Below are 246628 nucleotides of genomic sequence, written 5' to 3' on the forward strand. Positions count from 1 at the left end.
ATTAAAAAAAATATATATATAAAACTGAGTTTAAAAGAATAGCATCCAAGTTCTATGTTGTGTATTTTTGGTAACATGTTGCATCATTACACACATCATCTTTGTAGTTTAGGACTTTAAAAGGTTGCCTCCTCAAAATGATGCCTGCGGTAGAACCAATGAAGTTAAATGTCATATTGATAACATTTTCAATGTAGACAAATCATTTCTTTAAATGATAATAAAAGTAATAATAATAATAATCTACAAAGCTTGTAGTAAGTTGTCAATTCTGATAAGGTTTGTGAGCCCAAAGTATCAATGGTATCGCGTTGGTATCACCTCTCATCAGCAATTAAGTCTTGGTAGTTGCCAGTTTGTATACTTTACTGCCCTCACATTAGCTAGCTAGCATTAGAATGTTAACATGTGCTAGCTAGAATTAGTAACGTTAACTTGCACAACAAACTGGCAACTACAAATGATTCAAACAACAGCGGTGTAGTGGCTGCTATCTAAGGGGGGGGGGGTAATCAAATGCCACATCTAATGGCTGAATGTTATCAATAACACCTTAAAGGAAATGTTGAAGACAAAGCAACGTTGTGCTTTTTGATATGAGGACCTAGAGTCCAGCCAGGACATAAAAAGAGTCATGCAAAAACATCAGACACAAACTTGTCGATAGAACAATTTATTCATTAAATTAACATTTGTCACATTCATATTTGTGGGATGATCAGCTTTTTGTAGCACCTTCAACAGATATATCAGTGGACTTTGAGCAGGAAAGTTTCACATCCAACCATCAACCTGAGCTTCAACATTCCTATTATGGAACGAGGACCATTTCTCATCTTAGATAACTGGACATTCCCTGCATGCCTGCCCTCCTCTCCTCCGCTTTTTCCAGTCCCTTCTGCAGATTTAAACTACTTTGAACCCAAGCATGTTTTGTGGCGGTTATTTTAAGCCAAAAGTAGAAAAAGCCTGTTGACAAGTCTTAAAGGGAGCACTCCATGGGAAGAGGGAGAAATCTGTGCTTCAGGATAACTCAGGCTTAGGATTATTATTAATCATTTAGACAGCATTTTTGTAGCATGAAAACTAGTCAAAATATCTTCCAGTGATGGAAGATCAACTTTTAGGAATTCAGATTTTTGATTAAACAAACTGCGAGAGCTGGCATATTTATGGAGTGCAGCAGACAAGCTCCACATTCAGGCCAGCATCGTGCAGCCCGGGCACGTTTAGGGAAAGAGCCAAGGGAGGGGAGTGAACCGAGAGATTTGGATGAGGGTCTGAAAGCATAAAATATTGCTTTTGAAAGCCTTGCAAAGATCAGTCCGACAAACAGTAAACACACCGGTGCAGACCTCCATAAATGCCGACCCATGGCCTCTTGTGTGTGAAAGCTGCGCAAGGTAAGAGTTCCTGCTGGCAGCCCCAGATAGAACTGAAAAGTTTGGAAGTTGTGAACTTAATCAGCCAAAAATCCTTAAGGGTGATGTCAGTAAAGCACGTGGATGGTGTGTTATGACTGAAAGGGGAAAAGGGAAAGCAAGAAAGGGATATTAGAACGTAAAGAGAGCCACATTTTCTGACCACAAGAAGTATATACGATATTTATATAAGATAATCAATACGCAGGGTGCTACAATCAGCATGTAGCCCAAAGGCCAACAAACATTTTTTATCTATCTAGATTGTTTTAGTGTGAACTGCAGAATTTTGGAGATGTTGCCCCTTTAGGTGAATGCTGCCAGACTGCACAAGACTGATAGAGATCATGGTGGAGTTCGAGGCCAACATTTACACCAGAGATCAGCACTGCTGTTTAGTGCAGTTCATTCTAGGTGGTATACTGTCAGCAACTGGCCTTGTTTCACCTCTCATCCAAGAGGCTTCTTCTAACTAACTGGAGGGGAGTTGCAGGCTCCATGCGGGAGTGTGTGGGAGTGTCCTTACAGAGTCGTTAGGGCCACTTGTGGGTGTTTGATCCAACCCGCCTTCATGTGGGTTACTAGGGCTAGATGAACGTAGGTATGAATGGTTGTTAAGCTGTTTGGAGAGTCTTGACTTGAGGAGTTAGCACTCCTGTGGGCTTAAGCCTGGTTTATGCTTCTGCGTCGCGGCGACGGCGTAGCTACATCGTCGTCCCTACGTCGTCATTGAGCATTCGTAGTTCTGCGTCAAGAGAACGCGTTGCTCCGCCAAGCGGCTAGGGGGGTGTGGCTGTGTCTTTGTTTGGTTTCGGGGGGTTCATATCGGATTCCTTGGTTTTCTTCCGGTCAGACAGTAAACAATGGCAACTGAGATGGAGCGGGTGTTTTTGGAGATAGAGCTCGTGGATATTGAACAACAAATGCGGTGGCGGTGTTGTTATACTGTTGACCGGAAAAGCAACTTCCGGAAATCACGTTCTGAGCGGACCAATCAGAGTCCTTGCCGTTCGTGTCTCGACGCGTCGACGTGACACATAGTCAGGATTTTTTGGAGGCGCACGTCAGGCTACGGCGTAGGATCCGCGTAGGGGTCTGCGTCGACGACGTAGCTACGCCGTCGCCGCGACGCAGAAGCATAAATCAGGCTTAACTCTATGCAGTACTGAGTTCCCTCCCCAGACAGCTTAACAACCATTCACATCTGGGCTCGCCTAGGCCTAAAGACCCACATGAAGGCTGGTTGGGTAAGTGACCCACAACTGGCCCTGATGACTCTGTGAGGACACTCCCACACATGGTTTAAAATCCTGCAACTCCCCTCTAGTTAATTAGAACAGAAGAAGCCTCTTGGATGAGAGGTCAATGTCTTCAAGAAACTGAAACAAGTCCAGTTGCCTACGATACAGCACTTACAATTCAAGAATATGTCATATTGACAGCTAACATGGCAAATTTTACAAATCCAGTAAACAGTAGATAATGAAGGCTGCTTCTATTGGAGAGACTGTATTGACTTTGTGAAACGCTGTATTCAACACCACATTCCTACATGAAACTACTCAAACAAAAGGTCTGTTGATTATCTTGAGTAACCAAGTCATGATTTCTGAAAAGAGACTTCTGTTTAAAAACATGTTTGTTGGCCCTTTAAGCACCACAAGCCGAGTGCCATCTAGTCCCATTACATTGGAGAGAGGACAGACATCTCTAAAGCCGTTTTCTCCAAAACTGGAGCTCAAAACGTCTAGATGGATAAACAGCATTACAGGTAAGTAAAGGTTTGCTTTTGGAGCTAAATGTCCCTTTAAGAGGTGCCTTAACTAAGCAGGGAATCACTTGTGAAGCAATTAAGACAAGAACCCTCACAAACCTGCCCAGTAGGTATATGTGCAGGTCAACGTTAAGTGGCAAAGCAGGCAATAATGTGGCCTTTATGTGCTTAATTGTTGGATTACCTCAGGAAACGGAGCAAAGCTGTTAGTTACCGAGCTGTCAGCTCCAACTCAACTATGTAAAAGCGCCTGTGATAAATGTGGTGGAAGCTGGTGAACAGATTGTGCTTTTTATAATACATTCTGTCCTCAATTACTTCAAACTAAGTTTCCTGTCAAAAATGGAATGCGTGTTCCTGTGCGAAGACGTCCTGTCTCGACGGAGGTGACAACTTAAGTAAAGATCGCCGGTCATGAAAACAGAGAAGAAGAAGAACAACAAGAAGGAGGAGAAAATGCAACTAATCCATCCGATTTATGTCTTGGTTTGAGGAGAAACAGACACACCTGAATAAAAGCCTTCATGGCTTTTCATCTTGTAATGTGTGGCCACGTCTTTGACTTACCCTGCAATGTCCTGCTGTCAAAAGTAAGACTATGTTCAGCCTCAAACTACAAATTCAGAGTGAGTGTTTGGCCTGACTCAACCTCAACAGATGAACAAAGGTTATGCAACTTCCAAAACAGGTCACGTCTACTTAGAAGCACTTTATGGAATTCATAAACAACTTCCTGCACCGCCTTCTAAAAATACTGACGCCTCGCTGAGCTCTCTAAGTCGTCTCTATAAGCAGATTTAATGGGGCAACAGACAAAAGCTATAAATAGGCAGCCAGAATGAACGCTTCCTTCAAACTTTAGTGTCTGTATCAAACAAAGGCTGTCGCCGGGCACGGGGGGTTTGGATCACAGGAATCTGAGATGATGCCAAGCAGCATCTGGAGAGTGTCGACTCCGAGTGCTGCTGTGACAACAACGCTGCTAGCTATTCCTCTGGATGTTACCTTAAATCGATATACAACCTTTAGTAATGCAGGGAATGTAGACTGAGCAATGCCTTCCTGCACATATTGAACTGCTGCTCAGCATTTACAGAACACCTGCGAGTTAAGTGACTTGCATGAACACTCCCAGCAAATCCAGGATTCAATCCTGTGACCTTAAGTTGACAAAAAGAACAACACCATGCCATTTGTCCTCTTCCTCTCCCTGGGCCCTGACACTTGTTCTCTAGTTTAATAAACACTCATTTAAAACATCTCTTAAAATTAGAAGCCTGGTGCTCTCTTGTAGTGCGAGTTACACTGATATTTCTTTAAATACCAAACATTACGTGCTATTTAAGACTTTTATAGCTGCAATTTATAGTTAAGATTACACAGTGGCACCTCCATTGGCATCAACAAACCCTGGCCGACAAAAATATCCTTCGCACAGTGCTCACGTTTACCAAGCCAAGCCAAGCCACTGGGGTAGTTTATAGAGACGAGACTAAAGTGGTGATAGCAGCTTTTGTCTAGAAAGAAGATGCTATTATGCTAGGATTATCATTTCCTGTCAGCAAAGTTAACTGTCAAAATTCAACCAGTAGGTTTTCATGCACTATATAAAAATAAGTATGAATTCCCATTTTCAAAAGGGAATTCAACAAACTCAGCATGTCACAGCCTGTGCCTGCAGAAACAGGCACTGTTTGAGTCGCCCTAAAGGATTACATTGCAGCCATTTCTGGGTTGATCTACCGAAACCATTTCAAATCTTGTGTTGCGTATTAATCTTTTACACACCGTAACATGTAAGTACAAGCCCCAGGCGTAATAATACCAGAATATTGTCCCAAGTAGGCCATAGGTAAGGTACTCTTGACTTTGCCGATAGCCAATAATCACTCAAAGTGTTCACGGGGTGTTAACGGTAAGGTGTTTGCCATTTCAACAAAAATGTTTTTGTCGTTACTGTATGAAACAACCTCTTTACATCAGGTTCAGGTAGTGATCTTTCTTGTGCATGCACATAAATCAGAACATTGTCAAAATAAGGTCCAGACCATCCCACACTAGGGCGATATGACAGTATACACCATGCAGCAGTAGAAATGTGTTCACTGGTCTTGATCAGGTAATACCGTTCCCACCGTGGGAGCTTTACCTCAGTCTCCCTGGAAAGTTATACTGTAAATTCACAGCAGACGGCATCATTCACATTTGATACCTGAACGCTTAGATTTTAAAAGAACAATGGTTATATTAAACAGGGTTCGTACACATTTTTCAAGGTCAAATTCAAGCACTTTTCAAGCACTTTTAAGGGTCATTTTAAAGATTTTCCAGCACCTTATTGCTTGGGTAAAATACTTTTCTACAGGAATATATAAACTCATTATTTTTTCTTCACTTTTTATCACAATAAAGTACATTGTATTATGCTGTAAACATCTAAAATTATGTTTCATAATAGCAAAAACTTCAGAAATTAATTATCCAGTCTGATCCAAATTTTGTGAAAGACACAGAGTTATAATGTCAAGCACTTAAACTAAAATCCAAGCACTTTTCAGACCTTGAAAACACAACATTGAAATTCAAGTACTTTCAAGGATTTCAAGCACCCGTACGAACCCTGATTAAAGCATTTTCTTAATTCAACATTACATTTATATAACAATGACTGTTGCCTGATATATTAGTGTGATATAAAATTGCCTGTCTTAACCCCGCTCTTGCAAGACCTGAGGTGAAGGTTCAAAACTGTGCTTGGGACTAAACTGCGTGTCTATTATAATCATATCTAATGCAGTGGCACCTTTGCTGTGCTCTTTTCAGAATTGCGCAACAGCTCTGTGAGTCTTCGGTCTTTATGAGCGCTGATCCAGCTCCTGGCTCCATGTGGCACTCACTGATAGCAGAGGTAGCTAATTAGGAGTTTTGGTATGTCCAGTTGACCTATGGCCTTCAGTGCTCTGGTGCCCAGCTTCTTCCTCACTGCCAACCTGCTGAGCTGCTGCAGACTCATGGGACTGGCTACAGATGGAAAAAACTAAGAGTTAGATGCAATGGCTTCCGGACTGGATGCATATTACATATCAGCATCATGGTAAACAACAAGTGTCATCTGTCTGAGCCTTCCTGGAAGTGAAATACGATCCTGGGTTGCCATCTGCTGGTGCTGCGTTGGCACTACACAATCCGGGTGATCTAAATGTGATTTGTAATGTTGGTTTTCCACGCAGCCCTTATTTTTGAGAGTGACTTACCCTCATAATACTGTAGGCAGACTGCAGAGGGAGAGCCTGGGGGGGTGTAATCGACAGGTTTCCTGTCGTGCTGATCTCTGGCGTAAATGTTGGCCCCGAACTCCAGCAGTATCTCTATCATCTCAACCTGCATGTTCTTAGCAGCGTGGTGCAGCGGAGTCTCGTGGAGTCTGGCAGCATTCACTTTAGCACCTAGAAAGGAAATTTACATTAACGTTAACTGTTGATTTTCTTTTTAAAATAGCCTCAGTAATATCCTAAAACGGCTGATACTACAGGAGAAAAACAGTGCAAGTTGGGACTTTTCTCAGCAGTGGATTAATATAATACACATTATACAACAAGTAGTTCCATTGTGCTTAAATTAGTATGAAAGCACACCTTATTCAGCACTAAAAGGTGCACAAGGTGAACACAAGGTGAAGTAACAATTTATTAAATAATTATAAACTTTGAAAAACAATCTCAGAACTTGAACTTGCAACTGAAATAGCCAAGTTCTCCAATATACTTATATAAGTTACACATAGAATTTGATGAATTAGTCTGTTTTTTTGCGCTTTATGTTTTTTTTATCAACTAATATAATTTATGGTGATGTTAGGTTGATGTTAGACCACCCTGTTAATGCAGGGGCATGCCTTCCTTGTGTGCAACACAAATTGTTTTTTGTAAGGCTTAATGCCAACAAATATGGGCTTTAGGGGAATAAAACATGGTGTAGGTTTTAGAAATGAACGCATCTGTCTTTTTGCGATACACAAATCGCCTTTACAGAACTCTGGAGTTATAAAATGTTTGTATCACACTGAGACTGTTCTGTCTTTATTTTACATGAAGTTCCTGAACCCTCCATCCGCTGTGCCAGTAAGCAGAGTGCATGGCGCTACTAGCTAGCTTAACACATGTGTAGTCTTTGGATGTAGGCCTGGTAGTCTTAGTTATAATAAAACTGTGCTTGCTGAGCCTTTTTTGTATTAATATGTGGTATTAATTCAGATGGGGAAATTCCACGATCTCTAGGAAACTGCTGACGGCTGACTTAAATGAAACTAGAAGTCGTCTCTGTTGCTAAGTCGTTCCTAAGGGTTAACCTACCTGCAAGAGCATTAAACTAGGTTTCATTACATAGGAGTCTAGTGACACGACACTTAAGGGTGAGCTTGAACATCATTTGTGGCACAACAGTGATGCGGTTAGGACCAAGGCGCTGAAGTTAAAGCAGTTAAAGCACATCCTGTCGTGTAATATTGCTTAATTTGGGCCTGCCAGCAGAATATGTAATACAGAAAATTATTTAATGAAGGAGCATGTCAAATCACATTCCTCTGCAACTATGCACATTTCATAACAACTCACTAAACACTAGTCTCACTTTGTAGTGAATTTTGGCTCTTACACAAACAATCCGTAAACAATGCTATCATGAAAATAAGAATAGGAATGTGGTTGGTTCTGGGATTTTTGGTATCAGAAACATCAACAAAAATATATATATATATCTAAAAAGGAAGAATTTACAAGAAGTCCATGCATCAGGACACAATTTTGCCAAAATAATACAGCAGTCACTTTACCTATCTCATTCACATTTCAACTCCCTGCTGGTTGATTTTCAAATGGATTTGAAAAAAATGAAAATAGTGGCAACACAGAATGTAGGAAATCAATCTAAACAAACTTCCTTGTTAAATGGTCACTGGTGAAATCAACTAATAGGCTAAAACATGCAAAACCGTCGGTATGGACGCATGTAAACTTGGTGTCTGGTGCCACAGGTTCATCTAAGGTTGCAGGGGGTATCATTACAGGCCAGCTAACACGTCCTCAAGTGACACCCCACTGGTATCCAAACACCCAAACTCGGCAGCCATCTCATACCATTTAAATCCCAACCTATATAAACCGAGAGCACTTATTTCCCGATCCCGTCTTTGCATTGACGCTCACCTGCATTGAGCAGCACTTTCACACAGTCCGTGTGTTCCTTTGAACAAGCCACATGCAGCGGGGTCCCGTAGTAAATGTCGTACGCCTCCAAACAAGCATCCATGGCAATCAGGAGCTTCACACAGTCTGAGCTTCCTGAAACATGACAAGAAAATATTGTCATGGAAGTTTATTCACAGGTGGGTTATCGACTCCATTGAAGCTAAAACGTGTTAAGAGAGCTGAGGCACTCACCTCCCATACAGGCTTCATGGAGGGGCGAGGCTGTGCGGGAGGTGAGGGCAGAGTTGACTGTAGCACCGTGATCCAGAAGGAGCCTCACACACTCTATACTACCTGCCGAACAGGCATCACATAGCGGGGTGCTCCCGTCTACGTTCCTTGCATCCACCTGAGATGCATCACATCAACATATGATTTTACTCAAGAATATCAAGATGGATAGATAAGTTTGTGGGTCTATCAAAAAGCTAGCCAATTTCCATTAAAGTCACCCATGATATTGCAGTCAGACACCTGTCATTCGGCCTGGTTTACCTGGGCTCCAGCATCCAGCAGCAGCCTAACACACTGGGCCTGTCCGCGGAGGCAGGCCTCATGCAGCGGTGTGATGGAGTCCACCGCTACAACATTGACTGAAGCTCCGCTTTGGATGAGGCGCTGCAGTTGGGAGGTTTGGCCGAGGGACGCTGCCTTGTGCACCTCCGTTCTCTCTGCCCAGCAGCCTGCAGGGGACCACAATACAACAGATGTGTACAGATGGGCATTAACTAATCTACTGTAGTAGTACAGAGTGTTAATTAGGGATCGACTGATATGTTTGTTTCTTTTGCTGATTATTAGTAATCAAGGAGACGGATAGCTGCTATTTGGAACCGATACACATTTGCAGTAAAAGTGAAAATCTTACAGTCAAATGTTGGAATAACCAGTGATGGAAGGTAACTAAGTGCAGCTTACTCAAGTGCGTAAGTTGCCTATCATATTGTACAAACTACAGTATATTATTGCCATTATTATTATTATCATCCTCATCTATTCACTATGACATCCTAGAAAAATAAGACTGACAGCAAGAAGCATTAAATGATACAATTCCTGGTAAATGTCTAATACAATACTGAGATCGAAAGCGAGATTGTAAGTAGAGTGTGTACACTTCACACAGTTCTTGATAACAATATATCAACTGTATGTGCAAATACAACTGTTCACCTCAATTCACAAATTGACATAAACATACTGGATGTCGAGGGTGTTGTGCTGTACAGGTTGTCAGCAAAAGCACATGTTTATTTTGATCTTAACACATTAACCGAGGTTTTAATATGAGTTATTATTCAGAATCTATTTACACACGCCTTCTACACTAACGTACAAAGGCAGAAGAAAATAAGAAGCAATAACAGGACGTAAAATGATTGGCATACAGTTGTTAGCAAACAGCTAGCTACAGGCTATGGGATACACATGCCAGGAATGCTGTTGCTAGCTTATTAGCTTGCCTGTTGACAGTTCTACCACACATGACGCCGACGTCAAAACTGGGTCATGATCCCAAAACGCGACAGTCTCAACGGCCGTGACGTCTACTCGGCCGTTACTTCATACTCACCGATGTCTCCAAAGAAATACGGCCGAGCATTTTCAATTTCCATCCTCTGTCGGTCTCCTCCGCGCAGAATTAGCGACGTTAACGCAGAAAACGGCGACACGAGATGTTCGTAAACAGCCGCGTCCTGGTAATGTTTACATGCGGCTCGAGTCACGTGATATACCTGGAACTCGAAGCGCATGCTGGGATTCGTAGTATTTATACCAAACAGGTTATTTCAGGCTCCGTAATAAACGCAATACATATTTATTCTACATCACGACACATAAATGTTCATAATACACAACATTATATTGCAATACAAGGACCTATACACTATCTAAGTAGCAATAATGAATCAGATCCTGAGTTTCATGACATGAATTCAAGAAATATGGTAGGTCACCTAAGATATTATAAATTATAAGCAGTCATGGTGTCGATGTTGCTTCTTTTGAGAGAGATTGCATTTAATATCAAACAACAGTCTCTCACACAGTAATCCATTCATGTATCACTTTAGTGATGTGGCATGATCACAGTACTGGAGGTAGTTGTAGATGCGGTGTGATATGTCCAGCTGACCTATGACCTCTGACGCTCTGGTACCAAGCATCATCCTTACTGTGACCCGACAAAGCTGCTGCAGGCTCAGAGGATTACCTGCAGAGAAGAAGATGTTTTTTTAATATATATATATATATAATGACTCAAAAGCAAAGGAAGAAATTGCTAATTGCTCTCTGAGGCAGTGCATGAACTCACTTTCATAAAATATGAGGCAGGTGTGAGGGGGAGACGCAGGTGTTGTGTAGTCTACAGGCTTTCTTCCCAGGTTGTCACTGGCGTACACATTGGCTCCAAACTCCACCAATAGCTCGATCATGTCCACCATGCTAACTCGTGCAGCATGGTGCAAAGCTGTCTCATGGAACTTGACAGAATTCACATTGGCACCTGTAGGAAGTTGAGATGAGGTTAGGCCTTTTGTTTGGATTCATGGATTTATTACAGCTGGAATAATTTGAGGATATTTGGTATGCTATGTGACTGCCAATCACAATGAAGGATAAAATAGTACTGGTGATACCTTTTTCTGTCAAAAATATTTTTGTCAATCACTGCCCCACCATTAATTGGGCTTTACACCTGCATGGAGGAGGTGTACATTTTAAGTTATATACCTGCAGTCTTCTTGCTGACCTGCATTTAGCAACTCCTTGACACAGTCCACGTGTCCTTTAGCACATGCAATGTGGATGGGTGGACCAAAGTGGACATCATACGCCTCCAGCTGGGCACCGCTGGCTATCATCAGCTTCACTATTTCAACATTACCTGAAAAGGAATGTACAGTTTTACTGGGGAATGCAGACAGGGTATGATTGGTTGGACCCCGTCTTACTGCTGCTGAAGGTTTACCTTTTATGCAGGCCTCGTGGAGTGGTGAGGCGGTGAGAGCTGTGAGGGATGGGTTGACTTTGGCTCCATACTGTAAAAGCAGCTTGGCACACTCCAGGCTGCCAGAAGCACAAGCATGACACAGAGGAGTGCTGCCATGGATTGTCCGTACATCCACCTGAAATAACCAGGGAGACGATACTCGTTTTATTTTTTTCCGCACAATTTTAGATTTTAGATTACTGTCAGCATATTAGTTGCACATGTCACGCTTACAAGGACCTGTCACCACGTGAAAAGTGGGTAGATATAATACTTACTATAATAATGGCCATACCTGTCCCAGGTTATTTGAGCATTTTATTTGTTCATATCTATACAAGTCAGGTTTTGTCCTCCATAGATGCTGGTTGGACCATGGAGGTGTATCTTACCTGGGCTCCAGCCTCCAAGAGCAACCGGGCACAGTTTGGATGAGCCTGTATGCAGGCCTCATGGAGCGGAGTGATGTTGTCCACTGTCACCATGTTGACCGATGCTCCACTTTCTAGCAGCTGTTTCAGCTGCAGAGCCCTGCCGTGGGACGCTGCTTCATGCAGGGCAGTCCGGTCTGCCCAGAAACCTTATAGAGGCAGTCACACATGAACAGCTGTTTCATAACAGGTACAATGAAAGCTTTGTTCAGTTTTTCTACATTTTTATTATACGTACTTACGTACATATCTCCAAGTTTAAAAAGCTTTTTATAAAGCTGTTGATGAAGGTTCTCAGTAATCCAGTCATGGTAACTAAGTGCTATATCGTAGGCAACTGGACTTGTTTCTGTTTTTAGAAGATGTTTTACCTCTCACCCATGAGGATTCTTCAGTTCTAACTAACTGGAGGAGAGTTGCAGGCTTTTAAACCCTGTGCAGGAGTGTCCTTATGATCAGAGGTGAGACATCTTCAAAAAACTAAAGTCCAGTTGCCGAAGATCTAGGCATTTGTATTTGTTTCCAACATGTAAATGCTATATAAATCTATACACTGTTGAAAACGCTGCATGTGATGACACGTTAATATGAAATCCTAACTCTACTTTTGCCCCAGTTTTAATTTAAATAATAGTAATAATTATAAAATAATAATATAAATTACAAACAAACATTTTGTTCGAACAATCTCTTGTGTTTTCAACGATAAACTTCACATTTTATCCAAACGTATAACATAAAACTCATGGTGCTTTAATGTGCAAGTTATCAGGTTAAAAATAATATATAACCAGAAGTTCTAAAAATGATACACTAGTATTTCGTAATAACCTTAACACCTTGTTATAATGTGGAAGTATGTGTGTTGTGATGTGAAAACGTTATAACGTCATACTGATCGACTTTTCGTTTTCGGATGTTGCAACACTATGCTACCGAAAACACAGCTGTTGAACTTGGCCTAGTTTCTCAGCAATTTCTTTGGAAGCAACTTTAAAGGTGGCCTAAAATGTGTTTGTCCTGACAGTTAGCTTTTTTTATAAAAAAAAATAAAAAATAAAAATAAGTGTCATGTAGCCTGTGCATTACGGTCATGGTTGACACTTGTCATGTGTCGGCTGCTTCTCGCCGGTTCAGACCACCAAATCACTCAGTGTCACGAGCAGGGCACGAGCACGACTTAATGAGATTAGACGTCGACAACATCGACGGCCATTCTTGACATTCTTAAAGCAGCAGACATTTTAGGTATGCAAGCTGTTCATAGTGAAAACTATTTACAATGCTCACCGATGTCGCAAAGAAACGAACGGCGTGCAGCTGTCACCTCCATGTTTTACCGGTGAACACTTCGTGCTGGGTGACAGCAGAGGTGCCTGGCTCGAAACATTACCCAAGCTAGTGTCGAATGGACTCAGCGAAGAATTGTGGGAGTCGTAGTTAGAAGGCATAAAGTCTCAGGAATATTCTCGCGGTATCTCTGAGGTTCCCAAATATGGTATGACCAGACAGCTCAATTCTGTGTGCTAATAAATAAAACAAGAATACACACACTAACGTATACGAAATCTATTGTATTACATAACGAAATTGTTCTTTTTTTCGTCTGTTAAACAACAAGAAAACAAGTTGTTTTCTTTTTTAAACTTATATAATCACTTGTTCCTTCATTTGAAAAGTTCTGGATTGCGCCAGGAATCTCAAATTGCAAATAAAAGGTTGCTATGTGTAATAAAATAAATACCTGACAGATACAATAGCAGTCTACATGTCCCCCAAAGAACATTTGAGTATCATGATGCAACTACTTTTTCCATCACTGTGTTGCTGTGATTGCAGGCTCCCATAACCATCAACATTTACAACTGTCAATAAATAACCAGATATTTTGTAGAAGTCAGTCTTAAGAGTTCAGGGTTGAGGAGCTGCAGGTGTGTTTCACTTGGGTTACATACAATCACCAACTGTTGTTCACACGAACACTTTAATGTAAGAAAAATTAATAAACAAACACAGTTTTGGTTTTTGACAAAGTTGTTTTTTTACTTTGCAGTACAGAAATCATTGAGCCCAACATGTTTTAGTTTTTTTTTTCTTTTAAGTTGTTCATAACAGAGGATTTCACAGGGCTCTTATCAATTCAATACTGCTGCAGTACACATTTGGTCCTTCTTAAGCAATTACAGTCAACCAGACTTCACATTAATCTGCTGTTAATGCTCCGATCATCCATCACTTTGCATAATACAGGTACTAATATATCTTCCTCTGATGCGTTATAGTAGATCAAGCTGTTGAAAACAGGTTCAGGTGGATTATGCTGGACTACAGTTGCCCTTGTGGCTTGGTTTACAAAATGTGTCTGGCTGTTCTAGAGATATGACAAAAAAGGGGATAAAAACGACAATAATATTAAGCCTGCACACCCCTTTGACCACTTTAATTTAACTAAATCTGACAATATAATCTGATGGCTCACATGATATAATTTAGTTGCACAAATCCAAGCCGGCTCTCTCTGACCCTTACATGAAACAACACCTGAAGAGACTAAATAACTTATGTATAGATGTTATTTGTCTTCCAAACGACTTTTACACAATGACAAATACTGGACACCCAATACACAACCAGTCTGAAAGATAATAATATTGATTATTAATTATCATTTGATTTGGCATCTATGGACTGTTCATCATCTTAACATGATGAAGTAGAAGAATGTAGGGTATTACTGTATATTAGCACTTTAGTGCAACAAACAAATGTGATTTGAAAAAGCATAGCTCCCTCCCTGAACCCTATCCAACAATACTACATCTTATCTCTATATATCATGAACTTCCTTGGATTTTGAGATTTCAGTTGTCGGCAGCGCTGTCTTCGATAATCAGGAGTGTGGTGGACGCCTTTACTCTACGTCGCCAAAGGTGTCCTTCTGCTTGCGCTCCATCTCGGCAAAGTCAAAGTCTGAGCCCGTCATCCTCCTGTAGATGTCCTTGATGTCGTCACAGGTGGTTTCAAAGTGAGTTGTGGCATCATATGAACGGGAGATGAAAATCTAAAGAGGAAAAAGCAATGTAAAAGAGCATTTTTATTGAAAGCATTCTTCATTGTACTGCACATGAAGACTGCTCCGTGTAGGCCTCATATTATATTTTTGATTCTTATATGATGTGCCTTGAGTGAATAGAAAAATAAACTTAAATTCAAGGAATGAGGAAGGAAAGAGACCAAAAAAGTGACTCCTGTGCAGGGTTTTTTGTTGACATAACTTTTACAAACAATGGCCGGAAAAAAACCCAGGACAACAAGTGATGAAAATTCATCCATTATATTAATTTTCAAAAATCATGACCCAATTATATATACAATGGATAAAGCAAATGGGGTGAAAACCAAAACATAATCTAAATATAATATAATGCAACCTGGTTTTTGTACTCCTAAATGTTTAAGACAGCTGTGGTTCTGTTGCCGATCTGGCAAATGAGTCAAATGAGACAAAGATGTAGCTTCGTCTTGCTCTTCATACGCCATATTTCTCGAATGCCGAGGCAGAGTTTGTTGTTGCTGGTGACGTAATGAGGTCAGCCGGAGGTGGCTTGATTACCACTAGTTGAAATTGGTACAGCGCCACCACGTACCGGGGTATGACATGCTTCGACCAATAATTAGATTTTCTCACCGGCATGTATACACGGACAATTGCAGTTGTCCGATTGAGTAGCATAGTCGAACTATGGCTGTAATCCGACTAAGCTGTGCATGTAAACGTACTGACTATCCCAATGCCACGCTGTGGCAATGAATGGAAACCAATAGTTATTCAAGAAGTGGAAAAGAGATAACAGTCAATAGCCAATTAAGTGAAGTATATCTGATTTGTTGTAAATGGTTTACAGCATGTACCAAAAGCAATATGTTCCATCTTATTCCACTGTTCATACCTGGCTTTCATTGCCCATGTCAGTGGGTCCAAACTGTTCACTAATGTTGACCATCTTCTGCTCAATGGGTTGCAGTAGGTCCAGGGCCGGCTTGATCTCACTCTCAGGGTCGTTCGTCTCCACTGTGGTGCTCACGATCGCGATATATTTGCCCTTTGCTGCGACGTTGTGAGTGGAGGAGATCATACAAACGTAGATGTCTAGAAACAGGAAACACAAAATGAATGTCTGGTTATTTAGCTGTGGGTATGTTAAATATGAACTTAATTCCTAGTATCCCTTACTTCTGCCTCTCTGCAATGACCTTGATGATTTCATCTAGCATCCACAGAGTATTCAGTTATGACACTGATATTATCCTTTTAACTTAATACGCATTTGAGAAGAAATTAAATACTACCAAGTTCAAGTCATCTACTCGCTTCCTGTGTGCACTCACCGTGCTTCCTGTTGACCTGATTCTGAGGGATGATGATCTGGCAAGAGTTGTTGTCGGAGGTGCCGGCAATGGTGTGACTCAGGATGCAGATGGCTCTGATCACCTGACCCACTTTGGTGACACGATCTTTTATGTAGCTGGGGTCACAGATCAGCTGCTTGCATCTGGCAATCTATGATAGGTAAACACAGCTAGAGGTCAGAGGTCAAAGAATAGGTTTTATTCATTCCAGACATGTTTTGTGGACTTAAAAACTTTATCCAACATTTCCATCGGGATGAGGGTAAGTAGATAATTACTACAATTTTATTTTTGGGTGAACTTGTCCTTTGAGCAAAAAGGAAGTGGTCCTGAGTTTACTTTAGCCAGATATAATGCAACTTATACAAGTATAAATAAACTGTCCTTCTGAAGTGTTATAAAATCTAACAAGACAGCACAGTTACTGTTTTGACTGACAGCAAGTGATTCACAGTGATCCCGACACCTACGGCTCTGTCTTTACACTCAAGTCACTTTTTACATATTTCCAGCAGATTGTAACTGACATCTATTAACATAACTAAAAACAAAGTTATTTCCATGTCAGGACAAATTTTAGCTCAAATGATCTGGCTACATCAACATTTTTTGTTTTGTTCCTTTACCCCCCAATCCTGTTTTTGTTACATCAAATATCACACAATGTCTCAATGAACTCTACAGATGATGTTTAACACCAAATCCAACACATTTAAGAAACAAAATGCTCACCTCTCCCTCAGACTTGACTCCCACCACCTTCCCATTCTCCACCACTATCTCCTCGATGGGCTTGTTCAACATGTACGTCCCGCCATAGATGGCACTCAGCCTGGAATGGAAACACAATTTGAGCTTGAGCTTTTTTTCTTCCCATCAAAAGACAAGACTATCGTTGGTTCTTGTAAAGCACAACACTTATTTTCTCTCAATAGCATCTCCATACAAAAGTTGTAAAACATTTGTGTCGAATCACACACTTTAGTGGCCTACTGGGACACTACAAGACAACCAAGCCATCACTAACGCTTTAAGAGTGCTTTATCTACAATGACATCAAAGTGACCAGTCCATCTACAAGCCAAGAGAAGTCTGTTTCAGGATTTAAAACACCCTGTGGGTAGGTGTTTCAAATTACATTTATGTTATACCATTTAACACAAGTAAGAGTTATATTTAAATGTTGATAGAATTACAATAGTTTTGGACAGGAAAAAAGCTGATAGCAGATAACTTGGCGGATTCCACTGACTGGAGTTTTGACAGCGATTAACAACCGAGCTAACTAAGCTACAACAATGCCTGTGTTTTCTCTCTCCTCAATGTGGACTGCTCCTGCTACAGGTACACTCAGTTGGTGCACAGGTGGAACAAGATGACCTCTGTTTGACATTTAATAAAGATTAAACAGGAAGGAATATGTTTGTATCAGAGACTGGCAGTCACTTTTTCCTGCCCCCCTTGAAACAAGGCGCATGTCTAAGTTGTTACGTTACTCAGAATGCTAGAACGCAAACTTGTTGTTTGTTGTAAATTAGCCACTAGCAGTTCCTGTTTGCTGTGTTCCCATTAATGTGCAGACATTTATTACCAGATTACTTTGGGACTGTAGATAAAGGTAAATTGTAAAATCCAGGTACGTTCTAGAGATAAAAGGAACACCCTTATTTGTTATTTCTAGGTTAGTTTATGGACATACATTCATTATGGCCACTGGAGACAATGATATCCTCAGGTGTAAGTCACAATGAAAATAAAAATATGGGTACTGTATCAGAGTGTTCACATATGACGGATCTATGAACTTCAGAAGTGTGTGTTTACAGATTGTGGCAATGGGGCAGTAATGTGCCAACGCTGCTATAATCGGTTACCTGTGTTGACCAAGGCAAATCAATAGGCCAAACTACAATAACTAACTTCCTGTTGTTTATGATAGTATACAGGCATGTCCCTTTACCCTAGGGTTGGGTACCATTCACTTTTGAACCGATACCAGTACCATTTTTCAGTACTTTAATCCATCTGTAATAAAAAAAAGTAATTTCAGCTCAAACAAGTTAAATGACTCAATTTCAGAGACAATATGTTATCAGTCATATTTCTAGTTACAATGCACATCACATGTTAGTCGGTTGTTTAACGTTTTCTTTCAACAGCACCTTGCTCTATTGCAAATAAATCTGTAAAATAAATTTTTTTTTAAGTTAACGCCTATATTTAGCTGTTCCTGCTCATCAACCTAGTGCTATAAGAATAAATACTGTAGAACACACTAAAATTTAAATGTGTTGCGCACTATGTCTCCACTGGTGGTGGCTGTATATTAAATCGATTGGGAATTTTAAGTTTGCATTTTGACCCCTTTAGCTTGCTGTAGTGTTTAAGCTACAGCAGCAGATTGACCTTATATGTGAAGTCAGCAATTATAATTTAGTTTACCTACCTGGCAAATCCTTGTGGCAGTTCTCCCAGGCCATAAAGTGGGTAGAGGTATGGGCTTTTGCCGTATCTGGCCAGAGACTCGCTGTATAGCTTTATCCTCTCTATTGCATCCTTGCAAGGTTGATCCAGGTACCTGAGGAGAAAGAGATGGGGACCTTTTAAAAATCCACCAGCTACAATTTAACAAGGCATGGGAAGATGATATCACTATTGCTTGTAAGTTTGAAAGAAAGCCCACTGACTCATCTGTGCGGTAGAGGGCGAGGGAGTGGCCAGTGAAGTCTATGACATCCTGGCTCAGGTCAAACTTTTTGTAAACGTCCCTCATCGTTGTAGTCTTGGGGTCGACACCCTCCATGGTTCTGGGGTCGTTCTCGTCAAAGTTGGCAACAAAGACCAAGAACTTTCTGAAGCGCCGTTTTTCAAACAACCCCATCAAACCTTAAGGAGACGAAGAGTTGAGACTTGTTGGACTTGCGTAAAAAGCAACATAGAGTGAGCGAAAAGAAAGCTTTACAACATCAGTGCTACATGCACCCGGCAGCTGGCAATGTACAGGGTGAGAGCCAAATTACCTAGTCAATTAAAAACAAAGACTAAAGAGAGTGGCAAATATTTTTGTCAGTGGATCTATAGAAAGACAGAAATGAAGCAAATAACAATTATCTTATGGTTTCAAGCTGTACACATATTTATGATACCTCCACAGTCACTTTTTCACTGAGTTTTCCAATAACTTACTAGATGCCAAAGCCTCAGTCTCAGTTGAGGGGACTTTATAGATTTTGCCTTTCTTGTAGACATAGCTGCCCTCAATCACTTTGAATTCCAGGTAGCGAGTCACCTGTGTGATCAGCAGCATGCGGACCAGCTGACCTGATGGTAGGAAATGCACAAAACAGCGTTACTTTCACAAAATTAGGCTAACTTCATTCATGAATACATTTATTTATTTACATTTAATATGAACCTTTTGATTCTAGACCCATTATTGATATTTTCTAGCTGCAGTGAAGTGTCACTCAAGGTGCCTGCTACTTTAAGATATTTCAAATATTCTAAATTGTCTGAACCACACACAAAGTTCAACATATGGCACTAATAACCTAAAGCTCACAGCTCTAATGGGAAAAATAGAAGCCACTCTGAGCCTAAAGTTCAGAGGCTTAAATGCACATTGTGTAACTTCCGCTGCTAGGGGTCTCTCGGTTCAAAACAAAAGACATTTGTTGAGTGTTGTGTGGGGAGGGCCGGGCAGAGTGCGGGGGTATAGCCGCTGCCTTTGCTCAAGACCAGTCAGGAACCGAGCCTGACCTTCTGGACAAATAAACACCTGGAGTAACATCAGATTCTGCTCTGATCAAGAGCTTTATACCAACAGGAAAAGAGCTCAGAGACTACTTTTTAACTTTTTTATTAACAAAAGTGGATTTATTGTCACTCTCCTTCATCAGTCCTGACTGCAACAGCAATCTGGGGAGGACAGTGCCATAGTCAGGTTTTTATGTGCTGATTGGCTAGAGGGGAAATTTACTTTACTGCAAGAACAAAATTCCAGGGATGAGAGGGGGAAAAAAAGAAAGACAACCAGAGTCTCTGATGCGTGCGGAAATCTGTGCACACATACACCCTCAATGAGTGCCGCTGTTCACTAACTCATGGCAGGATTCGTACACATTTTTCAAGGTCAAATTCAAGCACTTTTCAAGCACTTTTAAGGGTCATTTTCAAGATTTTCCAGCACCTTATTGCTGGGTTAAAAGACGTATCTACAGGAATACATAAACTCATAATTTTTTCTTCACTTTTTATCACAATTATATACACTGTATTATGCTGTAAACAACTAAAATTATGTTTCATAATAGCAAAAACTTAAGAAATTAATTATCCAGTGTGATCCCAATTTTGTGAAAAAGACAGAGTTATAATGTCAAGCACTTTCAAGCACTTAAACTAAAATCCAAGCACTTTTCAGAACTTGAAAACACAACATTTAAATTCAAGTACTTTCAAGGATTTCAAGCACCCGTACGAACCCTGTCATGGTCAGTTTACAGTAAAGTTATATCGCTGTTTGAGCACAAATGAGCTTGCATTCAAACTTAGCTTAGCTAGTGGTCAACTAACCATTGCTGATTAAAATCTATCGGACATGGCTTGGGCACAAACGTTCACAGTTTTATCCTGGAAGTAGCAAATCCTAAAGCTAAATTCCTAAATATATGTTTAAGTCAAAAGTTAAGCAGTGAGTAATACACATGTGAATGATCCAAGTATACCATTGGCCATGAGGAATTTGGGGATGAGGTCCACATTCCAATCCCTGCCTTTTCCCATTGACTCAGGAGGTTCGCCAGGAAGGTTGAAGCGCTTGTAGAGCTGTAGGGAGACACCGAACCAGACTTCACTCATGGGCTACAGCCGATTATTTATAACTGAGAAGAGTTTAAAAAAACAAGGTGAACATTGAAAGGGATACCAAAGTCTGTTTATGGGTGTTGGGGAGCACTACTGTATATGTGAAAATAGTTATATAAAGCCTTTAGTGTCTCCTAGAGGAAGCTGCATGAAGTCTGCCAAGTTTGATGTTCCTTGAGTAAGGGTAGGTTGCTAAATCAGTGCGGTACTCTTTTAAAGCTGGGCTCACTGCAGTCAATTAACCCCATTTTCAGCAGAGATCCTTTTACAAAGAGGCTTTTACAGTCTTTCAGGGCAAGGTTGAATGAAGTTTCCCCAACATTAATGACATGTTTTATTTCACCCACCAGCTGGTTTGATATTAATCACGATGTTTAGTTAAATGAACTGGACCGCCCAGTCATGGATATATACCACTCTGTTCTGTTTTTTTAATTAAATATTATATACCCATAATGGGATTTTTGGTATAAATTTATCTAAGAAAAATCATACAGGTGTACAAGGACGCTGCTGGGAAGTAGAAGGGTCCTGTTTCTCATAAAAAGATTATGTGGTATTGGATCAGCTCATAAACTCATGTATTCCTCAACACACATTCCAGCATAATGGACAGAATTAGAGGCAGTCCATCTTCCCTAATTTTCAGTATATAAAATCTGTGTGGATGCCAGCAAAGTGTTCCAAGGAAGTCTTTATTTATTTTATTCAATAAGCAACCACAAAAAAACAAACCAAATAAGCATGTTTGTTTTTACACTTCCCTCCATTTACCTCTTGTGCACTCTCCTTTCTTTGTCTGTTACCTGTTACCATACATCATCCTTAAGATAAAAAGTCCATATTTACATGTTTGTCATAATTTCACATAGTGTGCAGTTCTTGCTTGCGTCTTAATTCTAAACCTGGTTGACTTTCCCAGAGTCACAAAGTCAGTCAAACAGGGTCAGAAAGGAACTTACATCTTCAAGAGGTGTAATGGAGGCACTCTCAGCTCCGTAGTATGAGTTGCGGTCCATGTGCAGAACTTTCTTCCCCTTCACTGACATGATGCCTGATAAAATGCATTCCTGTTGACAGAAAACAACAAAGAAGAGGAATTAGACCAAGATCCACAGGGTACAGGGAAAATCTACACATTGCTAACCTTTTTTCATCAGGGTTTCCCAAATATTGCCAACCTTGCACTCAGCTTCTATTAACACAGTACATACGATCACCTTTGAATTGTAATAAATATGAGGCTGATGCGCTCAACATTCCAGTGTTTCTCCCACATTGACTAATTTGTGAAAGGGCGCCACAGAATCAACGCCGACCGCCACATATTGCGTTTTCGATTTATTTACGCCATTTAAAAACGCAGCTCTCCCTCCGTCTCCCTGTCACTCACACGTCTCGCACACACAGAGCCCGTCCCCTCTGTGCACACCATGTCTGTCTCTATGATAACAAGAACTCTGGAAATAAAGGCATGGCAGTTTGATATCTGGCACAGAAAGGTTGGTGTTTTGTGAACACCTGTACACAATCGTACATTAAAAGTTCTGCGTCCCGGTTATTTTTGTTTTTGCCGGTTACCGGTAAACAAAATATACCCAGATACCGGTATATCAATAATATCGGCCAACCTATATATCCATTCAGCTCTAATCGTTTGTAATGAAAAAAATACAGTCTAAACAAATGACTACTGGTCTCACTCTTTGACTCTTTTGTACAGACTGCTTCTTGTGTCTTTTATTCCTCCAATTCGCTCTATTGACTGTCTATTCTGTTGCTTTCTCTCCTTAGCTTGCATAAAATTCGCTCAGCACAGCAAACATATTTTTTAGTCTACTCTCTTTTTGGTATGTGGTTGTTAATCACAGCAACGACATAAGCGTTGCCTGATTAAAGGCTAAAAAAGCTCATTTGGAAAATTATATATGAAGAGTGCATACGAGATGATTTGATTGTTCCAACTGACCTCCAACTTTTAGTAACAGAAGGGCAATGAGAGAAACAAAAAGACATGGAGTATTTCTTTTGGTAGCATCCAAAACTTTTTTACAATTTAAAACACAAAAATAACTGTTTGAAGTGGACTGCTTAGCGGAAATGCAGCTATAATGTCTGACATGCCTCGGTGGAGCCTGGAGGATGGCCATAAGAATTGCCAGAGCTTTCAGTCTCATAGACTTGGTAATGATAAGGGAAAATATGCATGTTTTAGTCTGGAATTCCCACAGACCAAAGGCTTTAATACGATTACAGCCGTGGGTTTGTAGATGCAAGAAAATACCGTGTGCACCATGTGACTGCATGGACTTTAAAACCGGTTTTACGACTGAATGACTGCTTACACTCTGGGTGTACACGGTACAACTGGCCTCGAACATCATAAAAAACAAATGCATCATAGCTTTTGCTAGGTGATGTCACACACCTTTCTTTGTGACTGTGGCCTTGCCCATTTGTTTCTTTCAATTTGAGTAGAAATGATGTAAGAAAGTATGACTCATCTATTAGATAGATGGTCAATGAAGGTTCACTCTTTACTCTCACCAGTCTGTCAGCTGTCACAATTCAGTCTACACAAACACCGACATGTGACTACAGCCAACATACAGTTCACCCCTGTCATTTTAACCTAAAGTTGGGTTCATTAAATCCGTCTCCATCCAGGCTTTTGTTTTTTTTTAACATTAACCATGGAGAATGTTGAATTGGATGCTGAGAAAACCATTAACAATAGAGTAATAGTAAAGTAATATAAACAATAAAGCTGACAGGCTAAAAGCTTAAGTAGGAAGTTAAAAACGGTGAAACCTCTACCCAGAAATTCTGTGACCACAAACACCTTATGTTGCCGTTTGTGTATTTGGTACATTTTCAGACCAAGCCCAACCTTCTCTTTAACATACGATAACTCATTATTTCATCAACATACAAACCAAGATCAGGGTTCAACAGTTATGTTTTTCTTCAAACAAACCTCATCCATACATATGAGAAGTGTTGTGTTGCAAATAAAGATAATTTTCATAAACCACCTACTTTTAAATTATATATTTTTCTATCAACGCGTTTGTCCAAAAATGTCAGAAAATTGTCATAGTTAAAAAAAAAAAAAAAAACCTTAATCAATTTTTGATGGAATAAACAGTTTTGACCAGCTACTGGTATATGTATATGTATATGTATGTATATGTACAACTGCACATATATGGTTATGTGATGTTGTATGTTAGGTTTATCGAACATGTAGTCAACCTAAATTTACTTAAACCTCTAAATGCCCCTTCACAATATCAGTGACATGACTACTTTGCTACATCCTGCAGTACCTAAACTAACTCCTGCATAGGTGCTCTCCCAAAATAACATGTCCCAGTGAAATCTGATCATTTCTATTTGTAAATGTCTGGGTTTCATCTACTGTATGCTCTTGCAATGGCATTGACTTGAAGGACATGGAGTTGGGCTACAGATAAATCTCTGGCTAAGACAGAGCACTTCTGATGGGTCACTGTCACTCTTTTCTGGGGACATGTGACTGAACCTGACCTGCTGCCGCTTATATAAATACAGGCTTTGACACAGAGCCGGACACAGCCCAGTCATCACAACTCTTGCCAGATAGTAGTGGCCATGCTGACAGAGAGGAAAAGACACTGATCCAGTGTACAGTCAGGCAGAAAATTAAGCCAGTAAAAAACATTGGGACCGGAGTCCCAGCTCAATTTTTAACACATAACACCCATAAAAATCAGGGAGGGTGAAAGAGGGTAGACGGCAAAGTCCAACACAGAAGACAGGAGCTGGATGGGTCGCTGCAGTTCAATAAGATGCAATCACATGACAGAACATCACAATCAGCACATGACAATGTCAGCTTTGAGTTATTACATTGAAAAGTCCCAACACACTTAGGTCAAGGAATCTGTTACACTGAAATCCATTGGGCTCTTACAAACTACAGAGCTGAGAAATAAAGTCCTCCCACTGAGGGTTTTCTCAGGGGAGGAAAGTAACTAGGTATAAAGAAGATAAAATACCTCAATTAATGATTCATTAGGCATTTATCAACTAATGATTCATTAATTTATATATGTAAAAAAAAGATGCAGCACTAATGGAAAATCATAAGTTGCAACACCAAGTAAAATCACTCACTCTTTGAACTGTATACATATATATCTATATTAAGCTGCAGTTTACTGTACTGCACTTTTAACTTCACTGCATTCCTCCCTAGTTACATGGAAGATCAAAGTTCTATATTCAAAACATGTGATGAGCTCGTAGAATTAGATAGGAATGCGCTTGCTTTAGAGGAATTTTGAATTTTTATGTCCATCATTTCCAGTATTTGGTTAACATTAAGTAAGTAATGCAAATCTTTTTGTATGTTACCTTTTTAATGTTAATTTGTTTGGCAATATATGACAAATTCTACATCTATTGACCTTACTCATTCATCGTAAATGCAGGTAAGCATTGTGTCTACTTCCTTTCCTGTCCTTTAACACCCTTCCTCTTTTGCTGGGAACAAGGACAGACGCAACTGTATGCTTCTACATAAACTTACATTACAAAAGAATGCACAGGTAATCTTGGGCAGCTAAGAGTAGAATTTGTTAAATTACCTTTATATATTAAAATATATCCACTAAATACCAATTTTATTTAATAAATTGGTGTATAAACTATGAAAAAAATCCTTGTGGAAGATGCTGGAACCAGTGTTTCAAATTTTTCCTGGAAAGCTGCTTTCACAACAAATTGTGCATGTATTAGTTGCCAAATTATTTTCTGTAACTCACTCAATGACAGACTAATTGTTGCAGCTGGTTAAATGGAAACTTTGCCCATTTTCAACCAGCTTTGTGTCATTAAACTGTTGATAGTATATACATATTAATAATATTCTCTCTATTTTGCCTGCACATAGAGCTCGTGCAATATGGCAGATTCTAAGGCTGTTGTATCAACGAGCATCCATGGACGAGAAGGGCACTTCTGCTCTCTCTGATTGAAGTAGTTTCTAGAAGAAAAAAAAAATGTGTACAGTAGACAATGGAGAGAGACAATTTTTGGATCCCATATCAACAGTGCCATAAATAACATGATATAATATTTGTCAATTGTTTCTTTGCAAGTCAAGAAAGTTGCTGTCTGTTGTAATACCAATACAATACCATTTAGTTTTGTGTAAGACCGCTCAGTGAACTACATCCTCTCGCTAAATATACATCACCAACACTGACATGGTTGTAACCTCTACTCAGAAAAAGTATAAAGAAAAGATGAATATCACAACAAGCCTAGTAATACTGACAGCTGTACTATGCAGGACAGTTTGTCAATTTGTGAGTAAGCTAATGCATGGGACTGGTTTAACAAGGTTTAGTCGGGTTTCAGTGAATGTTAAACAAGACTACATCACTGACCCATCTGTTGGGTGTGTAGTCTTGAAATTTACACGTTTATTATGTCATATAATTCATTAGTTTTCAGATAAAATGCAACTCCTATGTGTGATTGATGTCAAAATTCAAATAATCAAAATATGACTTGTCTCGTCACTCACTACTAAGCATATTTTTTCTGAAATAAGGGCCAGTGGTGGCCCATTAGAAGGAGCATGACTTCACCTTTCTGTAGGTCCAGTGCAGTGCATTGCATTGTGGTTGTTGTAGGTTTTCTACCTTGTGAACAAAGGGGAATACCACAGCGCTTTTTTTCCATTTTTCACTAATCATGCATCACAAATTTCAAATGTCTTTATGTCATTATTTTGCAAAGACAACCCAGTTTTATACAACTGCAATCTTTCAAACAGTGAAATACTTCTTTCACCAATAGCATGATCACCAAAATTTAAGTTTTGGTTGGACAACTTCCACCTCAGCCGCTGATATTCCACCCTATTCACTTCACAACCAAAATCCATTTAGGTAGTTTCAGAACTTGTGTCAAGCCACTCCCCTGATTTGTCATTAGTAGTGGACAGATGGCGAACCCCATCCCCCAAACATTTAACCCATCAAAAGCGCCAGGAGGCAAATGTGTGTATAGTCTCATAATCATTTTAATTATTATTAAATGTTCTCTTTATCTTTATATTATTCTATTTTTGTTGTGTTTTACATTTTGATTTATAACTCATCCAGTGTTGGGGTTTTCTCCCCTTTGCCTAGGACCCTTAAGACATCGTAACATGTGAATTTCCATGCTGAGGGATTGATAGTCTTATCTTGTCTATATTATCTCACCTTAAGAGGACTACAAAGACCACACTAATCATCTCCATTTTAGACATTAGTACACTTAGTTGGAGCAGCATTGCTTATTATGTTAATTATAGGCCTATTAGTAACATACTGAGTTAGTGGACATGGCAGTGCTAGTGACCATGTAAGTGTGTAGTATTAAAGGGGATGCTGTTGCATATACAGAAGTGAAGTCACTGATTTACATAACAGAACTAGAATATTTGTGAAACCACACTGTGCCACAGTCTCCAGCTCCGGTTTAACTGAGCTTACAGGGAAATAACAGTGTACTTTCGGTTCCTCAGTCTTGGTGGAACCACACCCTAAAGGGAGCTAAATCAACAGCCTGCCCACCAAAAGTTAACCAACCCCCTTTCTGATGGGCTGTTTTTTTCTGATGGGCTGTTTTTTCCCTGCTACCTCTGCCTGCTCTGAGCCGGCAGCAATACACCATGGAAATCAGTTTTTTCCTTTTATAAATCAATTGACAAAAACTCAAGGGCTGTGTTGAAACACCGATAATAGCAGCAACGTATACTTGGGTTCTCCAAAAGCAGTCAGGGAAATGCTATGAGTTTAGCGCATTCGGTTTGACAGGAAGCTGTCCACTGACTAGTACAACAGTCCTTAAGTCAATACGCTGTTTCCCTGTCATGCTTCAGCCACGTATAATTGACAACAAGTCAGTAGGCCTGTCAGAAGTTTGTCTAAGGGCCACTGCTTGGTAAGGTTAATGCTGACCAAAGTTTCGGGTAAAGTACCAACGCTCCCTACACATACGGGAACAGCTCATAGACTGCCACCTCAGGGAATGCTGGATCAGCCGGTTTGATTTTTGTTGTGCAAGTATTTTCACTTCAGCCTGAGTACCACTGAAGTTTCTGACTGACAGTTGCATGGATCTAAGTAAATCCTGTCTGGGTGAGCAATTGGTCGGATCTTATCACCAGTTTGCTTCTCGTTTTAGTCACTAAAAACAGAAAGGGTTCGCGAACTCTGCCACAATTACCCTGGCTTTATTAAAGTTGTAGAGGACTTCATTTTTCTCGTCTGAGACGACACCGCGCGGAGCAGCGCAGATCGGAAACTTAAGATAGCTTTGGTTAGTTGACGCCAGTTAATTGACTAAACCACTAACGTTACTAGCCACCTTATCAGAAATTATACTAACTAACGTTACTGAGGTAATGTTAACCGCTGATTTAACAGGCACTGTCCTCGAAAGAACAACGGTTACGCTGACACGTCGTTACTCTGCTGTTAGCAGGCTAATTACTTAGCTTATTTTTGGTCGGCTAACCTTAGCAGCCTATCATCCGCATATAATCTTGTCTTGACAGAAAAGCTGTCCAAACTGGCGCCCGACTTCAATTTAACCAGTTAAGTAACCCGGCTCACTACAGCCATTGCCGACAAAATACTTAGGTTACCAACCACAGAAATAGACAAAGAGTTTTAACTTATCTAGGGTACGTTAACAGTTAACGTTAGCTATCGTTAATCTTTCCGGACATTGGTAGCAACTGCATATAGCATAGTGCTAACAGTGAGCGTTAGCTACTTTGCTCACAGTTTCCATTAGCTAACAGGTAGTCGCTCACTCTCTGTTAGCGTCTAAGCTAGCTACTTAGCGCTAGCCCTGCTGATTAGGCCCAGTTAGCTCAAAGCCAAACTGTCAAGCGCTAGCTGCGTCGGTAACAGGTTGCAAATCCTTTCCACGCCGTAGACCGCGTCGTTTGATTCGTTCTCACCGTCAGCCCGGTGCCCAGCACGATAACGTCGTATTCTTCATTCATTTTTCCAAGTCTTTACTCCTCTGCTCCTGGATATCGGGAAAGAAGAAAATGGAGATTTGCGGGGCTGGAAATGAGAGGGGCTGCGGTCCGCGTCAGGCGCCTCGTAGGGCGGGGCTTCTCAGCTGTCAATCATTTGGAAGAAGGCGCTGAAGAGAAGCGTCCGGTTTTGAAAAGCTCAGCGCAGAGACAATGTGTGAAGACATGCGGCCAAAATAACAGACAGCAGGATGTCAAAATTGTTTTTGTTTTTTTAAAGACAAAAAGTCCATAGTTCTCACATTATCATTGGTTCCCACACAAGTCTCTTTCTGTGATGCTAGCGTTTCCACCCTGCATTACGAATCAATGCTCTCTTTCATTTATTTACGTTTCACCCATTTCAAAATATCTGTCATATAAATAAGTATGAGGACTCCCGCCATCATGCATTCTGACACGTAGTCCCACTTCACTGCTTGTGTTTGCCGGGATGGACCACACTCAAAGGCTGACTCGCCTGTTCAGCAAACCAAGTGACACTCATTAAGTTGCTGTATTACTTACACGTGTCCCCATGTGAGTCAATGCGTTCATCTCAAAGCACACACATTAACAGGGTTCGAACGGGTGCTTGAAATCCTTGAAAGTGCTTGAATTTCAATGTTGTGTTTTCAAGGTCTGAAAAGTACTTGGATTTTAGTTTAAGTGCTTGAAAGTGCTTGACATTATAACTCTGTCTTCCACAAAATTGGGATCAGACTGGATAATTAATTTCTGAAGTTTTTGCTATTATGAAACATAATTTTAGATGTTTACAGCATAATACAATGTACATAATTGTGATAAGAAAAAATCATGAGTATATATATTCCTGTAGATATGTATTTTACCCCAGCAAAAAGGTGCTGGAAAATCTTGAAAATGACCCTTAAAAGTGCTTGAAAAGTGCTTGAATTTGACCTTGAAAAATGTGTACAAACCCTGATTAAGCTGCACTCACTCATATACAGTACTTTCACGCCAAGGAATAAACACCAGCCAGCCAGTACACTATGGAGCTGTCAGAGGCTGCTGATGTTTTAAAGCTCAGGTTTTGTTTTCTAATGGCTCCCCAGCAAGTCTGAGATGGCAGGCTAGAGAGTGGCAGTGATATCAGAATACAATCAGACACCATCATTCAGGCAAGAGAAGCTTATCTTTAGCATGCCCGTTCATGTCTTAGCCTCGGGCATAGCATTCGCCAAACAAGGCGAAGACAAGGCGTGCAGAAGAGTGCAAACACAGCATTATGGGTTTTATTTGTTATTTTTGGCGTGTCATTTTTCAGGTTATTGGAGAGTCTCAGGTCACCGAGACCAAAGTTAGGCCTGTAGTAACTATAACAAAGCAAGATTTAGACTAGACTTAGATTTAGACTCACTCGGGAATACACAAAACAATACAAGAAAGGATTTTTATTGTAGTTCACACAACCAAAACTGCTTTACTTCCAACACATAAATAGTTTCAATTTAATTCCTTTACTTGAATATTATATTATACAGAACCAACTGCGTCTCTTTGCTCTGCGTTGCTACAGCGTCCTTCATCTCGCGTCACATTCAAACACTCGCACCACGTCTGGTCTCCTGGCCAGCTGCCGTGCCGTCGTGCCAGACGCGTCCTCTGAGTCTTTGAGTCCGAGCTGCAGGAGCGTGCTGGCCGTATTTGCGTGCTGTCCCATGCAGGCCATATGAAGAGCTGGGAGGAGACAGTAAGAGGGGGTAGGTAAGGCCCCGTGCTAGTATATACAAAAATAAAAATTCTGTCTTTATCTACTCAGCTCAGATTTATCAAGCATGAATCAACCAAATGAAAATTAAATATGGCAGCTACAGGGTTGTTATTGCATCATGCTTTACAACACTACATAGAGTAAAGTGATGAAAAGGTTAAAGGTCATTTTTGACTGCTTTCATGATGTTTGTTTCCAACTTGAAATTCCTACCTGGATGAATGTTTCATAGCTCTTTTCTATGTCATTAGCACAACGTTGTCGCAACTTCAAATTGAAATTTGAACCAAAAGAAACATGAAGTTTCAGCATAAAGAAATGTAAAGTTTCAACATATCCATTGTTTGCAGAAACACATGTTTACAACACTCATTCTTGGGATTGGGCTGCATCATCTCAACAGAGTATCAAAGCTCTGCAACTTTCCACCACCTCACCTTTGAAAAGACATGTATCGCGATTTCTCGATCATCTTGTCTCTATGATCATATGGTGCTACACGAACATTTTGTTTGCGTTAACAGGATCAGGATTTTGCAACATTTGAGTCAAAGTGTGATGACAGTTGCAGGGATGTCTGCTTCTGTTTCCAACACCATTGAAGAAATCTGATCAATTTACACCCACACAGTCCTGATGAAGCAGATTAACTGATTATTGACCGTTGAACTATTAATAAATAATACTTTATACCACTGTTTCATAGCTTTACTTTTAGTTATACTTTTTTAGCCCTGAATTTTAATGTTGTAGATGAATACTTTTCTTAAGACTTTTCAGAGGCTTTGAGTTTGCTAGAAACAAAAACATTTCTCGAGCTGAAGTAGCTTACCACTTCTTCCCTTTTTGTCCCGAACATGGAGATCTGCCCCCAGCTCCAGCAGGGTCTTTATAGTGGACGTGTGGCCCTCCTGAAAAACACAGATTGAATTGAGTAAAGAGAGTTTATTATGACACTCTGGTAGGTTTTATTTTCATAATGTAATTTTACTATTGCTCTGAGACAGATTTTGGGATATACAAACAGACTTTACTTAAAGTGCATTTATAGTAAACTAACAATGATTTGGCCAGCAAGTGTTTTCTCTCCGGTGTATATGAGTTATTAACAGCTGAAAAACATTCCCTTAATGTATTTGTTAAACTGTTTGATGATGTACTCATATCAGAAAAAGATTCATAAAAAAAGAAGTCTAGAGAAATTATCCTGGCAAAATGTTTTAACAGATAAAAAAAAATGAGAAACTTGGAAGGATAACCTTGTAATTCCATTTCATTCCGCTGCTCTTGAATCATAAACTAAGAAGAGAAAGCTATTTTGATCAGACTTAAAATGTGGATCAACAGAATTTCTTTTCTCACTTGCCTCTCGAGGCTTCTGTACATCACTGTCCTGCATTTTAATGCTCTAAGGCTTGTTGTCCTTCAACTGTGTGATCATATTTCTCTTGTTTTTATCCATTACTTATATCTATTCAACACTTTATCCATTACTTTAAGCTAACTTCTGTTTAACCAGGACCTTACGCTAAGTATTTCAATGATTTTGTTATCACTTCTACTGTTTTTCAACCCTTCTCTAACTAGTATTCATGCATTCTTTAACACGTGGTTTCAGGTCTCAAATTGATTAAGCTACTCCACAATCTTTCCACATATCCCCAAGCAAATGCAGCAGTACCCCCTTGTAGGATAAGTACCACACGTTGGGAATCAAACCCCTCACCTTCGCAGCGTAATGCAGGGCAGTGAGCTGGATACCAGTCGCCCTCTGGTTCACATCTACATTAAGGTCCCGCACCAAGAAGCACAGTGCCTCCTCCTGGCCGGTGACAGCAGCCTGGTGTACCGGCTGAGTGCCGAGTATGTCAGCTGCCGTTGGAGACGCCTACAGAGCACAAAACTCATGTCGTGACAGATCACATATCCCAATTTCAACATAAGCTTGAACATGGCTGAATAAAATGCCAATTTTTACCTGGTGCTTCTCTAGAAGCAGCCTGGCGACAGAAATGTGTCCGTTCCTGACGGCATCCATGAAAGGAGTTACTCCACAGCTGTCAGTGCTGTCTGGGGTGTAGCCACATCTGGAAGAAGGCCAGCAAAGGTGAATGGTCAGGCAAAGTTATTTGGAATTGTAAATCATCATCATGCTGAAATGTACACATATTGTAGATTGTGTTAGTCTGATGTTTAAAGATTGTGTGGAGAAAAAAAGGGAATTTAGATTTATCCTGACTGCTTGTATTATTTAATGAAAAAGTAGCCCTGCGCGTGTGGAAAACTTTCAGAGGGTTCCAACTCGAGAAACATCGAGATGCACGAAGAATGTTTGCGCATTCAGTCAGGTGATTTGTAAACTGAGTGGTGAATCGTAATGGAGTTGAAATGAAACGCCAGTGAGGAATCACACCTCCGTATTATTCCATATCGTTTGTTTTTCAACCTACCTCTCCAGCAAGATCCTAACCACCTCTTCACAGCCATGCATCGCTGAATAACGAACAGAGAGAGTATTAGTTATAATCTGACAATGAGTGCACAAGGTTCCTCACTCCTTCAGAGATCACCAAACACACTTAGACATTCGACCACTACAGACTACCACACACACGTGGAGATGAGAGAGTTAGGACATGTTTTGTGTAAGCCACTCAGTCATCACGTCACATATCTATATGCTGGAACTGAGGATCTGAGGACGCCTTACCTGCAGTGTGCAGCGGAGTCCTGCACGTTTTGCTCTCCGTCCTCCAGACATCCGGCACTGTGAGAAGCAGGTGCTGTATGACCAGAGGATCGCCCTCCCTGCTGGCGATGTGAAAGGAGTTCCAGCCGTCCTTGTTTCTCAGTGCCGGGTCTGCGCCGTGGCACAGCAGCTCCTGGATCACGGCAAGGTTTCTCCGAGTGCAGGCCATCATCAGAGGAGTCCTGAGCGGGAAAAGCAAGTGAAATCTTCCAAAGTTGGCTGTCACATTAAAAGCTACCACACAGTGAGATTTTTTAAATATAGTAAATACATGAGATAGACACACAGAGAAGAATAGAGAATTTACGATCAAATGTATAAGTAGTAGAAAAAAAGTATATAATTAGACACTATACAAGAAAAAGTAAACTGTCTGGAATTTTGATGTGGTGTATAACATTTTCAAACCCTCACCTTCATGTTTTTCAAACTATGAAATAAACAAATTGTGCATTAGCTCTAATAACACGTGATTAGACCTAGTTTGTGTCCTTGATGTGAAAAGCTCGAACTGGCAAGAATGTAAATGTGTTATTACACATCAAAAAAACAAAAAAATGGAAAGGAACAATAATATTGATATACATCTCTGCTATTAAAACGTTTTATCTAAATCTACGTGAGTGCATTGTGTTGAGGCATTGGCAACGATCACTTTGTCTGGACAGGGAAATAGTTACAACTTGAGGAACTGCTTATAAACCTTTCTTTATCACGCAGTGCATGGAATACTCTTTACGGAGGCGAAAACTGGGCTAATATTGATACGCTTGTTTCTACTTGTCTTTGTTTTATTTCCGTTTCCTTTGTCATGTTTGACCTCTTGAATAGGAATTTAGCAAAAAAAATAACATAGCCGCTCTACTCTTTAATGGGAGAAAAAAAAAAAGATGTCTCCTTCGAGCCGGATTTGAACCAGCGACCTAAGGATTTCGGCGTCATACCACTACAGTCCTCCGCTCTACCAACTGAGCTATCGAAGGGAGCTGCCTCTCTACTGCGCAGGGTTAGTCTTTATAGCCGACAGAGGGCGCTACGTAGCCAATGTTTAATTTTATGTGACCAAGTAAATACTGTCATCCTTACCAGTCAGCCTTCTTCAAACTGTCCACCTTCGCTCCTTCCCGGAGCAGGTAGCTAACACAATCCTGGTGGCTCATGGACGCAGCTTCGTGCAGCGGCCTCTTGTAGTCGTTGTTGTACACCTCCACGTCCATGCCGACCCGCTGTAAGAGATACTCCACAACATCCAGGTGTCCGTGTCTGGCAGCGTAGTGCAGCAGGGTGTCTCCTGACCGGCCGAAGTGTTTGCTACTGACGGTCTGAGCCGCCGCCGAGCCCCCTGACGTTATCTGTTCCTGCAGAGAGCTCAGCTGTCCCTCCTGAACGAGCTTCACCAGCAGTTTCAAACTGTTTTCGTCCATGCTGTGTGGAGGTGAAGGCGGCTAACGTAACACGAGCACGGTCACTTACTTTAACCGGTCAGAAAGTGAGAAAGTAACGTTAGTTCAGCTAAGACGCTTCAGGACATGATGGAGAGAAATGTTCACCAGGTTTGTTTTCGTGGAGGAGCAGAAAATTAGTTGGCCAACCATGACCTTACACTGTCACACTGTCCATGCTTAAAACAACACAAAATGCAAACACAACATGTTAATAAATTATGGATATAATGTAAATTGAAAATGCGCATATAAAAAAAGGGTTGTACGACCAGAAAGGTTAGTTTGAGATTGTAATAAAAACCCAACCATGAATAAATTATACAACTTATTCATTAACATGTTAAAAAACCTGTAAACGAGGAACACGGTAGTTTTAACAAACCTTAAGACCACATTACCGTAAGCTTTCTTTTTTTTCACATTTGTTGGTTAAATAAGACGGACTTGTCTTTTTAAGCCACACATATAAAAACAGCTTACACTACGGTTGTGAACATGTTACTGAATATAAGTTGCACCAATTTTAATAAAACGATATCATTAATATCGACAGGCATAACTTAAGACTGCTAACAAACATGACGAAGGGATAGTCGTCCTTTTCAGCGGAGCGAGACACTATGGTCATTATGGGAAATGTAGTTTTTTGTCGGCGTGCGCTTCGGCTCGTTATAAACTCCTCAACGCCGTTTAAAATCTGACATTTCTTTAAGGATTAAGCATTAACTGTATTATAAATAGTACTTTATGTACATACCAAGTACATATGTTTTTTCTGTACAAGCACTGGTTAAACTAGTGCAGCGTCAGTGTAATTTCCAATGACTGTCAATTGCTTTCTCACACTGTGTTCGAAAGAATAAGTCTAAACGGACACTGCTTTAATTACTTTTTTTTTTTTTTTCATATCACGAAAATTATGATGCCGTGAAGTGGGACGTTCTGGTCCGGTTTCTGGCCAGATGACAGCGAGGAATCAGTGAACAAGATGAGTCACATCTGGAGGGAGGAAGGAGAAGAAAGAGAAAAAAAAAAAAAGGTGGGAGAGGAGAAAAAGTGGGATTGTTGGTGAAGGGTGAGTCTCGGTCCTCAGAGGTTTTAACAAACATGGACCATGAAGACCAGGACTGAGGCTGACCACAGTCACAAGTCCCATTCTCTGGTGAGTACATCTGTGACTTTCAGAATGTGCTTAAAATTGTACTATCATTGAAATGACTGATAATTGAGGCTGCATAACAAACCAACAGGGACACGCCTCCTTACTTTACCACTGTCCTCTAAAGTGTATATCCACTGAGTTCATGCATACCAACATGCCATTCTCTATGTATGTGTCTTATGTGTGTTTTGAAACATGTTTCCTGTGTTTTGGGGCTGTTTATGCCAGCCAGTTGGAGTGTAAGCCAGGAGAACTTTTTGTCCTGCTACACTGAAAGAAATGTCTTATCTGTAAAGAACACATCACAGCACAAGAAATCAAGTGGAAACTCTCCAAACTCATCATGCATGTTTTATGGCGTTTCAGTGCCATTCAGTATTTTTATTTTATTGAGGATTGTTGTGCTTTTTAGGGGGGTTTTGTATATAGCATCCAATACTCTCCTTTTACCTTGTTTCAAACATTTCTTCCTTAGAAAATGCCCCAAAGTAGATTAACTCCATTGCACATTGGTGAAATGTGACAGACCCCAGCTCTCGTGAGTGAATTTTAATCCTGAACGAGCAAACTGCTCAACACGGGCTGGAGATTTTTTGCAGCGTGATGACTTATGCGGTCTGGTTTGGACCCCCAACCCCCATTCACCACACTCACACACAGTTACATGCAAAGCCTTAGGAACTAGGAAAAAAAAGGTTTTACAGCGGTTGGGTAGCGCTACATAAGTAATTCTCTGATGTCTCGAAGAAGCCATTCAAGCAAAATAATGCAACACAGACAGAGAACCTTTCCGGACTGATATTTATTGTAATTCATTTGACAAATACTCTACTATAAAATCACTGAGAGTTCATATCTGGGAGTATAATCCTGCCAAAACACTGACAATGTAAAAATAATGACCTGAGATTGCACGACATATCCCAATCAATACATTGTCACTGTGAGTTGAGTGCATTACCGATTGCTCGAGTGCAGGCCAGAGACAATATGTTCTGCATTCTGGAAGGAGTGTATCTGAAGCTAAACACTTCCAGATGTTCTGGGCTGCTCTAAGCAGCGACAAACAGACCTGAAACACATGCGCGACACAAACTGCTTGTCCTGTTTCATTTCAGCTGCTGAAGTTTAGTTAGCGGCTGCAGGTTTCTGCGGACGGGGTGAGAGATAAAAAAAAAGCACAAAAGGCTACTGTGGGCGTGACACTCAAAGTGATGAGCAACTTAAAGTGCGCTGCTTCCTGCCGAGGTTTCAGCACTGAACACACCGATGATGAGGTCGATGAAACTCACTGATCATTATTGATTCTAAGAGGAGGTGATAGAAATGGGGATACATTTGGAGAAGGCTTGTGAAGCTGTGAGATGTGCATTTTTTCATTCGTTGCGTAGCTTTTCTTTATAAATGCTTCGATGGCTGTGAGGCAAATAGTTTCTTTCGATGAAGCCCTGGCACCAGGAAGGAAGGAAGTGGTGGAAGATTCTGGACAGAATACAGCCACATGTGTCACTCAGTGTCTCCTGGCTTCAGGCCTCAGTGAGCGTGCTCCAGGTCAGGTCATATGTCACATGTGTATGTATCTCAAAATATAAAAATGTGAGAGAAGAGTGTGTTTTTGCACATGAGAAAATACATGCATGTAAGACTATGTGTCAGTATGTGAACACGACAAAGAGCTTCAGGTGTCGACCTGGCCTCCAGCCTCCCCAGATCCCAACCTGATCGAGCATCCGTGAGACATCTCTGACCGAGTCCGACCCATGGAGGCCCAATTGCGTATCAGACTTGGCTCTAGCCCATCAAGGCATGGACACAGGACCTCTGGGGTCGTCCTGTGGTTTCTGGCGCTAAGGCGTTGGTGGTAGATCCTTTGAGTTCTGTGGGCTGTGAGGTGGGGTCTCTGTGGATCAGACTTGTTGAGGGACGTCCCATGGATGCACAACTGTACTGGGAGCAGGGCAATTCGGAGGCCAGGTCAGTGAGTGGAGCTCTCTCGTCAGGCCATTCCTGAGCAGTTTTTTGCAGTTTGGCAGGGTGCATTGTCCTGCTGGCAGCCAATCAAGGAGCGCTGGTCTGCGACACTGTTTGAGCTGGAGGTTTGCGTCCAGCAGAGTGTTGCATTGGAATGAGATGATGATTGTTATACACTTCAGCTGTCGGCGGTTCTAACGTTCTGGCTGATCGGTGTATGAACTGCGGACTTCTATTGAGAACTTAAATGATCTTGCATTTATATTCAAAACACAACATAGGATCTGTTCAAATTGATATTTACCAAAAGCTATAGATTTAATCTCAAGGGTTCACTAGATATTCAGATTTTCCACTGTTTTTCACCAGGGGCTCATGATGGACACTCAATTTACTGCCCGTTTCCTCCGAACAACTCGGAGCTGAGAGGGACAAGTCTCGTAAAACTTGGTTACCTCAGACATCCAACAGCGATGACGTCCTCGGCTGGCACACCGATCGCTGCAGGAGAGACCGCATTCCTTAGCAGTGTTTACCCTTAGCCATATTTTGTCAGGGTTTTGTCCTTTTCTCTACATTTACACAAAATAAACTGAGGTCTGACATCTTTCTTGTTATCAGAGACTGTGAGGGCAGGGTTGCCAGGTTTCACTGTTAATATTCAACCCTCCGTTCATCATATAAATCAACTTCTCCTCAGTGACTTGAGCGCTGTCTTTTACTCTTTCTTTGTGTGTGCGTTTGCAGATGTCACTGGAAGCAAACATGAAATATGGCTCTCCTGAGAAAAAGTAAGTGGTCCCACGCTCAATGATCTCAAGTGATACACATTTACATGTGTCTTCTGCTCCTGCGGATGGGCAGTAACACTTCCAGACTCAGCTATACTCGTGGTTTAACACTCCTGTCAGCTTTATAGAACCAGCTTCACATGGTGTAAACAGGGAGGATTAGCTCATGCAGCTGTTGCCAATAAAGGAACCCCCTAATTTCTCTCTTGGAAAGCATCCAGCCAAATGCATGTGTGGGCTGGGGGAGGGTGTGATGAGGTAACCAGATAACAGGCTGTAAGGAGTTACATTTCATTATTCCATCCAGTGTGTGAAAAGCGATGCAAACAGAATGCAAAAGATTTGTCCTACCAAAACTCAGCTTGACTTAAAAAAACTAACATCTGCGGTAGCTTAAGTCAACGTCGCAGATTTGGGTTCAGGCAACCTTTGATCCAGCTGCTCAGGTAGCATGCTGTGCATAATAAGTTATGGCACCTGAATATGCACCGAAAATGTTAAACAGTGGCTTGTAACTGGTTGCATATGGGTATTTGATTCTCCTTCTCTCTGGTCTGCTTGACAGGCAGCTGCTGGAACGAGTCACACTTTAGAGATAAACAAATGGTGAAGGAAACATTACAGTCAAATATTAACTTCATGCTGATGTTCAGTGTTGAAATAATCATAGAGTTGATCAGCAGAAAATTCATCAATCAGTTTTGATAGATTTGAGAACAGCCGTCGGCAGGAAGTCTGGCTATTGCTATATAGCTTTCATAGTTATCCTTAAAGCCTGTCAGTGGTTCAGACTGTGATTTATCCAGGTTGGTTAAGTCATATAATGAAAAAAAAAAAAAATTGTGTCACAGTGCTGAATTGATATATTTGACAAATAAGTGCTGCTCTGTAGTCTGGTGGTACGGCAAGGTTAACTTTGTTTCACCATTGTCATATAACTGTTAATCATTTTATATAGCTGCAAGGAGATACATGACCTCATTGCGATGCAGCCTGCAAACAGCTGTGTTTAAAAAAAAAAAAAAAAAAGGACAATAGTATTAAAAATATGTTGCATCTTTCTTTCATTTCCCTCCAGAGCAGATGTAGACGCTAGCTTGGTTAAGGATTTAAGACACAAGGCAGTGGTGTTCATTCAGCTTTCTCCACAGGTGCCACGAGAATCAGCCAAACTGAACATTTCTAGTAGCTGCTGTAAAGGTGCACTACGTAGTTTTGGGGGAGAAATTTTAATCAGAAGAGAAAGATCATCATTGACTTCATTGACATCATTGATTTTTCTATGCCTGAACAAACTAAATGAACAAACTGTTATCATGACTGAACAACCTGACTAAACAAACTGACCTTAAAGAGCAACACAATTTCATACGGTTTTACCTCTTGCCGGACCTTGCCACTTTCCTAGCATCAAACAGTCAGAACAGTTTTTTTCAGTTATTGATTGCGAGGAATATATAAATATATATATATTTAGATTTTGGATATTGGATTTAAGCAACTTTGTGTGCATCTACAAACACTGTATGGCTGACTGACTGACTGACTAACTGACTGACTGACACTGACTCGGTCCTTTCTGTTTCAGTTAACCGGGTCCTCCTGGTGCTGCTGGTGCTGATGGTGTGCCTCCTCCTGCACAGCACACTGCTCAGAGCTTCCACTCGGCCCAAACACCCGGGTACATCCATACAGATTCTATTCACATCTTTACAGAGCAAATTAAGCTGTGTCAAAATATTAGGGGACAAGTCTGGCAATGTGTTCTATTTTGCTTACTTTCGACTGTCAAGGACCAAAAGAAAAAGTAAATGTATTTTACCAAACGCCTCATATATGTTATTACTCTGTGCCATAGAGCTTCATTGTTGTCCAGATTGTTGTACTCATCTGCCTGGTGCCATTAGTACTCAATGTTTGTAGATTATGTTATACACATTTCATAAAAAGAGAAACAGTAACGTGAGTCTTTTTTCTCACAAATCTCATAGCAAATGGTAGGTGTCATGAGCTTTTTGTGATTTTCATCTTATTTAATTTAGATGCAGTTATTAAAAGTTGTGTTTTCTTTCTTGTGACAAATGTGCGTCTGCTAAATGCCCTAAATGTAAATCTAAATGAAAATGTGACAGCTATAAACCTCTAAAATAATGAGTAGAAAAACCAATCAGAGAACGTGCATGTGAACAAACCTGCATCCAACATGACACAAAAACAATCTTCAACCTTCAACCTCTGATTCCTCTCAGATCACTGGAGGAGCGCCGGCAGCGCAGCACGAGTTCCTGCAGTGAGAGTGCAAGAGGCGGATAATGTCGTCCCCGTCATTATCTGCGCATCTGAGGAGCGCGTGGGTGCTACCATGGCCACCATCAACAGCGTCCATAGCAACACAGATGCCAGTGTGTTCTTTTATATAGTAACTCTCCGTGATGCTGTGAAACTGACAAGGTTTGTAGCTTGTTTCCGATGTAAAGATTACTCTTTTATTAGAGGTGTAAAAATGAACCGATATGAATCAGCAGTCGGTTTTAAAGTGAAAGATACTACTACACCGATGTGCAGACCTCTGGATCGATCTAAATGTACAGGGTCTACAAACTTTAAAATCGCTATGAAAAAAAAATGGTTATGAAGATGCTACGCCGCTACTTCCTCACAGCGTCTTCAAACTCGTAAAAGTTCAAACGTCCGCAACAGACTCTCGCGAGATGCGCCATTGAAATGTTAGCCAAGTGTTGCCAACAAAAGCAACATGTCCAACAACGGCAACAAGACTTGCAATGCACCATCAAATGTATAATCAAAAGTCTGGAGGAGATTTGGATGCTATGAAAAGGACACAAAGTCAGACAAAAAGCAGGCCGGTTGTAAGCTCTGTGGAACGGTGTTTAAGCACAGTGTTAGCACGATAAATTAGCGTTCACCTAGTGAGGCGGCATGATGAAACCTGGGCAGACGGCGATGATGCTAGTAAACCTAGCACTAGCAAGAATAGGCAGGACAAAGACACAGAGTTGAGTACAGTCACAACTCCATCTTTTGAGTTTGCTAACAGCAGTAAACATGTGTCTGATAGGTGTGATTTTATACACTGATTATTACTGGGAAGCAGAGGATACAGACAGTCAGGGACGTCCAGCTCAGGGAGACCCTGCTCGTGGAGATCCAGGCAGCAGGATAGTTGTTGCTCAGATCCAAGATGAAACAAAGGGTATGTTTTTATACACTGAGGTATGAGCAGATTAAGATAAAGATATACATAATAGTTCAAAAAGTACAAAGGACTCCATGGTCTTCCCTGGTCTTACGAAAAATCTATTTAAAGGTAAGCAATGCCACTATTGTTGTAGTACAGGCTTATTGTAATTTCCAACAGAAAATGAATGTCTAAGTGAAACAAACAATTGTATCGGATTATATCGCATCGTACCCAAATCGGATTGAATCAAATTGAATCGAATGGCACTGAACCGTCCCTGTATCATAGCCCATGTGTCTGAGGGAGAGATGCACACCCCTATCTTTTATAGATGCAGTAAATGACAATTGTAGGCCTTCAGTTGATGTTTCTTCTTATTCTGTCAATGCACTGAATTTATAATTTTTCCATTACAGGATCATAGCTTACCATGATGACATTCATGTTTATACACCTAATCTCACTTTCTTTGCATCTCCCCCAGGCAGTATATAGAGAAGACTAAACTAAAAGGCATCATGTATAGGATACTGGAATTTAACCCCATGGTTCTCAAAGGAAAGGTGAAGCCAGATTCTTCTCGACCTGATCTGTTACACCCAGTGAGTTCTAGCTTTGGTTTTGTTTCTGTATCGATGCATACAGTACCTCATGCATACGTAGATGCAGCTCTCAATTTTTCCCCTCAATCTAAATTTAGAGTTACCGTTTCAAAGAGTGGAAATAACGCAACTTTTGTTTTGCAGCTCAACTTTGTGCGCTTTTACCTACCTCTGCTCGACATCAGCCACAAGAGGGTGATATACTTAGATGATGATGTCATTGTGCAGGGTACGTATGTGATGAGGGAATCCATGTGAAAAGACTTCATATTTCAAACTATGTATCCTTCAGGTTGAACAGTGTTGCAGAGGTCACCAACATATACGTTGGAGTTGGGGGGGGGGGGGGGGGGGGGGCACACAAATACACATATCAAACCCATACTATTCCATACAGAGGTCAATAGTGCTGTTACAGGTAGAGTGTGTGTATGTATTTTAAGGCTTTCTATGCTTTTCAGGCAACATTGAGGATCTGTTTAATGTCAAATTGAAGCCAGGTAACGCTGCGGCTTTCGCCACTGACTGCGACCTGCCCTCCACACATGAGATGGTGCGCAGCATCGGCATGCAGGTACATTTTTAAAATATATTTTCATATATCACTTTATGTATTAGCCTGCCAGTGTGTGAAGGCAGTACAATTTGCTTCTGTCTGAAACCCAAATGTGGAAGAAAGGCGGTCATGTATCTGCTGCACAAAAGAATGGGGATTGTTCTGTTTTTTGCCTTTAATTTGCACACACATGTACTGTGTCCTTACTGCGTCACTCAACTTGGGTGTGCGCTCTTTGACCCATAGACAACCTATATGGGCTACCTGGACTACAGGAAACAGGTAGTGAGAGATCTCGGCATCCACCCTCGAGACTGCTCTTTCAACCCTGGGGTGTTTGTGGCCGATATGAACGAATGGAAGAAACAGAAGATCACCAAACAGCTGGAGAAATGGATGGAGGAGAATTTCAGGTACGCACAATGGCCAGCAGTTTCTGGAAAACCACCAGTTGCACTTTGCGCGAGGCTCAAGGTTTATTTCAGCAGGGTGAACAGACTGCGAATAACTTTAAACACTTCGAAAATTGCTTTCTGGGGACATGTCTTGTACAAAAACAATGGAGTAATTGATAACAATATGAAAACAAAACAAACTATATGCAAGTTTCAGTTCCTCATTGCAGAATCATATTTCAAAATAGGGGCCTGTGTTATATGCCCTTTAGTCCCTTAGTGATGACTTGATAAAAACGAAGTGGGAAGAAAATCCAGTAGGATGGATAACCTTTTTTCTCCTGTAGGCTAATCTTAATGTAAATGAACTTAAAAATGTAAACAAAAGCGTCATTCATTTCATGAGTTTTGTATCACTATAAAGTTGGTTATTAAAGGGCTTTAACAAAGTCTATGAGGGGATTTTTCAACAAAATAGACTTTCAGTTGCAGTCAGCAGGCCAGAACTTCAGCGTCTTCCAGGGAGAGGAGGATCTGGAGGAGGCCACGTCAGTCAGAAGACTGAGGACCAAGAGCCAGGACTTTTTCCAGGCTGATCTCAGCAGAGAAGGAGAACTATTGACAGAAATCTGTAGTGCTTCATGAAACATTATTAGGGTGTTTTGGGTTCAATTTGGCTGTAAATAACAATCAATGATTATCAGGTATAATGATTAATTATATATATAAATAATAAGATCCCATTTACATTAGATCACCTCGGGGCACCACCCTTGATAAAGGGAATATTCACCAAATCAGTCTCATAAAAAGGTACTCAACTGTCAGTCTGTAACTCTGATTAATAATTAACTATAACTATAACCAAAATTACCTTAACAGCTAGTACTGGTCAAAGGATTTTGGAGTCCTTAACAGTCTTGTACAATATTAAATAGATAGCATCAAGGTTCCATTCTGTTCAATTTGAAATCCATAATGAACGACTTCATCAGTTGGTCCCAAGACATGGATCAGAAGACCAGAAGGACTTAAGTAAGGGTGAGGACAGTGTGGGAAGAGCTTAAAGAGGGGTTTTTTTTTTCTCAGGGTTTGTGCTGCAGGGAAGGAGACCTACTTAACTAACCATTTTCAAGGTGAGGTCAGCTGAGAGGTGAGAGGGCTGATCATTCATGAATCAGCAGACTGGAAGAACCACAGAGGAAGAAGATGGTGCAGTAGGGTTTTCGTTTGGGCTCCCCCACAGTGGGAGAAGGGCTGGTGTTGCCACATGACCAAGGGACTCTCACCCCTACTCTCACCCCTACTCATCCACAATATATGTGTATATGGGTTGATTTTTCAACCAAACAAAGGTCTTTCTTTCACCTCTTTAACAGCCAAGATATTTACAATGAAAGAAGAGGATTGAGGGTGTTTTCCACTGTTTGGTCCACTCTGCACAGTTAACTTGGATAAATGAAGCTCGCTACTGAGTGTCGGTCAGGACACAGAAGCAGACAAAGAGGAAATACATGAAAACAGCTTACTTGACGAAAAGTGACTTGAGATGTAAAACTATATATAAGAAAGAATAAAAGAAGAAAATAATGTGAACACAATGTTTCCTGAGATAATAATATACCCAAAGTGAAGTCAACATATATCCATATATGTACACAGAACCTGACAGCTACATACTGTAAAACCATTCTTTCAATACCGTAAATACACAGATCACCATAATACTCTAGTTCGGCATCAGGCTAAGGAGTGCACAGTGACATCTGGTGGCTTTATACAGACAGGACAGCTCAGTGATGACCATGCAGCCCTGAATTAGCAACACTTAATGTACTACAGACTGAACATGAGCTGAACACATGACACAATGTGTATATATGTCGGTGTGTGTGTGTAAAATAATATCAATGCACACAAACAAAGGTAAAGGGGAAAGCTTATTTCGTACAAACAGCATGATAATTAGCATATAAGCATGGCAGTTTCCCTGGTAGATAAACAAAAAAGAGGGGAAGGGAAGACCAACAACAAGAACTACTTACTGTCAAGTCATGAACAGGGCCGTAGCAAGGATTTTAGAAGTACTGAGGTCAGGCCCCCTACTCTCACCCATGCATGGAGAACATTTTGAATAAATCTGTGCATTTCTCTGCATTTTAACAGGACTGACTTGTGACTTAGATTGATCATATTTATTTATATGCTAAAAATAACTTAAATAGATAGATCACAAAACTCACAATAACACACAATATAAAAACAGACACAAGAATGGTAAAAGTAACACAATATTTACGAATATGTACATACATACATCAACCATACTGCAAGATTAAGAAGGACAGATAGAATAAATGGAATAAAGTTTGAATATGAATCTCAAATGTGAGCATTCACATGGTTAACACTTTACAATAACCATAATAATAATAATAATAATAATAATAATAATAATAACCACCAATGGTTCATTTATAATACAGTCATTTTACTGTTAAAAAAACAATAACATGGTTCATAAAACATTTATTGTGTAATTGTTAAGATGAAAAACATCAGCTGCAACTCATCCAAGTAAAGTTTATAAATGAACCAATCAGTATTTATTAATATGGACATCAATAGCAACTTTCCAATAAACAGTTGCTTTATAAATAGGTTATAAAGTATTTTTATTGCTTGATAACAGTAAAATAACTGTATATTAAGTTTAATTCACTATAGATTTGCCATTTGTATTATAAATAATTGTTTATGTTAATCATAAGATTTCTTGTATGTGGACTGTAACTTAAATACATCTAACTGTTGGAGCAGTAATAACCTTCGGAAACCCTTTTCCTCCTCTCCACCTGCAGGCAGAACATATACAGCAGTGCCATGGCCGGAGGTGTGGCGACCCCACCCATGCTTATAGTATTTCATGACAAATACACAACACTGGACCCACTATGGCATGTCAGACACCTGGGTAAGCTCACATACTCACATACAGAAGAATGTCAGAAATGTTAAAAGTAATGGCAAGCGGCATTAATAACTCCGCTACTTAGAAACATTGAGAAAAACCTCAAATAGTATAGCTCTACAGTGGGATCAGTTTCAAAAAGGCTCCCTGTTTGTCCAGGCTGGAGTCCAGATGCCCGCTATTCAGAGACCTTCCTCGAGGAGGCGCGCCTGCTGCACTGGAACGGCCCATTTAAACCATGGAATTACCCTGCTGTTCACTTGGATCTGTGGGAGAGGTGGTTCATCCCAGACCCCTCTAAAAAGTTCTCCTTGGTACGACCTGAGAGAGACAGCTGAGGTCTACAGAACGCACTATGTCTGAGCCACAGGCAGATATCAAGCGTTTAAAGTTCAGGACTGAACGATAATGAAAGGGTGTGATGAGAAATCATACAGTGAAGTTAACACTGAAAATGAAACAATGTTCTAACATTGTATCAGAAATGGAGTGTGTTCTCTATTATGTTAAAGACTCAAAATGTTACGCATCTGTCGTCTGATTTCTGTGACTGTTAGGCTTTTAGAATTGTTCATGTAGGAATGTGTTCAAAGTGAAAAACTCAGTGATCATTTATGTCATCAGAAAATGCATTCCTATGCTAACCTGAAATAAATTCTCACATTTTCACTTTCTTCTCCTCTTTACTGGTACATCTGTATTTCCAAAATGGCTCATATATCTTAAAGGCAAAAAGAACACATAACTGTGTTGTGTTGCTACCAGTGATGTGCACAAGTGGGGGGCCCAATTGTTGAAAAACGCACGCTAAAGTGCCCTCCTGAGAGCCAAAAAAGCGTGCCAAAGTGCCCTCTTGGTTGGCAAAACACACTAAACTGCCCCCTTGGCTGGTTAAAACATGATAAACTGCCCTCTTGGGAGCCAAAACACATGCTAAAGTGTCCTCTTGGGAGCCAAAACGTGCGCTAAAGTGCCCTTCTTTTCGCCCCTGCCATTCAAAAAGTCTGCGCACGCCACTGGTTGCTACTAAGGCTATATTACTGATAGTTATTCAGGTGACTGCGATAACATAACTACATGAGTAAAAGTAACAATTTAATTGTGGTGTGCTTGATTATGATTTAAAAACCTTACATTTTTTATTATTTTCCTTTTTTCTTTTTTTTTTTTACTTAAAATCCCCCTCCAGTCTTAATCTTGCAGCTGAACGTTTGAGTGTCAGGGTGTAGAATGATCTACGTGCAGAGTTTGACATGAGAAGTTTGTTTTCACATCAACAACTGACAATGTAAATTTTCTCTGAGCTCAATGAAACTCTGATTTTAAGAGGTGGGCCTACAAACATGATTTGTGACAGCACAAAAAGTTCAGAGGCAAACCTGGTCCAATATTTAGCAATATTGTGCATAAATGCACTGAGAATGAACTTGACAGTGATGTAAGAGACATCCTGTCTCAAGCAGTTAAACTTCTGAAATTAAAAATATAAAAATATAAATGAAACTATTGAAAAAGGGAGCGAAAGGGTGCCATTTTAAAGATTTTAATTTAGTAATTTTACTTTTTCTGCAAAAACAATGTCAGACACACATTACAGAATTGCTGTGTTGATACATTTGTGGAGGAGAGCATTATTGTACACTACATATCACTGCTTTTATGTGCCACCCGGAGAACACGCAAAGTGTCCCAGAATCAAAGATGCACAGTTTTGGCAAGCCCACTAATGTGCGCCTGTGGGGCTTATCTTGTGGTAAAGTGTCTGTTGTCGCCTCCAAATCACAAAGAGGTAACAGAAGATGGCCGGCTCACCTGCATGAGGGGGTTGACCAACGGTGGGGAGGGAGGAGTGTTTCACTGTCACATGGTTTGGAGTGAACAAAAATGAAACTAAGTCAGAGCAACAGCACCGCTGCAGCCGAGAGGAATCGTTCTGTCTTAACAACAGACATCTTCAGGCCTTCAGGTTGAGAACAACAGAGCCTTCTGAGTACAACCAGTAAGTACAATTGATTATATACTGTTTTGCACTGTATTTGAAAGTGATGGTTCAAAAGGAATTAACAGGGAAGAGGGAATACTCACACAGGTACGGATGCCAAACAGGTCTGACATGCAGATATAGTCATTTCAAGACACAGTAGGTTATTTAGTTTCCGTGTGCTGGTACTAAATGGGTTGACTGTGGATGGACTGCCTGCATCTCTTTCCACATTCCATGTCCATTTCGACATGACTTGCGTACATTTTCATTTTCTCTTTCTCTCTCTCTCTCTCTTTCAGCCTTCTTATTCCACACTTTCACTTTTGTTTTTAGACATGGCCACAGCCAGCAGTCTCCTCTCTGAAGATCACTTTCTGTGCTCCATCTGCCTGGATGTGTTCACCGAGCCAGTCACAGTACCATGTGGACACAACTTCTGCAGGAACTGCATCACAGAGCACTGGGACAGTAATGTCCAGTGTAAATGTCCCATGTGTTTTAAAAGTTTTGATAGGAGACCAGCGCTGTATGTCAACACCTTCATATCTGAGATTGTTTCTCAGTTCAAGCTGTCAGTTCAAAATAAAAATAACAGCAGCTCAGAGGAACAATATGCCAACACGGGAGATGTTCTGTGTGACGTCTGCACCGAAACCAGACGGAGCGCCCTGAAGTCCTGCCTGGTGTGTTTGGCCTCCTACTGTGAGACTCACCTGGAGCCTCATCGCAGAATCGCAGGTCTGAGAAGACACAAGCTGATCGATCCTGTGGAGAACCTGGAAGGCAGGCTGTGTACGAAGCACCAGAGACCTCTGGAGATGTTCTGTAAAACTGACCAGGTGTGTGTGTGTCAGTTCTGTACTGAGTCGGATCACAAGCTTCATCACATTGTTCCTCTGGAAGAAGAACATGACAGGAGGAAAGCTGAGCTGGGACAGAAAGAGGCTGAAGTTCAGCAGATGATCCGGGAGAGACGACTGAAGATTGAGCAGATGGAACGGTCAGTGAAGCTCAGCAGGGAAGATGCGGATAGAGAGACAGCAGAGAGTGTTCAGGTCTTCACCGCTCTGATCCAGTCTGTTCAGAGGAGTCTGGACGAGCGCATTGACACGATTCAACAGGAGCAGAAAACAACAGAAGAACAGGCTGAAGGCTTCATCAAAGAGCTGGAGGAGGAAATCCTGAAGCTGACGAAGAGAAGCTCTGAGCTGGAGCAGCTCTCACGCAGTGGAGACCACCTCCAGTTCCTCCAAAGCTTTCCGTCCTTGAACACTGCTCCACCCACCAGGGACTGGACTGAGGTTGGAGTTCAGTCATCATGTGAAAGACCTATAAGGAGAGCACTGGCTCAGCTGGAGGAGACGCTCAGTAAAGAGATTGAGAGGCTGTGTGTTCGCGCTGAGCTAAAGAGGGTCCAGCAGTACGCCGTGGATGTGACTCTTGACCCCGAAACAGCAAATCCCTATCTCATCCTGTCTGATGACGGGAGGCAAGTCAGTCATGGGGATGTGAGACAGAATCTCCCAGACAGCCAAAAGAGATTTTCATGTTCGTCTGTTCTAGGAAAGCAGAGTTTCTCCTCCGGAAGGTTTTACTATGAAGTCCAGGTTACAGGGAAGACTAACTGGATTTTAGGAGTGGGCAGAGAGTCTATCAGCAGAACGGGCAACATCACATGGACCCCTGCCAGTGGCTTCTGGTGCGTGCGCTTGGCGAATGAAACAGGGTATGAAGCTGCTGGATCATCGGTTCACCTCTCTTTGACGTCGAGGCCTCAGAAGGTGGGGGTGTTTGTGGATTATGAGGAGGGTCTGGTCTCCTTTTATGAAATAGATGCCTCAGCTCTGATTTACTCCTTCACTGGCTGTAACTTCACTGAGAAACTCTACCCATATTTCAGTCCCTGTCACAACTGCAATGGCAAAAACGCAAGCCCCCTAATCATTTGTTCCCTCAATAACACGGAATAGGCTTTTCATAAAAGGACTTACTGACATCTGACATTATGAGGCCACGCAAGGCTTCCCAGCTATGCACGGCTGACCAGAACAAGCAACACCTTCCGAGAAACACACAAGCACTCGCTTGGCTGCACCTGATTGGACCCATGGGACATGTGCTCTGGGATTTGAAAAGCAAAACGTGTTTCCGAAGACATTTTAAATGAGAAATGAGCCATGCAGTTGCAGAATCTGTCTTCATTTTAACTCGACATTTTGCTTAAAGATGCCAGAATTCAATTTCAAGCAAATGAGGAGTGGGCAACGCCACGTCCCATCTCTCCGAAACATGCATTGCATGACTTACTACAAAAACAACATGTTGCTATGCGTGTTTCTCCAGTCTCCCGGAGGGAACACGCCAAACACTAACTGTGCAGGGGTATGCAGTTTGTTGGAACTTCAGCCTCACCGCTACATACCACTGAAACCCTAAACACTGGTTGTTTAACTTACTTAAGTCATGTCCCATTTTATTCAGATTCGGATGCTTTGGCATTGCTGCAGAACATCTACAATAGGCTTCTCCATGTGACTGTTGTTTTTCCAACCTGCAAAAAATAGAAGATCTGTGAAGGTGTTCTTGAAATGCATTTTGGAATGTAATGCCTTTGGATGCATTTCAGAGTAGTGCACTGTTGGTCGTGCTCCACTGGGAGGCGCCAGAGAAGTAGTCTGCGTCCTTAGTGCAGCTTGTGTGGTTTCATTGGTGCAGTGTCTTAAGAGTTCAGGAGCTGCAGAATAACTGACCCTCTGATGAAACTTGTGTTCACTTAATTGCATGACATTTAAATAGTAGACAGTCAGTTTGGGAACGGAATAGAATTTACCTGTGGCTCGAATTTAAACAATTTATTTATTATACATCAAGGAAATACAATTAGTGTGGATGAATGCACAACACAGATTATTCAACCAAGTAACTGTGACATAGAATAGAGTAGAATTGATTGTAAGAATGTCTTACCGAATTATAATTCTATTATTCTTACTGTGAAGTTTTAGATTGATGTGTTTATTTCCAGCAAATGCTCTGCATACTCTGATGTGTTTTGATTGGCTGAAAAATGAGGGGGCATAGCAAATATGTCATGAATACAGGGGAAACAATTGATAGGGGGCTTTTCACAATAAAACTTGATCAACTTAAGTAATTCCATTATTACATATTTATTTATTTTTATTATACTCATTTATTAGAATTTACATCTGTTGTTATTTATGATTATACATATTTTGGTGTATTTTTTTCCAACGTTTCTCTTCATAATGATAACATAATTATATGCCACACTGGATTTGGGGAATTCCTGTTCTTGAATTTTTTAAAAGCAACCATGTTATGTTTTACTTTTATATGTCATTTATTTATTTATTTATTTATTTGCTCGAAAAGCAAAATTGTTTTTAACTGCTGTCTGAATAAAGCTGACCATTACTACCATTATTGGGGCCTGTTTTTGGTGATGTGACGTTTTTCAGCAGGTAGTGTTTTTTTTAAAGGTGCCATTTGTAAGAATAGTTGATTTTCTTTCCTCATTCCCAACTCGTCCAGAAACGGCGCTTTAGGACTGTAGGACGTGTCGACGGCTGCCATGTATTGAGATGTTTCGTGGGTGAGTACAGCTAGTTTGAATTGATTCAAACTTAGCTCCTGTGAACACTGTGGGAGTCTGTACATTCAGCCCGCTACTTTCTTACAGTTCAAGAAATTCTTTGTCCGTGACGTCACAGATAATGGTCTTAAATCTCAGCCTTGGATTTGTTTGAATGTTTTGCTTCTATGCTTGAGAAGACTCTCCTTTTTAACAATGCTAAGTTCTCTGTGTGCAATGCTAGGAGTGACAGGTTGGCAAATTGTATGTGCATTTTTATAGGGAAATACCGTAGCACTCCTAATCATAAAATGTAATGTATTATTTCTTACCAGTCGTGCAAATGGATGTTCTCTTTTATGATGATTCCAATTTCAGAAAAGTTGTTGTTTATGGTGCTGTGTCATACGGAAACTGGCTTAAACAACCATCCAGCAATCTGGGTTTAAGGTCATAAGTACTTAGCTCTGTGTGTGTGTGTGTGGGGGGGGGGGGGGCATGCAGAGAGAAAGGGAGTTTCAAGTATTGCTCCTCTTGATGACTCTTTGACGTTGATAAAGGTTTTTTTGCAGAGAGGAGCTGGCACTGAATGTATCAGAGCTGGTGGCGTGTGACGATTCACGTCATCAGGATGTCAGAGTCCAAGAACAGGCTGTTGTGGAGTCGTTGAAAACTTACACACTACACTGGCAGTATGTTAGAGTCTGAAAGTTATTTGTTTTGTAGCAGAAAATCGGTGGGGCACAACATCTGCACTTGGACTGACGATTAAACATCTAAAAAGGCATTTAGGACAACTTTGACTGCCTCACAGCACAATCTGACCGTGCTATTATCTGCTGATGACCTGATCAATACAACTGATTCCATGTTTACTTCACCAGCACCCTGACATTTCAGGGACGGTAACCTACGTGTACTCGGGTCAAGGCAAACTTTGGTGCATCGTGGCAATCGAATGACATTCAGTTGGTCCACCACCATCAGGAAAAGATGGATCCATGAAGTATGTTGTTTGTTTTAAAGACTATGAAAATATCCCAGCAGGGCTATTCATGAATATGAAGACAAGTAGTCTTATCTGTTTGAATTGTGACAATGACTGATTTATTCAGGTTAATCGGAGGGAGAATGAGAGCACAGCAGAAAAGTGTATGCAGGTTAGACACAACAATTCCAGTCACATGAAAAAACATCTAGAAAAACAACAGGGTTCGTACGGGTGCTTGAAATCCTTGAAAGTACTTGAATTTCAATGTTGTGTTTTCAAGGTCTGAAAAGTGCTTGGATTTTAGTTTAAGTGCTTGAAAGTGCTTGACATTATAACTCTGTCTTTCACAAAATTGGGATCAGACTGGATAATTAATTTCTGAAGTTTTTGCTATTAGATGTTTACAGCATAATACAATGTACATGATTGTGATAAAAAGTGAAGAAAAAATAATGAGTTTATATATTCCTGTAGATACGTATTTTACCCCAGCAATAAGGTGCTGGAAAATCTTTAAAATGACCCTTAAAAGTGCTTGAAAAGTGCTTGAATTTGACCTTGAAAAATGTGTACGAACCCTGAACAAGACCAACATCCAGTGGAGTGAGATCCAGTTCCAGACTAAAGATTTGAGTTATTTTACGATTTTATGGTTTTACTACTTTTTACCTCTTTGAATGACTTACTCCATGTTGTTTGTTTTGGGGATTCTCACGTGCGGCATGCCTTATTGAGTTATTTTTTGATAAGCTTTATGATCTTCGCGATACAACTCAATCTTGTGACTGCGCTTGGCACCATCACTGGGTGTTGTCTAGAAATGTGTGCCGCTGCACGTTCAGCCACACCTAACGGCGATATCACGCTGTATTGAATGAACCATGAGTAGACTGGACCCTTTGGTGGCTGACGCTGCACTTTACTGCTACGAGTACTGCAGGGTTCAGGTAAAAATAAAAAAAGAAGAAAAAAGAGAGAGAGAGAGAGAGAAATTTGAAAGGAAAGACAGTAAAGGAGGAAAACACTTTAAATGCAGGGAACTTTCCACTTTGAACTTTTTCATTAATAATAAAGAATCTGAACTGAATTTTAAGTAATCGATGACATAAAATATTAAAACTTTACATGTCGCCATAGAGACATAGCAGTGAGGCCACTCACCCAGGTCTTGTGTTACAGTAATAACTGGTGTGAGAAAAGGGCTGTGCCATGTCAGGAGACTATGTGTGAGACTGCACGTATGCTGTGCACAGCTGGCAGACAGTGCAGGAGGAGGAGAGGCTCTGTCTATGTGTGTGTGCGTGTGTGTGTGTGTGTGTGTGTGTGTGTGTGTGTGTGTGTGTGTGTAAAAGAAAGAAAGACTGTGTGAAGGTGATACAACGTTGTGTGCTGAAGGTTAGAGATAATTTCTACGTTTTAAACGGATCCTGTCAGAGTCCCAACACAGAGATGTGCAGGTCTGTCTGTCTGCATGTGTGTGTGTGTGTGTGTGTGTGTGTGTGGTAGTGTGAGTGTGCGTGGCTCAGGATATGGGTGTGTGCGCGTGTGTGTGGAGCATGGTGGGGAGTCACGTTTACCTTTGCTTTATGGAGACTGCAGATTGCGTGATGTCACTGCCCGCCTGACAGTTTTTCCACAGCTCACTTGCCTCTGCTCTGACAAAATGTCTGCTCTTTCGTTCAGACATTTTAAAGGACAGGGTTTTCCTTCCATCAGCAATCCAAATCCAATTAAATACCCAAAACCCATAATGACTGTATTCTACTTTGAAGTGTTGAAATTAATTTCCTGTGCAGCATTTAAATGCCGTCTGGTGATATTCTGAGTTTTCTTTTTCAAATCCCATGTGCAGATCTGGTGGTATGACAGCGGCGGATACTTCTGTATCTTTTGCCAGATGGCAACAGAGTGGAAGCAAGATACTATAATTACATTATGTATCCTGTTAAAGTCCAACTAGGGATGAGAGATGAAAATTAACATTGAACTATGTGCAGCACATCAGCTGCATAATCTGTATTGGAACTGTATTAAACAGCATCATTCCTGTTAAGTAAAATGTCAAATAAGTCTTTGCAAAATCATCTCGTCCTGCATATTTAATTTCCTCAGCGGACTTGGTACATAGCATATATGGATGAGCCTTAAACTAAGTCATTTTTTGACATGCCATACTGTTTAGATAGTCTTGTGGGTATAGCCCACTTGAAATTGTATAACTGTCTTGCTTGTTGCATTTGTTATTTATATGCACACATGAACTTTTGTAGTTTGTTTAGATTTCATCCATCACTGACACTGCAGTAAAACGTAACATTAAAATGGCTATAATGCATCATCTTACGCCTACATCGATTCACCTTGAATATCGCGCAAATCATTATTGGTCAATACTGTAATCACATCATTTGAGTATTCTCCAAGAATGTGTTGGACCAATTCAAAAAAATGTTGGTAAGTATGAATGATTAGTTTGTGAAATACTAAAATCTCTTTTTCAAATTCTTGTCTTTGTACTTTATTCAACTGAGTATAGGATAATAATGATTTGCGGGTAGCTTCCCAGGTAAATACTCTGACCTCTTCAGCTGTCCGGTCCCTCCTCCCCGGCCTGCTGCTGCTCCTCCCTCCAGGGTCACTCCTCCTCTGAGTGTCACTGTGCTAGGCAGAGCAGCCCCTCCACACACTGGAATTAACCACAAAAGGGGAAAAAAAAAGTATCGTATCTCATGGTCACGCAATACCATTTCAAGCGGCTGATGTAGTAAATCGTGACCTCAACCTATTGTTTTTTTCTCTTATGTTAGGTAAATGTGTCCAAAGTAATGCACAAGACAACTGTTACGCAATCTTCGCTCTGCTTATCCACTGGAATGCTAAAGTAGGCGTATGGATGATAATGTCCCCAATTTGCTCATCAGGGCCAAAACTAATAAACAAAATGAAACTATATCTTCTTGACCCATCTTTTAAGATCTTTGTCCTGAGAAGGAACCCATGGGTGCCACAACCAGGGTTGTAAAGTCAGACAGTTGCCAACAATAAGAGCATCTAAGTGATGCTTTACGTACTTGATGTTCTTCCACGTGTTCCCTTGTCTCCCCCCCCCTTTAGCATACATTCTCTCATAGCCTCCCTATTATGTGTTATGTAAAAAAGCTGTTACGGCAGCCTGTAACACACAAACCTTTAGAACGCTGTGATCCCTCTGACCCTGAAAACCTGTGAACCTGCAGAATGTCTGAATTTACACCATGCTATTACAGTCAATCACTGTACAGCTGCAGAGATGTGGGGCAGGCAGTGACCGCCCCCATCCCCGCGGAACATGCTGACTGTGTTTGACAGAACATGCGATTGCAGTGTCGTATCTAGTTTTCTCGAACACGAGCCGTCTCAAGTGTTCCCTCAGTGGGGATCTGTGGCTTGCATCCACCGACGTATGCAAGTTTAAAACTGTGATCACTGGAGGTAAATGATGCTTCACCGAGAGCAACAAAAATTGCATCTGACAAGCACGTTCTGTTCTCCCTCTGTATACATTCAAAATAAGTGAATCTGACGGGAAAATGTGTGCGTTACTGTCTGCTTGGACTTTTCCCACTGCCTCTAGATGCAGTCACCTTTCTGCATTCCTTTTTATTCATTTAAAGTTTTGAATCTGACGTACCCTGTAGGTGTGTGAGGCTTTGCATGGATCAGTATAATTGCGCTGTGGTTTCCCACTGACACTAACCTCATTCTCTTTTCAAATCCCTGCCCTGGCTCCTCTGCTTAGACACAGTAACACGCTCTTGCTCAAGCCAGTGATTCACTACCGTTCTCTTGTTCCAGTTAAGCACCAGATAACCAAACAAGTGAAAGCAGATAGCATCGTTCAACTTGGCCAACGGGCAAAACGCTTGTGATAACAAGGAAACTAAAATCATGTTCTGAGAAGGGGTTAAAGTAGACTGGAGAGTACCTGTTACTCACATTTTGAGTTGAGTTGTTGTAGTAAGCCAAGTGCATAAAATCAGGAAGCAGAAAATATCTTATCCTCTACTGTTCAATATGAGCCGCGGCAGCAAAACAATGCCAACAATTATTTGGGGCTTTTTTTTCTTCAAATGGAATAATGGCATGGCTGTTATTCCATTCATGCTGCCACTTAGGGGAGACTGGGGTAAGTTGAGCCAAAGGGTAAGTTGAGCCACCCCTTGTTGCTGGGAAATGGTAAAAAACATTGATCATCTGACCAAATATTTAGGAGGAAGGCATCATTTCATGGAGTCTGTGAAGGTAAGAACCACATGGGTAAAATGGTTAGACTTTCAAGAGAGTTGTGTTTAGACCAAAATAGATCATTTTAAATTTGTTTTATACATCAATAGGCATAGGCATACGGCACAACTTACCCCACTCCTATGCTCAACTTACCCCACACACGGGGTAAGTTGTGCCACAAGACCATTTTTTTTGGACATGTATCGAAACAGTTATGTTTACACTCATTCTGTTTGTTTGAAGGGATGCACAACATCCTGAAATATATGCAGATATATTAGTTAGTTACAAAACTATGATTGCCTTGATGTAGTGATCCTAAATATGTGGCTCAGCCGCCTCCTAGTTAATGCAGCCGGACACCAGACCTGGACTAAACACAGCCTCTGACACCGACGGAGGACAGTTTTAAGACGGTGCAGAGGGGATTTACAGCAGTTCTGACCAGGACTATAACTTCAGGGACGAGAAGATATAGCAGGGTGGAGGAGAGGATGAGTGGGAGAGGAACGAGAGAGAGACAGGGTGTGCCGGCGCTAGCTGGTTACCATGCTAACTTCAGTAGACGTCTCTGCAACACAGATGTGTTGAACACTGACTGTTGAACACTGTTCATAATGTTAGTTCATTTTTTTTTAAAAACTCTTCCAAATTGGCCGTTTAATTCAACATAGACTTGAAACAAAGAGAAACACAGGCTTTCCTGGCTTAACACTAGATAGATTTTTTGGAAAATCATCCACCAAACAGCGTTTCTAAAGTGTATTCATGTTACACATAGTACCGGGGGCGCTGGCAATGTATCCTTTAGGTTTCTGGAGTGATTACTTGGCAGACATGCACAGCAGCAGAACGAGACCAGAATGCGATTACAGCCACAGCTGTCTCGCCATCCTTTTTGTCGCTGCTCTTTTCAAAGTTTTACTAACATAAAACATTCAAGCGTCACAGAGTCATAAATGACCTTGTTTGTAGCTTGGTGCTCTGTGGGGAAATTCTTTGTGTTCTTTCAGGTATTTTTACTGCAATATAAACAATGCTGAGCAGAGGCTCTATACCCAGCTTATTGTACATCCATGAGCCCAAAAGCCTTGAAACAGATCTCCAGTTGCTTATCTAGTTCTTTGTTATCTTCGTGTTACAGCCCAAACTGTTGTCCGCTGGCAGATAACCACTATGCATACTGTTCTTCGTATCACACTGGGGAAGTCACTGATATTTGTGTCCAGACAACGTATCAAACCATACCGTAACCGACTGACTGACTGACTGACTGACTGACAAGCTACAGTCTTGTGCATTTGAGCCATGCAATCATAGTTTAACTGTTCACTGGTGGCTGCACATTAAACTTCTTATCCAGGCCGGCCTGCTGATATGACGAATGACGAATGTAGAGGTCACACATTGTGCTGCCGACAGACCATGACAACAGCATGCACCGATGGATTCACAAGAGCGCCTCACAGACTTCTCAGAAATAGCTGTTGGTCTCACAACAAAGTCGTTTGTAAATGTGGTGTAGGTTTAAGAGCAGCTATGTTATACTGTGTACGGTACAACAAACTTCAAATCATTGTCAAGTAAAAAAAAACAGAAAATGGTATTTTGATTGATGTCAGTTTAAGCTTTTTATTCTTTTGAATTGTACAGAAGATCGTACTTGCCAAAATAAAATAAAAACCGGACTGAAAAATTATTTCAATCATGATTTGAATATTTCATTAAAATATATCTTGAAATGACTCACTTTCATTGACAGAACAATCTCTATAGGTCTGTTTAGTCCAAACCAGGAACTGTGTTGTATGGAAGTACCAGTACTTTGCAGCTTTATTGTACTTTTACTTACTTATTTTCATTATGTTTCAGCTCTTTTTCAAGATATAGTTGCTTTGTTTTTATCTTCAGGTTTTTCGGCCGAAACAAATGACTATCTAATGAGTTCTCAGGCACCTTCTTAAATCAAACCATGAAGTATTTAAAGCATAGCTCCACCTTAAACAATGACAACAAAGTACCACTTTCATATTAATGTATAAATAACAATAATCCAGTAATATAATAACGATAACCAAGACCATTCTGCATAATGTGTGGTTTTGATCATTTCATTACATTTTGTTGGTAATACGTCTGCACTTTTTCACTTCAGTGACATTTTGAATATTGGACCAGTGACTAACATTCTGTGCTCGTCATGGATTATTTCTGCACTGTGGTATTAAGGATGTGACTACATAAAGGAAAGTAAGGATCAACAGGTGATGGATGAGGATGTTTTTGCATAGATTCCTCTAATTTGAGATATAAGCAATTTTATTCCCTGTGAAAAAGATCAGTAACAACCGTATCTTTAGCGCAGAGATCGAGTTGGTTGCAGAGACTGGAGGACAGGGACACTAGCAGCCAAGCTTTGTCCCGAGGAAAATTCCACACTTCCTCAGTTGGTCGGTTTGCACATGACGGCTATGACGTCGGCGCATGCTTGGCGCGGCTGACAAAGCAATCTGCTGTTTCACTTCACTTCTCGAAATATGAATATCACCTGCATTCCAGCACTGTCAAATCTATCTACACGTGCACTCGGGCTTCACAGGTATTTCTGCGCAAAGTACGTGCCTAAGTGTGTGTTTGAGATGGAGTGTTATCGGTGCAAAAGTTACCTAAAGGCGGGCCTGAGCCGCGTCGCGTGCTGGAATGCGAATGTTATGACAGTGAAAGGGGGTCAGTGTGGATCCGGGGGGGGCCTCTGTGGACAGGTGCGTGAGGTGAGGACAGTATCTGCCTTCTGTCTGTTTATCAAACTCATGAGTGGACAGCGTCTCGTGTGAAACCTGTGCTGGTTTTTTTCCTTTCCGTTGTTAATAACACACTAATAAATTCATGACCAATTAGCCTTTTTAGGAAACAGAGAAGAGGTGGATCTGCCATGATCTAATGGAATCCAAACACACTGACATCATTTGGTTTCCATTGAGTCCTCCAAGCATCAGATGAATTTTCATCCAACTCTCAAACTTCTTGTAGCCTCCTTTCTCCTTATTGTTTTGCATGTAGGGCAGACAAATGACATTTTTATCAACCCTCATTTCCAGTTGCAGTGGACAGCTGTTTCCAGCATAAACCTACGGCACAGTAGCCTGTGGCCACCTCCGAATGACAAAGCCATCTGAAAAGCATTGGCATCTAGTTGTTTTAGACCCAAATATGTTTCTCAGGCGTTGGGGAGTACAGACACCAGTGCTGAGAGGAGCCTGAAATTTGGACTTTTTCCGTCTTCTCTCCCCAAATGCGTTTGTGCAGCATCCATCTGCCCAAAAAATCACTTGGAGCTGTTGAGACTGCATGTATCAAGACCTCTACCTCAGACTGCGCAGATGGATAAAGACCTCCCAGCTTGCATTAGCAGAGCGTGTACTACTTTCCTTCTCTGTATGTTTCTGATTTACACTGAGTATATTCTGTGTACACTGGACTGCATTCCACTGAATGCTGTGGCACATTTTACTGCCTGTAAGTTAGTGCAGATCCACCGTGTGTAAAATGTTGCCCTCTGTTTTTTTCCATTCGGGCAACACGAACCAGACCTGGTTTCCCGCGAGTTTCCACTAGGCTGTGTGTCGACAGTCTCCAGTCACTTGACCTAACCAACACTTCAGTTAGTGGTTTTAGTGTAGACACTCAAGTTGATTTATCTGCTACTGTATTCCTTTTTCTTTTTTACCCCGTTGTAGAATGTTAGTTATTTTGATGATGTCAGTCTTAGACTTATGTGACAGAGTCAACCAAAAGCCTAAATTGCAGATGTAGGTAGAGGTCGTCCACTGGAATGTGACACAGTTTCTTTTGGCTGACATAAATCAGCTGCAGGCGGGACAATATGACATAATTCATGCTGGTGGGCCTTTTGGTATTTGTTATTTACATAGCGATAAAACGTTACGCGCCGAGTGATAACAGAAAGGCGGTAGGGTGAAATATAAACAGGGCTGTTTTGAGAAGGGCCTTATTAAGCCATCTTGAGGGTGCAAGTGGCAACATTTACTTCCAGACTGTGAGACTGAATTTCAGGGAAAATGACTCCCAGTTTATCAAGAACTGTTTTCATTTGATGCAATAGACCACATGGAGGCCATTTTTCTTCTGCAGTCATGCCCAAGATGGGAAGCTTGAATGTCGTACTGCTGTTTATAAGGTAATCTGTTCATTTTCGCCAATTCCTGATTGAGCAGCAACTACAAAAACAACGGACAGTGAAAATCCAGAGGGACGTCATATTTCAAGGTCAAACAACATATTTGCTAAAAGCCAGTTAGCTTCCATTAGATGACAGCTAACATTAGCATTCAACCACTTCCCAGCTCACATATTCATTAGTGGTACGTGATAGGAATTGGAAAGGCATGAATTCATTTTACAATATCACCCACATCTTGGACACATTTATTTAAACCTGGAGGCGGATGGCTTTAGATTTTAAATGGTAATGTGAGCTGGGACGTGGTAGAATGCTAACACTAGATGATCAAATCTTTTACCTTGAAATATGATCCAATGTCCCTCCGTATTTTCACTATTATTCATCTATTCAGTTGCTGATCAACAAGGAAGTGGGGAATTTTGTTGGATTCACTAAATGTATGACTTTTGTGACGACATTTGTGCTTCCCACCATTAGTGTGATGTCAGATGACAATCGTCACAGTGTGAATATTGTGTGTAGATTAGCCAGACCAAAAGAGTCTTAGATTCCTTCTTAGATGGGTGGTATATTAAAGGAAAAACACGTTTATGTTAGTATAGATATAGAAAACCAGTGCAAGCGGGAACAGAATGGTTAAAAGAATAATGCTCTTCCCTCCACGGTTCAAGAGATGCACTGGAGCTGTTCTGGAGCCTCATGGTGGAACAACACCTTACTAACAGCTTATTTTGTTTTGTCCTTACAGTTGACACCTGCCTGTGGCTAATCAGAAGTCCTGGAACAAGCACATCCGTTATGTATTGACGCAGAGTGGAAAAAATGAGTCAGCTACCGTGACGACACAGCCACATCAGGTAAAGTTAAAGGGGAACGAGTGGAACATTTGGGTTCAAATAATTAACTCAACCTTCCGCTTCCACAGCATCTTTGCCACCAAGGCGCATGTTCAAAATTCATTTTGCTATTGGTTTAGATCCCTCTCCTCTCCTTCACTGGAGGAGAAATTAACCAATAGCTTGTCTGCTGCTGATCAAACCCACTGTCACTCATTAACTCTGTCCAGTCATGAGGCCTTTACCGGTAACGGTGGCTGCTGTCATGCCCTCATTATGTTTCTCAATGTTACATTCACATTTTCCTCTGCCCTCCATTAGATTTGTTGGTTCTGTCATGTAATGATTGACTGCTTCGTGGGATATTTGGGTCAGAACAGTTTGCTCAAGGGCACAGTTACATGAAGGACGGTGGAACCAATTGGAAAGCCTTATGCTTCTGTCATGTATGTCTTAATGTCCTTTAAGAGATGTACACACATAAACACTCTCAAATCATACTCCATACTCAGTCACACTACAGTATAGTTCTTTATTTTACAGAGCGAATGACATGATCAAACAGTAACATTTAATCTACAGTTAAGACCTCCTTTCTGACCTTGAGGTCATGTTGGAGGAACAGTGGAAAAGATGAGATAAATAGTCTTTGGTGACATACAGAAATTAACATACAAAGATAACTTAAATACATAACTTTAAACTTTAAATAGTTTGGCTAAATATATATATATTTATTCACAGGTGCACACGACCTTCACAGTCATCCTGAAGCCACATGGAGTGCACTGACATCTTCAAAGACAAACTCAAATGCAACATTTAAAAGACAAACCTCATCTAATTTTCACAAGTTCATCATAATGAGTGAAATTCACGAAACTATCAACATGTGTGTTTGCGTTAAAGTGCTTTCCTGTGACCCTAAAGGAGATCATGTGACTTTCAAATGGAAAAAAAAAATCTGCATAAGTAAACCTAATGAGATCTACCTGCATCGACTCTATCATACACGACTAACAGAAACATTTCATACGTTAAGTCTGCTCTCATTACACTTTGCAAGAGAATGCCATGAAAGCTCTAGATGTTTCTATGGGGAGGTATTAGCGGTCGCGCGCAGTTTGCTCACAGAACTCGACGTGACGCCGCGTCTTGACGTCACAAAAACAAACTGCGCAAAAAAAGAAAAAGAAAAAAAAAGAGTGGGAGCACAATGGTCCGGACCACAGATCAAACATAGGAGATAAGTGTCCTGTTAGGCTACGCACAGCAGCTCAAACACATACGCACAAACCTTCTGCGTGTGTGAGTGACATAGTACATTTTAAAAAGCAGAGAGATCCACCCGGGTTTCAGAGCGTTTGAAAAGCCTTTTAATGATCCGTCACGAGACACTGATTAGCTCTATTACAGCAGAGAGAATGGCATGTTTCACCTCAGCAAGCCTTTGAACAGATTAGATTCAAGACTAAAGAACCACTGATTATTACCCTTTGACCTCAAGGCCCCCATGATTACAGACAGAAGAGAGAAGAGAGCCAGGATGGGGCTGAGAGTCTGAATATAAAAGGAAACTGTTGATTAGAAAGAATAGAGAGACAGAGTAAAATCACAAGAACACAGACTGAGATATGAAAGAAAACATTATTATATGATGCAGATCACCCTGTAAAGTCATTTGATTTGTCAAGTATTGCCAGGTATTTGGTGAACATAAACTATCAGGCTCTTAGGAATACCAAACTTTCATATTTGTAAAATGATATGCAGTATAAGAAAGGCTAAAACACTGCTCTGACTGTACAATTCATCTAAATGACTGTGCACACACATGCAGAAAACGGTCTTGCCTGTATTCCTACTATCACACACACCCACTCTCTGCAAGCTAAGATCACGCTACCATATAGTAAAGTCTTGAAATAGAAGTGTTGAAGTAAGTAAATAATATGTAGTATAATTGTGTTTTATAGCAACGGTTGCATTTTTTTTAGTATAAGGCTCGTTGAGCAGGACTTGACCTCAGTTATTCTCAGTCTATCATCCGCCCACCATTTCAGGGACGGACATATTTAGAGAGAAGGAAACATCGGGGCATGTATTTTTGATTTGCCACTAAGCTTCCAGTACATATTTGAATATGGGCACTCTTACACCAAACATTTTGGTCACTGTGGTCTCTCATTAGAAAACCCGCAATGTAACAGTCGAGCTTTAAGCCGTCATCTCAGGACAAACTTAAACCCATTTTGACATACCACATGTGAACAACACGGGTGCTGCTGCTGGCAACAGAATCATGTTTATGCTATACTGTGTTGGCAAGCATTGCCTATAAAAAACAGTTGACCTTTACGCATTCATTCTTCCTTGAAATTACTGTTATTCACTTTATCTCAGGTATTTAATTAGCAGATTTGGATTTTTACTGGTGTATTGAGAGCCTCATAATGACCTTCAAACATGTGAAGTTTGGGTAAAAATATATATATATATATATATATTTCCATTATCGATGTATCTGCTGATTATTTTCACAAATTAAAATGTATCACTCAGCTTTACTAGACAGGCCCCTTGCTATAAAGCATCAACCCAGTGTGATTATTTTGTAAAAAATAAAAGCCAATTTGTTTTGTTTCTGGCACAAAACCATTTAAAGGGTTGGTCAAACAAAATTGCAAAAGAACCCACCCCATTTCCTGGCTTACCTGAGCAAAGTTGCTTTTGGTTTTATTTGCCCAAGATATGTGTCTGAGATTTCTAAATCCACCCCACGACAAGGGAGGTGAATGTAAGTTTGACTGTGCTGCTCACAGACCAAGAAAACATTTATTTTTTTAAATATGCCACAGAAATAAGGGTAAACTGTTGGGTTTTTCTTTGTATTTTTGGTGAACCAACTCCTTAATATCAGCAAGACTACATCTGTGTACACGTGTAGATGCCACATGCCTTGCACTTTATTAGTGTTGAATGTGCAGACCATGGGAGGCTCAGGGCCCCCCTCCCCTGCTGAGGCGGGACATATGACTGAAGTGATTAGGTCAGGTTTATTAAACTGCTGTCACCCAGAGTCCTGACTTGCAAGGCGAACTCATGAATCACGTGAAAGGGCTAATATTTCAGACTTGGCCTCCCGTGGGGAAAATGCCAGCAGCGGTGCGCCGGAGCCCTGATTCATGGCTCTAAGGTTCACTTTGCCACCTACTGTCTTGGCCACTATAATGCAACATTGAAACTGATCCTTTGGGAGGTCAGTTTCTGTGTGGATTCCTTCCAAGTCACTGGATGCTGACCCCTCTTCTTTTTCATTTTCAGCGTAGAGTTTATGTAGTAGAGTCCTGACCCAGAGTGTTCTTAAACTCGGGTGTAACCCAAGATGCTGTGGCTGGGTTCACATGTAAACTGTGGTCCTGAAACACAAAGTCCCGCTGTGTGATGAATTCCAAGTTCAATGGAAAGCTTGTGGACTACTCCAGGGATGTTCGTATTGAAATTATATGTGCAGTTGTGAAACGACCTGGGAGTTCCAAAGTTGACAAAGGGGGGGCAACAAAAAAGAGGTGAAAGGGTTCATTGGGTCGTTTTTTCGGTGTCTTTGGGAATACATTGGTTTTGACAGGATTCCGGCTCTGAGTGCACATTGAAATCCACATTAGGGGCTTAAGTGTTTGATCAATGAGCCACGGGATAACCACCTCTGGAGGGGGGGGTCAGTTGGCTGACAGGGCCAGGCCATTGAATGGTGTTGAGGACAAGCCTTCATTCTTACATTAACAGGATTAGGACGTCAAACTGAGGCCTCTTGGCTTCTTTTGGCATTCAGAAGGGGAGAACCCAAAAGACTTTGACGAGACTTGAACGTCCTTCAAAAATGCGTTCTCAGGATGGAGAACTCAAACGAGGGATATTGAAGACGATTCAATCAATGAAAATCTGATTTGAATCCTCCAATCCATCAGTGAGTACAAAGAGACGCACAACAGTCAATTTAAGAGGAGTATAATTGTCATTTTGAGATAGATAACAAATGGACTACATCAACTCTAATGCAAAAGCTACCACTAGCACATAAAGAGATAAATAAAAGAATATATAGATAGACTTGCTGTGGGGTTTGGGGGTATAAACCGACTCATCCATAACTATGGGGGCTTCTGGGGTTGATGGGAGATGAGTCTTCTCTGCCACTCTGACCAATGAGCTGATAGAGCCGATGGCTGAGGTTCTGCACTTGGCATGTTCCCAAGACGCAGCCCACTCTCATCAGCTGGGCATGGTGGTGACCACCTCGTGATCCTGAGTGGGCATGGCGACGAGTTCTCAGTGCCCTCTTCTCGATCTGTGAAGCTTCAGCAGGTCTTGCCCATGCCAGGCTTGCCGAGGCCATTCTCACTCCTGAAGCCGGCTTGTGTCTCATAAAACCAGGCAGCCATTTTGGGGATTGGCTGGGGACTGATGATGGGACAGTGATGTGGGTCTGGCTTCCTGACGCTGAGGCTATATCCCCTCTCTGGTCATTAAGCTTGTGGAGGAGGTCCAACCTGAGGAGGAAAGACAAATCAGGTGAAAAGCTGTCCAGAAGTTGTATAAGTATTGATCATTTATTTGGATTTAAAGCACATAAGAAATGCACCACTGAAGATTAAAAATGGAGGAGACTGCTGGTGCCTGGACAAACAAGAATTTTAAAACACTGTAAGAAACAGATTTCTTGCATATGAATGCAAAGTTTGCTGGCAAGGAGCGTGCTTTTCATATCAAAAATAGCTTCTGTTCATAGTCTTTTGTAGTCAAAGTAGTATTGACACATCACAGGAGCAGACTTGGGTTTAATGCAGATAAACAGAGCAAAATAGGCAGAATTGATTGACAATCTGTCCAGTTCAGTATGGACCGAAGGTGTGGACTGACTGAAAAACACTGCCATTCTTAATTAGCATGGCTAATTAAACTGTAAAATCAGAGAGAAATGTCTATGTCTAAATTATTGCTACAACCATGGGTAAAAAAAATAGAAAAGGATACAAAAGGTAATTAGAAGAAAAAAAAGAAGCACTTTAGTCACGCAAACACTTGCCAGCATCGTTACTATAACAACTAATGTTGTAAGGGTACAAGTAATTCCGCAGAAATCCGATTAGCCGTACAAAGCAGCTTTGATAAACAAATCATTTTTGCCTGCTGTCTGGACACAGCGTGGCTCTCTGCACTGACATCCATCCACGTGGACACCATGCCCATCTCTTAATGCACCACATAAAAGTTAATGGCCTCTCACATGTTGACTCAAACAACATGTGCTCTGAGTCAGCCTTGCTTATTGCATTACACAATCAAGACCTGCACCTCGCTTCATTTTAATGCCAAGCTGGATTTCACTGGTAGCTATGGGAGATTTAGCCTGGCCAGCCATGTCTGAGTGGTGCTGAGGTGCTCAATGGGGGAACATGAAATGTCAGCTGAGAAATAAAAACAATGAATTGAAAAGAAAACAAGATATAAGTGATGTGGGATCATGTTCAACAAACACAATTGCTGATGAAAATTGATCTGCGTGACTCAGCCAGACATGTTCACAGATGAGGTAATGTTTTAAAGTTGTGTTCATGTTACATTTAGTCACGTTTGCCAACTTCCTCCCACTCTGACTCTCTCCCAGAAGTTATAGTGACAGGCAGCCAAACAGAACATGTGATTACCTTGTGTAAAATCACAGATTTCTCTGGGTTTGAACATTGTCGAAATAAATTTGGGATGATGTGACTTACATTGTCACAACTTACCAAATCTATCAAGGTCTAGTCTGTTTTAGACATTTCAATGCAATGTTACGTATCGTAGCTTTAAAACCTGGCTGAATTGCTATAACTCACAAAATGCAGGGTTCTGAGAAATCAGACTAAATGACCTGTTAAGATGTTCAGGGTCTGCAGTGCAGTGGACCAGCGGGTACAGGCCATTCAACAAACACAGCCCGAACCGCTTGCCATCTGTTCATTGTTTGTCAAAGACAGTCACTTCTCACAACTTGACCCGCAGCTCCTCGCTCAACTGTCACTGCTGTTTGTAGAGCACAGTGCAACTCAAGTCCCTGAGTGTTGACCCATGACCACCAATGAAGGTCATAGGGAAGTGGAAAGAGCTGTAACCCCTGGCAGCCAGAGATAAATAGGATATAAATGTAATGAGGTTTAAAAACAGCATCAGGGCAAATATATCTGCCATTTGCTTTTCTGAGTCAAAGGAAAAAAATCTTCCACCGCATCAGGTTTGGTAACATTTTCCCAATGTTTTCAGAGGCAGTGGCCACAGCTGATCTAATTATATAAAATGTATTCCAATGTGAAATGCTGACTTGTGTTATTTCACCGTGAACACTCATAGTGAGGTTGCGATGTGAGATGGTGCTGTAGTGGGTGTGGGACTTCTCAGTTAAATGTGAAGCTTTTGGTTTATTCAGCCGGTTCAGCTGCCGGCTCACTGCTGACAAGACTGGTAGCTTGTAGGAGACCTGCTGTCCGACAGTGGCAGTGGCTGAATAAATAGCTGAGTAATGCCAGGCCACAGACAGAGACAAGCACTATTTCCAAGACAGACTTGGTGTGCCGTGGTGCCACATCACCAAGTTACACCCACCTGATCTGCAGATTGAAAGTTGCATTTGACTGCACTGGAAAGCTGTTCACATGTGGTCACGTGTCAGCAGTGGTGGCCCTGCACCGACTTTCTGTTTTTGGTACATTTGTTGTGCATCTCTAAATGTGTATTTTTTTCTACCTGCATTGGGCTTTCACTGTTTTTAAAAGGATTAAGGGCAGATTTAAAGATTTGAGTTTATTGTTTACAAGATTCCTACCTGAGTACCTATATGGGGTGCACTTCACTAAGCATCTTAAACTAGCAGATAAGTGACAAAGAAAGAGGTCTGCATTTTGTTCTCGACCAGGTCAACCTAACAACTTTTATACGATTGAACACAAACCTTCCAACCCTCATTCAGGATTGGACTTTGCATGTCTGCATCTAAATCTTGAATTGGCTGGAAACCAAGTGGCTAATCAGGGCATCTGTGTCGGCTAGTAGATGGCCACAAGGACTCCGTAATTGTGCTACAACAACAATTACAAAGAGAATGCTCATTGAAAGTGTTAAGATAAAGAGGGTAGATAATGTTTGCTCTTAAGGTTAAATGTGTTTGCAGTGGTTTTTGCTTAGCTCAACTCATGTCTGATATTGTTTTGTTTTATTTGAAGATTTATCACAGAATTACTATCAAGTAATCCTCCTTAAAAAGACTTGCAGTAGAGAACTCTTTTACATTTCATCTCACAAGACAGGCTAATTTGGCCTAATCCCACTACTCTAAAGTAATAGAGAGCTCCATGATTGGCAGACGATCAAAGATATCCAAGCTACTTTGTCTTTAATTGTTCAGCCCACTGTGGTTTTTAACACCTAGCATGGTCTTGGTTAAAGGGCTTTAAACTAAAAATTCCTTTTGACTGAAGATGATTTCAAAGGGTTTACAGTTCAACAAAAGGCCAAGATGATCTCTTTGTGCTGCCTTGTTTGGTTTCTCTTTTGTATTAACCTAACAACATTGCTGCCTTTACGACAAGGATCCAAAAGTAGAGTCTCCCCATGTGTAAGATGTCATCATCTGTCACGACGTTTCACTGTGGGCAACATCATTCACCAATTGAGTAGGCATTGGCAAACCCTGCGCCCTAAATATAACAACAACCCTAACTCTGGTACCATGCTGCTGATACACTACAGGCTGAAGCTTACCCAGGGCAGCCTTAATCAGCAGTAAATATGGCACATTCATTGGTAATCTCCCAGTAGGTAACAGTGGGGAGACTGTTGTTAGCACGAAGCAGGACAAAAATAAAGGAAAGGTGATTTTTGTCACATGAAACACTGGTCCAACTTGATCGGGAACAGTTCTGCTTTCGTAACCTCCTCAAAGGGTTGTGACTTAGTTAATACAAGTAAAACTGGACTTAGTACAGCCAGCAAGTGACACTGTGAGACTGTATACCAGCTTAAAAATCTATAGTTGCTGCTAAAACTGAATTATCGCAATGCAAGTAGACAAAACACTTGCAATCACGTCATCAAACAACAGCAGGTTTTGTCTCCTCTTAGAAGCTGTCTTTGTTTTCCCGTAAGCCTTTTGATCCACTCCCCGACTATAAGCTACCTCTTATATATATATACAGTATACATGTGCATTCATGCCTCCTCAATGCAGTGGCTTTCTGTGGAGTGGAAACCTGCTCTTTAAGGATATGGAGGGCGGAATTTAGGTCTTAACCATTAATCCACAGTGGAATTCTCTGCCTGCTTGGTTGCAGCTTCTCCTCAAACCTCCCCAACTTCAGTCTGGGTTTGGTCAGGTTGACTCCCATGGAGCCATACAACTGTTTATATCATACATATATATGTCTGAGCAGCACAAGCCAAAATTCCTGTTTAGAACACACAACCAATTACAGAAGACATATGAGGCCCCTCTTAAGATGATTTACGGGGAGGCAACCGTGGTTTCAATCATTCTGGGAGCATAAAAGTGCTTCTCCAAGATGTATATTTCTGATCTATACTTCCTAGGTAAGGATGGACCCAAAGCCAGCTGAATGCACGGAGTGGCTCGACAAACATCAACAAGGCAGGAAGCCACCCCATGTGAGATGAATTCAGTCTGTTTCTTAGGTAAATATTATGTTAAGAGTATCTACATTGGACGTCTGAACTCCATGCTGTTCAAATCCACGCCTACAAGAGTGGGTTAATGATTTAACAAGCAGTTTGGGGAAAAACATGACTTTATTTGGCCTTGAAAAAGTTCCAACAAACTTGCATCCACAACATATACACAGACTGACTTGTCAATGTATTGTACCATGGTCGAGACGAATCAGAGGCAGAGTAAAGAAAGCTTGACCGCAAATCAGCTTTACATGTCTTCCGTCTCGAAGCAATGAGCCACTTCCAAGTTCTGGAATCTGTATTGTAAAGCGGCTTCGCCTGCTAAAGCCATATTTAACTTATTGCTTGGCTGCGGCCCCCAGCTATTTTCCTTTACAAAAAAAGCCCACAAGATGTTATGTAAAACGACAATGAAGGGTATGCCTTGTGTGTGATCCCACGAACATGCAATTTTTCCTTGTTCAGAAAGCACGCGTCAGGCATTGTTTCCTACGTGGAGTTTGGTCGTTTCCTTATCAGGACACATTGGGACGACATGGACACCACAGAACACGGATGTAATGAAAGACATCTAAGCTCAGACACACTCTGCATCCAACAGGAGAGAGAAATGTTGAGATGTCGTGTCTGTTGTTATCATGTGGTCAGTATCTGACAGTTACAGAACAGAGTGTGCTTTATGTAGTTAAGAAAAAAGAGAGAATTTACTGTCCTAATAAAAGCAAGACAGGACATTTATGAGAGATGTGCAAAGTGAGAACTGTAAAGCAGGAGAACTGATGGGGGAGGGAACCTCTCGCTATGTTGTTGGAGTAAGAGACATTTGTATAGACTATGCCCCAACCAAACACCCTGCGTGAGTTACATGTTCAACCAGAAAGGCACTCCTAGAGCCCATATCTCTTTATTTATTTATTTTTACCAATTTTTTCATCAAAATGGATGCATCATTCCAAGACATTAACGGAAATGTTGAAAAACACCTTACGTCGAAATGTAAAAGAAAAGTGAGAGAATATTCCTGGATCTGTCCCTTTATCTGGACCAAAGGTTGAAAGGGTCTATTCTTGTCCAAGGCCCATCCTCCATTCAAGTTTGGAGGAGATCCGTTTAGAAGTTTTTGTGAAATTTCCGGCTGACAAACCAACCAACAAACAAACAGACACGGGTAAAAACAAAAACATAACCTTTGCGGTTACAAACCGCGGCTGGTGGTTACAATACTGTAATCACGATTCATTACAGCTACGCTGCTTTTAACTTGGATGGGTGCAGCATGGAGCACAATTGTGTTTATGCTGGGAAGCCAGTGAGGGATCATATCTTTAGCACTGTATGAATTACTTTTACTGGTTGCTCAAGGTTTAGCTGAAGTAACTCTTGGTGAAGCTGTCCCCAGTCGGCATGTCTACGCTCTCCCCAGAGTCAACAGTCCGAACATGCAGCAGCAGTGAGTGCTACTCAAAGGTGCGTAAAAACATTACAAATACACTGATGAGGATAAGCCGGTCAAGGTGTTCACATGACAGCTTCTGTCATTTTAAGCTCTGCCTTTCTCAGGTATCACTTCATAATTTGTAAGAATTAGGGTACATGTGCAAAAAATAATGGCTAAAATACTAAAAACAAATATTAACTGTGGCATCAGTCTCTCTCAGACGGAGATGAGAAACAAACAAAGCAATGACCTATGCTGGTAGTGGCCCTGACACTTTCAAACAATGATGGGAATCATGGGGGATTATTGTAATGGGCAGGCAACAATATGGGCAACACAAACAGACAGCGGATACAGGAGCGTCTCCCCAGGTTTTTGCAGCAGGTGTTCACCATTTGAACACACACACTTTGACACACACATGCAAGAGATGGCCACCTGGAGGAAAGTTCCACTCCCAGATCTTCTTACACTGATATATAATCAGTATTAGATGTCAAGTGCTTTCTTCAAACCCCCTTTACTCCTGCCTTACTGTAGCAACCTTTCCATCCCTAATGTGGAACCTTTTTTCAAATTGATCTGTAAGATTATTTTTAACTTTTAATTTTCTTTTCGGCTTAATATGATTGTCCTCCTGCCACATCATATTAAGCCATTTTACTTTTCTGTCCATGTATGGTGTAGCTTTTCAAAAGTCTGTAAAAGAGAGAGAAATCATCCCATCTTGCAAATCGCAGCTTTCATGTAGCAGAGTGGGGTCTCTCTTTCCTATTTCTTGTCAAACTCTCTAGTTTGCAAAAATAATAATCGAAAAGAAGAGAAGAGAAAAGAAAGGAAAAGAAAACAATGTTAATGTTCTTGCTACAATACCACAGCTGTCCTAAACACCACTGGTGATATCTCAGCAGTATCCTTGATATCACAATCCGATGGGTTTAAGCTGCAGAGTCCTTGTCTGCCAAAATGTTATTTGTTCAGTCACAACTTAAAGGTGATGCATAGACAGGGCTGACTCAGAGCAGGCCTTCATGCTTGTCTTTGTCCAAGGCCCACACATCCCGACACTGAGTCTCCCTCCCTCCCAGGGCTGACGCCGAGCCAGCGGCTGTGGACCCACACTCTACCAGAAGAGGGCGTTCACACACCAACTCATCCACATTCCTCACTGCTCTTCGACAGTGCAACTCCTCTCTCATATTGCATCGCTGGCAGGCCTCCCTCATTCATCATCAGTAAACAGTACAGTGTGTGTGTGTTGAACTGTAAGTAATCTAACTGCTTGTTATGCTGTTGCCTAATGTTTTATGCGGTGCTTAAGGGGTGGAAAACTACAGGTGCCACTCAGTTCCTAACAAGGTCCTTGACAATAGCCGTGTTGGTATTTCTGGCCGGGCTATTCATGGAGACCAACTGGTTTTCCCACCTCCGAAATAACAGTTTTCCGTACAGAATCACAGGGAGATTAAACCAAACAAAACCTCTATAAACAGTTGCTCATGTGACGGCTGTTGGGATCGAGAAGCGGAGGGAGGAGAAGAAGCAGAGAAGGGAGAATCATCACCTTGTGAAATGTTCGAAGTGCTTGAATTGCTCCCAGAATATGGATCAGCGATGCCGATAAGATTATTTGGCATATAGATCTGCTGTAAAATGTGGAAAGTTCACACTTCCACTTTCATGATCAGTTACTTTATACTTTAATTTAAAAATTGGTATCCTACGACTGAAATTGAAGCTACAATAACGTACTACTGCTACAAACATTGTTGGGCTAAGTCACTCAGAAATAATTTTCGAAATAAAATAGATTTTTGTTTGGTTGGGTTTGTTTTAAATGCCCATAATTAAAATTAAAATATAGTCTTGCTAGCAATACCTTACACTGTCGATTCTTCCACAGCCGACTTGCTCTCCAGCAGGACTTCTCTCAAGGGGAGATAAAGTGATTTCACTGTATCATGGCCGAGCCTTTGACCTTGCAGTCTTTTTTATCTACCCGACACAACAACAGGGCAGTTTCACTTTTACACACAGTGAACGCCGGCGATAGCTTAACTTACACAGGCTAAATGATTCGGTCTTTCTCCAGCCACGTTGACTAACTTAATAAAGTCAACAAAAATTTCACTCAAACAATGAGTTAGAGCAAACAGTGAGAGCTGTGTGAATGCAAATGTATTTAAACGTGTTTAAACAATGCCACGTTCCACTGGCAAAGACGAAAAAGGTCATCAATTTGAAGCTAGGAAAATGTCAGCTAGCTTAAAACAAAAAACGTTATAACTAACTGATGGATTTACACATGAAAGACTACTGAGATAATAATAATAAAAAACATGTTCAACACATCGTTTATATCTAATAACGTCACAGTAGCACATTTATATGTAATAATAAATATAATATTGCGCTTTAAGCCCCTACCAAGCAGGTCTTGGTGGCCGTTCAGTGCCGAGTCGCGCGGTAAAGCTGAATTGAACGGCGGCTCCAGGTGCGTTTATCTGTGATTTTTAGGGATCCGATCCAGCCAATCAGAAGCCAGGAGCGCGTCTTAAAGCTAAAACAAAGTGAGCAGCGCGTCCTACCTGTTCGTGTCGGGACGCTCCTCAGCCGGCAGTGCCAGCAGCTGCTGGAGGGAAACCAGGCTGATGCAATACACAGTAAGCGGGAGAAGGGACCGCATCTCCGGGCCAACTTTTTCACTTCGCACCCTCTCTGGAAAGGAGGGGGCGACCACACGGACTGGGCGAAGTTGAAATCCCAAGAGTGGGGGAAAAAAATAAATAAATAATGATAACGTGGAAGATGATCCAAAAAGGGTTGATGCTGGGTGTTTTTTTTAATATCCAAACTTGGCAATGGAGATGAAAGCTGTGGACAAAGCAGAAGAAATAAATGATCAATAAACCTGTTGTTTAAATGCCACTGGGTACAGATAAGAGCCTTTGAACGTGCGCCTCGGGACTTTACTCCACTTGCATTCATTAATACTCTTCAATGAATGAGCCACTTCTTACTATACAGGTTGAACTAAAATGCCCAGTATTTTCTTCTCTGCTCTCAACACTTGTGCACCAGATCTTTTTTTTTTTTTTTTTTTCTGAAAATGTCCCCCCAAAGATGCAACCTCCACCCATTATTCAAATGCTTTTTTTTTTCTTTCCATTTTATGAATGCTCACCACAGAAGTAAAGAGCAGTCTTACCTTCTTGCTATTTCCCAGCTCGTTGTCTGTCTTTAGTTGGAAGTACGGGTTGTTTTTTTTCCTCCCATGGATCCAAACGTGTTGCTGGTCAAGATCAAGTTTTCCAGTGTGAAGCTGAGCGCCTGCTGACATTGTGGATTTAAATAGTGAGTGAGAGTGGGCGGAGTTCCACGGCTGACTCGTGAAGGTGGGCAACTCCGGAGGCAAAGGTGCTGTCACATCACCGGGCTGGGAATCTTACAGGCTGATGTGACTGGAAATCATAAAACAAAAAAAAAACCCTGCAATGTAACACTCTTGCGTGTGCGTGCTTTATGGCAGCTGAACGACTATTCATTTAGTACACTTTAGGATATGAATCAACTATAATCACAGATCAAAAACAAGCTCCATATCAGGTTACTGATACAGACCCAAGAGTGTGCCAGGTTCACTATAAAATCAGCATTGAAAGTCAGAGGAGTATTAAAAATATATTGCATTGACATCATACGACATGCAAGTAATATATTGATATATGTGATATATTGTGCAAGTGAAGCGACGTAAATTAATTTTTAAGCAGCACAGCATTATAGGTCCTATTTTGAATATCATCATAAATAATAAATAGTAAACTGTAGTGACACAATATGAGGTATAAATGAACATAGGATAGGTGAAAGGTCAGCGTGAGGTCACAACTGAGCACCACAGAAACGGTAGGCTACAAGCTCAGGAGGCTAACCATGTTGTAAATGCACGGCTGTTCAGTTATCTCAATGAGCCGTGCACGTTCTCTGGAAATTAACCCAATTTTGGCGAATTTCTCGAGCAGCCCGTCTTTCCGGCGAAGCCCGGCCTCCCATCTCTTATCGTCGCCGTCAGCCAAGTGTGTCAGACAGATAGGAGCCCCCGCAGGATTCCCCCCGCACTTTTCGTCAAGTCACACCAGGCCCATCGTGATGCATCGCTGATCAGTTTCCTGAGCTGAACGTTTCCTTTCACACATTTTTATCGCCACTTAACAGGAAGTTGTAGTGTTTACCATTCAGAAATAAAAAAGGTATCACCCAACTGTGACTTTATGCTTTTGAATCGTGTTTCCTCGGTGGAAATGAGGGCACAGGTCTGAACGTGTATCTTACAAATGTGTTTGATGACTCAGATGAATCCTATGCAGTTTATTTAATCCCATCAGTGAGGGTTTTTGTACCGTGTCCAAGTTCCCTCCTTCCTTTCGCACTCAATTGACTGACAAAGCGACACAGTCGTAATGCATACGCTTGATCCTGGCTCAAACGTGGTTACACAATATTTATTTTCCAGGAAAGCGTGTTGAGCAGGTTGTCAACAGTCGAGTAAACGCCCGCCACAAAACACTGGAAAGACGCTGCCCATCCAGCAAGTCAAACCGCGCTCCACGAGGAATGCCTGTTTGTTATGTTTGTTATTTCTTTCTTTTTGCCGATGCAGGAATCATGTCAGGCATCGACGTAAACATCAATAGGTCCGCCACCGAGAACTGTACACGCAGCAGATGCGAAGGCTTGATTTTCAACTTAGAATAAACAGCCCAAGGTTGTGCCTCTTGTGTACATATTATTATTACATTAGAGTCACAAAGCTAAACATCCAGCGCCCCGAAAAAATAAATACCACGTGATCTTTAAAAAAAAAATAAAAAGAAGAAAAACAGAGGGTCGTTTTTCACCGCTTACTGCAGAATTGACAAAAGAACACAACTGAAAACCTTTGGATGAAAAATATTTTCATGCACAATCTGTGGAATACGAACAAAGCTGCACATCACATCAGCTGTGACACCTGTTGACGCACACACCAGTGACTACTCGGTAGTGATTACTGCATTATACCATTATAGCACGCACACACGCACACACACACACACACACACACAGAACAGATGGACAGGCAAGGTGAAAACAGCACCCGCTGCACTGGAGTGGATGAGAATGATTGAAACTGGGTCACATTGATACGGAACTTAAAAGGACGTAATGCTGAGGGGGCCAGTTGCCCTTTTCCTACCGCCCTTCCTCCGCCCACCTTGTATGGACCATGCCCACCTTTTAAACCTGGGAAAAGATTACCGGGTGTTTTTTTGTTTTGTTTTTCTCAAAAAGTGTTACGCCCACTGAGTCAAATGTAACGATAATACATCGGAGGCGCAACTGGCGCTAAATCCTGCACTCCTGATATGTTGTGCTTGCAGCCGAAGCAAAGGCCATGGAGCCCAGTTTCCACACCCGCAGGTTCACTTTCCAGCTAAGAAGGAAGGGCGTCAGAAGTTGTTTAATCCGAGAGCGCTGGAGTGAGAAAGTGCTGCAAGAATCATGAATTTCTCACAATTATGTGTATTGCACCGTAGGATTATTGCCAGCGGCCCTAATGCGCTCCGGCTACGTGATCCCTTCCTGGCGCGCAACGTGAAGTGTTGCGTGAGGGATATTCGCTCGGACAGATCCGTCAGTGAGAGTTGCCAACTTCTCGCCCCTGCCGCTATCGTCTTGCGGCTCGCCTCTGCTCGGGCCGTTCTTTGATCGTCTCTCGGAGTTTCTCAGTAGTTGTAATACCATCAGAGTTAGTGCCGCAAGCATGACCTGCCATCGACACACTAATCCAGGTCTGGTTGTAATGAAGGAGCCCTTCGAGTCTTCGGTTTCCTCCTTCGTTTTCACAAGCCTATTTATGCTATCAATTCATCACCTTCAATTTTTGTATTTGTGGAACTCAAACGTGATGAAACATGGTGGCGTTCACAGCGGTGTTGTCAGGTGATGTGGTCTTTCCATTTGACTTTAGGGATCAGGGTTTGGGTTGATGCATTCATACTGAATATTGCATCTTGTCCTTCACCGGCAGTCCACAGAGGTACGTATTGATTTGCCCCGTGATGACACAATGACTCATGAAACATTTCCCAACACAGACAATTGATAGTAACTCATTTACCACTTAGACGTGGCTGTGGAAACAGGTCACTTCTTCGCTCACCCTGACCCGTTTATGTAAGAGTTCTCTGGCATGTGACAGCAGCCGAATCAGTACCCTCTGGACTCTGAACACAGGCTTCCCGCCGGGTTTGATCTCTCAATTGTGCGCTGGTTTTACTTTTGTTTTAGGCGGCAATTAGCGAACATGCTCTGTGGGGCCGGCCAGCCCGGCACAGGACGTTTTTAGAAAAGCCTTCATTTGTTTCGCTTTGAGCCTCGTCCAGGAAGGAAAGGTTTGGGGGACTTGGTCAACTGATCAAAGAGCAGAGGGACCCTTGCTTTATTGTGCCGTGTTCTCTGTCTTGTCTTTGTTAATGTGAATCTTTGAATGGGCAACACTGGGACATAGCCTGCTTTAAAGGTTGTGTAAACAATTCAAATAAGCAGTTTTGTCTCATTATGTTAAGGGCAAACCATAGAGAAGCAAAGCTGCAATAAAGTTCACTTTCAAGCAGAAAGCACAGGATGTTGCCTGGTGGTGTTTATGCAGATGGTCAAGTTTCTGCTCGAGTGCTCCGGCGCAAAATCATGCCCACATGGATCTGCAATAAATGTTGAAGATATCTGCCGTTTGTATCTTACTACAGTCTTTGTGTGTTGATGAGAGTGCGTGACTTTCTGCACTGTGGCCACCAGCCACACCGTGGTAGCCTCAATCAGCGACCTCAAGCCACATCTCCGACAAGCAGGCACAACAAAAAGCCAAACAGCCAGTTCACATGCAAACGGACATGCTGGCCATGTTTGAAGAAGATGTCTGGTGTTATTCTGTATTTTTCGCACTGGCAACAAATGAACAGAAACAGCAGAGCCATAGGCTCATAATATCGCTCATGAAATAAAGCTTAATTTACAAAAAGAGGGGGAAAAAGTTCAATCCCAAAGCACATTGTCACGGACATTACTCAAACAGGAAAAAGCATTACTCAGCAGTGGAATAGTCCTCATTTGATAGTGAGTAGTTGAGTCAAAATAAACTGTGGGTTCATGGAAATGAAGGAACAAGTCACCTGCTGCAGAGTTTTTAATAGTTTTTGGATACAAATTAAGCTCAAAGGCACAAAAGGAATAACATATATTCAGCTAATGGATCAATCCATTGTTGTTTTTGGTCTTTTCATGGGACAACAATGAGACTTTCATAATCATCAAACCACTCTGCACAATGCACGATGAGCTACCTTTGATGACAACAGTCTCAGCAGACTACACATCACAGCTGAGCAAAGAGCAGCAGTGTCAAGTGGGGTTTTCATAGTCAAGCTGCAAACCAGTTTGTGAAATGCATTGCTAGAAAGTTGATGAAAACACTATGATTTTGTTGTGATAATATCCATAATACAAGATACATCTCTATTTAAAAACAAAACTACAGAGCCAATACTTATTCTACCATTAACTGTCCAACATTTGAGTTTTGTGTTGCTAATGTTTGAATGTAACCTTTTCATCCATCAACTGAAACTCAATTTCATGATATTTTCCAATTAGCCCCTTAAATCTGTGATTGTTCTGATATTTTCATGTGTTTGAAAAATACAGGATTTTTTTTTTTTTGATTATTTGATTTTTTACAGTGTATCTTACAAAAACAAAATTAAAAAAAAAACTCTCAACTCAAGGTCCATCTTTTACAGGGCTAAATTTTCTTCACCTTACATGTATATTGAAATTCAAATCTCAGAGACAGAAAAAACCAAACCCTGCCTGTATACCAAAACTGTTAGCGAGGGAACCAACCCAGAGTCTTCCTCGTAAACGGCTTCAGCACGTGTACACGTCTGAACAGTTTTGTGTTTTGGGAAGACTTATGCGAAAAAGCAGCTCGATGCTGGAGTGTCCCGGCTCTGATTGGAGGTGCGTCATGATGCAAAACAAATCGGTGGTCCCAGCAGAGGCGATGTGGTCTGAAGTGGCTGAGCTGAAGGACCTCAAATACACACAAAACATCTGCAGGCTTAAGGAGGATTTATGGATCCTGTTGAGAGAACGTCTGGTCTCTCCTGTTTTTGAGGAAACTACCAGCTCGTGTATCTAAATAACCGCTTATCCAAAGTACATGTTTTTCCTCCCTCGCAGCACCTGATCTACATGTTTCCCTCTCAGGTCTCATGGCCGGAGACGCTCGAGTGTTTTGGTTTTTTTTAACTTCCTGCTGATCATTGAGCCACGTTTTACATCAATCTTTCTGACATCTTAGCAAAATGTTCTTGTTATTATTTGTTTGTATAGTCGTGACCCCTGTGTATGAGATCACTCCCTCCTCCCTCCTCGCTCTAATAAGACACACAGTCAGAGATGATGGGCACAGATCACAGCTGGAATGTAATGTCTGCGCCAGCATCTGTGTTCTGCCTTCTGTCATGGGTGTTTTGTGTTGAATTTGAGACAGTCCTTCTCACTCATTAAAGTTTACTCCATCAGGATCCTGCAGTGTGGTAGTCTACTGATTGCTGCCCCCTAGTGAACCTCACGTTACATCAACAGACTGCCCTGCACAGCCAGCTCCTGCAGAGAGCGAGTCTGCTCTGATGCTTCCCATGAGGAGCAGCCCGGGTCGAACTCCCAAATTACAAAACAAATATCATTTATCTGCTTATTTTTACAGCAAAAACAAACATCTTATCAGGGTGTTGTATTCGATTTCGCAATAATTGTTGCAAAAAAAAAAAGTCATGTTGAATCCCGATGAGGGATCATTATGGAGGCATTTTCCCACTGCCGCGCTGTTAGCATCCTCTTGGCCGCTCCAGTCAACTTTGTTTACATTGCTTGTTTGGGATGGTGTACAGCGGGGTCTGTTTGAGCGGCTTGTTGTCTCTGTGCGAGAACCTCTCAGTCAAGTTTGTTTGGCATGGCTGCTCACCAGTGCAGTGGTGTGTGGGAGGAGACCTCAGAGGAGGGGGCTAACAGGACAGTGTCCTGCCAGTTTTGTGGACAAATGAGGGATTGGATTTCAGTGTGGGAAAGATGATGGCGGAGGACAGGAGTGGCTGATAACGACGGAGTGACCCAGAAAACCACAGGGCCTGATGGAGGAAAGTGAGATTCCACATTTGTGGCAATAGTTTGGGGGGCGAAACCCTTTTTCTTTTCAACATGATAATGTCCCCGCACACAAAGGCAGCTCCATAAAGACATGGCTCTCCCCTGTTGGTTGGGAAAGACCTTGACTGACCTGCACAGAGCCTTGATCCTATCCAACACCTTTGGGATGAAGGCCTTGTTGCCATGCTTTTGGAATGGAAGGTTTAACAATCACATATGGGTGTAATATTATAGTGTAGAACTAGAGCAGTCAGCCAGGTGGATGCCTGTCTACATATTGTAACAAAACGAGAACAAAGATACACAAAAAGGAAAATTCTGTCATTATCTACTCTCCCTCATGCCGATGGAAAGTTGGATCAAGTTTCATATTCCACAAAACAATTCTGGAGCAAAACAGCATCTCAGCATTCTCCTTAACAACTGAAGTAGATGGGGACTCCGTATAGCTCCTTAATCGCAAAGTCTCCACAAGATCCGTTTGAAAATACAATGCTTACAACCTCGATGTGTGGTCGAGCTTGTGCACCCACTTCAGACGAGGTGTGCAGTCACACATTCAGATTAGCAGCCACAGTGAGGAATTTTTGCTTAACTACTCTCTTTACGAATCAATTTGGGATCTCTGGGCTTCTAGAGACTTGGATTGCATGGGGTGAGCTGTAAGGAGCCATGCTATGTTCTTTTTTCAGGTTTTTTTTTTATGTTTTAAAAAATGTCCCCATCTACTTCGGTTTGCTTGGGAGAATGCTGCAACACTGTTTTGTCGTGAAGGCCCAGAAATGTTTTGAGGAGTTCCAAACTTCACACGACCTTCCACCGTCACAGGGGCGAGTCGATGATGACTGAATCTCTTTTAGTCACGAGTGAACTGCTCCTTTAAGTCAAAATGAGAGAGGTACATCATCTGTTTCCCAGAATGTGCCTTGCTCATGCCCTGTTGCACACATGCAGGTTTACCAGAATAACTTTCATTTCTAACTGTCATGACCATCTTTCCTGTCTCTGTGCACTCTGTGCTGCACAGCGGCCGACAGATACAGCATATAGAACTGAACATCATCCTTATTATTGTGGCTTGAATATCACACAGGCCTCATTACCTGATCTTTTGAAAAGGTTAAAACACTGCTTTGGCATATATCTAATATGAAAATGAATATATACTATAAATAAATAGTATGTATTTATTACTTTCACTTTTACTTCCTGATATTTCCAATAAATTGTATTTATCTATTAGATGTATCAGGAAGTAAAACTGAAAGTAACTCTAGAAAACATTAGTAAGCTCAAAAATCCCCAAAATGTACAAGATATATCAACAACTGCAAACTTAGCAACAAGACAGTTAGTGACCATTAAGCAAGACAAACCTGTCTTTCATTGTATGACCTAAACCGCCAGGATGCAACAAGGTTACAACTGAGACAGTTGAGTAAAATATGATCAATGACGTCACCTTTTGTGCTTGAATCAATGAACTGAAAACTGATATTTCAAAGAGATAAGCCACTTTGCACTGCGATTTTTCCACAGTCAGTACTGTGAGGTGGTCCAAATTCTGCTTTTGAAGGCTCAAACATGGCATGCGGAGCAAAGAGATTCTGCAGTTGGTCAAAGATGCCGAGTGACTGCCAGTTATAAAAAGAGAAACACAGCAAAGATTGTCAAATCGTATTGTACAATCGCGTTGAAGACTGATAAATTAATCAATAAATGAACCTTGGACCTTAAGAAATGATGATCAAGTACAGAGTACGGTTCCTTAAAACATTCAGGCAGAACATTCTCTGCCTGGGGACCTGGTTACCAAATAGATACATGTCAGTTTAATCATGTCAAGAAAATTCTTCACTTCACAATTTGCTGCAATTTTTTTATTTTTTATTTGATGAATCAAGCAGATTCAAAAAATGCTAAAAGAAAGGGGGAACATGAATGAAAGTGAATGATAAAACATGAAAAACAACAAATAGAATGAAGACGAGAACTCTGCCCTTCAGTTTCTCCTCCTCCTCCTGACTGGGGAGGTTTTGTTCTGGGTTTGAGCCTGAAGCCTGCTCGTCGGCAGTCTACCCCTTCTTGAGGTGAGGGACCGGGGGGTCGAGCCGGACCAGCTGAGTTATTCTGGGAAAACAACAAGGTGTTTGATTGTTTAATAGGCTGGTAAAAATATCTCAGCAACGTATCTCATGATTCATTGCAAGCCGTCATATGATCTTATAAACAGAAGAAGAAGAAAAAAATGATCCCAAGTTTGTGTGTGTGGCCGCAGATTAACTTACCCTTGGCGCTGTGCATCAGCTCTTTATTGAGGTTTTTACGCTCGTCTTTTTCTTTTTGCAGGGGAGTTACCGTCTGAGGTTAGGCATGGGTCAGCATCATCCCTCTTTCTTTTTGGTTTCACTGCTGATGACGGTGCTCTGGAGGAAGAAGTGATACCGGTCGTTTAACCCAGCAGGGTGACCCTCGTCGGTGGTTCCCCCCCGATCATAGTTACCTGAGCCCCATCCTCGCCTTCATCAGAGCTCCTGATCCTCATCAGCTGAGAGACGAGCGAACGGCGAGTCAAACAAGTTCACCTCAGTGTCAGTACAGTAGATAACACAGACAACATCTGATCACACACCCGGTCACACACATCAGCACTGGCATCTTCTCCTGGCACCTGATGCTGGATCAGAAAACAAGAAAGTGCTTGAAATAACAACATTTTTCTAAAAGAGACATCCAACATTTTTTAGTCGATCCAGGCTGATAATTATAAGTGGGTTGCAATACAAACTCCCCACTTCAAATAGTGACTAAGGGGAGGAAATAGTTGAGTCAGCAGATTTTGCTCCAAGCGGTGCGGCGACAGCGCAAGCAGAAAAAGAACAGAAATGTTGATATAGTCACAGCTCAATGACGGACAAATCACGTCACCGTAAGTCTCTACATGGGAGGTTCATACGCTGCATTTACTGCGCAGAAAAGAAAAAAAAACTCCTTTGCGTAAAGTCCAGCAGTGAGCAGATGGTCTGGAGGTTTTCCAACAGTGTATAAGACAATGCAAAGCTGCAATATTTTCAGCCTTCACCAGAGATTTTTTTTTTCCCCCCAAAAGTTAAGGTACCTTCAAGTTAGAAGTATACTAATCTTTTCTACATGTGTTTTAGGGATTAAGTGTATCTATCTTGAAATGGAGTGATTTTTGTTGTTATTCACAAGAAAATGCTAAAAATGGGTGGAGTAGAACACCCCTGGCTGTTGTTACCCGAAGGCATTATGGCTTAAGATGATTTATGTTTATGTGTGAAACAAGTTAAAGTGTCATACTGACCATAGTGTATTCATCACTGCCGCAATGCAGCCCGGTGACCAAACATCAAGCGTCAGTGAAGGGAGTTCCCAGCAGGACCTGTGGAGCTCTGAGACAAGCAAGACATGAAACACTGCTGATTACTTTTAGTCAGATGTCAGCCTGACTAACACCTGAAGATGCCAATTTGCAGGATTCTTCCATTTGATAACCTTTGCGACACAGCTGTCAGATTGGAAAGATAAAGTAAAGTAAACCCTCTGTTTTAGATCCTAGACTGCAGTTTTTATAACAAATTTGTTGTCGTAATAACGACCACTCCATAGGTGCCTTTTGCCAGGGGCGGTTCCGGGGGGGGGGGCAACAGGGGCCAGTGCCCCCGTAACTCTGAGTCTGGACCCCCCTGTGGCCCCCCTGACAGGGAGTCTGCATTAATAACACAATGACAGATTTCTTGCAATGATTTTGTTCTGAAGGGAAAGGCAGGAATAAAGTGTCTCAGCAGTTTACTACCCAATCACAATTGCTGAAATTGTAAACACTGCTTTGTCTGAATGAGGGATTTATCCTTTTTTACGGGTTGTATGTGCACCCTAACAAAAAAGCCGACCTCAACCTGGCCCCCCTATTAAAACTGGTCTAGAACCGCCACTGCCTTCTGCCCAGGACACCCTGCGCCTTATGTCAGAGCAGGCGGGAAGATCAGGATCTCCCACGCGGACCTGAACACCCTGGGTTGTCAGTCACGGCGCAGAATGAAACCTACTGTTGATTTTTCACACTTGAGAGGAGAGAAAAAGAAGGACTTTAGGCAACATCATGTCTCGCCTCGCAGGGCCTCACAGCCTGTAGGCATACAGCAAGAAGTTGACATGCAGGGACTTCATTCATCAGAGTCTGAGCTATACTTTCCGCTGAGAGATCCTGTGCTTACATTTGAATACATTCCGAAAAACACATGGACGTAAAAAAAAACGAATAACTCCCATGAATACATCAGACTTTACAACCCTTGTTTGTTTGTTGTATTCATGCTCACATTGCTGCGCGATGAGTAAACAAACACTGCTGTTTATTATTTGTGTATTACTGATATTTTATTTTCAGAACACTTTAGATATAGTTGGAAACGTTCACAGTATTGTATAAACTGGGAAAAATAACCAGTGAGAGATGGGATTTGGCCAATTTCTAAAAGTATCCAATCAGGTTCCTAATATATTGTTAGTACTCATCTACCAGCATCATCTACATCAGCTGTGGACCGAGTGAAGTAGTTATTTATTGACATCACAACCAGATATTCTTAAAAACGTGAGTCTTTCCATGTTGAATTTAATCAACTTGCCGGACAAAAGGTGACTTAATGACGGTTTTGTCTTGCGTTGAATTTCAGTGCATAACAACCATCACCAGACAAAATAGTTCATGAGACAAAAAGTGTTTCATGAATAAATAAACAAACAAATTATATAGAGATGTGCACCTAGCTAAAATGAATAGATACAGTAGATACTTCATTCATTCCCGCTGTGAACGAACAAAACAGATCCTTTTAGGCTGTTTTGTGTAAAAGTGTGCAAACTGCAGTGAGTTGTGTAAAACAAATGTACTTCGTTCGTTCGCTTCCGCTTTATCCATGCGGGTGATGTTACCGCTTTTATACCACCTTATTCAAGGTGGAGCGGGGGTTACTGGGGCCAAATCCAGTGACTCTATGGGCGAAGGCCAGGGTACTCCCTGGATGAGTTGCCAGCTCATCGCAGGGCCCTTACTGATGGCAGTGGCTGCCATGAAGGTGCCAACTGCACATCAGGAGCTGTTGTTGTTGGGGTTCAGCATCTTGCTCAAGGATGCTTCGGCATGTAGCTCAGTCCCGCCCCCGGGGAGCCAGGGATTCCTCAGCTCTACCCACTGAGCTACAGCCGCCCAACAAATGTACTTGTCCATGTAAATGTCCAGTTTGTGAGTCGAGTAAGACCCCGGCAGTCCACTAAAGTCCAAGCCGTGACATAGCAGGGATGAGTTCTACAGTTTGATGGCTATGTTAAGCATGGTAGGAGGCTTTTCTTTTCAACCAGCTGGGGCCGACAACAGGAGGGGGGGGGGGACACCAGGTCATTTGTCCCAGGTCTTAAAATAATATCTAACCATTGAAATGACCTGCCTTTGGAGATCATCTCGTCCTGGGCAAAGGCTAGACTATCAGTAGCCCCGCGACTAGCATTTCACGGAGGGGTGGGGTGTTATTTGGGATGGTAACCAGCTGAACTCCTCATCCAATCACTGAGCCGGCCTCTCCCAGTTAGTGTGTTGAGCTTGTTATCATCTCTCGCCTTCATGCTCCAGTCCAGCACACAGCAGCATAAAGGATGCTACTGGCCACCACACACCTGTAGAATGCCTGCAGGATCTCCCTGCGGACATTGAAGTCTGTGGGCCTTCTTGTCGAGGGCCCCTGTGATCCCAGGTGCAGTCTGATGTATCTGTTGGAGTGAAGTGAAGCCGGTCCACCGCAAGAATCGTTTATTCAATCCTGCCTTTATACAGGTTATAATGTTCGGTTGTTGAAACTCAATAGAGAGGTGTTTACTCAACTTTATGATCATTTTGGAGTTTGTGGTGTAGTTAAACTGTCTTGCATCATAAAGAGCGGTGCTTCCGTGGGCAGATTCACTACACATGATAGAAAGGAGGCATCTTGTTTCCATCGTCATGATAATGAATTCTGTTAAAACTGGTGGATTTCTGCAGGGCAACGTTAATTTCTTGACCATCAAACCTTTGCCCAGGCTTTTGTTGGGTGTTCATGCACAACACGAAGTCTTCCTGTATTAGGACTAGAGTTTCACAGAAGGAAAAAAATCATTAGTCTGGAAAAAACTAAGTCTCTTATTGGAAAAGAGATGTCAGTAGTGTCTCATTCTTTTTTTCCTAGACAACTTTGAGATCTATGTGAGACCAAAGTGAGGCTGTGGCTGATTTTTTCCTGTTTCTCAATTGTTTCTCCTGAGAAACAGGTGCAGAAAATCTCGACTTGGGCTCCCTGTAAGTTTCAAAGGAGATCTCATCAAGCTCTCAATGAAGTTTCAGAATGTCTCCCCAGTGCTGGAAAGGAGCAAAGTTTAAGCGGTAAAGTCTCAAGTCTCACCTGTTGCTCCTGAGGAATTTTAGGAGAAACAAATGAGAAATGTTTGAGACCAAAAAAGACTACAACGAGACTGAAATGAGAACTCTCACTGAGCTCCTTTACGGCTCCATAGCCATAAAGGAGCAAGCTTTGAGCAGTAAAATGTTCCTCTGGGAAGCCATGACCTGTTTAACTGATGATAATAAACTTTGGAGACACCATCGTATTGAAATAAAGTAATGTGATTATGTAGTCGGTCTTAGTTTGTCTTGGTATTTTTTCTCAGTGTGAAGCTGTTTGTCCCTTTTTCTCTTGCAACTTTATTCAATTTAGCAAACGCCATCCACAGATCATTAGTTAGAAGACCTCACTGTTGCCTCAGTACATGAGGGTACCTCCCCTCTTCATTGGTCATATTAAATAGCCATCCTCAACATGTGCATGCACACTTCAATGACCCTCTCACTGCAGTTAGGCCCAGCAGTGCAAAAACAGGTGATGGGGGGGGGGGGGGCAGAGACACCTTCAACCAAAATGATTTTGAAGCTGTTGTCATGATTGTGTATTTCCTTGATTTCCTGTTTGGCCCTCATGTGTCATGTGCTGCTTCTCAGTTCCTTCCTTTGTGTGAATTTGCCGCCCTTTTTCTGCATCCACCTGTGGCTTGTTTGTAATCAGCCCTTAATGGGAATTCACCGTAACATAAGTGTGATTTTCAAGTTGTTTGGTGTTCAAAAAACAAAAGTAATGCATTTCAAACTGGTGATTCTGCTCCTGTAATAAATCGCAAATCCGTTTCATTCATCTAAATTGACTCAACTCGATAGAGAAACTTTGCGTTAAATCCGATCCTTTACGTTGAACCTGTGGAACAGAATTAGGTGGAGAATGTGCATGTAATTAAACTACTTAACGACCCAGGGTATGGTGCTGAGGCTCCAGTGATTCATCACCATCAACTTGCAACATGGGAAGTGTCGGATACAACGTTTTTACAGCTTCACATTTACAGGGGATGAGCACATTTCAACTTTTTACTTGGTGTTATTTATTCATCTTTTCAATGCACCATGTTTTTTTTGTTTTTTTTTGCACTCTGGCACTTTGTATGATACTGATGTGCATATCTATTGTATGTGATTGTGTGTAACTGTATGTTCTGTGTTACTTGTGGCTGCAGCATGGGCAAATGGCCCAGAACAAATTTCCCACACTGTGGGACAATAAAGTTCATCTTGAATCCTGAATCTTGAATCTTGAATCTTGAATCTTGAACCTGCTTTGATTATAAGACTTCTTTTTCTAAAAATCTGTTTCTCACAAGTCCTCCAACTTTTATGAAAGTGAAGGACTGAATTGCACACGTTCTAATTAGACTCGCAACACGATACCTTTTATCTTATGGCAGAAGATACATGGAAAACAACTGACTCTGTCATTTTTTCTCTGTGTGTGGTCGTCGCCCTTGGGTTTTATGTGTAAAAACAAATCAGTTACAAATCAGGACCGACAGCAGTTTACTGTACACAGTACTTTCTGTGTATGCAGAAACAGATGGGCTCCAATTACAGCAGTGTGATATATGAGACAGGGAAGTCAGTGTGTTTGTTTATGGTTCGTCATTCACCACAAAAAGTCCAGTCCAGCTACCTGCATGGACTTAACTCTGTGGAGTGACACTATCAAAATAAAACACTGCTGTAACTCTTTAAGCTCCTGCTTGTTTCAGCTATGGGTGATGAATCCAATGCAGTGCCTGCTTGATGATGCGTTTACATGTGCTATGCTTCGTCTAAGCTGAAGGGAAGTCGGCTGCTGGAACGGCCCGATAAAGAGCAGTGATGTGCGAGAGGCCTTCAAACCACTTCCTGTCTATTGGTTAGTCTACAGGAAGTCACATGGTTGTTGCATCCTGCACAGAGTGGCTTTGTGCTCTGATTGGGCTGCGTGTGAATAACACAGAATCAGTGACGGGATGAGTACCGTCGCCTGCTTCCTTCTTTTCGATTCCTAGATATAAAAGGTGACACAAAAGAAAGAAAAAAAAAGCTCGAGATGATGACAGAATACTGAAATAGAGTCGTGGTCACATTACAAACCAAGTCTAATGTGCGTGTGGTTCTGTCATCGTAAGGTCATCTTACACGCCTTCCTGCCAATGCTGCTTTCAGTGCATGTTGGAGAACTCATAATAACAACATGAGCACGCATGAATGATCCAACATCAAATTCAATCTTTGGATCTTTGGCCCAAATGGAATCGGGCTGGCCTGTAAGCATTTTACTGCCAGTACCGCCACAAAATTATAATTCTGTGTGAAAAGCCTGGATTACAGAGAGCTCAGAATAAAAAAAAAAAATATAGACCATGTGCAATGAACTAGTGATTTGTTTCAGCTTATGATCCAGAATTTCTTTCAAGATGTATTCACACTTTTGAACAGTTTTTGCTTTGGGGTTTTGGACTTACGGGCAAATAAAACAAGGAATTTGAATATGCCACCTTGTATAACCATTTTCCCACTCTATTCTGAATTTTTTTTTATTTATTTTTTGGCATAGACACCTTTATTAAGCAGTAGACAGATAGGAAATATGGGAGAGAGAGGGGGATGTGACATGCAGCAAAGGACCTCTGGCCGGAACTGAACCAGGGTCGGCTGCGTTTATGGCATGCGCTCTAACCACTCGACCACCTGCGCGCCATAGTCTGACCTTTTAAATACCTGTGTTCATGTGGACAGGGCCCTAGCAACCGAGGCTGTGCCGGGCGCCGAGGGTGGTGGCTGTGTAGTTGTGACATCACAACCTGACTGAAATCCTGGCGGCTCGTGCGGTTTTCTGAATACGGGCTTTGCACATTTCTCTGTGGACTGATCGTTTTGATATTTCCTCTGTCTTTATAACGAAACAATACATGGAAATCTCACGTCATACAATGTAGGACCTTTAAGTAAGTGAGTTTAATAGACTTTAACTCATTAACTTGAACGCTAACTTGCCACAGAAATGCAAAACATCTCTATGCATCATCCCTTAAGGGGAACAACTACAGGTGGGGTTTCCACCTAAAAATGCACAACAGGGTTAGTTAAGCCAATGGCAACATTGCTGCTGCTTGTGCACATGGACATAGATCATTGCAGAGTTCAAGTTTGCCTAGCGAAGACATACTTGGTTGCTGTGTGTAGGCTATCTCTGTCCTGGGGGGAGAGTCTGGGAGGGACTGACACGCTCTTGTCTTTGTCTATCTGGCAGCTTGTCGATGTGGTTCAAGGTTGAGATACAGTCAACGTCAGCTGTAAGAACTCTAAACCACAGCGGTGACCTGAGTGTGATCCCACAAACTAGTATTCGCACATTATCTCCTGTTAACATAGCTTTGGGCTGTCAGAAGCCGTGTTTATCAAAGAGCAGCGCTGTCCTCTGCCCGCCTAGGCCCGATGTTCCGATAACTGCGTGAGAAAAAAAGGGAGGGCAATCTGAGTGTTACTGAGTGTTGGTGAAAACAAAGCTCTTCAAGAAAGAAATGTGACATCTCATGCTCGGGGTTGTTTTCAACCAGCGAGTGATAAGCACTTTAGGTCAAAGGTCACCACGCAGGAAGTGTTGGAATACTCTTGAGACTGTTACAGTCCCGACAGCCAAGGACAGGCCACACGGATGTTGGCAATCAGGCCTTCCTCACATCCCACTGACATGTTGTCTGCCTCTCCAACGTGACACTACAAGCACCGTGTCAAGGTTTCCCCAAGCTGGACGTGGCATAATTCAAGCGTTTCGTGGCTAATAGTTCAAAACATTTTTCTGATAATATATCATATTTTCCTCAATGAGATTGTCGGTTGGGGAAAAGATTTCTGGGCTGGAGATGAAAATGGAATTTGGGAAGTCATTAGGCTACAGAAACTTGGATTAATGCCGCCCAAGCAGTTTGGTGAAATCTATCTCATTGACATGTTGTGTTTCTCAAAGCCGTAAAAGGATGTTCCATTAACAAAAGTGGTTTGGCACTGTGGCTTAAGACTGAGTACTGTAATTAGTGGTTGAATTTTACTTTCGGCTCCAACTACGCCTTTGAAGGTCTACATGTTTCCAGCTTATCACTCAGACTACTAATTCCAAAAAAAAAGGGCGAGCTTCGTGGTCCACGTTACAGTTGGATCCTCTTATGTCCTGGACACAACACAAGCAGAATATATTACGGTTTAACTTTTTATTAAACCCAACCACATCTCTGCCTGGCCATGTCCAAAACAGATGCACAAATGATTAACAAATGCACTCACACAAATCATTGACTTGGCTACAACCTCTTAAATGTCATCATTGTTTAGATCTATTATACAAAAAGTTACATTGACAGGGTTACAGTTTTTCAATCCAGTATTTTTGTATACAGCTTGAGAAGAGATCTACTTGATCTGGCTAGATCATACTTTTAAAAATGTGAGTTCTTTAAAGGTGTAATATGTAAGAATTGGCCACCTTCCTAATCAAAGCAATTTTCACTACCGTCACCACCACTAACTGCTGCAAACTGTAGTGGCAGTTGGCTAATTAGCTCAGTTAGCTCAGTTAGCTGTGCAGCTAGCGGTCCTGGCTGGTATCAATGGTTCATTTTAAGGTGATTCCCCCTGCAGAGGACACGCTCGCCCTCCTGTAGGTACAGAAAGAAAACGTTCGACTTAACTTAAACGAAGTGCCAAATTCTGCCAGTTACAAATTGTCTAAGCTCCAAATTAAAGGTTATTGGTTGACAGAATTCTGACATTAGTAATACTTTGTTATCTATCCATTAGATAAGTGGCGAACGTTTATTCTAAAGTCACCAGATGTATCCCATTTGACTACCAAATGCTTTGACTTTGACAAGCAATTATCTTTTGCGATAATAGATTATTTTGTGTTATCTCTTATAGAGGACTGTAGCATATGGGGTATTTCTGAACCCACCTGAAGTAATATTGCTCTTGGATGCCTGTCTGATTTTTTTGTGCGTCTCCAGCTTTGGGCTCCTACGATCGTCGCCACCTTTCACCATTCTAGCGACGGTCCTGTTGGGTTTATTATAGGTTCTGGTCAGACTTTTGGCCCCTGCGCTGGTTTGGCTCCTCACATGGGACATTCCTGCTGAGCAGCCCCTCCCTTGAGTGTCCCTCAGTGCGCAGACTCGCGGCTCTCCGCTGTCAGGGCAAGGCAGACTGACAGTATGGCGGCGGGGTGCAGCTGGAAGGATGCTACTGTCGCCCGTGATGTGTCTATCGCCGGTAGGACGTAAATGGAATATTGACGGCAGAGAGAGAAGAGGATTTAGCGAGAAAGGCCTGTCGCCGTGAGCTCCAAAGATGGCCAGGCTCGCCGACTACTTTTTAGTGGTCGGTTACGACCTCGACAAGCGAGGTAGGTGCTTGAGTTAGCCTGCACTGCTAGCTCTGTCGGCGTATTATTAGCTGTGGGTAAACAGAAGGCGGGGAGGGAGGCGGGGACGGGCCGGGTCACCACTCACCACTGACCGAAGCTAAGTGCTGTCAGACGGCAGTTAGCCGTCAACTTTGGGCCGGGGACGCGCAGGCCTCCCGGGATTAGTGTACTTAAATGCTAGCCTGTCAGCTGGTGTCCCGCATTTCTAACAGGGTGACACATTGATTGCTCAACTCCACTGCAGTGCTTAACTTCCAGACATGTTTTAGCTGTAGCAAAATGAACAGTCGTACTCTGTTGACAGTAAACTTGGGCTAACTTTATTTGCTAAGAGCTAACGTTAGCCGGGCTAGCTCTGAGGGGGGCTGGCAGCTTGGTCGACTGTGACCTAGGCGGATTTATTCAACCGTTTCACAGTTTCACCTGCATCTTCGCCGGTTGTCTCCCATTTACGAATGTCACGCTCGACATTAAAACGTGGCATTCTAAGGCAGAAGCATACACAGCCTGCTGGGCAGTGAGTTGTCAGTGGCTGAAGGGTCCCGAGCAGTTACTTGGGACAGTCAGATCACGAAAGCTCTGCTGATTTCTGCTTGGACTTTAATTTCTAATCTTTTATACTGCAAATCGATGCTTCTCCTTGGCGGAGTTGCAGATTGTTTGCTTTGTCTGTGTTTTGTGTGGATTAACCCAGATGGCTTTGCCCCTCCCTGAGCCCCCTCGGACCGGAGCTCTGTTCCCTTGTGATGTTGGGACGGGGTTTGGACCGTTATCTGAGCCCCCCTCCCTTCAGCCTGAGCCTTGGCCTAGATCTGTGTAGTATAATGGCCCGTTTAATCATGAAATATTCAACCCGCCTATCCGATGGAATCATGCAGCTTGTAACGTGGTACGGTCTTTTATTTAGAGTGGATTTTGCGCATGATTTATTCATACGAGGCAAATTGTAACATCACAAGTCCTCTGTGTCTAAAAGCAGGCGCAGAACTGGCTTTTATTGCTGGAGGAACCTGCAACACTTTTTCTGATTGCATGAACGCACTTATTGCATCTTGCTTTTTTTTTCAGAGGGGGCTGAATACAGGATGTTATAACGTGGACACTGCAAACGCTGCAGAAAGTCTCCTTCCTGCCTGAATGCAATGTAGAGCAGAGCAAGCCTGTAAAAAGCATCTGGGAACCAGACATTAAAGCCACAATGGCTTTAATGGATCAAGGCTCCCATACCTCGTAAAACTAAACACTTAAGGGTGATGATGATTGTCGGTGTTGCCCCACTACTGCCTCTTCACTGTTTACTGCAACTTTACTCAATGCTGAAGTTTCTAGGTGGAGGCACATGGTTAAGCAAAACATCTCCATTAGCTGCAGTGAGGTTTTTCCCTTTCATCATCGGCATCTAACAGCAATAACTTCCTAAGTTCATCCTCTGCAGTTTCTATCAATACGATACTGCACAGATTTTGCTTTGAATATTGTCTTGTGCTCTTCTGGTAAACTCTGGCTTCCTTGAACGTCAGTGCCAAGAGCCGGAAAAAATACTGAAATTGATTTTAATATCGTCTATATGGATGCCCACCAGTCAATAATCAATGTCAGCTACAGTGTCAGTGTTAGATCTCTGGGGGTGGCGTTGATTTTAGAGTGTGATGCCCCAGATTTCCAAGTAACCGTACATGCAAATTAGAGGTGGGACTCATAGAGAAACTCACATGTGTTTCACAGTATGCAGCCCATGATTACGATAGGATCATGATATAGTGATTCTGCAGGAATTCTTACCTTGTAAGACAGTTATCTAACCATACATCATGTTGTATGTCTAACTGAAGAAAACAAAATACCCCTTAAAAAAGCAAACTGCCAGAATGATGTATTTATTCACTGAATTGTAATGCCAGTTTCACAGAATTTGACATGAACTGAGATGGAACAATGCATGAAACAGTGCATGGAGTGTTATCTTCATCACACACGCTGACTGCAACTTGTGTGTCATTAGTCCAGTGTAAAACAGGCACTGAATGGCAAAAGTCTGAACTACCAGAGAGCTGAACAGTCCTGGAGTTAAAATGTGAAAAGGGAGGACCCAACTATGTATGGACAGATTTTCCTTAATTCATTACTCATTACATCATGACTCTGGTCAGTCAAATTATCAGGAAAATCAGTTTGGGGCACCTGCATGTTTTTTTTATAAAAATATCGATTTTTGGCGCCAGTGTATCTATAGTTGCATCACAATAGGAAGTATACGATAGATATTACAGTACGTCATTTTGTCCCACCCCTGATGTGTGTGATCATTTTTCGTTGCATTTAATGTCCCCAGCTTTGTTGCTGCTCTCACCAAGTAACTGTAAAGAAAACAACTGGCTCTGAGTCAAGAATGAACGGTCCTCGATCATAAGAATACCAGGAATTCTGAAGCACAGTAGAGCTTCCTCTTGTGTCTAAATTTTTCATGCATCCTGTCTACGTGTGTGTGTGTTTGTGTGTGTGCTTGCTGGTTGTTCCTCAGTCAGTGGAATGTTTTTGCGAGCGTGGGCACTGACAGGTTTTCAGGGCTTACATCATCGCTGCTCATCTGCCTGTCAGAGCACTGTCACCAACAGAAACATTGTGGGTGTTTACAAACAGCGCATCTGACTGGTGGAACGGTTTTTTACCAACTTTTCCTTGTTTACGTTATACCCACAGACAGTCTAACCTGGGGGCAGAGCCTTGAATCTTCCATTCAACCTCTCAGTTTGTCTCCAAGGTGTCAGGTTGCTCACATTGTGCTCAGCCTAGATGCTAAGTTATACTATCAGTGGATCTTAGAGCCAAGATGGCTGCTTGTGGGTTGGGAACAGTCCATAGTTGCCGGGGTGCGGTCCTCCTAGGAAGGGTCTCCTGAGAAACTGCATTGCATGTCACCGTGTTTTGACAGCGGTTCCTCTGCTAGCAGCTAAATTGATACGCAGCGCAAGGCCCAAACAGGAAACCGGGGAGAGGACCCGAGGGAGACTCGTGTTTAGAGTGAGAATCCAGATTGTCTCCCTGTGTGCATCTGAAAACCAAGAAAGGGGCGTGTGTTTATGTGTGCGCGACTTGTGTGAGGCGGTCTCATTCAAGACCGCGAAGAGACACACATGCATTCACACACAGGCGCTAACATACAGGCTCTATTGTGGCTCCATCTGTGTGCCTCTGGCGGTGCAGTTTGAGGGTGTTGGTCACTGCTCTAAACAGAATGCAGGATGGTTGGTTTCCGGCTGGAGTGACAGCCATGGCGCACAAATCCTCAACTGAAGCCCAGCCTCTTTTACACACACAACCCCACACACGCACAAACCCCTACAGCTTGCAGTTGAACCATGACCATTGCATTCACTACATTAAAGGCCATTGAGGTGCACACATAGTGGACTGAGCATCCATGCAGACTGATGTGTTCACAGATCTCAAGTTGTGTATGTTACTGCCATGCAGTGCTGTCACGATGGTGGACTTGTGACATCAATGTATGAGATTGTTGTGAGCTGTAACTCCTGACTGGGACAGTTTTGTAACAGTGATTGTGGTGTCAGTTGGTTGTCATTTGGTTGTCAGCTGTGTATGCAAAACAGTTTCATATCACTTTTGACACTTCAGTCAGTTTAACTTACATTTCAATTACTGAAAAATTACATCTGACTGACTGACTGATATTTTCAGTTGTGGGCTGTACTGAACCCCAGTACTTTGAAGGTACTGAAAACTGTGTTTTTTAATGTTAAGATTCACACTGACTTACATACTTACATATTTTACATAGTCTTTGATCACAGAGTTCAAGATTTAGATCATGATTTTGTGTAAATAGTACCTTATCTTAACACAGCCCTCAGCAATGGAAAACTTCAGATGCTATATAGACTAACGATAAGATAGCTGTCAGTGCTGGGAAAAAAGTTGCATTGAAAATGAATATATTCATGGATTTGGAAAATTGTAACACCCTTTGAATTAAAAGTTTCAATCAACAGCTTGTACCTGTTCCTGTCAAGCTTCTAGATAAATTAATATATATTTAAGTGTGAGATGTATTTAGGTTTGGGAATATGCTGATATGCACATGAGAATGGTCAACCATGAAGATATATGTTTGTGGGTTTATGTGGCCTGTGTTGGCCATGTTGGCCATGTCAGAATTTTTGCTACACTTGATGTGATATGTTGATGACAGCACAGTGATGACAAGAACAGATGGGAGAAATAAAGATTGAAATGGATTATGCAAGCAACATCAAACCAAGTTTTGATTCAACGTTGGCGCCTTAAACCTCAAGGCAACCAAGGTGTCCCGAGAAAATACATTACATTTTCAGAAAACTATTGAGTATTCATAAAGTAATTGATCCAGAGACTGTTGCTGTAGTATTGAAATAGGGATGTCAGTTATTGCATCAAAGCTGTGACTAGTTAATGTTGTGCTCACAGGTGCATTGAGCACTGAAACTGTGAATGCAAGCGAATGACTAGATGTGGGTACATAAAGCTCACAGGGGAAATAGAAACCTCTCAGATTGAAAGCAAGAAGTGAGTGAGTGGAGGAGAGAGGAGTGTGTGTGATGCTGCCAGCAGTGCCTGCCTGTGGGCAGCCACTTCCTCCATCACCCCAGAGCAGGGCTGCAGCCTTTCAGCAGGCCCTCCAGAAATAGCCTCCACAATCTGCCTTTCATAGGGGGACAGAGTGACGCTGGGTCGTGGCTTTGCTGCACTGACTCTAGTGTGTGTCTGTGTGTTGGTGTGAGCTGCTCTCCCCTCAGCCATTCAGATGTCTGCCTGAATGTTTGTGGCTGTCTCTGTGTGTTTGCTGCATTGCTATGGCAACATGCACCCCCCCTGTTGGATGTGGGTGATGGCCCTCGCTGTCACATATTGACCAGTTTGTGACTAGCAATAATGCTTATCATTATTATTTGAGCTAAAGGTAACGGTGTCATTACTTTGTGCTGATATGCTGTAGCTTTTAATTTAAGCAGACACGAAAACTCACCACTGGCATGAAGTTGAGAGAGTGAATTTAAGTATTTAAGTGTCAGCAGCTCATAAAAACAGGTAGACACCAGCTCTGTTATGACAGAAAACCAAAACAAATAGATCATAATTGTGCAATTAAAAGAACAGGAACAAATTTGCGGCTTTTACAGATAGCTGTCATTGAGCTGTGGCAAGGGAGTTACCTCCATCATATCACTGGTGTGATGTTACCTTTGTCCTAGTGTGTGTGTGTGTGTGGGGCTATTACAGCGGTCTGTCTGCTGTGCTGAATACTTGTTATTCATGAGGAAGACAGTGGCCCCAGGGCCCCAGCGCTGCCCCCATTCCCTCATTCCTACTATACAGATACAGAGGAGAGTGCGTATGTGTTTCTGTGTGTGTGCGTCCGTGCACTGGGGTAGGACTGCAGATACATACACACGCTTCTTTACACACACAGGGCCTGTAGACCGCTTCTGTCGGCAGAAACATATTCTTCTGTCATGTACTATATACTGAAATCCAAAGCTGTATGTGTTCAATTAAATTAAAGTAATATTTCCTATTGTTAAGATGGTCTCCAACAAAGGTGCTTAATACTACACAATTATTTTGGTGTTTACAGCCACACAGTTAATGGAGCAAATTTTATTGCAGTGACACACGTGCCATACACTGACTAAAGGGATTTTGGGGATGGAAAAGACATTTTTATAGTAAAGGTACATGAAGGAAAATACACCAGAAATATTTATCTAGACATGTTGATAGTTGTGGTGTGTGAGAGTGTGTGTGAGGGGGTGTTGGGGATGCCCTCCTAGTTGATGCTTTGAAAGTTTCCCTGGAATTCAAAGAATTTCTCTGTCCCCTCTCAGGACAAAGGCTGAGTCAGTGCTGCTCACAGTCAGCCTTGTTGGTGCCCAAGGGAGCAATCGTTCAGATCCCTGAGGGGTGATTCCAGCGTGTCCACGGCAGTTTGATTTGAAGATAGGGGGTTGTTAGGATTACTAGAAGTGGTTTGTGTCATTCTGTCTCATGTTGGCATAGGATAAACATGGCACATGTAACATCAATGGCCCTTTTGGCCCTTTGCCCTTATTAAATCAAGATTATATTGCATTTGATATAAAGTTAATTAAAAAATGTGTTTCCTTATTTACTCAGAAATGATGTTCTCTGTGCTCGTTTAGGTGATCTCTGTCACCTTCGCACTGGGAAACACTGACCGATGAACTGTCTTGAATCACAAATCACAAATGAGCATCCACTACAGCTACAACTATCAGCACAGAAGCATAACTTGATTTCATCCACATCCTTAAAACTCTGGCATGGAGGTTTCACTTTCACTTACGACCATATATTTTTGCAGTCATTTTTGTGTAATAATGTTTGCTAAATAAATTGATTCGAAACACCGACTGATTGACTGGTGGCAGAGGATTAAGTCTCATCTTTGTTAAGATGGCGTCCAGGTCAAATCAGTCTTTCAGGGAAAAAAAAAGGAAATCTTCCTCCCAGACACCCACTGTGCTTGCTCTAATCTTATGTGGAGCCTGTGATTGGTTTAAATATACAGATTAAGGGTTGGTTATTGGTCCAGACCTTGTTTGATGTCCTTATCCCTATACTGTATTTATGGCATGTCTTTGCTGCCCTCCCTTCCCCCCTAACGGCTCTGTGTTGTAAAGGTTATACACATAATTGTTGAGGCCCAGGGCTTTAGATTTTGTTTTACGCTACAGACAGGGAGAAATAACCAGAACATTACATCATGTTATCAGTAAGGCTCTGTAATTGCACAACTTTTTTTGCCTTTATCCTTTCTTCTGTGACAAACATATCCAGCTTTCACTAAATAGAAACAACAGTGCTTGAAAATGCTGATTTTGTTTTATTCACAATGTACACCTCAACATTGTCACATTACAGAGATGAACGTAGTCTTGTGAGCCACACATGCTCCACTATATCCCCTTTCAGACATGCACCTGGTTAGTATAAAGGTAGTTTTTCTGACATGTGAGAGTAAGCACCAGAGTAAGTTTTACAGAATGTAAACATCACAATTGCAATCTTGCTAGTTTTGAGCGACTAATATTTCTGTGAAACAAGTCTGAACAGACTGTTGTCATTATTAGCATAAAGTATGCAGCAGATAAGAGATTAAATGCACGTATTGTTCTGCTTTTATCAAGTGCACTGTAATTTTATTACTCAGTCGTTGTCTCCTTCCAAGAAAGAAATTATAGTAAATTTAACTAGTATAGTGCTCCGAGGAAGGCATACCTCCACCAAGGCCCAACAGTCCTCTTCTTTCAATCAAGCCAATCAGACTACTCACCCATAACCGCTTAACCATAATTGTAGATCACCAGATCTAGGAGCCGCATCAAATTGTACTTACCAAAGATTTTTTCATCGATATCCACGTATATTTATTATTATAGTTAATTAGAAATTAGCGAAAATGTTGAAAAACGCCCTGTATCACAATGTTAAAGAAAGTGAGAAAACATTCCTAGACGATCCCTTTATCTGGATATGCACTAAAAGTTAAAGTGGCTAATCTGGGCCGAGACCCATCCCCCCCAGCCAAGTTTTGTGGAAATCTGTTCTTTAGATTTTGTGTTATCCTGCTGACAGACAAATTGACATACATATACATACATACAATATACATACCCTCCTTGGCAGAGGTAATGAAATCACCAAACATTGTAATTGAGGCAATTCTGCTCATCATGTCAGATTTGCCTAATTTCGCATTTGTTTTTAAAAGTGATTTAAAGACAATGTGCTGGCATGTTATGCAGTGTCAATCAAGCTAATGTTGCCAGTCCTTTGCCAGCACAGGTAGCACACATACGGTGCTTTTAGGGCATAATTGAATGTTTCACATGTGACCCCTTTACTGTTGAGTAGAAATAAAGCATTTATCATTGGAAGCAAAATATGTCAGCTACAGATACAGCCCTAACCTAGCTGTCTGCCTCCATTGTTTATTCTCTGGTTACTGTTTGGTTATGAGACATGCACACGTCTGTTTCTTGGCTACTTGTTGCCTGAGTAACAAGATGTAATTTCCGGGCCATGTGCGTGGGTGAATCATGCCGTGGTAGGAGTTTGGGGCTTAATTTGCAACTGAATCTGGCACTAGAATGTAGCAGAAGTGATAAAAGGGGTCAGGCAGAGTGTTTGTTTGAAATGATTAGAGGGGTGAAATGTACTGCTGAGTACATACACATGTCTGGATGCCAGAAGATAAGTTCTGATTGAGTAGTAGCATTAACAGACATCACATCATGTTTCCTGTTGCAGTACTGTGTGGTAGTGCACGGAAGTCTTGTTTGCATTTTGTTCTTGGGGAGCCGCTTGCATTAAGACCATATTTCCTGTATTTCATGCCTTTGGTGAATAACCAGGTTCATTAAGACAGACATAACATATGCATACCTGTTCTTGCATCTTAGGTAGTGCTTATAAATGCTGGGTGTATTTTACAAGCAGTGCCCAGGGGGATTGAATGAAGTCTTCCTGAGATTTTAAGCTGTGCAGAGACACAAGACTGAGCTTGATCTGTGACAGCACCATGTCAGCATGCGGGCCATGTGCCTTCCTCATCATGTGATTGTCATCCACAGATGAGTACTAGAAGCTACCCCCGATTTACGTCACTCTTGTCTTGTCACTCTTGTCTTGTCACTCTTGGCATGTCACACCATCATTTTGGCTACGGACACTGGCAAACACGCTAACCCCACATAAAATGACCTGCAAGATTTTCATGACCTCTTTGACTTGACATAGAGGGGTCTCCAGGCAACACTAAGTTCAGAAAAAAGCTTGATTACAGTCACTTTCAGAGATGTGGCTCCTTCGTTGGTGTTCACTGTTACACGCTTAATCCTGGTTGACGATTATCACTGTACTACTTGACCCAAAGGACCCTTTTTATTATCTTGGTGTTATAGTTGGAAATGTAGTGTATGAAATATAGATGGAAGTAAATAGATGATTTTATCTCACTTTTAAATAAATGATTCTCAGGATGTTAGAATGCAACATTGTAATGCAACGATGCAACAGTACTTAAAAGGCTTCAAGAATTCCCCCTCACAGTGACTGTTAACTTCATGAGATAATAACATTTGAATTTTTTTAACTGTTCTTGTGATACTCTCTGATAGCTAATCAAATCAATGCAAAACAATGGCTCTCATCGTTACAAGCACACAAAACCATAGTGTCAACCACTAGCAAGTGGCACTACAAAACAGACAGTGTTAGCGGCTTGGTGACATGGGGACTCCTGAGGTGCTGGTTGCTGAACTACTGTAGGTGTTGGTGCTAAAGTGGGAACGTGCTAGTGTTGGTCTGACACTATAGCTCTCTGAGTTTCCTTCTGTTTTCTCTGCAGTGTGCAATTTACCTCCCCCTGGCTTTTTGTTCCAGGGATTGTATATTGATTTTTGCATTAAGGAATAGTGTTGGGCGATCTGGCCAAAAAATTATTTCACAGTCTAATTGCAAACAAGATCTACGATCTAAACTGCATTTTTTTTTTTTTTTTGGAATTCAGACTAGACTATCCTGTGAATGTCTCCATTTACAACTTTAAAACACTATATTTCTGTATATTTTTTTAATTGTTTATTTATTTTTTGCCACAAGCTCCTCATATGCAGCATTGCTGTTGATAACTGATGTTGCATTATTTACTATACCTCATCCAAGGAAGAGTCTGTAAGATTCTGTTTGTATACTGAATGAGGTTATGTCAAGGTTGGTAAATGGAAGTAAGAGGACACTGAATATTGAGATTCTCACGAGTTGCCTGAAAAGTAGATTGTGGATTATAATCAGATCCATCACGATTCAAAACCATCAGAAAATAATTATGTCAGATATGAGAAACTGATGGTGAGTAACTTGTTAGCTCAGTTGCTAATGCAACAAAAAGTTAACATGGTTGATTTAAAAGATACCACTGACACCATGCTCATAAGTGTAAACCATTTCTCTTTTGTGGCATAGCTTGTACTTGGACAGTGGAGGTTCAAATTAAAGTGAATGGTGAGAGCTACGATAGATTCCTATATATTGGATTAACAACTGTCTATTGGTCAGTCAATGCTGTGAATTTGTGTCTAAGGTCAACAAATTTGGTGCTAAAATGTTTTGATGATTTACTTTACCATTTGTGCAGATCCAGCTGTTGCTGCTTTAGTTATTATGTAGTTAGTTATATAGTGTGTTGGCAAGTGTTAATGCAGATGCTGGCTTGGGAATTTTGGTAAAATTCACATTACATTGATTTATCAGATATGTCATTTTAAATCACAATTACTGATGGCTTCTTTCAGTTTAGCTTTAAGTGGACTTTGAAAGTGACATCAACTAGTATACTGTGTTTTGTTGTATGTATTTAATGGGCTGATATGCCATTGAGGAGTAAGACAAGGATATGAAAGACTAAAGGTCTATTCAGCAAAAGTTGAGTCCTGCATATACTTAAGTCAGAGATACTGCCCAGAGTGACTGGAAAGTAGATGGCCTGTGTTCTGGGAGCATTGGCAAGTTTCCTCACTTTATTGAGTCTGTTTTGACTGAAGCAGAGCACTCTTGTAGACAGCCACGTGTGACGGTGTAGGCGAAATGTTGGGTGGGAAGAAATGAAGCTCATGTTATCAATCATCAGTCTCTGACATTTTGATTTGAGTTAGATCTGAAACAACTGACTACCTCAAACTGAAATCTGTTAAGTCACACTAGTGGCTGTGTCCCTTCGCTGAGGCCATTTCCTCTCCTGGAAAGCCTTTCTTTTTTGTTTTGGTGGTCCTGGTGCTGGAGTGAGAGAGAGAGTGAGAGAGAGGAGGGGGCATTAGTTTTGCAGGAAGGATGTGAGTTTGCTGAAGAGCTTTTGCACAAAGAAAATGTCCCACATTGTCTCCAGGGCGACGGCATTGCCAGATGGAGCAGGGTCTTTTTTTCACCATCTTATTTGGTTCCTAAATGGCTGTTTCATGAGGACAGTTGGTTTTGGGCTGGCTCATTAATTTATGCAGGATTTTCACCTGACACTAAATCCAGGAAGCGCTAAATGTCAGGTGTTACTTATTGATGCACTGGTCCTCTCTGTGGATAGCAGTGACATAAAACCATACTGTGTTGCCTCTGACACAATGAAGAGCCTCAGTCTGTAGCTGCTTTTAATCAGAGAGTGACTCACATGTCTTCATATTGTTCATACAAGACTGACCTGTAGGTGTGTGTGTGTGTGTTTGTGTATCAAAAAGCGCACAAGTGAGTGCCTGTGCATTCATGTGTGAACAAATGTGTGTGTAATAGAAAACTGGGTGGACAGCAGAGAGTGCACTGTCAGAGGGTGTGGTGTAATATGATGATGTCATTGTTTGGAATGTTTTCACCCAAAGACCTCAAATCTGTGAATGTCTCTAAAGGTCTTGGCTCAATCAGATTTCCAGTTTCTATCCCCACCCCTTTATCCCAGCAAGAGTAAGCTGAGTGGTGAGGGCAAGGGGTGTGTTGGGATTGGGTTCTTGTCTTACCACAACGCAGATACAGTGAACAGTGATGGCAGCTCTCACCTCATGTACACACTGATCTCACTTAACCTGCATTTGCAGATTAAACAAAAGATGCGTGGATATTTATACTATTAAAGAACGTGCATAATAAATGCATTTTGTATAGCACTTTTCTGTAGTGGCCTTGATTTACTAATAAAGGCTTTCATCATAAAAATTTGTAATAAGTCAACTTCCTCTCTCAGAACCTTATGCAGGAGCAAGCTCGAGACCAAATTGTTTACCTTATTTTGTAGTTCCGTGCACTCGAACATGCATGGAAACACACAAGGCTCGGCTCTCTTTTGTCCCGCCTGCTGCAGTCGCCCTGGAAACCGCCTGATGTCGTGTCACTGTGGTTTGGAAGCCTGCAAACGAGAAGCTGTGGTCTGGTTCAGCACCAATAGCATGACACACACACACACACACACACACACACACACACCCACCCACAGATACACACTCATTTCAACTCTGACTGCCATCATTCAGTGATCACATGATCCGTCGGTCTCCTTCCATCCTGTGTCACAGACTATCACTGCTAGTAGTCATCTGTGTGAGGAGTCACATCCAGCTACAGCACACACACACACACACACACAAACACACACACACACACACACACACACAACCTCTATGCCTGACCCACTTTTCCTCTCCTGCTCCTGCCTCTCCCTTTTCAGTTTTTTTCTTACTTAAACTTTATTTGACCAGGTTACCGTAGGATGTGTGTTATTTGTAAAAAGCTTCCTGCATCAAGATCATGCTGTAATTCTCAGTGGTGTCTCATTTGGGTTGATCGGGGTTTCTGTTCTGGTTGATTGTGGCTGGCATTGGTCCTCTGTAAGATTGACTTTTCAAAATAAGATAAAAGTATCCTTTTAGTAACACATTTGTTACTACTTGCTATCATGAATAATGATTACTCTATAGAAGCCCAAGTCTTAAGAAAACATCTATAAGAAATACTTTCTTTTGCTTTTTATATTTTGGTTTCTTATTCTTGCTCAAGTGATGGGTCAAATCTTTGACTACCTAATCTATTGTAAGTATAGATCTACTGGGTATTATTGTTTAGTTATTATTAGTGATTGGAACTTCGACTTATGACTATTTTCATTGTTGTTTGATCTGCTGATTATATTCCTAAATTAATTAATTTTGCAATCTATAAAAATAATAATTAGCATAACTGAAAAATGCTCATAATTTCCCTGAGCCCAAAGTGACATCTTCAAATATCTGCTTTTTACAACCAACATTTCAAAGCCCTCAAGACTCTTTATTTACTATCATGAATGACACAGACATGAAGCAAATCCCTACAAATTAGAAGCTAGGATCAGTAAATGTTTGACATTTTTGCTTGACAAATTACTGAAATGATTACTGGAAATTGTATTTGCTCTCTGAATAAATCGCTGCTCTCTTTAAAGTTGCTTAGTTTAGGCTTACTGTATTGTGGCTGAAAGCCTCATTGTTGGAAGAAAATTATGTCAGAGTGGCATGATGGTGGGAATTGAGTTACAAGAAGGGGATGGATAATCGCTAATGAAGTTATAACGCAATGGCCATTTAGTCAACAAATCAGGCTGTATTTATACACTGTCTTTAACATAGACTAAAAAGTAAACAGAAAACTCTTTTAATTTACCCTAATTGTTTTGAATGCTTCAAATCAACCTCAGTGCCATTTTGAAATAGCCAGACTGAACTATTGTGTATGAAACAAAATGCTTTTGGTTGGCAAAGCAGGAAGCATGAAGTCTAATTTGGCTGTTACGGGCCCCTTAGAAAGAGTTCAGCAGTGGTCTGTTCACATTCTGCACATTAACAGAGTCTTTTTGGTTGCTCAGCACTGTAAGAACTGAATGCACTGATTGTGACTTGCTGACTGTGTTGCTCACTCGGTGAACACACATCTGCTGTTACACTCCTTATGAGGATGAAATAGCATAAACACAATATGGCGCAGTAGCCTTATAGTAACTACCAGTTTGATATTTGAGTGATTTGTTAAAGCTTTTTGTCATGAATTTGTTGTCATTACTTTGGAGACATTCACCCTTGCTGGAAATAAGGGGATGAGATTTGAATTAAGTATAAATGATGTTTGCATGAGCTTTTATAATGAGAGAACTGTTCTGTGGGAAAGCATTGGTCGGACTTAATTTTGTTGTGGTAGGAAGACAAGCACAAGAAAGGCTGTCCAGAAAAAGAATTATCTAGATAAACTGATGGAAACCTACATGTAGAGTTCATGGTTATATGTTGAGCTTGAGATTTGAGGATTTATGCTGAAGGAAGAAATCTGATTTAAATAAAAAAAAAGAGGCAAAGGCAATCTGGTACTAAATAGACGTTGTGCAAAACGTGTGTGTATAAGTTGCAAAATCATAGTGTTAAATGATGATCGAAATGAAACTGATAACTCATCAACTGACTATTGTTACACAACAGCTGATAGCCGCATGTCTTGTCCTTGCAAGGCCACTCTACTTGTGTCACATTCCTCTCACACAGCAGACTGATAGTGAGCTTTTGGAAGCCGTTATCTTACTTCAGCAGCAGCTCTGTAATGCACACTCACTACTATCTAAATAGCAGCACTCTTTGCGGAGCTCTAACATTTTTCACCTGCTACTTGCCCACACCCAGTGGACATTTGCCAAATCCTTTTGCACATATACCCTGGGCTGTCTGATTGTGGTTAAAAGGAAATTACTGTTACAATAAGTTTAGATGGTAAGAGCAACACAAATTCTACATCAGCAGTCGGTCCTAGTGAAGTCTTCAATCGTGTTTTTTGTGTGACCTCTTTAGCTCAGTGACAGTAGTAAGTGATTAATTAAAGATGAGATGCTAGGTTTGGTGAATAAAACATGAGTAAAAATGTCACAACTCTCAAACGCCGATCTCCTGAAACTTTGATCGTAGTTTCCATAGGTTTGTGTAAAACTTGGATGCACATATTTGGCGGGGGGGTTGTGTGTGCTCACCAGTGAATTTCCATTTTAAGTCACCTTTTCAATAAAAAAATATGCATGTGCACATCTGCTAGGAGCCAACTACAACCATTAGTACTGGGCAAAATCATTTATTTATTTTTGATGCTCTCCACATTGATTTTATATTTATTTTGCTCAGATGGTACCCTAAACACCCAGGGTACTGTGCCTAAACCTTTAAGTGGTAGGAGACACCATGGAAACTGAAATCAAAGTCATAATCCCCTTTCACACATGGATTGATCCAGATTTTACCTGGAGGAGTTGTATTTAAACACAAATGTCTGAGTTATTTGACCCAGACTTTACCCTGCCAGCTCCCTAGTCCTAAGTCAGGGTGAGTCACATATGTGAATAGAGCAGACAAATGAGTGGATGCACAGTGTGCATGTTGAAGTGTTATCTTCCTTGTTAGTGCTAGTTAAATCAGCTGTAGAAGATACTCAAACTTATCCTGGGACATGCGAAAATGGTGTTTTAAGTGCTCATCGTCAAAGTTCTGCAAAACATCTGCCCAGAATATTTAACCTCTCGGCTTCTCGCGCTTCTATACGGCCCGTTCACGCTCAATCCAAAACGCTGCAGCTGCTTTGTCTACGGTGGGATCTTTGTGCACAGATTGTAGCTGCTTTGTACTCTTCTCTGCTTGCCTGTGTCTTACTTTCCACTCTTACATTGATGTTGCAGATGCATCCAAATACATGTAGCCTTGTATTGATATCAATACTAAACTGTCATCATTGTGGAGAAGTATGTAGGCCCAGGCACCGCCACTCCCACAAACCATATGGAGAATTTGTAATATGCGTGAACAAGTTTAACACATGTGCTGTATGGGTGAAGGAGCACATGTGGACAATATCATAATCTGATTCTCTGATTGATGTCCAGTTTTCGTATGTGAAAGGCGCTATGTAGTACGATTGGGTATGATACTTCTGTGCATCACTGCTGTGTGAGGCGGTTCCTTTGCACACAGCCCGCTGGAGCTTTGCCAAGTCCAGAGTCATTCAGCTGAGTCTGACTGGAAAGCAGTGGGTGTGACATGGAGGAGCCCCATATCGAAAGTAACTTCAGTTTGATTCTGCTGCTGGCGTTGTGGACATGGTGGTGGCTGGCTCTTTTGAACACCTGGCTGCCCTCTTAGCACTTCATACATTTTTTTTAAGAAAAATAAAATCATGCCATGCAATTATAATTGAGGTTAAGGACATTTCAAAAAAGTCCAAACTCACTGTATCTTAAAATAAGAAGCTTTGTGGAAGGCTGTCAAAGCATGCTGGGATAACATGAGTCATCATCATTGTGGAGTCCACACCAGCTTGACTACATGCTCATACTTCTGGACCCACTGTATCTGGACAGGCACAATTGTTGATGGACGTTTTTCAGATTTGAGCATGGCAGTGAAGACCAAGTTTGCAAGTTATTGGAATTGCAGGAAAGATATAGTTTGGCAGTCCACATCAAATCAGACTTCCCTGACAGGTGAGGGTTTCCATGACATTAACAGTGCAATCACATTTAGTGTTAGGTCATTTTATCATTATATGATACGGTATGATTATCTCATGCAGATACCTGAAGGATTTCCCATCAGAGCTGACCTGGGACTTCCGGTCCTGAGCATAGTGTTGCGAAATTGTGCAATTCTGCCTTATAGCTTTGATTGCAATATTGCAGAATCGATTACGCCCAATTAAGAGTATTTGTCATTTTCATCATCACATTTTTCATTTCATTATCATCAGTTGAGCGTTAGTTATGGTTTCACTCAGCACCACAATTGTATTTCCACCAATGCTGACAAGGGTGTGTTTCTTGCACTCTCACACTGTATCAGATATAGAACTGTCACTCGATTTCACAATTCATTTCATATTCCAGTCAGCCTACAGGTTTTATCCTGAATAATTAGACTTCATAGAACATTAGATTCTTGCCCTTATTTTTCCACTGACAGCAGAGAGCTGATGTAACTGTTGTAAGTCAAGTTGAGCTCTTGCTTTGCATGAAAAAAAAAACGCAAACAAACTGTCAAATTGTAAGCCATAAATGTACATGTGCAAGAAGTAAATGACAGACAGACAGCAATTTCACTTGTCCAAGATACGAACCACAGAAAGACTTAATTGCTTCTACTGGAGTTTGATTACTTCTTCTTTCTTAAACATAGCGTTTGCTTCTTGAAGTTGCTAAGTGTTTGTGCAGTTGTAATAGGGTTTGTTGCAGACCCTGCTGTGTTTGCTAGCTTGCTGTTCTTGCCAACAAACAGCGGATCAGTCCAGTGACACGCAATAGTATTTCTGCAGGAGCTGGAAAAAATTAGATTTAATAACGGGTAGTTTGATCCAAGCAGTCTGAACGGCCAAAGACACATTCCAGCTACAGTAATGAATCCCAAAAAGAATGACAGTCCTGAGTGGTTGAGCTTTTGTGGTAGATGCTGCTTTTTTAGTTTGTGTGTACACCAACAGGAACATGTCAGACACAATTTACTGTATAAATGATTACAGGTTTTGTATATCTCACACCTGTATCACTACATTATCTTTAATATGTATGGGTATGTTAAAAAATCAAAACCAGCATGTTAGAATGATCACATGATGTCTTGGCTTTGATCACTACTGAATGTGCACAGTTCCTGCCTTTTGATTCGTTCTCTGTGGTTACACCAAAATCACACTTTAATGAGCCATTGTTCTCTGCCTCATTCAGCTACAGTGAATGACTCCAGCTCTGTCTAAATGTACAATCAAATACAAGACACAACGCCTTGGTGTTTATCAGATCCCTGATCAGTTCAACTACTGAATGATCTGAATGGTTGAGAAAGCATTCAGTTGTACTGCTGAGGAAGCAGTGTGAGTTAGAGCCTGTGTAGACAATAAAACTATTGTCTCGCTCATCAGTCATAAATGATATTCCAATCATGTGCTTGTGTTAGGTTGTGGATAGTTGTTAGCTATGCTAGTCAAACAGTTTCTCGGGCTGTCATGATATCAGATTTAAAGATGTTAGTGTGATGTTCATAGAATAATAAAACATTTAAAAAATCAGTCAGATTCACTTTTACAGGATCCAAAAATCTCCCACACTGGCAAGCCATCTTTCAGACTCTGAGGTAGTTACTATGTAACTAGTTACTACTTACTATGACAAAGCGAAAACTGAAAGATAGGGAAATGATTTAAGACTTGCTGAATAACTTACATGATATTGTCATGTTAATGATTAAATTATTTCGACATTTCCTTTGTAAATATTGCTTTTATCATCAATAGCGGTATGCTGTGAGACCCCTAGTTTTAACTAAACTGCTAGCCTCGAAGATTATAGTCAGATTGGTGATCTGGCCTATGGAGATGTGTACAGGTGTATATTTTATCAGATATGAGACAGTTGAAGTGTAAACAGCCCGTACAGTGGATGGTAGCAGATGTCACAGCAATCCCTGTTTATCAGTGGACAGAGTTAAGTGAATAGCAACAATGTCATGATAGCTTTGACAGTATATAATATGAAACTGTGTGTTAGAATGAAACTAACCTTATTTTGTGTCTGTAAGAGCTGAAGAGTAGTTCATTTTTACAAAACCACAATAAACTGAAGCTCAGATTGACCTCTGTGCTCACAGTAACCACATTTTATTCACTTCACAGTAAATCTGTTAGACTGTTTTTTTTTCTTTATTTGAAACCCTGACTGGTGTGGTAACTGTCCATATCTATTGCCAAATCAGATTTTATCTAAACTTGTCTAGCCAGACAGATATGAAACATTATGCAAGCCAGTGTTTTGTACGTCCTGGACAAACTCTCCCAAAGCAGAAATACACACCTGTTCAAAGGGTTAGTGTTCAAAGCGAACATTTACATTAAATGTTCTTAGTCGGGAATCCATGACGGTTTCAATTTTATATCACACCAGATCTGGCATCAAAGCAATGCCAGAAGTAGTTTTTTTGTCCTGTTAGAGCCAGGCATTATTGAGGTGTGACTGCAGCTCCCTCCCAGACAGACTCATAGCTCACTGTTTCCTCCTTTCCTTACGCCCTCAGGCCTGCTGCTGCTCTCGGCTGAGAGTGCCAACTGTAGAGGTTGCTTTCATTTTTTTGTTGCACTTTGGATTAGCCAAGAAAGGCCCTAAATGAGAGGTTACAGACTTGTAATTTTATTTCAGTTTCATGAGCTAGTCCAAGGCGGGCATTGTACTCTGAAATTGCATTAGGAATATTCTCAGACTGCCTTCTGTCGACACTGCTGGCAAACCCAGCATCTCCATGTGTGCTCTGCTAATAGCAAACCACATTAGATCATTGACTGTCTGAGAGCCATCTATAACCTGCATTGTAAAGAAAAACTGGTATGTAAAATCATTACTTTGTTGACTGTTTTCATGTTCCTTAGCAATCAATGGTAGATGAAGTTTGGGTAGCCTGCTAACAATCTCATTCAATCAATAAGTCAGTCAATGTTTATTTGTACAGCGCCAATTAACAACAAAAGTCATCTCATGACACTTTCTAAATTGAGCAGGTCTTGACCATATTCCTTAATTAAAGTGTTTACAGTGTTTTCCCCATGAGCAAGCACATGACTGTGACTGTGGTAAGAGTTAATGGTACAAGTAGTACCATTTGTCAATCTATCAATGATTTAGAACCCAAGAGAAGTTGTTGCATCTTTGCTAAAAGATAAATGGTTCCTGTTTTTGCGTTTTGCTTATGGGACTGTCCCAGGCTATAACTGCTTATGGCTCTATGACTAACCCAGATAATCTCTAAAGCACAAATAACATGGCAGAAAATAGCTGGTCTTTGTCAGGTCAGAAAAGAAAAGACAACAGTCAGGACTCTTGCTACAGTGTATTTTGGAACATTCACTGAAACAGCAAGTTGAGCAACTTGGTATTGTCATTAAAAGATACACTGTGGTTTAAACTGCGTAATGTGCAAATGCAAACATCTTTGTCGTTTTCTGTAATTTCCTAAAATATTTTGAAAGTTGTGTAGTAGTTGGAATATGAAGTGCTTGTAATTAGTTTTCACCATGGCATAGCCACTATTTCGCTCACTGCCTTTTCATTTCTCTGTGTAATTACTGGTTTTTCTAAAGTCTATTGGAAGCCTTTTATGTCTTGTTTACATTCTCTGGATTCCATTTGCATGCATGCACATATTCTTGACATCATTGGATTAGGTTAATTGAGTCTCTTGTGACAAGGAGACATTTCTTGTATCGTGCAAACGGTACGTGTCCATGAACCTGCCCAGTGCAAGGAGTGAACTGGGTTGAGTTTGTGTTGAGGATGTTTTATAGTTGCAATGAGTACAGCGTGTCTGGTGTGTGTGGTCGTACTTCCAACGCACTAATTTTTTCTGGCTCATTCATATACCCCTCCCTTAGCTGCAGGATGGCCTGCATTCACTGTATTTGTAATTTTTCTCAGTGTGTGTGTGTGTGTGTGTGTGTGTGTGTTTCTGGCACACCTACATCTCGCCATCTTTGACAACAAATTGTTTCAGGACATGACACGAGGCTGCAGCATGCGACATGTCCGCTGCTTATGAAATTAGTGTATCCAAGTAGGTAGTTCCCAGGTAACATCAAGTCCCAGCATGCATCTGCTCTGGTATTCTACACTAAATGACTCATCACAGTGTACCATGGAGGGCTGGCAAAGTCACATGCTCTTAGGTGTCACAACAAAGTCTCTCAGTAGACTGTGAAATATTTTCACCTCTTTTTAATGATTCTCACTTGACAGTCTTTTAAACGCTTAGCAGCTGTTATGTAAAGTGATCTAAATATAGTTTGTTGTTATGTAGACCTTACTGCTGTAAAAGTAGTATACGTGTGCTCTTGTTTGCAGTACATATGACTATGATTGTACACACACAGTTGTGGTATGTGCATAGTCTCACAGACATAAAACCATGTGACTATTTTCTTTACCGGTGAGGTTGAAGGTCCATCTTAAGCCCATGGAAGGATGCTGTTTGTCTACAAGGCACTCCGGTCCTGTTATTATTGATTGGAATTGAGAACTGGAACTGTTCCAAATTGTCGATCCATCAGAATCATACGCCTCTTAGCTTAAACTAGTTTTATCAATGCTCGTATGTTTTTCTGTAAGTTGTGCATATCGAAACAATGACATCAAACTCACGCGCCTATGCTGTTGGAAACTTGCAACAAGAAAGAGTCATGGCGGAGAGGAAGAAATGGTCCACGGTGTGATTACATGAAAAAGATAATCACAGTGCTAATCGTAAAATGATCATTTCAAGTCAGGGTTGAAACACCAGCAATTTGCTAAAACATCTTTCTACACAACATAGGCCTTAATTCTAAGAATGCCATATTTGACACTCATCACATTTGTAACTGAGGACTATTAACCTATGCTATAATAATATTAATGCCAAGCAGACAGGATTCGCAGGTTTTGTCTTCAACTTAGACAATCTAAATGAAAGTGATTGCTGTGGAAATATTATCTCATATCATCCATTTTTGATGATGACAGACTGCTGCGATCCTTTACAGAGAGAGACAGAAAACCTGTGTAAGCCTGCTTTTTATGCAAACAGTACATAGATCAGGAATCAATTAAAATGAGATTTGTGGTGAATTATCATCAGTAATGTGGATATAATGAGTGGGTAAAGGAAAGTATTAGACCAAGTAGTAGAGCCCGGTAAGATCAGAGAAAATGACATGACTTTACTCAGACTTTAATTCAGCCTTTAAAACCAGGAAAAGACTCTTATGACAAATGGCGTAATAGGGCGATAATGAAATAATGAAATAATATTGATATACTGCACAGCCTTACTAAAATTTAAACTTAAATCTCATCAATTTCCATCCCAATCTGTGATACCCACTTTTTGACACAGGCTTTTGGAATGATAAACTTTGTCTGTTTCAACTGTTCTTGTCTGACAAACAAGCTACTGAACACTTGGCGCTTCCTTCTCCAGGTTCCAGTGATTTAAGCTGATGCCAGGAACACTTTAGAGCAGGTCAAGGCCAGTCATCTCTAAATAAAAAAGAAATTAACCTCCTGTCTTTGATGATTAGACCCCAGAGCACCACTCCCCCAAGTGTCCACATGTCCCTAGTTTGCAAGGGAGAGGGGGTGGCTTAAGCATTTCCCTGTGTGTTTTGGGAGCTGGCCTACTTTCTGTTTGTGTATTGTCTCTGTGTCTGCGCTTCTGTTTTAGTTCCCTTGGTAAAGGCCCACAGGCTCTGTTGTTCTCTATGGGGCAGCATTCAGTCCAGACTCCTCAGGTTTGGTGTAAATGCTGGTGAAAAACCTCCCCTTTATGTAGCATGGGATAGTAATTTTTTTGTGCAGTCTTCTGCTAGATTTACATTCTTTGTATTGAGGGCATAAGTGTATTCTCTGTGCAGATGAATGCTGCCATTAAGCAGGGTGCAGGGCTTCAGATAGAACTCAGCTGAAAGACGGGCTTGTGGTGGTTACATAAGTCTGTCTGCGCTGTGTCATTGTGCTGCTCTGATGAGCCAGGCCCTGGCCAACAGTGGAAATGGCCTCAATAACCAGCAGCAAATAAGCTTTTTGAACTCACATTACATTTACCATGCCTTACACACATATGAATAGCTGTAACTAATAGATTGCCTCGTACTTAATCTAGTAAATATGATCCATAGTTTTAAAGCTCAAAGAGATCGCTACCTACCTTTTGTTAAAGGTGCATTCAGATCCAAAGCAGGTTCTTGCTGTAGGTGTAGTTAATGTCTATTCATAGTAAAGAAAAGCGTTTTTTTCTCCAGTACATGGATAGGTAGTTGTCAGAAGTGTATTCTTCCTCTTCTACACATTTAGTCTTTACCCTTAGGGCACTGACACACCAGGCTGATGGACGGCTGTCGGCCAATGTTAGAGCCGTCAGTGAGTGTTCGTGGCACTAGCTGTTGCGGTGTGTCCTGCACCATTGACAGTAGTTGGCCCTTGTCCAAGTCATTTTGGTCAATTGAGTCCAGTTCCCTACAGGGTGGTGAATTGATATAAATCACTTGGCTGAATTTTGCTTCTCAGTTATGTGAATCGATGCACAAGAAGAGAAACGGAAAGAGAGAACACCTTGGGGCTGTTGTTGAAGTATCCATGATTTCACCCATTTAGTTCGGTTTCTCCCTATTTTTCGCCTCTTCACAAGTGACATTTAATACTTTTTACCAAATGTGTGTATATTTTCTGGTTTCTTTCCTCCTCTATAACAGTAAACTGAATATCTTTGGGTTGTGGCCCAAATAAGACATTTTCAGAACGTCATCTCTGGCTTTGGGAAACACTGATGAACATTTCTCACCATTTTTTGACAATTGGTAATAATATTCATCTAAGGATTACTCATGAAGAAAATAATCATTAATTGCAGCCCTCAATTGATTACTAAGTAACTTGGCAATGACAGTGCTCAAGTTGATCAAAGCCTCAGATGCTGTAGCACTATACCGGCTCTGTATCTCCTACGTTAGTCAAAAGACACACTTTCAAGTCAGAGATTAAGATGTTCTTTGTGTTCTTTTCAGAACAGTGGAGTTTGTGGCAAACTAAACAAGCTTTCTGCTTACTGTGTAATTACTGTAATACCCGGATTTGTTATCTCAGAACACTTAGCATGTGTTCAAAATTATATCAGTTCACAGTGGTAATGGATACCATGTGCCAGTCAACTACACACCAGTCTCAATTTATTTGGATGCCAACATACACATGATGAAACATGCGAAGAAGAAATAAAAAACAACAGTATGTTGATATGGTTATGAAAAAGCTTATTTAAGGAAACAAACAAGACAACAAACAATGTAAACTACATGAAGTGACCTCTATTTGTCCCTGTGTGTCTCTCTGCAGTGGAGGGGGAAGGTCAAGGTCGCATTCTCCAGCGGTTTCCTGAGAAAGACTGGGAGGACAGCCCGTTCCCACAAGGCATAGAGCTGGTAAGTCAACACTTACAAACATGTTCCAGTGTAGCTCAGGGGCAACAGACTCCATTCAGGGTTAAGGGATCAATTCCCTGGGCAGCTCAATGGTTAGAGTACAACATCTAGAGTTTGATGTATTCGTCTTGCTCTGAACTGGATGAGAGGTAATTGTATGGTAATTGCTGAATGAGTCAGTTTATTTATCGGCTAATATTGGTGTGACACGGATAAAGTGGTATCAGCCTACATGTTGTCCGATATGCACTGATATGAAAATTGTTATGTTATGTATTAACATATATCTTATTATAATGCAGAAAAAGATGCTTGTGGTAATTTATGATATAAGATTTCAGCGTTTCCCCGAGGATGGAGTTGTAGCAGTGGAGGTGAGTGTTCGCCTGCGTGCAAAAGCAAAGCGCAAAGTGCACCCTGCCGGGAGGTTTCTATGTGTCTGCCGGCACCAGAGGGGCTCTTCAGTAACAGTACATTTGTTCACAGTACTGAGCAGGGGAAATGTCTGTCTAGCTTATACATATGAGGCGTCTCAAGCTTTAGGAAAATACACTTTTATTGAACACAATAAAAGTATAGTCTTTAAAACAATTATTGACAATAATTTAACAAAAAATATATTAACAACCAGCCATATACAGTAAAATCACATAACACAAATACTAAAACAATCCAAAAGGTCTGTGCCTCTATGAAGTAATTTGAGATTGACAGTTTTCGCGTGTCACAGTGCCCCTCGCGCATGGTAATGCTGCGTTCGAGACAGTAGGAATTTTCCGACCTCCTACTAGAAAAAGTGCACTGGAACGCCACTCAAAGTCGGAGTCCTTACTTGTGAACTCGGCACAAATCTATCTACCCCGAATGATAATCCTGGGGTACAGTTTGGGTCATCATACTGTACTATTTATACTTATGTCATAGGCTACTTAGGGAATTTCATTTTTTTCCCCCTCTGATTATAATGCTCTCACACAGCCATCATGAACTCCCCTGCATGGGCTTGGTATGAAGATTCATGTTGTAAAGAAATGTTTTTATTATTTGTTTTAAGAGAGGAGTTATCCAAGTCAGAGTCCTGCACGGGTGAAAAATAATGACACAGATGCGGATCTTGTCGGAGGCCTGGAGGGGGTTTTACGATTGCCATTTTCAAGGCGTCACTTATCATCAGTCATTATTAGCGACACAAATGATAAGCATTCATATTTCATATGAGCTCATTAATGCGTGCTTGCACCCTCCCAGAGCTCCCATTCCCCACGCTGGCTTACTTTCACTTTTAAAAATTGCGTCCGTCCAATTTTCCTTCCGGCGTCGGTATCAATTTATAGCGGGTCGGCTCGGGTGCGGAATGTAATTTGTGCTACTTTCGGAAAACGGGTCGGATGCGGTTATAAGTATGGCGGGTTCGGCCTCTTCACCTCTCCTCTCTCCTCTTAAAACGATAATAATAATTCAGCAGCAGTGGTCATATTTCAGCAGTGGCGTCCAGCCGCTGCTAAGGTGCAATAGGAGAAACACTGATATTTCCCATTGAAATTAAATTTTAGATATCATGCATCCATAACACATTTTTACTCACATGTGTTTGATCATAGACAGATATACATAGACGCCTTGAGCGGGTTTGGCCCGCTGCGACAATACGTCGACGTCGACCGCCATATTGGAGGAGGCAGATCCGCCCCGTGAACTAATACGAGTCATGGAGTGAACTTTATAAGCTCCTTCTACAAAGTGCTGTAAGTTAATGCCTCTCATTTACACATTCACACGCGTACAGATATATTCAGGAAACGGAGAGGAACCAAAAACAACGTCTGTAACGTTCTCTGATGATTATAAACGTTAACTACTCCTTATATGTTCAGTATACAGGTCCGCACCGAACCATTTTATAATGTTTAACGCTGTTACTGTGATGATATCGGTTAAATATTGAATATGTCCATAATAACCACATCCCGACCTGTAAATGTGGCATCCGTGTGAATAAAAAACACCAACGTTTTTATAAATACAGTGATTTTTGATGATCTAAGTACAAATAATAACAATCATGGCGACAAAAACTTAACAAAGTCTGCAGTTCAAGATGAGAAACTACAGCAGCAGTGAGCTGCTTTCTTTTTTTCAGCAGTGAAGAGATATACTCCATGACAGAACATTATAACATTTGATAATGTATACAATAACATTTCATGGTTAAAAAAAAAGTAAAGTTGCAGCAGGCTACTGTTATACATATGCACCATATATAGTTTTTATTATTATTATTATTATTATTATTAGTAGTAGTAGTAGTAGTAGTACTATTTTTCTGCATAGTCTTGACTTTGAATGGGAGCATCTGTAACACTGCAATTTCCCGTCGGGCATCAATAAAGTATTTCTGATTATGATTAATATATTATGAATGTAACGTAATGAAACAAGTTGACAGTATGGTAGACAGATGTCACATTTACATGTCAGGATCTGGTTATTATAGACACGGATTCAATATTTAACTGTCATGTATCATCACAGTAACAGCGTTACATACATTAGCAGCTGTAAACACTGTAAACATGGTTTGGTGCAGACCTGTATACTGAACATATGAGGGGTAGTTAACGTTTATAATCATCAGAGAACGTTACAGACGTTGTTTTTGGTTCCTCTCGGTTTCCTGAATATATCCGTACGTATGTGAATGTATAAATGAGAGACATTAACTTACAGCACTTTGTAGAAAGAGCTTTATGAAGTTCACTCCATTGACTTGTATTACTTCACGGGGCGGAGCTGCCTCCTCCTATATGGTGGCGACGTCGATGTACGGTCCGGCGCTCAATGAGACGTCTATGTATATATGTCTATGTGTTTGATTACCACAATTGAGGGATCACTGCAAAAAATGTCTGTGTACCGGCCGAAATATTGATTGTATTTGAAGATTATTATATTGATTGAATTATTTCTCCCTAATATCAGTATTGGTGTCAATCAAAACAATCGGCCGGGCTCTACCTATTGTGCTCTACTTTTTGTGCCTTTAAACAAAAAGGGTCTTGTGGATTGTCGGCGATTCGGGTTATTTATATATAGTGAGCTTAAGAACCATTATGAACCAATTTATTGACAGGGTGGAAAATTTTATCTGACAGGGTATTTCCAAATTGCTATTTCATCTCTTCTTTCTCTTTAAAATGACTCATAGACCTCAGTACCACTATGAGGTAAACCTTTGTTCTTAGCATGTTACTTTTAAGGATCTAAAAATAGCCCAATCAGTAAGTTTCTTGTTCTGTCCAACAGTTTGGTGAAGAGTAATTGACATTTTGTCAAGGGTCAACTGTTGGGCTTTATACCGATGTTTTAAAGAATATATAAATATGTAGTCAAAAATATTTCTGCTCGGAAGAAACCAAAATAAATGCTATGTCATGGAGAATGGATTTAAAGGAGATCTAGGATTTACTGTGAATGGCTGTCTATGGCATTTAGTTTTCACATGAGTGCTCAAGAATAGGGACTGCATGTTCAGAAAACTGAGCAGGATTGAGGAGGTGACTTATTATACTTCCTGGAAGTGTTTCACAAATATATAATGTCATGGCAGTGGAAGGCCTCTACAGTGAAACTGAAAATGTCGACAATAAAACACGCACTCTTTGTTTTGTAGCTCAATCCTAATCCTATATCCTAATACATATGTAAATGTCTCTGTACAGAGCTCCATCTCTTATACTGGTGCAGGTTAGTCATCATAGCTTGCATAGCCATGATAAACGGTGCAGCCAGATCTGTGACCTTTCTCCACAGCACTGTGTAAGCACAGAAGAAAGATCTGGCTGCACCGTTTATCATTCTGGTACAGGGGAAACGTGCCCTGGCTTGCTTGTGTGTTAGGTTGGGGGACTCAAGCTGCCAGTTTGTTTATGTTTATGTCATTAGCAACCAGGTTAGGGTTGGGGTAACCTGCCTTTTTCAGCGGGTAGGCTGCTAGCGTGGAGATTGTTGCTGTTATTTCCCGTAGCAACAGAGACTTTTAAAATAGTAATGCGCCGAAAGGAAGGAAAACGCTTACTGAAATAGCAGCCAGTTGCAGACTTATACCAACACTGTTAGTCTGGCGAGTCAGACTGACTTTGCTGAATGTGTTAATAGCATCACAGGTAGAGCCCGACCGACATTCATTTTCTCACACACATTTTTGGGGGCATGCCACATGCTGTAAATATTGACTCTCTGTTGTTTGCTCACCACAGTGAACACTGCCACAGCATTGATTACGCCGTTAACATTTCATGTTTTGCAAGTAAATAAGATGTACTGTAACGTCTTTAAAGTAACTTCATTGTGATTAGAAATGAGAGCAGAATATACTTCCACTTTTTTTCACATGGTTCAGTCAAAACTTTGGCTGTGTCGTCATACTATAAAAGCAGGTGGAACGTTTTCAGAACCTGTTTGTTGCGTTAATGATAGCCCTGCCCAGGGTGAATCACCCTGAGGTGCTGAAAGAACAGATTACTTTTCTGATATGTCACCAAGGTTGGTATGTACACTAACCTTTCTATTATTTTCTTTTCATTCCCTTCTTTCCCATCAACCCATGTCCCCTAAATTTCCCTTCACCTTTCACCTCCTTCACTTCTTCCACCTTTTCTCTAGTTCTGTCAGCCCAGCGGTTGGCAGCTGGTTCCTGAGCGACAGCCTGCCTCCTTCTTTGTAGCGGTTTTGACTGACATCAACTCAGAGCGTCACTCCTGTGCCTGCTTTACCTTCTGGGAGGGCCTGGACAACTCACAGGTGAGACAGATGTCACCTGTTCAATGTCTTCATTGTTGTTGGTGCAACTCTGATGTGACTGTAGTTATATCTCTTCTTCTCTGTGTTCAGCTGCAGAAGGCCAAGCCCAGCGAGGTGGATGAGGTGGATGAGGAGCCTGCTGTCGTCCAATCAGCTCAGGTCTTCGCCCCCAAGAGCCTGGTGCTGGTGTCCCGACTGGACTACACCGAGGTGTTCAGGGTACGACACACACCCCAATTCAGAACTCACTTCCTTATCTGCATCAATAGATTTTTAACACAATATTGATCATATGCAGTATTGTTTGTTTTTAAGAGGAAAATGTTGTTTTACTAAGATGAATGTTGCAACATTGTATTTCTTTTGAGATAAACAGGTATTTATTGGAAATAGCATGATGATAAAAACTATAACCTATAGATATTGTGTTATTACTGTCTCTGTCAGGCCCTGTAGCATGTTGACCATTGACCTTTGTGTCCCTCCCTCTTGATTGAACAGAACTGTCTAGGTCTGATCTACACCGTCCATGTAGATGGCCTGCCTGTCCCTTTGGAAACAGTTATTGGAAATCTCCTCACTTGTGTCATACCCATTGCTGGAGGTTCCCAGGTAACAGCTGACTTTCCATCTCTCTCACACCGACACCTGCACAAACTACACAGCCCTCCAAAGGCAAAAGTCAGAGATCATGATGTGATGTCATATAGACTAAAGCTGAGCAGATCACCAGGAGTGAAGATAAACTGTTAAACCATTCTTCTTCGGTCTTGCTTCTTATGCTCCAGCTCGTTGGCTTTGCTGGGTGGTTACCCCACACCTTGTTTAGCAGTGTAGCTTACTCAGGCAGTAAGCAGTATAGAGAGGTAAAGCTTGGCACAACCTGCATGTAAAGCACATCTAGCTCTGACTGCTGGCATTGCTAAACAAGCATCCATGTTAGCCTGGTGCAACAGAGAGAGGTTGTTGAAGAGGTTCTGACCTTGTGTCATTCGTATAATGCGTGTAAATTAGAATATGCACATGCAGAAGGGCCCATAATGTGACTGCACATTTCTTTGTGCGTGCATAATTGCATAATTTATGGATTACTATCTACAGAGAGTCATGAGGTCTAAATGCCACTAATCTTCTTCATAGAGGTGGTTTTACAGCAGATCTCTGTCTCTGGGGGGTGGGGGTGGGGGCTCAGCTCACGTAAACACACTTGAGTATTGATCTTTTAACATCATTTCAGTTCATTTATATTGTTACGGGCTTACTGGGAGACATTAATTCCAAAGGTTTGCGAAACATAGGCCTCTTTGTGGATGATCAGCGGCACTTAACAGATGTAGACTGGATCATTACAATTTGCAGGCAGTGTTGGCCATGGACGAGAACCACAGTGCTTTGATTTATAGTCAGATGAACAAAACAAACTTGTTTGTGATTTCAAAATAATTTCAACAGTTTATTTCTCATTTATTGATTTATGTTGTTTGTCTTTTTTTTTTTTTTTTTTAACTATATTCACTCATTATTTTTAATATTTTGTAAGAACCATGTTTTCTTTATCTCACCTAATCTCTCTTATCTCACCAAAAATACTTTTTTCAGTTTTTATGCGTGTAGATTTAATAGGTGTAATTTCAATGTTACTACAAGTACTCGTGCACATGGAGCACATATGGTAAAAAGTGTCTATTTTCTCTAAATGCACATCAGCTGAACCCTCGCTGTGGTTTCCAGATGTTTTAACCCATGTGTGTCATTTTTGTGCACTCTACTGTACACTGGTTCCTCTGTGTTACAGATAAATGAGTCCCCAGTTTGTAGTTTAGAAAGGGTTCCACAGGCCTGTGACTGGCTCCTGGCCTGTCTCCAGGTAACTTTACCGTTCTGCAAGCTTCACCAATCAACAACCAGCTCGATGTTATTGATTCTGTTAATCAAACAGACCAAAGTTGTTTTCTTTTCTTTTAAGGAATGTGTTCTTTCTTGCACTCATTTCAAATCATGTGTGATTGATGGTGCTTGAGCTCTTTTTGATCAGCTTTTTTGTGTGATCTGTAATCAAACAGGATCATGTTGATCATTTAATCATTCCTTTCTTTTTATCTTCTGTTACGTTTGTCATCAACTTTATTTGTTGCCGCCATTAAGCATTTTGGATATTGATTATTTGTTTCTTCAGTTTCTCAAGCAGCCACACAAACACATCCAAAGCCGTTGCTGTGCAGGTCGTAGTTCAGTTGCTTAGTGACCATATGGGATGGCAGATGGCCTCCTACCGGGCAGCACAGTGTCTGAATGAGAGAATCAGATCTAATCAGTATTAACACGCATGTAGACCCAAACAGCAGAGGCTAATGCTTAGCTCTCCTCACACACTAACACATCTGAAAACAGAAACATGCTAAAATTAAAGCTTTGTACCTAATCATCCTCTATCATGATGATGAATTCTGACTAAAATGGTACCAATGGTTTCATTATAGAACTGGATAATACCCAGAACAGACTGTAAAAGTAAGACTTAGTAAGACATTTACACACACTGTTTGACTCACTCTAACAAACACCCATATACAGTAATGCACAGAGCTCCTTGAGGCTCTTACAAATAAGTTTGTACTGCTGCTACCCAGCCAAGCACAAACAGTTCTGTTCCTCCGACTCAAGAGGAAGACAGGCCATTTGGTAAAGAGTAACACACACTTACACGCATTCCTAGAACTGGTAAATCGCACAGGACTCTTCTATCAGCCGCACTTAATGTCTATCATTACCACAGTGTGTGTCTCTTAAAGTCAGCCTTTGTTCAAACACACACAACAGAACGACTCCAGCAACGTGACACTGAAATCATCCCTGCCATTAGACATATTGTCGTGGCAACACTGTCACACACCAAACAGACAATCTTCTAACCTTGTGCAAAGCTTTCATGGGATGGGTATTTTATATATTTGTAAGTCTGTGTTGATGAAATAGTTAGCATTACCTAATTAAACAGGTTAAAGTATCTGTAATACTGACATCTGGTAGGTTCCGCGATACATTTTTATTGTTGCATGATCAGCCACCCAGATTTAGATCTAAACAAGTTGCACATTACTAAAAATATTAAAATAATAGCCTGTTGTGATGTATAAAGTAAGTGTTGGGCAGTGCTTTCTAAATGACAACACTGGCATTACATGGCAATAAAAGTCATAGCGTCCCAGTTATGAATTGGATGATCTCGTCGTCTGGCAAGAGGGTTACCTGTTCCCGGTCCTCGTCGTCTCCTCAATTTACTGACATTTGTTGTTGCTGTTCTTCCTCAGCGAGTTCACTGCACGCTGCTGCTAGCTGCTTCTTAAATCCTTCGGTGTTGCATCCCACACATAACACTTTATCAACATGACCCGCCTGCTCAATCTTTTAACACAGACATTGATTTGATTTTACTCTGTCGGCTCAGAGGCAGAACAATAATGGCAGAACGATAATGTGCCGTCATTCCGTCTTTGCGCCTTTTTTTATTTTTACAGAACAGCAAAACATTCCTCACATGCAGAGGCTGTATTGCAGGGGCTGTTGATTATTCTTCATCCTACAAGTCCTTTTTCTTTTAACGTGAAATATTTAGATTGTAGACTGCATTTGTACAGTCGGAGAATGAAAAGCTTGAAAGGCATAGCAATAGTAACTAAGAGCTTTGTTTCATGCTCTAGCAATGGGGTAGGTTGTCAGTGACCAAAACAGGTCTGAGGTGCCGCCATGTAATGCTGGGCTGCCTTTTTGTTTAGAGAGAGCTCCACATTTATCTTAAACGGCTTAATAGTTTCAGTGCACTGCTGTACAGCTTGTGAAATAACTAAACACATTTTACAAGTGAGTGACTGGGACAGGTTGACCTGCAGGATGTTACAACACTTAAGTCATTTATCTGAGTACTTTACACAACCCTAATGTAAATGAACTACAGGCTGATGGTCTGAAGTGACAAACGGTGAATTACAGCAGCAGAGCAGTAGGGTGGCCTTGTGGTTGGAAAGGCCATCCTTAACACAGAGAAGTGACAAGACACTGAGTTTTCTTGCATTTTTTCCTGTCAAATCCCCTTGAGCAACATCTCCCAATCTGTACACGACCCTGACCTATCACCTGAGTGTGTATTTGGTAGTTTCCGATTCCCCGTGGTGGGGGATGACTCGTATTTAGTATGGATGAGAGTCAAGTGCTCATCTTACCACCCATTAGTGATTTAGCGGTTACAGGAACATGTTTTAATCTGTCTCTATTATGAACTCATTTGACAGAGGTAATTCCGGTCCATGTTTCTGGAAACTGTCTGTCACCCTGCCAAGTGCTGCTGTCTGTATTTGATTTAGCAGCAATAAATCAGAACTTTAAGGCATAGCTGAGAAAAAAACCCCACTTCAAACTGAAAGTTGCACAAGTTGCTGGCCACTTTCTGCTCGTTTCGACTCGTTTGTTCTCACGTAGCCCCTGAGCTTGAGTTTTCCCTTTGCCTCTTATCATTGCAGTGTGTCAATGAGTTTGAGGTTGGAAGGGGATTTGAGAGCAGGATCTCTGCAGTTTCAGTTTGAGTACAGGGTCATATGTTTTTCGATAAACCAGAATGTGGTTGGTATTTTCAGTTTTGAAATTAAAGTTGTAATTCAAGTGCATTTTCAAAACCATATGCAGATGTAGGAGCTCATCCTTGAGTGTGTGGTAGGACTGCACGATATTGGAGAAACTGTCATTGCGATTTTTGGTTTTCTGTGATATATATTTACTGGAGGAATACAGGACTTTTCAGCAGATAACTTAAAAAGCTAAATAGAGTCTATGCACGTGATGTCACAAAATTTGGAAGTCAGCATGGTCACAACCCCTTAGTCTCAGAAAGAGCACTGAATGTCAACATTGTCAATATTAACTGCCATAATCTTGACTTTCAGCTTACATGCTACAAAAACTACAGATACACATTTAACCAACTATTTTTGCACTGCACATACTGCTGTGAGACTACTGAAACCATATATTGTGCAGCCCTAGTGTGTGTGAGACCTACAATGAACTGTGCTGGTAAAGGAAATGTCATCTGCATACTGCATACCATCGCTTGCTATTGCATATATTCCTGAGGTGCGTTTATTTGAAGTTTGGACTAAAGTGATGTAATGAATCACCTGTTGTGCTGCTGAATGCTAAATGATCGCTTCATTTTGTTTTGCACGTGTCTCTCATATCTATTGTTGCACTCATCTTTTGTTTTTCACAGCAGTCGTCTTCACGTTCATGATGTTATTGTTTGTGCAGCATACTTGTTTTGCCATGCTGCCATTACTGTCATGTTGTTGTCAAGTGTGGGCATTCTGTGCCCTCACTCCTGTTGTTTCTAACCTGTGTCTTATCCTGCGGGGTGTGTGTGTGTGTGTGTGTGTGTGTGTGTGTGTGTGTGTGCGTGTGCGTGCGTGTGTGTTTGCGTGTGTGTGTGTCTCTGCTGGGTGCTTGTGTAGCCGGGCCAAGAGGAGAGAGAGGAGAGTTTGGTACGCCAGCCTGACTTCATTCTCCCCTCGCCACCAATCAGTTCTCAGCTTCCTCAGCTGCCTTTTCTCCGCCCATTCCTCTCAACAAATCCACGCACACCTCCTGTGGCAGGAGAACCAATCAAAATGCTTTGATACAGACTCAATACGTGACCCACAGCCGATCATTTATGTCATATTAAGTACACATCTGTGACAAGCCTCTCAACTTCCAAATACCAAGCATTCTGCCTTAAATTCTGATGTTTTATCCGTATCACCACCGCAGTTCTGTTGAGGATCTGAAATTGAAACTACAACAAAAGGAACACTTTCAGATCACTGTGAACACATCAGTCAAGATAGATTTATAGAACTACTGCCGTGTAATTAGGACGAACAAGACAAAGTAATTTATTTATTATTGTAGATTTAGATAAATGTTTCAGTAAGATATGTCACATCGACCTGGAGCTCTTTTTCAGAACTGGCTGGTACAGTGTGGTCCAACCCGCTGATGATATCAGCCTGCCAAAGACACTGTCCTGACATTTTCTTTGTCCCCTGGTTCAAAGGGTGCATTCCTGTTAAACTCATTATCAAACTTCAACAACCAAACAATGAATTTGAATCACGTGATGATCAGCTGTTGGATCACTGTATTGAATCAGTAACAGCTCGCCTATGGTCGCTGATGCTGATGCTACTGCTGCTGCTGTAGAGAGCATGACAATAATGCTGCACCTTTCCCTCCCAGCTAACCCAGTACACACACAAAGCTTTACCGACTGGGTACATTTGAAACACTTACAGTTGCGGAATCAAACTGGTTTGTGAAGCTTAAAGGCCCTCTGGCAAGATTAAATACACCTTGGATGCCTGCTGTTACATCACAGTCCGGGGGTTGATACAAGTGCTTTCATGTCATTTCGTTTCCCCAAAAGGTCACAGCATTGTGATTATGTGAGAAAATAACTGGATTTTCAACTTGGCCATATTTGTGTAGCCCAATGCAACATGGTCAGTGGGATGTTTGTTTTGTTTAAAGTCATAGAGGGCTTAACTTTAAAAACTTAGCTTTAAATGCCTTTTGTACTTTTTTTAAGTACATAGTGTTCCGTAGTCATGTGATCTTGCCTGAAACGCTGTAACTGCATTGATTTATCTTTTTGCAGTCTAAATCAGACCTCTTTCCAACTCCCGAATACGCTTGTTATCCAAACCACACATAAATCAATATTTATTGACTCTGTCTGGAGCACATTAGACTTTTAGATTTACAAATTAAATTTGGTTATCTGCAATGGAGGTCTTCGTTATTAGACACAGAGTAGAGATTATCAGAAAATCTTGAATATCCAGTGAATAACTGTTTCTTTTCTGTTAGAACATCTTGAATAAAGACACTTTGTACATATCAGATAAGTGTGTCCACAGTGTCAAATGTTGCAGATGTTAATTTTATCTCGGGATGCTTCACGGCCCTAAACAAATGATTCATAAAGATTCACCTGATCAGTCTCCTTTCCCTTTGTGCTCACATTAGTCTGCAGTGGAAAAATCGCCTGCGCATGACACCTGCCATGTGTGCTGGGAATTCTCTCTCCCACAAAGGCTCATTGACACGGTGGTGCCGGTGTTGTTTTGCAGTAAGGTCGTTGGCATGGAGTCCTGCCCAGCTCCATTCACGTCCTGATCAGCTGGAATGGCTTGTGTTTTATTTGTGATGTACCTGCTAAGCTTCTGGGATTCTCCATCTCTCTGTGGCTGACTCACTCTGCTCTGTGGACACTGATTAAACCACGCTGTCACGGCCTGATTTTCTGAGAAACTGCATTCGTTCTTTGTTTTTTCTCACCCCCCTCTTCCATCCTTCTTTTCTCTCCTTCTCTCTCTTAATCTGTAGAGGACTATAACGTTAGGCGCTGGCGACCGGCAAGTTATCCAAACCCCCATCGATGACTCGCTTCCTATCAGTGGCAGCAGTGTGGCTCAGCTCTTCAGACAGCTTGGTATGGCCCGTCACTCTATGGACCTCATTCTACACCTGTCCCAATTCCAAATAGCATTTTTTGTGATTTTAACTCATGGTTGCTTAATGTTGATAAGCACAATGAAACAGTCAAAGTTAGTCAATTATAATCTATAGCCTAAGATCTTTACACTTAAGATCAGTTTTGTAAGTCACACTTGAGTTAAAGTAAAGATATCGTGTAAAATATCACTTTGGTAAAAGTCCCCCATATGAATAGTACTTGAGTAAATGACCATAAGTATCTGATATAAAATGTATCAAACATACAAGTCAAAGTAAATTATACATACATTTACATAATGTATATACTGATTATTAGATCTGATATTCAGCATATCAGAATAGAAAAAATAATTTCAAAGCATGCTACTTTGGCTGTGGTGCAGCATGCAGTTTGCAGTCTAACTAGTAACTCAAGTTATCAGGTGAATGTAGTGGAGTAAAAATACAGTGTTTGCCTCAAGTATTTGGTAGAGGCGATATAAAGTAGCAGAAAATGGAAATACTCCAAGTACATATACCTCAAAATTGTACTTAAAAGTATAGTACTCATTGGAGTAAATGTACTTTACATTTCATCCCTGTATAAGATACATCAGATTTTAACATGATATAACTGTGCCATATGTGTTATTGTGTGATAATCCAGTGCTATACTTTAGTTCCTTTACCAGCCTCTGATACTTGAAAACAATCTTGAAATTGTTGGAAAAAAAATTATTATCTTAAAGAGTTTTCAGAAGTGCATAGAAAGCCTGATACTTTCCCTGTCATTAATAGAGGAACTGAAACCTGTAGCAAAACCTCCAAATGTCTTGTTTCAGTGTTCGGTCACAGCAGATTTTTTTTTAGATCATTGGTTGAACTGATAACTAATATAATCTTCTTGTGGTAGAACATATGGTTATGAATTTAGTCCCTGACTTGGACTCTGTGTGATGGCTCGTCTGTGCTCTGTTCTCCCTCAGGTATAGTGAACGTGTTGTATCTGTTCTGTGCCGCCCTGACGGAACATAAGATCCTGTTCCTGTCCAGCAGCTACCAGAGACTAACGGATGCCTGCCGAGGGTTGCTGGCCATCATGTTCCCCCTCAAATACAGGTGTGACTCCTCCCCTCAGTCTCTCCATGCTGTCATTTTAGATCTTTCTCTGGGTATTCACTTTTTTGACAGGTCACTTTTGACTGATATTGAATGGATAAAGCAAAGTGAGTTATGGGTTTAGTTCCAACAGCAGATGCATTAAATCTCTTCCTGTTTTTGTCCCTTTCAGCTTCACCTTCGTTCCCATCCTGCCAGGGAAACTATTAGAGGTCCTCAGCACCCCCACACCCTTCATCATTGGTGTCAATTCATTCTTTCGATCGGAGACACAAGAATTGGTGAGTTCTGGTCACTACAATACAACAGAATGATGCTACTGTATATACAAAAGATGCCAGGGACAATTGAATATTTACATATAAATCTAAAATGACGCAGGGAGTTTGTTGTCTCTCATGAGCCTGAAGCTTGAGGTTATCCTCTTTTTTTTGTCCAGTCATGGTACCCCATTAAAGTTATATCAGGGAGATTTGGAGTGCATTTTTGCAGAGGACAGGGAGTTTGCAGCAAACTCCTTGTCCTCTGCAAAGATGCAAATTGATGCACCGAGCATATACATTAAAAACAAGGTAGCAAGGGTGTTTTTTTTCACTCAAAGTATGGACAGGAAGGGCATCCAGTAATTAGTGAAAGTGTACGTATGAGCCTATAAATATTGTTTTAAGACAGAAATGAAAAAATGTGACTTTAAAGTTTGTATATGTAAACAAAGTGTAAAAGTAATGACCTATCCAATGACCGTAGTTAACAGTATCAGTCCTCTATACAAAGAATTTAGAATCTATCTAAAGAATGTTAGATCTTGAAATTTCCTGACCAAGGCCCACCTTGTCCCTCACTAGCCACCGTAGTTGTTTTATGGGAGTGTGTTGGCAGTGCCTTCTGAAAGAGGAAATAAAAAAGCTTTTGAACAGAAAACAACAGAGGATGCAGTCTGAAGCAGCAGAAAACATTGGCACCACACAACCAGCTGGAGGACAAAATGCCTACTAGACACAGCCCACTCCATCAACGATAAACAAACAAGCCAGTATCATTAAAAAACCCAGCATGCACCGTGTGGAAGATGAGACTTAGCAGGAACACCTGCTGCCAGTTTCCAGCTGTGGGAGAGAAACGTGATATAAGAAAAGCAACCTTAGTGTTAAAAGTTAAAAGTGGTGTTTCTTAGTTTAATAAACCTGCTCCCAAAAAGGACCAGAGGGTAAACCCCTACTGTATACTGACAAACCCCTCAGCTACTCGCACATGGAATTTTGATTATGAAAATGTTTAATGTAAACTCTCGCTGACCCAATAAGCAACGGTTCATCTATCTTTTAATAAACTGCCAGCTGGTTACTTACTACCTGCATACCTGTGTAGGTTCTAATACAATAGTCTTCACAAACCTCGCCAAGAATTGTTCCAATATAAATGACAATAATTACAGCATAGCATCATGATCGAAGGAAATAATTAGCTGCTGTCATATTAAAGCCTGATGAGAGTGTAATAAACGCTCCCGTCGGACATGTCTGACCGTATGCTGCTGCATGCACCGCCCTGATGGAGCCATTGTGTGGCATCACAACGGGGCACTGTATTTGGTACAGTAGTCATACGGCCATTATCAGTGTGAGAGTAGTGGTCAGGGTCAGAGGTCAGAGGTTATCGTTTGGGCAGCCTCTCCTGCTGTCTGCAGTGAAATGTGAATGTGTGTTCTATTGTTTGATATTGCGCTTCCTGTAATGAGCAGCTGTTGATGGAGACGACTGTCTGTCTCTTCTGTTGTCTGCTCGTGTCTGGTACTGCTGTACTTTTATCAACCAGAGGCAGACATGAAAAGCGTGTTTTATGTGATTTTTCAGTTGGACGTGATCATCGCCGACCTGGATGGAGGCACGGTGACCATCCCTGAGTGCGTCCACATCTCCCTCCTGCCTGAACCGATCCTTCAGCAGACCCAGACTGCTCTGTCCATGGTAAGAGCTGCAGCCCAAACCCTGAACACACCCTATTACACACCACTACTGAGGGCTAGGGAATCTCATTAACATCTAGTGGGTGGTTTCTACCAAGCAATAAATTCCCCACTGGTGCTTTATGGGCTAAGATGCCAGGAAGCTCTTTAAGGTTCGTTTAGCTCCTGTTACTTTGGATGACTCCTGAAGTTTCGTTTTTATTCTGGTGAAGTAATTTTCTTTTTTTTCTATTTAAATGGTGGTTTTACTTTTGTTACAACTCACACTGATAATTTTTAACACACACCAAGAGAAGTTGAGTGCAGCGTAGCAGATATAAAATACAAAAAAAACTTGAGTCCCTCTAATAATTTATTGCAATTTTCATATATTCATCACTTTATCTGATGTGAGCGGATTGTAATGTCTAGTGAAAAACGAGACCTCCCCTGTCTCTCTCGGTTGTCCATACAAGCCTGTGGACTGTTTGTCAAAGTTGTTTAATGTTGTGGGACTGTGGATTTCTTTGTGAAGGACTCGTGTTAGTTTTTCCTCGACAGTCCATAGGATGTGACTTTGTGTCCGTTCTCGAGTGCCTCATCTCAGTGCCTCTCTCCACTCCGCTAACAGAGAGCAACAGTAGCGAACGTTGGTTTAGAAATGTTTTTGTTGTATTTTACCTTTTTATTGTAATTTAGTTAAGTTTCAGTTAAGTTGGTTGTGTTTTTTGGAGTTTAGTTTTATTTTAGTTGGAGCTTGGTGTCGTGATGCTGCCAACTCTTATGCAATTAGAACCATATCACCCTCACACACATAGTAATGCATGTCCTGTCAGGTGCTATTCCAGCACTCCACTATTGTGTTCATATCAAGCACTTCAAATAATGCCCTCTCGCATTAAGCACGTGAGCCTCTTCCAGGACTCCAGAGCCAGCTCCTTCTGAGAAATGATTTCTATCTCTTTAGGTGTGTAAACAAATGCTTTCCCAGTTTCCTTATTCTCTTACTGACATTTGCAGAATGAGGCAATTTTTTTTCCTGCTTCCCAGTAATCATTTTATTGAACCTTTCAGGAATGTGAATCACTATGAAACTGTTGCAGGAACTTTGTTTTGATTGCTGGCACGTGGGAAGTGTAAGGGGGAATTGTGGTTTACCAGAATATGTTTCTCCAGCCTTGTCTGGAACTTTGTCATGTTTGATTTAATGTCTCAGATACATGCCTGTCCCATGCTCAGTTTCAATGATCAAATAAATCACATTTTGACTCTGAGTCTGTCTGATCTGACAGCTCACGTGCTGCAGAGTCATAAACTACTACTGAAAGCAGTGTTTAAACCACCCAAGTGTTTATCTTACTGATTATACAGAGCTCATAAAGAGTATTTATTCCCTGTAACTCCTTCAGGTTATAATGTTTTACTGTGTTGAATAACATTGGATGTCATTTGGACTTATTACACTTGCAACCAAAAAACAAGACCAGTAGTCTACAGCCATGCAGCTGTAGTTAATAAAAGTTAATAAAATACATGACATTGTTATGGATAAATCAGTGGTTCCTAGATGTTTTGGCTTGTGAGCCATTATAGGTAAGCAGTGCTTAGTTTGGGTCCCTCTTCATCTTTCGGATGTCTATTGTTCTTTGCAGCCACCACCAAATAGACATTTCCCCATTTGAAACTAGTCACATGGTTTCATTTCAAGAATTTTTTGTGACCCAAAGAGATCAAATGATTCTGTAATTCTTTATAAAGCAAGGATTAGAGAAATCTCCCAAATATTTAGGTTTGTTGCAGGTTGTAACCCTTTGGAATCTCAAGCTACAACATCAGAATTTTATATTATGTAATATATAATAATATGGCAGTCAAGAGCATTTTTCTGTAGAACCAGTACTTTTACTTAAAATTACATTCAAAGTACATTCAGGATTTTAGAAAGAAAAGTGGGATTTTGAATGCAGTATTTTCACATGGATGAATTGGGAAATATCTGAGTACATCTTCCACTGCTCTTGCTCTTCATCAGGCTTGTGAAGTGACACATAAGCCTTTTCACAAGCCTGATAAAGAGCAACGTATTTTGAATCTTAAAATTAAGATTTAATGACAAACATTGTTAATCCATCTCTATGACGTGGATTCATCCAGTTCGCTTGATTGCAGCGAGTCAGTGGTGGGAAAATTCTGATGTGTGCAATGATGCCAAGTCATCCTGGATGGTCTGTTTACTGTTGTGACTGCAGTCACGTATGAGACATAGTGATAAACTTTATTAGATTATTGTCTCTGATGAGTTTCTAGTAAAATATTCATAGTCTTGCCATAAACCATAGGATGATTTTCCCTCTACTTGCTGCACAGAGTTTTTGAAGATGTGATGTCACTGAGCCCGAGGGCAGGATGTGTTTATTTGGTAGAGGCTGGAGCTGATGTTTCTCAACGCAGATATGCCAAGTTTGTATTTGGATGCTGTGAGGAGGCGAAATTTTGGGAATCAATCAAGCTCTTCCCACGGACTCTCACTGTATTCGAAATATTTGTAATATAAGAAATGTGTTATCAAAATAGAAGCTGAAGATACAGTCTCCCTCTGGAGACGTCAAGTAAAATAGATACAATAAACTTTGCAGTTGGATCGTATTGTGCATGATCTGCAGACAAGAGCTGCACATTTTATTTTATGTCACAGTTACTGCCTGGACACAAATCATTTACAGCATCTAAACAATCATGGAATTATGATGTTGTTGTTTTTTTTTAGATTGTATTACGGCTCATTAAAATAAGGGTTGGTCAGTGATTCTAGAAGCTTTTTTTCCGACAAAAGAAGACAATCCTTAGATATGTTTTATATTGTTTTTCCCTTGTTTTTCCCAACATCTGGGAATAATGCAATATTGTTTTCGCCTATTTTGTAACCAGGCTCTGTAAAATGTGTGTCGCACAATCTTTAAGAAACAGGGGTCGATCTTTAAATAATAGCTGAATAGTTCCCGATGACTGTTGAATAACTTCTTCTTTTTTTTCTTGCAATGCCCATCCAAACTGTTTATGTATGTGCGTGCCTGCCTGCACTCTGCCCAATGGCTGTGCACTCATTGCACATAAAGTGAGTCTTCCACAGGTCTAGGCGGATGTATTGCATAAGCTATTAGCCAGCTAATGGCACAAGAATGGCAAAGAGAGCGCAGCCACATTTTCCCAACACTAACATAACAGCCTGACAGCAGTGAGCACTAACAAGGACATGATAATGTTAGATGTTTTCTTGCATGTGAGTGAGATATGAGGTACTTGGATTCAGTTAGTGATGACAGCGATGTGCTGCGCTCACAGTACTCAGCCGTTGAGCCTGTCGTTCAGCAGCTAACTCAGTAGCACAAAGCATGCAGCCAGTGAGCCAAAGAACTGAGCTGCTGTGGCAATAACAGCCTTGTTCAGCGGCTAACCCAGTTTGCACAAAGCACACACCAACAGCAGTGAACAATAAATACTGTGGCAGTTAGCCTTTACAGATCGAGGTAGGTTTGTGGCAGCTACTTTGCTTGTGTTTATATGATTGAAGCATTTAACAGTGTTGTTTATTCTTATATTTATTAGAATGAAAAGAGAGAGTTGAGCAAGTTGGATACTTTCACAGTTTAGTTTGCTCTTCCTGGCAAAAAGAAAAAGCAAATGAAAAAGAAAAGAATTCCAACTTGTGGATACATTTGAAAAGGCTTCAGTTGTTCTCCTCAGCTTTATCGCTCCATCCACAGGAAGCCAATGAAAGATTCAGCGTGGTTACGTTTAAAAATGTAATTCTTCAAACCCAAACAACACCTTAGTCATAATTCATTTTACCATCTGCCATCATCTTCTGTTATGCTGGATCAATAGTTTATGTTACGAGAATCCTTCAGACGGCAATCTGCTTTATTGTATGAGTCATTGTTGCTGTCTCTACCTCTGCCTTCCTGCAGTCACTCGCTCTGCCCTCTTATCTAACACACAGACACACAAGATGAAGTCGTAACATTTACTGCACACCCTTGTGATGTGCTTCTTTTATCCTGATTATATTGATTTAATTGTTTTATTATCTTTAGTTTTATCCATGCTGATGTCCTTTGTTTCTTGCAACCAAAAAGAAGCTAATTAAAAGTGTGAATCAAGGTGAGTTAGTGCAAGGACATCAACCACAGACCCATTGGATGTAATTTTGTTCCAAGGATCTGATAAGAAAGTTGTTGTTTTGTGGTGTTTGTAAATGCTTCATGTTAAGACGGATGACAGTGGTCAGATTGAACCTTGTCTTACAGAATACCACTGAATGAATCCTGTCCCTGCCAACATCTGTGTGTCAAAGTGTCCCCGAGCAATATGCTGACCCTAGACCCACTGACTGGGCGGCTGCGAAATGCCTGAGATGACAAGGCTCAAAATAAACTGAGCGATAAAAATGAAAGTGTTTTTATGGTGTCATCCCCCATGTTTTTGTCACTGGTTGCTCTGTGTGCTGTATGGCTTATAACCTGGAGACTGTTGTGTATCATGGTCTTTGCTACCAAACAGCCAAAGAGAAGTTCACTGGGTTATGGGCCTGAGTCCTCAGCCAGCCGAGCTGTGTGTACAGACACTGATTTTTGCTTCAGTTAAGCCAGTTCTGGCCTTGTCAAGAGAACTATCGACCCAGGCAGACCCCAAAGTGTATTAGCTGGTCCGATCAGCTCACATAGGCAGGACTGACCTCCTTCATTGAAACAAGACCCAAGGACGGATAAGTGCAGAGCTGGAAAACTGATGAGGTGGTTTGTGTAACAGGGTCTGTTCATTAATTTGAATTGTCAGATATATTCCCCGAGAAAGAAAGAAGCAGCTTTGAGTGAAGGTTGCAGGAGCGATGATGGTGTAGATTGTTGGGCAGCAACGTGAAGCGGGGCTTAGCTGCTATGCTCTCCTTACAGTTATCTGGATGAACTTTCATGAAATGGCCTTATTCCGAGGGCTATTTCCAAGGAAGTGTGTGTTGATGGTAATTTGGGCTCTGGAAACTGACTGTTGCAGCTGCTTCCTTGTGTTTCCACACTGTAAAACAAAGAGTTTACTTTAAATAATTTTTTTTCCTTAAAGCTGCACTAAAACAAATGCATCATTTCCAATTGTTTTTCACTTTTTTACGAACTGTTGGCCAAAGAGTGACTGTCGTACTGGTAGTCAAGATTTGTCTCAGGGCTTGACTCAGTTACCCAGAATTCCACCGATGCAGCAGGAACAGGCCTGTAGGAGGTATGTAGTAGGAACGTAGTGATTAACGGCGGCTTCGTGTTTGTTGTAGGTTTTGGATCCAGAGCTGGAAATCGCTGATCATGCCTTCCCTCCTCTCTCCACACAACCCTCTGCACTCAAAATCCAGGTAAGAGAACCACCTCTGAGTTCTGAGAAGTCTCCAAATCACGTTGAGCTTTTAATAATGTTTAAGTGTCTTGACTGTTTTTCTTGTGAGGAATTAACCAAATAAAAAAATTGTTTTTTACTTTGTACAGCACTTTTCCTAAATGTAGCCTGTAAAATCAACACAATGACACATTCTGGGCGCAGCATTAAGCTCAAGAGGCTTTTTGATAGAGAGCTGAATAGATCACTGCTCTCTAAGAAGTCACCAAAGTAGGCTGTTTGTACAGCCAAATTGCTCATTCCCTCACCCAAAAATGATGTCTAAAGTGGTCAGATTGAATCCAAAGCCTGTATACTCTGCTGCTCCGATAGGCCTCATGGCTTACAATAATGTAGTAGTTTTAAAAAGCAAAAAAATGTAGCTAGATGAAATCTGCAAGTTCTCCAGACTCTGTGTCCAGTTCAGTTCCTCATTCCATCATTCCATTAGTCCTTCAGTTTTGTGTGTGTGTGTGTGTGTGTGTGTGTGTGTGTGTGTGTGTGTGTGTGTGTGTGTGTGTGTGTGTGTGTGTGTGTGTGTGTGTGTTGGCTCTAACTTGACTGCCGTGTGTGTTTCAGGATAAGGAGATCCGGGCAGTCTTCCTGTGGCTGTTTGCTCGGCTCTTCCAGGGCTATCGCTGGTGTTTACACATCATCCGCATTCACCCAGAGCCAGTGATCCGCTTCCACAAGGTGTGTGAACAATACCGCCCATGATTAAAACTCTGACCAATCATCTGTGTGTTCTCAAGAGAACGAGTCACCCCAGGATAGCGGCCATCATTGTATATGCGGAGAGAGGATCAGATTAGTGTAACATGTGTTTCCACAGGCTGCCTTCCTGGGTCAGAGGGCGCTGACAGAGGACGACTTCCTCATGAAGGTGTTGGATGGCATGGCGTTTGCAGGCTTCGTGTCGGAGAGAGGGCCTCCTTACAGAGCCACTGACCTGTTTGATGACGTGAGTCTGTCAGCGCACTGCACCACGAAACGTTTTGTGATAGTGTTTATTTTTTTTTCGTTTACAAATCCGAACTGTGCCCCACACATTATTGTCCAAATTCTGAATTTCTGCCCCAGTCCCATGATGTAAATGAAAAAGTGACAGAATGACTCGAAATGACAATGACATGTGTCCAAAATCTCCATTTACTGCTCATTACAGTGTAAACTATAGTGTGTATTGTTATATAGGACAGTGGTCCTCAATGTTTTACATCAAGCTTCTAAACTGATGCAGATTAGACCACAACCCCAATCTGATAAGAATTTTGCTTTTAATTGTTTTATGACAGAAAATGTGTAGAAACCAGAATAGTCATTTAATCTGTCATGAAAATGAATTATTCCTATTTCTGCTGGGACCCCCTAGAACCCTCTCAAGGTTTTAGACTTGTAGCTATTGAGGCCCATAACTTAAATTCACCAGAAATGGCTGAGTTGGCCTATGAAAAGAGACCATAGTCAGACTGGTTTCCACATTTGACTTTGACTCTGTTGCCAAGGGCTGGTGACACTATCTGCAAATAAATATATCTTTATTTATTCATTTTTTGTTTTGTGTAGATGGGATCCAGTGCAATCTGCAAAAATAACAAACAAGTAGATTTCAAAGGGGGCCCTGTGGAATTTACAATGAGTTTCTCACCAAACGACGTTGTGTGTTTCCTTCAGTACTTTCCCTTTCTCATTAAACATTTGTCAAGCTGTCTTTTCTTTTCAATGTGCTGATTTCTGCAACACACGTTCATGAAAGCTAAATTGTCCCGGTAAGCTCTGGGTAATTGTTAAAGTCAAAAGGACAATGCTGAAATTGAAGGTGCGCGTGTCTTTGTCCTGTGTCCACAGCTGGTGGCCAATCATGTGGAGCGGATACGACAAGAGGAGGCCTGTCCACAGAAAGTCATGAACCATGTCAAGGAGCTGGCGGAGCAGCTCTTCAAAAATGTACGTTCTCTAATGAAATTGACAAGGATACCTGTTAGTCAAGCTGCATTCTGCTATTTTTCCTGTCAGCCCTGTTGTGTCCTCTTTCTTCCTCAAGTTTTCTTTGGGTAGACTCTGTGCACCTTCACTTTTTTGGCCTAGTATATGCCTTATTTCTTTTTTATAGCTTTTTCTTTGTTCAGTTGCTTCCTTATTATCCTTCTCTCACCAGTTTTCCTTTTTGTCCCCTCTTTACTCTTCCCTTCCTCTAGGAGAATCCTTACCCTGCTGTGGCGATGCACAAAGTCACGCGACCGTCAGAAAACAGCCAGAACAATGCACATAATCAGAAGCCTTTCCCTGGGCTGGATGACGTCGCAGTTCAGCTCTTCATCGACCACGCTGCCGCCAAGCTCAAGACTGCACCTCCTGTAGTCAAGGCGGAGCTCAAGAGCATGGTGCCATCGGGGCCCCCACTGGGTGAGCTGAGGGGAGGACTAAGGGGCTGAAACTGTGTTTATGTAAATTGGTAATGTGGTAAATATCAGGTCTTAAGAATGGTTGGAACCGATTAATTAAAAATGAGATCAATTTATGTATAGCAGTACTAGAAAAGGACAGGTGTAAAAACTTGACTAGTTCAGCCAGTCCACTTGCGCCCCAAACTTCTTTTGTGAACTTTAACTGACAGCCTGTCTCACAGTATGTGCTTAATGAGGTTGAGTTTGGTGCTGCGGTGATGAATGAGCGTCTGATCACTGCTCCCCACCTCCACAGGAGACACCGTGGACAGGAATGGCAACGTGATGGCTAACAGCGCCCGCAGGCTGGAGGTGGTCAGGAACTGCATCACGTACATCTTTGAGAACAAGATGCTGGAGGCCAAGAAGGTAAGAATGATTGATTTCTGCACGAGCAGACTGACGGAGGAGAGTTTAGTGAATTCTATCACACAACACTGAAAACCAACTAGCAGAAATATAATCCCTCTTCATTGGACCTATTTTTTTTTTTTTTCAAAGGTGTTATTTGTAGTAATTTTTAGTTGTTGGTCTAATGTTTGTGAAGCAATCATGTTTGGGACTCAGCTGTTGTTTTCATCCTCTCTCTCCAGTTAATGCCAGCTGTATTGAGGGCGTTGAAGGGTCGGGCAGCCCGGATTTGTCTAACCCAGGAGCTCAATCAGCACGTCCTGCAGAACCGGGCGGTGCTGGACGACCAGCAGTTTGACTACATTGTCCGAATGATGAACTGCACCCTACAGGTAAGCCTGCAAATACAGCAATATCACTATAATGAATATTATGGCCCAAACAACTCGAGATATACAGTAGTTATTAATCAAATTTAACATGGGAATTTAATGGCAATGCATCAGGTAGCTTTTGAGATATTTCAGTGGTAGACCAACCAACATTGTCATCCTTTACGTCACACTGCTAGCATGGCTAAAAAAGAAATATTGAAAATTATTTTGACTTATCACTTCTGCCAATTTCAGTCAAACTTAGTTGTTGCTAAAGTAGAAATACTTTTAAGATCTAACATGCTTGTTACAGCTTCACAAATATGGTCTGTTTAAAGCATGATCCCCTGGATTACATCTTTTGAATACAGTTCATTTTTATGGTTTCCAGTTGTCATATCATTCATTGCTTATCTGTTCTTGTTCAGGACTGCTCCCATATAGATGAACACGGTATTGCAGCTGCGCTCCTTCCACTGGTCACAGCCTTCTGCAGAGTAAGTTTATAACCAGCATCACCAGAGTCACTCCACCTTGGCTAAGTTAAGCCTTAATAAGAACCAATTTAAAGGTCCTATACCTCCAAAACCTCCTGTTTGCCCTAATTGGTCAGTTCTCACAGGCCGCACTCGCTCCATCTGTGCCAAGCTGGGGGCATGGCCGAAGGCGGGGACTGTACTGTTTTAAAACACAACCTTATAAATGTCCTCATGGTTCATTTAAATGTGCGGCATGTACAAATTTCAGTCCAAAGCTGATCAACTGAAGAAAACTTACAGTTTTGGTGTTATGTTATGGTGCCGCTCCCTGCCAGCATCCTGTGCTAGTAGAGCAAACAACACCAACACACCTTGGCTGCTCCACTAATGAGCTAACTAGCTAAAGGCAGCTACAGAGTACCACAATTCTTTCATATTACTTTTAAAGGCACCGTTTCTGCATACAGGCTGCGTACATATCTATGTTAACTGAGCGTTTTCATACATTCACAGTATTTATATAGCCCCTAGACCTGCTTTATATGACATTTAAATTACATTTAAAATCCACTTGTCCCGCAGGTTTTTACAATTCAAGAACATGTTGTTTTCTTGTATGCTCAGAAATTTAAAGTGTCTTCTCACAAAAGTCTCTTTCCATGTTTGTCTGACAGAAACTGGGCGCAGGCATCACTCAGTTTGCCTACAGCTGCGTACAGGAACACATGGTGTGGACCACTATGCAGTTCTGGGAGTCCATGTTCTACAGCGATGTCCAGAGCCACATCAGAGCTCTCTATCTGGAGACAGAGGAGGGAGGGCAGCAGAACAACACTGTGAGCAACTAATTGGCACTTGATATGAAACCAGAGTGAAAAAAGAAATGATGATTGATAATGCTGTACATTGTAAAATGTTCTCTGTGAATTTTGGGAGGAAAGAAATGTCCACCACAGGTGGTAGGCTAATGAGTCAATTTCCCAACCTGCTGAGCAGAGTGTCATTTTTATCTGGAGATGATTAATCATTAATGAACCACCTTTGATGTCTTGTCAGGAGCAGCAGGACGGGTCAGGCAGTGGGAGGGAAATCAGCGCCTTGGATCTGGCATCAGAGCAGAACCGGCTGTGGCCCACGCTCAGCAAGGAAATGCAGGCGGAGCGTGTGCAGAAGGAGGAGAGCACAGTGTTCAGCCAGGCCATCCACTACGCCAACAGGATGAGTTACCTGCTGCTGCCACTGGACACCAGCAAGAACCGCCTACTGAGGAGCTCCGGCCTCGGAGACGTGGAGAGTGTCAGCAACAGCTACGTCACAAACAGGTACCAACAGCTGTCAGAGTGGAATGTCAAAATAAAGTCTTTTAACACTTTAACAAAGTGGCTGCTAGTTTTCCCGTGGTCCTAATTAACTTAACAACCACAAAAAGTACAAATTACAATTGTGCAGTATCAATCAATGAAATAAGTCTGGCCGCAAAGCTATCAACAAAATTGAATACCTATGCACAAACAACAACAATTCATAATAGAAACTATAAGAAAATGGATCGTGATGTATCTAAAGTAAACTATAATCTGCTGTCTGTAATCAGTTAAGTGAATATTATTTCAGCCGGTATTTATTATTCTTTTAAAGTAGAAATGAAGTCAAAGTCAAACACAAAATAGAAAAAGATGGGAAGCTGTTCAGTGCCAAAAAAAACAGATAAACTCCAATTTTATTTGAAAAGTTGCTGCACAAAATGTTAGACCAAAGAGGAATCTAATAGTGTAGTATCTAACATATTCGGTGGGAAAGAGCATGACCCAATACAAACCTTAGACGTTTCGTACACAATATGTGATGCTGACATTTCTCTAGAATAAAGCAGAAGGAGGAAGTAATGTCACTGTGTCACAGCCAAGCGCGATGACTTAACTGTAAATACCCAACAGTAATGCTTGTAATACTGATAAGACGGAACATATGATGAGGAGGTCTGGTGATTTAATGAAATGATCAGGGATCCATAAACAAGTTGTTACGTGTGTAGACATGAAAACCTACAAATTCCAAGAGGTGTACTTCACTTAGACAAAACACAGACCCAGAACAATATACAAATATGTGTGTAGCTTATGACTCAGCTCAGATGCAGTTTTGTTTTGTCCTGTAGCAATTTTCTCAAGCTGGTAGTGTTTAGTTAGAATTTAGAACTGTAAATGATGAAAGCCGTTTTTCTTGTCTTGTAGTATCGCTGGCAGCATGGCGGAAAGCTACGACACGGAGAGCGGCTTCGAGGACGCCGAGAGCTCTGATGTGGCCAACTCTGTTGTGCGCTTCATCAACCGCTTTGTAGATAAAGTGTGTAATGAGAGCGGCGTGACCAACGAACACCTAAAGGCTCTCCACACCATGATACCAGGTACGGAGGCACCACACCCCCTGATCTCTCCTTGAACCACAGAGTGTGAAACCAAACCTAATGACAAAATCCGTCACTTCTGTCCGTCCCCTCACAGATATTGTTCAGATGCACATCGAGACGTTAGATGCAGTCCACAGGGAGAGTAAGAGACTGCCTCCGATCCAAAAGGTAACCAATTCCTATTTTTACGTTCCACTGGACAAAGACCTGCAGTACCCCAGCCAGCCCTGCCCACTCCCCTGTCCACCAATCCCTACAGCTCACAGTGTCACGGCAGGTACGCCAGAGACAGAACCGTGTGACTCACAGCACGCCGGAGCAGTGCATGCTGGGTGATTGCTCGCCCTTGTCGTGCCGTTTGGTCTCGGTGGAGCTCAGCCTGGCTGCTGCAGCTCCCCGAGGTCCTGCAGAGCTGAGTGCCTTCAGTCCGAAGGGTGCTGTTGGTCGTGCGTGCAGTGTGTTGGAGAGGGACAGTGGCTATGCGCAGCCTGATATAATATGTTTTGTCCTTTCACCAAGGACTTGAGAGTGGAACATGTAACTGCTCAGCCCCCTTGTTTAGGTCCTCCTCCATCATCTTCCTGACTCTGCCCTCGCTATGTCCTATCAGCGTTTTCTTTTGTTGCTTGTAAGCTCATGAGTGGATATGAGACTGTGGGCTGAGCTAAAAAACTAAAACTATTGTGTGAAGTTTACAGCTGTCGAGGCTTCAGCAGTTAAATGGCAACAGAGGAAACTCAGCCCTTTTTCCGCTGTGTGAATGCAGCTGGAGTGTGTGGCATTAAGTGTTGTGCAACAGATTATGAAACAGGTTAGCAGAGTTAGAATTCTTTTCCCTACTGGAAGTGGACTTCATTAGGAAGTCCAGGCCTCACTGGAGGACAGGAAGTGATGTAGGAGGCCAGAAGACAAAGCCAGCGTCATATTTCATACTGTTGGTATTCAGACCGGCTCAGCAGCGTCCAGAGGCCTGTAATCAAGCTTTGGATCCTCGGGGACTCTCCAAAACACGACAGTCCTTGTCTTTTTTTAAAATATGAAATAAACACACCAATATGAATATAATTATACATTCGTTTTTGTGTATTTATCTTTTTATTTGTAACGTCGTCTCAGCCAAGATCCCACCACTCCAGATCAACTACACGTGTGTTATGCAACTTTAATACATTTATTTCAACGTTGGCCTGTCTAATCTTTCCAAACAGTGCAGGTCATCCAGCCTGTAACCTCAGCATGGTTGTGGAAGCATGAGACTGTGAAGAGTGGAGTGTTTGTTTGGTCTTGTTTTGTATATATTCCGAAGGGCTGCCCAGTTACTCAAGAGTTATTGAGTATTCCAGGTGTAAGTGCCACAAATTTCATAGATAAATAATGAACCAGTCCTGCCTGCGACTTTATCAAGATTATGTATGTGAACTGTTGTGCAGCCTAATTATCCTGCTGGACTGAAATGATTGCACAGAGGTCCTACTGAAATATCAGGCCAGGTTTAAAAGTTGAGCAAAGTTAGAGTCCAGATTAACAGCAAAATCTGGCTGTCACTGAGTTGAAGAAAAAATATCTCAAGAAAGAGAGAATGAAAGAATGAAAGAAAATCTTAGCAAAAGAAAGAAGAAGGTAGATCATTAAGAAAGAAAGTAAGGAAAAAAATCCAGAAATGGTGTAAAATCTAAAACGGTGCAGGAAAGCTGCAATTTTGTCCTAAAAAGTGGTGGCATTTTACTCTTTTCATATCGTGACTCGGTTTATTCACTCCTTCATCATTCTTCCTCCTCTCCTCCTCTCTTCCTGTCTCTGTACAGCCCAAACTGCTGAGGCCAACACTATTACCCGGTGAGGAGCTGGTGATGGATGCCATGCGAGTCCACCTGATCCCTGACGGTCGCGAGGAGGCCACAGGGCTGATGGGAGGTCCGCCTCTGCTGCCTGCTGAGGGCGCCATCTTCCTCACCACCTACCGGCTCATCTTCAAGGGCACGCCCACCGACCCACTGGGTGAGAGATGATACATTTTGAAAGGCCCGAGCTTATCCCTGTTTCTGTGTCTAAACCCTGCTCTTTGTCTGTGGCTCTTCCTCCTGCAGTGGGTGAGCAGGTGGTGACTCGCTCGTTCCCCATCGCCTCTCTGACCAAGGAGAAGAGGATCTCAGTCACTTTACCCATGGACCAGTTTGTCCAGGAGGGGCTCCAGCTCCGCTCCAGCACCTTCCAGGTACCCTTAGATTCTCAACTCGTCTCAGAAAGACCCACTTTCTCTTATCTTGCGGTTCTTTTCTCTGATTTAATTGTTTTTCTGCCCACCTGTAGCTGATGAAGATCGCGTTTGATGAGGAGGTTGCATCAGACCTGGCCGAGGTTTTCAGGAAGCACATGCACAAGCTGCGCTATCCTCAACACGTCCAGGGCACCTTCGCCTTCACTGTGGGTCAGTGTGGGAAGTTGGTGGTGGAGCACAAGACCAAGGACAAGAACCAGTCGCTCAGGTAAGGACAAGAAGCAGCAAGAAGAAACTGAACTACTTTCAGTTTTGCTCCAAGTAACCATTAATCAGAAACACAAGCACGATGTCCCTCAAGTACCTGACAAGCTGTAAAGATACTCATAACCTTGGGCTCTGGCTCACCCTGTGGGTTAAACACAGTGTCCATTACAGTGTAGTAACTCACCTGGTGACACAGATGAGGCCGCACATCTGTAACAGCTCAATTTAGAACTGTTCCAGCTGTCGTTCTCATGTTTGCCCCATTTACAGAGTTATTCCTTCACGCCTGCAGCGCAAGAATTTTCACCCCGTATTTCACCTCGCTAAAGTCACAAGCTGTTGTAGTGTATTGTGTAACCAAGGTGGTAAAACCAAAAGCTGCTTTCCATCATGACTTGAATTTCAGGTGAATTGTGAGGCAGTTGATAAGGGAAAGTATGGCAGAGTAACTGCATTAACTGAACATAAAAGACATAAAAGGATGGATGTATTGATGGATGCAGAAGAATTTAGTCAGTATTATGTTAGACAAATGTGATCTGGTCTTGTTCTCTTTTGCTGCTTGTGTAATGTGAGCAGTGTTACCTTTGCCGCAAGTGGAGCTGATGCTATGTAGGATGCAATCTTGAGGCAGTGAGTTTCCTCTTTTCTAGTTTGTCCTCGCCTTGGCCAGTAGAAAGGTGCTCCCTAGTGGCTAGTTAAAATAAAACAACGAATGAAGTCATGGCCTTCTGCAAATTGAATTGTTAAAAATGCCCGTCACAGCTTTTAGCCCAGAACCCAAAGTGATGTCTTCAAACTGCTTTTTTTGTCCAACCAACAGTCCAACACCCAAAGACTCGTCATTTATTGTCATACATGACGAGAAAAAGCAGCAGATATTAACATTTAAGGAGCTGGAACCAGCAAATGTTTGACATTTTTGCTGAAAAATTACTAATTGTTGCAGCTCTACATGGTCATTTAACTAAACCAGTGGCTCTCAACGTTCTGTCATGCCAAGTCTGTCCCTAACTTGTTCTTGGAGGCTGAAAAAAGTTGGGGACTGGTCAGCAGGATAGCATCAGTAGACCCATGTTTGCCTTTTTTTTTAGGCACAAATTATTGTCATTCAACTTTGATTCTGTCCATATTTGTACCCTGTTCAAAATATTGAATAAGCTTTTCCTGCTCGAGTGACTGCACCTTGAGAAACAGCATTAGGAGCTGCCGTTATTTAAAGTGTTGCATGTAAGGCAATCTGCATGCATTTATAGTCACCTCTGTCATGACACTGTGCGTTGAGCCTTTAGTCTGACTACATGCTCTCAGGTCAGGTGTTCCACTCTGCGTTTGTTGCACCAAGAGAACTGTTTGGAGCTCTCACAGCATCAGTTCATGAATATGATGCATGGAGAAAAGATTGCTGTAATCTTTTGCTTTTCATTTTAAATGATCATTCCCGTCAAATTGACTGCAGGAGTGATGTTTTAGTGACTTTAATTCACCTGACGTTTTTATAAAAGTATTGGTAAATGCTCCAGTGTGGCCACTATGTGAATTTTTCTCCTCATTATTCATAGTCTCAGCAGCCAACCCCTCAGCCCCTTCACAACCCTCTGACCACACACACACACACACACACACACACACACACACACACACACGCACACACACACACACACACACACAAAGACAGAGTTCTCCCCTCTTTCTTTTCTGGAGAATGAATGGAGCACGAGAGAAGCCTTTTGAATAATTCATTAGTGGAAAATGTGTCAGCCGTTTTATCGGCCCTGTTGTTTCCATCTCTACACTGTGTGTGTGTGTGTGTGTGCGTGTGCGTGTGTGTGTGTGCGTGCGTGTGTGTGTGTGTGTGTGTGTAAAACTCCATTCAGACACATTAAGTCAGACTCAGGCTGTGTGGCATGCTAAACCAGCAACACACCAGTGAATTCATGGCTGTCGATTATGCACTTAGTTGAACATTGGATCAAACCAGCTCATTGTCAGCTGGAGTCGGGACACTGCTTCAAGTCTAAAGGCACATTTGTGTGCTAGAACAAACCAACAGGAAGTGGATACCAAGTGACTTTAAATGGTGTAGAATCAGCCCAGTGATGTATTTTAAAATGCTCAACTTTCTCTTTTCTGCCCCCCCTTCTTGTCTTTGTCAGGACGCTCTCCAAAAACCTAGTGAAGAGTGCAAAGAAGACCATCGGTCGGCAGTATGTGACCAGGAAGAAGTACTCTCCCCCCACCTGGGAGAACAGGAGCAGCTTGCAGTCAGAGCTGGATGAGGATGAAATCTCAGGTAATCACAGTTTTACTTATTTACCTCTTACATATTAACATTGTTGTATATCACCAAGATGTTTTATTTTGTGTGTGTCATTTTTCACATTGTTCCCAGCTTGTCACAGTCATGTTGGTTCTTCAAGTGAAACTCCTTGTTTTGAACGTTTTCCTTCACAGTTTCAGAGGAAGTGGACCAGAGCTCCCTCACCCTTTCCTCCACCATTCGCTCATCTGACAGACAGACCATGAGCAACGTCGTGGAGCGGGCCTGTTGCCGCGACTACCAGCGCCTGGGTCTGGGCACGCTCAGTAACAGCCTGACTCGTTCAAAGAATGAGCCTTTCAGGATTTCAACCGTCAACCGCATGTACACTGTCTGCAGGAGGTGAGAATACACATGGAAATGAGGGGTGAGAGGTGGAAGTGATACGCGGACAGCATCTCCACAGTGCTTAATACAATGTGTGTGTGTTTGTCACAGCTACCCTGGCCTGCTGATTGTGCCTCAGAGCATTCCAGACACGACCATCCACAGAATATGCCGCTGCTACCGGCAAAATCGCTTCCCCGTGGTTTGCTGGAGGAATTCACGAACCAAGGCCGTCCTGCTGCGATCTGCAGGCCTCCATGCCAAGGGGGTGGTGGGCTTCTTCAAGTCTCCCAATGCCCCTACTGCAGGTATATATCAAGGACCTCATTTAGGCATCCAGTTGATAATTTACGTAACGTACCAAGGTTAGAGGTCATGGTAACCGACTCTTGTCCTGTCCCGAGGGATCAGGATATTACATGTAAACCGCACAAGAGATTAAGGGATAAGAGCTTAGAAGAGCTGTTATCTAGCGCAGCAGTAGCCTGTACCTGTGAGGAAAAAAGTCACTTACATGAAAGTTAAAGGTCTGTTCATGTGTTTTCTCTCTGTGCAGTGCCCTCCCAGGCAGACTCCACCAGTCTGGAGCAAGAGAAATACCTGCAGGCCATCATCAGCTCCATGCCTTCTTACAGTGAGAACAGCGGCAGGAACACCCTTAGCGGCTTCACCTCCACACACATGAGCACCTCCGGTGGGTGGACTACTATGCAGTGTCACAACACACTACTGTAAGAAGAGCCTCATTGCCAAATGCCTTCTTCTGTCCACAGACTCCTCAGACAAACTGAGGCAGCCCAAGATCGGTGCTCTGATGAAGCAGGTGATGGGCACCAAGGAGGATGTTCCAGGAACCTTCAGTAGAGGAGGTGAGACACGTGTGTCTGTGTGTCCACATGCTGTAGTTTCTCTGTTAGCTTTCTCACAGTCCTGGTTTCAAAACAAAATGTTTGAATTGTGTTTCAAATCTTAAATCTGTCACTGAAACTGGGACTGGACCAGGAGGATGACTGAGTTGATGCATCCATTGTAGCTCATGTTTAGGGTGTGTTAGTATGTGAGTGTGTGCAACCATCCTCCACTGTGTGGTGTTGTTGTTAACGGGCCGTCTTTGTCGTTTGACCTCAGCTCTGGGTCAAAGGGCGAAAGTCATCTCCCTCTCTCAGCCCAAAGTGTCTGGCAAGGCCAGGAACCCTCCTAGAGGTACAGTAGGCCCCGCCCCCTCCCCTCCTTCCACTCCTGTCTAACCAATCAGATCTCTTTCCCAGTAGCGTCAGTGTGTTTGCAGTGATTCCTGATAGTGTGCTGTCTCTGCGGACTAATGGTCTGTTGTTCCTGCTTGTGTTTCTCAGATAGCCCGTGTGTGTGTGTGTGTGCGCGCGCACGTGTGTACGTGCATGCTGCTACTGCAGCTCTACCGTCTGACGTCATGTTTGTTGTTTCCTGTTTGATTCTTCTTCTCTGTTGAATGTCAGCAGCAATCAGAGTCATCTCATCATAATGTAGCTGTCGTTGTGTCAGAACTAGTAAACTGGACTGAATAGTTCTCAATCGTTCTTGCTTGTTTACCAGCATGGCTGTAGCTGTGGACCTTATACACATCAATGTGTTTTAAAGGATCATTCCGGTTTATTCGGCTCGTGATAAACCGATATGATCCTTTAATGGCTATTTAACATGAGAACAGTTTCGACAAGATGTTTGGTGTTTCAGTCTTGCTGTCGTGATTCCTTTGAAGACTCTACCTTGTCTGTTTGTGTTACTCACAGGTAAATGGGGCAGTATCAGGGGCAGCGGGCGTCTAAGTGCCTACAACCCAGACGTGGGGACGCGTCTGGCAGGGAAAGAGTCTCCGCAGCCCAACGGAGGGCCGAGCGAGGCGCTGTTTCTCCGCCAGCAGAAGGCTTACCTCTACATCATCGGAGACAAGGCCCAGCTCAAGGTAAACAGTGAGACACTCATTAAGGTGATGTGTGGAAGGTTAAAGTTAATATAAACATAAAAAAGGTTGGCAAAGAAAGAAGAGTTTCTCGGTTGTGTTTGAAAGTTTTTGTTGTTGTGTCCAGGGAGGGAAGCAGGACTCGTTCCAGCAGTGGGAGGTGGTCCCCATCGAGGTGTGTGACGTGCGGCAGGTGAAGAACAGCTTCAAGAAGCTGATGAAGGCCTGCGTGCCAAGCTCCTCGACCTCTGATCCCAACATGAGCTTCCAGCGCTGCCTGGAGGACTCGGAGTGGATGGCTCTGGTTAGTGCTCTCAGTGGAACATTTACTGTCCGGTCGCCTTTTGTGACCTTCAGTGTTCATTTTAACTCACACTGTGTGTGTGTTTGTATTCGTGTGTCCAGCTACACAGGGTGCTGCAGGTGTCCGTCCTGGTGGTGGAGCTTCTGGACACGGGCTCGTCGGTCATGGTCAGCCTGGAGGACGGCTGGGACGTCACCACGCAGGTTTGAGTGACACCCAGAGGCTTTAACGCTGGAAGCCGTTCTTTGACTGAGGCGTGGTGTTGACGCGCTGTGTTTGTGTTTCTGTGTGCGTGTGCAGGTGGTGTCGCTGGTGCAGCTGCTGTCGGATCCATACTACAGAACCTTTGACGGCTTCAGGCTGCTGGTGGAGAAGGAGTGGCTGTCGTTCGGCCACAGATTCAGCCACCGCGGGGCACAGACGCTGGGCAGCCAGAGCAGCGGCTTCACCCCCGTCTTCCTGCAGTTCCTGGACTGCGTACACCAGGTGGGTCTGCGTGTGAGGCTTTATTCACAGAGAATCTGCAGAAATCAGTATTGAAAGGATGTTTTTTGTTGCATGCACAAGCACTTTGACAGAAGATTAGTGACAGCCGAGACAAGAAGCGGTGTATAATCATATGCATGTCTCAGCCTTAGGTGCACTTTCCTCTTACTATATATACCATCTATAATACTCTGTGACTGCATTTCCTGTTTTGCTCATCAGTGACGTTTGTCCTGCTCTCTTATCATATGCAGGATGTGTGGTTTAGATTTAACGTCAGTGGCCCATAGTTCTGACCTCGCCTCCTGTCTGTGACACTCAGACTGTTCTGCCGTCCGATGCATCAGAGGCTGATTAACGGTCACCATGTTCTATTATTTCCGCTCTCTGTTCACACTCTGTGCTGTATGAAAACCTAAAGAAAGAACAGGAAGGGACAAGGTGTACCTACGCGTACATATATCTACGCGTTGACGACATGACACACAGTAGAATGTAAACAAGAGAAAATGATTGTGTACAAGCTTCAGCGGTGATGCACTGCAGTCGATGAAAACACAACTTTTCCCCTCGAAGGTTAACAGACGGACTTGAGGGTTCATTTGTCTGACTTCGAGCTGAAGTAAGAGACTGAACCCACCTGCTTCCCATCCAACAGTGTCTTCATAAGTGGATAAAAAGTAAATGATCACCTAACAACCCCTACATATTTTCCTGCGTGTTTTTAGACCAACGTAAAATCGCAGGTGCCGTCGAACTTGCAGGAAATCTCCATCTTGAAGGGATCGTTCAGGTTTTTTGAGGTGGGGTGTATGAGGTACCTCACCATAGTCGATGTATAACTGAAGTAGTTGGCAGTCAGCACAGCTCCAGCCTGGAGACGAAGCTAAGCAATGTGCTGCTGCAAAATGTTTCAGACGCCTTCAGTCAACAAAAACATCAACATCAGTTTGAAATGCACGCTATACTTCCAACGTTTTCACCACTTTACCGACACGTAGCTGTCAATTGAAGCTGTTATATCACACTCCCACGTCACCAGACTCCTTTGACAAAAACAGTAATTTTACCTCCCAGGACGTAGGAGTTACTGATGTACCGCTGACTCGATCGGTTAGTTTGTTTGTGTTATTATGCGACTTTGGTGAATCTGAACTAACCCTTTAAAACACTGCCATCTACTGTAGGTGATACACTGATGATGGAGAAGGACCTCATCCAACCCCATTTCAGATAATCCTAGCTATCCCTCTAAAGCTAATTTATATTGTCCATGAAGGTCCGTGTGACGTACATTAGGGTCCACACGGATCATCTCTAATGACTGCGACTTAATCCATGTATGCAGACACGCTATGTAATATAAACAGAGCCATGTGCACGCTTGGCTGTCAGCATCCCTTCGCGGACCATATCCTCTCCTCTAAACTGTCACCCTCACCCTGTGTCTCTCTCCCTCCACCCTCAGATACACCTCCAGTTCCCCATGGAGTTTGAGTTCAGTCAGTACTACCTGAAGTTCCTGGCCTACCACTACGTCTCCAACCGCTTCCGCACCTTCCTGCTCGACTCGGACTACGAGCGCATAGAGCTGGGTGAGAACATGTCCTAATCTACAGGGTGTCGTGTTGTGATGGATGTTCTCTACTTGTAGCCATAGGTGCAGTGTGTGTGTGTGTGTGTGTGTGTGTGTGTGTGTGTGTGTGTGTGTGTGTGTGTGTTCCTGACGAGTCCTCTTATGTGTGCAGGAGTGCTGTATGAAGAGAAAGGGGACAGGAAAACCCCCCAGGTGTGTAAGTCTGTGTGGGACTACATCGACAGACTCAACAAGAAGACGCCCATCTTTTACAACTACATGTTCTCTCCTGAAGACGAGGAGGTGCGCCCACTGAAACATTTCCCTTCCGATATTTCATATATTTGAAATGACGCGATGAGTGATCAGAGGCACGTTAAAACGACAGAGAAATTGTGTGTCACAGGTACTGCGGCCGTACACCTTCATCTCCAACCTGAAGGTGTGGGACTTCTACATGGAGGAGACTCTGTCAGAGGGGCCGTCCTACGACTGGGAGCTGAGGGGCCGGCAGGAGCGCGTGGCGGAGGAGACGCCCGAGAAGCCCGACACCAGCGGGCCGAAGTCGCAGCGGCGCATCGTGTGGCCGTGCTACGACAGCCTGAGCAAGGCGGTGCCCGACGCCATCACCAAGCTGCTGCAGGACCTGCAGAGTCTGGAGGCGGAGCTCGGCCAGACGTCGGAGAAGTGGAAGGACACGTGGGATAAAATCAAGACCACGCAGAGAACTGAGACCAAACTGGAAAGCAAGGTGAGGCTGACGGTTGCTCTTTCATCGCCCAACAGATCTCTTGTTGTCATGCGCACCTTCTGGAAACAAATGCTATTGTGTGATTAACTTGCGAATGCAGCACAGTTTTGCTGTAGTCCAGGATCTGAGAGCAATTAAATTCTCCACAGGAAAGACTGTGTACACTGTGTTCCTCTGACATCTGCTGGTGAAAAAGCAGAATGCAGCATATGGAAGGTTTTAGATCTCTAAATGAAGGAAGTGATCATTTTTTAAACATGATTGAAGTCGGTTTAAAACTTCGCTCATTCTTCTGGAGTAGACTGTCACCTGAAGCTTTTCCTCCTCCTTCCTCAGCCGTCGTTCTCCAGCTCCTTGCTGATGTCCTCCAACCTGAGCCACCAGCGCCGCTCTCAGGGCGTCTACCTGCAGGAGAGCGGCGTGGGCTCCTCCATCAATCTGGCTCTGGACTGTGAGGCCAGCGCCACCTCCACGCCTGTGGCTGGTCGGACCAGCACCAGTACGCTCTACAGCCAGTTCCAGAGCACGGAGAGCGAGAACAGGTCAGAACCATCACTCTGTATACCGATCATTCCCATAATGCCTTACACTGTCTGGGATATGTTTCACCAGTGGCTAAGTATGAATATCCGTCGAATATCTCGTAATTAAAACACTTTTTGTCCTTCTACCATCAGGAGTTTTGAAGGCATCCTGTTTAAGAAAGGGGCATTGTTGAAACCATGGAAACCACGGTGGTTTGTGCTGGACAAGACCAAACATCAGGTGAGAAGGAGGGGGGCTGGAAATGAAGGATTTCATGAAACGAAACAATATATTTATAGTGTTAGTTCAAACTATTTAGTTTGCGTCAGTCTCTAACAACCATCCCATTCCCCAGCTGAGATACTACGAGACCAGGCAGGACAAGGAGTGTAAAGGTGTGATTGAGCTGGCCGATGTAGAGTCCGTCATTCCAGGAACGCCGACCATGGGAGCGCCGAAAAACATTGAAGAGAAAGCCTTCTTTGATGTAAGTTCATCGAGCAGATATTCCAAACTGATTATCATCTCAGGAAACATTTTCTGTGACAGATTTGTTTGACCAATCTTTAAAAATCCAAGATATAAAACAATTAATGGATTATCCAATTGAATGTCAATCATTTTTCACATCACATCATCTGGACTAGTTTTAATTGAAGCACTAACCTGGATATTAGCTTAAGAGTCACCAAATGATCACAAGTGAATGTTTGATTAATGTTTAAATGCAGCTGACACTACCTGAGACATTAGCAACTAATCACATACATCACTAGCAAAACCATTGTTTCCTACAGTCTGATGTGCCTAGTGTGTGTGTGTCTCTCTTGGGCTGTGCGTTGCATTTCTCGAGCCGTTTTAGTAAAAAGGTCAAATACTCTTAGACACTTTTTTCACTAATTACATGACCGGTAACACACGGCACCCCACCACGCTGTTTTGCATGAGAAAAGAGGCATTTTTTAATCGGCCACACATGTAGAGAGGAGTCTTAGTGACCAACAATGTGTAGAAGAACTCAGAGGCCATGTGAGTGCACACGAGCAACAGACGTAGATCAGATGTAGATCTCCTCACGGTGCTGAAAAATGAAGTAAAGACGCTTCACAGTTTAGGTTGTTTAAACTTTGGTTAAAGTTACTTGTGAAGGCAGAAACATTCTGCATGTTCAGTTTGAACACAAACCTAATGTCACCAGCTGGGATTCATTTCTCTTCTGTCGTCTTTCAGCTCAAGACGACCAAACGAGTGTACAACTTCTGTGCCCAGGACAGCCTGAACGCACAGCTGTGGATGGACAGTGTTCAGAGCTGCCTGTCAGACGCCTAAAAGAGGAGGCGGGACTCTTTAAGGAGCAATGCAACCGGGAAACGAATGAGCTGTGCTGCGGCACCTGACGGACATCTCTGCCGACCAATCCCAACGAAACAGGGAGGGGAAGGGGCCTTTCACCACTTAAGCTCTGTTCTGTTTGCTAGTGTTGAACTAATAACCTCGCGTCACAACGTTTCAGTGTTTTTGTTATAAAAATGAGAAAAAAAGAAGAAAAAAAAAAAAGTCCCCGAAGAACCACTCGCTGTCGTCTCACCAAGTAGCCGCAGCCTCCCTCCCTCCCTCCCTCCGACGGTCTGACCACTATGTGCGCTGGATGTGTGTGCGTGCACTAAAACAATGCATATTAAAAGCATGTTGTCGCATTTCTGTGAGGCGTCCTGCAGCTCGGACCAGCATGAAGATCTTTCCAGACCCTCCACCTGTAAACCAGAACCCCCCCCCCGTTCTCCCTCCTACTAACCCCGCTCGCCCTTTGAGACACTCCCGGGGAGGAATGACGGAGGAGCTGCAGTCGGCCCCGGCCACGCACAGGACTCGTTCAGACTGCTCTGGAGAAAAGATGGGACCGGTGGGTTTGACGGACCAAAACAATCCCCCGAGGAACACACACGCTGACAGTTAACGCTCTTCCCCTTCCGGTCCTCAGCCCTCTCTTTGCCTCTCACTGCCTGATGTAGCCCATTCGCATCAATATTCAGACGAAGTTTTAATGGAAGTCAAGTGTGTCGCTGCGAGGGGAGGTGGGTGGTGGGGGGGGGGGGGCGCTCCTCAACGGTTCATGAAGGATTTCCATTTCTTTTCTTTTGTTGTCGTTTTCCAAAATCTCAATTTGTCACCAGATAAGAGATCAATGCTCATCACCTTCAGGTCGGCAGGCGACGCTGACGCTGACATACTGTGAAAGCCATGAATCAGTCGTAGAGATCAAACCAGGAGAGCCAGCTGGAGTTGGGAGTCTGTCAGGGTAATGAGTGTGTCGGTGAACTTTCACTGAGAGTGTTTACAACATAGATAAAAAATTTTTTTTAAAAAAGAACCTCCCTCACTAAGCTAAACTCTGCTCTCCACCTGTGTGTTTTTAATCCGTGCAACCACTAGTCACATTCAGATATATTTTTTTTTTTTTAAGGGATGCTGAAGGAAAAAGGAGGGATTTATTTTCTTGTGATGTCTTAAATACAATCTATAGAAGGAGAACTGGAAGGTAGGAGATTAAGGAGGGATACTAACGAACAGAGTGATATTATGGGATGCGTTGGAGAGAATACAGTTTTTGGAGGGATGGGATATTGACTCGCCGCAGTGCTCACAAAGTGTCGGTAACTGGATGTTAGCTAAAGGAAAATTCAGGTGTTTTTTCAACCTAGATGTCATAAATGGGTCCATTCTGATGATGCTGACGTTCGTACTCACCACCTGTGAGGTTTACTGGAGCTGCGTTTCATGACTCCAGCAAACCACATTACAATACTTATGTATATTAATTGAAATTATTTTAAATGCTCGTCTCAAGTCTAAATGAAAGTAAACACAAATTGGCCCTCTAGATTAGAGATTGTAGCTAGTTGCAAGCCAGTTTGGTTAGCGAACTAGCATACTTCCCGTTAATCTGCAGAAATTCCAAACATTTACTGCTGCTTATTGATTCACAAAGCAAGATTCTACTAAAAACAGGTAACTGGATGCTTAAGAATATTCCTAAAGATGGAATTTCCTTCGATCCGGCCAGCTAGAAGTAGATCCCCATGCAGGTAGCTACAAATGCTAATCCAGAGGGCTACTTTCCGTGTTTACTTTTGTCTGGACGCTTAGAAAAAAGTAATGGAACATTTAATTCATTTGGAAAGTTTTAGGAGGCTCACGCTGCTTAATGAGATTTATTGTTGCTGTCACAGAAAAAAATTAACAATTCTCCAAAACATTAACCTTTCAATAAGCTAAGCTAAGCTAAGCTATGCTAAATGACCTTGTTTTCAGCCACGTGACAATGAATTCTTTAAAACGTGTTATTTAACTTAAAATGTAAGAACATTTCCTCAGCCAACAAGGAAACATGCGATCGGTGAATTTTTTAAGGAAATTTCCGAGAGAACAAAATTCCGGTATATTACCGTCTTTGCTGGAGTCGTTTTTCTCATATTTCTTTTTTACAAATGGAGGTGGTGAGCATAAAGTCAGCCATCGGTCACAAAGGCCACAACTATGGATAGAGGAAAAATATCTGAATGTTCCTTTAATGATGCTGGGACAGGGGAACGTCTGAGAGCTGGTCACATTCACACAAGCTTCCATCACATTCACTCGTGCTCAGCGTGTCCGCCGTGATGCTGTCCAGACTCACTGCACCTGTGTCGGCTGCATCAGTGTCACACATGTACATAGACGAGTCTACAGCTGTTAGAGTCACAGAGAAGCCGTACGTTTAGCTGGAAGGTTTCGAACATCGAGTCACTTTTTTGTTTTTTTTTTAATGTCGATGGTCTGTCTGACTGCCCCGACCCCTCCCCCCCCCACACACACACCTCTCTCCTCCACACACACACAAACCACTCTGACCCACACGTGTTAACACAAACCCTGCTATGTAAAATACGGTTCTACTGCTGTCTTTGTTTGAACATAAAATTTGAAATTGTAGATTTTTTTTTTGTGTCTAATAACTCCTTTGTATATACTACTCCAGATTTGTATGTAACGTTTATGGTAGTAATTTATTTAACTTGTCTCCTCAGTAAGAAAGTTCCTCAAGCACCACTTTATTTTTAAATTAGGAATTCAATGTGCCATTTTGTTTATTTCTGTATTAATGTGACTAATGCTTTTTTTTTTTTTTTTTTAAATGTTCAAGTAAACCCTCAATGTCTTTTTTTTTTTTTTTTGTAAAAATGGTTGTCTTTACTCAATACCAACCGTTATTGAAAGAGTGGACATGGTGTGTTAGTGGAAGAGGAAGCCTCTGGGCTGGGTTTTTTTTTTTTTTTAAAGGCTGGTTGGATTTTACTGTGTTGCTCACCCACAGTGGTGGGATGTTCTGGACGAAAGGTTACAGTCACAATAAATTTCACATGTATGAAGTCTTCCTGGGTGCTGGGGTTCCGCTTGGCTGGCCTGCTTGCTGGCTTAATGGACTGCTTTTGTGTTCATTAAATAGTCAGTGACAAGGTGGGTGACTAAGTGTGCTGGATGTCTGAAGTCTCCATATTGAACTGAAGGACTCGGGCATGAGCAGTTAAAATGCACGGTGTAGAAGTTTATGAGATGAAACAAAGATGCCAAACATTATTTAAATGCTGAGCTCACACATTTTCCATCAAACCTTCTCATCCACTGGCTGAAGACAGTTTTCAATCAGCACTTGGGTGAGTAGATTTAAGCACATTTTCGTTTTTGGCTGAACTAATCCTTTAATACGGTAATATTATAACATTTAGTAAGTTTTGGGGGGAAATGATTTTCCCCAACCTCACAGAATAACTTAAAACCACGCTGAGAAGCCAGTGTCAAAGCCCTCTCTGGTCAAACGTTCTGCAGTTTAGCACTCAAACAAAGCCGTCTGCAGCCATTGTCATGTTCTCTCAAGATATTAAACGACACCCATTTTACTGTAAAACAAAGACTGATGTGATTCCCTGACTGAAGGCGCCTCGTGTCTTGCACTAATAAGCATGATGAAGGTTTAAAGCAGGCTCAGTTCTTGAAGTCTGAGTTAACTTCCTGTGGTGGTTTAACCGCGTCTTACTAAGACTGCAGCATCCATTCAGTCCCGCATCATGATCACACAGCGTCGAGTTCGAGGTGCCCTTTGCGCATCTTTAAATAATCTCCCCGCCCCGCAGAACAGATGGACCACAGTGGCAGCAGGAACCCGCCCGTGGGAAGACTCGCCGTGTCCTTGTGTTGTGACTGCGGCCTTCATCCAGTCAGCCCCAGCTCATCTTTTCACTCTAGTTTACTCATCTCTCTGTGGTAACGCTCTACAACAAACAGCTGTATTAACCACAACAGCATGACATAATCCTTTTTTTTTTTTTTTTTTATTTATTTTTGTTCTTTTATTTTATTTTTTATATTAGAGATGACTTTTCTGAGCCGGGTTATGTTGTCAATCATGTCGATATAGTTTTTAGAATCCAAATAAAAACTGTGGGTTTAAATGTTCACCTGGGTTTTGTGTGTGTGTGTGTATTGACTCGTTTAACCAGGTCTGACCTCAGATATCAAAGCACAAACTTCTTCCATAGACACTGTGTAGCGGATTCAAAACATTTACAAGTGTTATTCATTGGAGGCGCGCTGCTTACTTGGGGACATCGCCATGGTAACGTATGCTGCACACCTAACCTCCTCCGTTCAACACATAAAAGCCCCGCCTTCTGACCGATCCATCATTCACAGAAGACCCTGTGATTGGATTGTGACAGGTGTTACTCCCATTAGGGACGGCCCCCTCCTGGCCTCATGTCATTTTCTCCTTTTTTGTTTTGCTTTTTTTTTTATCCCGACGTCTTCTTACAACAGACACACTGAAGCACTACAGCCTCGGATCTGTTACAAGACAGATGTAACCGCTCTGAGTGTTTTGATATCTATTTTCTGTTTGTGGCTTGACACCACGAGGGTTGCAGGTGAGAACAGAGCTAACACTGTCACACACACCATAGAAATAAGTGTAAGCCACACATTAATATAATTCAATACACAAATGTAACTGGTAAGATCTACATGTAATGCCCTAATATTGGGTCAATGCAGTGATGTGCACAAGGGGGGGGCAGGGGGGCGGTCGCCCCCCCTTGTGGCCCAGTTGTTGAAAAACGTGCGCTAAAGTGCCCTCTTGGGTGGAAAAAAACTGCCCCCTTGGCTGGTTAAATCATGATAAACTGCCCTCTTGGGTGGCAAAAACGTGCGCTAAAGTGCCCTCTTGGGAGGCAAAAAACGCATGCTAAAGTGCCCACCTGGTTAGCAAAATACAACTGCCCTCTTGAGTTGCAAAAACGCGTGCTAATGTGCCCTCTTTGGAGGCAAAAATGTGTGCTAAAGTGCCCTCTTGGGTGGCAAAAACGTGTGCTAAAGTGCCCTCTTGGGTGGCAAAAACACGTGCTAATGTGCCCTCCTGGTTGGCAAAACACACTAAACTGCCCTCTCGGGGGGGAACAAACACTAAACTGCCCTCTTGGCTGGTTAAAACATGATAAACTATCCACTTGAGTGGCAAAAGGGCGTCTTTAAAGTGCCCTCCTCATTGGCAAAACACACTAAACTGCCCTCTTAGGTAAAAATAAAAACTCTCTTGGGTGGTTAAAACAAGTTTAAGCGCACTCCCGGTTGGCAAAACATGATAACCTGCCCTCAAGTCTTGGGTGGTATAAATGCGTGCTTAAGTGCCCTTGTGGTTGGTAAAACACAAGTGCTCTTTTGGGTGGAAAAACACACTAAACTGCTGCCATTGGGTGGAGAATATTGATTCCAATTAAGGCATGCAAGCTTTCCCAGAGTCATTTTATGGTCTCAACAAGTTAAACCCTGTTTATGTTCAATATACTTTGTATGGCCATTAGCCCATATTTTCTGTTTTTTTAAATTCATTAATTTATTTCTTTTTTGCAAACGGCTGATGGGCTAATAAACTTTCTAGATTTTATTTTCAATTTACAATTTAGGCTAGGTCAGTTAGATTCATTGTATTTAGTAAATGATGGAATAAATTGATAGCAGCTAGATAGATGGTAACTTAAGTTTTAAGAACACATTCCCGTTGTTAAAATAAGTCCATTCCATCCATTTAAGTATTCAATTTTAGACACACTCTCTCTCAAATGGTCACATGTCAGTGGGGACTTTATACTGACTGAGGTTCAACCCGGCATCCTACTGCTGTGTGAGGTAGGTAGCTAATATAGCAAGCTGTCTATTAAGTTACCAATTTTGCGTTACTAAATACTAGTGTATGTAGCCTGGAAGTGCTATTATTAGGTAGAGATGCCTATCACATGTTTAAGCCTAGGCTGAGGAGCTAGCCTAGCTAAGTCTTGCGGGAATAGCTTTTTAAAGCTAGCCAGTAAAATTAAAAGTGGGGTTAGCATTGCATATCAGGGTTTTCGCCAGGTTTAAGGTTGACCCCCCCGGCAGGCTAGGCATTTGGGATTTTTTATTCTATTTTAATTTTTAAAAATGCTTTTCCTTAAACTGCCTTTTGTATGTGCACAGCCCAGTTGGAAACATATACAGTGGCTTGCAAAAGTATTCACCCCCCTTGAACTTTTCCACATTTTGTCACGTTACAACCACAATTGTAATTGTATTTTAATGGGATTTCATGTGATAGACCAACACAAAGTGGTGCGTAACTGTGAAGTGGAAGTAAAATGATACAAGGTTTTCAAACCTTTTTTTAAAAATAGAAAACTGAAAAGTGTGGTGTGCAAAAGTATTCACCCCACTTTACTCTGATACACTTAAATGAAATCCAGTGCAACCAGTTGCCTTCAGAATTTACCTAATTAGTAAATGGAGTCCACCTGTGTCATCTAATCTCAGTGTAAATACATCTGATCTGTGAAGGCCTCAGAGGTTTGTTAGAGAACATTGTTGAACAAACAGCATCATGAAGCCCAAGGAACACACCGGACAGGTCAGGGAGAAAGTTGTGGAGAAGTTTAAAGCATGGTTAGGGTATGAAAAAATATCCCAAGCTTTGAACATCTCACAGAGCACTGTTCAATCCATGGGATGGGAAGATGCATGGAGCCAAATACAGGACAATCTTGGAAGAAAACCTGTTAGAGTCTGCAAAAGACTTGAGACTGGGGAGGAGGTTCACCTTCCAGCAGGACAACGAGCCTAAACATACAGCCAGAGCTACGCTGGAATGGTTTAGATCAAAGAATATTCATGTGTTAGAACGGCCCAGTCAAAGTCCAGACCTAAATCCAAGTGAGAATCTTTGGCAAGACTTGAAAATTGCTGTTCACAGACACTCTCCATCCAATCAGACTAAACTTGAGCTATTTTGCAAGAAGGAATGGGCAAAGACTTGCAGCTGTCATTGCAGGGAAAGGTGGTTCTACAAAGTGTTGACTCAGGGCGGTGAATACTTTTGCACACCACACTTTTCTGTTTTATATTTTTAAAAATGTTTAAAAACCATGTATCATTTTCCTTCCACGTCACAATTATGCACCACTTTGTATTGGTCTATCACATAAAACCCCATTAAAATGCATTTACATTTGTGGTTGTAACATGACAAAATGTGGAAAAGTTCAAGGGGGGTGAATACTTTTGCAAACCACTGTATGTCCATGCTTCATCATAGTCTGTTTATTTTGAGGTGTCAAATAAATATTTTAAATGTGCATCGTTCCCTGTGTTTTTATCACAGAGCCCTATTGGGTGAAGAAAACACACTAAACTCCAGAAGACTATTAAGACCAAGAAGTACTTTGAAACATTACTGTTGCAATGACTTTTATGTTGGGCCCCTTTTTGATCTATATTGAGCCAGTTTGGATTATCTGGTGCTAATATGGTGTTAAAATGCACTAGAATACAGGAAATGGCATCTACTTAATTGAAAATGTTCTTAGTCTGTTTTAAGGCTATATAATGTGCCATTTGTATAACATATGAACATGTCTAAAGTGCCCTCGGCAACACACAGAATTTAGTGCCCTCATCAGTGGCAAAAACGCGCTGTATGTGCCCTTTTTTTTCTTTTCGCCCCTGCCCTTCAAAAAGTCTGTGCACGCCACTGGGTCAATGACATTTTAAGACTATTGGCTTGATGTGGAAAACTTTGGTTGACCTACGAAGTGTGACCACTCGGAAACATGAAACATGTCCTGGTAATGCTGGCAGTCCTTCGTGGTACAGGCCTCTGGTTTTGTACGATGAACTGTGTTTATCTGAGCTTGTCTGATGAAAACAGCTTCCTGCTGAGAGGTGACACTGAACCAAAGCAGTGAAGTCGCGGGCTGTAAAATAACCAAACCAATAAGCTGAAAGATGCAAAGACACTAGATCGAGTTTTGGGAGACTGATGGTTCATCCACCACTGTAAAGACTCATTGTATTTGGGTTTTTCAATTTTTGCCATGAGGAAATGGAGCTGCATTTAAGTCTCTTCCGTGGTGCATTCAAAGACAAGCGGACTCCATGTTTAACTTCCCGAATAAGGCAGTTACTTGTCGCCTAGGAATGACTCTGCCTCAAGTGAGTTCCAAAGGTTCCTGAAGCAAACTGCTGCCATGAATTCAAAAGTGTATAAAAACTAGAGCTTTTGCGGTAATTTAATCTCTGACTTTCGTTACAACAAATGTCAGTTAGTTTGTATGATAAAAGACCTGACAGTGGTATGTTATGTATGCTCGTACGTATGTAGAAGTTCTCATGTGGAGTCCAGTGAAGTATTCGGGCGCAGGTCTCAAATGAACAGCTGGATAGACAACAACCAGACGGTGAGAGCCAAGCTTTTGGTATTAATGTGGTCAACCAGACACTTTTAATTTTCAAATTTCTTTTAACAATGATCGTAAAACCTGATCGCTGTCAAATGATTTAAGTAAGTACACCAAAGAGGCCTGGAGCTCTGCAGAACTCAGACCTGCCCTATTTCCAATCCTGCTGCTCAGAGAGAAATAAAATTAAAACTTTAAAAAAGAGAAAAAAAAAAAAAAAAAAAAAGGAGAAAAACATACAGCGTCACTCCAGATGCCACTCTCGTCCTGTGAGTAAGTGCTTGGTGGAGAGAGAGAGAGAGAGAGAGAAAAAAAAGGAACAGACAACAATAGTAATCTCAAGATTGCTTGTAAAATTACTTTTTAAATGTAGATAATATTTGTATATAGGTAGATAATGTTTGGTTGATTTAAGGGGAATAGCAATAAGAACTTAAAAGTCAATACAATCAGAAGGTCTTAGCTCACTAGCTAGGTCAACAGAGAACCGGTTAAACATGCACTAAAAAGAAAAAAACAGAAAAAGAAAATAGAAATTTAAAAATCTGAAAAGATCAAGTTGAGATTATATCCAAATTTGCTTGCCCAAACCGACACCAAATGAGTCTAGATTGATTCTTTTTAAAAAGAGATAATGCTGAATTTCTTTTTTTTTTTTTTTAAATAAAATGGCTAATTGACATTATTGCACATGAGCAAAAGACAGTAATACTATTAGAGCTCTGTTCATCGACCTCCTCCTCCTCCTCCTCCTCGACAGACCTTCCTGAAGCACTTTAAAACATTCAGAAAACCTGGTGATGTACGACAACAAGAGATGTTTCATCAACAGCAACCAAAGAGAAAAAAAAAAAAAAAAAAAAAAACTACGGATAAAAACGTTGATCTGGGTGAGAGGACAGAGAAGACAGCCAGCAGAGATGAGGGTAGAACACTTACATTGTGCTATAATGTACAGTAAATGGCTGCATAAGTGCTTTTTCTTAAGCTTGAAGAAAAAAAAAATGTTTTCAAAAAAAGGTATTTATTGTTGAGGCATCGTTAAAAGTTAGCCTGTGCTATCCATTCAGGGGTGACCATGTAAAATCCCTAACAACGGGACTCCAACAGCTTTGACCAGGTAGGAGACAAATCTTTAAAAAAATAACGATGATGATGTTACCCCTCGGATTCTGTCATTTCAAAGATCGCTGCTACATTAAAACCGCACGTAATTATGTGCAACATCAGAAAAAAGGCTTTGAAGATGATTCCTCTACACTCCGCTCTGTCTGTTGGATTTGTTGTTTCTTTTTAGTTATTTTTCTGTTTTTTTTGTTTTGTTTTTTACATGTTCCGCCGCCTCATTATTGGTGTTGATTGGCAGTGTCCAGGTCCAATAACATGGCAGAGTGATTCAGTAAAAACACCGTAGTTGCAGTGAGGTTATTTAGGGGAGTCACTCTGGAGGAGGCTGACAGTCAGCGGCGCCGTCACCGATGGATTCAGCTCGCCGCGCTCACACCGGCCCGTTGACCGACACTTCCTGGGGTGGAGGGGTTTCCTCTCTGCGAGGGCCACAGAGGAAACGGTCACACACACACACACAAACTGAGAGGATGAGCAGCTACTCAGTGAGGGTTTAGCATTTCGTTTTTCATTTTGTTGCACATTCCTAACATTTAAAGAAGTGCTGTAGAGGAGTTTTCAAAATATTGAGATATAGAGTATTTATACAATACATCTTCACCAATGTGTCCAACAAACCGTCGACACAGAGTCAGAAGGCGCCCACTTACTTCCTGTCAGTGTGTGTGGTTACAGGTGAATCCCCAGCAGGGTGCGGCTCTGACGCTTTAGGAGGATCTGACAGAGAGAGTTTCTCCAGAGACACCGGACTCTCCTCACTGCAGGACACACACACACACACACACCCTCAGTGACAGTGCAGGTAAACATCATTTATTACTCGGCAGTCGTTGCAAGATAACTTACAACGTAGGAGGAACATCAGAGGAACGTGGTGTGTATGGACCTTTATTGACCTTAAGGCGGGGTGATAAAAATGACTCAAGAGCCACAGTGTCATTTTTATAACTAAGTTACAGTAACTAAACGAAATGAATCATCCTGTAGACTCCTGGAAAAAGTCAGAACATTGCATTTGTTGCGCAGTAACTTCTCAACCTTTCTGAACTTGAAGATCTCACTGTTAGTGTGTGCAGAGTACCACAGAAGCTCCCAGGATATACTTTACTTAGAAACGCAATACTGAATGAATCCAGTAATTTCCGATCCCAGTCCAGTCTATAATTACCTCAATGTGGTGATTATGTTTCAAATATAGATGTCTATACACACACGGACCAGCCTTTTGTGTACGGCTGCAGAGTGGACTGGTCAACCGGGGAAGAGAACACTCAGCTTCTGACAGCAAGGCTTTCACAAAGATTCAAACCTTTTGAGGTCAGCTGTCTTGTTGCCGGGGACCTTGGGTGCATTGGTGGCAGCAGGAGGGGCACCGGCGTTTTTGTCATCCTCCTCGCTGTCGGATCCACCGGAGGAGCTGCTGTCTGAGGCCACGAGAGGAGCCTTCCTCCCTTCTCCCGCCTGCCAAGCACCAGAGGAGGCACTAACATCTGCTGACGTAAACAAAAGACGGAAGAAATGAGTGTGTTGCATTTGTCAAGCCAATTAAAACGTGTGGTTAGAGGTCGCAGGGTGCATTCAGCAGACACGTCCTTCGGTTGTATTCAGTGAGTCAGCTGAGCTGTGAGGAGGCAGGTAAAGGCTCACCACTCTTGTCGTGGTTTTGTTTGGCTTGTTTATCTGCATCACTGCTGCTCGAGTCTGCAGGAGAGCTGCACCTGGGCTCAGTCTCTGTACTGTGGACAATCAACAGGGAAACACAAAACCGCGTTAAGAAGCTGTGAGTAATGACAGTTGTTTTCACAGAATATCTCACTGTGTGAATGCATTTCTTGTCATTTAGAAGGATGGTCTGTGTTCAGTTGTTAAAACACAGCTGTTTGAAAACAAACATCAGTTTTCTTCCAGTATTTAAAACTAGAACCATTTATAGCAACCTTTGTGATGCCCCAGAACCCACACACTGATCGTCTAACAGACTGATGTTCTGTTGGTTTTTATGCTTCTTTTTTGCAATTTTATAACTTTCAGAACCAAAACTTGTCAGTGGCCCTTTTGCAAAAGTTGTGAGTTGTGTCAGAAGAAAAATAATGTGAAAAAGTGCTGGTCACTTTAATGTAATACAAATAAATAAAACACAATTTTGATCCTGCGAGAACCTTCCTCAGGTCTACTGGCCAATAACTACTGTAATTAACCACTTTTCAAACACACCCTTTGAGGAACTACAGAACCTATTAAACTAGGAACTAGAGTCCCCTCATGTTTTGGCATTTCTGTTTCCACTGTATCTGAAGAACGGTGGGAAAAAAGAGCGACTGCTTTGAAAACTCAGTTTTCACAGATGAGGAAACATCACAATGTCTTCCAGCTGTTTATATTTACTGTTGCTTGAGTTGGATGTCAATGTTGATCTGATTTAGCCTTCACTCACTTTATCTGTCATTCCTGCTCCTCCTCCATCATTCTTTCGTACCAACTCATACTCTCGGCTTGTCCTTTCTCTGTCCATCTCTTTTTTTTTTTTTTAACAAGTTGAGAAGACAAAATAAGTACTACAGCAGTTGGGACTTCACTGCTGACCGGAAATACCGTACAAGAACTTAATTTAGTCTCTGGTTTGTTTCCTGAGTTCATCAAAAGGTTGTTCATCCTGCAATGTACTCACATCGATGCCTGCTGCATCAATTAAACCTTTAAACTATCGCACCTAGAAAATCTAAAATTACATTTTTGTTCAATCGTCCTTTCTTATTGGGGTCAACAGATTTTCTCCTCACCCGGAAAAAGGCTGGAACTCAGTGAAGTTGGCCCAGCCAGTTCCCTGCGTCTCTGCTCCTCCCCCAGCTGAGCTATCCCACCCTGCTGGGGTTTGGGATGCTGCAGTCCCTCTAGAGTCCCTGAAATTTGCCGTCCAGCCTGGACCTAGACACAAGACAGAAAAAACAGGACTCTTTCAGACCAAAACAAAAGACGATTCTGAAAGTTTGTGGTTTCACAAGACATCTGATTGAGTTCTGTCTCGTCATCTACCTGAATCTGATGTGTTCTGCTCATCAGATTCATCCTCATCAGATTCAGATCCGCGGTCCCGCTCCCTGCCTCCGTTCTCCATGCTGCTCCTGGAGCTTCCCTCTGAGGTTTGAGAGACCCCGAACCTGGGAACGAATGGCAATGGATGCAAAGTGAGGACAGATGGAAGGATTTAGAACACAGAAATTCTTGCAGTGAGGAAAACAAAAACTACAAATCACTATGAGGTTTACCTTGTTCTGGATTTAGCTTGTGTTGCATAGTTCATCTCCTTCTCCTCCCAAATGTCCTCTTCCTCTTCAGCATCATCAAATTGGCGTATCCTCTCTTTACAGCAGGCCTCGAAAGCAGCCGCATTGGCCTGTGTACAAACAAACACACGGATAAGGTCGTATTCCTTTCTGAAGTATCTTATTGAAGTAGCTAGAACAACAGTATTACTGAGGGGAACAGCAGATTGAGTCTGTGTCATTCTGTGAGTGAAAAAATGTGTAATAATCAGACACACGCAAAACACTTACACTATTATCATCAGCATCTAGATTGAAGTTTATTTCTGCAATTCTGTCAAAGGTGGCACTGTGGAAAGAGAACAAGAAACATGTTAAACAATCAGCCGACATCCTGTAGGTTAAGGTGATTGCTCTGTTACAACTAAAAGAATAAGTCACCCACACTGAAGTATTCAAATAGTTCAACAGACATAACATCAAGTAGTATAACTGAGAATCAATAAAAATGTCTCTGAGCTCTGAGCTGAAGGACATTTTTGCTCTGTTGTCTGGGGATGCAGAAATGTGTTATACTTGAACTACTTACTTGATATTTTCATCATGCTCGCTGAACTCTTCGTCATTGAACCCAAACTGATCCACAAAGTTGGCGGTCATCTGTTGGATCTGATAGTCGGAGAAGGCCTGAGGGGGACAAAGGAAACTTTTTAAGGTGATATCATTGTGGACAGAAGTGGCTAATGGACACGGATGTTGACATGTCTTTACTAATACGAGCATCGTTGGTGTGAGGTGTCACTTTGTTTCCATGGTAATGTCCGTCTGTCCTACCTGCTGGAGAGACAGGTCGTTGGGGAAGGGGCTCTCCATGTCGTCGTCCTCGCTGGATGAGTGCATGTTGTGGGTGCTTACCTGCAGGACACAGTTCAAATGCATGTTACAATTGTCATCATGTTGCAATTTTAATGACAAATGCTTGTTAATTCTTAGTAACTGTGCTGGGCAATATACAGATATTATATTGTCATCAGGATTTTAGACTATATATTGTCGTAGATTTAGGATATCTTGATGTGACAAACGTTTTGTTTGGTTTTAAAGGCTGCACAGAGTAAAGTTATATCATTTTCTGAACATACAGACTGTTCTACTTGTTTTAATGCCACTATGTCTTTGCACACTTCTATTTTTACACTGATAATTATTTAGCAAAAATCTCATCATGTAAATATTTTATGAAAGTAACTATAATCCTCCAAACAGTATTGTTGCCATATTAATACAGGTATTTGGTCAAAAAAACTATTTTTTGAAAAGAAAAAAAAAACTATATTTGATTTTGTCGGCTTGTCCTAGTATTTTAAGTGCTTTTGATGAGATTTCCAAATAGAATAGAATTACTTTACTGATCCCAGACTGGGAAATTATGTATGTATATCAAGATATGCATCGATATATTTATGTATATCAAGATATACATCATGCCTAAAAATATAGTAATTTTATTCTAAGGCCATATCACCCGACTGATTAATTGTTGCCTTAAATGAGATTTCTGCAGTATACCACTGAGCTATACTATGTAGGTTTTACCTAAGGTGCACACTGACTTTGATATATGTAAGCACTAATGGGGGTACAGATGAAGACAACAAAGCCAAAACTGGAAAAAACAGAGAAGCATATAACAACTTGAAGAACAAATGGTAGGCCAGGGACATAACATTGACTAACTGTAAATCTTTAACACCAATGTCATACCTGCCTTGCTTTATGGATCTGAAACTCTGTGCACTACAAAGACTATGTCAAGGAAAAGTCCAAGTGTTAATCACCAAATGTCTAAGAAGCACCCTGAGAATTTGGTAGCTGTAAGCATCAGAAATGAGGACCTATGGCAAAGTTGTATATCAGCAGAAGGAAATGGTCATGAATCGGTCACGCTCGAAGAAAACTAAAGGACGATATCACCAGAGGCACTGACATGGAATCTATCAGAAAAACGCAGTAATGGAAGAACGTGGCAAATGTGGATGAGAGAACTGGAGGCAGATATGAGGGAAGGTTACACCTGGAACAGGCTCAATGAGATGGCCCATAGGAATGAGCAATTGGTGGCCTAGGCTCCATCTTGGAGTGAAATGGTGAGTGAGTGAGTGCACACAGACTTGCAGTCTTTTTGAATGCTAGTGTATACAATGTAGCAAATGTGCAGTGTGAGCTCACTGAGTACCTGTTGTCACACTTTAAGTCTATCATCTGGGCCACAACTTTTGTGAATTAATAAAAACAACATTTCTGACTCATGTTTATGCTTATATATCTAAATTTATTCAATTAAATTCTTAAAGAAAAGACCCATTTGCTGGCTGCTCTGAGACTGAGATGGGCTGCTTTGCAATTCTGGGCACCCTCCTGGGCTTAACTGGGAAAAGGAAATAAGTGGAAGTTAAAAGCAAGCTATTGATGCAGAGAAACCTGAGTGCTACTAAAGGATATCTCACCAGCTCTACTGTGTTCCTCCTGTTAGTTTCTCTCAGGGTCTCGTCCACAAAGCTCTCCCAGCGACCTCTACAGTCTTCTGGAAGCTCTGCCAAAGCAGAGGTATTCATTAACACTGATCTTTCAGTTGAAATTGTAACTTATCTGGCATCAGGATTAATGAAATATGTGATTACCTTTGATGAGGTCAGTGATCTGGGCCTGTACAGGTCCTTTCTCCAGGTTCTGGACCACCATGTTGGAAATTCTGGTCAGATGACCCATGTTGCCTCTCCTGGTGCCACCCTCAGCCCTGAGATTGGTAGGGACACGCTTATTATTACCTTCGATTTGCAAAGTAATTTCAATGCAGCAACACAACTACAATTGTCAGAAGCAATCTGTAATGCATTGATGTTATGGCACCAGAAACAGTTACCAATTTCAACACTGCAGCATGAAGCTGCAGAAGTATTACGATGCACATAGCTATGATGTGGATATAATGACATTCTTACTGTATTTTATCATTCTCCTCCCAGGCGTCAAGGATCTTCTGTACCAGTTGACAGTTCTGGAAAAGCTGAGGGTGCAACAGATACACAGAATGAAGCCGAGTGCTGAATTCATTGAGAAAGAGCAACAAAACCCTACAAACAAAACTGTAGAGACACTCAAGTTCTGCCAAAGCCACCTACATGTGCCACAAGAGCATTGTGGATGGAGGTCTGTGGGTCACTGGTCCTGCCTGTCTCCACTGCCTCCCCCTGCACCTCTGGGTTGGATGCTGCAGGCTTCCCATCGTGGTTCTGCAGGCCAGGACTGGGCCTCTCCTCGGAGGAAGGATGGTTCAGAATAGCTGCCACACACAGCTCCACTTGGAAGTGCAAAAAGTTGTTCCAAGAGTATTTGAAGAAGAGATCCTTTTCAGAGAGATGGAAAGCAAAATTACTGACATGCTGGAAAAGATTGTAAGAAAACAGAATAACTGAGTGGACCTGAACAGCATGCAATTGTCAAGAGGTACCAGTAACACCTTTTTGTTTGTAGGCATGTTAACCAATGACCATGTCCCCTTTTAAAAAGGATCTCAAAAAGTCACAGTGGTACCAACTGGATCTCCAGTGCCCCCATATTGTGTAACCAGGGTGACAATGGAGGGACTAAATCCCCTGTGTGCTGAACTACACTAAAATGTTCATATGGTCTTATATGAACCAAGTCCAAATAAGCCACACCCACTGCCCTTTGGTCAGGTCGTGTGATATTGTAATCAGTGTTTTCCCGGCCGCATGACCAACCTTGTGTAAACCTGATGAAACTTTTTGTAGATATCACAGACAAACACAATCAGGAGAGAGCATCTTTCTAAAGACATATCACATCTCAAAACACATGTCAACTCAGTTTGTGCGCAATGACAACTAGGAGCCACAGAGTTTCAATCAAGCCAGGCTGAGTAGCCTACCAGTAGTAAGTTAATGGTGGAAAGACTGCAGAGCTCCTGGCAGATACTGGGGGAATTGGTCTGCAGCAGGGCGGCCACAAGCCGGGCCACGTGAAGGCGGGCGTTCCCCAGTGGCTGCTCTAGAACGCCAACGGTCGTCAATATTGCACTTTTCTACAGACGGAATGAAAAAAGGTTGTCAAATAATATTATAGTAATATAGTCACAAATACACCAGCAAACAAGATCCCCGAGTTTCAGTGCTAGTACTGCACCACAGAGGAAAAACAAGGTTGTATCACAGCAACAATTAATACCGATCACCTCATATGCATTACATTTTGCTTGACTTGGCACTGTTCTATGGCTTTACCTTGGGGGGATCCAGAAGAATCTGCTGGAAGTCCTTTAAATGGGGCTCAATGGCATTTAAAATACTGCTGTTGACAGTGTAAGACCTTTCATAACCCTGAGAATACAGATCCATCAGCCCTTCCAACCTGGGAGACATAAGCAGAAGAAACTATTAGCATATGACAAATGAAGTCTAGTCAAGTCCCACCAGAGTTGCCTTTGGGATATTTTCTTCGGTGTCAGCAGTATTTTGAAATATCAGCAGAAGGAAGCATTTTCTTTACTTTTCTGAAACCTTGTAGTAGTAAATACAATAGGCTTGTGCCAATTGACAACTTCATCGTGTATCTACAATCAAAGGGGGTGTCTATTATTCTACTATTATCAAAACTAAGATATTCTAGAAATAACTCTATAATGTGCTCCATTTTGCACATTTAGAGAGGCTATCTGGTGGGCCCACATATAATCACCCTATCCCCTCCCTACACCTGACCCCCTTGAGCAATTGGATCATATATCAGCAATCTCCTTTAACCACAGCATGTCAAATTGGAAACAATTTCCCAACCCTTAAATGCAATAAAAATGTACCATTGGGATGACTGTGATCCAGAGGAACCAAAACTTTCTTTGCTCCTAACATTAAAAACTTGACAGGAAACTCTTAGACTCACCCAGACCTCCTGGTCTCCAGTAAGGTAAGTAGCACTTGAGTTCCGTTAACGATGGAGGCCTCACTCCTCTCACCCTCAAACATGTTCTTGAGGAGCCCTGCTACACTCTCCTGCCTGACAAAGGTTCACAAAGAGGCAAATTAATCAAACAAAACAGATGACAATGATATGCTTATGAGAGAATGTGTTCTCCTCTTAAAGCCAACCAAACGCTTGTCAAGTTTGTCTGCTATTGTTTTGGAAATTCAAGGGTGGGATGTTGGTGTGTTGTTTTTTAAGAAAAAACAAAACAAAACAAAAAACTGAATTGGATATTTTTTTGGAAACTAGTGCATTGGCGATATATAATGCTTTAGTGTATTTAGAATGCCTGCTTGTGTGGACATTTAAGACCAAACATCGTTTTTACCAAGATTGACCTCAAACTGATTCAAAGGGGAGAAAAGCCAAAAAAAAAAGAACTTTTTTTTTAACGAACAGTAGATGGGACAAAGGTTTGACATGCCAGACACCAAACAAAGCCAATTCGGTGGCCAGATAAATACTAGTTATTTTTATACACATTCCCCTCTTAATACCACAACAAACTGGGCACAGGTGAGATTTCCTTTTCCTCCAACAACTTGAATCAACTTACGACTCTAGTACAGCCAATAGTGGGTCGGCCTCCATATTCTCCTGCATCTGATTGGCCTGGTCTCGACTAAGGCGGATGATGTCACAAAGCGTTTGGGATGCATTTGATTGTCTCTGAAATGTAAATCATTGAATTACAAACTCTAAATGAACAAGTGAACCCCTCAAGTTGACTGTACATATCTGACACAGTGACAAGTCAACTCCCAGCAGGCCAGACACTCACCTCCTCATCTTTGCCAGTATGGATGAGCTCTGTGAGTCTTTGTACCAACTTCTCCTCATTCAGCCACTTGGGGAAAAAATGAAAGGTGTTAGATACTTTTAAGGCTTCTAAGTGCTGTGGTTTACTTTTGGAAAGTACACAAAAAATATATATTTAGAGAGCTTACATGAAGGACCTCCTGCCTCAAGGGGGCAGGCTCCACACAACTGATGAGGCGAAGCAGCAGATCCATCATGGCAGAGGCGTCAATGTGTTTCAGCACCAGACCAATAAAGCCTTCCTTTTTCTTTAGAAAAGTGATCACCTGGAAAACAAAACTAATTGCTCAGTACATTTTGACTGAAGCAGGGTGAGTGTTTGGTATTTAACTTCTTTGGTTTCCAAAATACCAAACCTCTGTATGTCACTTTTATCTATACAGTAGCATTGGTCAACAGACCTATTTATTGCTCATTTGCATGCTCTACCCAAGAAACTGTTGGTCAACAATGATCTTTTTCAGCGTACCTGTTCGGTTTTCCTGGCAATCAGATTGCCAATAGTTTTGCTGAAGAAGCTGGCCAGTAGCGGATTGAGGGGTGGGTCCTGCTCCAGGAAGTTATACAGCATCTCAAGGAGAGACTCTTCCGCCCCAAGCTTATCATTTATAATGGACACATCAGATGTCAGGAGTTCACAAGCAATATTAGGAAACCTAAAAAAAACAAAAACAGAATGATGATGAAAAAGGGTCTCTGCAATTAAAGATCTTTTAAGATGCATTTCTGAATTTTTTTCAGATGATCTCAGAGGGTCAAAACAAATGGGGACTGAGTGACCAGAGTATAAATATATCAGAATATATAAAAACAGAACAGAAAGAACTAAACTAATAAAAAAGAAAAAGAAAAAACTATAAGTTATTGTAGTATTTCCTCCTTTTAAAACAAAAGATGAATTTTAAAAAAATGCACAGTGACAATACATTTACATTTAAGGCATTTAGCAGACGCTTTTGTCCAAAGCAACTTACAGTAATTCATACATACACTGTGGCTGCTATGCAACATGCAACCAGCATATCAGGAGCAGTTTGGGGTTCAGTATCTTGTCTAAGGACACTTTCGACATACAGACCTGTGGAATCAATCCAGCGACCTTCTGATAACAAGACGCTGGCTCTACCCTGCCCTACATAATTTCAATTCATGTTAATCCAAATAAATTATACTAGGTGTGACAATACTGCAACCACAAAGAAAGGTATGTTTAGTAGGGAATTTACTTAATTCACTTACTTCAATTTACTTTTATCGTTTCATTTTCTTCTGCTTTTTCCGTGAGGGTCGCGGATTTACTTTTATTATTTAAAAGAAACATTCCCTATATTCAATAACCATCTTTACCATCTATTTGGTTATCTGACACTAGAACTGAACTAAGAACTAAAATAACAACTGTGTAAGAACTGAGCTAAGTACATACTGTGCCTTGATGCTTCAGTCTAATGAAATCATAGAGAAAATTTACATGAAAAAAAGTTGGTCCATTGCTTAACTAAAATTGTGGAGTCCAAGTCCTGTGTTTTTTGTGGGGCAAACAAAACAGATCGTGTTTTCTTTGTGACAGCAGGGCCAATAATGATAGATGACTTTTCAGTCTTTTCAGTTGTCTAAATAAAACACAAAATAAATTGTTACCTTGTAATTTTATTAGTTTATGATGTTTGCACTGACTACACCCATATGCTGTGCAGCATCTTGAAACCCATCACTATTCCCAATTACCACTGTGAGGACTCACTTAAAGCGGCTCCTCTCCTCCAAGTCGGCGGGCGGCTCTGTGGTGATGAGGCTGACCAGCTCCTGCATGCAGTGGTCCTGGGAGAGGAAGAGGAGTAGCCGACGGTTTTGGGCCTTGCACTCCTGCAGGACATCATCCTCCTCCATCAGCTCTCTCAGCGTCACGTCCTCCCTGTCCAGCAGCTGGTCGATGTGGGAGGTGGTGTGCAAGTCGAACTTCCAAAACATGGTGGCCGCTGGGACAGGGGACACAGCCCTAGAAGAGTGACAAAGAGGGAAAGTAAAGGAAGAGAAACACAGAGGTGGAGTAGGATGAGGGGACACAGAGGCCCAGCAGTGACCAGAACAATGAAAGAAAGGGATAGGAAGGGGAAGAGTGGATGCGTAGGTGGGGAAGGAAGCAGGGGAGAGAACTGATGTAAACAAAGATGTAAACTAGAGGATTAAACCAATAATAGCAGGAACAACAACACAGCACTATCACTCGCAGTACATCCTTACAGAAAGCACAATGTTCTTGTATTAACTTGAAAAATGATCTTGTAAACAGTATTTTCAGATTACAATAATTAAAAATCACATTACATAGAGTATTCCAGTTTATGCTGCATTAATGTAGGGCCTTTTGGGCATGAGTAGACTTTGATGAAACTTGGTTGCAGTGAATCTTGCAGTAGGAACAAATTAGGAACAACAGTCTGCTGGAATGTGCCATGTAAAGCCATAAAGGAGAATTTTGATGCCCACAAAAGGCTGGCATAAACATTATGAAAGTGACAGTAAGGTTGAGTCTGAGGTTAAATACTGGATGGCTGTGACAAAATGTGAAGGTGATCACTTCAGCTTGGAGTATTATGGTAGAGTTAAATTCAGCCATACTTCACACATTAAATTACAAAAAGACAGAAAGGCCACAAAACGCAACCACTCACACGTACCAGTGGATGAAATGTGGATATCTTTAATCAGACCTCCCCCACGGGCAGGCAGGCATTTGTGTTTGTGCAGACGACAGAGAGTGTGGTGAGGCCTGGCATTTATCAGCATGGGTCTCCTCTTAAAACGCAGGCCTCTTTAGGAGATGAGACACTGAGAGGCTCACCATAACCTGCACGACACAAAAAAAAGCAGGGATTATTCATCGATGGTGTGACAAGATTTTAGAGGATTTGACATCGTGTTATCATACCATTCGGACACACTTTTATATCTGCACAAATACTGCATGTGAATGTATACATAATGAGTAATGTGCTCAATTCTGATTTCACTGAGGCCACTGACGTCAGGTTTTTACAGTTTAATTTGTAATTAGATGTGCAGTTGAATCCAGTAAATTTGTGAGCACATGATAACGAGGATGAGGGGTAAGCTAGCCAATTTTTTAATTTGGGTATTTTGTGGAGCAATGGCTGTTACTTCTGTTCAGAGGTGTGTGTGTGTGTGGACAAGGAGTTGTAGTCAGGAGAAGTAGGATCGTGACCTGAGTGGCTTCACAAACTGCCAGCACAGCGTTGTGACAAATGTCAATCCAGAGTCACATAGAAGTCGCAATAATTTCATCAAGTTATTAGACTGGCGTTGCATGGGGAAAAAATCTGACCTGTATCTGATATGGACCATGAAAGTGGCCCGAAACAGAACTGAAAAGATCAAATTTCCTTGTGATTTCTGCTGTTTACACTGTTGCGGGGAAAAAAGTGTGGAGCACTGCAGACATTTGCGGTATTTATTTTCATTCTTATTTTTTCTTATTGGAATTATGCCAATATTTGAGGCCCATTAGTCTTACAGTAAGTATTATGGCTTTCTACATATTTTTGTTTTCCCTACTGTGACGGAAAATTAGCCAAACTGTGATCCTAAAACCAAGGTACACACTGAACACGGCTTCACAGTGATAAAGTGAACTCCCCACTGAGGTCAGGACAGGTCGGCCTAATTATATACAGATATATCAGTACCGGTGTACATGTTGACTTATGTGTGCCAATATTAAACTTGTTTAGAGTTTATAAAAGCAGAAAAGGATGTCTGGGGTAATATATAATCATTAAATTCCCAGTGAACTTTACTGTTTCAGTGCACTGATGTCAATTTGACAAAAGGTTTATTGTTTTACTGGAAATTTTTCTTCCTCGGTTACATATTTTTTGCCACAAATGGGGCAAAAATAATCAGTGGCCGTATTGATATTGGAATTCTATACGCCCAAATATTGACATTGCCCCAAAAAATCAAGTATTGGTTGGGCTTTACTTACAAAAACACCCTGAAGAGCTCAAACCAACTAATGTAATTATGATGTGCACGCCTGCAACAATGAAGCATGGACTAAACACAATGGAAATATTAGCAATTATATGGAAATAAAAGCAATTAAGAAGGCTAAAATAGCACTCCATGTACTACCTTTTGTGTGAACTTCTTCTACTTTGTTTTACACAGTCACTGTGTTCATGCTCATCACTCTATACTTGGAAGACATCTAGTCAACATCTACTTTGGCACCCCAACAGAGGATTTTTAATGCCCACTATCAGAGGAGGTAAATGGAGAATGCATACTAAATGAGGGAGAGCAAGTATTTGATGCTTTTGTGGCTACCCAAGTATGTTTAGTATGTTTAGTTTGTTTTTCCTCATGCGGTTACTGTGGCAGCTAATCTAGTCAACCTTAGACCCCATAAGTGACAGAAAACAATTACAGCGTGTAGCTACGTCAAAGCTTATGCGTGTCTCTGAGCAACTGTTGGTCATGGAAGTAAAACTGAAGGAGGAAATCAAAGTGCTTCCTCCTTTTTCTTTTCCTTTTTTCCTGGGGAGGACCCTACCCTGCACATGCAGCAGCAACAGCAGCAGTGTCCATCTGGCATACATTTACAGAGTACACAAGTGCAATAATAACCCGCTGAACGCTCCCTGTGGACACTGAGCAGGAAAGCAAATGCTTGACTTTACATCCAAAATAGAACCCACCGGAGGCAACCTCAACAAAAACAGTCTACTGGCACATATAACACACGATGAAAAGAGGAACAATGGCACACATAAAGGGCATACATGTGGATGTTGTGAGCCAACAATAGTCTGTAATTGGGCAAGCTGAAAAGCAGTGAAATCGAGTAAAAGGAAATTCGGCCGGCACTTCTGCACAAGTTCTGCTTATTTATTGAACGTAGGTAAAGATGCGACTGTTATCGATTGGATGTTTATCATGCTGTACTGGACACTTTGTACAACATGCACTACCAATGATCAACCCATCTGCAATAGTGCACTTCAGAGGACAAACAAAAGCTGCAGTTTTACTCAGCCTGTTGCTGCTTACTTGCACTTAGATGCGCTGAAGTTAAGTTAATAAAGGCCACTTACTCAAGGGGTGCTTCATAATACTCCTTTACAAATGTACAGAGACCATGGTGCTTATTCAAGTCCCATTAGTGATTGTTCGTTGGCTGTCACTGCTTTAGACTTCGAATTGTATCATGTATTTTTTTTAAAATAACAGAGCAACCAATAACAGAAATGAAACATTTGAGTCCCTGGTGTGTAATGTTTTGTTAGCTAAGGGGATCCCCATTTGTTGAGACTGTCTAACAATGACAAACACGCTGGCGTGAAGCTAAAGAAATGTAGACTGAGCTGCTATAGACTTGGCATGAAGTGAACATCAACTGACTTGCGGTGGGAGCTCAGATTTCTGTTTACTTCAACTCCAGTGGAGGCACCAGCACCAAACAATACAGGATTAAAAAAAACAACCTAGAAATATTTTGCAAAAATGAGTCGTCACGGTTGGTCACATTGCGTCGTCGTCCACCGGTTATTCATGTACTATTGACCGTAAACAGTGGGTTAAGTTACTTGATTTGAGTAACTCAGCGAGGCTTCTTGCTGTTGGCCTTTCAGCCAACTCAGAATGGCTGCATCAAAGAACACTACTCAGGTTAACGCTAGTTCTTTCGTCAAGTACTAGACGGTATCAAACATTTTTTTAAAAAATGCAGTAATATAAGGAACACATTAGCTGGCAAATAAGTTCCGTTAATCTTGATGGCACCCAATTATGTATGTTAAAAGTTAACTAAGCGACTGTGTTACGTTAAGTAGCGTTAACAGTTAAGGGATCTATTTGGCAAAGTTAGCCGATTAGCCAACGTTAATGTCTCCCTTAACGTTAACTGGCCACTGTAGACACTAAGTTATCAAGTTAGCATTCAGTTTAGCTAACGTTTACGTTAGTTCCTCCTTTCCTCTGATTAGCATGTAAGCTAATTAGCTACTAACAGTTAACGTGTAACGTACTGAGCTGAGTTAGCCAACTTAAATAGCTCTCCAACTTAGGTTCAACTTTGTCGATGCAGCAGCAGAGTTAACGTTAGCTAGTTGCACAAACTCATGACGATCTTTCCGTCCGAAACTTACCTTTGATTGAAAGTCCGCTGCTATTCCTTCCGTCTGTTTTAGGCTGTTGGTGGAGTTTTTCGTCAAGCAGCAAGCCACTAAGTCACTAGCTATCCAGCTAACTACTAGCTAGCTGTGTTAGCTAACATACATTAGCCTGTGAGCGAATAGTGATTTGTTTTGAAGAAGGGTCAGTCTGCGACAGCACAGGCTACTGTTAGCTAGCTCAACTTAGCTAACGTTAGTCAAATGTGCCCTCAAACTCTTATCAAATGAACAGTTTCCCGACATTAATGGTTACTTGACATTAGTAGCAATACACATTATTACAGATAGAGAGTGTATGGTTCGTACTCACGCACAAAGTAATTCAAACGCGGGGCTAAGTTTAGCATGCAAAGCAGGAAAAACTCAGTCATATTTTTCGAATCAAAATGGCGACATGGTTACGATGGTTACGAGAGCGCGCATTAGACCCACACGAGGACGCGCATTGACTCCGGGCTGTGCACTGAGCTCAGGAAAGCATTTTGGAGCGCTGACTGATGCGACAGTGCGACACGGGTGTCTAAATACATCATATACAATTATCCATACTCCGATTTAAATGCACTTGTGTTGGCCTACCTATTCGTGTTATTATAAAGAGCGACTCTGTATTTTGTGTAAATGGACAATTTTATTTGTGTACATTGTGCTCAATTTAATTGTTAGGTCCCATTTAAATAGCATAATACATGTTCCATATAGCACTTGAGGGCCACCATACCTTACCGCTGATAGTTATGTATATCATATTGGCTATGTTGTATACGTCATGTATTGGCTAGAAAAGCACATGATCACATTATCAGTATTTCATTTTGTGTAACAAGTAGCCTGGTTTAGTACAGTGGACTTATATTCTGCAGGTTGTCAGGACAGGCAGATTCACAACATATTTTTCTAAGGGAAAGTGGATTTCAAGGTGAGCTGTTTCAATGGCAGCACTCACCATAACCAGTACTGATTAATACTTAAAAAATAAAAATAAAAATAAAAATTCGATAAAAGGTCTGTTATGACAGATATCCATAACAAGAGTTTTGAAGTCGAGGAGGCCTGTAATTATTTTCATTTTATGAGAAACCAAATACCTAAATATGACATTTAAAGCCAGTGTTAAGATTTATACCACTGAATTAATAGCACTGAAATATCTTACTTTTAAAACGTTTTATTTGAATTAATGAGGTTCTCCTCTTTTTTCAAAAGAGTCACTCACATGTATCATATGACTGACAGAACTTAAGGTAATAGGACAATGGTCTGTTCAGTGTCGTTCAGGCCTGGTTGTTCATCTCAGGTACACCAGATTTTGAAATTTGCATCTCTCATATCAGCTTTGACGTCTACGGTTAATCAGTCCAATCCATTTGTCTTTTTTTTCTTTTTTTTAAAAAAATGTACTTGAATTTGGGTGAAAATCAGAAAATGATCAGCTAAAACTGAGCAGCTTTTTCAACTTTGTGAATGGTGACAATTTTTTTTTTTAATTGCACAACTTGATCTGTTGGAAGATTCAAGGAGGGACATTCTGACCACCTAAACTCAGAACGATGGTTTTCAAAATAAAATATTTGAAAGTATTTGAAAGTGATTAATTGTCACATTTAAGAATTAAATTGCATATAAAATATAAACTCTTTGGTCTTGCTTCATAGGCCTATATCAGAGTTCAAAGTGATTTATTACAATAGCCCATTTTTGATCCACGCCGGAAAAATTGTTAGTATTATGAAACCAATCATTAATGCATAAAAACTCCTTCCACTCATAACACTGTTAAAAAGTCAAGTTTGAGTTTTCATTCTTTTGAAAAGTAATTTATTACCAGCAGAACCTGTAAATAGTACGCCTAACTGACCCTAAACTATTACATATTTTAGTAGCAATGATTGACAAATTACCTCTTATTCTGAAATCTTTTGATGTTTCCATTATTTTTTCTTTTTACTTAACTTTTTTATTCACTCACACCCTCATCGCCCTTCTCCCCATGTATTTACTTCCTTCCTCTCTTCTTTCCTTTCCTCTCTCTTTACCTCATTTTTCCCACAATGCATTGTGTTCACTCGTTGGATCATGGACCAAAGCGGTAAGCAAATTCCCCTGTCGGGCCGACATCAGCAAACTTCTTTTATGTGATATAATATTCACCACGAAGTTCCGGCGGTTGTTGGACCAGCCTTTTCAGAGAACAGCACATCATCTTGTCAGGAGACGGGTTGGCTAGGGCACCCTGTAATCCCGAACAACACCGTCAAAGCTAACATGGTCTCGGCTTCTGTTAGCTAAAAACAGGCGAGCGACTGAGTAACGTTAGAGCACTTGTGCTCACCAAAAGTTAACGTTAAGTTCAAATTAAATCTACAACTTCGCATGCAGTGTGGCAAAGGAGTTTCCTCAGTCGCGATATTAAATGGTAAACATGATATTTTCCACTTGTTAGGAGGCGTGACTGGCCTCAGTTGGGGCGCGAATGCTAGCTAGCAACATGATAAACGTTAGCACAGTGCTAACTAAGCTAGTTAAGATATTCTTAATGCTTGAAGAACTGACGGCCTTCATTCTTAACAGTTGCTGAACTGTATGAGTTTCTCTTAGTATTTTTGCTTGTAGTCTTCAAAGCCTGACTGCTAAGATGACGGGTGACTTTCGATTTGACAACTTTAAGCTCACTGGTCATCCAAAGTTGTCAGACGTTACCAACTTTGAATGTATCTTTCTTGGCTACCACAACCGTCAGTGAATATTTTCTTAACGTATCCCCTCTGTAACATTTCCAGCAAAAATAAGGAGCTGATGATCTATGATGTGATTTAACCACTGTTGACAGAACAGGGGGCACTATTACATGCCCTGTCACAGTGCACATCCTAGCAACGAGCATCGTCTGTCTAAATGTTGGTCTGTTTCCATATAAGGCTACGTTCCAGTCATTTTTACAACAAACAACACAAGACACCACAGATTCAATCGAGTTTGACCATTTCTACTGGTAATCTAAGTCATCATTTGAAAAACTTTATCGAAAGGGCTCAGCAACGTGCTGGCATCTCCTTGTATAGTTTTGCGCAATATTAATTTGAAAGCATTTAGGTGTTTTTGACTACCAGTACTGTAGACCCGTAAAAGCACAGTGGGTTTTTCTACATTGCCTTTGTTCCCAACAGACAATGATCTTCAAGGAAGCGACGGCTCTGGGAGTTTGGGTGGCCCAGATGTTCGCAGACGAATCCCCATCAAGCTCATATCCAAGCAGCCCCTAAGGAGCAAACCTCAGCCCCGCGCTCAGAGACCGAGCAGCAGGCCATCTAAAAGTGAGGCTGGCGAAGATGGTAGGCACAGTCTGCAGTGCACCATGCCTCTTAGCACTGCGCTTTAAGGACCCTTAAAGAAAGCACTCTAATTGGGATTCAAACATGATGATATTTTAAGATTATGGGAACTTACTGGATTTTCAACCAGCATTGTACCTCTACAATGTTGGTCGTATATGCAAATGAACAATGTCAAACAATTCTCTATTTTGCCTGCACCAAGCAAAACCTATTCAAGATGCATTATCTGGAAAATGTTCAAAACATACTCTGAGCCTAAACCAGGCGTCACTCAACTTACACCCATCAGCATCAGTGTATATTGGTCCATCTAAGCGCAGTGCATTGTGGTTGTTGTAGATTAACTACCTTTTTTTAGTATATTTCAACCCCTTTTACCCTGTCTTCTCTGCTTATGTAGCACCAATTTCAGAACTATTTGTATCTTTTTACTGCATATACAGCACAGTTTTATGCAAGGGCCATTTTTCCTGCAGTGAAATACTTAAAGTCTTACAAAAAAAAAAGAATATTTTTTAAAAACTCGATTGCTCAATGACTATGATTGGGATGCTGTCAAATGTGTCATTCAAAATATAAATGGGGATTTGAAGTATTAGTTATGATTATGACAGATTGATAGAGTGAATGGCTCCTGTTGACCATAATTGACTTTAGACTGTACCCCTTAATCTGTTGTGTGTCACTTAAACATACAGATCATTTTTTGCGTATTAAATCATTTTGATTCTTAAAATTGAGCTACTCATTATCGATAAATTGACAACAGGTCCCAGCCCTATTGAAGGCCTTGGGCACTACTTCAAAGAGAATTTAATTGGACTTCTTAATTGCCACTAATCTGGGTTTTAAAGCCATCTCAGTTTTTGCGACTGCATTATTAATACTTGTCTTTTATGTGTGACAGATAACTTTGGCTTCAAGCAGGAGGAGCGGTTCGACTGTGGTGCTAAATCTGGTGATGTGTTTGGCAGTCAGAGGAGATTCCCCCAGCCGCTGTTCTGGGATTACAAGGTACATCAGATGCAGGGAGTGAAACCACTCAACAGGGCTTGCAGTGTTTCAGATGGATATTAATGACAAACACTCGCTTCCTCACTGATATCTGGCACACAGTGCAGGATATCTCTCCGCCAGACATTCAGAAAAGTCTGACTCATCAATTATCATAGCACCATATTAAGTAATACAAGTATAGAAGTGTGTTCTAATGGTAGTTAACTTTTTTGGTGCTTTTTTTCAACAGTTAAACTTGATTGGAGAACGGGATGAAGTACCAATTCACTTTTGTGATAAATGTGGTCTTCCTATCCAGCTATATGGACGGATGGTATGTATTTGTATATAATATGTACTGATTCCCCCCTTTAGGTATCAAAATTTAGGATTATTAATATGTTGTGCTAATATGATTTTTTGAACTGACCTTTCTCTGCAGGCAGCCAAAGAGAAAATGTTCATACGTAACTTTGATTACTACTTCTCCTAACTCTCTAGATCCCATGCAAACATGTTTTCTGCTACGACTGTGCTTTTCTTCATGAGAAGAAAGGAGAAAAAATGTGCCCTGGGTGAGCTCTCAACATTTTAACTGATTAAAGGTGTTGTGTTGAATATTGAAATTGTCATAGCTTTAACAGCCTAAATTACTAGTACAAGATTAAGTCTTTTTTTAAATATTCATCAAACCCAAAGTGGGCATTTTTGTTTTTTTGCATAATAAAATATGTAGCATTTTGTGAAGTGGCTCCTCAGATGTTTTTGTTACTGCTGTGTGTCTCTAAACCTTTGTTCCTGTGTTTTTAGCCTCACCATATACAACTGCACAGACCCGGTGCAGCGCATCGAGCAGTGCCAGCGTGGATCTCTTTACATGTGCAGTGTTGTGCCGGGATGCAAGCGCACCTACCTGTCCCAGCGTGATCTGCAGGCCCATGTCAACCACCGCCACATGAGGCAAGCCAAGTCTTCCACTGGCCGCCAGGAGCCCGTTCACCTGCCCCCTGCATCCGATGTTCCTGACCGGTTCCGTGTGCCTCCACCTCACTTACCCAAGAACCATGTTCACCTCCCCAACCCACTTCAGCACAGCAATCACGACCCCTATAGTCAGCCACCCCCACCCTCCGGTCACGAAGCCCCGCCGCCGACTTCCGCTCTTGGCCCTGAGACATTCCGCATTGCCACAGTAACCACCCGTAAACACAGCAATCTCATCACGGTGCCCATCCAAGATGACTCCTCTTCGTCTCGGGAGTCCCACTCTGGTGGGCCAGGTCCAGGTCAGCCCCCCCACCACCACCCTGGGGAGTATCCTGGCCAGCCACCTGTAGTGTCCCACTCTCACCACATGATGGCACCACCGCAGCAGCACTTTGGCCCCCCACCTCCACCGCCGCCTCCTATCAGCCACCCCATGCAGCATCCTCCCCAGGGCTCTGGGACACCACACATGGTCTACAACCAGGCCCCGCCTCCCCCCATGTCCACAGCTCCCCCACCCATCACTCCACCACCAGGGCACATCATGGGCCAGATGCCCCCCTATATGAACCATCCGCCTCCAGGACCTCCACCACAACACAGTGGCCCCCCTGTCAATGCGCCACCACCTCATCATTACAACCCGAACTCCATGCAGCAGTTCCCTGAAGACCAAGGCACACTTAGTCCCCCGTTCAGCCAGCCAGGAGGGCTCAGTCCTGGGATGTGGCCTGCTCCGAGAGGGCCCCCGCCGCCACGAATGCAAGGTCCTCCTCCCCAGGGTCAGATGCCTGGACCACACCACCCAGATCAGGGCCGCTACAGGCCTTATTACCAGTAAACTGCCAACTGAATGAATGAGCAACAGTCAGTCATTCTGTTCCACACCACTTGTCTGCATAATGTGATAGTAAACCTCAGGGTTACAGGATGTAGGACTTTCATTTTGATAAAACTGCCCCAAAGCAAATGTGTATGTGCTGCACATTTTAGTTATGTGTTCTAAACCTCCTGCTGAACATACAATAGACTTGGTAAAGAGCAGGAATGTCCCTTTTTTTTTTTAATAGCGTATGGTAAATATTTCTGTATATATGTCAGCTGATTTCATGCATATGTACTGCACATTGAAAGACGCCAACTATGTCTCAATAAATTTTTAACAGCCGAGTTGCATCTCATCTTTGTTTAACTTGATTGATGAATGATAACTAGCTATTTGTTTGCCTTGGTAGTTCTGGAGAACAACAGTTAGTGTTAAAACCGCCAAAACTTTTTAAGAAGACATTTTAATTTTAGTGATTAACACAGGATTTTAGAATGGAAGACACTTGGCAATACCCAAATGTGTGTTACTATTCATGTCTCTTTGTTACTCAATTTGCAGTGTCAATGTCAGAAACCTAAACACAACAACAACAAAAAAATTTTTTCTCCATTTTGGTGTAGTAAATACAAAAGGCATTTTTTTCCTGTTTATCAGGGATTATGATACTTGCTGTTTGTCTTTGGGTCATTTTATCCTGTACAAACTTTCAATGTTAAGTTATTCTCTGGTCTCTCATTATACACCCTCAGTATTTGCTGTCCAGTCACACCTTCATTTTTCCAGCTTTGTTGATCTTGTATAAATATAGCTTGGGTTCAGGAGCTAGTTAAAAATGAAAATCTTACTACGGCAGATACTATAAGAGAAGGCAGGTTTTGACCATCTAGATGCCACACATTCAAGGTATTTAAGATGCATTTGATTGACATAATGAACGCAACACACCATATGTTACCATTAATGATTTTGTCATTTAATCTTTAAAAAAATATTGCATTTATCAACAGTAAGAAAAAGGGCACTGCAGCAGAGTGTAACAATCCTGTGACAACAAAGACTGAATATAAAGCTCACACGATGAACTTTAAAAGACTTTTACCAAAAAGCATTTCGAAACAAGACTCAAGATGTCTTTCCGATTTTAGATCTAAATATACAAAATATTGTGTTGTGGTTTAATTAACAGAAATTCTGTGTGATCTGTGGTTGAATGGTTCTGTTGAAGGAATCTTCCTGGAGACAGCTGCCTTTTCTAGAGTTGGGTGTCCTTTAACTGCAAAAAAAAAGAAGAATGTTGATGTTGAAATAGCTGTGAAGTACCAGGTTTTGAACAAGAAGAAGAATGCATGATTTAAATGAGGTGATATCTCTGCTCCTGCTGTATGGATTTTGATCATTTTTGATCATTTTGATCCCCCTTAAATGTTATTTTTATTTTGGTGTGAAGACATGAATGGCCCCGATATACCCATCTTATAAATGTTGTTTCAAGAAGTTTCCGTGGGGATTTTATTCTACTCCAATCAAATTCTGATCTAACAGCTTCCTAATGTGCAATGCATGAGAGTCATAACTGTACAAGAGATATGTTCTATAATCATGGTCTCTACTGCCCTCTGCTGGACAATTTTGAATATATTATACGATATAAATACACTATAAATGTATTCTTAATTGTTTTCTGTATTGTGGTTACATTTCAATATGGCGTGGAAAATTCACGTCACAATCAAAAACATTTTAATCAGATACTGTCTTTATTGAACAGAAAGCTGAATAATAGCGCTTTTATCACGATTATCATTTAATTACGCATGCATTGAAGGAATACATATTATATTGTGAATTGTATTTCACTTTATGTCTTTTTAATTGTTTTTATTTAGGCATTTAAAATCTTCCATACATCTAATCTGATTATGGCAAGGGAATGAGATTCTGATCAAAATGACCACATGACCTTTCTTATGATATTTCTTAGTCCCATGATTCATGACACTTTTGTACTGTGGGTCATTGTGAACACTGAGGCTTCTCTTGGCCGATATTTGGCCAATACTATACACGGAAACACAGTGCAGAAAGAATGAAAGAAGTTTTCCTTACCACCATGCCTTTAATTTTGCCCTTGTGTTTTCCCAGAACATGCAGCATGGCATCATGGAGGGTCGGGAAGAAGATGGAGGTCTGAACGTCGTCGTCGAAGAACATGCAGCTGTGTAGTTTCTCAATGATGTACACTGTCAACCCGTGAGCGGCATGTTACGGGTTTTCACAGGCAGTATTTCATTAGAGATGTTCTGCTTTTAAAGTTATACCAAAGAAACTCACCATCACAGGAAACAATGTAAACATCCACATCAATACGGATGAAGTCTTTGAGTACCTGTAGAGAATACAGTCAGTTTTATATGAGTATTTTATTGTAATGAAAAATCTCACTTTTGTAAGAATGTTTCTGCTGGTCTCTTTATTCATTTGACCACCTTAGAGCAGCAGGGTGGTTTTGTCTGATGGCAAGCCTGTGTTAAGGTATTTGTCAAAAGGTAAACCCCTACTGATTTCCTGTCTATGACAGTGTTGTATTCAACATACTCTTACTTTTATTTCATATTTTCAATTTCCTTTTCTATGGATCTTCTCAAAACTGTCTCGGAGCTGTCTCCTTAGAAAGTTCTGCTGCAGTGGAAGGGGGACTTTACATTTCTAATTTTTGTTATTATTATTTTAGGAATAAACTACAGACCCCCAAACTGCAGCAACACAAAATCCATGGGAATGTTAGCACAGATTAGATTGCCAAGTGATTTTTGAGAAGTCTTAAACAGAACATGTCACAGTACTGAAGGATATCACCAAAATCAGAAAAAAAGAAGCTATTGAAGTTTAGCATTTTTTATCTTTCTTTGGAAGGCTTTTTTTCGTGAAACAGCAACAAGTGTGAAGCCTTATTTGATGCTGAAATAATGAATCAATAAGGTTATTAAAAGAAATGCTTAACGATTTGAATAATCCAGTTTTTATTTGCTTGTTTTTTTGGGCTAAAATATAAAAAATGTTACTGTTCCAGCTTACCAAATGGTAATGTTGGTTGGTTGTCTTACTCTTTTATGATAACAAACAGAATACCTTTTGTTTTTTGGACTGTTGATCACGCAACTTGAATATGGTGCCTTTGGATATTGGATAACATGCTTTTAACAAGCCTCAGATTTTTAACAGTGATATCCTGCCAGTCACTGTCACATTCTCAGCTTCATTGCTACAAGCATGTATTCAACTCCAGTATGTAGGAGCACCCTGAGTGACGGCTTACCATTTTGAGCCCCTTCAGTGCGGAGATGTCCAGGAAGGAGACGGCAGAGAAGTCCAGGATCAGGCTGTGGATGTCCACTCTGGGAACACCAATGTTCCCTGCAAGCTCAGCGTTCCAATCCACCCGGAAAGGAAGGTCCTTGAGGTCAGCGGGCAGATCCTTCATGTTCATGTCAGAGTCATCAGTCGGCTTGCTGAATAAATTCCTCAGGCCTTTCTGTTTGACAGATGTAGGAAAGGCAGCTTGAGGGTTTCGCCAAAAAACTCTGAATCACTCACCGGTGCAGTCATTTATAGTGTATTTGAGGTCTCACCTCAGTAATATCATCGCTGTTCGTCTGCAGCAGTTTCTCGATCTTTCTGAAAGCTTTGTTCCTTTTCCTCAAAACCCTCAGAGGGTTAAACCCAACCTGGAAAACCAAGTGTTTGCATTATGCTCATGCACATCTATTTTATGGGAACAGCAAACTGAAGCAAAACAGATGTGTCGCACGCACAGCTTCTACAAGCTTGTCCTTGAAGAACTCAATATTGGCGAAGAAGATAGGCGACGGTATCCTGAAGATCTTTACTCCCGTTGGTTCGACAATCTGAAGGGGAAAGCGTCATAATGAAACAAATGTGATTCAAAAATGGTTATGATGACACAAACTAAAACCATTCAGCTGTGTTATGTTTGGTTCTTTTGGCTGAAGATACTCACGTTCAGGTAATCTTTACGATCCCTGTAGAGGTCGGTCCCCGGGATGTTAGCCAGGACAGAACAGCGAGGGCTGGAAATAAATGAGGAGGGTTCAACAGAATAACTGGTCTGTGGAAATCAGAAGGTTGACTCTTTACAATCTTTAAAAATATATTTTAAAGTGTAAATACTAGCTAAATTAAAGTCCCCCTCACTTTCATTATTTGAGGTCAATTAATGAAAGTGTCCTTGCTGTGTAGCCACCATAATCAAGACGTGGTTAGTCCTGGGCTTTGTCTCTCAGACTGCCCTACAATACTGGGGAAGGTTGTTAGACTAGTATGCAGCCCGAGAGGAAATCCTGCAGAAATTACTCACGCTTTTCAGACTATATCATTTTTGTTTCATTTTCATGTCAATCTATGTAGTTAATATTATCAGAAGGGGGCGCTAGAATGGAACATCAATCAAAAGTAAGGAACTAAATGACAATGTTCTTAGTACATTAAGCATCAGGTCTCTGTCATGGAAAAAATGTATCACGTTTATTATTCTGAAAACTGATTTGGATTTAGGAAAAAAAAAGAAAAAAAAAACATACAATGGCTCCAGTGCACCCACCTCTGATGGGCCTCGGAACACTTGGAGCAGCTATAGTGAACATTTTAGCTTAAGAAAGAGTGTAAATTATGTATTTTCAAATCCGTCTGGGATCTCTGGGCTAGAGGAGACTTGGAACAAGCTGTATAGAGCCATTTTCTGTTTGGAGAATGCTGCTCCTCTTTTGCTGTGAGGCTCCAGGAATGCTCAAAGAATGCACTTTAAGAATATTACATCAGGTGTCATAAAATATAAGTATAATTACAACTGAGCCCTGAAGATGACAGTGAGCAGCTCCAGCCCCAAGCCCACCGCCAGACCAATATCCAGTCCCAGCAGGATGGCACCCAGACATGTTCCCACCCACACCACCTGCAGACAAACACCCGAGGTCAAACGTGGAAGGAGAATATACTGGGCCAAGTAAACACAGTGCATCTTAGCTTTGGCAGTGAAACTCAAGATATTTTGAACACCTACACATTCTGGTTTGTCCCGCCTCCACAAGTATGGGATTTCTCTGAACTGCATCAGCATTCCCTTCAGGTTGACGATGACCAGTGCCCCCAAGACAGACTGGAGTGAATATAAATATTAGGAATATGTATAAGGAATACAGCTTTCTTTAAGACTACAAGATGTAAAGCACAACATACGTGAATCAACACGACAGAAACATTTCAAACACTCTCCCTCCAGAAAATGAAAGTAAGCATCCTGGCAGGAGCCGTTACATCACAGAGGTGAGTCTCACCGTTGGAAGCGGCTCCAGCAGGAAGCCAAGTGCCACAGTCACAATCATCGCCATCATGGCTGAGATCAGCCCTGCGATCTGCATGTGTAAGTGAGTTAATGTTTCATTTCATAACATGCCACAGGTGTAATAGAAACCAGATTGTAAAGTGATATTACAATAAATCCTTTCTGAAACAAAAAATATATCTGCATCTAGTAAAAGTTTGTGACCCAGGAAACCGGATGCTCTCGATTGTTGAGGTTTTGTTGGTCTGACCTGGGTTCTGCCTCCTGAGCTCTCCTGCACGGCCGTCCTGGAGAGCGCCGTGCTGGCTGCGAACGACCTGAAGCTTGCACCAAATATGTTGCTAACCCCAAATGCAATAAGCTCCTGGGATGGAGAATGATGGAAAGTCAAGTTACCTCTCTGATTTTACAGGTTACCTTTTTTTTTTTTTTTTTTTTTACTTATATGACTCTGTTTGAACTGCTTTTATACACATCCAACCTTCAAATAAAAAGCAATATTCAGTGTTTATATTCAACTTTATATCTTCATAACAAAATCACGAGGAGCCTCAATTACATCCTTCCTTTGTATAAGTAACCGATAATTTTTTTTTTCCCATGCGAGTCAGGCAAGGACAGACAGAGCTGACTGTGTCAACCCACCTGATTTCCATCGATGGCGTAATCATGTTTGATAGAGTAGACTTTGGCCACGGAGAAGGCAACCGCAAACCCCACTATGGCTATAGGAAAGGCCTCCACAGCGCTGTCCTTGAACACATCCATATCAGGCGCGATGGGAGCCTCGTACCTGAAAGATGGCTGAGTCTTACTGGTGCATTTAAAGGACATGATTCATTTTCACCTTCTTATGTAAGATGTTGGGATATTTCGTAATTTTCTTGAGTATGCCAGTTGTGCTTCTATTCAACTTGAAGATCTTACATAAAAAACATATAATGCGCTCATAAAATATATGACCCTATGAATGATTAAACCAGCCTTTTTAGCGTCTGACTCCAGCAGTGTCTAAAGTGTCTTGGGGTAAGTGTCCCTTACTGAAGAAGGGTCAGGGTAAAGTAGTATTTTTCCACCACTGGATGGAAATTACCTGACAAAACAGAGGTGCAGAGGTGCACAAGGGGGGGGCAGGGGGGGCAGTCGCCCCCCCCCTCGTGGCCCAATTGTTGAAAAACGCGCACTAAAGTGCCCTCCTGAGAGCCAAAACGCGCGCTAAAGTGCCCTCCTGAGAGCCAAAACGCGCGCTAAAGTGCCCTCCTGAGAGCCAAAAAAGCGTGCCAAAGTGCCCTCTTGGTTGGCAAAACACACTAAACTGCCCCCTTGGCTGGTTAGAACATGATAAACTGCCCTCTTGGGAGCCAAAACACGGGCTAAAGTGCCCTCTTGGGAGCCAAAACGCACGCTAAAGTGCCCTCTTGGGAGCCAAAACGCACGCTAAAGTGCCCTTCTTTTCGCCCCTGCCCTTCAAAAAATCTGTGCACGCCACTGCGCCAGTCTACTGATATACGTGCAGAACTTGAAACTTACCCGCTGACCATTTTGCCAACAATGTCAACACCGTATCTGTCCTTGAAGTTGAGGCCATAGGAGGTCCCGCAAGCTATGACAGTCTGTGAATAGAAGATACACATAAAGGTTATCTTTGTTATCTTCTCTGTTATCTGATCTGGGTTTGATTCTTAACGAACACTTGATGACAAACTGCTCAAATCACAGGTTTAGGGCTACAACCAGCGAGGGTTTTGACCGCGTCGCCACACACTGATGGTGTTGGTGTTTTGCCAAACACACTTTGGCAAAACAAAGGCGTTAAATGTGTTATACTCAAGAAAATGGTAGTCGTGTAAAGCATTACGTGATTTGCAAGAAAAACTGTGCTGGAAGAATATCTTCCGGGAGGGTTTCTCTCACCATGACAACCTCTATGGGGATGGGAACGGGCAGCTTGGCTTTGTACATGTCATTCATCTCTTTCACGATGAACACTATGACCATGATGATAATGGACATCACCAGGTCGCAGATGTTGGTGGAGGTGATCTGGACGAAGATCTTCTCGAGGGTCTGTGCAAAAGAAGCAAAACGCACTACTCTGAGCATGATTAAGTCACATTAAGTTTTATGTCACACTTCAAGTAAGGCAAAGCTCCATCTGTATGAGGATGGGAAAGAAATCATAAAAAGGCCACAAAAATAAAAGTAAATGTATGCATATCCAGCCCTGATTGACAATAATTCATGTTCTTCTGAACTACTCATGAAATAATTGTCCCAGAAATACTAAGGCTGCTGCTGTAGAGCCAGCTCATTGGTTGAGTTACACCTCTGTGGACAATGCCAAAGAACCGTGGGCTTCTATAATGTTGCTGAAGTCAAGAGGTAAGACAGGAAGAAAAAAAATATTGCAAAGCTTAGGAAAAAAAGAAAAGAAAAATCAGTAACTTATAACTCATCCACGTTACATTGTCTGGATTTAACTGCATTTTGATATATACTGTATAACAGTGACACTTTGCCAACACCCCAGTTCAAAGGAGTGAATTTTGTTTGAAATGGCCCCTTGTGATTTGAGTTAACAGCCCATTAAAAGGTTTAAGACGACAGCTAACTAGCTACCTTGTTATGATTGCACTATGAAAAATTGTTACCATCTCTTTCTTGAGGAGAGAAACTACTGCTCAACAAACGCTTTTTCAGAGGATGCAAACAAATGCCGTGACAGTTTGCGTGCTAAAACATAAGCTTAATTTCCTACTTTAACAGGAATAAATCAATGTTTAGGGAAGTATAGAATATGCTTATTCACATTCTTGCCCTGAGTAAACCAACCAGTTAGCTTAGCTTAGCTTAGCATGAAAATCACGGATTAAACAAACAAGATGTTAGTGAATTTAAGTGAAGTTAGTGGTTAGCGTCACTTTTTGTCTTTTAGTTTTGTCATGTGCCTTGATGTCCCTGTCTTTACTCAACTTTTTTCTTGGATTCCTGTTCTCGCTTTGTTCCTTGTATACCTTGGTTGCCTTCTATATTTTGTTGATTTTTGGCCAACTTTTATTTGGATTTCTCCTTGTTTTATTTGTTTTTGCCTTTAGCCACCATGCGTCGCCCTGACCCGATCTGTCACGACCGCCAGTAAGTTTATTACAACTTACGGTGTCCACGTTTGGCTCCTCAACATTAAATTAAGAGCATATCCTTGACAGGTAGATGGATTTTGTTACCTTAAGACAGAGTCAGGCTACCTTTTTTCCCGTTTCCCATCCTTGTGCTAAGCTAAGCAAACTAACTGGCAGACAGTATTTACCACATATTCTTAAAGGTGGTATCGATCTTCTTCTATCGACTCTTGACAAGAAAATGTCTAAATACATTTCCAAAATGTAGGCCCAAACTCATCCTCTTAGAAATGTCCTGCTTAACGCAACATTGGCAGTGTGACTGAACCTTTTTTGGCTCCATTCACTTAAGTTTGTTCATTTTCTTTTCTACATTCAGATCACTTCATTTATTTAAAAAAAATGCACAGACAATAGCGACTTTCAGATCCATCCTGGACTTACATATATGATGGAGAGTGGTCCACTGATGCCTGGGACAACCAGCCCTAATACAAACTTGAGCTGGGACACGAGGATGTGGACAGCAGCTGCAGTGGTGAAGCCGGACACCAGAGTGTCAGACAGGTAAATGACAATAAAGCCCACCTGCAGGAGACCCATGGCAAGCTGCATGGGACAAAAAAAAAAGAGAGAAAGGAAGCTTGGTTGGAACATGCAGAATCGCTTGCATGGTATGGCAGGGTATGATACCATATGGTAAGGAGACTGGGACATTTACCTGGAAAATCCCTGTGAGGAAGGTCACAGAGGAGGCCACTAGGACTCTCTGCTGGGTCATGTTCAGGCCCTCAAAGCCAGGGAAGTTGGCGGACGGTCCGCCATCTGGGACCAGACGGGTCACCACAGCACCTATCATCAGGCTCAGGACTGGGAAGGAGCCTACATGAAGGTGGGTGTGAAAGGGTGGCAAGATTGTTAAGCCTTATCATATCCAATCTAATCTTCTTGTGTTGACGTCCATAAATTCCAAACAGGCCTCTTTCATCTATATGTTTATGGAGACGGTTTACACAAGAAAAATATGTCGAAATTGTGATAGTTGAATTTACATCAAACGGAACGTCAAGTAAAAAATTATATATATATATGTATATATATTATAGTGACTCAGCATTGCATGACATACCTATAGATATGTGTCTGGAAGAACCAAGGAAGAAGTATGTTAGCATGGGGAAGAAAGCCGTGTAGAGGCCGTAGCTCGGAGGCAGCGAGGCCAGCATAGAGAAGGCCAGTCCTGAGAGAGACCACAACAAAACAACAGAAGGAAGATTTAGCCTAATGGATACTTTTTTTTATCAGGGTTGCGCTTGACTGAAACTAGTATCTGGTACAGACAATGTGCTTTTATGTACAAGTATCAACTGAATAGAATATGTCAGTATCTGTACTTGTGATGAAGGAAAATATTGTATCCATTCATATTTATAAAAAACTTTATTGTAAAATCATGGTTTCAGGTTTTCATGAGGCTGTTCTGTAAATAATTTTCAAATAAATATTTAAGATGAACAATTTAATGTTAGCCCTGCCCACTTCTGGTTTAAGCACCACCCATTTTCACAATAAGCCCCCCACCCCCCCCCCCCCACCCCCCCCCCCCCCCCCCCCACCCCCCCACCCCCCCCCCCCCCCCCCACCCAGAGCATAGGTACGGGTAATTTAGTCGGCTGAACAGACAGAAATACACAAGAGATGATGGTGTACTCGCTCGTCCCCACTTTCCAAATATGTCTTGAAAAAAGAATGAAACTATCAAAAAAGTGTAAACGACCAGTGTTCTACCACATCCATCCATTGGCTGTAACCGCTTTATCCCTTTTATGGGGTGGCGGGTTTGCTGGAGCCAATCCCAGCCGCCTCCAGGCGAGGGCAGGGTGCCCCCTGGACAAGTCGCCAGCTCATCACAGGGTCCTCACAGGAGCAGTTTGGGGTTCAGTATCTTGCTCAAGGACACTTCGACATGCAGCTCAGCTCGGCCCAGCCCGGAGCCGAGATTTGTAGGTATATGGTCATAAACCACAGTATTATAAGCCTATCTCGTTTTTAACAAATGTCATGTCAATAGTTGTTTGGGGATATTTCAGAGACAGACTGGCTGACCAAAACTGTCAAATCCCTCATGGTTTGGATTTATTGGTTGGTTGAGTTCCTGTTTTATTTTGAAATTGTAACCTCCTGCGTCTTGTTGTTACTTTGTCATCCTCGGTCCCTCCTGTTCTGTCCCTTTCCTTTTTCCTGTACTTGTTGCATCTTGAGCTGTTGTAACAAGTGAATTTCCCCGCTGTGGGATAAATAAAGCCCATCTAATCCATCTAATCTGATCTGTGTTACTTTGCTCCTCCACACTGATTGATCCCACACCTGTCTCACATCAGTCTCGTTAGCTCTGCCTGGCTCCCGTTATCTCTCCAGCCGCCCCTCATCCACTTGTTAGCTCAGTTTGTATTCAAGCCTGTGTTGTTCTCTTAGTGTTTGTTGGTTCGTCTGTTCAGTTCTGAGGTGTCTGGAGGACAACACATTCTGACTTACTTAAGTTAGATTCAATCATGACGGACCCACTTAGTTTGAATTCAGTCATGACCAATTGATTTTCATTGTGTGAATAGAAATCCAGGAGGTAGCTTCCAACTGTAAGGGTCAAAGGTAACAGATGATTAAGTGCTTAGCTAAGTTTGACCTGCATGCCAAATAATAAGAGATGACTAAGCACAGATAGAACCCCTTTGTCTTCTGTTAAGTAATTTGGCAAGGGAACCAATCAGAAGAAGTGGGTGACTTTGAGGAGAGACTCGTACAAAAGGCCCTGACAGAAGGAACGGGGGGTGGCATTTGGAAAAAACCTTGTAAGAGCACAGGCTGAGGTTTTGATGGAGCAGAGGACAAGCATTTTGGCATTGTTTTGTCCACAGATTTGAAAATATCAGAATGCGGCCGCTTCTGATCCCGGACTCAAGGCATTAGATTTTGTTTAAATAAAGATCGCTCTATTTTCCACCCGGCCTTGCCTCCGCAGTATCCTTTATTATCGAACTACACGCCGACACCTTTGAAGAGGGAAGCCCAGACACATCAGTTCTCATCCTAAAATCACTGTTGTCAACGTGCCTTCATCCTGTGTTCCTGAGTTTTTTTGCTCCATGTGTTCTGCATTTGTTCCCCTCGGATTTATGGTTCATTCAGGTTTTTGTTTTTGTTTGACGGTTAAGTTATCTGGATCAGCTTTTTGTTACCTGCCTTTTTTGTTTGATCTCATTTGGGATTTGGGATCTTTCGACTGGGCTTCAGCTTGTTGTTGTGAGTCTGTCTGCTTCCATGTCCGCATCTGTTTTTATATACCCACTGGATATGCCGCCAGCATTGCTAAAATACTGTATACAGTTTATGGCATAAAATGTCCTTCAAAAAAGTACATGATAAAAAAATCAATTGTCTCGATATTGTTATTACTTATGAATAGTTTATATTGTGTTTAGCACCTTTTTGTCATTTTCAGTAGGGGCTCATAATGAACACACATGCTATAGTATGTCTTTGCTCTCATATTTTCTGCATTAATTAAGTTTGCAGATGACACCACAGTTGTGGGACTCCTTTCTGAGGGTGGTGAGTCTGCCTACAGGGCTGAGGTGGAGCAGCTGACTGGGTGGTGCAGGGACAATAACCTGGTCCTTAACACCACCAAGACGAAGAGGCTGATTACAGACTTCCAAAGGAAGAAAATGGAAAGCATCCAGCCACTGTGCATCAGCGGGGACTATGTGGAGAGGGTCTCTGACTTCAGGTTCCTGGGCATCCAGATTGAGGAGGACCTGTCGCGCAGTGCGACACCTCAGTGACCACCAAGAAGGCACAGCAGAGACTTTACTCTCTGAGACTCCTCAGAAAGAACCATCTGTCACAAAAACGGCTTGTGTCATTCTATCGCTGCTCAATAGAGAGTGTGTTGACATACTGCGTGTGTGTGTGGTATGTCAGCTGCACAGCAGCAGAGAGGAAAGCACTCCAGAGGGTCACCGCCACCGCCAAGAAGATCACAGGCTGCTCTCAGTGAGTGACAATAAAGATCTATCTATATATCTATTCAGTGCAGAAAATCCCTTCAAGTTCATATGCAGTGTTTCTAAGTCACCTCTTTACTTTCTTAGACAGTATTCTGTCAATGCAAATCCTGTGACGATCACTACAGTGAACGCGAGAGGTGGTCTGGATGATAGATGCATGGATAAGCCTGTGGTCCGTGCCAAAATTTTCTCATGGAACTACGGCCACGATATCTTCATAAAGTTAGCCAGTCGCATTGGTCGCTTTGGATGTACGAAAAACAATTCGACCCCTCAGCCTCGCACTCAGGCCCTCTGTTTCCTGCTCCTCACCTTGCATAATGGCCACCAGTCCGGTGCTGATTCCAGACACCACATCACCCAGCAGCCACTCTTTAACTCTGTAGATCCTCATCCAGCCGATGATGGGCAGAAGGGAGAGCACTGCCTTCTTGGCACGTGTTGAATCACAGCTGGATTTCAAGGAAAATAAAAAGGCTCATGCTCTTTGTCTACTCAAGTTTTTGCAACATTCAAGAACTTAGCTGAGACACAATTTCATTGAACCCCTTTCAGACACTTATTTTGTACATTAAAATAAAAGACCACAAAGTGATCTCTTCACTTACGTCACACACTCTTTCAGGTGGTCAAGCATTGTTTTGCGCACCCTGTGGACTTTCTCATGATCTTCAGCAAAGCTGTCCTCAGAGTACACAGGTCTGGCCACCGCATATTGTTTCCTCAAAGTTGCCATCCTCACGCCGAAGGTGTTTGAGGGGTCTAATCCCAGTACAATCTGAAAGGTTCTGGAGAAAGATCCCTAAAAGAACCTTTGTCTGTCGCAACCTCGCACAGTGCAGTGCATCTCTTTATCTTATCTGTGATCTGACATCAATGCCATCACTATGTCTGCTATGTCTTAACTCTGTTCAATCATTAACACATGCATACTTATGATTCATTGTGTTTATATGCCATTATGTTTATTGTTTCCCACCGTTAAGCTGTGTTTGTGGATGAGCGAAAGAGAGAGTAAAATATTGAGATTCAGAGTTTTCAGTGTTTGCATTGAAGGAGCTAAATGTTAGAATTTTAATCTAAAAGATAAAGTGTTAGCCCTGGAGCAGCGGGTTCAGGCAGGGACAGGAGATGCGCAAAGCGGGAGAGGAGTGGAAAAAGGAGTGGGCATCAGTCAGCGCCCACCTCTGGAGGCCTGAGCAGGGATTATCTGGCTGACCCAGAGGGGAGGCAGGAGCCAAACCAAGCAAGAAAACTACATTCCTACTGTATTGTCTGTCTTCACACTGGCCTCTGTCGGCCTAAGGGACTATGATCAGTCAATGATTGGCCGCTAAGGCAGGTTTTGGTGCTCCCTTTACCAGCTCCATTTCTGGTTTTAGGACTTTTAATTTAACTAACCTAACTTTACAGCTGAGTCTTTCCTGAGGAGATAACAGCGAGCATAAAATGTGTTCATCTCATGCGGCGGCGTGGCCTCACACGTGATGGGGTTCCTCCTGTTTTTGTAGCCAGTGACATTTTGAATCACCAACCACATATGTTTAGTGCTGTTGGTGTTGAGGTCCCTCCTTGATGCCAGCTTTCAGTGTTGCTCTGGCTTTTTTTTTTTTTTTTTAATTCCTTATCACCTGCCAATTTGTCACCAACGTTTTTTTGCTGTTGCTCTGGCCTTCTGGTCAGGGAATGATCTTATTGTCTTTGTGATCACCGCGTCATCAACACAATTGCCGTTCCATGACGTCACTGAAGATGTATATTCCTCAAGGCTGATATTGTTTCGCTGAGTGGCAGCATCTTTCCACATTTGCTGCTGTAGCTTCACCTGTCCACACTTTAAATGTTTTAAACCGCCTCATCAACCGTGAGTAGGTATGCATATAGCTCTTTTTGTGAGTATCGAGGGAGCAACACACATTTTCTCTTTTCTCCAGCAGCGTATTTTATCAATGAAGACATATAAAAAACAATATTCCTGTTGTGTGGACTCATTCAATCAGTATCAGTGTGACCCAGTTGTTTCAAACATAAAACAAACAAACCTTTAACAACAAAGTTTAAGGAAATTAGTTTTCTGAATATTTCGATGAAGCACTGCATTAAAAACACAAAAACAAACAAACAAACAAACAAACAGCAAAGCGTTCGAGTTAAGGTGATAAAATATTTATTTCAACATTTCAGTCACAGCACATTCAGTCTTTTTCACATTGCTTTGGTCTCAGACAGGGAACATTACTTTGAGAGCAGTGTGCCGAATCCATTCATTCTCATAACAATAATAACAACTATACAACCTGTAAAATATATTGCACCTAAAACCTCTACAAATTCACTATATACAGTATAAAAAAACAACAATAGCATGAAATTTAGTTTTCTTACATTACAGCACACACTGTATATGTAAACTTTGATTGTCAGATGTATAAAGTCTCATTATTCAGCCCATCAGTGTATTGTACAACATGATTTGTAAAACATTAACTCTTTTTTCTCTCTTTGGTCTTTTTTGGTGTTTTTCCTCCAAGAAATCATCATCAAGTTAGAACCTGGTTTCTCGATCTGGAGCCTGTGGGAGCAGAAGGAGGTGAGTTGTCAGTCTATTGAAAATGTGATCTCACAAAATACAAATACGTGAACTGTGATGTGTAGCTTCCACCAAAGGCATCACTTTTAAAGAATGAATGTTTGTAAGTGGTGACATAGGTGTAGAATTGCGTGTGGACCGTATGGACCGTATGGACGTGTCCATACCAATCTCAAAAGATGGCTGAAATGTCCACACCAATATTAAGGTTGAAGGACTAAAAATGTGCCTCGTGCACCGCCTCCCAAATACGTCTTTGAGACAAGTCTGTTTTTTAACTGCCGCAGCAGAGAGGAGAGGAGGTCGACACTGTTCTCGTGCAACACAAGGATGACGGGCAAGAAAAGAAAGGTGGAAGACATTAGAAGCTATTTCACCAAACAAAGTGTAAGTCACCTGAGGAAAATAGTGCCCCCTCATAGGCTACAGCTAATGAATGCAAAACATTGTTTCTAACCATTTTCTCACTCTTACTGGCGACTGATTTGTTACTTTGTCAGGTGACAGAAGAAGCAACACAGCCGTCCCCTTTATCAGACAGCGGTGGAGTGGCACGCTCACAGCAGCAGATGAACTCGAGTAAGGACATGGTGGTTAATTCAATTTGAAGTGTCAGCTAGTTGTAATATTAGAAGTAGGCCTTGTGAATACAACTGATCTTCTTCGAAGATTTGAGTCGTGCTGTGTCACTGCTCATAGCATCAATATTTTTTTTATTAGACAGAGGAACTCCGGCCAGGATGTAGCTCATATAGGAAAGATTCAGGGCTACAAGTAAATTTGTCAAAGTGCTATACTAAATGTTTTACTGCATACGTTTGACTGCTTATGTACAGTAGGTAATGCATCGTACAAAGTTAACGTCAGGCTAGCATCATGTGTTATTTCATTAGGGTGCTGCAGCAATCTTGCCTGGTTGTAGGCCTGGTTCAGGGAGAGGCCAGGTGGAGTTACAGGTGAGACCTCAACATAGACTATAACACTGTAATGTAATTCAGATGTAGATTTGTTTTTACACAAAATATAAAATGTGTAATTATTAACTTTATAAATGTGATGTTGTAGACAGCTGCTGTCAATCTATGTATAATGCAAAGTTTAATGCCGTGGTTTGCACTATAATGTAATGTAATGCACTATGACTGAAATAAAGTTCAGACATCTTTATTACACAGCCTCCTCGTCTGTCATTAGTGTCATTACAATGCTTAACAACATACTCAGTTTTTCTCCCTTGGCGGAGGCGCATGGTGGTGGTGGTGGGGGGTGACTGGCTATGTCCCCGCCAATGTCAAAATCAAACCTACACCCTTGGGTAGTGAGGATGGCTGAAGTCTGATCCATTTTGTAGCTTTTGTCTGTTGATCATTTTATTTTCTGTCCCAGAAAAATAAACCCATAAATGAAACACATAGCATGAAGTATAAGACATAGATAATAGAAAGGAGATGGAAAAAATGCAGCTCCTAAATAAGAATAGATACATACATTTCTGTCCCTGCTCCTCAAATTGCCTCCAGGGTGGTGCACTGTGACTGTTGTCATAATCTGCAGAACAACACGAGCAGTTAACACAAGCAAGTACTCTGCACATATGCACAGCACGAACATATCGAATGTACTCAAATGGAAGCCTCCAAACATTATATTCAACATGCCGTGTTTCACCCAATAAAAGTTGGAAGCCTGGCCTTCCTTACCTTCCCATTGTCAAATTTCTTCTCCGTAGACTCTGGATGTTTCTCAAGGATGTGCAGCATGGCGTCATGCAGCGTCAGGAAGAACATCGACGGCTGAACTTCATCGTCAAAGAAGCAGCAGTCGTGCAGCTTCTCCAGGATATAAGCTACAGGTGAGGAGAAGAAGTTAGTCAAATGACTTTATGTAGAGGTATACGAAGGGTTAGAGACAACAAATCTGAATGAAGTCGTTGTGTGTACTTTGAGACAGAAATACTGATATAGTTTGTGAGGAACCATTTTTCCTAACGCCTGCTATCGTCATATGCAAACGTGTGAAGGGCAACGACTCTTTGTGATGCGTTTAGCATCTTCAATTTAATCACAATACAGAATGTGATAAGGTCATGCAGCAGCACACTCAACAAGTGGATAACAAAGGTACTGCCAGGGCAAGAGAGAGTTCGTTTGGCACTGGCCTGTCTGAGAGTTGCAGGACATAAACGCACAGTGTGTCATTTCTGCCCCTCGGGCCTCTGAGTCAAGACAAAAGACATAAGTAGCATGTGATCAGGAAAGTTATTTTTTCATTGTTAAACATCCACCATTGATAATTGAATCTAATTTCATTCATGTTGACCAGTGTGAGCACTCCCTACCTTGCTCAAGCACGGTACACTTCCTTGGCCCTGGCACCGTTGGAAGAGGAGTGCTTTAGCATGTTACTGTGTCTCATGCACGAGCACGAGTGTGCAATGCGGACATGAAGTATAATCATATGTATTACGCCGCCTTGTATAATCAAGAAATCCAGCAATGTGCCAAAGTTGTCTATAACCAAAACGACACAAAATACAGTAAACCACAAAAAAGTCAGTAAAGTTAGTCATGTTTTTTGTGTTGTTCTCTATTGTGCTGTGACTGTGCTACGACGTGATGACTTATGTTCAAGAGGTAACCGTGCTCAGGCCCGGTTGTGACTAGAGCAATGTGGGGTCAGGGCAGCGGGGGACTGGGGAGGAGGGACAATCATGCCTCAGCACGGTATGAGACAACTGGGCCAAGAGTGCCCCAACTCTCACCAGAACTTATAGTCACAGGCGACCAAATGAAACGCACGGTTACTGTTACATTTTAATCAGGTAATGCTACAAATTGTGTCTTTAAATACTGCAGATTTATACTTACGATCACAAGCCACAATGTAGACTTCAACTTCAACCCGGATCAGCTCTCTCAGCGCCTGAATAAATGAAATAAAAAAAAAGAAATTAGCATTTGGAAAGATAACAGCTCCTGTTGCTGCTGTGAGGGAAACATTCACCATTTTGAGTCCCTTCAGAGCCGAGATGTCCAGGAAGGAGACAGCAGCAAAGTCCAGGACCAGGCTGTGGAGGTCCACTCTGGGGACAACGATGTTGGCAGGAAGCTCGCCGTTCCAGTCAATCCGGACGGGAAGGTCTTTAAAGTCAGTCGGCTGGTCCAGCTCCTCCATGTTGCTCTCATCCTCTAGCTCCTTGATGGGTTGAAATGATGTGTTCAGGAAGCCTTTCTGTAAGCGTAAAAACATTCTCTTAATATATTTCCTTTGAGTTACAAGAGGTTTTAACAAAAGAGACAGCCTCAATGTGTTAGTTTTCACAACTGAATCACTATCACGAATGGTATCAAGTAATTGCAATGTTAATGATTTAGCAGTGACCTTAGTGTGATAGCATTATCAAAGCAAAACAGGAGGCGACATCCATGCCAGTGTGGAAGTTGAGTGATTCAGACTTTTATGGCAGTGTGAAAGTTGCCATAAAAATGAGACTGTGATGTTGTTGTTGTTATTGTTGTTGTTGCTGTTGTTGTTATTGTTATTGTTGCTTTTGTTATTGTGGTTGTTGTTGTTGCTGTTGTTGTTATTGTTATTGTTGCCCTTGTTGTTATGGTTGCTGTTGTTATTGTGGTTGTTGTTGTTGTTATTGTTGTTGTTGTTGTTGTTGCCCTTGTTGTTATTGTTGCTGTTGTTATTGTGGTTGTTGTTGTTGTTGTTATTGTTGTTGTTGTTGTTGTTATAGTTGTTGTTGTTGTTGTTGTTGTTGTAGCAGCTGGTCAAAGCTTTTACTTACTGATGTCCACTGCAGGTCTCCCTTCTTTAGCAGTTTCCGGATCATCCTCAGTGCTTTGTTCCTCTTCCTCAACACTCTCAATGGGTTAAATCCAACCTGATAAGACATTTCAGAAATGCAATGAGGTCAAAGATAAGATTTGTAAAGCAACATTTTCCATTGAGATTATTTTATTGTAGCCATAATGGTATTTTCCATTGAATGACTCACCGTGCTACACAGTACATTAACTAACCTACTTGATCTGTAGCCACCGCGGTACTTACCGCTTCCACCAGCTTGCTCCTGAAGAACTCAATGTTGGCAAAGAAGATTGGAGATGGTATCCTGAAAATCTTCACACCCTCCGGCTCATATATCTGGAGAGATAGTAAAATAGTAAAATAAATCAACTCCTGACACTTTTTGGAGCAAATGGGAATTACTCAAGGAGCCTGGTGCTCCATTTATCCTAGTTTTGGAATACCATACATCAAATTAGCATAACTTGCTACAAAGACAGAAAACGGGAAAAGTTAAATAATCTGACTGTAAAAGACACAACTCTGACCTTACCCAACCCTATCAGCACCTTTAAAGCGACGGATTAACACATTATTACATCCATTTTTTAAATTTCTGTTCAAATTAATATGTAAAAATTACCAGCCTAGTCTCATTCTCAAGGCGTGTGTAGCAACAGATGTTGTTGTTTTTTTCTCTCAAACAACCTGGGTTTGTGTACTGTATGAAACCAAACCTAATCAAGTAGCTTTTGTGCCTAAACCTGCCATTTCAAGTGTATCCTGTGTTGGGCTTTGAAACTGAGGGGAAGGCTTTGTGCCTCCCACACAACCTGCGATGAGAGCGTGTTGAAAAGTTCCATTTGGTTATGTGCTTAACAGTTTCAGAATAAACAAACTGGCATATCTATCTCTTTAACTCAAACGACAAACAAGTATTGGAGTGGTATCTTCAGACATCATCAATATAAGTTACAGGAGAATTTTGATAGAGCGCACGTCAACTTACATCCATGTAGTCCTTTCTGTCTTTGTAGATCTCAGTTCCTTTGATATTGGCTAGCACACTGCAGCGAGGGCTGAAAAAATAAATGCAAACAAACAGTTCTAAAACAATGCATTACTACTCATGCTACCTTGAAGTGGGGTTGTGGTTACCATGTTCATGAGGAGTCCACCTGATACACTCTACATTCTCTGAAGATAAGTTGTGACATGTTTGCCAATGTTTTCAAAAATCAGGCCATGGAAGTTGTACATTTTCAGTGGTTGTCAAGATAATCTATTGTAGTATTGCTATATAATGTTTTTTCTCCACATAGCATTGAAATACAAAGTAGATGTTAAGGAACAGGGAGGCTTATTGCATTCATTTTTCCGTCGCCTGGCAGCATCAAGCCCAGTGGTGCTTTGAGCTAAATGCTAACATCGGCATGCTAACTAACACGCTCAATGTCAACACAACCAATAGGCGATTTCTTAGCAGATAATATATATATATATATATATATATATATATATATATATATATATATATATAACTTACCCCGTGTATGGGGTAAGTTGAGCATAGGAGTGGGGTAAATTGGGCTTAATCCCCACCTCCACCCCACCCCTCCCTCACCTTCTCCCTCCCTAAACAACAGTCACTTCTTCACATTCATGTGTATTTTCATTTATTATACACAATTCAACAGGTACAATAACCTTTTTATTATTATTGCATATTACTGCTCAACAGTTGTTTTGAAAAAAAAACCATTTTAACATAAGAATACCTTAAAGTGCGCTTGGGAAGAGAACATGAACAGCTGTGTTTTTGGAAAGAAAACACTAGAACTGAATCCTTGGTCCAGAATCATAGTTTATTGGTGTCATTTCTGACAGTAAGGTCAGTTATGGACTAGTAACACATTTGAACAATCTGAACTGAACTCTCATCCTCTCATCATCCTTCCTTCCTTCCTCTATCTATCCTCTCTTCTCCATCTTCATTAAACTCCTCCCTCCATCTTCCTCTCGTTCCATCTATCCCCATGTCTCCCTCGATCCATCCATCTCCATCCACTCCATCCATCCAACTCTGCTGGTTGGCTTAATTTACCCCTGGCCAAATGACTCAACTTACCCCAGAGCTACCATTTTGACTTTATTAGTCCCCACAGCTAAAATGGTGCACTTTTATGCTAGGTTTATGACCGCATGTTGTAGCTGTTAGATACCACAATTGATGTATAAAACTTATTTTATCTAAATTATCTATTTTGGTCGAAACACAATTCTCATGAAACTTATGATAGACTAAATTCACTTTCAAGGGTAATGAAATGATGCCTTCCTACATATTTTGTCACATGATCACTGTTTTTTACCATTTCCCAGGAACAAGGGGTCGCTCAACTCAACTTAACTATATATGTATATGTATAGAGAGAGAGAGAGAGAGAGAGAGAGATAGATGGATAGATAGATAGATATAGATATAGATATATAGATATATACATTTACCAGATATACATTTACCAATTTACATTAGGATGTAAGCATGCTAATATTTGCTGATTAGCACACACTAGCACTAACCACAAGAAACAGCTCAGTCACATGGGAATATTACTAGTCGCACCAATAATGTCTATAACAAACTTCAATCTATCTGATAGTAATTGAGACATTTGACTCACAATCCCAAACGACAACTGGTGCAAAAAGAAATGTCAGCTATCCCAAAAGCCTCACTGCTAGCATGGCTCTAAAGTGCAAAGGAGCACTAAGGAGTTCAGCAGTTCTAGAAACAGTTCAGACTTTCCATTTACCAAAAGGGAAAACCCAATGGTGCCAAGACTTAAAAGAGATTTACAAGCTAAGACAAACGGAAAACAGTTACTGAGATTTGTGTGCAGAAAAAGTAAAGAGCTGGTGGGCAGGTACTTACAACTGAGCCCTGAGGACAACGCTGATCAGCTCCACACCGAGGCCTACAGCCAATCCAAGATCCAGCCCCAGCAAGATGGATGCAGTGCAGGTAGTGAACCACACCACCTGGACAAAGGTGGTATGAAACAGATGAGCTATTATTATTATGCCATTTTTTAGTAGACTAGACAAAAAAGACCATTAAAATATCTTCAAATGAAGAGATTTCTGTTTTTTTTTAAACTTTCTTAATAACTTCTCTTAGTGTGTGAGAACTTACACAGTCGGGTTTGTCCTTCTTCCACAGGTATGGGATTTCTCTAAACTGCATAAGCATGCCCTTCAGGTTGACTATGACAACAGCCCCCAGCACAGACTGTTGAAATAATGGGTCAAAGGTCAGATTTCAGCCGATCCAGACTCCAGACTTGTACGTTGGTGGAGATTGCAGGAGTTCTGCAGTTTACCTTCGGGAGTGGATCTAGTAGGAATCCAATGGCCAATGTGACGATCATCACCATGATAGCTGACAGTAACCCAGCTACCTGAGGAGGGCAGAAGACATAGTTGGCTCCCTTTGCCGTTGACCCCACTTTTTAATGCCTTTAAATAAAGGCTGTTTTATTCCACTGTATCAATGTTAAGAACCATTTAACAAACCTGAAACATTTAAAAATTCAAGCAGGAAAAGCTTTCAGATTGATAGCCCTGTTACCTTCAGCAATTTTCAGTCTCATTAACCAAGTTTTATTTAAACTGATATCCCGCTGCTTCACTTGGTAGGAGAATATCTTCCCCCTACCCAAAACACTAGAGGGCGATGTTGATTAGAGTTTTTATTGGTCCCACACTATGACTTCAATTATTTGTCTGTACCCTGGCCTCTGAACCAGTTTGTAAGGCCTTATAATACTTTCTAAAAGTTCGAAGACTATTTACGGGTTGTTTCTTCCACGGAGGGCTACTGCTGGTTTTAGGGTCTTCTGGCCTTCTGTGAGCATTAGACCTATATGCGGCCATTAAACACTTCAAATTGGACTTCTTGGAAGATTCAGACAATAATTAACGTGTAGAAAACAGATGAGTTCAAGTTACAGTGACAGGTCAGCAAATGAAATGCACTATTACCTTTAATAAACTTTGTTGGAAAGATTTATGATAGTGCACAACTCAACAAACTTTGTAACAAGGGACTGGTCATTTTAATACATTTGAATGCAGAAGGTGTTCGTACAACAACTACAACGTATAACTGTTACCCTGGCTCTGCTCAAGTCAACACGTTGTATCTTATTGGTTCAATCTGTACAAATTGAAAGTGTAAAAAAAACACATTGTGGTTTTACGGCTGAGCTGTTGCTCTCAGTGTCCAGGGCTAGGCTAAGCTGACCTACAGCTGCTGGTTCTAGCTAACGTTAAGCAACTCTAGTAGTATTATTTTTCTCATCAAACCCAGGGGAATAAAGCAAATAAATGTATGTTCTAAAATGTTGATTTTTTTTACTCGTGCTATACATGAGTAAACATACTTAGTTATATTCTACCACTGGTAATTCAATAAAACATGGCACTATGTCTCGCTCCTACCTGGCTTAAACTCACCGCATTTTCTCTAACATTTGACTAAAACTAGGGTGAGAATTAAGTTTTGGATGAACACTATTAGGTATATTTATATAAAAAAAAGATATAATATCAGTTTACCTGAGTCTTGCCCCCTGTGCTCTCCTGCACTGCACTCCTGGAAAGAGCTGTACTCGCAGCGAAGGACTTGAAGGAAGCTCCAAAAATGTTGCTGACCCCAAAAGCTATCAGCTCCTACAGCCAGGTCGGAGAGAAAACACACAGTCCTGATCAAACCTGTACAGCAGCTTTTACTTCATGTAAATCTTCATGCACCATCCCATACCTGGTTTCCATCGATGGTGTAATCGTGTTTTACAGAATAGACTTTTGCCACGGAGAAGGCCACGGCGAAGCCCACGATGGCCATGGGAAATGCCTCCACAGCTGTCTCCTGGAAGATTTGCAGGTTTGGGGCGACTGGGGGCTCGTACCTGAGAACGAATATTGGTGTGTTATGTTGAAATATCTCACCGTAGAAACTTCAATTCAAATTCTACCTGAGATAGAATTGTACATTTTGGTTATGGGCCATCATATTCTAAACAAAGACAAGTGTGTTTTGAGAGTTATGGACTACACAACTCTATAATCTGTTGATCACACTTGTATGTATTGACAGGTTTTCATTGATCATTGATGTTAAAATATACACCTATCACACTGAGTTCCCTACTTTCCACTATATGCCTTACCCTTTCGGAATATGGCCAACGACATCGATGCCAAATCTCGTCCTGAAGTCAAATGCGTATGAAACTCCACATGCAATGACGGTCTGGAGAAGCAATGACACAATGGACGGAAGTTTCACTCACAGAATCAGTTTCACAATGACAGGTGTTTATTAGCTCCTGCTTTATATGATTGCGAGCTGTTTCTTTGGATCGACATGAATGCTCTCTTTTAATGATCCCATAAATCGGATTAACGATTCATATGGACGGCACTCCAGTCCGGAATAGTCATAAAATGTCACACCCAAAACATGTGTTATCATCATGACTGTTTATATTAGTGGCAAGCTTTGGAAACATTGATAAGGACTGTGTTGCACAATGCTCCTCACCATGATAACCTCTATGGGGATTGGCACTGGCAGCTTGGATTTGAATCTGTCGTTCAGCTCCTTCACGATGAACACCACCACCATGATCACCAGGGAGATCACAATGTCACACACATTGCTGGAGGTTATTTTGTTGAAGATGATCTCCAGGGTCTGAAAGAGACAAAAACGTTGAGCCTAATAGATGACAGACCCACACTCTCGGACTGAAAGCTTTAAAACCGTTGTGTGCTCACATATATGAGAGCCAGTGGTCCACTGATGCCTGGGACTACCAGTCCCAACACAAACTTGAGCTGGGACACCAGGATGTGGACGGCAGCTGCGGTGGTGAAGCCGGACACCAGAGTGTCAGACAGGTACATGACAACGAAGCCAACCTGCAGGACCCCCATTGCCAGCTGGAGGAGAAAAGAGAGATCGCGATGAGGATGTGATCGTGTATGAAACCCTCCATGACCTCCCTCAACTCAGAGAGGTCAGGGTACAGTAACAACACATCTGGATGATTCCGATCGCGATGCGCTAAAGCTGCAGGGAGGAGTGAACCCCAAAGTGATGCCTTTGAACTATGTCATGTATGTATGTTTTGCAAATTTCCTATTTAATATGCATTTGACCCTTGTACTTTTTCTGACTCTAGATGACAACATCAGTCATGTACCCTGAAAGGAATATATGCTTTCTTCCATTTCTGTTGAGGTGAAACACTAAGGAGCAACACACACCGGTGATATATGACGTGCATGATAACACCCACGACTATTATTTTCTTTTGGCTTCTAAGAGAAAAGTGAGATCTGGATGAGCAGATCCCAACTAGACACACTTCTGACATCAAATGGAGCACGGTGTTAGTTCCAGCTGAGCACAGAAGCTGCACTTGCATTAGCTGCTCGGTAGACAGCCATGTTGCTTTTCCTGCTTTACAATCACTGGCTCATTTACCAGCTGTGTGGTGATCACCTGACTACCAACATCCAATCATATTCAACAGGATGTACAGTGTAGCATCAGTCTTTCTGACAGTTCTTACTTTTTCTCTGCTGAAACACTGATACTAACACTGTTTGTACAAATCCCAACATCCTCCTTAAATACTAAGTTTATTGGTGAACTTAAATATGTTCATTTGTTTTATGAATTTATTCAGGCTGATTTGCTCTCTAACGAGGTCCCAACTGAATTTGAGTCACTTATTGGTGCAAAAGACCAAAGGGCACCACAAATTAGGGGTAGAGCCAGCATCTTGTTATCGGAAGGTTGCTGGTTCCCCTGGTCTGCATGTCGAGGTGTCTTTGGGCAAGACACTGAACCCCAAACTGCTCCAGCCACCGACATCAGTGTACGAATGTATTTATAAATTACTGAAAAAAGTCGCTTTGGACAAAAGCGTCTGCTAAATGTCCTGAATGTAAATGTAAAGGAAAATTACATTCCGTGAGCGTATAATCGAAAATGTTAAGCTGCTGTAAACGCTTACATTCTTTGTTAAACAAGTTCCATAGCTGATGAAAATTTGTCTATGTGATGTGCAGAAAATGGATGAGGTCGTGTGTCAGTAACGCTTAGGTAGGTTTTATTGACAAAATGTTAAAACACATTCGCCACTGTCTGACTCTCTTCAAGAAGTTATGGCGACAGGTGAGAAAATGAGACACACCAATACCTTTAATAAACTATTGTGATAACATAACCACACAACTCAACAAACACGTATTAATTATCTTTAAATAACATTTTCTAATTGCAAAATGTGCTCAAAGTGTCACAGTAGAATTACTTATGCAGCAAAATGGCCCCTCCAAGAGTTAAACTAAGCAAAATTCTAATGGTGTTTCTTAATATATTACTACTTTATATAGTGTTGGAAATTTGAATCTATAAAAGTGCGCTGTGTTTTATAAACTGCTGAGACGTTTATGTGAAATGTACATCTGTAGAGCCGACAAATGGAAGAAATTCAAATTTAGAGTATAAATGAACAACGTGTAACCGTTGTCAGTGTTTTAGCGAACTTTCTGTCTGTTCTGCAGTTAGAAACTCATTCCTCCCTCTCTCGTCACCACTTAAAGACTGGACGGACGCCTCTTTTCGGAGTTCTCTGTCCTGACTAGATAATAGTGTGCAGAGATACCAGAAAATGTATTTTTTTCTTTTACGGCATGAGCAGGAATAAAGAGAGATACATTATACCTATGTCATTCACAGCAGCTTTAAACTTACCATTTAAGCGGGACACATTAGGTCACTTAACTTCAGTAAAGGATAGCTATTTGGAATTGAGGTTTTGAGTAGTCTTTTAGAAGTTAAACTTAATTGGTACTTTTAACATAGCAGAATCATGCAAATTGTTCTTGCATGTGGTTTTGAAAAGATGACTGATGGTGGCTGTCTAATGTCACTCAAAAACACATTTTTCATGCTTTGGTTTGTGCGTACATAACTGTGACCTCCTAAAGATAGCGCATTATCATACTATACAGCTCAGATATTAGGGGAGGGGCTGACTTTAAGTCCATAATATGTTATCAGCAATCAGTTGAGATTTTATGAAACACACGTCTGCTTCTGATATTTACCAGATTTCTTTGCACTAACTCGTGTATCAGAGGCACAGGTGAGATTTTACTGCGGCTTATTTTGTGCTTGGCTTCGTGCAGAAGTAAAAACGCTGCTTGTCTGTAAAGCACACATTGAAATCCGTGAATAACATAGGAAGGAGCAGACAGCAATGCCTCTTTATAACTTTCTCTGCCCTAATTAGATAAAGCAGGCAGGGATACCAGAAGATTTCTTTTCACTTTTACTACACAGGCAGGAAAAGGAGAGACACGTGATTTGTCACACACTGTGACTACTGTTAGTGGCTTTAAACTCTTCATTTAAGCAGGGCACATGAAGGGAGAGATTTCAGTAAAGGATTGGAGTATTGGGCTCCTCCAGATTGTGCTACACACAGGAACTTGTGGAATACATTTGGCCCCTAAAGACGTCTTTATCACTGGAAACTCAGATCAGACCATTTATGGTGGATCTTTGAGAACTTCCTTAGTACTTCTTGTCATCTGCTCTCGCATGTGGTTATTGAAAGAAGACTGAAGATGGCTGTCTGCAAAATCTGCACAAATTGTTCTAGTCGTCCTCAAGGACATTGAAACAGATGCTTGCTGTACCAGGGCTTTGAAGCTGGGTTTTCCTGTTACAGGAGCATTTTCTCACCCTGTGTTTCCCTACCACCACAACACAAACTAGAAGATTTATTTTTTTTATGCTGAGAGGATAAAAGTTAAATGCCGCAACAGTGTTATTTAGCTGTTGAAGCCATCTGGGGGCAATCCGAGTGGTTGTGGTTGGTGAGTGTGTTTCACCTGCATGATACCAGCGAGGAAGGTCACAGAAGAAGCCACCAGCACTCTCTGTTCGTCTCTAGTGAGGCCTTCAAAACCCGTGATGTTGGCTGCCGGACCGTCGTCTGGGACCAGCCTGGTGACCACCGAGCCGATCATCAGACACAAGACTGGGAACGGACCTTCATAGAGAGACAGAAAGAGAGAGAGAGGGGGGACAGCAGATTAGTTAAGCAAGGACAGGGATACAAACTCACACATTCACAGCACACTGCACATATTGGCCTTACCCACTGAGATGTGCCGAGAGGTGCCAAGGAAAAAGTAAATGACGACGGGGAAGAAGGCAGAGAAGAGTCCGTACCAGGGTGGCAGAGAGGCCAGCAGACAGTAGGCCAGACCTGAAAACACAAGACCACGCACGTGTTGTACAGATTTACAGAAACAAATACAAAGGATCCTCTCTTTGAAATATCTTTAAAGTGTAAAGATATATATAGATGTATATACAGCAAATGAAATAGTTCATGATTTGTCAATAATAGTGCACTTATTAACATCATCTCCATAAATGCTAAAACAAACCTTCATTGAGAACTACAAAAATGAAAACTACTACTACGATTACAACAAAAATGACCAAATAGAAATAACAACTCCGCACAAAAAAAAAAAATCAATTTACTCAAAACTTTAAGTATTTTAATTACATTTAAGTTTTTCTTTCACGTTGAGTTATCGTGTATCAACTCGATGTGGGATTTATTAGATGGAACACATTTGGAATGCATTACTTTTATAAAAAGGTATCATGCTAATGTAAAAGCTTATCTGTAATAATAACAGATAATGTTAAAGTTATTTGACGTGTTCATATTGACTCTACGTGGTCGAAAAAATGTGAGGCATTGAAGTCATGTACTAACATCAGAGTCTAAATCAAATACTAAACTCACTGTTTAACTTAAATAAATAAAGACTGAGCGTGGGTTTGTGTGTAGAATAACTCCTAAAGATAGTCGTATTATCATTCTTAACAACTCAGATAGCAGAGGTGCGGCCAACTTTAAGGTTATCTTGTGTTATCAGTTATCGTGTCGTTAAATGTATATAATTTTACATTCTTGCATCGTTTTCTTTGCCAAGTATCTTGTGTGGCCTGCCCTCCTCCATGTAAACCAGTGGAGCGTAGGTCGCGTGGCTCGGGCACCGCTTGGCGATGCCTCAACCTGCTTTGCCGTCCTCCTAGATCTTCATATGTATCTTATATAATCTACTTGTATTGTACATTCTCTAGATGAAATTTATGAACTGTGATTTTGTTTTTCTGTTCTGTAACATCTCTTACATGTCTGTCAGTCCTGGGAGAGGGATCCCTACTCTGTGACTCTTTCTGAGGTTCCCTCTGTTTTTTTTTGTTTGTTAAAAGGTTGTTTTTTTCTCTCAATATTGCAAGTTTTTCCACTCTTGAATCGAGAGCATGTAGTTCACTGTACAGATTGTAATGCTCCCTGAGGCTACGTGATTGTGATTTTAGGCTATATGAATAAAATTGATTTGATTTGGAGATTTAATGAAGGAAACGTCTGCCTCTGACACATTGTTACCAGATTTTTGGTCAGAGGCACAGGTGACATTTACGGCAGCTAATTGTGTGGGCTGCTTTGTGCAGAAGTGAAAACGCACACATCAAAATCCTTCAGGCAAATCAGTAACACGACTCATCTCCCCCGTGAGGAATGTTCAACACAAGATCTTTTTTTTTTCCTACCGAAACCAACACTGTGATTAAAGACACATTTATCTCCTCCCTTCAGTTAGGTCGTGGGAATGAGGCTGCTGATGATTATAGAAGTTTCATCCTTAATTCTCACTCAGGCCTGTTGGTGTGTTTTTACACAACATGAGAGTGTGAAAGGGCATAGTATTGTACTTACAGTGAGTTCAGTCTTGATATACTTCTACTGTACCTGAGTATTTCCATGTTCTGATACTTTATACTTCCACTCCCCTACATTTTGAAAGCAAATATTTTTCTTTTCACTCCACTACATTTATTAGATTAGATTAGATGTTCTTTACTGTCCACTAGGGAAATTCTTTTTGCTCAGGTCAGTCAAGACAGTAATATGCAAAACAAGACAGAACAAGACAGTAATATATAGTATTCAATAACTTTAGTGACTAGATTGTATCATAGACGAAGTAGTGCATTTTTAAAAATGTATTTACTTTAACCGCGATCAAATTTGAAACAAAAATGCTGCATAATGGAACTTATAATCAGCCATATTTTTCCTATGTACTTATATTTAATTACATTTCTTGCCCCTTCAAAATTACTTTTGATACTCAGTACATTTAATATCAGATACTCTAAGACTTTTGTGTAAGTACTATCTGTATGGGTGGCTTTAACTTTGACAAAAGTAATATTTTAGCATCATATCCTCACTTTTGCTCCAGAATGTATTTTGGGCACATATTTTTAAAACAGTGATTAATCAAATCAAATTTTCCAGTTTTTTCATAAAATACCAGAGTTGACCAAAGAGCTGTACAAATGAGTCAGTAGCAAACCATAGTCATAACAAGACAAAATAACAATGATAAAATGCATCGAGGAGAGGAAATATGAAGCAATATCAAAATAAGATGGCAAATGTAGAACAAAACTTGTAAAATGTAAAGGGTATAAAATAATGAAACCACTAAGAGCGGCCAAAGGCCATTGAATACATGTACACTGTGAGTTTTGTCTTAAAAGAGTCAATGGAGGGGAAACATTTGATGGAAAGCAGAATCTGTGACAAAGGATGTTAACAGGAGCCAAATGTGTGTTCAACAATGACCTCAAAATATATGTAACGATCACACTACCCTGACCAAGGATGAGAAAACGGTATTGCATCTGCAAAAACTTTGCAACATGCAATCTGCAAAGTAACCATATTTACTAAAGTTATCATGCATATCTATATGAGTAAAAATATAATATCTGCTTTCAAAATGTAGTGGAGTGGAAGTGTAAATTAACAAGAAATGAAAACCCTCAAAACAAGTAAGTACCTCAAAATTGTACCTAGATACAGTACTTGAGTAAATGTACTTAGTTAAAAATGAGTTGAGAATGTAGGTGGAGGTACAAATAACACAACCTTTTAGAATTATCTGACACTAAAATGCATCACTCACGCAGGCTTTGTCAAAACGTGACTTATGGTGTCAAATCATATCAGATAGACAGACAAAGATGTTGTCTCGTGTGAATGTATACCTTTTGTTTTCCACATTTACAAATTGAGAGGTAAGGATAAATGCCTCTATTATGCTTGGTTTAAAGATGAAATGAAATGTTCACTCTACTTCACACTGTAAAGAGAAGGACAATTTACCTTGAAGGACAGCTACCAGTCCAGTGCTGACACCGGACACAATGTCACTGAACAGCCACTCTTTGATTCTGTAGATTCTGATCCAGCCGATGACCGGCAGAAGGGAGAGCGCTGCGTTCTTGGCTCGTTTGGCATCACATCTGCAATGACACAATTGAAATTGATGAATTTATGAAGAACAGTCTTTGAAGCCCTACTGTAGGTATGTTAAGTTGATAACATATTTAAAAGATGTTTTAAATGAGAGTGATTGCAGTAGTGTTACTCCGGATGCTTTAGGATATTTCTTGAATCCATCTGTCACCAAGTACTATGTATGTAAATAGATGACGAATTTGCACCAACAACTAAATCCACCAATGCTATAAGAAACACAAATAAAAGGCTGAATATTGGTGAATGGGAAGAAAGGAAATCAAGAGGAAGGACTGGGCTAAGGTAAAGCATTTTTTAGTTGAGAGCAGGTTAAATTTCACAATTTTTTCAACTTTCTGCTACTGTTACAGAGTTAATTAATATTATTAATATTCTTTTTTAAATGAGAAATTCTTGCACAACAGGAAGTCTTATGAACAGGTGTGGTAGGTTTTAAAAAAAATCTTTGGCTCTTTATTTTGTAGGGACATAAATGAAATGCTATGTTTGATATACAGGACTGGATGTTATCACTGTGAACAACTTAAACATTTAAGCAAAGTTAGGCTGCTGCCTTAAGTATTCGAGTTTCTTCTTTTTTGTGCGTGACCCAATAATTTAGTTGTTCAATAACCACAAGATGTTAAGTTGAATCAGCAATTGTTCAATCACGCTGAAAAATGTAAATTCCATTCACATTTCCTTCGTTTAAAGAGTCAGTTCTTCTTTTCACAAAAATAACAGCTGCAGCTGTAGGAGCTACATTGTATTAACTTTGGTACCACAGTAACATGTGAGGTGGTTCCTAGGTAATTTACATATAGGTTGATAAGTGTAGGGGGTAGACACTGAATTCAACAGAAGGCTTCATTACAATTCACAATGTTTTAGACTTGAAGTTTGACAAACTTCTGATGTGGTCTGAAAATAAATACTGTGAGTGTAATTATCTTGAAATAATGTGTATATTTACATTAAGTTAATGAAAAGAAAGTAGTTGAATTCACTTAATTCCTGTATGATTGGTTTTACAGTGATTTACATTAAGGTAAGTGGCGCAAAGGGCAACATTTTAACTGTACTTTTCAACACTTGACTTCAATTTAAAGTGTAAAAACTGAGACCAAAGTTAAACTAGACTATGATACTATATTAAAAGTTGTGAATTTTGTTTATATTGTATGTTGTACTGGAAGTTAGATATTCATCTGTAGTCAGTATAGCTGTCGAAGTATGAATCAAAAAACACACATTTAAACTAAAGGCTCAACTTTTCCCACTCTCACCATTAACATCTGAAAAGACAGACTTCAAAGATCAGTTGTGCAATGATCACATGTTATAATCAAAAAGAAGCAAAAGCCAAAACACATTGCGTGCTCCTTACGTGAAGTACTGCTTGACGTGATCCAGCATGGACTTGCGCTGCCTGTAGACCTTCTCGTGCTCCTCGGCGAAGGACTCCTCCGAGTACAGTGGCCTGGCCACCACATACTGCTGAGCTCCCGGTCGCATCATCTCGCCTCTGCTGCCTGGAGGACTGCTGCTTCGTCTCTATGTGGTTCTGAGATCCATTAATTGCATTTGGTTAGGGAGAGGGCCCTGTTTTGACTTTGAACATGGCTCATCAAAGAACATTAACCGCAAACAACAAAGGTCCAGACCCTCAAATACAGGCAGAGCACATGGGCCAGGTCAGAACCCTGCACTGTCCTGGTGGGGGCAATTTTTTTTCGGGCTGTATTTGAGCTTTAAACACAGATTAACACTGGGGAGGCTTGTTCTGAATTTTAGCATTGAAATGTACTCCCTGACTTTTCCAAGACTTTGTCAGCACCTCTCACATTCCAGCTGCGAATGAAGACCCTTCAATGTTTAAAGATTTCATGCACAAAAGCTTAAGAAAAAGAGCATTTTCACTCACACTTTCTATAACAGTCATTAATAAATGTGAATGTATGGATAATTAAACATCAGTTAACAGTTAGTTTACTATTAACAAACAATGAAATGCTTTCTAAACCATTTTTCACGCATTTAAAAATGTGTATAAACATCACTTGCAACTTTGATTAACTATCAAACACCATCTATTATTGATAGTTATAATAAAGCGCTACCACTTTCTTTTAACCTTCATATTCTCTTGTACTGTACAGCAGCCGGTCCCACATACCTGACAGCGTCCTAATCTGTCTCAAATCCAAACTGTCCACTCTGTCTTCCTCCTCCTCCAGCTCCCGGAGAATAACTGGGAGCTCAGACGACTTTGCCATCAATAAATGCCACCTCTGCTGCTTATCACGACTGTAATTATTAACAGCAATTATGTTCAACAGTTGTGTGTTTCGCGCAACTGCTGGACGCCTGCCTTATCCTTGACCATTGTTCTTACTGATATCTGTAACCCGCAACTTTCAGCCGAGGTTTTCCGCCCCCAGAAGAAACGTTGGGAAGATATTGTACAGATGAGGCAGGATAGGGAGGATGTGGACGGGACAGACAGGACAGGACAGGACGGGTCATTGTTATGAAGTGGAAATCAAGTAGCTTTTCAGGATGGGAAAATGCTGCTTAAGGTTGGCTGCCTTGCTCTGCTGTGCACTTCAAGGGTAAAAACAGTAAGTGCGTTGCAGCAACCAAGATTGTATGAAGAGAGAACTCCTGAAGGCAAGAGTTCAGTCCAAAATGTATTTATCCAGCGTATGATAAGACCCAGTTTTTCCGATAATGAGACTCCTGAACTGTGGTATTAAAGGGAAACAGGTTCACATTCATGAGTCATCTACTCAAAGCTGAACTGACCTCTACTGTTTGTGTGTGTGTGTGTGTGTGTGTGTGTTTGTCTGTGTGTGTGTTCAGTGTGACGGGGTCTGTTGCTCACTGGTTTCATTGAATCTTATCGAAGTGTCCGCTCAGAAATAAGTGGAAGCAATGCCTGCTCCCACTGTTTGCAGAGGATCAAACACAGTTCAGGCCAGGTTCATGGGAAATGTGTGTGTGTGTGTGTGGGGGGGTGTGGGTGTGTGTGTGTGTGTGTGTGGGTGTGAAAATCTTTGTGAAAATTGTGAAAATCCAGGCCCCAGTTCCATTGTTTTTGTTCTATATGTTTTCAACCCAGCAGCCACAGTGCCTTTTTGTGAATCCACTGGAGGTAGAGGGGCAGCTTAAACACTGGAACAATAATGTCCGGCTTGCACAAATGACTCTAATAAACTGGTGTGGTCTGATTGTATGGCCGTGATCAACTATCGGCCAGCCTTTGTTCTGTCACACCATGGTTAGTAATAAGTGCCCTCACAGTGATTGATAACTGAGGAATCATGGACCAATGATCTGCTGTTGATAACACCAAGGCCAGCCACTTTCCACGTGGTACGCATTCTAGCTTGCACCTGGCTTGCTGTCTACTGTAGTAGCTTAGCAATACATCATAACGTCAAGATGTAGCCAACCACATTAATACGAGGGGCTGACGGATGTATTTTCACAATGAGAACATCCTCTGTGTGGTATTGTTTGGATACGGTCTGCCTTCAAAACTGGTTAAACAGACAATTGTGTCATTTGATGACCACTGACCACCAAACCAGCAGCTTGCAGAGGACAGAACATTTCTTACAGATGTGAACAATGTAAATGTCTGGTCTAACAGTTAGCCCACATCCGAACAATGCTACTTAGCACAAGAATCAAAGTACAGCTGGCGGTGGTGGTTCCGCCCATCGGCATCTTGGCAGTGCCTGGCTCTGCCTAACTACTGCTTTTGTAACCGTAATATACACTACTCACAATAAGTTAGGGATATTGTTATCTACATGAGTGCTTTTCCTATTTGGTCTGAATTTTAATGAAATAAGTAAAAGTTCCCTTGAATGAATGAATGAGAAGAAACACCATTTTCATTAGTTTAATATTTATTACCCCAAAAATTTAGACAATAACAAGGATAGCCGCAAATAACAAAAATTGACAATGTCAGTAGCGGGTGTTTCCACCATTTGCCGCAATGACAGCTTGACAGCGACGTCTCATGCTCCTCACTAGCCTCATGATGTTGTTCTGAGGCAATGCGTTCCACTCCTCCACAAGTGCTACACGCAGTTCTGCCAGGTCACGTGGGGGTGGGGTACGATCATCCAGTCTCTGCTTCAGCTGGTCCCAGACGTGCTCTATGGGGTTCAGGTCAGGGGACATTGCTGGCCATACCATATGAGGCACTCCGACTTCCTGAAGTCGAGCTGTGACAATTCTGGCACGATGTGGTGCAGCATTATCATCCATGAACAGAAAGTTGGGGGTGTGCTGGCGGAATTGGGGGACGATGATGGGTTCTATGATGTCTCTGAGGTAAGAACGTGCAGTGACTTAGCCATCTACAATAACCAAATCTGTTTTGCGCCGACTGGTGATGCCTGCCCAGACTGTTGCACCTCCTCCACCAAAGGGAACCCTGGGGACCATGTTGACCTCGGCGTATCGCTCATCTCGCCTTCTCCAGCAACGCTGACGACCATCATTTCTGTGCAAGGTGACCTGACACTCATCAGTGAACAGGACGGTAGAGCACTGCTGCATTGTCCAGGTCACATGGTGTTGTGCCCACTGCAAACGTTCACGGCGGTGTCTTGGTGTCAGTGGAGTCACCTGCAACGGTCGTTTGGCATTCAAGCCAAAGCGGTGGAGTCGGTTTCGAATGGTTTGTCTGGAAACCCTAGTACCCCTCACATCTCGTAACTGGGCCTGCAGCTGTGTGGCAGTTGCATAACGATGTCTGAGTGCATAGGTCCTTAGGTACTGGTCACCGTTGCGGCCTGTCACTCGTGGAGCTCCACTCCTGGGTCTGTCACGAACTCTGCCAGTAGTTCTGTGTCTAGATGCAAGTCTGCTGATGACACTTTGAGACACACCAAGTTCACGAGCAACATCTGACTGCCTGCCACCGACCCGAAGGCGTGCTATGGCCAGGTGGCGCTGCTCGTCCGTTAAGTGACGTCGTGTGTTCATGGCTGTTTGAATGATGAACTTGGAATGACTTACTGACAATACCAGCTTTTTATACCCACAGAATGTTGAAATTGATGCCACATTGAAAAGGATTGTCTTTTCGTTTTTTGGTATTGGCCGCAATATGTAAGGCACACTGTACACAGTGAGACCATTACGTGGAAAACACAAAATGAGGTGTGACTATCACCCCAATACAATTACCTCCCTATCCCAAAACTCTCTGAAGTGAAACAAACACCATATGTATGAAATCCACTGAGTCTCTCACAATATCCCTAACTTATTGTGAGTAGTATACAGTAGTGAATAGTATATATTTCTTTTAGTGGGGATGGAGGTATATAACTAGTTGCTAATAATATTTCAGTAGTATATTACTACAGTTAGGTCAGGTAATGCGTTACAATCCATGTTACCGACCAAAGTAAACCATATATTGTTTTTTTAGGAGCCCGTCCACACGAACATGAACATATTAATGTAGGCTCTGTGTGTTTAATATAGCTGAGCCTGACAGTTCTTTGTTTAGTCTCTGTGTGACTAAAATGAGCTGCATTTCGTAGTCTAATGATGAAGTCTGATCACTTTAATTTACATCCTTGAATCACATATGTCCATGCATCCCTTGTTCTGTGGACTAAAATAAAAAGGAGCTGAAAAAGAGATTTGTGTCTTGTCATGTCATTATGGGCTACATTATAGGTACAAGTCTATTGTGTTTCATATGTCTAAGCCTAACATTAAAAATACTTATTCCTATCTCATACTATAGCAGACTTTGATCATTTGTCAGCCTGCTCATTCCTGTGTCCATGACATTCCTTTAGTTAAAATGATCTAGGCTGTTTAATTGTTTTATATAGGTTATTTTGGCGTTTTGTTGGAAGTAACTAAAAAGTAGTTTAATAAGTAGTATAATACTCTACGCAGACAGTTATATTATAATGTAATGTATTACTTTTAAATTAAGGTAACTAGCAATATGTAATATATTGCATTATCCATATTGCTATGGAGACCAAAACCATTTTCATACCCCACTGTAAATATTGAATTATGTCTGTAAAGTTTGGTATTTTAACATGGGCTCTTGTGGGGCTTGACTTGATTTCGGAACCAGCATGAAGTGGCCATCCATGGCAGTAAAAGGGCTGTAGCTCTGTTTGTTGCACTTAAATTACTCTTCGTCAACCATACATATTCTTTAGAGCTGTAAATTTACAAAGTTATTAGTGCTGCACCTGTTCTGTTCAATGCCAGAGGAAAACATCTTATTGATAAATGACCTTGTTTTGTCACGCTTTTCCTCCCCCCCTTGAGTTTGCAGACCTGATACAACAAAGAAATGTGTGCGTCAGTGGTTCTTCAGGTAGGATTTTTTCAAGTACATTTGGCGCAGGGAATATTACAATATTACAAACAGCAGCCAAAAAACACAGCAGACCCCAAAGAACAGGAACAAGTTGCAACTGCAGCACACAGAATGTCCTGGGATGTCCTGCTGGTGTGAACAGGATGTGACGAGACAGACGGAGGCATGTGAAATCATGTGACGAGCAGGCCGAAGTAATGTGCTGGCTTTGCAACACTGTCACAGTCATAACGTTTGGAGGAACAGTCATGACTGTGTAGGGTACAGCCAAAGTCTGTAAAAGGCTTAGCTATCGCACATTTTTGATAGAAAAGCCACATTGCAGACTGCAGCATGGAGTTTAAAAGATGTGGGCTTTCCCTTGTCTGCAGAAATAAACTTCTGAGTTGCATTATGAGAAATTACAATCCAGGTTATTCAGAACTTTTTGGACCTATAGGGATTACAAGACAGGGTATCTTGTCAGACTGAACTGTTCATATGTGTGGCAAGTGAAATATGGAATATATGGTAATGGTAATAATATGGTAGTGCAACACAAAACTACTGGACACAGTAGTTTTGTGTTTTGTGTTTTGTGTTGTAACCCCCTAAAAATGAGTCTACTGGTCAAAATAAAAACATCAGGTTTAAAACTTTTATGCTCTTCACTGAGAACTAAAGTGCATTTCACCAATGAAAGTGAAATAAGAGATGTTAAACTTTAAAGCTCTTCATCAGGAGGGAACCACAGGAAAGGTTTTTTTATTAAAGTGGAAACAGACAACTTCCGCCTCCCTATCGTTTCCAAGTGGTATTATTGTTGGCGCCACTGTCACAACAACACAGGCCAAAACCTGACTTTATTCATTCATCTAGCCCATGACGGGGACGTGGAAGCAGACTGAAGTGGTGCCAGGCTGCCAATAGGCTGGATTGCTAGTCAGCTATCATTGTTGTGCACAGTGGCAGACACAATTGTACAGTTAAAGCGAGATTTATGTGCAACCAATCTAAATCTGATGGAGTCATTAAGCCATTACAATTTGCACTACTTCATTATGACATATCATGATATACATATATATATATATGTATACAAAAATATATACTCGTCCATGCCAGTTTAAGCAGGTAGAGAAAGAAAACATTGTTGTTCCTGTCCAAATCACCAGCTGATCAGGCTCGTGAGAAATCTCAGCACAATGACGGTGGATTACCTTGGATTGTGCATCAGCGAGTATGTCCATTGTTTATTCCTGGAGCATGCATCCTAAGAGTGTCTCTCTACTGTATGCAGCGCTAACATTAGCTAGCAACAGATAATTTGGTGTGATGTATTCTTAAAACATATAAAAAGTTAAGCAATGTTTATCTGTTGAAATGTCAGCTGCGTGGCTAACACGTGGTTAGCATGTAGCTCTCATACAGTTCACATTTGATTTGTTATGTGTTTTTTCACTCTTTCCACTGTAAGCAATCAGGCAATGTCATTGAGTTTACCACTATGCGGCTCATTGTTAGAGGGCCTGCAAGAAAGATAGCTGTGCCCTGAAACTGAAGCAGCTAAATGGAATTAAGCCTTCATTGAATTACGCCTCTGACAGTTTTGTGCAACGTGTAGCCCCATTGTACCTTTTCTGATAGTACCAAACACTTGGCCTGATTCAAGATAAAGATCATATAGAAAGACATTAAAGGAGGCAGTAAAAACCTAATCAGATTTTATTTATGAGTATTAACAACACTTGTTACTTTTCTGACACGTGGATGAAAGGTTCACTCACACATTGAAGGTGGTTTGGACGGATTGGAGAAGTTGAGAGAGATATAAGACATAAACACCCAGCAGAGAAGTGTGAGGCTCATCACATAAAAGGTGTTTTTTTATGACTAAGACTTTAAACCCATCACGGGCAATAAATATGACAACCATAGGTAAAGATAATGCCGACTGTGTAAAAACATAACAGAAGCAATCAAAGAGTAATACTGGATACTGGATTGATAATGAAAATCAGCAGCAGATTCTGGCTCCGAAAATGCCCTTACCAACCTCTGTGTAGTTATAAAATTCATACTATCAGCCAAAATGCCCCGTTGCAACAGATTCAGGTTCACACGTGGATTTAGAGAAAGTGTAAATATGGAGTAGTTGAAATGTCACTTACCGATGCAGACAGGTCACTCAGCTCATGATCAGACTCAAGTGTCTTTAAAGTTGTTGCTCTAATACTTCTCCTCCGCTAGTCTTTATATCTTTGCTGAGTCACTAAAAAAAAATCTGTTTACACCAAAATGAGTGTTCAAAAAGGGGCACCACAGACTGCCGGGGTGTACATTTAAAGTGCCTCCACTTCGGGTTGGTGTGTGGGGAGAAAAAGTTGTGTATGTGAGCGTGTTTGCTTACATGACTAATGTTTTCTAGCCAGGCAGTGTCCTCTCACAGTGGTTGTAGCAATCATGGTCATGGACAAGAGTAAACATTGTTAGTGAAACAATGTTGACATCCGGGGCAGGAATGGATGCCGACAAGGGGTGCAAAGTGTACAGGTTCACAAGGGCCAAAATCAATGTTGACAGTAAAGAAGTATAGTAAGTTATTTTTAAGGTTTTTATCCAAAATGGTAACCTTAAACCCACAGAATTTTGCTGAAGAGTTATGGTCCAAAATCTGAAATCTACTCAAGTGTCAAGGTGGATTACTGAGAAATCCAGAAGCCATACAGAATCTTTGTTAAGCTATAAAGCAGCTAAGTCTCTGATGAAGCACCACAGCAATGTTATGAAATTATTGTTTAACCATTGTCATTGTTTTGTAATCCAGTGATCTCCCTAAAAGTCAAAGCAGACATTTTACCACCTTAGTTATCAAATAAGCTTAAGAGTAAGATAAGATAACTTTGTTCTACAGGTCTGTAATTTTTTAATAGTCAGAAATTTCCAATAATTTTCCTGGAAAGAACTGTAGCACGGGCTTCCAGTGAACAGCAAGCATTAATGCTTCAGTCAGTTGAACACACTGCTGAATGTGCAAAAAAATGGAGTTTGCATTTATGCAAGCACACATGTCAGCATATACAATGAATTTCTCAATGATACATTACTGATTATTGAAAGAATTACAAAAACAAAGAGCCTCACCATAGAAATTGTACAGTTAATGGTGAAACATAGAAGAAACATAAAAGAAAAGTTAAATTAGTTCAACAAATAAGCATAATAAAATGAAAAGCATGTTACAAATTATATTCCATTCCATTAACAAGCACTGACAAGCCCCAAAATGAGTAGTAGTAGTTTACACTTATTTAATCCTACCCCTTTCCACAACTCAGTAATTAATCATAATTAAGTCACTTCCATTGTTGACCCTAACCCTTCTCTATTAGAAGCTTTAGAGTAAGATAAGATGACTTTGTTCCACAGGTCTGTAATTTTTTAATAAATAATTAGAAATTTCTGAGAATTTTCCTGGAAAGAACTGTAGCATGGGCTTCCAGTGAACAGCAAGCATTAATGTTTTAGTCAGTTGAACACACTGCTGAATGTGCAAAAAAAATGGAATTTACGTTTACGCAAGCACACATATCAGCATGTACAATGAATTTCTCAATGATACATCACTGATTATTGAAAAAATTAAAAAAACAAAGTGCTTCACCATAGAAAGTGTACAGTTAATGGTTAAACATAGAAGAAACATAAAAGAATTGTTAAATTAGTTCAACAAATAAGCATAATAATAATAATAATAACAATAATAATAATAATAACAATAACATGACTAAATAATGACTAAAAAATGCCTAAGTATTTTCAAACTACTTCAAATTAACATTCAACTATTTTATTTATTCACACATGCTTGTCATGTCTCCTCAATGTTCTTACTGTTTTGTCTGTCCTGTCATTGTTTCTTTTTTTCTCTTAAATGTTTTGTTATGTTTTTCCTTTAATGCTGTATAGTATATAGCAATGTAACGTGCAATGGTGACCACATTTTTTTCCTTTGTGGGATAATAAAGTTTACCTCGACCTTGACCTTGACCTTAATAGAATAAAAAGCATGTTACAAAGTATATTCCATTAACAAGCACTGACAAGCCCCAAAAGGAGTAGTAGTAGCTTACACTTATTTAATCCTACCACTTCTCCACAACTCAGTAATTAATCATAATTAAGTCACTTCCATTGTTGACCCTTTGTACCTTCGTACACTCCCATCTAATTATGTATGATTCAGTATACTACATGTACAATTAATATAAAACACATTATATATAAATATATAAACATACATGCTTATATATGCATATATGCATATGTGCTGACCACACACATATATAAACATACATAGACTCACACATACATGCAAATATACATTCATAACCTATAATATGACATACATAAATATAAACATTGACCATATTTCTATATGTTATTATGAAAGTTAAGATATGACCATGAATTTATATTTTATACACACAATCAAGTACATACATCCACGAAAACAGCTAGTGGTTTTTGAAGCCCTGTATGAAATTAACAGCTCAACTGTCATAAAATGCATGACATTCTTTTCCTATAATAAAAAAAATGTAGCTTGTCTTGCGCACAAGCTTGTTAACATTGAGGGGGTTGACAGTGTTGTCCAACAGATAATGAGACATACTCACAGTATGCCTATGAAGATAAGTGTTGGAGACACAGGCTGCTAGCTAGTTAGCTTATGTTACACACACAAGCAGCTCACTCTTCGCTGCTCATGTATGGTTAGTTATTTAAGTTAATTTAGTTGCGACATTTAGCTAGCACTGTAGTTTCAACCAAGCCCCCTGGAAGCCAGTTTTTGTAGTGGCTAAACATTGTATGTTGTGAAAGAAGCATCTCTGAAATGGTTGATACATGTTTTTCAAGTGTCTTAAGCCCTGCAAAATGACTTGTTTCACAATCATAATTTGACCAATTCGAGCCAGTAACAGTAACTTTTTACTCAATCCAAAAGACAACAGTAGTGTGTTGCTGTCTCTCTCCTCTGGGTCACTGGTGTTTTCAGATGTCCGGTAGCCCAGCAGAAGGAGGAAACAAAGTGTTTATGATTCAGATCAACCGCAGCCACATGCTGAGCAGTCCGCACCCACAGATGAATGGTGTTCCATGTTTATGCTTTTGTTCCTGTTCGAGCCCTCAGCTCACACTCAGACAAGTGTTGGTGGACATTTGCTGGAGGACATAAACATTGCGCTTGTGCCAGAAAGATGTGGGATGGCCTAACAGAGATTGATTGATCTTAAAAATAACTGCAATTTTGTTTCACTGCTGCAGAAGCCACTGGACTGATTCAAGATGTTCATTCCTTCATTTGGAAGGAAGGGAGGAAGAATCTTTATTTGATTACATATCACACAATGTATAACCAAGTGAAACTGTTAGTATTGCTCACCAAAAAGACTCTGTGCCTCATAACACTGTGTACCACTACGTTGCATCTGGACGAATGCTGCTCTATTGGTCTTATGTAACAAAACACGACAAAGGGAAATATCGCATGAAGTAGAACTGAGGGCTTCAGATTCTAAAAGACAGATCTATTCTCAACACATTTATTCTCTACAGTGTGTTGGAAAGAAAATCTAGGAGGGTGCTGGACAGGGAAAAGAAGCATATTTGCCATTTCCTACAATCCATTTGGCTGCAATGATGTTTAAGAAAGCTCTTGCACTAAACATAGAAAATGTAATTTAAGAAAAATGTGTCCAGCCTCTCCACATTCTGTGACAAATGAAAGACACAAAGGGTGGAAGCTTTTAATCTGAGGTCTACTTTCTTCTTCATTTGTTGAAAATTAAAAAAAAAATGACTGTGAATTTATTTAGCTTTCTTTTAGTTTAAGAAAGTTGTGAGGCTTGATCTCTGGATGGCGATGTCCCTCTATGGTACGAATACTCATGGTTCCATAAAGGATACCTCAGCTTTCGTTTGTGTTCAGTATCAGGCCCACATATGCTGCATGTGTATGCCAGCACACTAAGGTCATGTTAACGTGAACATGGTAAACACAACTGCTTCGTATCAGTATGTAGCTTTAGCATTTAGCTCAAAACGCTGTGCCAAAATGGCATCAATCAATCAATCAATCAAACTTTATTTCTATAGCACATTTCATACAAATCAATGTAACACAATGTGCTTTACACATAAACAGCAACATGATTAAAAGACAAGTGCAAAAAGTTTGTGCAACTATACACAAAACAGACACATGCATCCGCACACACACACACACACACACATACAATCACACACACACACACACACACACACACACACACAATCACACACACACACAAACACTCAGTCATAAACTTTAGAAAAAAAGTAAGGTTTTTAACCTGCTTTTAAAAGTGCTCAGTGTAGGAGTGTCTCTCAAGTCCTCAGGCAGGGTGTTCCATCTACTTGGGGCATAGATACAGAAGGCAGCCTCCCCCGCTTTAGAGTTAGTGCGAGGGATGGTTAAAAGACCACTGCCGGTTGACTCTTATGCCTAGTTTCCACATAGCTTTGTGTACCTATGCCAGTCAACCTGTATTCCATTAATTATGATGAAAACTTTTTTTCTGGAATATACCTTTATGTACATTGAACAATTTTGACTTTTAGGGAGATTGTGGATACAAGAACTTAGCATAAAAAATTAATTAGCTAACTGGTGAATATTATACAGCCCCTTCCTATGTATTTATGAGTTATATGAAGTATTATATATATATGTATGTATATATATGTATACATATATACATTTACTTTTTTCTGGGGAGGTTACTAGAGCAAAAGACACAAAACCAAGCATGAGTGATTTTTTCTGACTTTTAGAATAGCAAGTATGTAACAACGTTAACACGAAGATAAAATGACTCATTTCACAGGTACTGTTTAAATAGTAAGGGTGTAAGAAAGAGGTGTGACCTGTGACAAAAGATGCTGTGATTGCAATAAATGTATCTCAACTGAATCCGGAAAATCTCTGCAAAGGCTCATATTTATTTTTTTGTTAGTTCCTCCTTATGTTAATCATTCTGGTTGATTCTGCTTTTTTTTTGCCAGATCACGGTGATAGTTTGGAAAGTTAAAAGCCTTGAAACATGTGATTCATACTGAGATTGTAAAATTTTATAGACTTGGGGTTATTATCTGATGGCAATGGTCAGTGGAATATAACCATAAAATCATATCATGGAACATTGCCTACCTTAGATTAGATTCTTTAAATTCCCTGGCTTGAGAATCGTTATAAATAATTACACTCAATTTCTCTGTACAATGTAGAATGTACAGTACACAGACTGAGCCCTCTGTTTTGCATGCTTATGTTGAGTATGTTTTGGTTCTTACTCTACCACATGTTGTGACTGAAACCTTAACCTTACTGAAGCTAATCTCAGTTCTGACCTCAAACCCCAATGCATATTGTTTTGAAATGAAAATAACTGTTTTGGGCAAAATGGTATGTAAAATGGACAAATACTCTAGGATATAATGTCTCTATGACTTTTATGGTACTGAAGAAAGTGTTTGGTTGAAAATACCCTTAATATAAATATAAAATCTGTTCCAAAGAAGTGGGGGAAGGTTGTGCCCCCAACAAAGTACCAATGTCTAATCTGTAAAGAAACAAACAAATAAAAAATTAATCTTCGTGGAAAATGTATTTATTGTTTATTGTTGCAGAAATTTTACCTCTAGTCAGGGTTTTCTGTCAAAGAGTAATATATAGCTTTAACACTATGTATGAGTTAAATGTCACACTGTGTTTTCCCTCCTGTTTATCAGACTTTGTCGTTCCTCTTTAGCTCCTCTGTATTGCAAGTGGATGAAAGTTTCATGAGCGTTTTTTCCTGTGTTTGAATCAATCAAACAAAAGGAGAGGAAGCGGTGAGATGTTTTTATTGGCTGAGCAACCTGAGCCTGAAAAGAACAGTAGTCCCAACTGCTTCAATCACAGGAGTGTGATCAATTCTTTCGATATAAGGAGAGAAAGAGTTATGTACGCCTTGCTTACTGTGGAATAAAGTTTAGACCATTTTGCAGAGGACAGCTGTAAACTCTGTATAATCAGACATGCAGCGCAATGTGTGCCACCGTTATAGACGGACTCAGATACTCTGTGTTACTGTGGTGTGAAAACACACTGTTAGTCTGTGATTTGAATGGATACCTCATGTCTTAGGGCAATTTTAGATTTTACATACAGAACAGGTATGATCAGTTTATAACATATGGTGTATTGTGACAAATTAAAGCAACATTATGTAATTATCATGTTTGAATAGAAATGAAATTAACTTAAAATAGCAATCTTCAAAAAGACTGCAACAATGACTACAGGTGGAGCAGGAGGGTTCTCTGGTTGGTTCTGGTATTCCCTCCAGGCCGGTAACTTCATCTAGGCTGGGCTTAAAACTTAACTCAATGTTAGATTAGAGACCTAATTTACCACATACAACAGAAAATGGCAGTTTAAATGAACCCAAACTAGCAGTTAGATCGAGATGCACTGTTGAGTTGTTGTCAAAGACACTAGCAATGCAACACAGCACGTAAAATAAGCACAGTTGAAATGTAAGGGAGGTCGGACCATTGTGTTTTCCCATCTATCTTTAAATCTTACAGTAATAGCTGAAAATGGCAACACAGATAAACAAGTTTTCTCTAAAATGCAAACCAACAGTCAGTTTCCTACCAGGAAGTAATGATGTTGTTACTGTGACGTCACTGTGAATTGATCCATAGCAGTTAGAAGCTACTCTGGTCATATGCTGCCCACTATTTGTGCAGAATATGGACTCAACAGGTGGCAGGGGTGGTTCTGGGGTGGTTATGCTGAGTCTGGACCCCCCTGTGGCCCCCCTGACAGGGAGTCTGCATTAATAATACAATGACAGATTTCTTGCAATGATTTTGTTCTGAAGGGAAAGGCAGAAATAAAGTGTCTCAGCAGTTTACTACCCAATCACAATTGCTGAAATTGTAAACACTGCTTTGTCTGAATGTGGGATTTATCCTTTTTTCCGGGCTGTGTGTGCCCCCTAGCAAAAAAGCCGGCCCCAACCTGGCCCCCCTATTAAAACTGGTCTAGAACCGCCACTGACAGGTGGCCAATTATTATATATTGCACCTTTGAATTAAATTAAACCCAGAATTAAGTAGTTAATATTAGTTCCCTTTTGATGGGCTACAATAATAAAATGCTGCCTACACGGTTAAGTCTCGTTAACAGTAATCAAATAATGTAATGCATATGTATAACACCAACAGGCGAGTATTTTGCACATTGTGGTATTTTACCACTCTTCCCACACTGGTTAAAGAAAAGGATCATGTAAAAATGAAATCTAATGGCTGCAGTCTTTCATGATGAAATGACATATTACAGAAAATATAATGAATATTTTGCAATTTTGTGTGCTGGGGTTGTTGATGTACGTTTTTGTAGCAGTTCATTTCAATGCACTGACCATTGTTACTTCTAGCAGCACACTTTGACCATGTCTGCTGTATTACTTAAGTATGCAATTAGGCCAATAAATGAATAGAAGCGAGGACAGGGAACAGGAAGTGCTCCCACCCGGACATTGCTGGCGCCGTGCTGAGCCTTTATGGTGCAAGTTAGAACTGCTGCAGACAGAAACATGGAGAAGTGAGTGCATATTGATGATGCAGTACAGTTCTATTTGATTAACTCAGAGACACAATGAAAACTAAATCCCTGTTACCGTGATTGTTTGACCTGCCCAGGCCTCCATCGTGCACGATTCACTTACACCAACGCTTTCACCGCTCCACCGACACACCAACCATCTGGAATGGGCAGGAAGTGGTCATCAGGCTTTGGAGGCTGAAAGAGCCAGGGAAAAACCAGCTTGATAACAATGTTCATTCATTTCTAATTATTTATAGCCATAGCAATAAACAATGTTTTTACTGCCCCACAGAAACAGAACAGCACTGTAAAATATTCCAGGCTTTGATATCATTGTTGATCAACACCAATGACTCAGTGAGTATTTCATCACATGTTGAGAACTCATTAACCTGGAGGTTTTGTTTTGGAAGTTTCCACGCGCTCATAATCCTCCAAAATCCAGTCAAGGCTAGTAAAAGAAACATGAAAAAACACAATAAAACAACACACATTTCTGTTGTTGCAGGTCCTTTCTGATCACCAATGAGAGGCTGATAAATATAATAGTAATTTATTACAAAAGGCCTTACACCACAGGCACTGAGACCCCAATGGAGCGTAATTTAAGAAGACACATGCATATGGAAAAAACACAAACAAATGTTTTTTGGTTTTTTTTCAGAACATTTTGAAAAAATGCTGATTCTGTTCAGCCTACTGGCCAAAATGAAAGCAGGTACATTAGCAGTGTTGGAAAGTCACTTGTATTCAATACTATGTGCAATTCAAGTGCAATTTTGAGGTATTTGTACTTTACTTGCCATTTTTCAGGTGTCAGTGAGTCATTAGTGGTTCCACTAATAATGCATTTTCTTCTCTCAGGCTAAAAGGCTCAAAGAGGTCAATGAATAACAATTATTTCCTTCTTCCCTCTCTCTTTCTCAAGTACATTCCACTGATAATACTTTTTCTTTCTTTACTTATGTAGAATTTTTCAGCTTATGTTTAGATTGTTGTATTTGTGCGCTTACTTAAGTCAAGAATCAGAGCTTCCAGTTTACAGTAAACTAAGACTTTGCTATGGAGGCTCAGATTTTGGTTTCTAAACCTGATCTCACTCCAGTAATTCCTCAGAATCTGAGAATCTTAATATTTTCCACTAAACATTTATTAAAGCTTGGGCTAAGTTGTAATTCTTTCGCTGATTTGTCCTCTATTGATTTCCACTGAGCATTTTGAACTTGCATTTCCTCTCCTGCTTAGCAGTGACAGCACTGTGAGACAAAAGAATCCACAGAGGGGCAAATGTCATGACTATGTTGGGCTTGTTGGGATGTTACAGAGTATGCCAAGAAAACTAAAAGCTGCAACGACATGCAATTTTTTAAAATCATTTTTGTGTCAAACATCTCAGGGAAGGGAAAATGTCTTCTGTGGTCTGGAAATAATGATTGTTGGTTTAAATGAGAATTAAGTTAAAGAATTTTAAAATTATTTACATCAAATGCTGTGTTGTTTTTTTTAGTTTTTTCATCGAGAAGCAATGAAAAACACACACGTGGACACAATGGCAGCAATGTGATAGCTTGAAGGCAAGTTACTTTTCATTCTGACGTTCTCGGCACCGAAATAATCAAAGATCGGTCACAGTGTTCACCTTTGTGGAATCACTTTACACAGCTGTATGTAAGTTATGATTGCGTTTTCAGAATCAGAATCAGTATCAGCATAATTGGCCAAGTTTGTGAAAACATACAAGGAATTTGACTCAGTTTTTTTCTTCGTTCACAAAGTACATGGACGTAAACATGAACATGAACAAAAACACAACATAACAAACATTCAACTAGAAAGAACAAGAACAGCAAAGAACAGTAAGTTTAAGAATGGTATGAAAATAAATAAGTAAATAAGGACGTAAAGTGTTCAGAGGTCCGGAGTTCGTATATATATATATATATATATATATATATATATATATATATATATATATATATATATATATAATTTACAGTGAGGATTTATGTTGTTCAATTATGTACAGGTAGTATACAGAAAATTATAAGACATTATAAGGCATATAAAGTGCAATTAAGTAAGTAAATGTAAAGTCTGTGAGTGGATGATTTTGGAGTCAGGGGGTTACTGACACTGGGTGACTGATCTAGTGTTCATCAATGTGACGGCCTGAGGAAAGAAACTGTTCTTGTGTCTGGTTGTTTTGGCATACAGTGTTCTGTAGCGCCTGCCGGAGGGTAGAGGTTCAAACAGATTGTGTCCAGGGTGTGATGGGTCTGCATAGATGTTTCCTGCCCGTTTCCTGACTCTGGATGAGTATAGGTCCTGGATGGTGGGCAGTTTAGCACCAGTGATTTTTTCTGCCGTCCTGATTGTCTGTTTCAGTCTGTTCCTGTCCTTTTTGGTGGCTCATCCAAACCGGACGATGATGGAGGTGCAGAGAACAGAGTAGACTATTTCCGTGTAGAACTGATCAGCGGCTCCTGGGGCAGGTTGAACTTCCTGAACTGACACAGGAAGTACAACCTCTGCTGGGGCTTTTTGATTATGGAGTCTACGTTGGGGGCCCACTTTAGGTCCTGGGAGATGGAAGTTCCTAGGAACCTGAAGGTTTCCACAGCAGACACAGAGTTATTGAACATGGTGATAGGGGGCAGTGTAGGGGGGCTACTCCTGAAGTCCACTGTCATCTCCACAGTTTTGATTGTGTTCAGCTCCAAATTGTTCTGACCACACCAGAGGGCCACGTTGACTATTACTGCCATCTAATGGTAACAAACTGCTAATACAGAGAGGTAGACTGCATCAATGACATTTTTTTTTGTTGCTGTCTCTGAAGTATGTACTCAATGCATATGTTGTCATATTATTTTAACCTTGCATCATTTTCTGTCTCATGTTGTCATAGTCTTTGAACCTTGCATCCTTTTCTGTCTTGTTGTCACCAGTGCCATAGAGCTGTTTACTCTATCACTCTGGTTGTCACCTGCTTCAAGCTGTTTCACTTTAAAAGGATCATTTCTGCACATTACCTCGAGGCATACAAAAGAACGCTGTCGCTCGACAGAGGCCAATCACGGTCGTCGCTGTCCAACGTCAGATTGGATGAGACCAAATCACGTTTCGGCATCACATTGGAGGGGGGACAATCACGCCCCTTTTTGCTGGTCACGTTGCGTTTTTGAACGCTAATGTTTTTGACCCGCTAACGTCTTCCGTCTGGAAGAGCACGCAAGCTTGCATCGGATTCACAGTAAGTCCATAATATTCAATTTTGTTTATTTTCCGAACGAATGGTCATCAGTGTTATATTTCCATTCATCACACCGACTAATTCTATGATTTCGTTGGCGAGTCATGACGTTTTTCCAGCAACTTCTTCATACATCTTAGCTAGCCGTCGCTAACGTTACTACATAGTACTGATATCACAATGAATGGAGACACTGTGTATAACTAACGTTATATCGTTATTATATTCCGAATATTCTGAGTCAAGTAACGTATCATTTAGCTCGACATCGATGGCCTGTTTCACGTACTTCTAGCGATGGCTAAGTTTAGATAACCAGCGCTAACGTTAGCTAACGTCGCTCCTGCAGCTACTGTACGTTAACTGTAAGTTAACCTATTGTTAATTCTGCTCTTGAAAGCGGTAATGCTGGCGTTACGCCAGCGTGTATGTGCTTAAGTAGCACAGTGTATTATTATTACATGATCCCATTCCGTGTGTATCTGTTCATTTGTTCTGCTTAGTAACGTTACACTTTTACAGTCTACTGATTAAGCCTACTGTACATGTTAACCGGCTGTCTAGCTGCCTAGTTTATGAATTAATTAAAACTACTTTCAAGAGATTACGGACCATATCAGCCAAACTGGAGCCCAAGTATCAAAGTTGTTAATGTCTGCAGATACATTATGGTGTCATTACAGTACCTGAATGCAAACATGACAAGATAACATGACGTCTGTTGATTCTACACCAGTAACTTGTAATAGAAGCTCAGGAGTCAAACGCAGAGGGAAAAGAGTGATTCTTTCACAAATAAAATCTAAATAAAGAAATGTACACATGATATGCACCTCTCACTGATATGGTTGGATAATTGCACAGGACATGTGAGCACATCATTGTAATATAAAGATAAGTTGGTGTAGGGCTGATGCGATAAATCGGTAAAATTGATTAATTCGAGTTTGTAGGTTAGGACGATTTAAAAAAATAAATAAAATTGATTTTCTCAACTTTTAAGTCACTCCGCCGCCGCTACTCACGGGCTCCCGTAGTTCACAGTGGGCTCCGCCTTCCCCGCATTGACTTTCCACAGAGAAACAACCACAACAACATGGCAACAAGCCAAAAGTTGGTTCCTAAAGAGGCACCGTCTCGTTAGTAGCGTGGTTTTGTGGCGTCGGACCTCGAGCAAACCACGGTCCGAAGCAAGGTTTGTTCAAAGGCTGTTGCAACCCCATTTATTTCAGCCTCTCAAACAGACGCATGTATCACAGTGGGACACTTGTTAACTGCGAGATGTACAACACCGCGGCAGCCCACAAACACCCGCTAAAAAACTGCCAACATTAGCGGAATCACTTAATCGTGTTCCGTAGGAGAAGAAAGGGGTCCGGGTGGACAGCTGTCACGGATACAGGCACGTTGCATGTTCTCTAAAGATATTGTGCCCTTATTTAAAGTGGAAAAGCCGGAGGTTCATCCGCATGCTGAAAACTCTCGACCCCAGGTATGTGTTACGAAGCCACAATTGAGCCTGTCTCAAACCAGAGGAGGCAGAAAGGCTCGTCCTCCCGGCCAAAAATATGTAAAATAGACAGCAAGCACACAGCTCATGTCCCATCGACCAACGTGTCATGTTTACTATGTAATGCATGCAGATGTTTGATTTAGTTGACAAATTAACAGGGATATAAAATACTTTTTCTAAACAAAAGGCACCTTTTGCAAAAAAATATTTAATGAAAGTTATGTTAACACTTTATCAATACCAATATGGAAACTGATCTGTTTTTATAATAGCAAGCAATCTAATCTGACATGAATTTATGTTTACTAAAGCATTTTATCCAAAAGGGACACATTCTATTCAAAAGGATGCACTTTATATTTATTTGTTCAAGTGAGTTCGAAGCTGCACTATGTACAATGCCAGGGCACATTTGTTTAAAATAAAAGCATTGAAATAAATGCAATGATTATTGATGATCAGTTGAAGTTGATTCTTGGGAAGTAAAAACAAATCGATTAAAATCTTAAATTGAGTTTGGTGTGAAAAAATCGGAGATTACATTTTTAGGCCGTATCGCACAGCCCAATTGTTTGTATGCATTGCATCGTAAAATTCACTTGTCGTTATTGTTTCTCCCTCTAGTTAACTGAATCATGATTTGGTGGAGCGCAGTTGGCCTCAATAAAGCCGAATTTGGTATGTAGAAGGACTCCCAGCCCTTCTCCTTCGTCCCCAAGCCCAACCTCATCCTCTGTGAGGACACCTAGGCCCACTCCAACCTCTGTGATGGCCTCCATGAGGACCTCCAGCCCCGCTCAGTCCTCTGTGAGGACACCTAGCCCCACTCCAACCTCTGTGACGACCCCCTCTACGGCCTCCATGAGGACCTCCAGCCCTGCTCCATCCTCTGTGAGGACCCCCAGCCCTGCTTCACCCACCAGCCAGGCAGCAGCCTCTGTGAGTTTAGCCTTTATTCATTGGTTTGCCTCTGCTCTATTCATTGTGTGTGTGTCCTTTATTTATGCAACAGCATTCTTATGTGTTTTTAACAGGATGAGCCTGGAGGGGCTCAGGCAGCCGCTTCTGGAGCTGCAGCTTCATTCTGGTTGCCGGGTGAAATGAGCAAGACCATCCCTGTGCAGGACCAGAGATGGATTGCCAACACACTGTTTCAGAACGGCAAACTACGGCCAGATTTGAAGCTGTGGTACGAGCCCCCTGACCCTGCCCTCATCTACCACCAGACACCTACGCCCGACAGCTTCTTCACCCATCAGCTGATGGTATGGATGCCCTATCACATGTGGAAGGTTAGGCTATCCTGCCCAGTTTGTCTAAAGCAGCTGACAGACTACGGTGTCCACAAAAGGGCCCGGAAGGTCCTTGATGTCGACAGGTACTACCTGATGGTGACAGAGACACTCAGATGCACTGTGTGTTCTCTGAACTATCTGTCAACCAGTCAGACCGTCCGTGACCAGCTTGACTTGGCGCACCAGACGCTGTTCCGGCCGATCCTGACCCACAAGTGAGCCTGTCCAACAATAACACAAGCACCTTGTAAACTGTTTAAACTCATGACACTACTTTGAAATTATTCTTTTTAAAACACACACATTTAACACACACATTTAACTGAGTTTTGAATTTTGATGATCAGAGTTTGAAGTAAGATATAAGATATTGTATGGTTTTGCTCCCCTATCCCATAAACGATGTATTCTAAAAAATCCTGGTGAAATATTGTGCTTTATCTGGTCCAATACATTTATTGTACACTGCCACTTTTTTAAATAAACAATTAATGAAATGAAATGTACATTTCAGGTATGCTTGTGACATTCGTGTCATTCGGCAGCTTCGGAACCGGACCCCGGGCAGCAGTCCAGCACGACTGGTGAATTGGCTGAAGGAGAACCATAGGGAGAAATGGCTGAACCGGTCAGTACACTATCTTGGGGAGTGTGCTGAATTTGTGGATCAATCGAGCCCATTCCCGGTGGTCTGCCAGGAGCCTCCGGAGCCCATCGACATCCCCACCAGTCGCTGGCTGCTTACTTTGTACAACAGGGACATCTTCTCCCGCCTGGAACACATAAAGGCCTGCGTCACCTCCACATTTGGCTCCATCTTAAAGATGGACTCAACCAAAAAGGTAATACATACTAGTGTAATAGATTTCCTTGTATCTAATAAATAATTATACATATTAACATTGTTATCAGTGATAACATTACATTAGCAGCTATTATTAATGTGTGCCGTGTAATAAATCTATATACACTCCCTGCCTTGACACATTCTTATATTCTTACATTCTTATAACATACCTATTATTAATTCCAGATCACAAAGAAGTTGGCCGGCCACGGCGAGGAGACAGCTCTCTGGATGACTTCACTTGGCAACGAAGTCGGCCAGGTCTTGACCAGTGTCATTTCCATGCAGGAGGGACCTGGACTGGATGCCATGGCGTCTGGGATCATGCGGCGGTACCGCCAGGCAGCTGTTCCGCCCCCTGTGCTGCTGTATGTGGACAGTGGCTGCTGTGTGGGTGGGGGGACGAGCAAGTTGCAGACCAGGTTTGCAGAGTGGCGAGACCTCCACATAAGACTGGACATCTGGCAGTTTATGAGGAGGCTGGCTGCTGGCTGCACCACAGACACTCATCCCCTCTACCCCACCTTCATTGGCAGTCTGTCTGCATGCATTTTCGAGTGGGATGCTGGGGACCTCACTCTGCTGCGGCGGGCAAAGCGACAGCAGCTCGGGCAGGAGGGTGTGCCTGATATCACCGATCGCCTGGTGGACAAGCAGATCAGCAAGGCAGAGCTGAGCCAATATTGTCGCCGAACGACGCGGGGCGAGGAAACCACCATCACCCTCATCGAGCGACTGTTCCTAACCCTGGGTGGCGCAAATTGTGGAGACCGCATGGTGCCGCTGCTGGACAAGGTCCGAATGGAGCACATCTGGCGTGTGCAGAAACGCCACGTCAGGTGCATCCAGGACGTGCCAGGTGTGCAGCTGTACACCGAGGCTGGCACCACCACAACAATGGGAGGGGTCATTTTGACCAAGTACCGCTGTGCCAGAGGGTCCACATCCCTGGAATCCTTTCACTGCCACCTCAACAGGTTCATTCCAGGTTGGTGTATTTTAAATAATTAACATTCTTTTTTTAAACTGATTCATTATTCAGATTGAAAAGCAAAACCCTTTTTTTTTATTGGCATACATATTTTGATGATTTCCCAGGAACCAGTGCAAACACACTGAACTTCCAGCTGTACCTCCTGGAATGCCTGAACAGGTGGAACCAGGATTGTGGTGCTGCTGCGGTCACCACCAGGTCATCGTCTCTCCTCACGTACGCCAGGGATGTGGCCCACTGCGTCAACACCAACTGCCTGAAGCTGTTTGGCCGTGCACTTGTGCCAAACGTCAGGCCACCTGCCAAATACACTGGTATGTCTTACTACAATCTGGCTACATAATAGTTTCAGTTTTTGGGTTTTAAGCTTCTTTAAGTAGAACAAGGCTTTATTTGCAAAACATACTCATAAAAAATATGGAAATACAACTCTGATTTTAAAATGAAATAGTATTTATATGATAATACATAGTACAACTTGTAATGCATGTGCACATTTTTCTGTTCTTTTTCATAGGAGAGCTGCTTGGTGTTGACTACCTCCTAAGTCAGACTGGACAGCCCCTGAAGTTGCACCCTGACTCAGAGGACACAGAAGACATGCTTGAGGATGTGGATGAGGGTGAAGAAGAAGAAGAAGAAGAAGAAGAGTGCTTTGAAGAGGATCCCACACTTGACCTTTCAGTGTCAAGTCTCCTTAATGACCCAAGTTTCTCCTCCCGTTTTTGTCCCTCCTATATACCTCCTGCTTCCTCCCTGGCTGCATCCTCCTCACAGCCCGTCACTTCCTCTCTGGTTGCTGCCTCCTCCCAGGATTCACCTCTCAGGTGGCACAACAAAAGTGTGAAGAGGGAGGATACCGAAGTGGTCATTCAGGAGCTGGATTTGTCTAGCCGCTTGTGTGTAGCAGCTAGCCCTCTCCTCCCTGCTAATGTGTGCCCTCCGTCTGCACCCTCTCTGCCAGGCCCAGCTCACCAGTACCACCTGCCTGGCAGCACTGCTGGCCAGGCGCAGCTGAAGAGGAAAGTTCCGCCTTCAGATGCAACACAGGCAGCTGTAAACCTGAGTCAGCAGCGTCAGCTGTTCCCTGCTCCAGTCCCGGTCCCTCAACTGACAATGCTGGCTCCCATAACGTTACACGGCCCTTTCCTTGTCGCTGCTCCACAGGCCCTGGGTGTCCCCCTCTCCTCTGCCCCTCCTGCTCGTGCTCCTGTCCGAAAACTGACCCGTAAAGTGGAGCACAACACGTGCAAGAAATGCGGGCAGTTCCGCACTGCAGAGACTGGACACAGCCAATACAAAGGCACAGTTTACTGCCCCTCTGTAGAGGCTCTGCCAAAGGAGCAGTGGTTGGAGGTCATTAAACAAAATCCTAAATAATTATCATCATCATGATAATGTTTACCCAGCTTCCTTATGTACAGTGTGCTGTACCTCTTGTTCCACAAATTCACAATGATTTTAAATCATATTGAAATTGTAACAACGTTATCTTTCTACCATGTTTGTATTTTTACCATGAAGAAGTATTTCTACCTGGACCAATCTCTTTCAAAATAAAAACAAAAGGGTTTATATTTTGTGTGAAAAATCTTTTTTCAATTAACTAGTAACTGTCAAATAATTCGAGTTGAAAATACAGCATTATGAGAAATTTGTCAAAAATGGCCATCACAGTTTGCCAGAGGCCAAGATGTTTTAGTTTCACCAGTTTCAAAGACCTAGTCATCAGATTTGCAATCTAAATATTAATATTGTCTCAGTTCTATTCATTCTTATGGTGAAGTTTTAATTACACACTGGCTGGAGCTCGGTGCAAAACATGGTGAGCTTCAATGCAACGCTCTTATAATGAATAATCTATACAGAGCACGTTTTTTAACACTAATGTATTAACATTTAAATATATTACACAAGTCTTATAAGCAATGTCTTCAATAAACTCAAGTTTACAAGGGCAACATTTACAGTGCATATTCATACAACTTAATCCTGCCGAGGCCGGGACTCGAGCCAGCGCTCTCCTGTGTACATTGCTTCCTCATTAAAAGCAAAAAGAAAACACATTTTACTGAATTTAAAAACACTAACGAACTATGCAGTATTTTAAAGGTAACAGGTGAGAATGGGGGCTAAATCATTTTTTTCCCCCTTTTTCTCTCTTTCTTCTCCCCCCTTTAGCAGACTATTCTTACTTGTGAATGTGATACTTTGTTCTTTGGGACTTTGCTTAGTTTGAGGATTTTCTCAAAAGTAAACCAGCAGTGGTGGGAAAAAATACTCAGTTTATTTACTTTACTTTAGGTACAGTATGTAAGAATTTTAGTGAAAAAAATGTGTTTTGAGTACAAATTGGAATGTTTGTTTTTTAAAATAAAGATAAAAATGTTCATTTGTTGACGTTATTGATCCCTCTTGGGAGAAATGTGCAGGTAACACAGCAGTACAGAGGGAAATAAGTGGCAGCACAAGAGTGAGGCTCAAATAATAGAAACAATAATGAAGAGATATTGGTTAGGGTAAAATACCTATTTGAGTAAAAAATCTAATAAAAAACACTATTAGAATAAAGATGAACATACTATATACAGTAACTATCCTTGTGTACATGACATGTGCAATATATAATAAATGTTCCTGTGCAAATGTGCAATGGGCAGGGTTCATACGATGATAAATAATAGCTAGAGTTAAAAAAAAAAAAAAAAGCAAATCGCCTATTGTTACAGTGAAATGTTTGGTTGAGTCCTTCATCAGTGGAGAAAGGAGGTGTTAGGAGCTTTGGTGGGGGTGTTGTGTAGTCTGATCGCTGGTGGTATCAAAGAGCTCCCCAAACGCACTGAGGCACGTGGTTGGACGAGCTTGTTCCTCTCATCCTTCACCCTGTACAGTTTCATTCCCACCATAGGGCTGGCTTTTTCATCACCAGTTTGTTCAGCTTGAGGGCACCAACGCCCCCGACGCCACCTCCCCAGCACACTGCTGCAAAGAATATGACACTGGCTTATGCAAAGTGCACACATTGAAAGACCTGAGCCTCAGAAAGACCAGCCTGCTCTGTCCCTTCTTGTAGAGGGCCCCAGTGTTGTCTGACCAGTCCAGTTCATTGTTCAGATGCACCCCGAGGACCCTGTAGGTGCCCACCATCTCCATCCCCTCCCTGTTTATGGAAACATGAGTTGGGGGGGCTTTTCCTGGACCACCAGCTCCATGATTTTCCTCAGGGTTGAGCTGAAGGTGGTTCACCAGCAACCGTGAAACAAGTGCTGTGTCATGTCCTTACATTATTTTTCTAATCATTGTCATTATGTGTCGGGAAATTGATTTTTTTTTTTTGTGAAGGAGGAGGCCAGTGTGAAAGGGAGGTGATGTTTATTATTATTACATAAATGTGCTACATTTACACAATGATTGGGTACAATGGCAAACAAAATCTTCATTAGGACCGTGAGAAGACAAACAGCACAAGAGGGAGCCCCGTGACCGCCGCACGTCACAGCCCTGCAGGAGAGGTGCTGCTGTCATCATCACCCGGCTCCCTGCCCCACACAGCAGAGATCCACAGGAGACAAAGAGCTCCCACTCTGACACTAGGTTTGACTATGACGACCTACATGCTCACAACATAGATTTCATGTATACAAAATCCCTCAAATTTGATAACAACTTTTTTCACGTCATCCAAACCACATTATTTATTACTATGAGTGGCTGTTTATATGGGGTGCAAG

General features: G+C 41.4%; 12 protein-coding genes and 1 non-coding gene across 29 annotated transcripts; 5 read left to right on the plus strand and 8 right to left on the minus strand.

The window, feature by feature from the left end:
- Positions 1–657: 657 nt before the first annotated feature.
- LOC115595161 (ankyrin repeat and SOCS box protein 13-like) lies at positions 658–10217 on the minus strand. Its single transcript, XM_030439303.1, has 7 exons — positions 10015–10217; positions 8937–9124; positions 8634–8790; positions 8400–8534; positions 6450–6641; positions 5825–6216; positions 658–5447 (listed from the first exon to the last, which is right to left on the minus strand). Exons 1-6 carry the CDS (start codon positions 10193–10195, stop codon positions 6089–6091), a joined length of 981 nt encoding a protein of 326 aa, XP_030295163.1. The 5' UTR covers positions 10196–10217; the 3' UTR covers positions 658–5447; positions 5825–6088.
- A 17-nt stretch (positions 10218–10234) lies between these two features.
- On the minus strand, positions 10235–13406 carry asb13a.1 (ankyrin repeat and SOCS box containing 13a, tandem duplicate 1). 2 transcript variants are annotated; one of them, XM_030439305.1, is made up of 6 exons: positions 13158–13384; positions 11829–12016; positions 11416–11572; positions 11197–11331; positions 10759–10950; positions 10245–10656 (listed from the first exon to the last, which is right to left on the minus strand). In XM_030439305.1, exons 1-6 carry the CDS (start codon positions 13198–13200, stop codon positions 10508–10510), a joined length of 864 nt encoding a protein of 287 aa, XP_030295165.1. In that variant the 5' UTR covers positions 13201–13384; the 3' UTR covers positions 10245–10507. The 2 variants fall into 2 exon arrangements, with proteins under 2 accessions (XP_030295164.1, XP_030295165.1); XM_030439304.1 differs by having other exon boundaries at positions 10235–10656; positions 11197–11572; positions 13158–13406.
- Positions 13407–13883: 477 nt separating this feature from the next.
- Positions 13884–29324, minus strand: gdi2 (GDP dissociation inhibitor 2). The gene is made up of 10 exons (XM_030439300.1): positions 29155–29324; positions 22106–22213; positions 21005–21104; positions 19464–19598; positions 18965–19163; positions 18724–18855; positions 17010–17109; positions 16257–16428; positions 15818–16017; positions 13884–14928 (listed from the first exon to the last, which is right to left on the minus strand). The coding sequence occupies exons 1-10, from the start codon at positions 29197–29199 to the stop codon at positions 14779–14781; spliced, it is 1341 nt and encodes a 446-aa protein (XP_030295160.1). The 5' UTR covers positions 29200–29324; the 3' UTR covers positions 13884–14778.
- Positions 29325–30612: 1288 nt separating this feature from the next.
- On the minus strand, positions 30613–35507 carry ankrd16 (ankyrin repeat domain 16). Its single transcript, XM_030439301.1, has 7 exons — positions 34788–35507; positions 33663–33883; positions 33403–33445; positions 32931–33039; positions 32679–32840; positions 31785–31863; positions 30613–30918 (listed from the first exon to the last, which is right to left on the minus strand). Exons 1-7 carry the CDS (start codon positions 35123–35125, stop codon positions 30764–30766), a joined length of 1107 nt encoding a protein of 368 aa, XP_030295161.1. The 5' UTR covers positions 35126–35507; the 3' UTR covers positions 30613–30763.
- Positions 34597–34684, minus strand: trnay-gua (transfer RNA tyrosine (anticodon GUA)). Its single transcript is given in 2 exon segments — positions 34597–34632; positions 34648–34684. It is a non-coding gene; the product is annotated as a tRNA-Tyr (tRNA).
- Positions 35508–36178: 671 nt separating the features above from the next.
- On the plus strand, positions 36179–47470 carry glt8d2 (glycosyltransferase 8 domain containing 2). Its single transcript, XM_030439302.1, has 10 exons — positions 36179–36308; positions 39027–39070; positions 40659–40751; positions 41320–41521; positions 42757–42874; positions 43019–43103; positions 43336–43448; positions 43677–43843; positions 46687–46799; positions 46956–47470. Exons 2-10 carry the CDS (start codon positions 39052–39054, stop codon positions 47132–47134), a joined length of 1089 nt encoding a protein of 362 aa, XP_030295162.1. The 5' UTR covers positions 36179–36308; positions 39027–39051; the 3' UTR covers positions 47135–47470.
- Positions 47471–48705: 1235 nt separating this feature from the next.
- Positions 48706–52227, plus strand: LOC115595259 (E3 ubiquitin-protein ligase TRIM21-like). Its single transcript, XM_030439466.1, has 2 exons — positions 48706–48795; positions 49114–52227. Exon 2 carries the CDS (start codon positions 49116–49118, stop codon positions 50748–50750), a length of 1635 nt encoding a protein of 544 aa, XP_030295326.1. The 5' UTR covers positions 48706–48795; positions 49114–49115; the 3' UTR covers positions 50751–52227.
- Positions 52228–93671: 41444 nt separating this feature from the next.
- sbf1 (SET binding factor 1) lies at positions 93672–160618 on the plus strand. 7 transcript variants are annotated; one of them, XM_030440126.1, is made up of 43 exons: positions 93672–93923; positions 117454–117539; positions 122202–122339; positions 122430–122558; positions 122841–122951; positions 124135–124206; positions 127841–127870; positions 129756–129861; positions 130853–130985; positions 131158–131266; positions 132839–132952; positions 138254–138331; positions 138931–139044; positions 139184–139312; positions 140200–140298; positions 140550–140757; positions 141055–141167; positions 141392–141541; positions 141952–142020; positions 142677–142838; positions 143059–143324; positions 144237–144409; positions 144507–144580; positions 146218–146410; positions 146500–146627; positions 146723–146898; positions 149054–149190; positions 149352–149559; positions 149656–149852; positions 150101–150238; positions 150318–150413; positions 150673–150747; positions 151314–151486; positions 151611–151787; positions 151889–151990; positions 152088–152273; positions 153742–153868; positions 154022–154152; positions 154256–154600; positions 154937–155142; positions 155278–155365; positions 155481–155612; positions 156356–160618. In XM_030440126.1, the coding sequence occupies exons 1-43, from the start codon at positions 93869–93871 to the stop codon at positions 156452–156454; spliced, it is 5832 nt and encodes a 1943-aa protein (XP_030295986.1). In that variant the 5' UTR covers positions 93672–93868; the 3' UTR covers positions 156455–160618. The 7 variants fall into 7 exon arrangements, with proteins under 7 accessions (XP_030295986.1, XP_030295987.1, XP_030295988.1 ...); XM_030440127.1 differs by having other exon boundaries at positions 143065–143324; XM_030440128.1 differs by lacking the exon at positions 127841–127870.
- A 4311-nt stretch (positions 160619–164929) lies between these two features.
- Positions 164930–181804, minus strand: ppp6r2a (protein phosphatase 6, regulatory subunit 2a). Of its 5 annotated transcripts, none has more exons than XM_030439728.1 (24): positions 181677–181804; positions 177851–178020; positions 176914–177168; positions 175639–175825; positions 175298–175435; positions 175132–175197; positions 174907–175019; positions 174270–174383; positions 173612–173738; positions 173260–173412; positions 172490–172714; positions 172310–172374; positions 171989–172104; positions 171815–171900; positions 170142–170222; positions 169897–169994; positions 169599–169656; positions 169311–169438; positions 169078–169202; positions 168825–168969; positions 167692–167780; positions 167354–167537; positions 166695–166802; positions 164930–166463 (listed from the first exon to the last, which is right to left on the minus strand). In XM_030439728.1, exons 3-24 carry the CDS (start codon positions 177138–177140, stop codon positions 166415–166417), a joined length of 2682 nt encoding a protein of 893 aa, XP_030295588.1. In that variant the 5' UTR covers positions 177141–177168; positions 177851–178020; positions 181677–181804; the 3' UTR covers positions 164930–166414. The 5 variants fall into 5 exon arrangements, with proteins under 5 accessions (XP_030295588.1, XP_030295589.1, XP_030295591.1 ...); XM_030439729.1 differs by having other exon boundaries at positions 181681–181785; XM_030439731.1 differs by having other exon boundaries at positions 171815–171891; positions 181340–181783.
- Positions 181805–183342: 1538 nt separating this feature from the next.
- cbll1 (Cbl proto-oncogene-like 1, E3 ubiquitin protein ligase) lies at positions 183343–187854 on the plus strand. 4 transcript variants are annotated; one of them, XM_030439735.1, is made up of 6 exons: positions 183343–183455; positions 184534–184698; positions 185609–185715; positions 185948–186031; positions 186199–186272; positions 186508–187854. In XM_030439735.1, the coding sequence occupies exons 1-6, from the start codon at positions 183443–183445 to the stop codon at positions 187523–187525; spliced, it is 1461 nt and encodes a 486-aa protein (XP_030295595.1). In that variant the 5' UTR covers positions 183343–183442; the 3' UTR covers positions 187526–187854. The 4 variants fall into 4 exon arrangements, with proteins under 4 accessions (XP_030295595.1, XP_030295597.1, XP_030295594.1 ...); XM_030439737.1 differs by having other exon boundaries at positions 184534–184680; XM_030439734.1 differs by lacking the exon at positions 183343–183455 and adding an exon at positions 183504–183782 and having other exon boundaries at positions 184534–184680.
- Positions 187855–188464: 610 nt separating this feature from the next.
- Positions 188465–200933, minus strand: LOC115595354 (chloride anion exchanger-like). Its single transcript, XM_030439732.1, has 19 exons — positions 200667–200933; positions 200371–200510; positions 197121–197231; positions 196713–196873; positions 196436–196600; positions 194787–194939; positions 194403–194485; positions 193518–193665; positions 193123–193236; positions 192865–192942; positions 192591–192686; positions 192376–192482; positions 191532–191601; positions 191326–191418; positions 191143–191238; positions 190830–191045; positions 189845–189899; positions 189620–189753; positions 188465–188786 (listed from the first exon to the last, which is right to left on the minus strand). Exons 1-19 carry the CDS (start codon positions 200792–200794, stop codon positions 188766–188768), a joined length of 2169 nt encoding a protein of 722 aa, XP_030295592.1. The 5' UTR covers positions 200795–200933; the 3' UTR covers positions 188465–188765.
- A 1269-nt stretch (positions 200934–202202) lies between these two features.
- LOC115595157 (chloride anion exchanger-like) lies at positions 202203–221285 on the minus strand. Its single transcript, XM_030439299.1, has 21 exons — positions 221108–221285; positions 220319–220495; positions 218797–218936; positions 215692–215802; positions 215423–215583; positions 212288–212452; positions 212052–212204; positions 211678–211760; positions 211269–211416; positions 211064–211177; positions 209827–209904; positions 209640–209735; positions 209379–209485; positions 207453–207522; positions 206708–206800; positions 206442–206537; positions 205652–205879; positions 205516–205570; positions 204349–204494; positions 204137–204196; positions 202203–202630 (listed from the first exon to the last, which is right to left on the minus strand). Exons 2-21 carry the CDS (start codon positions 220447–220449, stop codon positions 202604–202606), a joined length of 2262 nt encoding a protein of 753 aa, XP_030295159.1. The 5' UTR covers positions 220450–220495; positions 221108–221285; the 3' UTR covers positions 202203–202603.
- A 16852-nt stretch (positions 221286–238137) lies between these two features.
- LOC115595183 (uncharacterized) lies at positions 238138–244474 on the plus strand. 3 transcript variants are annotated; one of them, XM_030439344.1, is made up of 7 exons: positions 238138–238248; positions 240386–240700; positions 240796–241271; positions 241571–241898; positions 242090–242891; positions 243002–243211; positions 243415–244474. In XM_030439344.1, exons 2-7 carry the CDS (start codon positions 240530–240532, stop codon positions 244275–244277), a joined length of 2850 nt encoding a protein of 949 aa, XP_030295204.1. In that variant the 5' UTR covers positions 238138–238248; positions 240386–240529; the 3' UTR covers positions 244278–244474. The 3 variants fall into 3 exon arrangements, with proteins under 3 accessions (XP_030295204.1, XP_030295203.1, XP_030295205.1); XM_030439343.1 differs by lacking the exon at positions 238138–238248 and adding an exon at positions 238876–239740; XM_030439345.1 differs by lacking the exon at positions 238138–238248 and adding an exon at positions 238876–239443.
- Positions 244475–246628: the final 2154 nt, after the last annotated feature.

The sequence above is a fragment of the Sparus aurata genome, chromosome 14 (genome assembly GCF_900880675.1).
Source record: "Sparus aurata chromosome 14, fSpaAur1.1, whole genome shotgun sequence".
NCBI lineage: Eukaryota > Metazoa > Chordata > Actinopteri > Spariformes > Sparidae > Sparus > Sparus aurata.

Coding starts and splice junctions, on each gene's coding strand:
- asb13a.1 (XM_030439304.1), bottom strand. CDS start 13,200: ATGGAGGTGACAGCTGCACGCCGTTCGTTTCTTTGCGACATCG. Junction 11,573..11,828: donor TCTTGGAGGCTGGAGCCCAG/GTAAGATACACC, acceptor TGGTTATTTCAG/GTGGATGTACGGACAATCCA. Junction 10,951..11,196: donor CAAGGAGTTGCTAAATGCAG/GTCAGCAAGAAG, acceptor AACTTCCTACAG/GTGCCAATGTGAATTCTGTC.
- ppp6r2a (XM_030439728.1), bottom strand. CDS start 177,140: ATGTTTTGGAAGTTCGACTTGCACACCACCTCCCACATCGACCAGCTG. Junction 171,901..171,988: donor GATCACTGACCTCATCAAAG/GTAATCACATAT, acceptor CTGCTTTGGCAG/AGCTTCCAGAAGACTGTAGA. Junction 168,970..169,077: donor GCAGAACACATCAGATTCAG/GTAGATGACGAG, acceptor TCTTGTGTCTAG/GTCCAGGCTGGACGGCAAAT.
- sbf1 (XM_030440126.1), top strand. CDS start 93,869: ATGGCCAGGCTCGCCGACTACTTTTTAGTGGTCGGTTACGACCTCGAC. Junction 122,340..122,429: donor AGGGCCTGGACAACTCACAG/GTGAGACAGATG, acceptor CTCTGTGTTCAG/CTGCAGAAGGCCAAGCCCAG. Junction 152,274..153,741: donor TCCTGGACTGCGTACACCAG/GTGGGTCTGCGT, acceptor CTCCACCCTCAG/ATACACCTCCAGTTCCCCAT.
- LOC115595259 (XM_030439466.1), top strand. CDS start 49,116: ATGGCCACAGCCAGCAGTCTCCTCTCTGAAGATCACTTTCTGTGCTCC.
- LOC115595157 (XM_030439299.1), bottom strand. CDS start 220,449: ATGATGCGACCGGGAGCTCAGCAGTATGTGGTGGCCAGGCCACTGTAC. Junction 206,538..206,707: donor GGAGCAAGCTGGTGGAAGCG/GTAAGTACCGCG, acceptor ATGTCTTATCAG/GTTGGATTTAACCCATTGAG. Junction 204,197..204,348: donor AGAAATTTGACAATGGGAAG/GTAAGGAAGGCC, acceptor GTTGTTCTGCAG/ATTATGACAACAGTCACAGT.
- gdi2 (XM_030439300.1), bottom strand. CDS start 29,199: ATGAATGAAGAATACGACGTTATCGTGCTGGGCACCGGGCTGACG. Junction 22,214..29,154: donor TGCTGGGCACCGGGCTGACG/GTGAGAACGAAT, acceptor TTCTGTCAACAG/GAATGCATTTTATCAGGCAT. Junction 21,105..22,105: donor CCATTACACCTCTTGAAGAT/GTAAGTTCCTTT, acceptor GTCTCCCTACAG/CTCTACAAGCGCTTCAACCT.
- cbll1 (XM_030439733.1), top strand. CDS start 183,740: ATGCAGTGTGGCAAAGGAGTTTCCTCAGTCGCGATATTAAATG. Junction 185,716..185,947: donor CGCTGTTCTGGGATTACAAG/GTACATCAGATG, acceptor TTTTTTCAACAG/TTAAACTTGATTGGAGAACG. Junction 186,273..186,507: donor GGAGAAAAAATGTGCCCTGG/GTGAGCTCTCAA, acceptor CTGTGTTTTTAG/CCTCACCATATACAACTGCA.
- LOC115595161 (XM_030439303.1), bottom strand. CDS start 10,195: ATGCGCTTCGAGTTCCAGGTATATCACGTGACTCGAGCCGCATGTAAA. Junction 6,642..8,399: donor GAAAGTGCTGCTCAATGCAG/GTGAGCGTCAAT, acceptor TTTCCTTTCTAG/GTGCTAAAGTGAATGCTGCC. Junction 6,217..6,449: donor CTGCCTACAGTATTATGAGG/GTAAGTCACTCT, acceptor TTCCATCTGTAG/CCAGTCCCATGAGTCTGCAG.
- glt8d2 (XM_030439302.1), top strand. Junction 40,752..41,319: donor CACTCGGCCCAAACACCCGG/GTACATCCATAC, acceptor GATTCCTCTCAG/ATCACTGGAGGAGCGCCGGC. Junction 42,875..43,018: donor GACCTGATCTGTTACACCCA/GTGAGTTCTAGC, acceptor TTTGTTTTGCAG/CTCAACTTTGTGCGCTTTTA.
- LOC115595354 (XM_030439732.1), bottom strand. CDS start 200,794: ATGGCAACTTTGAGGAAACAATATGCGGTGGCCAGACCTGTGTACTCT. Junction 200,511..200,666: donor CACCTGAAAGAGTGTGTGAC/GTAAGTGAAGAG, acceptor CTTGAAATCCAG/CTGTGATTCAACACGTGCCA. Junction 192,483..192,590: donor GGCGGGACAAACCAGAATGT/GTAGGTGTTCAA, acceptor GTTTGTCTGCAG/GTGGTGTGGGTGGGAACATG.
- LOC115595183 (XM_030439344.1), top strand. CDS start 240,530: ATGGCCTCCATGAGGACCTCCAGCCCCGCTCAGTCCTCTGTGAGGACA. Junction 240,701..240,795: donor CCAGCCAGGCAGCAGCCTCT/GTGAGTTTAGCC, acceptor TGTTTTTAACAG/GATGAGCCTGGAGGGGCTCA. Junction 242,892..243,001: donor CCTCAACAGGTTCATTCCAG/GTTGGTGTATTT, acceptor ATGATTTCCCAG/GAACCAGTGCAAACACACTG.
- ankrd16 (XM_030439301.1), bottom strand. CDS start 35,125: ATGGACGAAAACAGTTTGAAACTGCTGGTGAAGCTCGTTCAGGAGGGA. Junction 33,884..34,787: donor AGTTTGAAGAAGGCTGACTG/GTAAGGATGACA, acceptor TTTCCCGCTCAG/GACTCCTCTGATGATGGCCT. Junction 33,446..33,662: donor GACTCCGCTGCACACTGCAG/GTAAGGCGTCCT, acceptor TTCGTTATTCAG/CGATGCATGGCTGTGAAGAG.